The sequence below is a fragment of the Dermacentor andersoni genome, chromosome 8, assembly GCF_023375885.2.
Source record: "Dermacentor andersoni chromosome 8, qqDerAnde1_hic_scaffold, whole genome shotgun sequence".
Taxonomy (NCBI): Eukaryota; Metazoa; Arthropoda; class Arachnida; order Ixodida; family Ixodidae; genus Dermacentor; species Dermacentor andersoni.
In genome coordinates this window covers 155441278-155729635 of record NC_092821.1, presented here as the reverse complement: position 1 = coordinate 155729635, position 288358 = coordinate 155441278, and the positions used below count along the sequence as shown (strand labels likewise).

The following is a 288358-nucleotide window of genomic DNA, read 5'->3' as shown; positions in this document are numbered from 1 at the left end:
AACCGCAGTCACAACGCGAGCTGAGGAGTTTCTTGGGTCTTTGCTCGTACTTCCGACGTATTGTGCACAACTATGCCGATACTGCCTACCCTCTGACTTTATTGATGCGCAAGGGTAACCCTTTCACCTGGACAGCAGATTGCGATTCCTCATTTTGTCAAGTGAAGTTACTGCTCTCTTCCGGACCAATACTTCGTCATTTTGACTCCTATGCCACAACACAATTGCACACCGACGCGAGTGGAATCGCCCTCGGCGCCGTTCTCGTCCGGCGTTTTGGTGACGCCGAGCATGCCATTGCCTACGCCAGCCGTTCGTTGAGCAAGGCCGAACAGAATTACACCGTCACTGAGCAAGAGTGTCTCGCTGTCGTCTTTGCAGTGCAGAACTTCCGCCCATATGTCTAAGGGCGCCTCTTCACGATCGTTACTGATCACCATTCACTATGTTGGCCGGTTGGTCTCCGCGACCCGTCTGGCCGCCTCGCTCGATGGGCGCTACGTGTGCAGGAATTTGACTGCACAGTCCTATTCAAGAGTGGCCAACATCATGCGGACGCCGACACGTCTTTCGAGGCTTCCTCTACCAAGAAGTGCATGTGACGCCGACAATTTCGATGAGTTTCTGGCCGCCATCGACGACATTCTTTTTCCCCACCTGGCCACTTTCCGGGAAGAGCAGCGTGACGACCGCAGCCTGGATGCCCTCTTCGCCTCAGCTGCTCAACCAACAAGTAAAATCATCACAGCAGGTAAAAATGGCTTTTTCATCCAAGATGGCCTGCTCTACAAGAAGAATTATGCGGCTGATGGGGGGCCCGCCTCCTCTTAGTAGTCCCTAAGAATTTGAGAACCCACGTGCTGCGTGCTATGCGCGACGACACGACCGCTGGGCACCTAGGTTTCACCAGAACATATTACCGCATTTAGGGCCGATTCTGCTGGACTAGTATGCGACGGGATACAGAAAAGTATGTGGCCAGTTGTAACAAGTGCCAGCAATTCAAGCGCCCTAATACAGCTCCGGTTGGACTCCTTCACCCTGTGGCGCCACCATCATCTCCTTTCGAAATGGTTGGAGTGGACCTTTTCGGCCCATTCCCGCGCTCAACAAAAGACAACCGTTGGATTATAGCCTGCGTCGACCATCTGATGCGTTATGCTGAAACCGCAGCGATGCCAACGGCCACGTCTCTTGATGTTTCGCGCTTCCTCCTGTCCTCCGTTATACTGCGTCATGGACCCTCTCGGGTTATTGTGAGCGAGCGTGGTCGCCATATCGTGACCAACGTAGTCGAAGAGCTGTTGCGTCTCTGTGCTTGCCAGTTTCGCCACGTGACTCTGTATCAGTCGCAGACAAATGGTCTCGTCGAACGCACTAACAGAACTTTGACCAACATGCTTTCGATATACGTCGATCCAAGGCACAAAAAGTGGGATGATATATTGCCTTTTATCACATACGCCTACAACGCTGCAAATCATGAAACTACCGGCTGCACTCCTTCCTATATTCTTTAGGTCAGACCACCCCGCAGCTTCCTTGACACCATTCTACCTTTTACTCCTCAAGCGGCCTCTTCTATTGCCCAGACTCTCTGCCGCATAGCTCAGCTCCGTACGTTGGCATCCCAGGACCACTCCAAGAGCAGCTACGATTCACGTCATAAGAATGTGTCGTACGACAAAGGGGACATAGTATGGCTTTGGACACCACTTCGCAAGAGCAGCCTGTGCCAGAAGTTTCTGGCTCGTTACATTGGGCCTTTCGTCATCACCAGTCGCCTAAGTTATATGACCTATTCGACTGCTGCACGACGATTTGCACCACGACGGGAAGACACATTATGAACACGCTCGGCATAACGTACCACAACCAGCACGGCCAGAAAATGCAAATCCCCAACAAAATCAGAGAGACCATTACGGTGGCAACCATCCCAAAAAACGTGCACCCCGATTACAACCGAGATAGAAGAAAGGCAAGAGCCGAGGCTCTGCTCCGTTCATTCGGCAGGGAGAGAAACGCGCGCTTTGTCGACGCAGCCAAATATGCGAACGGCCAAACATACGCCGCCGTAGTCATAGACGCAGAGTCAAAAATCAGAACCACATGCAGTGTATACACCAAACACTCGGAAATAGCGGAGGAAGTAGCGATTGCGCTGGCCCTCACAGAACAGGAATGCGAAGTCGTACTAAGTGACTCGCAAACAGCAGTAAAGAATTATGCCAAAGGTCGAATTTCCAAGGAAGTCCATTCTGGCCAAAGCGGGCAGATCCAAAACCGCGAGCTCGAGGATCATATGATTCCCCGCGCACGTCACCACGGAAGGCGACGCGCTCCCGAACCTAAACGAGACGGCGCACCGGACGGCGCGAGACATGACCCGCCGCGCCGCACAGGGCAACGCCTCTCGCACGATAGCGAACGCTTCTCGAGCAGAACGGGACAGGCTCACCAGATACAACGACATCACCAGTGCATATTTGAACGCCAGAAGGATATACCCACCGCCGAGTCCCAAATTGTACAGGAGACAGGCCGTCGCCTGGCGACAACTCCAGACAAACACGTTCCCTAATCCATTCCGTCTCAAACGTATCTTCCCAGATAAGCATCAGGACGACACGTGCAAATTGTGCCTGGAAGGACCAGCAACACTCAAACACATGCTGTGGGAGTGCAATGTAGTTATAGGAGGGATGGCAGTTACTCCGGAGACCCTGTCGTCGAGGTGGGCCGCCGCTCTGCGCAGCTCAGACCTCGGAATCCAGATGTGGGCAGTCCAGCAAGCCCGTGAGGCGGCGTTGAGGCAGGGCCTTGACGTTCCTCCGTGGGAGACCTGAGCCCGGGTCGCGTTAAACCTTGCCGGACGTACAAGAAAGTTGTATCCATCCATCCATATTCGATTGCTAGTCTCATTTCTAATGGCTACCGGTCTAAGAAGACGCAGCTTGTTCACGCCGCCCGCCTGAAACACACACACATCCCCGTGACTCCGAGTGTACGTAACAGTTACTCGCCCAGCAGGATTTGTCTGTGAAGGGAGGAGTGTTACGCTAAAGCTACAGAAAGAACGGAGGAAGAGGAGAACGAAGTGCGCTTGTATTTGCAGTGGCTCGGTGTCGCCGCGGCCCCCTTTTCATCAATTCATCTTTAAATAAACGCACCCCATCGTAACAATATTTAAATATATACATAGGACAAGGTTTATTATATTTTAAAGAGAAGGAGGTAGCCAATTAACAATTATTTCTATAGTTATGTATAGTATATGCCTAGAGAAGGAATATGTTGCTCTATGTTCACCTCGCTTCAAAATACTTTGCGTGCTTTTTTGACACTGAAAGAAAGCCTTCAGGCTTTTGTGACCCCTTCGGCACAGTCTTTTCTCAAGGGCGTGTCAAATGCATGCGAATTATATGTCTCTTAGTATCGCTTCTCTTTCCAGTAAGCAAATCTAACAATTCATTAAAAAGACACTTCTAATAATTTACAACATTTATTAGGGATGGAAACATCGCCACTTGCATGCAGAGGCCGTAAATATATATGGGGTGTTCCAATTGACTATCATGCACCAAGATTTTTAAAAAGAGCAATGCGTTACTCGAAGAAAACCTAGTGCACATTGTTTCTAGTACAGTGGAGTAACTGCCAGTAACTTCTTCGTTACTGAGATTTAATGAGGTAATTGTAAATACATATCTAGCTCGAGACGTACTATCATAATTATCAAAATGTCATATAGAGGCATAGAGTAGGCACAGCCAAAAGACATCTACGTGCGGTATGTTCAGCGACGTACTAATTGAGTACTAGCTTTTTTTTCGACTGATATATACACCCTGGGAAATATGGTGAATACCACGTGACTGCGCTCCCACCCGCGTCATAAAGCAGCGCCGTCGAAAAGGCTCTTTCAGAGTTAGCCACAACGAAATGAAGGAACTAAAGAAAAAACTCACCGCCCACGCACTCCGTACAGACGGTTAACCAGTGAAGCTGAAACGTGCGGCCCCGGTGTTTGTCACTGGGTTAATCCCGACGGTTCATTAAACGACGGCTTGCAAGCCGTTGTTTAATGAACCGTCGGGCTACCATGGTAGGCTGCCGGATCCTCGGTACGCGCAGTTGCTGCTTGCACTCGGCTGCACCAGTTTGTTCTTGTGCCCGGGCTGCAGCACCGGGACGGCGTAGACGAGCTCTGTCCCGGTTGTGCTCGCTGCGTTGTTGATCGAAAGCTGCCTGCTCCTTAGGAGTAGGTATGTCACGTGGCCTACCCATTTGGGAGCCGGAGAGAAACTGCTGCGCGCCCGCTCGGCTGTGACGGGGAGCAACGACGTCACTACTGGCGCAGCTAACCGCGCACCTCTCTTTCGCTTTTTTTTCGTGCATTCACATGGGGTTGCGCCGGAGGAGTTTTCGGCGTACAGGTGACAGACGGACGGACGGATCGGCTAGCCATATACAGCTTCGCTGTAAAACATCGTGATCGGGCGAAGTAACACGTCACGTTTGGTGTTAGTTGGAAACAAGCTGTGATAGACGTTGTCTTAGCGGAGATAAAGTGCACGGATGGTTATTTTTCTTTTGCCACATAACCTATCACCACAAAAGCGAATTGAAAACGTCAGTGAAAATTTTTAAAGGTGCGTTTTGTTTCGTCCCAGTCGCCATGTCTTTCTCTAATGAGCAAAAGGTAAATATGATCCTTGCCTTGGGAGTTGCAAATGACAAGAGGAAGGCCGCAAATATATATCAGTCATGGAAGTGTGGCGGTAGACAAAACGCGTCGACTACCATCAGAAATGATGAAAACCTGAGACAAACCGGCAGCTTCAGGAAACAGCGGCGTATGACTCCATCTTGGAGTCCTGGCCTACGCACGGATGCTCTAGCATTTATGGCCTCAAACCCTCGTGCTAGCGTGCGGGACGTGGCAGCTCGGGTACCAATTTCCAAGTCATCAGTTTGGAGGATTCTAAACGACGGCCTTTCACCCGTACCACCTTAACCAGCACCAATCCTTGTAAGATAGGGACCTGTAGAATCGTCTAGATTTCTCGAATTGGGTCCTCACAAAAGCCGATGAGTCACCGGACTTTTTCAGCAACGTCATGTGCTCAGATGAATCAATTTTCACGAAAACATCCAGGTAAATTTACATAATGCCCACTATTGGAGTGATTACAATGCACACTGAGTAAAGCGCACTCGGCACCAGCACCAGTGGTCGTTCAATGTGGAGTTCGGAATTTACGCCTGTGCTATAATCAGTTCCATCTTCTTCGATCCCACACTGACTGGACAGAGCTACGTGGACGAAATCCTTGAAGGAGTAGTGAATTAGTTTCTCAGCGAAATCCCACCGCCACGTCTTCCACTCCTGTGGTATCAGCAAGATGGAGCCCCAGCACACAGAAGCAGCCGAGTACGAAACTGCCTGGATGCGACTTTTCAAGCGCAATAGACTGCATGGCACGGGCCTGTAAATTGGCCGGCTAGGTCACCTGACCTCTCTCCACTCGATTTCTTTCTTTGGGGTTATGTGAAAGATCGTGCTTACATGATCGAGACGGACGTCAGATTACCTCAAGACAACGATAACGGATGTCTGCCGTAGAATTCGGGCGGCAGTCATCAAGAAAGCCACTGAAGATGTGATAAAGCGGACTCAGTACTGCATGGCTGCAGAAGAAGACCTATTCGAACATGTCCTCTAGGCAGCAGCTGGTGTTCAACGGCGCTTACGAATTCATAGATAAAAAGGACACACTGAAATGTGATGCTTTTTTTTTTTTCTGCAAGCGACCCGATTGCCAAGTCGGCTGATTTAGAAGTGAGTTATTTACTTTCTTGAACGCATCGGTTTTGCCTTTTCTCAACACGTGAATCGCTTCCCGGGCTGTTCATTTGGCTTTTATTTTATGCGATGAACCTGTTTTTGCAGCAAATATACACACTCATGAAAACTAAAACCGTCGCTTTAATTTGGCTTTGGTCCGAAGCAAGTTTCTGGCACGAAATATAGCTGCACGCGCACTCTGTTGGTGCGGTGCGAGCAAAGCCGGGATTTTGAAGCATGCTATGCCTATTACATTGCATTTTGCGTTTTGTGCGTGGTCAGAGCGACGATTCGGCCACGCTATCAAGGAGCTTTTGTTATCAATGTGATCAGTCGGCCTTGAGAGACGGATAATAAGTGTGACGTAGAGAGGGAAAGAGAGACAGAAGAAAGGGGAAAGGTAGGGAGGTAAACCAGATTGGAAGATCCGATTTGCTACCCTACGCTGGGGAGAGAGGGGAAGTAAAGTGACAGCAAAGTAGACATAAGGAGAGAAAGGAGCATAGACATACAATCACGGTCGGTCACTGTCACCGCATACCGTCACCGCACAGCACAGTATCACTTGCAGCACTATAAACATTTGTTCAGGCTACATCCGCTTGTCGAATCCTGTTGCCCTTAAAAACTGCAACAGTGTCCTCGTCGCCCTAGAGAGGAAGGTATAGCTGCAAAGCCGCGAAACCTGCTGTTGGTGCTCCTTCCGTATCAAGGTGATGCGCTGTCTCTTCGGGTTTGCGACAGGCAATGCAGTTGCTTTCAATCAGCTTATTTGAGGGCGCTGCTTTAGGGATGCGGGTGGGAGCGCAGTCACATGTTATTTTTCATATTTCGTGAGGTTTGTTTGCCAGTTGGAAAAAATTGCATGCAATTAGTACGTCGCTGAATACACAGCAGTTAGATGTCATTTGGGGCGGCCTGGGAGTGCCTACAAATGCTTCACAGACACTTTGATAATTAGGACAGTGCTTCTCGAGTTTGATAATTATTTGCAATTACCGAATTAAATGTCAGTAACGAAAGAATTACTGGCGGCTACTGCACTGTACTGGAAACAATATGCACTCGGTTTCTTCGAGTAACACAACTGCTCTTCTAAGTTTCGGTGCGTTATAGTTGGGGCACCCTCTATAATTCACTCAGTAACCGAAATGAGGCCAAGCCGGATTCACTCGAAATCAGAATCAACAGCAGTCATGAGCATATACTCACAGAACAAGAAGAAAAAAAGACAGAGAGGCTGCATTTTCGCCCGAAAGGCGAAGCAATATTAGTGATAGCGAAGTATACGACAATTACATGAAGGAAGATTACGCCACCGAGAGACGCCAGATTCTTGGTGGTGGGAGAGGACTGGGGTTGTGAAACTGAACTGACTCCTACTATGCGGTCTTGTAAATTCTTAAAGCCCGTTTTTCAGTGAACAATCCTTCTAGGTCGCCCGAAGGTTCTTCAATTGCAAGGTGTATATATATATATATGGGGTTCTGAAAGCTGATCGGGTCCCAGTCCACCCTCCGCCTCCGGAATAATGAAAACGCTCCGCTTTATGGCCGCCGATGCGACAACGCCGACACCAACGATTGTCCGAGTTCTTTGGACGCACGACGCGCGCGACAATGTTCCTGAAAGACAGTGTTGTGATAGTAGGCCGACAGCGACCCGACCGACGACCGTGGGTTGTGGCAGTGCGACGTAGATCCGAACCGGCTTCGAACGACGCCGACAAATCCAACATGCCCACTAGGTTCCGCCGGTCTCAGTGTGATCGTCTGCTAAAACATCCAACAAAATCACGATTGCCGCAACGTCTGTGCTTGGTGTATGTGCATTTCCTTGTGCTCGAAACGAATGGAAGCATGCTTCCAAACTCCGCAGTCTGGATAATCAGCACTTACCTACCGCCGATGTTTACTTAGCCTCGAGCGTCTTGCAGCGTGTCCGAGCGTTGTGTAGCACATTCGATTGATTACTGTTCACCAATGCTAACAAACAGCGACACACACGCGCTGCTTGAGCGAATGTCACTGAACTAATAACGGTCACATGTTTGGTCGCAATGTTTGTTTCCTTAATGTCAGCACCAGTACCATCATCATCATCATCAACCTGGTTACGCCCACTGCAGGGTAAAGGCCTCTCCCATACTTCTCCAAATACTCCGGTCATGTACTAATTGTGGCCATGTTGTCCCTGCAAACTTCTTAATCTCATCCGCCCACCTAACTTTCTGCCGCCCCCTGCTACGCTTCCCTTCCTTTGGAATCCAGTCCGTAACCCTCAATGACCATCGGTTATCTTCCCTCCTCATTGCATGTCCTGCCCATGCCCATTTCTTTTTCTTGATTTCAACTAAGATGTCATTAACTCGCGTTTGTTCCCTCACCCAATCTGCTCTTTTCTTATCCCTTAACGTTACATCTATCATTCTTCTTTCCATAGCTCGTTGCGTCGTCCTAAATTTAAGTAGAACCCTTTTCGTAAGCCTCCAGGTTTCTGCCCCGTACGTGAGTACTGGTAACACACAGCTGTTATACATTTTTTTCTTCAGGGATAATGGCAACCTGCTGTTCATGATCTGCGAATCCCTGCCAAACGCACCCCAGCCCATTCTTATTCTTCTGATTATTTCAGTCTCATGATCCGGATCCGCGGTCATTACCTGCCCTAAGCAGATGTATTCCCTTACCACTTCCAGTGCCTCACTACCTATCGTAAACTGCTGTTCTCTTCCGAGAATGTGAAACATTACTTTAGTTTTCTGCAGATTAATTTTTAGACCCACCCTTCTGCTTTGCCTCTCCAGGTAAATGAGCATGCATTGCAGTTGGTCCCCTGAGTTACTAAGCAAGGCAATATCATCAGCGAATTGCAAGTTACTAAGGTATTCTCCATTAACTCTTATCCCCAATTCTTCCCACTCCAGGTCTCAGAATACCTCCTGTAAACACGCTCTGAATAGCATTGGAGAGATCGTATCTCCCTGCCTGACGCCTTTCTTTATTGGGATTTTGTTGCTTTCTTTATGGAGGACTACGGCCCCAGTACCAAGTCGCATAAAGTTATGATCGTTAAAATGATGGCTTTGCAATGGAGCTCAGCATAAATTCGCGTCGCTGTGTAGTTTAGTACTCTTTGCTCACTGCATGTGCCAGCTGTAGAATGTCTGCTGTGACACAATCACGTATAAGTTGTGCTTCCAGCGGTCAATATGCTTTCCCACAACACAGCTCTGCTCTGCTTTTCGATTCTCATGATATGTTGCTACTAAATATTTCTATGATAGTGTTAAGGCAACGGCGCAAAAAAAAAAAAATGCAGATCCCACGCATTGTGGGAATCGATGTAAGCGAATCTTTCTATGCTGTTTGATTTGATTGATGACAATTAGCGGTGATGTTGACGGCAAATGTTTACTATCTTCAACGTTTCGTCCAACGGCGGCGAAGCCCTTGGACGATGGACACCGAAGAAGCAGCTCCCGTGACAGCGAGCGTGCGCCAATCGAGCCCCGCTGTGCTCGTGGCTCTCGCGTCCGTAGTTTCCCGTTTCCTTGTGGACACCATAGAGGCGCTGCTGCAGCTTTCAAGGAGAAGAGTCAGGGACGAAGGGGTGCACTTGGTGCTACTTTAGTTTTTTTTGGGGGGGGGGGGGGGGCGAAATCAGAGCTGGCAGGGCGTTTGCTGCTCCACCAACCGCTCTCCCAATGGACCACTAGCTTGGCGCCTCTTGTCGTCACTCCTGCTGGTGCCACATGCACATCACCAGGTGCTGTCCGTGGCGGTCCACATCAGCGCAGGCCTCCTGGCCGAGCTCCTGGCAGACCAGTTCCCCACCCCCCTCGCCGTCTACGCCATCACTTCTCACACACATTCCTAAAGTGCCTCCAAATCAATGTTGAGACTTGACAGCTATTCGGCGGTCAAAATTTTGCTGCCTTTTTCACTCCTTTTGGATGGTGTAGTCATCGGCGGCTCCTGGGATGTGAAGGCCAGTTTCCTCATCAATTCAGTGCCCGCGTGATTAACTCGAGATGCTTTCAGTTGTCACCGTCTATTCAACGGTCACGCGCATCGTTGTTGCTTCGTCAGTTCAACCTTCTTAGGAGAAAGCCTTAGGAGAAAGCTTCCAGATGCGACTAAAGAAATTAAATTGGTCGCCTACAAAATGTTTATACGACCAGTTCTGGAATATGCGAATGCTGTGTGGAGCCCTCACCAAAAATGCTTAAAAAAGAAGGTGGAAAGGATTCAGCGGATTTCAGCACGCTTTATATGCTCCAAGTATCGCCGTACTGACTCGGTTACAGAGATGATACAGCAGTGTGAATGAGAAACGCTGGAAATGAGAAGAATAAAACATCGACTCAAACTTTTTTTCCAGATAATGCAAGGGGCATTAAACATAAAGAACATTATGTGAAAGCGCCTCTAAAACGTGGTTCACGAAAAAACCACAGCAGGGTACTACAACCTATTAACACACGTACGGATGTATATCGGTATTCCTTTTTTCCTGATGTAATTGAACTATGGAACAAACTGCCAAGTGATGTTGTGGAGAGTGTGAACGTGCAACAATTTGAGCTGGGTGTCGATATGCTTTTGAGAAATGGTGTACAGATTTTGAATTCTGATTCATGATTGCTCATTGAAGTGTTTATGAAATGTATATGTTCTTCTTCCCTCCCTGTAATGACCCTCACTGGAGGGTTAACAGTATGACCAAATAAATAAATAAATAAATAAATCTCGCTGCAGCCTTAGATGAGAAGCAACAGATCGACGTCATTTGTATAGATTTTGCAAAAGCCTTTGATAAAGTTCCGCATAATAAGCTGATGTTTAAACTGAGAGAAATAGGTATCGATGAAAGATTAGCGCTATGGATAAAAGAATATATAAGTGATCGTAAACAGACCGTAAGTTTAGATGGCAGCCTGTCGAGTCCACTCCAAGTGCTTTCAGGTGTTCCTCAGGGGTCAGTCTTGGGCCCACTGTTATTTCTTATATATATAAATGATACCTCCTCTGTTGTTGAAGAACCAGTAAAAATGAACCTTTTTGCAGATGATTGTCAAATTTATTCTACCGTAACCAATGTTCAGGATCAACTAAGAATTAGTCGTCATTTAGAAAATTTCAGCCGATGGTGTAAATTATGGGGTATGAATATAAAATACATTAAATCAACATACACACATATGACTAGGAAAGTAAACATTCTGCCTTTTAACTATTACATCGATGGTAATTTGTTAGTTCGTGCTAACCAGTTTAAATATTTAGGTGTTACAGTCACGCATAATCTGACATGGCATACGCACATAAAAAAATGTGTGCTCGAAGGCGAATCAGAGACTAGGTTTCTTAAGGCAAAAACTAAGTCAAGCTTTGCGAGATGTAAAGCTGATAGCTTATAAAACTTTTGTTAGACCTTCAATTGAATATGCCTCAGTCATCTGGAGCCCTTATCAGAAAGAAATGACAAGGTTAGAAAAAGTTCAACGTACTGCCGCGCGCTTCATATGCTCAAAGTACCGCCGTTCAGATTCCGTCACACTGATGTTGCAGTCTTGTGAACTGGAAACACTAGAAGTACAAAGGCAAAAAGATCGTCTGAAAGTGTTTTTTAGAATACTACATGGACATATAAAAATCAACAAAGATGAGTATGTGCAGGCTCCAGGAAAAGGAAGCAGTCGTGTTAATCATCAATATGTTTTACGCCCATACTTTGCTCACAGTGATGTGTTCCGCATTTCTTTTTTCCCTGCCGTGATTGAACTCTGGAACGCGATACCAAGCTTTGTGGCAAATGCCAGTGATGTTTGTGAATTTGAAAAATTGTTAAACTTGTATTTTTGTGATCCCGCTGCCGCTTGATGCACCTGTATATATGATTTGCCTGTATTTAAACCCTCCCTGTAAGAACCGTCAGCAGAGGGTTGACAGCATAAATAAATAAATAAATAAATAAATAAATAAATAAATAAATATGCTGTATTTACCCGAATGTAACGAGAGTTTTTTACCAAAAATAGAAGTGAAAAGTCACCCCCCGCATTACACTCGAATACTAGGTATAAAAATGCTAAGAAAGGCACCAAACGCTCATTATAAAGCTTGCTTAATGTGCCGCATATACATGCGTGTCGATTGACCTGCTCCTTCTAAGTCGCACGCTCCAATTTCAGTGGTCAACCAATACGTGAACTACGGCCAGGGCGAGTCGCGAATGCCTGCAAACGCGAAAAAGGCAGAGCAAACGACACCAATGAGGGCGCGCCAGCGACGAGTCACCTTGGAGGGACCAAACGCGTGTGTGAGTGTCGAACGATTGGCGCGCGAAATGGACGCACCTTTTTCTCATCACTAGGTGATTCTAGTGACATAGCGATCCGTTTGGGCCGCTGGCGGTGCGTTCTGGGCACTTGTTTCCACGATAGTACCACGTGACCTACACCACAGACTCCTCAGGCAGTGCATAGCCGCATTGTCTGTTCAGCGCTTCGACACGTTGGTCTGTTCCTGCCTGCATAATGTGCCTACGTACAAAATGGCGTGCTCTCGCACTCAATATACCGCTGGCTTCAAACGCAACGCTATTCTACTCACCGAAAAAGTCGGTAACTCAGCGGCAGCAAGAAGCCTGGACATCAACGAATCGACGATACGGGGGTGGAGGAAGCATTGCTAGGAGTTGTTCAATTACAACAGTCATAAAAAGGTTTCGGTGGGCCCAAGGAAGGCCGCTTCCCGGATTTGGAGCGTCGTCTTGCGGACTTCGTTGGTGAACAACGCTCCTGGCTTCTTGGTGTGAGCATTGAAATGCTTCAGTGCAAAGCACGTGAACTTGCACGAGACGCGGGTTAGGCGCCAAACCAATTCAAGGCATCGCGCAGCTGGATACAGAAGTTCATGCGAAGGGCCAGTTTTTCCCTTCGACGCACTACTTCGATTTGTCAGAAACTACTTGAGGACTTCGAGTCGAAACTTATCGCGTTTCATCGGTATGGTGAACACGAAGTTCGGATTAGAAGCACTGGAAACAAAAAGAATCGGATAACAGTTATGCTCGCATGTTTGGCTGATGGTCGCAAGCTCCCTCCCTTCATAATTTTTCGCCGGAAGACTATCCCGAAAGAAACATTTCTGAATAATGTTGTCGTACGCTGCCACAAAAAAGGCTGGATGGACTCGGAACTCGTCATAGATTGTATTTCCAGCGTTTGAGACCGAAGGCCAGGTGCATTGCTGCATTCATAATCAATATTGGTGCTGGATTCTTTTCGAGGTCACCTCACACCCGGCGTGAAAGAAAAGCTGGAGCGTGACGGAATGCATTTGGTTGTTATACCGGGTGGAATGACGTCCATTCTTCAGCCCTTGGATGTTTGCTTGAACAAGCTGTTCAAGTTCGCTTGCGGCAGCTGTATTGGGACTGAATTGAATGTGGATCTACCTCAACACCTGCAGGGAGACTGAAACGCCCAAGTGCATCTACTGTTGCCCAGTGGGTTTCAGCTGCTTGGTACGGGCTGTCTCATGAAACAGTCTACCGCGCATTTAAGAAATGTTCTGTTTCAAATGCCCTCGACGGTAGTGAGGACGATCTGCTGTGGGAAACTAGTGACAAAGAGGAGTCCAGATGTGATGGCGACATCAGTGGCGAGGATGAAGATTAGGCATAGTTTGCAGGTACTCCAATAAAGCTGCTCTCAACTTTTCCTATAGTTGCGGTTTCTCGCGTTAAACTCGCGTTTTTGCGTCTTTGATCTTGCGCGTTTGCAAAGTCGACTCTCGCATTACAATCATGTTCTTTTTCCTCGATTCCGCCCTCGCAAAGTCGACCCTCGCGTTAAAATTGTGGTCGCATTACATTATATCTTGTACACGTTCGAAAAGCTGACGTTCAATTTCGCCTCACGCGATTGGACTAGATTGGTCTAGGCCGCGATATCGGCGCAGCCTGGACAATCGCGCTAGGCTAAATCAAACGTCAGCTTTTCGAACGTGTCCAAGATAGCGGCCGTGCATACCTACATACATACACACACACACACACACACACCGTATTTACCCGTATATATATATATATATATATATATATATATATATATATATATATATATATATATATATTGTGAGACGAGGTTTAGGCAGCCAGTCTCTTCTTTATTCTCTTGAGAGAGAGCCTCACCACCAGGCCCCAAAACGGTGATGATGAGTATGTACAGGTGAGAATATGAAGCGTATGAATAATGCTCACACTAACTTCCCCGCACGCGCAAGCGGCCAGCCAGGCCGCGATTTAGCCAGGAGGGGAACGCCGAACGAATCGTTTTAGGCGCGAAACGTGAACGATCTCCGAACCACGACAACGATGGTCGGAAGAAACGACTACGGGAGTAACGCGATAGTTCACGGGGGATGTTTGTTCGTCAATAATATAGGGTCCAAGGAAGCGGGATTCAAACTTCTCGCACAAACCGGGTGTACGAATAGGCGTCCAAAGGAGCACTTCCTCTCCAGGACGAAAGGAGACGTCGCGACGAGAGATGTCGTAACGCTGCTTGCGATCTAGCTGACTGACTTCTGTGTTGAAGCGAGCACGTTGACGGCATTCCTCAAGTCTCGAGACGAACTGTTCGGGTATACTGGCCGAGGTGTTAGTTGGGGCATTGAAGAAAGCGGCGTCGATGGTGAATGTCGGTGAACGGCCGTAAACTAGGTAGAAAGGTGAGTATCCCGTAGTTCGTTGGATAGCGGTGTTGTGAGCAAAAGTCACGAAAGGTAAAAGTTTGTACCAATTGTCGTGGTTTGGCCCGATATACATTGATATCATTTCTATTAGTGTGCGATGAAATCGCTCGGTTAAGCCATTTGTTTGTGGGTGATATGCGGATGTCGTCTTATGAACTGTGCCACAAGCTCCGAGTACTTCTGTGAGCATTTTTGACATGAAAGTCTTGCCGCGGTCGATTAACAGTACACGAGGTGCACCATGGCGCAGCACAATGGCATCTAGAAAGAAGGTGGCAACGTCGGACGCCGAACTAGAGCGTAGAGGAGCGGTCTCTGCGTAACGTGTGAGCTGGTCAACAGCTGTCACGACCCATCGATGACCCGCTGGCGTAATGGGCAGAGGGCCGACTAGGTCTATCCCAACGATGGCAAACGGTGTCTCGGGACATGGGATGGGCTGTAAAAGCCCAGCAGGAGGCGAAGTCGGTCGTTTCCGCCGTTGACACTGAACGCAAGAAGCGACGTACTTGGCCACAAAGGTAGACATGCCTGGCCAAAAGAAACGGCTCCTAACGCGGTGGTATGTTTTGTGGAATCCCAAATGGCCAGCAGATGGGTCGTCGTGCAAGGCTTCAAGGACTTGTGTGCGCATCGAACGTGGAAGAATAGGTACCCAGCGGTGTCCGTCGGAGTTGTATATGTAGCGGTACAGCACATTGTTGTCAAGCTTAAATAGTCGCAATTGTCGACGTAATCTGGCATTTGGTGCAGATGTAGTTCCGCACAGGCGTTGGATAATGCTGTTGCAGTAGGGGTCCGAACGTTGACACGAGGCGAGGTGAGTGACGCGATTGGAAGATAACGTGTCAGTAACAGATAGAGGTAATAACGGTAATAACGGGAGTGACGACTTAGTCTCATCATCAAGTGGCGAGCAATGGATAGATGTACTCGAAGCTGATAGTGGCAGCGGGCAGCGTGAGAGAGCGTCGGCATCTTGATGCTTTTTCCCAGACTTGTAGACAACGTCAAAATCGTACTCTTGTAAGCGTACCACCCAGCGACCAAGTCGTCCGGACAAATTTTTGATTGACGACAACCAGCATAAGGCGTGGTGGTCGGTTATGACCGTGAAATGGCGTCCGTAAAGATATGGTCGAAATTTTTGGATCGCCCAAACTACTGCGAGACATTCCTGTTCTGTGATCGAGTAATTCGTTTCGGTAGCGGTTAGTGCGTGACTGGCATAGGCAACAACTCTCTCTCGTGAGGTGGTATCACGCTGTAATAGTACAGCGCCGATCCCGTGGCCACTAGCGTCGGTGTGCAAGCAAGTTGGTGCGTTCTCATCGAAGTGACAGAGGACAGGGTCGGTGGTTAATGCCTGCTTGAGGGCTTGAAAAGAAAGTTCGCAGTCATCTGTCCAAGGGAAAGCAGTGCCCGACGTGAGCAACTTGTGTAGCGGCGACGCCACGGCCGCAAAATGACTGATGAAGCGGCGGAAGTAGGATGCCAGGCCCAAGAAACTTCTTAATTGCTTTTGATTTTCAGGGCGAGGGAAGCGAAGCACGGCGGCAACCTTTTCGGGATCTGGTCGAACGCCATCTTTGCTGATAAGATGGCCCAACACTTTGATGTTCTTTCTGGCAAAATGGCATTTCTTTGTGTTGAGTTGGAGTCCAGCGTTGGAAATGCACGTGAAAACTTCGTCCAAGCGCTCAAGGTGCTGACGAAAAGTTGTAGAAAAAATAACGATGTCATCTAAATAGCACAGACAGGTCTTCCACTTAAGGCCACATAAAACTGTGTCAATCATGCGTTCAAATGTTGCAGGGGCATTACATAAACCGAATGGCATGACGTTGAACTCGTAAAGTCCATCTGGTGTTGCAAACACTGTCTTGTCCTTGTCCGCTTCGTGCATGGGGATTTGCCAGTATCCGGATCGAAGGTCTAGACTAGAGAAATATTCTGCACCCTGGAGGGAGTCAATGGCATCGTCAATTCTTGGCATCGGATATATGTCTTTGCGCGTGATCTTATTAAGGGCTCGATAATCGACGCAGAATCGTACAGAGCCGTCTTTCTTGCGAACCAGCACGACAGGAGACGACCAGGAACTAGAGGATGGCCGAATGATGTCTCTTTTGAGCATGTCATCAACGTTATCCGCAATGATTTTCCGTTCTGCGGAAGACACACGATACGGGCGGCGGCGTACAACCGAACTGCCTTCGGTTTCGATGCGATGTACTGCGACGGAAGTGCGCCCCAGAAGCTTGGAGTGGACGTCAAATAAGGCTCTGTGTTTGTGCAGGAGTGCCAGAAGGTCTTCTTTCTGCACAGTGGTCAAATCGGGATTTATCGCGGCCGTTAAAGCAGCGGCAGCAGTGTGATAATCAGTTGTGGTAGACAAAGGTGGTGATTCGGTGTGAAGCGGTACCAGCGAAAGAGGTTCGGTGTCAGTAAAGCATGTCACAGTAGAGCCCTGGGAGAGCACAACTGGCGAAGAAGTAGGGTTATGAACAGCGACTAACGCTCTACCGTCCTGAAACCGTACTAGGCTAGGAGTAAGGCTAAGCCCACCAGGAATGCAGTAACCGTTCGGTGCAAGGAGCACATCACCATTAATAATAGTGTCGGAAGTCAGAGTCAGAATATGCTCATTGCCCGCGGGAATGAAACAGTCGGTAGACGTGACAAAACGCAGGCTATGAGCATTGACAGCGGACGAAGATTCAGTGTCCGTCATATGAATAGTTCGCTGACGGCAAGAGATGAATGCTGAGGCGGAGGACAGGAAGTCCCATCCCAAAATCATCGCGTAAGTGCACGAAGACAGCACGACGAACTGAATGTGGTGGAGGATGCCATCAATGAAAACGCGCGCAGTGCAAACACCGGAGGGCTGAACAAGAACTGCATTAGCGCAATGAAGGGGAGGGCCATTGTACGGTGTCTTCACTTTTCGCAATCGAGAACACAAGTCAGCACTAATCACGGAAAGCGATGCACCTGTGTCAACCAAGGCTTCGATTCGGACACCTTCAACAGACACCAAAAGTACATTTGACGGGCGCTCCGGAGGAGTTTCACGTTGTCCAACAGATGCAGCTTTCCCTCCTGAAGCTGCACCATTTAGTTTTCCGGGCGGTGATCGGAAGACGAAGTAGCCGGTCGTAGAGGGGAAGAAGAGCGCCGCATCAGTGATGGAGAGCGACGACGCGGGAAACGCAATGAACCGGCAGTGTTGAAGTCCTGTGGAGATGGGGAACGTCGTGGATAATAATCGTAGTCAGAATGCCGACATCGTGGTACAGGGCCAGAAAACTGATCCCTTTCAAAGCCGTCATAGCCACGTCTTTCGTCTTGCTGACGGCGTCGGCAAAACCTGGAAATGTGGCCACGGATGCCGCAGTAGTAACAAACCGGTCGAGGTGGGCTCCATGCGTTATAAGACGGAACAGGCGATGGTCTTGCAGTGATAGGATTCAGGGACATGTGCGGTGCAGGTGCCTGTTGTGGTGGCTGCTGGGAGGGTGGCACTATAGAGGCAACCTGAGCGTACGTTGGCGTATGGATAGGGTGCGGGCTCGTGATTTGCGGGCAGGTCGCGGCAGCTAACTCTTCCCTCACGATATGGCGTAGGCCGCCACCAGGAGGCGTCAGATGGACCTCAGGAGGGTTTGACGAAGCTTGGGCGTGCAGTTCCTCACGGATGATGGAGCGAATCAAGGCACGTAGCTCGCTGTCGTTGGACGCCTTGAAATCAGAAGTGTCAGGACGTAAGCGGAGCATATGAAGCTCATCGAGACGCTGACACGTACTGATGATGTCGGCGACGGTAGTGGGATTCAGCACTACAAGAGCATTGAATGCCGCAGTCCCAATACCCTTGAGCAGGTGGCGTACACGGTCACTCTCTGCCATCGAGGTGTTCACGCGGCGGCAGAGGGCGAGGACGTCCTCTATGTACGAAGTGTAGGACTCACCGGAGTGCTGAACACGCTCTGCAAGCTTCTTCTTAGCGATATCGGAGCGGACAGAGGAGTTCGCGAAAATCTGGCGTAGATGGTGTTTAAAGATGCTCCAGTTGGCCAAATCGAGCTCATGATTGTAAAACCAAGTTTTCGCAACTCCGGTTAGGTAGAAGGCGACGTGAGCAAGTTTTGCTGATTCGTTCCAGTGGTTAAAGTCACTCACGCGCTCGTATAGCTCCAACCAGTCTTCAACGTCGTCACCTGGAAGCCCAGCAAATACCGGTGGATCCTTCTGAGGGGTGGTGACTGTCCAAGAAGGGGTTCCCGCAGGAGTAGGCAAGGTAGATGTCGTGGTACTGGTCTGCTGGTCTTGCGACATGGTTGAGTGCAGTTGGTAGAGGCGGCGACCCGAGCGGAGCTCCAGGGATGTAGCGTAGGTGAAGCTGGAGAGAGACCGGGAGCGAGAGGGCGAAGGAACCGGACAGCACACTCCACCACTTGTGAGACGAGGTTTAGGCAGCCAGTCTCTTCTTTATTCTCTTGAGAGAGAGCCCCACCACCAGGCCCCAAAACGGTGATGATGAGTATGTACAGGTGAGAATATGAAGCGTATGAATAATGCTCACAATATATATATATATATATATATATATATATATATATATATATATATATATATATATAGGGGTTTCTTTAAGTTCAGTATGCAGGACCCGACATAAAATGTGCAGGAAAGAGATGACAAGCTTTTCGGGAGTAAGACGTGTTCACTTAACGTTTTCGGCTGGTGGAGCAGTATTTGTCAGAGTAAAGATTTAGTACAGAGTACAGACGAACCAGCCGAAAACATTAAGTAAACATATCTTCCAAAAAGTTTGTAGTCTCTTTCCTGCACACACAGAGACACAGTAATCTCTCATTATAATGAAGTGGCTTTACTCAAATTACTGCTTTATTCAAAATTTTTTTCCAGTCCTGACCCAAACGTATGTATCTTAAGTCGGATCACTCTAAGAACAGCGTGAGCTGCTCCATTCAGAGTGAACTGTCAAGGGACACGTGTGCACTCGCGTGCTGCGCACCCATTAGTTCTCGACGTAAGCTGCTTCTGCAAGCATGGCCGCACCCAGCGCTGCGGCCTCCAAAGTTGATTTTCTTATACGCTGCTTAGCGTGCCCAAGGTCGCCCGAACCAAGATACATTTCGAAGAACTGCAATAGCCTCCTTTCTGCCGCAGCTTACGCAAAGGAGATAATCGCAACCAAAAAATTCAATCATGATCTGGTTAGATCGCGATTAAAAATGTGCCACATGACATGTGTATTAGACTTCCATGAAGTTGTGCTACTTCAGCTCTACTTTTTTGAGCTTTTATGACAAGGTCGCTTTTATCAAATTACCGCTTTACCAAATTTTTGGGCTGTCCCGTTCACTCTGTTATAATGAGGGTTTACTCTGTCTGTCTGTGTGCGAGTGTATGTGTGTGCGTGCGTGCCTACCATCATATATGGCATTATATTGCTATGGCTAGCATTTTGTGAAGTCCACTGCCTGTGCTGCAAAGTGCTTTTATGACCCTACACTTATGTGCCAGTGCACCAGCATAGCAAGCCTTGTTCAATAGAGGAATGCTTCCTGCAGTGTACATAGAATGTCAGTGCAGCCTTCTCTTTTGCCATGCAAAGTGGGCTACGCGTGGCCGAGAAGTGACACCGGCACTGCCATTGCAGCTGGAGAGTCCCCCGTAAAATTGAATAAAAAGTTCTTAACCCATTGTGATTGAACAAATTATTATGAGATGCCATTACCAGTGCTGCAGCCATCTGGCGCTCTGTAAAAGGAAGAATAGTGAACGTACAGGTAATGAAAATGAGCAACATTTAAAGAAAATAGCACATTTTAGGCAAGTGTGTCGAAATTACTTTAATTTCATGAAGAAAAGCAGACCCTCAGTCTCGCACAATAAAACATAACCCATTATATCGTCCTGCTACAGAACCCAATCTGCATGCGACACACTATGCTACAGTCTGCATGGTATGCAGCATTCAACCCACGATGCTTCCAACATGTGATCTCTCCAAAGTGACAAAAAAGTAGAAGAGGAAAAGAAAGACAAGAACACATTGCTACCGACCAGCGGCTTGTTCCCATTGTTCTTATTTTTGTTTGACCTAAAAAAAAGAACACATGCTTGAACCCAATGATAACAACACAATCTTCACAATGAGAAAGGAGATTGAACTTGGTCACTTTCCTCAATTTTTTTTATGTGTGAGAAATGCCTATCACAGAATGTTACCGAAGAAGAACAAACATGCACACAACAAGCGGGGGACGGGAAGTGTCACCAGGAACATTGCACAACCGTTAGTCAAAGATGGTTCATTCTGGTTTCTTGGTGCTGTCGGCTAGGGCTGCTGAGTTGCCGACTATCTTCAAGGTACGAAGTACATAGAAGATGGCGTAGAGGCAGCAGCCAAAGCTTGCCACAAAGGTGCCAATGAAGAACAGTATGCCAGCAGTGACAATCACACCGAATGTGATCAGGGTGCCTGAAATACATCATACAAAAACAATTCAACATCTAGAAGCAGCCAAATGACATCGCACTTCCAAACAGAAGTATTACTTATTGATAGGGGTGTCCAAATACTGAATTTTTCAAAATCAAGTTGATTACAAATACTTTTGAAAGAATGGGGCCTTCAAATATCAAACTGAATACTGAGCACCTTTACATGTCTAACAGTGCACAATATAAATGTATAAAGGAAAAGTGGAAAGGAAAACTTACTGCCATTAATGAGACATTAAACAAGAAACAATAAATCAGCTTGAACTGACGAAGTATCTATTCAGAAATATATTTTCATTAATTTCGCATGAAGAGGTCAATTAATAGAAAAAAAAAATGAAGGCCAAGCTTCCACATTTCATTGCTTTTGCCGTTGTTTTCATATCAGTATGAGTTATTGTGATTATTTCAAACTCCTGCTTAACCCAAATTCTTTTTATTCATTGAGCATTTGATTAACAGCATTTGAACAATCACTCATCAGGCATTTTGATCCTATCTTGAGTGCACACGGTAGTGGTGATTTTTGTCTATTTGTTAATCTTTGTTCTCGTTTTCCTCACCATGCAACAGTCGCAGCACATTTGCTTATCAATGTGCTTATTCAAAAGCACGTCTGAGCAATAAACCAAAGTTGCAGTTCGGCATGTCCATGTCCTCATGAGTTATGTTTGTGTGAACGTGTTCTTCTACCAAGTGCACTGCTTCACCAAACCATGGATCAAGAACTACCCCATCAGTACCTATTAAGTTCATTCCACTGTTTGCAAACTTGAAAAGTTATGGGGTTTTACGTGCCAAAACCACTTTCTGATTATGAGGCACGCCATAGTGGAGGGCTCCGGAAATTTTGACCCCCTGGGGTTCTTTAACGTGCACCTAAATTGTTTGCAAACTTGGCTGTTCCTTGTGGACACGTGGTGTACAGGCGGGCATCCAAGTATTTTTTTTTCAAGGGAGGGGGAAGGGGTGTGTGACCTTGAGATGATTGCACAGATACTTATGATCAATAATAATTATAATAAATTTATTCATGTCCCAGTCAGCATTCTAATGACACATTTCTTTTATAACCAAGAAGCATTGGCACTCAAGCATGCTGCTTTACTTCTGTGCTGGCCTTGGTGCAACTGATTCTCTGAGGCATACAGAGACTGCAAACTAATGCAGCTCTATATCAGTTGTGGCTGGATATAAAAGAAACAGAAATATTTTGAAGTTAAAGTATACAGGGCAGCTGTGTGCGCTCCGATTGTGAAGGTCCAGTATAGTCGACGTCCAACAGGATCTAAAACAAATACAGCTCATGAGGGCCAACTTGCGACACTAAGTGCATTTTCTTTTAACAGAAATACACCTTACTTGTGACATCAATATTAATAGAACCTTGCCTTTGGTCTACCAAGCGCATGCTCACATGCGTTCTACATGGACCCAATTGGTATGCCAGACGGGCGCATACCAGCGTTTCAGTGCTCATGCAGCGGGGGACACCCCGTATGAAGCAGCGAGGTGGACAGTGTCCCTCCAATATTATTATTATTAATATTTTTTTTTGTTGCCATATAGGTTGGCGGGTAGAGCAGAGTCCGATATCCATGCCAGCCTTTTTTCCGGCAAGTTTTTTTGCATGCTGGCAGGTAAACCTTGTCGCTACAGAGTAAAAGAACAGTAACAGCTGGGAAGGACATTGTGGTAAAAAATAACGTACAGCGCAAAGGACAAGGACTGCAAGAGACGACATACACAGTGCTGCGACATACACAGCGCTTTGTGCCTTTTGTCATGTGTTGTGCGCCGGCGCTGTGCGCACAAATATTAAAGTGGGAGTCGGAAAATCTGGGCATCCCCCTCGATTTGCACATGGGTGTATGCAGACTTCACATATCCAGTGGTCATAGCAGCCAAGAGCATTTTGTAGTAGATTTTGTAGCAGGAAAAATGATGATTTGAAGCAGATTTTGCCGCACTCAACAATGACTTTTCTGAATGGCTATCTACAGGACACTATCGCTATGCGTCAAAAGGTTCCAGAGTACCTGTGTACATCATTGCAAATATTTTCAACAAAGATAATCTGTGCATGCGACCCCTCATGAACGAATTACAACCATCACACGGCTAAAGCAAGTCAACCAGCATGCTTGAAGAAGAAAGTACTGTGCACACCCAACGGTAAAGCACGACACACTAAGGCGCACATAACTCATGGCAATACAGTCATGTGGTATACACAATGACCATTTGAGCAGTTTTGTTGTAGGCCTAAAGACATCTCGCTATGCAGAAGGGTTGAAATCCGGGCCAATTGGTACATAGTTGAAGGAAAAAACCAGTCACAAAACACAAAGAACAAGAGGAGAGGTTCACACCAGTCGTTGTGGTGTGAACCTCTCCTCTTGTCCTTTGTGTTTTGTGACTGGCTTTTTCCTTCAACATCTAGCTAGTAAAACAGGAGAGCTACAAATGCACTGCATTATGAGCACACACAGATAAATGCAACATAGCAAATCAGCTAATAACATCCCAGGGGGTAAAAGTTTCAGTTTGCTGAGTGCACCATGACACAGCCACCATGCCGAATGCGCGAAGTGCGCGTTGTCGGGTGAGGGACACCCATCTCGCCACGGACATGCCGCCGATACAAAGCAGGAATGTGGGCCTCTTCGTCTCTACAATCACTCTCTCTCATGCCAACAAGCATAATGTGCCAAGCAAACACTATGCCTGACCTCCTAAACTGCACACTACCTGCAAATATGGTGCATAGTTTCTAAATGGCTCACCATGAACATGGACAAGTGCACTGGATTGGATTAGCTGAGTGACCCTTTAGCTCATTTAGCTTTTATTAATGGAAGGAGATGCGACGGTGCTCTTAGCATAGGGTGGTGGTGACTGCCACCTGACCTTCCCCACAACTTCTCTTTGCAGCGGCCTCCGATATTGCACACCGCAGCTCATCCTGGAGAAGCTTTGGAGCAGTATGCAAAGGTTCCTTTGCGTGCCCAAACCCGTTTGCGCATGCAAAATATAAACACTCTAATGACCCCTTTAGTGGCAGCGTCTGTGCTCAGGGGCCACTGAATTCAGTGAACATGTGTAATCTTCCATAAAAACATCAATTTTCAAGCCACCCTAGGAACATCTTCAACCAATAACTGTAGCTCATAATGTCTGATTACGGTATTTACCCGGTTATAATACGCACCCTTTCTTTTTCTTTTTTCTTCCAGGAACATTGGGCCAGTGACTGCCTGCACTGTGCAATCTGCCTTTTTCATGTTCCTGTGCTGTCCTCTGCAGGACGCCACTGGAAACGTTGTGGGAGGGCGCTGGGGCTTTTACCGGTTGATTTGTGTACCTGTGCCCATGCCGAGTGCACGTCGGTTGTGCATTTCGCGGATCACAACTATTAATGGCTTATCCGGTGTAGCATGTTGTTCCTGGAAGTCATGGAGCGCTCACCAACTACTGGGTGAGCAGGCCTGAGTGCGCTGTGGTGTTAACAGTGCTGCCCATAAATGCACACCGAGTTCCATTGGCCAATGCGGTTGCCTTGGAATTTGTTATCACTGATGTCTGCTCTTACACATCGCTTTTGTATTCCTTTTACACATTCTTTACATATTTTGCATATTCAAGAAACCTTTGAGTGCAGCCTTTCACGTTGGATTTGCCGAAGTGGTGAATTTGTTTACATCGACGCCTACAGCTACAGAGCATTGCTAGCTGTGAATATTGCGAAAATGGCCCATCGATGATATGAAATAATGTCAAAATGTTGCAAAACATTCATATCTGCACATAAGAGCTGCGTTGTTCTACCCTGAGACGAGTCAATATGAGCGGCCGAGCAACTTAAACAACAGCCACTGCATTCCAGACACATATTACGTGGTGTAATTACTGATTCTTGTTTTTATGTAACGTCATGATACTTACAGTTTGCACATGCCATAAAGTATTATTAGAGAAAACTGTGCTCTGCATAACCCATGTAGCATTTATAGGCTATCTAGTTCTTTAGCGATAATGCGGATGCCATCATTGACACCGTTGGTAACTTTAGCGAGGCAACTGTTTATGCTGCTGTACCAAATGCACCGTCTCTTATTTCCCATTTGACGCAAAGGCAAACAGTGCATCTCTGGAATGAAGAAATGTGTCATCATAACAACACGTACAGACCCACCCACCTACGTAATGAATGCAACCGGCAGCCTTCAGGAATGATGACGGACAGATGTTGGCACAGCGCTGGGTCACTGCTTCCCGCTTATCGTGTACGCGCCGTGAGAAGTAAAGAGTAGTTATCAAATTGCTACAGGGCCATAACTGGACTATAAAAGCAGTTTCCTTCATCATAACTGCTTATGTTTAAGTTCAGGTCTACCGGTAGCGGGTGCACGAACTCGGCGGGGCCAGGCCCAACCCAACCTTCGTTAAACAGGATCAATACTGGTTCAAACTTCATGTGCACAGCTAGAGAGGACTGAAGCTCCTGCATTTTAACTTCGAAGCCACGTTTTGACCTTTTGAGTGCTAATAACTATATATACAAGGAAAGGGGCACTGGCTATCGCATTATCGGTTCGACGGCCAATCGCGTTAAGTTCGGTCGAGCAATCATGGTCGGCACGCTGATTTTGTCGGTGCTGTCGACAAGAAAGCCCGTCATGCTACAATAACTCGCGCCTGTCGGTTGCATCGTTGTCGGCCTGTTGCGATAAAACGGTCTCATCGAATCACTGTGCTGAACAGTTAGCCAATCATTGGTGTCAGCGTCTTTTCGGTCTCGTTTGTCTCGTATTGACCCAGTGTTACCATGCCTTAAACGAGTACGTGAACTCAGGCACGCACTGCCACCACCAGCAAGAGAGGGTCCACACTGCAAGAAGACTTCGTCAGCCACATAATGTTTCTGAACTGTCGCCCAAGTGTAACATAAGGGTTTTACGATAAATTTGCTAGGCATCAATGCAAAACAGCAACTACATGGTTCATGGTGCAGTCTGGACAAAGCCCTGGCCGCTTTCTGTTAAAAGTGGAGTTGCAGTTTTACATACGCATGTTTGCAGCACCGCACCAATGTAGAGGTACCAGTGGTATTCCAACACGGTACTCTGCGCGAGTGTTTGCTGCTGTGCACGTCGTTCGCTTATCTTTCTTTTCTTGGGGGGGGCTTTCCCCCGATTATAAGTGGCGTCCCTTCCAAAACGTTTCGCGACAAATCCGCTGGGGCAGGGCGCATGCGCCGTCGTGCCGTGAAGAAGGCGGATTGGATACGAAACCAAAACCACCTTTGCGGCATTCGTAATCTTTACCGCATAACACATAATACTGCGGCGAAGCTGAGTTTTTTAAAAAAACGTGTCGCGAAGATGAATTTAGGAAACTGACTGCTATTGTGGAATGCATATTAAAGCCCTGCCCATGTTTCCTGCTAAAAAATTGGGTGCATGTTAGGTTTCTAATTTGTTTAGGTGCTTTAATGTCATTTCTACATTAGTTTTCTACTTTGGACACAGAAAGTGGCTGTACCTTTCATGCAGAAGCATAGTAAAGTTTGTTCTTTGAAGCTGGCTAAGTCTCTTCAAGGTGTTAATCGGCAATGATGAATCAAGAGGCAGGCTGGAAATGAGGAACTTGGAAATGAGGAACTTGGAGATATGTTGAAGCAAAAATATTTGCTAAGTCAAATGCGGAGCTTGCAGAACAACACGAATGAATGAGAAACAAGTAGGCAGCACTGTACTCTTCCTCTTTTAATGAGTTGGAGCTTAGGACAACTACCACTACGCACAACAAACTGAGTCTCACAGTTCGACCACCAAGTGATTACAGCCCAGTCTAGCGATACTTCATACAGAGTCTAACTGATCTATCAGCCTAGTGGTTACAGCCTTGACTGAATGGAGTGAGTTCCATACAGCCTTTATAGGGGTAATGAACAACCCCTCAAGTTTGGTGAAAAAACGCCCTACACAAATAGCACATGCTGCTGTGAACATATCAGCCAAATTTTGCCATCATGCACGGCATGCAAAGCTCACAAGCAGAGTGTGAAATCACCTTTTTTTCTCTAACGTTCTCTTTTCAACAGAAGCTTGCTCCTCGCTCTTTCCTGGACACTTCATTTCATAATATAGCGGATTGCCATACTAGGCTGCTATTGGCCAATAGCTGATATAAATCAAGAAAAGTGTTTCATCAGTGTGCTTTTTCCTACTGACGTAATAGTTCTGTGGAAACCTGCAAGGTGGAGAGAAGCCGCTCTCTTACTGTGCATATTTATTGATGCAGTTTGATGAAAAGGCTGAAGTCGGCGAAAATCTGATTTCGAATTTTGATAAAAATGACATACTTCTGGAAGAGGCCGACCCATCTGCTCATGCTCAGCCGCGCCCACCTGCGTAGGAATTAAACTTTGGCGAGACTGCTTATTGGAGTTATAACTGTCTGGTCTCACTAATTTCGATTACTTTCGAACACTTTTAACTAGCCTCGAATCATGCAAAACTTGGGCCAGACCACACGCACGCTATCCAGCATGCGCTCACTCCCGGCTAGACGCCTTGGCAAATGCAAAAGGACCGAAAGGTGGGCGAGTTGGTACGGTAACACGATCTTGAATTGTAGCGCGAAGTAACACAGACAGAGACTAGAAGCAGACAGGACGAGCACTAACTCTCAACTAAATCTTTATTGAAACTATCAACATATATATATATATATAGGTGATTGCAAATACTGCAGCATATCAACATGACAAGGTCTATAGACATCAGTTAAACATATCAAGAGGTACAGAAGCCAAAAATCAAACAACAAAAAGACACTACTTGAGATTAACACACATGCTAAGAAGATATTGAAATTCGCATTCTAACAGAGACAATGATGTGTGGCTAGCACAAGTCTCTCCTAATCTTCTAATGTGAAATGCCTCGATTATTTCCCGTGTGGTTTGGCATTTGTGTCTTGAAACAAAGGTTTACAACCGCAATTGAAACAATGCGACGCTATATGTGAAGCATTAGGGTTGGTAAATGATTCTTTGTGTTTTTTTAGTCTGATATTAATACACCTGCCGCTCTGTCCAATGTAAGTTTTCCCACACTTAAGTGGAATCTGATAAACCATACCAGTGTTACAAGGCACTAAAGGGGACACCTGTTTAACGCCGCAATGATTTTTTCTTTTTTGCCACCCTGTTCAAGTTTCCTATTTATCATAGGGCACATGATAGACAATTTGCGGGGGGCCGTGAAAAGGAATGTGGTGGGGGTCTTGGTTTGACGCTTGAGCTTATCCAGAACAACCAATTACAGTTTTTAGATCTGTGCTTGACGATCCAGAAGGAGCACGTCTGTTGGCACTCTTCACCTAGGGCAAGGAAACCACTGCTTGAATTTTCTTCTTGTCATTCCAAACTTGTTAAATAGGGGATAGCATACTCGGCTCTTAGGTCTGCCATTGCTAAGTCATGTCCACACATTATCATCATCATCATCAGCAGCAGCCTGGTTACGCCCACTGCAGGGCAAAGGCCTCTCCCATACTTCTCCAACTACCCCGGTCATGTACTAATTGCGGCCATGTTGTCCCTGCAAACTTCGTAATCTCATCCGCCTACCTAACTTTCTGCCGCCCCCTGCTACGCTTCAATTCTCTTGGAATCCAGTCCGTAACCCTTAATGACCATCGGTTATCTTCCCTCCTCATTACATGTCCTGCCCATGCCCATTTCTTTTTCTTGATTTCAACTAAGATGTCATTAACTCGCGTTTGTTCCCTCACCCAATCTGCTCTTTTCTTATCCCTTAACTTTACACCCATCGTTTTTCTTTCCATAGCTCGTTGCATCGTCCTAAATTTAAGTAGAACCCTTTTCGTAAGCCTCCAGGTTTCTGCCCTGTACGAAAGTACTGTACTTACGTAAGTACTTACATGTCCACACAATATGCAGCAAAGTTGTTCACAACAGATAGATAGGCTCGAGAAGGCTGGTTATTCTGTACATTTGTTATCCCTAACCTGCAAAAAGCTTTCGAAATGGGTAAAAAAGCCCCGCTAAGAAACAAGAAAAACAGAAAAAGGAAAAAAGGTTTGCTGTGGTGCTCTAATTACATAGGTTGTCCCAGGGTTTACGGAACGTGGCCAATAGATATGACGTCAATACAGTTTTCTCGGCCCCCCCGCAAATTGTCTATCATGTGCCCTATAATATATATATGTATATATACAAATTGGTCTTGCCATCCGCGAATTGCTTATGTCGAGCCGCCGAGTGACAGTGGAGTTTCCCACGCTCTCGGCCATCAACATTGCTCGTCTTTTGAAGCTCTGGAAGCGGGCATCATGCCGAATGCGCTATGTTTCCATAACGTGACGAATAAACGGAGTCAAAGCGCGAAAGGCTACATGGTGCTACAGCACTGTAACCGTAACACCAGTCCCAAGCACAGCGAAATGGCATCGGTTAGCACAACAAAAAAACAAGTTCGGACTTCAATCGACTTGTTTACAAATCGTACCTAAACGTATGGGTTGCCAACATAACAATAAAAACTGTGAGATTTAGGATATTTCTTTTAAAATGGTCAATTTTGCTGTTATTTGAATTTAACGCGAGGGTCGACTTCAAGCAATGAAAATCATTAATAAAACTCGCATTACAATCAAGTAAATACGGTAACCAAGTATAATTACAGTCAACTTCCATTATTTGACTCCGACAGGATAGAGGAAATTGATTGAATTATCCGGTGGGTGGAATTAAACAAGAGGCAGAAAAAAGGCCAATACCTTGCTGGCTTATTTGGCAGTATTTGCCCGATTCTATCATGGCCCTAAATGATACGCACGCCCACTTTCTGGGTCCAAAGTAAGAAACTAACGTAGAAATGACATTAGAGCACCTAAAAAAATTATAAATGTAACGTGCACCCTATTTCTTAGCAGGAAAAATAGGCAAGGGTCTAATGTGTGTTGAGCATTAGCAGCAGGTTTCCTAAAGTCAGCTTCACCGCAATACGTCAGTGTTGTGCGACAAAGCATGCAAATGCTTCAAAGGCGGTTTTGGTTTCGTATTTGCATTTCACAGCGCAGACAATTTCCAACCCAATTTTCCTAGGGAAAAGAAAGTATGCAGATACCACGCACTATGGGAATCGATGTAAGTGAAGCATTCCGTGCAGGATGCTTTGACTATGATTAGCAGTGATGTTCACGGCTAAAGCTTAATTTCTTACACATTTAATCTAACACGAGAGTGGTGAGTTGATGTTAAACGTTACCTTGCGGGCACCACTGCTGTTTGTTTGCATAGTACACAGAACACACAGGGGGAGGTATTTGCTTGAGGCGTTGTTGTGTGCCATATTTCATAACCTTTGAGAGGGTTGAGCATAGTCATTGGCTCACATGGCACATCGCATTGTGGCAGAAGTATTAAACTTGAATTGGATTATGGGGCTATAAGTGCAAAAACCACAATCGGATTATGAGGCACGCCGTAGTGACAAACTCCAAATTAATTTTTACACTGTGATGTTCTTTAACGTGTCCCAAAATCGAAGCATACGTGTGTTTTCTATTTCGCCCCCGTCGAAATGCGGCTGCCGTGGTTGGGATCAAATCTATGGCCTCTAACAATACCATAGCCGCAAAGCTAATGCGGCAGGCACAAAAAGTGTTGGTTTGACGGTCGACCGCTTCCGTAGTGTCACCTGGACCCTGTGGTGCGCTTTAATTAATGCGGCTCTGCTTCTGCGCGCCCTGCATAGTTTGTCCACTTGACATATTTGCATGGTGTTTATTTTTCAGAAATAGCAGCAACGTGCTGTACTGTACCTTGAACCTAAGCTTATCCAGTTTCCACACAACCACCTTTGTATAGTAGTAGGGTTTGCTTGCCTTCTCACGTCACCTCCCCGTGCCCCTCCCTTGTATGGGGACTGCCTCTTTTCCTCTGTCCTCCCTACAGTTTTATCTACGTTCCCTCTGTACTCACACCTTAATAGAGAGGGAAGCACTGCAGTTTCTGCAATGCTTCTGAGGGGAGTCACAGATAATCACAGCTGTCGCGAGGCTGATGTGGCCTGGCCAGGGAGCTCTAGAGCGCATTGTGCACATTTGATGTGGTGGGGCGAAAATGAGTTTCCAGGGTGGCCTTTCCTCTGACTCGCTCCTGTCATGCATGCACACCGTGCGACCCCCGACGTCTGACAGCAGCAGCCACAGTGGGGAAGTTTAAGGAATAGGCAAAGAAAGGTTCACTTTAAAAAAAAAAGGAAGGTGCACACTAGAACCTGGTAAGTGCCATAATCAGTCATTGTTAACTACGGTTATTGCTTCAAAATCTTCCCAGGGCAAGCCGAAAATAGGCGGGAGATTTTCAGCGGGAGATGATGTATCTTCAATGCATTCACTGTCCCATAAGCTCCGCCAAGACAGATGCTGCCACTAGAGGGACGGAGGGACGCACGGAGAGACGGACAGACTCAATACGGCTGAAGTAGACAAAGAACGCTATTTGCATTAAAAGGTAATTGAATATCAGTGAGTATTACCAAGTAAAAGAATACAATTAATCAATTACAATACTACCAAAAGATGTAATTGATTACATGTAATCCGTTGCATTACAAGTAATTAAATGTAAGTAGTTGCACACAACGTCTGGGTCAGGATTAGTGGCAAAAGGCAAGCTGGTCCATTCAATGATGGTGAAATAAACGAGCATGTAGTGCTACACTGAGTAGCATGCAATCCACGCAACACAATAGTGCTACACAATAAATAGCACGAAGCATGTAGTGTTGCACTTGATTTAACGTCCACTAATGTGACACTGTTTCTTCTTGTGTTCTCCATGCATGTATTTTTGTGTTCACTATCATGACATCATCATAATTTATGTCCACTGCAGGACAAAGGCCACAGCCAGCTATCTCCAGTTACCCAAACATCATGCCAGCTGACTTATCCTTATGTGAACTTAAAATAGCTGCTAGTTTGTGTTCTGTGCATGTTGCTTCTTTGCCTCATTTTCAGAAATCTGAGCTATGCTACACTGACTAACCCACATTTGCACCTTATTGAAGCTATTTCAAGCAGTAAGATAAAACAGGAAATATACTGAATTCTCCATAAGCTTAAGTTTGTTGAGAGCCAAGAGCAGACAGTAAAGGGGCCACAACATCAAATTTCTTACCTTGAATTATGCATTGCATGTTAAACCGTATGTGTCATGCAGCAAAAACCGGTAAAATTCGAGCACCTCTGGTGCGGTAGAAAGCTTGCATCTGAATTTTTAACTTTGCAGTTGAACTTACAGCAGTGTGGCAACACTGGCGGGTGACGAAAAGAAGTACCTTCTATGCTGACAATGTGTACAGTATATGCACAGTTTCATTATCACATGTGCGTCTTGGCAATCAGGCCTAGATAGTTCCTGCAGGCATATTCTGGCTTCTGCTGGTTTTACCAAGCAAGTGATATATTATTGCAGGAATAATGCCATGACAAAGCCCTGGGGTGCCACAGGGTACAGAGAAAGGAGAGCGAGGCACAGCATGCATGGTTTCAGAATGCTGTGCAGCAGACAACACTACGGTAGCCCCGCACTTTCTGACGTCACGCAAGCCATCCCAAAATGGCAGTCACTGTTGATGACCAGTGGCTTAGAGGCAGCAATTTCAATTTCAAAGTATGGGGTACAATGTGCACTCAGAGCTCCAAGGCAGGTGTGACGGTTCGCTTTTATTTCAGGGCGTAGCTCGTAGGCACCCATTCCTGCGGCGAGCGTCGTCGTAACCGAGCGAACAAGCACAGCAAAGGATGAGAGCGAATGCGGAGTGCAGTGGGGATGAAAGACGTGAGGAACAAAGCGGAAGAGGAGGGTGCCGCAAAACCATGAGACAGAAAGCAGACAAGGAGGATATGGTAAAAACGTGAGAAGAAAAGCGTAGTGCAGCGACAATGGCTACGAGATGGCACCAGAGTAGCAAGCATCGTCTGGATGGATGGATGGATGGATGGATGGATAAAAATTTATTGGATCTATTTAAATGTGGTTGGGCCCCTAGACGTCCGGGAGCCCCCTGGCCGACATCTCTAGGCAAGCACGGCCCACCAGCCAGAGCTGGTCATCCGAGCAAGTGACCCGAAGAGCGGCCTTCCACGAGGAAAAGGAAGGGTTGGGAATAGGCTCTACCGCCATGGGCGTGGGGCAGCTCCACAAACAGTGGAAAAGATCTGCCCGGGGCACTCGGCAGGTGGTACATTGTGGATTATGGAGACCAGGGTAAAATAAATGTGCCAGATAGGGAGAAATAAATGTTTTGGTCTTGATCTGGCGCCAGATTGAACTCTGATGGGCGGTAAGGGAATGGTGAGGGGGAGGTAAATCTCGCCTACCATCCCTGTAATATGTGGTAATCTGGTGGTAGGTGCGGATCCCCCCTCCTAGTTCTTCCATGGGGTTGGGTGAGTGGTCGTCCAGGGTCCGGAGGGAAAGACCTCGGACATGCGCATTAACGTGCTCGTTCCCGAGGACACACTCATGCCCAAGTACCCACGTGATAGTCACCTGGTGGGGAAGCGAAGGAATGTTTTCTAAAATGTGTGTGACCGTCTTAGGTGCCACGCCTTGAAGGAAGTAACGGTACGCACTTTGGGAATCGGTGCAGATTTCTGTAATGGTAGAATCCGCGGCCGCATGCGCCACTGCTAGGGCTAATGCAACCCCCTCAGCCACATCGGTGCGCGCTGTTTTAATCGAGGCAGAGATGTTAATGCGTCCGTCCTCCGTGATAGCAGTGGCCGTGACTGTTCCTTTGAGCGGACCGACCGCGGCGTTGACATAAAAGACGTCTTCGCGATTTCGGTAACGTTGGGCGTAGTAATCAGCCCGCGCCTTACGTCGACCCTGATAGCGGTGCGATTTCATGTTTCGTGGCAAAGGTTTGAGTTGCATGTTAGCTGCGAGTCTTATAGGAATAGGGAACCACGGCTCTTCTATCGGGATCATGCTACTTGGCTCACACCCCAGAGTTCGGAGTAGGTTTCGCCCAGTGGGTGTTCGGGTGAGGCGCAGGAGCTGATTACTCCTCTGTGCCTCTACGATTTCCTGGACGGTATTATAGAGAACAGTCTGTAGGAGGCGGGTAGTGCTAGCACGCATCGGCAGCCTCAGTGCGGTCTTAACCGCCCGCCTGATTAGACGATTAGCCTGATCCATTTGTTTTTGAGTGAGGTGGTGATACGGGAGGTGGTAGGCAAGGCGACTGACAACTCGAGCTTCAATCATTTGAATGGTGTCCTTTTCAGACAGGCCATGATTGTGTGACGCAATCCGGTGAACCAGTCCCGAGATTTGTTTTATTTGCTTATCGAGGAGGTTCAGTGTAAAACTCGCACCTAGATTAGATTGGATGTGCAGACCCAGTATCCTGATTCTATGTACCTTAGGCACTTGTTGACCGTGTATGAACAGGTGTATGCCTGGGTCACCTTTGTGGTGTTTCATCATCATCATCATCATCAGCAGCAGCAGCAGCAGCAGCAGCAGCAGCAGCAGCCTAGTTACGCCCTGTGCAGGACAAAGGCCTCTCCCATACTTCTCCAACTGCCCCGGTCATGTACTAATTGTGGCCATGTTGACCCTCCAAACTTCCTCATCTCATCTACCCACCTAACTTTCTGTCGCCCCCTGCTACGCTTCCCTTCCCTCGGAATCCAGTCCGTAACCCTTAATGACCATCGGTTATCTTCCCTCCTCATTACATGTCCTGCCCATGCCCATTTCTTTTTCTTGATTTCAACTAAGATGTCATTAACGCGCGTTTGTTCCCTCACCCAATCTGCTCTTTTCTTATCCCTTAATGTTACACCTATCATTCTTCTTTCCATAGCTCGTTGCGTCGTCCTCAATTTAAGTAGAACCCTTTTCGTAAGCCTCCAGGTTTCTGCCCCGTACGTGAGTACTGGTAGTATTCGTGAGTACTCGCAGTATGAACGCCAGACCACCATGACTGCTGCATGCTCTCTCGTACCTGCAAATGATGACAGGGAGTCACTTACCGAGCTAATACGACAAATTGTTCGAGAAGAACTGCAGAAGTCCTATGCATCGGCTCCGACACCTCCCAGTGCCGCGGTTCTTACAAATGTCATTCGAGAAGAAATCGGCAAAGTGGTTCATCCCTCGCCACCAACAAGACCCGAACCTCCCACGTTCTCGTACGCGCATGCTCTTCCGGCTTGCGCGCCGTCGACGGGCCGTTTTTCGCAGCCGCCTGCTGGGATTTCTCGACGCTCCTCAAGTCCGATCCGCCGCACGAATCCGCAAGCACCCTTTCATCCTGGTCCGCGCAAATCTACAGTATGGCGCGCCCCCGACAACAGTCCGTTGTGCTATCACTGCGGGGAGGCTGGTCACATGTATCGCGATTGCCAGTACCGACGGATTGGTCTGCGGGGATACCATCCGGACGCCCGTTGCCCGCGCTATGGCGAACGCCCGCACGAAATCGAGAAATACTTAGAAAGTAACCGGCTTCCTCCTGCCCAACAGCGAAGACAGTCACGGTCGCCTTCACCTCGTCGGTACGCGTCACCGAACCGTGCTCGACCCGCCTTTGATTCCGCTGGAGTCAACGGTGGAAGCCCGCGCCGGGGAAACTGAAAACGGCGACCTCCGGGGGTGAGGCCGCTGTCATGCGAACCGTCAAATATCCTCCGCCGATGCCATCCCCTCGCGACGAACCACTGACGCCTTCATTCGCAACTGCAAAAAAAACTTCTGCTGCTATTACTGCTTCAATCGACGGTTATCCAGTAACTGCACTTGTAGATACGGGAGCTGACTACTCGGTTATGAGTGCCTCACTGGCGACTCGGCTACGCAAGGTGCTGACAGCGTGGGACGGCCCACATCTGATTACGGCCGGAGGACACCTCGTGTCACCCATTGGACGATGCACCGCCAGACTTGCAATTTCTACTTCGACTTTCGTAGCGTCTTTCCTTGTGCTGCCCAAGTGTTCTCGGCTAGTTATACTGGGCATGGATTTTCTCCAGGAATATGGGGCGATCATTAACCTTCGTGACTTGTTCGTGACTTTTTCTAACTATGTTTCTTCGGATTCGAATGTGGCGGATGAACATCACCGCGCGGCTTTACGCGTGGTCGATGACTGCGTGACGTTACCGCCTCGAAGTAGCATCTTCGTCCTCGTTGAATGCCCCCAAGAACAACTAGGAATAGGCATCGCCGAAGGTAACCTCACCATATTGCTTGATCGCGAAGTCGGCGTCGCACGAGGTCTCGTAGAGCTCCAACATAGGCAAACCACGATTCTAGTTACGAACTTCAGTGGCGAATACAAACACTTTGCGAGGCATACCACCATGGCCTACTTTGAAACGGTGGCCGAGTCCAACGCCTGTGCTTCGGTAACGACAATCTCGATTCCGGAACCCAGCGATGTGGACTTGACCAGTCACATCAACGTCAACCCACAGCTCGACCAAAACGAGAAGGAGAGGCTCCTTACTCTGCTCTCGTCATTTAGCGACTGTTTCGCCACCACGTCGAAGGTCAAACAGACTCCTTTAATCAAACACAGAATCATCACTGAACCGACCGTCCAACCTGTTCGCCAACACGCTTATCGCGTGTCGCAAAGAGAACAGGATGCTATTCGTCATCAAGTGAAACAAATGCTCGACGATGATGTCATTCAACCATCGACAAGTCCTTGGGCTTCACCTGTTGTATTAGTTAAAAAGAAAGATGGTTCACTAAGATTCTGTGTCGATTATCGCAAACTGAACAAGGTCATGAAAAAAGACGTTTACCCACTTCCTCGAATTGACGACTCCTTGGATCGCCTGCGACATGCCCGTTACTTTTCTTCAATGGATCTACGTAGTGGGTACTGGCAAATTGAAGTTGACGAACGGGACCAGGAAAAAACGGCGTTTATAACACCCGACGGTCTCTATCAATTTAAGGTCCTCCCTTTTGGATTGTGTTCCGCTCCGGCCACATTTCAACGCATGATGGACACAGTTTTATCTGACCTCAAGTGGAACTCGCGTTTCGTCTACTTAGACGATGTAGTTGTTTTTTCCACCACGTTTGAACAACACATCCAGCGGCTTGAGGCGGTTCTTCAAGCTATCCGCACCGTCGGCCTCTCCCTGAAGCCCGAAAAATGTCACTTTGGCTACGAGAAGCTCAAATTTCTAGGTCATATTGTCAGCAGCACCGGTGTGCGCCCTGACCCTGACAAAGCCCTGGCAGTTGCTCTGTTCCCGATACCGAAGACAAAACACGATGTCCGCCGATTTTTAGGGCTTTGCGCGTATTACCGCCGTTTTGTACCCAATTTTTGTGAAATTGCCGAACCTTTGCAACGACTCATCAAGAACGACGTCACATTTGTTTGGGGCCCAGCACAATCCGACGCCTTCCACGACCTTCAGCGACGTCTACAGACACCACCGATACTTGGTCACTTTGACACCGAGGCTGACACTGAAGTGCATACTGATGCTAGTAACGTTGGTATCGGAGCGACACTCGTACAGTTTCAAGCTGGTGTTGAGCGTGTTATTGCGTATGCCAGCCGAACCTTGTCCGCTGCTGAAAAAAACTACTCAGCAACTGAAAAAGAATGTCTGGCAGTCATATGGGCTATCCAGAAGTTCCGCCCATACCTGTACGGACGCCCCTTCCGTGTCGTCAGAGACCACCACTCTCTCTGCTGGCTGGCGAATCTCAAAGATCCTTCAGGCCGTCTCGCAAGATGGAGCCTTCGGTTGCAGGAATTTGATGTGACCATCGTCTATAAGTCTGGCCAGAAACACACTGACGCCAACTGTCTCTCCCGCGCCCCCGTCGAACCCGCACCACTAGATACTGACGACGATTCTGGTTTTCTTTGTACTCTCCCGTCTTTAAACCTTGCTCAACAGCAACGTCAAGATTCCGAGCTCCAGCCCTTGATTGAATACCTTGAAGGAAGCCGCCCACAACCCCCACGGCTGTTCGCGCGTCACTTGTCCTCTTTCTGCCTACGTGGCGACATCCTATACAAGCGGAACTTTCACCCTACGGCAGCCGTTTTCCTGCTCGTTGTTCCCGCTACTCTCCGCGACGACGTTCTACATGCATGCCATGACGAACCAACGTCCGGGCATCTTGGTTTCACGCGTACTCTCGCGAGGATCAAGCAGAAGTACTATTGGCGGAAACTCACAAAAACCGTGAAGCAGTACGTCAGAAGTTGTCGAGATTGCCAGCGCCGCAAAGTTCCACCACTAAAACCAGCCGGTCTGCTTCAGCCTGTCCGACCTCCTTGCTCACCTTTTGAACAAGTCGGGATGGATTTACTCGGCCCATTTCCCAAGTCTTCGTCTGATAACCGCTGGATCGTCGTCGCCACCGATTACCTCACTCGATACTGCGAAACACAAGCCGTTCAGCGAGCTACTGCTTCAGATGTTGCTAACTTCTTTATCAAAAATATCGTCCTTCGACATGGTGCTCCCGCTGTCGTCATCACAGACCGTGGTACGGCCTTCACTGCCCAGTTGGTCCGAGATATTCTGCAGCTGAGCGGAACAACGCACCGTACGGCAACTGCGTATCACCCGCAGACTAACGGCTTAACAGAGCGTCTCAACAAAACGATTGCGGATATGCTTTCCATGTATGTTGCCACGGATCATAAAAATTGGGACGAACTGCTCCCGTATGTGACGTTCGCGTACAACACTGCCCTATAAGAAACCACCGGGTTTCCTCCTTTTCGTCTGGTCTACGGACGCGACGTCACCACTATGCTCGACGTGATGCTCCTACCTACTTCGTCTCAACCTACCGCACCAGATACAGACGCCTTTGTTCAGCGTGCCGAAGCGGCGCGGCACCTAGCGCGGCAACGAATTCTATCCCGACAAAGTCAAGATGCTCGTCGATACAACATATGCCATCGAGACGTCACGTACAACCCGGGAGATCTTGTATGGGTTTGGACCCCTATACGTCAACGAGGCCGGTCAGAAAAATTATTGCGCCGATACTTTGGACCCTACATAGTTTTGCGTCGTCTAAGTCCTGTCAACTACGAAGTTATTCCAGCCGACACTTCGCACCACTCCCGTAGACCACGTTCCTCTGACATTGTTCATGTTACCAGGATGAAGCCTTACCATTCGCGCTGACTCTCATCCACAAACTTTGTGATGCGGCCCCTGTCGTCTCGTCCGTTGTCTTTCTGATTTCTTTTATTTTTTCCTTGTGGCATTTAACATCTCCCCAACTTTATTTATTTATTTCTTTTTTTTTTTGGAGGGAGGGGTAATGGCACGCACTAGTTACGCTAGAGGTCGAGGAAGAAGAAGTGTGCGTGGTAGCTGCTGCAAACACGAACTGTAAACGGCTGTTCGCTTAGAACTGACTGACTGGCTTTTTCTCTCGTGACAATATTCCTGTTATTGCTGCCATCCACAGCGATCGAAAATACTTGCTGTTTTATGGCATCCAGCAAAGGAGTCTCCGTGTTGGCGCATTTCCTGAACAATTAACAGTCTTTGTTCGTCCACAGGCGTAGCGTTTCGCTTCTTCGCCCTTGGGGAACATCTTCCGGAAAAGCAGTCCAGCATGATCGCTGACACTCAGTGGGATGTTGGGTTCAACTAAAGATGCCGTGAAGAGGCATTCTGCACGGATCACATCGAGGTCGTTGTCGCTGCGCACAAAACTTGCTAGGCTTGGCTGGCTGTCCGTGGCTCGCACGTATCCCTCATGCTTTTTCAAAGCAATGTGGACCTTGATGTCCGACTTGCCGCCATGTGAGATGTTCACATCACAGACACACGTGGTGCAGAATCCGAACTTCTCACCTTTCTTCGATGGCATGAAGCATGGAAATTCTTCCTGGTGTTAACAGCGCAAAACGTAGACAAGACACGAGACAAGAAGGCGACACCACAAGCGCTGCTTGTCTGCTTGTGGTGTCGCGATGCGGCAGCGCTTGTGGTGTCGCCCTCTCGTCTCGTGTCTCGTCTACGTTTTTCGCTGTTAACACCAGGATGGAAAACCAACAAGCCCAAGCTGCTATTCTATGGAAATACTGCCGGGCACAATTTCAAGAACACTTAGAAGTACTGTCGAGGCTTCAAGCTTGCTATTGCACTGCGAAGCCGCTACAGGCCGGAGTCGCACTGTGTCCGACGCGGCAGCTAGTCACACAAAAGGCGAGGCCAACACTGCAGTGACTGAAGCTGACTGAAGTCCAAACCCGTACGAACAAAGGCAACAGCATGACAACAGGTTTGTGGAGGCGCTAGAGGCACTATCAGCATTATCGAGCTTCGGATATGGATTCGTGACCCCCCCTAGTAGACAACAGAAGTCACTACTACAACACTGCAGCTGCTGACGATGATACCACGCATATGTATTGCCCTCTCGTGGTGGCACAAGGTACCAGGGTGTAGTCTTACAACATTTTCATGTTTGTTTGTTTTTTTCGAAAATAAAATGTTTTCCGTAAAATTTCAAGCAAGGTTCATAAGAGTGTAAGACTGCTCAAAATTCGTACATTTTACAAAAAATTCGGAAGAGTTGGCAGATATGCCATACCATCGGAGGGGGGGATGCTTCAGGGTGCTGCGGAATGTTGCGATAGAATGGGTGTGGCATCGCAATCGATTCGACAATTTTGATTGGCTACGATACAGTCATGAGGTTCCCTGGTTGAATCACCCAGGGAAGACAGCGGTATTAAAAGGAGACTTTTTGTGCAGTGGGGCCAACGTGTCCTCACGTGAACTCGGATATTTAACAAGCTCCTGCAAGGAATAGGCTTCCATAACTGGAGCCTTGTAACTAATGTCAAATAAACCCTTTTCCTTCATTCCTACTACTGAACATATTCGTTGATGGGCTTGGTGGATTCCTTGCCCTAACCCCACCAGAGCTGCTACAGTCCTCAAAAGGATTGTACGTGAACAATGTTTTGAGCAGGTAAGCCACATGCCAGAAAAGGTTTAAAGTGTGTGCTTTAAATACAGGCAACTGAAATTCTTGATACATCTGCTCGAAAAAAATTAGGCAATGACCCAGCCATTCCTTAAAATGAGGTTAGTAAGCAAATATCCCACTGACCTTCGATAAAGAGGAAGCCCATAAATGTGAGAAGGCAAAGTACAATGATGAAGCTGAGAAAGGTCAGTGCCGGCAGGCTGAGTATGCCCAGCACAACAGCTCCACACGCCGACAGCGTGGGGTTGTCTTTCAGGTACACCTGGTACACCTCGGACTTGCGAATGTGCTCGATCTGTGAGGTGGCACACTGTACGAGCATGTTGAAGCTCATCGACGCATTGCCCATCATGCTCTGTGGTCGGTCGGCCATGGCCAGATCCTCCCAGTCAGCGTCGGTGGCACGCGAAATACTGTGCACAAACAGAAGGAAGAGAAGTCATTTACAAGAGATGGGGCAATGCACAGGGCCACTTGAGGTTGTATTTGCAAACAAGGGCGACTTTCTCAGTTTGTTTATTTTGAGCTAAGCCAGACACATTAGTAATAACATTCATGAGGTAGCTTAAGGTTTAAAATTTCCGTACAAAAGAATTTAATTTTGTCGTTAACAGCACAATAAATACAGACATATACTGGGGTATCTAGTTTGATAGAAACAGACTTGTTAAAGATTTCCTGTAGTAGATAACACAGTTTTGTCCCATCAGGTAGGCACTACTTGCTAGACAACCTACAGTCAGTCTAGCTAATCAGCAAGGCATCACCAGTGAAGTTTGAAAATTATTGTAATTGCATAATTGAAGCCAAGCAGTAAGTTATATCCATTCAGCAGAAATTCTGATACATGGCACCAGCTTTGAGAAATAGGCCCTGAAATTCTGTAATGAATGCACTGATGTTTCAGTTATCACTTACCAGCAAATTGCAATATGAATATACCATACGAGATATTTAATGTTCATTAATATAAGTAACCCAGTATTTAGACACTTTCCTCTGAAATGTGGTACCAATGCTCCCCTTAGTACAGAAACAGTGCACCGTAACCTACTATGCAAGCCCGATTCATGCCTTTGTCGAAACTTCCTTGCACTAGTGCTGTGTTTACAGGAGAAAACTATTCTAGCCCATGTATCCAGCTAACAAAGGTATTATGCAATACATATACCAGGTGTTTTTCTGTACACGGAACACTTAAAGCAAATTGTCGTATCTAGGCCCCTGCCATTTCTGCAGATAGGCTATGTGGCAAGGCAGACATATGCAGCAAGACAATGTTCAACCATAATTTTGTTAAGTACCTAAATATGTGCTAATCAACTCCATCTGTCATTCTCTTCTCAGCTAAGTTAGACTTGTCAAAGGATAGGCATAAATCAGCAATACTTAACTTCCTCCATTCATTCTGCTTTGAAAAGCTAGATATAAGACTAGAAGAGTGTATAAAGAAAAATATGGCTTGAGCCTCTCGTCGTAAGCATAGCAAGAGTCTAAAACCCATTTCTACCCACACAAATTGTTATATGTTCTTTCTCTATAAGAACAACAGATGACAAATTCCCTGCCTCATAATTCAATGTTGCTTGGTTCAGCAGAGTAGTTCACTGGTTCATTTTTCTTATATTATTATTTTTGATGATCCTGATGCATGGTACTTCTTTAAAGGAAAGTGTGAAATGTTCTAGTGCTTACGAACTTCAGTGACATTTTGTAACAGCAGTTGTTCATATGTATATGTTTGTCCTCTCCAGATTGGACCCGGTGTGGTTTGCAGTATATAAAAAAAAAGAAGTCAAAGGGACTTAGCTGTCCCAACGTGGATGAATACGAGAGCATTGCGACCACCGCGTGATGCTTAAGACATTATGCCACGATGCAAAGTCTTAGGTTCAACTCCCACTAGACGTTGTGGGTTCGACTCCCACGAAATGTCAAGGGTTCGACTCCCAACAAAGGTGGTGGGTTTGAGTACCTTAATTAACTCTACCTTAATTCCCTGTGCCTTAATTAACACCAAAGCTTGAGGGTCCGACTCCCACCAAACGTTGTGGGTTCGAGTGCCTTCACTCTATCTTAATCAGCTGTGCATTAATTACTTTTGCTTTAATTAACACCAAAGGTTTTGGGCTTGACTCCTAGCAAAGGCTGAGGGTTTGTAGCCTTTTTGTACCATTGTGTGGTCACACTGCCAATGCCGGATTTTTCGCCTCATGAGCTATTTAATGCTTTTCCATTAATAAATGAATAAATAATTGCTCACTTTAAGGGTCATGTTGCCATTGCATGATTGAAGTTGAGGCGTAGATAAGTCATGTCAGCATAGCAGAAATCCTGACGCTAGCACCATAAGCATCCATTACAGTGAGACAGGAGTGCTCTTGCCCCTTGCCACCCCTCCCCCTCCCCCAAACATGCCTGGGGTTAGGGAAGACGCCCCCCTCCACGTCTCAAACCTCAGGCAGCTTAATAACCAGTATTCTTGTGGATGAAGTGCTTTTGCAAAGTAAGTAACAGGCTGCGGCACGTAATGAAGGGTGAAGCAAGGACTGAATGTATTTGTTAGCTCTGTGGTGGTTATGTGATGTTAGCAAATGTGGCACGATTATATTTGTACAAAGGAATGAACTATGTGTAAATGAACTTCCAAATTTGAACTTATTTTTTCTTGCCTCCCTCAATGCACAGTTATAGTAAGGCTTTCTCACTACCCACCCCCCCGTCTCGGGAAAATGTAAACACTACTCCTCTGACAAGCACCACTTTTGTGATACGCTCGGCATTCCAGTTAAGATCCTCCAAAACTGTTACAGGCACATTTTTGGGAAACTTAACTGAAATACCAATGTGTTTTATAGCCCATTTTAAGGATGCATATCTTGAAAGTGGTGCTAGTCTTAGAATTTCTTCTAAGCAGACTTGACTTCACTGCTGCTTTGCTTCAATCTTGTGAATTGAAACATGTAGCCTGAAGTTAATAATTAAACATTCATTAGCACATTTCAGGTAATTAGCTAAATTACCTATATGCAAAAAACAAAATGTGCCTAGATAAGGTGCTCCACATAAGAAAAACATGTGGCATATCACTACACATAAAAAGGAGGTAGCTGTTAGCGAGATCAAGCATGATTTAAAAGTAAGGGAATTTAACATCAAACTGATAAAACTGCAAACTGTAGCATTCAAGAACAAAGTGCCAACAAAGTGTCAACAAAGTGTCAACGAAGTTAAAGCAGGGTAAATCCCGTTTTTACTTTTAAAGGGTCAATATTGAAATTATTAGGCAATCATTGAAGGAGATGTAGCATGAACAACACTACTAGACAAATAATGTGCTTCATCTGAACACCCACCCCCTTAAAAAAAAAATAGCTTTCCTAACAACAGCAACAATAGCGGGCAGGTTAAAAGGACTATGAAATAACAGTGCAGCTTGAACCATAACCTCAGCAATAACTAAAAGGTACACTTACCGGTAAATAAACAACTAACGCCACTACCCCACCATGATGATGTACCGACAAGCATGAACCTCCAGCTTACAAAAAGCTTTTGGAAAAAACAGTTCTCTTATCATTGCAAATGCAGTATAGCTTGAATGAAGGTGTCATTGGCCTGATCGGGGGACTAAAGGACCTTACGTTCAGGGCCTGTAGCAGGCTTTGCAGTGTAAACTCAAGGACCTTTAAGCTCCTGACAAAGCACTTTTCAGCATTAACGCACCGTGATGCCCGACAGCTGGAAAACAAAACAGTTGTAAACAGCAAGCACATGGAACGAAAAAGTTTCCTAAGCCTTTCTCGAATAAACCATCCACAGCCAACACAAACCAGATGGCTGCCTTCCACAAGTATACTAATCGGCTCAGAATGGCTGGACATTTGGCTTGCATAAACCTCATGGTCAAATTCACAAATAAAATCCACTGACCTTAGCCAAAAGCAAAGTACAAGGATTTTTAAGCACTTAAGGACTTTTAAGGCATGGAAAGGCCAGTTGGAAATTTAAGGGTTTCAAGAACCGCTACAAAACCTGTAAATTATAACTTAATCTAAAGTTAAAAGCAAGCTTTATCGCGGGAAGTTCCTATCTATAGTAAATACATAATGAAGAAGAAATACTTTTGTTCAGCAACTGCACCAATTTTGATGCAGTTTATTGCATGTAAAAGTAAAAGCTGAAATATGCCAACCATCGGAAGTGAACTGTAATTTAGGCCTCCAAGCTTTTTTTTTTTTTTCACTTTATTATTTTTTTTTTCAGATATCCTTGAATATAGCCACATAAAAAAAAAGCTAAGGAATCAAGTTCTACTTCAATGACAAAAACAATATAACAATACTGTAAACCGCGCCTATGAAGACCTCTAAAGCAGACAAAATTTATGTATATATACACATCTCTAAAATATACCACTAACTCATGAGTAGGATTTTGAAGACTCGTATAAGCATTGTAACCATTTCATTTACGCCATAAATTTGCATATAATGTTTTTCTGCTTTAGATGCTAGAACAGATGCAGTGCACAGAACTACAATATCTGACTTTGTTGCAATGTTACGGATTTGTAAACTTGGCAATTTTGTAAAAAATTTGAGACATATAATTAAAATTCTGATTCTTCCAGTTGGTAGAATCCAGGGTAGAATCCAGGCGAAAGTTTCGCACTGGCCACGCCTCCGCCGTTGCGGTGCGCTCTGAATGGCTGCTTTGACAAAACCGGAAATTCAGGTGGCGCAAGTGAATTTCCGGTTTTGTCAAAGCAGCCATTCAGCGCGCGCCGCAAGGGCGGAGGCGTGGCCAGTGCGAAACTTTCGCCGCGGCGAACGTTTCAGAATACGTCCCCAGCTCTCTTTTAAATGCAACTAACTTCCTTCAAATTGGTTCAATTGTTGTCTAATGAGGGCATTTTTGCATTCCACATATATATGAATGCAAGAACGGGAGTTTGTCGTGAGCTAGAGCTTTCTCTTAAGAACAAGGAAACAACACTACCTGCAAAACAAGGAAATGCGAATATTAATGCCATACCTTGATGAATACAACTTCCCACAGACTCAAAATCTTTTGACTGCTTCCCCTTCCATTTGCATGTGAAACCTAAAGCTTGAATGGAGCTGTCACCTGCCCTGAAAGCCTTGCTCTCACTAAACTTCACTGAAGGTGGAGTGACAGAAAGCCTGTGCACTATCAGGGTCAAAAGAAGATAAGGCATTGCATGGCTACAGCTATCAGTCTGCGCACTTGTGTTCAGTTCAGGGTATTTGTTGTGGCACATGCAGGCGGAATTTGGCAGTCTTCACAATGAAAGACGAGAAGGTGACTAACCCCATATTTCCAGGTAATGAGAGATCCTAATCAGGCACAGCATGTTAGCATGCCAATTGTTTTATGGAACGTTCGTGGCCATTATGTTCCTTACTCTATAAAAAGATTGAAAAAGTTATGAACGCCAAGGTTTGAATGCGAACTGCGTGAAAAAAATAAATGGTGAGAAAAAGTTAAAATCTCTTCAGTCAAATTTATCCTTGCTTCAAGATATTCAAGGTTCTCTGGCATACCAAAAGGTTTACAACAGTTGTTTGTGTTGTAAGCCATTGTAAATGAAGTCACAAGTCGCCAGACATTTATTTATTCATGAAGTACTAAAGAAATTATTTATCACACTGAAAGGGCTTTCTACAATCTCCTTGCATGTAAAATATCAAAAGGAGTACATGATTTGGTGCTAGGTAAACCAGACTTAACCCAGGTACCCCTACCTGCAAATGGATATTGCCTATTGATGCAAACTACCACCAAAATAAATAGGCTCTATATTAGTTATCCAAGTAAAGAAAAATCTCTCTTTGCACATAAAACACTGCTCTGTCAGAGCTAATTTACAGCTCCACCCATCTACTGCCTTGATAAAAGGATGCAAGCTAGACTGAAACAATGGCTTATCTGGCACTAGCCCCTCAATGGGCGTTTTCTTTTTTTTTCCCAATCTGACAACCACTATCACTGGCACACAACTGCCACAGTTCAAGATTGCGCAGAGCTTTGCAAACTTTACCCGAGGCCACTTTGACAAATCTTTGGAGTAGAAGTGCCCAAAAATATTTAAGATTTGAAATATAAACTTCACTTTTTGCCATTCAATTCACTACAATCCGGTAACATGATGCAAGAAATGTTTCAATATTCGCCCATCACCAAGTGTACAGGGCATGCTACACAAGTTTGGGCATAACTACCTAGGATACATGAAGCAAAAAGTCGTGCTAAATTATCGCTGTTATTTGGCCACTCACTGCTAAACAAACGCAGCCAAAATTATGCTGGTATCTCTGCGGTTTCTACTTCAAGCAAACCTTTGCTGTGGGGCTAGCGGGAATGGGTGCAGGACAGGTTAGTTTCTTTCACGACTGCTTAGAGTGGACAAACTAGGGGCACCTCACTGTTTCTGAATTCAGAGCATACTGTTGAGTCCATTGGCAAAGCATCTGCACTGGCAGTCATCTTTAAGCATAGGGGAGTGCCTTATCCTCATCTCCACAAGTCATCCACCACAAGACAGTGAAAAAAGAAAAGGTCCCCATTCATTCAACTCTGTCTGGGAGGATAACTACTGTGCTTCATTTCCTGCAGTTTACAGGACATTTCATAAAAATAGGGAGCGTGAAATGAAGTGGTGGTGCAGCCCTGGTGGCATGCTGCGGAGGTGACTCATGCTAGCTGTAGCAGACGACAGCAAGCAAGAGCACTGCAGGTGCTGTAAGCAAAAATTTATTAAAAGCCTTTGCACCAAATATGCAGATAAGTACTGCAGCTGCACCCTAATAAGTACAATACCTTAATTTCGAATACTTCGGTGACTCTATAAGGACTTGGAGCAAGGCTGATGGCGCTGTGTTTTATTTTGGAACGAAAGACAACATAGCACTCGTGTTGTGTCCTCCTTTCTCGTCCCTGTCTTTCCACAAGTTTTCTTTTACTTCTACAGTGGCATACAAAGTCAACATTCCGAGGTTCATTTTGACATGTAGCTCAAATGCCTGAATGTAAACAAAAGCACTGTATTTTCCAGAATATAGTCCACAGACTTTACAAGTTTAAATATGTTTCAACAGAACTGTTTGTTGGCCTAGTTGATGTTAGCTCAATTTGAAGTATTTGAAGCTTAAAATTGAAATTTTTCATGGTGCAAACTACACATTATATTTTTTTTAAGGTCCAGTAGCACACTTGAAGAAAACACATTCACATTGTGCCTGCAAATCTTTCCCACAACAAAAAAGCGAAATCAAATGTGCAATGATCGTCACTGTGCACAAGCAATATTTCGGGCCCATAATGGCAGCTCCTGATATGCAAGTGAATGCTGCTCGCAATGCGTAAAGTGGCTATTTTTGAGTGCCTTGACTTGTGAGAACATACGCAACATCTTGTCACAGAATGTGCCATGCAATTATACACAACTTCACAGATGCACAAAACCAAAGGACAGTTGTGATGGCACCGAAAGGATGTAGAGCCTTGACGGCATTGCTCAAGCTCAGTGTCGTCAAACGTGTGCAAGAGGCTAAAGTTAAATCAAGCAGTGGCAAAAGTATTTGACGCCGAAGAAAAAAGTGGGCAGATCTCAGCGGAATTTGGAAGGCCATGAAGACATTGACGAGGCTTTCACTGAATCTGACACGGTTGACTTCTTTTCGTCTAACAGCCCCAATAAAATTGATTTTGATGGGTTTTAGGACTGACTACTATATGCAGTATAATAAAGGACCCAGGCTTTTACTGGCTGAAAATTAAATCTTTGCTTCTCTTTGCTTCCCTTGTACACAGGTTAGTCCCGACGGACTCTACAGCAGGTTACTGTAAAATTCCGAGGTGTCAATTTTACTGCTAGGAGATTTTAATTAGCGTAATATTTTGTGGTCACTACCATGTTCTTACATTGCACATGCATCTTCAAAATCTGACTTCTTTGTGAATTCTTGCGCCATTTCAGGCTTTCCCAGAACTCGAGTTACTACTACATCATCATCACTCCTTGATCGTGTTTTAACGTCATCACCTGAGCTTGTCCCACTGATAATGGCCATCCCAGGTTTAAGTGATCACGGCATTATTCAATTTTTATTGTTTTTCCAAATGCCACATTCATGCAATAACTGTAAATCTATTAGGGACTTCAACAAAGAAGACTTTCTATCTATAATAATGAGCTGTCCTCAATTTTAAAATAATTTCTTCCCATTTACCTCGCCCGTACCGTTCAGAGCAATTGTTTTTCATTTAAAAACAAGATTCACAAACTAACAGACAGGTTTATCCCTTTAAGAAAGGTTTTCTTGAACAGCACAACCCCCTGGTACAATAAGTACCTTAACAGACTGGCAAATCGCAAGAAAAGATTGTATCATGTTGCTGGGCACATCAGACAGCTTCACGTTGGATGGCTTATAAGACAGTGAATTCTAATTACCGGAGTAACTTGAAATCATGCAAATTCTACTTCTTCAACAAAACTCTTCCAGCAATGCTGAAAAGTAACCCTAAACGGTTTTGGAACATGGTTGGGTTAACCAGACTAGAAAAATATCATTAATGAACGCACACGGAGAAGTTTTTCAGGGAGAGCAGAGAGCATTAGTATTGAATGAATATGTTTCAGTAAAGCGTTTACAGCTACCACCAACAATACTAATTTATCGTTTTTTCCCCTACACAACTTTTCTCTTGATGGATCCAATCTGTACGAGTGCTAATGAAAGTCGGTTGATCATCAAAAAAGTAAAAAAATCATCTTCATGTGGCACTGATGGCATTAATGCTAAGTTTGTGAAAGACACAATAGAGTACTCTTTCATAATTTTGGAGTGCATTTTTTCGCAATCACTACAGGATGGCTCCCTTCCGGATGATTGGCCGATAGAAAAAGTTATTCCTGTTCCCAAATCCGCCTCAACATCTGATCCAAACAACTATCGCCCCATTTCACTCACGGCCATACCATGCAAAATTATGGAGCGTATTATTTATTCACACCTGGTAACTTTTCTGGAAAGCAACTATTTCTTCACACCTGCACAGCATGGATTCCTTATGTTTTTTTCACGTGAAACTCGGTTACTAGCATTCACTAATGATCTTAATGTGGCTCTCGATTCTGGCTCAATAACTCACTATATCCTTCTCAATCTTGATAAAGCCTTTGATAAAGCCACTCACTCTCTTCTACTTTACAAATTTAGCTTTCTAAACATTGGCCCGAATGTACTAAGTTGGCTTAACGCCTTCTTCGCTAACGGTACTCAATTTTTGCCTTCACTTCTTGGTCCCTAACTATTTATAATTTACATTAATGGTCTTCCTACTAATATTTCGTAGAAAATATGTCTTTTTGCCGATTATTGTGTCGCTTAGTGGAAAATAACGTCCCATAATGACAGTGCACCACTACAAACTGTATCTTGATAACATCTACAGATTGAACACATCAAAATAATGCGTGTATTATGCCTTTCACCACCTAATGCACACTCATTGGTAACACAGTTCTTGAAACTGTAATGTCATACAAATATTTAAGAGTACATATTGTTACGGGAAGGAAGAAGCGTTTGTCTATTTACAGGTGGCTTTTTAATAGCTGAGCCAACAAGCGTAGAGCATCGACACTGCTAAAAACACTTCCTCATCGTCTCCAAGACCAACATCAGCGTCGTCTTCTTTCCACATTACCGACTGTGACATCACCCCCGTCGGAAAAAGCACCCGATTGGTGCGGCTCATCGGTCTGAGAAAGGTACGGTTTGAGACGGCTGACGTGGATGATGTCAGAGAGAGGTGAAGGCACCGTGGCACTCAGTGGAGACACTTCATATGTGACAGGGGTCACCTGGCGAAGGATGCGGTAAGGGCCATAGTATCACGAGAGGAATTTCTCGGAAAGATCAACATGCCGAGTTGGATACCAAACTAGCACAAGAGCACCTGGTTCGTAGTTCACGTCGTGATGGCGCTGGTCGTAACGGCACTTCTGGTGTGCCTGTGAAGCAGAAAGATGAATGCGGGCAATCTGGCGTGCTTGGGTCGCTGTGGCTATTACATCCCGAGTGTACTCTGTCAGCGAGTCGAGTGTGGTCGAAAGGAGAGTCTCGAAAGGCAAAGTCGGCTCACAGCCGAAGAGGAGATTGAAAGGTGAATAGCCAGCTGTGTCGTGGCGCGAGGAATTGTAGGCGAACATGACAAATGGTAGAGCAATGTCCCAGTCGCGATGATCGGAGGAAACATACATTGCTAGCACGTCAGTTATTGTACGGTTCAGGCGTTCGGTAAGACCGTTAGCTTGAGGATGGTAAACGGTAGTAAGTTTGTGTTTAGTAGCACATGATCGAAGTAGGTCGTCTATGACTTTGGAAAGAAAGTATCTGCCGCGATCGGTGAGAAGTTGACGAGGTGCACCGTGGTGCAAGATAACGTCGTGAAGCAAGAAATCAGCGACATCTGTAGGGCTCTAGTAATGGCATAGCGAGTTGTATAGTCCGTAGCGACGGCAATCCACCTATTTCCGTCCTTGGATATAGGGAATGGTCCGAGGAGATCAAGGCCAACGCGAAAAAAAGGGTCGGCCGGTTATCCAAAGGCTGCAGCAGTCCGGCAGGAGGCACAGCTGGTCTTTTTCGGCGTTGACACGACTCACACGCGGCAACACAGCGCCGGACAGAGCGGTTTAGACGGGGCCAGAAAAACCGTCGCCGAATTCGGTCATAGGTCCACATGACGCCAAGGTGTCCAACGTTGGGAACGTCGTGCAGTTGCTGCAGTACAATCTGTTGCAGATGAGACGGAATGACGGTTAGGAGCTCGGGCCCATCAGGGTGCATGTTGCGGCGATACAGGATGCCATTTTGTAGTACGAACATGTGAAGGGATGGGTCAGACGGAGCAGAGAGCAGACGTTCGATAATGGGGCGTAACGACTCATCGCGTCGTTGTTCAGCGCCAATGTCTTGCAAGGCTGAGAGCGAAAGAACGCAGATTGGTGCGACATCCCCTAAACCGTCCGGTACATCGACGGGATGACGAGACAGGCAGTCGGCGTCCTGATGTAGACGACCCGACTTGTAGACCACAGTGTATGTGTATTCTTGCAGCCGTAGGGCACAGCGACTGAGGCGTCCGGTGGGATCCTTGAGGGAGGAAAGCCAACAAAGGGCGTGGTGGTCGGTTGTAACTGTAAATGGTCGACCATATATGTAGGGTCGGAACTTGCCCACCGCCCAAATGAGGGCGAGGCACTCGCGCTCAGTAATCGAGTAATTGCGCTCGGCGGGAGAGAGGAGGTGACTGACGTAGGCGATAACGCAGTCGTGCCCACATTGGCGTTGAGCTAAAACTGCACCGATGCCGTAGCCACTGGCATCAGTGCGGATTTCTGTCGCAGCGGAGGGGTCAAAATGGGTGAGAACAGGAGGTGTGGTAAGCAGCGTGATGAGCTGCGAGAAAGCAGACGCTTGTTCAGAGCGCCAACAGAAAGGAACGTCTTTCTTCAGGAGGTCTGTAAGGGGACGGGCAACATGGGCGAAATTTTCCACAAACCTGCGGAAGTGGAAAGCTGCGAACATCTTTGGCACAAGTTGGTATGGGGAAATTCTGCACAGCATGAACTTTAGCGGGGTCGAGGCGAATTCCTGACGAATCGACGAGGTGTCCGAGCATGGTTATTTGGCGGTGACCGAAGTGGCACTTGGATGAGTTGAGCTGCAGGCCAGCGGTGCGAAAAACAGAAAGAACAGATGAAAGCCTTTCAAGATGAGTCGCAAAAGTTGAAGAGAATACGATGACGTCATCCAAGTAGCACAGACAGATGGACCATTTCAAACCACGCAAGAGCATGTCCATCATCCGTTCAAAGGTCACCGGGGCATTGCACAAGCCAAATGGCATTACTCAGAACTGATATAGGCCGTCTGGTGTGACGAATGCGGTCTTTTCACGGTCCATTTCATCCACGGCAATTTGCCAATATCCAGAGCGAAGGTCTATAGATGAAAAATAAGTGGCACCGTGGAGACAATCCAGAGCATCGTCAATGCGGGAAAGTGGATATACATCTTTCTTAGTGATCGTGTTTAGATGATGATAGTCAACGCAGAATCGCCAGCTGTTATCCTTCTGTTTGACGAGAACAACAGGGGACGCCCACGGGCTGGAAGAGTGTTCAATAATCCCTTTGGCAAGAATCTTGTCAACCTCGCTCTGGATAACTTGTCGCTCAGAGGGCGACACCCGGTATGGGCGTCTGCGAACAGGTGCTGCATCGCCGGTATTTATCCGATGCATCACGACCGTAGTTTGACGGAAAGGGCGATCGTTCAGATCGAAAATGTCAGAGTAGGACTCGAGGAGGCCACGGAGCTGTGCGGCTTGTTGGGTTGAGAGGTCCGGTGCAATCATCTTTGTAAAGTCGTCAGTTGGGACTGATGCAGAAGGCGCAGAATGAGCAGTGGTCGAAGACGGCGCAACAGATAGAGCAGGAATGTGGCACTCGTGCGTTGGTGACAACGTGGCAAGAGACATGCCTCGAGGGACTACTTGTGGGCACTGTCCGAAATTTAGGATCGGAAGACATATCTGATTGTCCGCAACAGAAACGATGGTGTGTGGGAAGGAGACATTGTGAGAAAGCAGGACTGACGTCGCGGGAGTAAGGACATAGTCTCCGTCAGGTACAGGTGGGCTGGCTAAAACAGGGATGAAGGTTGCTGCAAGAGATGGCAGGCGTATAAAATCCGCGGAACAAAGCTGAGTTGGAGCTTGAGCAGGAAGGTCAATGGGAACAGGTAGGGGAAGGTCAAGTTGTACAACACCGGCGGAACAGTCAATCAGAGCAGAATCGGCGGACAAAAAGTCGAGTCCGAGGATCACATTGTGAGGGCAACGTTCAAGCACACTAAACAAAACGGACATGTGGCGACCGGCGACACTGACACGAGCAGTACACATTCCAAGCACAGCCGGAGTTCCACCATCAGCGACCTGGGGCAGTCGAGTCGGAGCAGGAGTAAGTACATTTTTCAAGCGCGTTCGAAGCTCCGCACTCATGATGGAAATTTGGGCTCCAGTGTCGATGAGTGCTGTAACGGGCAAACCATCCACGTCCATGTCCAGAAGGTTCCGATTAGTAGGCAGGGTCAGCAGAGGAATTTCAGGCCGGTGTTCTAGAGCAGCACCACCTCCAGGAGCTGCCCCAGTTAGTTTCCTGTCGGAGAGCGGCGACGGTAAGCTGGGGATGGAGAGCGACGCAGCTGGGTCGAACGGGAGCGGCGACTATGTGGTGATGGCGATCGGCTGGTCGCGGTGGCTCGAGCGTTGTCAGGTGCGTCATCAACCTCGGTGGAGAGTGATGGCGGGCGAGGATTCAGTGGGGAGCGGCGGTAGGCGCGGAAAGCTTGGTCGGGAGTGGGCTGGCCAGGAACTTCGACAGTGGCGAGAGATGTGGCCCACACGTCCACAGTAAAAGCAGATGGATCTATCGTCATGGGTGCGCCATTCGGCCGGGTTGCGATAGCTCGGATATGGACCGTATTGGCTCCGGTGAACAGGGGCAGAGGCAGCAGACGAAGCAAAGTCAGGACGGCTGGCGGAGCAGATGGATGGAAGACCTACATTGGCAAGTTCTTGGCGAATGACCGACTGAATGAGGGACACAAGTGGCCGGGAATCATCAAAGCACTGCGTGACTGGCGTGGAAGGAGACGCTGCTTCGATTTCTCACCGAACGATACGTACGACGTTCTCGCAGGAGGTGGACTCACGCGGTGGACAAATGTCTTCGCACGTCGACGAAGCTGCGGTATTAGGTAGACGAGTAAACTGTCGAACTATGCGGCGACTCTTCGCGTCTTCAAAGCGGCGACATTCGTTAATGATCTCATTGACCGTTGTGATGTTCTTATAAACAAGCAGGTTAAACGCGTCGTCCGCGATGCCCTTTAAGACGTGGCTGACCTTGTCTGCCTCTGCCACATTGTTATCTACTTTGCGGCAAAGAGCGAGGACGTCCTGGATATACACCACGTAAGATTCAGTGGACGTCTGTACACGGGTCTCAAGGTCCTTCTTCGCAGCACGTTGGCGGCCGACGGGTTTGCCGAACAAATCTCTCAGCTTCTGTTTACACTGGTCCCAACTCGTAATCTCTTCTTCGTGTGTTTCGAACCAGACCCGTGCTGTTTTCTTGACTGACTGACTGAATAAACTTTATTGAAACCAGCAAGTGATGGTGGCTGGGCCTAGGCCTCCCACGTGGGGACGTCGAGGTGTTGCCTCTTCGCCGCCTCGCAGGCCTGCTGGGTCGCCCAGAGTTGGTCGTCAAGGTTGGAGCTACGCAGGGCAGAGTGCCATCTCGACGAGAGGGTCGTGGGGTTAGTGTCGGGCTATTGGTGTGTACAGTCCCAAAGCATGTGTGGAAGTGTGGCTGGCTGTGCCTTGCAGATATGGCACGTGGGATTGGGGTAAATGTCTGGGTAGATCTTGTTGTAAAGTTATAACGAGGGGTAAGTATTGGTTTGTAGCAGGCGGAAAGTTGTAGCCTGCGCTCGGGATAGTTTGTTGTGTGGGCCGGGGAAGGTTCTACGCTCTAAGCAGAAGGACTTCACAAGATCATTGTAGCGTGTCAGGCGATCCCTACCGGTGGGGGCAGCCTCCTCTTCTCCTGCGCGGTTAACTAGGCCTCGCGCTAGGGAGTGGGTAACCTCGTTGAGGTTGGGGAGGTGCGGATGGACGGCGCCTGCATGAGCCGGGAACCAGACGAGTGTAACCTGATGGTCGGTTGAGCGGGGTGCTTGTTGCAAGATGCGCAAGGCTTGGTGTGAAATACGGCCGTTGATATAGTTGATAACGGCGGAGCGGGAATCAGAGACGATGGTATGGCATGTTAGGTCCAGTGTGGCTAGCGCGATGGCCACTTCTTCAGCTTCCTCAGCGTGTGGGGTTACTAGGCTGATAGCATGGTGGAGAGAGCCTCCACGCGTGGTGACGGCTGCAAAGCGGGTACCGTGGGGATATTCGGCAGCGTCGACGAAACTCACATCGTCGTGGCGAGTAAGGGATTTGGTGAGAACCGTGGCACGTGCTGTGCGACGTGCGTGGTTGTATTCGGGGTGCATGTTTCTGGGGATAGGGTCGGCGTGAATCCAAGCTCGTATGGTGGAGGGGATCTGGTGCTTATGGCCGTGTTGATGGTGGTAGGTGATGCCGTGCGAGGTGAGGATATGGCGACCCGTCGCTGTGAGAGTGAGTCTCTCCAGCTGAGAGCGACGTTGGGCCTCGATGAGCTCGTCCAGTGTGTTATGGACGCCTAGTTGAAGGAGGAGGTCAGTGCTGGTGCAACCGGGGAGGCCGAGGGCTTGTTTATAGACACCGCGTAGGAGGATGTTGAGCTTGGTTTGTTCAACCTTGTACCAGTTTAGATACGCAGCAACGTAGGTGATGTGGCAAATTACGAATGACTGGATTAATCGGAGCAGATTCTCCTCTTTCATACCACCACGGCGGTTGGAGACCCGCTTCAAAAGTCTCACGGTGTTGGCTGTATTCATCTTGATTTTGGCAAGGGCCATGCCATTCGCTCCGTTCGCCTCTATGAGCAAGCCGAGCACACGGATATTGGTGACGAGGGGTATGGGGCTGCCATCCGTGAGATGAAGCGCAATGTCTTCGTAATGGCGTTTAGCGGTGGAGTATTTTGGACGGCGGCCACGGAGAGTAGGCCTGTAGAGGAGGAGTTCGGACTTCACTGGGGAGCAGCGAAACCCCGTGCCTTGGATATAGGTCTCGACTGTTTCGATGGCGGATTGTAGTGCCGTCTCTATTTCGCCGTCACTGCCTTGGTGGGCCCAGATGGTTATATCGTCAGCGTATATGGTGTGGGTGACACCGTCCACTTGCTGCAACTCCTTGGCAAGACCGATCATGACAAGATTAAAAGGCATTGGGGAGATAACGGAGCCCTGGGGGGTTCCCGCGCTGCTCAAAGTCTGGGCGTCGGAGAGGAGATCCCCCACCGAAAGGAAGGCCGTGCGATTAGAGAGAAAGTTTCTGATGTAATTATAAGCGCGCGCACCGATATTAAGGCGTGAGATGCGGTCAAGAATGGTGGAATGGGCTATGCTGTCAAAGGCTTTTTCGAGGTCGAGGCCGAGTATAGCTTTAGTAGTACGTGTTCTACCTTCTAGTATATGGTGCTTAAATTGTAACATGACGTCTTGGGTCGACAGGTGGGCCCGGAAGCCAATGATAGAGTGAGGATACGCTGCAGTGTCTTCCAGATGGGTGTTAATTCGCGTTAGGAAGGCATGCTCCATAACCTTTCCCACACATGAGGTAAGTGAGATGGGGCGAAGATGATCGAGGCTAGAAGGTTTGCCAGGTTTGGGAATAAGGATGACCTTTGCTGTTTTCCAGGCCGGCGGAATGGCACCATTACGCCAGCAGTCATTGATATAATCTGTCAGGTGGGTGACGGAGGCATCATCCAGATTACGGAGGGCTTTGTTAGTGATCCCATCGGGGCCAGGGGCAGAGCGGCTGTTTAATTTATGCAGGGCGGCTTGGATCTCCGCGACACTAAAGTCTTCGTCCAGTGGGGGGTTGGAGGCCCCGGTGTAGGAGCCATGAGGTTGCCCTGGGCCCACGGGGAGATACTTGTTGGTGAGGTAGTCTAAGACTTGGGCGCGGCCCTGTTTCTTCGTTTCTGTATAGGGAAGTTTAGTGAGGCGTTCTTGTTGGGAAGAGCGGGTGGCTTGACTATCGAGGAGGTGTCTGAGAAGCTTCCAAGAAGAGGGACAGTGGATCTGTCCGTCAGCAGTATTGCACAGTTCAGTCCACTGCTGACGGCTCAGAGTGAGGCAATGGGCTTCGATTTCCTTATTGAGGAGAGCTATTTTAGCGCGGAGGCACCTGTTGAGACGTTGCCCCTTCCAGCGGGATAGGATGGATGTTTTAGCCGCGAGGAGATGGGCCAGTCTACTGTCCATGCGCTCGACGGGGGCATCGGTGGTAACGGTGTGCGTGGCTGCTTTGGTATCGGAGTGGAGATTTCGTGTCCATGCATCAATGTCCGCTATGCGTTCCGCGTGCTGGTCAGCGGATCGATGCTTGCGAAATGCATCCCAGTCAACCCAAGTGAACTCACGGGGTTTGGCGGTAACTGCAGCTATCCGAGGGATAAGTATGGCAATGATGGAATGGTCACTACCGAGATCATGTTGTGTGTTGCTCCATTGGGCGTTGGCGACGTTCTTGGTAAATGTCAGGTCGGGGGTCGTGTCGCGGGAAGTGGAACTACCGAGGCGTGTGGGGAAGGTGGGGTCTGTAATGAAAGTGAGGCCGAGGTCTTGGGAGTCTTTCCAGAGGTTTTGAGCCGCCTTCGTCGAGTAGCCATATCCCCATACCGTGTGGGGGAGATTGAAGTCTCCACCGATAACGAGGGGGTTGGTGCCAGCTACGTTAAGGGCCTTCTTGAAGAGGGTGAGAAAACGGCTTCGAACTTTGGTAGAGGGATGGCTGTACACGTTAAGGAGAAAAATACTTTCCTTACGTCTCCTGGTGGGGATAAGTTCAACAAGAAGGTGTTCGATGTTTCGGTCGTGGCGATTGTGTTCAATGGCGGTAATTCTCTTGTGGACGAAAGTGCAGAGGCGGCGAGAAGCACGTGGCGGGATGAAAGGTTGGTAACCTGGGAGGGTGACTGAATCAATATGGGTTTCCTGAATCATGATGACGTCCGGTTGCCGGGTGAGGGTACGAAGGTGTTGACGGATGACTGGCTGTTTGCGGAGATAGCCTCGGCAGTTCCACTGCCAGATAAGTGTATCTCTGTTAGTGTGGGCCATGATGAGGATTGAGGGATGCCGTCATGGGCAGTGCCGGGGTTTCGAGGGCAGGGGGAGCGGGCATGGGGAGAGTTTGTAAGTGGGCTTCAATGTTTGTGACGCGCTGTGCCAGGGCGAGAACGGCGTGTTGCATGGATTCGACTGCGTTCTGGAGTGTGTTCATCGTGCTTTGAAGTGAGACTAGCATGTCCTTAACCTCTGAGCGCACTTGGCCCGTGGCTCCCTCTTGGAGGGCCCGCTTTTTGGGGGCTGGTGTCAGTGGAGCGTCGTGGCTAGAGGAGTGGGACGCTTCGGCGGGTGGTGTAGGAGCGGGGGCCTTGGATTGTTTAAGATCGTGAACCTCTTGCGAGAGCTTGTGGATTAGGTCGCGCATAATGGCATTTTCTTTTTTGAGGTGGGCTATTTCTGCGTTATCATTGGTGTTCATGGACTGTGGAGAAGGTGTGGTGCGACCCTCTCGCGAGGCGCCCTTAAGGGCTTCTGCGAAGCTCACCTTGTTAGTAGGAGACTTGGCGGGTGGGGTAGAGGTAGATCTGGATCGGGAACGGCGCTGTCTCGAACGTGAAGGGGTCCGGGAACAATGTTGCCTCGAGCGTGATGAAGACCGGGATCTGGAGCGGGGCTTGGAGATCAAGGGCGGGAAGTCGCTTTCTTGAAGGGTGGCTTGCATTGCAGCTCGGCGTTCCGCAATGCGCTTGCGAATAACGTACGGTGTCTTGTAGCGAGCCGTACACGATTTGTCCGCTGTAAGATGAGCGCCGCCGCACAGTGAGCACTTGGGGTTACACGTGTGATCGGGAGGTGGGTTGCGGACTCCGCAACCTCGGCAGATCTTGTTATTGGGAAAAGGGCAGACATCCATGCGGTGTCCGAGGCGGCCGCATTGGTGGCAAATTTCTATTTGCTTGCGGAATAATGAGCATGGGATTAAGGTAGCTCCGTACCGGACCAGATATGGCACGTCGGGGCCACTGAAGGCGATAACAACGCTGGTTGTCGTTCCAATGCGTTTTGCGGCTAGTGCGAGGGGGTTGCGGGTATTGACGATATTGGCGTTGATTTGCTGTGGGGTATCAGAGAGGGGGATTCCGCGGATGACTCCCTTCGTGGTGTCTTCGGCGGCCGTCTCATACGCGTTAACATCGTGCGTGACCCCATTGACTTGAATGGATTTTATGCAGACATACCGGTCGGCGTTCTGCAGACTTGGCGTACTGACAACGACAATGTTTTGTTGAGTGTTGGGGCACACGGTGTCTTGTTGAATATCTGCTGGGCTGAGCTGTGCGGCTTGGAGAACGGCTGTAGTCACGGTAGGACCACCAATTTTGGCGATGTTGAGGGCACCCTTGGGGCGAATTATAATCTTGATTTGGTTGGAAGGTAGCGGAGGCATGCGTCCAGCCTTGAGAACTTGTGCTTTGACTGGTGGCCTGGTCTTGGAGCGAGAACAAGTGCTTGAGGTTTGGGTGGGGTCAGTTTGGGGTGAAGAGTCGTCCCTCAGCTTCGCCGGTTGGCGAAGGCGAGTTGTTCGCCAGCCCGTCTCGGCGGCCACTTCGAGCTCCATGCTCGTTGCTGGGGCAGAGAAACTTGATCGGCGTTACGGAGCTCGCTCGAGTGCGCGCCACGCATCCGGTGCGCCTGGCGTGCACGCGCGGCGGCGGCGTGGGCGATTCACAAAAATGTTCGCAGCACAGGAAAATGTCCGTAGCACAGTGAAATGGAGTGTCCCACCTGAAAATGAGGCGTCTACGGAGTCCTGGTATCTTCACGGATCGACTGGTGTAAAAATTAGGCCACAATTCGCAAGAAAATGCTGCAGAATCATTTCACGAACACGGAGCCGACGCGAGCACGTCTACACTCCTCGGCGATCGCAGCGCCTCTGTTTTCTTGAGGTAGAATATTATATTAGCCAGCATGAGCGTGTTATCCCACCTGTTGTGTGCGCTGACCCGTTCATAATTCTGTAACCAGTCATCGACGTCAACGTTGTCAATCCCGGAAAACATGCCGGGGTCGCGAGGCTGGGCCAGGATGACCGTCGGTGGCGACGACGGGGCCGCGGTTGAACTCTCTCCTTCGGATGACATGGAGGCCAGGTTATGTCCGCTGCGGAGCTCCGTCTTGCTCAAGTGATTACCCCGCACGTCCACCAATGATGTTACGGGAAGGAAGAAGCGTTCGTCTATTTACAGGTGGCTTTTAATAGCTGAGCCAACAATCGTAGAGCATCGACACTGCTAAAAACACTTCCTCGTCGTCTCCAAGACCAACATCAGCGTCGTCTTCTTTCCACATTACCGACTGTGACAATATCACCTCAGATTTAATGTGTAAATTACATGCATATTCAGCCATCTCAAAAGCTAACCGTAGTCTTGGTTACATCCAACGAAATTTCTACCTTGCTCTGACAGAACTAAAAAGAACTACTCTACACAACTAACATCCGGCCTCATTTAGAGTGTGCCTTGTCCGTATGGCTTGTGAAACAGAACTTGCCAACAAAATTGAAGCCATTCAATATCCCTCAGCTAGATTCATTCATCGCAACTATAGTTGTACAGTGAGTGTAATGCTCAAGAAATCTTCCCTTAATCTTCCATTGCTTATTAACCATTGCAAGATATCACGTCTCACTCTGTTTCATAAAATATACTACCACAATCAAACTCTTTGCTCTCTGCTTATCACTCCTCCTACATTCATATCACATCACGTCGGTCAAGCACATAAAGTTTTTGTTCCCACTGCTATACTGTATTACCTGTTCTAACTGATTTCATCCTAGAACTTGTAGTAGACAATGAAATCAGCTGCCTCATAAAATTGTTAGTATCATGGATCAGTGCCACTTTAAACATGCCATAACTAACATCTTTGCAACTGAATCAGCTATATAACTTACGCATGTATTACAGTTACTTATTCTGGCAAAAGACGGGGAATGCGGGAGATGGAAATTCAAGACGGTGAGCAAAACGTGAACAAGGTGAATGCAGGAGCCAACGTTTCGACAAATGGACTTGTCTTCTTCAAGGCGACGTTTGCTTTCCTCGCCACAGTATATATAGGTGGGGTTCTTCTAAAGGCGAGAGGGTGTGAGGCGGGAGGGTGCGGAAACGAGGGAAGGTGTGTTAGCGTGTCGAATTGAGAGTAGAAGAACACTGTGCACAAGGTCAAAGCCAAGCCCACCCCCCCACGCCCCACCCCGGTCTGTCAACGCATGCGTGTTAGCCAGCGTGTCAAGGGCGTCTGACAAGCGTACGTCGCCTTGAAGACAAGTCCACTTGTCGAAACGTTGGCTCCTGCATTCACCTTGTTGACGTTTTGCTCATAGTTATTTATTCTGTGTTATACTAGTGTTATAACTTCCTCCATTTACTGTCGTGTTATACATCATCTGTATTATTTTGCCACATTAAACATGCCATAACCAACCTCATTGTTCCTTAATTAGATAGCTAATGCTTGTGTTACAGTTAATTTTTAATTGTGTTAATAATATATCCATTACTGTTGGAGTATGATTTCTTTTTTCTTGTTTGGTTTCTTGTTTTCTCAGATTCTTCTTTGTTATAATAAATTGTACCCAAATATTGAATTTGTGATGAACTACTTAATTCTTTTGTTTAGCGAAGCCAAAACCTTTGCAATAACAGACTTATGATGATATAATGTATTTATATTCTCTGTTCGTAAATACTACCATAAGTACTTGCCCTTTGTGTTATAATCCCAAGAGGGATTGACAGTATGTAAAATAAATAAATAAATTTGTTTTACTACTGCCACTTTAGACATACCATAATTGACATCATTGCATGTGAATTAGATAGCTAACCTTACATTCATATTAGTATTTTCTTGTTTGTTTATTTGTGTCATGTTTGTATTATTACCATCTACATTACTGTCGTGTTACAATTTCTTTGTATTGTTACTGTGTTGATGTAATATGTATGCCTTTACACTGTCTGGATCGCGTTGTGTGGCTGACGTGCCTGCCCCCCTCTGTAATGCCAAAAGGCGCTGATGGTAAAAATACATCAAATAAATGAAATGAAAAGTGTGCATTATATAAAGAAAAATTTTATTTTAGATCCAAATTGGCCCCTGCGGATTACACACTGGGTGCAGACTATAGTCCAAATTTCAATATACATTTGTGTATCAATGTGCACAATATAGGGACCTCTAAAGCTGCAGCATTGAGACCTACACTTGTCTAATAACTATTGTGCTAATGTCAACGCACTCTACTGTGCAACCCACAAGCATTTCTATGCATACTTACTTTGCTACGAGGGTTGCAATGTGGGCTTGTTGGTAATGCATCTTCAAGGGGAGTATGGTAGCGCGATTCAAAGACGGGACAAGAGAAGACACAAAGGGACACACACAGCGCTGTGTGTGTGTCCCTTTGTGTCTTCTCTTGTCCCGTCTTTGAATCGCGCTACCATACTCCCCTTGAAGTTACTTTGCTAGTTGATTTCAACGCTGCGCTGATTTGCATCAACTATAGAATAGCTGCACTCCCTGTCACAATTTGGCATTCATGTTTCTAGTCTCCGTCACCACTGATGCATCAAAAATTGATATCTAGCGTGATCAAAGCATACACTGCCTCCTTTGAAAGCAGATTAGGTGATTACAAACCAACATGTACTACCTGTAGCCGCAAGCATTTCAGCAAGTAACACAGTATATTTTGCCCAAATTTTGTTCGCTATAATCATTTCCTGTTTTTAAAGGTCTGTGCCGTCTCAGCCCAGTGTATCTGTCGATTATGAATGCACGAGTGTGCATGGGAGAATGTATGGCATGGAATACCACCATGGAATACTGGAATGGAACCATGGAATACCAAATAGCCCATACCCAAACCTGGCTTCCAAAGGCAGCAAATGCATGACATCCGAGAGTGGGCAGCACGTGGTAGCATGCAACGTAACGTCAGACTGACTGTTGGTGGTGCTGACGTGCTGCGCTCTCTCTAGGTTCTGCACAGTCAATATAGGTGAAAGTATACAAATGTAATTTGTAGCACTTAAAACTGCTACATTGCCATTCACCACAAACTGAGTTGGCGAAAAAAATGTTGCAAAAAGCCACTGCCATACGATTTCCCCAGTATTCTCTAGCAAACATTGAACAATGTATCTGCACTTTTTTACAGCCTCCCAGATAACCGACGGTCACAAATCTCGACGTGCAACTTTGCACTACTGTTAAGGTACTGCATCTGGCATCAAGTTAGAATACTATGTGGCATCTGGACTGTGCGAGAAACTCAAGGCATGCATATAAAGAAGTGCAATTATTAAGTAACAATTGTTCATCAGCTACACAACAGAATAAGGAAGTTATGCCAGATGTGGTTATGCTAAATGACAAATTGTTGCAGGTGGCTCGAGGCTCATGCACTTACGTCACAGAATAAGGAATTAGTTCTTACTAAGCGCGATGTGCATGAATTGATGGTGTGCCTCATTGCAAAGGAGGCGTTGCTCATTGCCATTCACTGCATAGCGCCATCTATGCGTTTAACAGACACACACGGCGTCCCGTCCAGGTTTCCAGTATGGAAGCAGGACCTCTGCGATTTGAAATTTCTCGAAAACGATTTGTAGACAGACTCACAGTTTCCTTATGGCTTTCCAGAGTAGACCATGAAGTAGCGTCCGTTAGGGTAGGTCATCGTAAACATAACATTTATGCACTCGTGTATTATACATACGAAAACGGGGTTCCGAGTATGAACCGCCCTCCGGTCGCGGAGTCATTATTTTTCTATACCCACAAAAGCACTGGTTACCAAGGCCAGACATTCTAAAAAGCGCCTACAACTACGCATTAATTATTAATATTGCAACGCCGCACCGGAGGGGCGCGGAAGAGGTGTTGGTGATCGGCTGTTTCGGACCGTCTTATGGCATCTCTAGCCTTTTCACCATTCGCATTCTAAATAAGTCCATTCTACATCTGTAACAATACTATGGATTAGGGGGTTACTAATAGGCGCGGCGACTCATTCAAAGCTGAGAATTCAGCTAACAATTAAAACAGCGATAAAATTAAGTTTAATGAACATATAAGTAAAACTGCGTAAACCATAACTAATCAGCTGTTTATTGCGTTCTCTTGTAAACTTTTCGACCCAACGTAGGCAGTCAGCCACCACCACAAAAATTGCGTCAAGGAAACGAAAAACTAGGCTTGAAAACTGCCTTGCCTTGCGTGCACACACTCGCAGGGGCACAGCTGTCAAAGCGATTACGCAACGTTCACGAGCAGTCGTTCGGTGCTTCCACAACTATTGTGAGTAAATACAGTGCGGAATAGGAACTCGGAGATTTCGACGCTTTTATCGCAAATGCTCTAGACAGCAAAGAGCGCAAGCACGCGCTTTTAGTACGAGCGCGGCGCCGATGAAAACAGGCGAGGAGTATGGAGCCGGCGTACTTACGTCTGCTCTTTGTACCTTCCCGATTAAAAATTTTAAAGGGTGAACAGCAGCTAGTGAAATCTCACGATCGTGCAGCTTTACCAGCGCGGATAAGTGAAGCGCTAGTCTGCCGAAGACTGCGGAGAACAAGGAAAAATAAAGCGTGTACTACCTACTACAGTCGCTGACGCTGTCCGCCACCTCTTGCATTGGAGAAAATGTATTGGCAACAACGCGCGCTAAATTCCGGCGCAAGGCTTCTTCCCGGCAATTACAAGGACGACGACAACGGTCCGCAGCATTTGACGTGCTGCTAGCGCAGAGACGCGCAACGCTTGCTTGCTAGTTCCGGATTTGCTTTCTTGTTCTGGCGCTTACACCGCCTACGCTTGGTTGGTTCGTATAATAAAGAACCCTTACCCACTACGGGAGATTTTAAAGGCTAAAGGAAAGGGCCATGGAGGAACGAATAACTTTTCTACCTCCATGCATGGAAGGAGGAGAGACAAAATTACACCTATGCACTTCTCTTACATGGTGTACAGCAAAACATTGGGAGAACCGCGGACACTTCTGCAATGACGCCACCAGTAGGACGCTGCGATCGACCGGCGTGCCTAGCGCGCAAAATTCAAACATGTGCAAAACTTTCTGCATTTATGAACCAAAACGCTCTATTGAAATTATTATAATTCACAAAAAGTAAACACTACAAAATGTTAGGATACATCAATAACGGTATCTAAGCTTGCATGTTTCCAACCACAGGTCATGCAGTGTTCCTGATCGTCTGTTCAGCGTTTCGGTTGCAGATGACAGACACTCGTCTACTCGTTCCGTTCGGTAAGCACACATGTCTTTAGTATTTCGAAACACACGACGGTAAGAAGCCCGGAAGGAGCACCTGCACTGTGCATGGTGGGTTGCGTGGGATTCCTTTCACGTTGCATCAGCCAGAAAGGCGGTCGCCAGGTTTCACTGAAGAAAACAAACAAACGCACACACACACACACACACACATTTACAAATCCAGCGATTCCCGTGCACATAAAGAATGTGCGAACGCGGCAGGAAAAACCACAGCAAGCTATCAACGACATAGAGTTTCCAACAAAAATTATTGTAAGAAACTATGATCAGCGAGATCAGTACGTAGTCGGATACTTTAGAAAAAAGGGGGCGTTTACTCCTCCGAGGCGGATGCACACGAGCATCCACCAATGGGCGCGCACTCTGGACCGACGTCATGAGCCGGACGGCCGGTGAACACGCCGTCGGTTTACAGATCAATTTTTTTTAAAAGCGTCATGTGGGTTGCACAGTAACTTTGCCTCTTACCTCTGTTCATGTTTATGCATCAGTGCATGTGGCAGCTCGCCAGAAGTGCACATGAAAGGCTGCATATTGTGAAACACCTCACTATGCTGTTGCATTTTTCATGCATTCAGTCTTAGTACACAGACGGTTTCGCTGCCCATCACATACTGATGGTAAAAATGTTCAACAATAACAACATTGTGCAGTGGGCTGTCATTTCTTGTCGTCGTTACAAGGACGTTTTTCAGTGAATGGAGCCCAGAGAAGCAGTGCACTGAGATCTTTTGCAACTTTCACCATTTATTACTTCACCAATGTCATTGTCTGAACCTGGCCGTCGATTGTTATGCCGGTGGCTTGTGAGTTAAATAATTGCCTCAATAAAACACATTCAACTTTACTCAGCATTTTTTAGTACAAACAATGCTAGCAGAGCTATTCAGGGTGAAAAATTGTGCTCACATTGGTGTTACTTGCTCAGTCTGATAAACAAATACAACAATGGTGATTTGATGTGCAGACTGCAAACGGTGCCTTTCAAGTGTGCCCTTGACCACTGCTATTAACGGCTACCCAAATTAGTTTTCTGGGCCTCACTAAGCTAATGATGTTTGATAATTGTTCTCTTATTCACATTACTTGCCTGGGCCAGATAACCAAAATAAACAATGCCACCACATGAATGTGCTTTTGCATGCAAGCTGCCAACAGTGGCGATGGCTTGACTGTGATTTGATGTGCGGGCTGCATATGATGCGTTTCAAGCGTGCCCTTGACTACTGCTATCAATAGCTACCCAAATTAGTTTTCTGGGCCTCACTAAGCTAATGATGTTTGATAATTGTTCTCTTATTCGCATTACTTGCCTGGGCCAGATAACCAAAATAAACAATGCCACCACATGAATGTGCTTTTGCATGCAAGCTGCCAACAGTGGCTGTCATTCTTGCGTTGACTACTGCTGTTTCACCTACAATGGCTACGACATGGCTGTGCTTTGAAGTGCAGATGCTAAAGGTGCCTTTCAAGCGTGCCCCGACGACTGTTATTTCATCACAGGGCCCATCATGCTCGTAGGTGGCTGCCCAATACAGTATTTTGGGCCTTCTGACATTGGCATTATTCATCTCAACAGGCTGGAAAAAACAGTAGGGGCAGCACAACTACCTGGAAGCAGGCCGCCTAACAAGGGCATTTTGCTCTGCATTGCTCTTGTTTGTTCAGGTGGCTTGATGAAATTAAATGACGGTGCAGTGAAGTAAACCGAGCCGACGGTGTATTTTTGTTATTGCTTGGCTGCATGTATTGGCCTTTAGAGGCATGTAAACTTTACGACGGCTCCGACACTACTGCTATTATTTTCCTTTCGACACACAGGCTGCGACACACAGGCTGCCAAGATTGGCGATCAATTTCGCCTCGGCTGCTGCTATTTCACCATAGGGCCCGTCAACTCAAGAATGGCTGCCCTAGTGAGCACTTTGGGCCTCACTAAGCCAATGACGTTTTATAACTGTTCCCTTATTCACATTAATTGTGCGAGCCAGATAACCAAAATAAACAATGCAACCACATGAATGTGCTTTGGTGTGCAGGCTAACAGTGGCTGTCAATTTCACGTTGACTACTGCTTTTTCGTGTCAAGCTGGACAGTGGTTGCCCGAGTGAGAATTTTGGGCTCCACATAGTTATTCAGGGTTAATAATTGTATTTGCATTTGAACACGTTTCCATGCCAGTACTTATATTGAGCACGATCTGCGCAGGACGTTGCTTTTTCAGAATTGAGCTTCCATTAAAAGGAACATGTCACCAAATGCACTGCTTAGTTATATGAGAGGTCATGGGAGGATGGTTGGCTGCTGCGAACTCACGGGCAAAGTTTTGGTAGCCCTAATAAGAGCTGATATTTCGTTAATAAGAAGCTGTTATGCTTCGTCGAGTGGCTCAATGCCAGACAGCTCGCAGTTGGAGTCACTTTCCTCAGTGTCATCTTCACCCACTTGGATGACGATGGGTTGGATGTGGTCACTCCCAGACGCATCAAGCCTGAACTTTGCCTCCAGGTCCATCACGTGGTGAATGTTCTTCCTCCAGTCTTCCGCCGTTACGTGCTTGATTTTTTCCCTCAGGACGTCTTCGACCGTGGACAGCTTGACGTCTCTGTTGTCCGCAGCGATGCCATTTTTCACGTTTGCCCACACGAGCTTGATAGGATTAAATTCGCAGTGGTACAGTGGGAGCCCGAGTACAATGCAACCAGCCCTTTCAGCTGCATTGTCTACGATTTAGCTCAGAAAGCGTGGCTTTACAGATGCTACCAATTCAAGCAGCTACTTTTTAACCATCCTTTCGCTGTAGATGATGATTTTGCTTTTGAGCCACTCCTGTATTTTTTTCTTCTTCTAAGCTGTCGTCGGCAATTTCTCTTCTCGCCTGGAATGGTAAGGTGCATTGTCCAAAACAATGACGCTACCAGCAGGCAACTCCTGCAGAACGTCATTAAACCATCCCTCTAAGCGATTGCCGTCCATTTCTTCGTGGTAGTCGCCTGTTTTTTGGCCTCGGAATATATCTAGGCAGCCGTCGACGAGAAGCCATCCTTGCTGCCGATGTGCGTCACAATCAGGCGCTGGCCTTTTCCACAAGGTTGTTTCAGACCCGTCGACAGGCCATTTGCTCGAGCGTATAGGCGTCCACGCTTCTGCACTACGGTGTCAGTCCACACGATCGACCGAGTGTGTTCCGCCGTCACCCATGTCTCGACCAGGAAAAATATATTTCGGCCTTCCGCCCGGTAGCGCGCGCCCCACGTCACGAAGGTTGCGATTCCGCCATTCAGCGACCGGTCAATAAGCAGCGAATTGCGGCTCCTCTTCTCGTGCTTGAATCCGATCTCTACAAGCAGGCGACGTACAGTACACCGCTTCAGTGATGGGAGATCCATACGCTTCAAGAACTCGTTAGTTATCTTCTCGACCGTCGGTATCTCGTTGCGGCGAAAGAAATCGTGCACGCATGACCTCAGCGCGCACAACGTGAAGCTGTCATACTTCGTGCTGAGTCTTCTTTTCTCCGCATTTCGTGGGCGCTTACGCGAGGGCGTCGACAGTTTGCCACCCGAAATATGCGACGCTTTGACCTCTCTCCTCAACTTTAACACTGCTTTCGCTGACACCGAGCATCCCGGCGACAAGCTTGGTCGTGGCCTCCATATGCGGGCCTGTTACTCCAATACGTGAAGCAGTGGAGAATCATGTTGAGTGAATCGCTGTTCAGGATGTGGCCACTCATGTTCTTGTCGAGGTTCCTTGGTGGTGTGAACATCGAGGCGACACAAGGCTCGTTCGGCAACAAAGGATCGCATTCCGATGTCAGTTCGGTGGGCTCCATGTCGGAAAACTCGCACGGAATGCCATGCGCGAACTGGCGAGACTGCAGGCTTGCAAAAAAAAAAAAAAGAAAAAAAAAAGTGAGAAGGAAAAAATTTGTGAGAACACAAAACCAAAAAATATAATTTTTATGCTATTTAACACCAAGAGTATTCATTTAAAACGATGAAAGAAACATTTTGTACCTTTTCGGCCTCGAGTATTCACGCCCCAGGTTTGTAATGGTTGCGATAAATGCATTGTTTTATATAAGTACTTGTTCAATAGCAACTGATTCATTTAGCTCGGAAAAGGAGTAGTGAATGTGCCGCGTACATGTAAACAAGCGCAAAAGCCATGCAGAGCTGCTCTTTCTACTTTTGTCAGTTGCGCAATGAAGCTAAAGAGCAGACGACGGGCAGCGTTGTGGAAGGCACGGGGTTATATTTCTGTCGCGATCCGGCATGTGCTGTGGCACATGAGAGCTCTACTAAACCGGTCATTAAAATACAAAAGTCTTTATTTATACCGAGAATTGCGCCTTTCAGAAGCACGATTTTTGTAGTGACATTATTTTTGTCGCGGAGACAATCGGCTGTCGCGCTTCGGTCATCTGGGCGGGGCATAGAGTTTCTCACTACATTACGTTATAGTGAGAAATTCTATGGGGCGGGGCCTCCCCTTTTTTCTGAAGTACTAATTCTCATAGAGTCTCCTACAAATTTTTGTAGGAAACTCTATGCGAATTCTAGCACACTCTAGTACCTACATACATGACCTCCACGACCATGACCAATCCCGGAGGCCCTGTGTTGCACCATTATTTTTCCAATAGAGTTTCTCACTATGTATATTGAGAAACTCTATGATTTTTCCTCTTGCCATCAAGACTCCAAGCTGCAGCGAAAGGTGGCGCTGCAGTAGAGCGGCGTGCTCCAGCACCCCCGGCTGTCATCGCGTAAATAGGCACGTTTTCGCTACACTGCACACTACACCGTACACCGTACTGCATGTACCGCATAACTCTAGTACCGCAGTCTCCTGCTGTGACCATACATAGACTATGGTCCCTAGAATATATAGAATATAATATTCTAGGGACCACACATAGGCGGCTTTTCATCTTTGTCCAGTGTTTGAGCATAGAATAAAGAACAAACTGGTTATGAACCGGTATGTTGTTTGTAGCAACGTGGCAGTTTGTAGTTGTTTGCTTCTTCATTTAAACAAAGATGGCGACAGAAAGCACATCATATTGTTTCTCGGTCCTTTCTTTGTAAACTTTTCACTTCCTAAAAAAACTTCAGCTTTACAATATAATTAGATGCTAAACGAAAGTTCTATAGAAGCTCTATAGAGGTTCCTTCCTCCATGTCTAGAGGGAACTCTGGCGCTGCAGTCATTGTCCTACCATAGGAATGATACGAGAGATGGGAAGCCATGGAGGGAAGCACATGGATTTGTCTGATGTTCGTGCTTGTAGATTCAGACGTTCTTGAGGCTTTGTATATTACGCTATATAAATCTTATTGTAGTAAATTTCAGAGCAATCTGTACTCTTCGAAGTGCAGAAGACGCTGCGAACACACACAATCGCTGCTAATTGCAACGATTGAGCTTGTCGAGGTGGCCGCATCGAAACTCGCCAAGCGTCTCGAGGCACTGGCATGCCCGTGATAAATTGATAAAGACGTCAAACATATATCGCTCGACGAGGCGTGCGTCCGTGGCTTAATGATTTCAATATAAGACCAAAGTTGCTAATGTTTAGAAATGGAGCACTGTACTGGTCTAGCTAAAAAGCTGAAGCTTAATCCGAAACACACAAACAAAAATGATTTTTTTTTTTGGGGGGGGGGGGGGGGTGTCGTGCCCCCTTCGCCACTCTGCTTTATACATTTATGGTAGTGCGATATATTCAGAATTTACTTGTTTATTCTGCTGCGTGGTAATTAAAAGCACACACACGAAAAAGTTGTGCAGCCTCTTCGGATGTTGCGATATTTGGACGTATTAATCTGCTTATTTTGAGTGACAGCTCAATCACTAACTTTTTTTTTCATCATTTCAAATCACTCCTTTTTTCGTGTGACGGGACTAATCTTAAAAACCAGCTGAATGCTCCGCACGTATCGTGGTTCACTGAAGCAGCGTCAATAATATTCGCGATTATGGGCTTAGCATGCCAATTCGAGTCGATTCTCCTACTTCGTACACAGCAATACAAGAAGGAACAGAAAAATAAGCAGAATTCTTATAATTTCCTGAACTATCACTAGCAGTCTGCTAAAAACAAAATTTTATTCGGCTTTGAATGCACTGTCGTGGAGCGCTTTGCCTTGCGCATATTAAAAAATAAATTTATTTCATGATGATTCTCTTGTGCTTTTCAGGCATCAGTGGCGTATAGCCAGGGTGGGGGGAGTCAACTGGGCACGTCCCCCGCCACCCACCTTGAAATTTCTGCATAAATATTGGGACTTGCCTTGATATCCCTTCTCCCCTCCCCCTTCCCGTCTCCAGTCAACTGACCCCCCCTAAAAAAAATTCTTCCTCGGGCCTGCCAGACATCACCTCCATAGAGTTTCATGCAAGAAACTCTTTCGTTACCACCACCTGGCCATGCTATGCCACCATAGCCACGCCACTGCCAGGCATGCGTGCTGTATGAGCGGCTGCGGATGTTTTGCGTATTTACTATTTTCTTGTGATTATTTTTTGTTATACCGTTATTACTCTATTGCCTTTTGCGTGCGTGCTGCCAGAACTGCAGAGGCGCAGACGAGCATGGAGTGCCAGCAGCCTGTGTCTGCTGCCGCGCATGCGCGCTCTCGCTTGTAGGCGTCAGTCACGTGATTTAGTAGGAGGTGCAAGCGGTGCAAGCGACTCCGGCGACTCAAGCGCGGTCGGCGCGGTTGTGAAGGGGGCCGCGTCGACCGTGTGAATGTTTCCGCTCGCACGGTATATGTTTATCGATGCGTGCGAAAATAAAATCTATAGTTGAAAGTGAAGCGCTGTGTCTGTGTATCTGCTTCTACGTCCTCGTCCAGTCGCGCTTATACACTCTACCATGGGGCCACGCCGGTTGTTGGTGGTAGCAACAAAAGTTGGCTCTTTATGGTAGCAGGCAAATCTTGCTTAGGCGGAAACCGCGTATTGCGATTTTGGAAAACTTGAGGGCCTCGTAGTTCGAAAATGCGCTAGGAGTCAAGGGCACTATATGTTACTTCCTTAGCGTAAACGCTGTGCTATTGAATTAAAGCGAAGACTGTCGCTATAAGGCTAGGAACCGAATGTATTAAAAACTGTTGGGACAACGAAACCATTTGTGCGCTATCTTATCAGGTGAATCAAGCAGACGGGTCAGTTGATATGCATTCCTTATCAGGTTCAGGCCGGCGGCAGCGTTCGCGGGGTAAAGAGGGTGGTTAGGGAAGTCCGTCACAAAGTATGCTTTAAGTTAGTTTAGCAGAACATTTCAAGATCGTAAGTCTATGCTGACTGAACCGCACGCGCTCATCTTTTGTGGAGAAACGGCGCCGCGCAAAAGAAATAACACGTGTAACGGAACAAGGACACATTAACCGGAAATCCAGACCACATTGATATACGGGCCCTTGTTCGATGGTAGCGTCATTGGCTCTTGCTGATGACGCAGGCAAAATTCGATTGGTAGGCGCATTTTCTTGACTCCACGCGGATGGCACATCTGATTGGCCACGCTTCATCCGGGAGACCGTGGCGCGAGGAATTGTGGGATAGTCGTTGTCGCTTCGTCCTTTGTATCTAAGCCCTCTAAGCGCTTTAGGAGAGTTTCTTGAATGAAATATTTTAAGCCCTTATCCAGGTGTTACGTGATATGCGCTAATCGCGTGTTCAACGGACTGTCCGGTTCACTGTGCGGTCTGCGTGATGCCGAGGTACGTTTTTTTTTTCAATACGCGGCTTCACTAAGTACGGTGATTGAGGTGGACGTTTTGTTTTTGTTGAGCGTGCGCGTGGCGGTGGCGCCTTGCGCGGTCCTAAGTTTCCTGCTTGGCCGCTAGGTTGATGCGCTAAGCCTAGAAGTGGCGACTTGCTTCTCCTAGGCTTTCGGTCCTGGCGTTGCGGTCTGCGATCACGAAGTTGCTGGGGCACGTTGGCGTTTGTGTACGCGTTGTGCGATTTCTCCTGGTGTGGTCGCGAGTTTTGGATGTCGTTGCTCGTCTTCACGGCAGCCTAAACCTAGACGACGTTACCAGTGGTGAAACGCGTTCAGCGTCACCGCGCGAAATGGAAGCTCTCTATGAGGCCGCGCCGGTGACGTCTTCTGCTATTGGTGAAAGGCGCGCTTTAAGGGAAAGGCCGCGAGCCCCGGCACCTCTCGAGTGCATGTCGCTTGTTTCGCCTTCGCGCGCTTTCAAGCAGCTGCGTCGGCCGGCGTTCTGACTTGGTGTATCGTCGCACTCACCCCGACCCGAGGCGATGTGAGTTGATGCTTGGATCGCCGATTCGATATTTTGAAGCTGCCACTTTGAATTATCTCGTAATGTTTCAGTCGCTCAGTGGTGCGACCGACGGGCACGTGAACAACTCGCTGAAAGCCTTCTATGCAAACGGTGTCGTGTTGCACATGAGCTCGTGCGATTTTGAACGCGTTCATCTCCTCATGCGCATGCGAATTGACGCCTTCTTGTGACCACCTCTGTTGGCGTTGAGTTGCTGATTCCCTTCATTGAGGTCCACTTACTTTAGACCTTGGTGCAGACATTTTTCATCGCCGTTTCGAGCGGCAATGCCGCACCATTGGTTTACGGAATGTTCGTTTTTCTTTCCTTCTTTTTTTTAAAAAAAATAGGTTACCTAACGATACGTAAACTTTCAAAGCGGAGCGCAAATGCGTTGAGAGAAGTTTTTTCCCAGAAAGACGTGGATTAAAAACCATATACGGAAGGAAGATCAGCTGCACCGTTTGAAAACCGTGCATGCATTCTTCCGCGCAGGACACGGTAAGACAAAAATTGCAAAACTTCCGTGCGCCTCCGTCCCCTGCGTCGCACTGCCGCGACATCGCAGGCACCAAAATCTTATCACGAGACAGACAACTGGTTACTAAGAAAAAAAAAGAAACATGTTGCCACATTTGTGTCCAAATAAATTTTGCTGTATCGCATTGATGTTATGTTTGCTCGATTGCTCGGATTGGTTGTCAGTTTGCGCACTTCTGCATATTTCTGGTGTATATTATTGTCGTGAATGTTGTTGCTGTACCTTGATTGAGGGAACTGGAACGATGACAGTGTTTGCTTTCAGTTTCTTGTGCTTATTAAATATGTGCGAGTTTATGGAAAGCTTCTAGGACAGAAGGCACAGGAAACGCTCGACGTGTTGTGTTTTGATCTTACCATAAGTGTAACTGGTTCAATATGTGTCTAATGCCAGGGCATTAGTCCAATAAAACTGGTCTATTTGAAGTAAAGTGTAAATGGCAGCTATGGTACTGTGATGTAAGTGCTGAATAATTTTGTGTGAGTTTGCTAGCTGGGCTTATTAGCCATCACCGCAATTTTTGTGACACATGTTGGAAGGCCATGCAAATTCCACACAGTATGATTGCTTAGAATTTTGCATTTTCTTTTTCTAGATTGGAAATGTGTGACTGAAACTGCAACATACAGTAATGTTTGATAAGCTCATTTATTTTCACAAGTTGGATAGAGAACATGTGTGAAGACACAAATTTATAGATTTATAAATGAGTAAGCTGGTGTGGGACCTGTTCAAAAATTTTACAAACAACTCGTACTTAAAATAATACAATTTGTAACAAAAGCAGGGAATGCTAGCTAAGATGTGACAGGGAAGCATTGCAGTGCATTAAACTTTCAAGCTCTCTAACAGTTTGTTATTCCTTTAAATATTGCAGAGGTATAACTGAAATATTGTCATCCTTGTGGAGCATTTAATGGTGTTATCTGAAAAGGTTCCATTTATCATGGGAGCTGGGGACTAACCTTATGTTAACATAAAGACTGTCGCTACAACTGATGAAAGCCAGCCAGACATTTTATAGTGAACAGCCAATTATCTGATGTTACATTTCTTTGTAACATTGCTACTCATGTGATATCAGCTCCGCAAAGTATGCAGGTGCATGCTGCTACAGATAGTGCTGCATGGAGAATTACTCCTGTTGCTAAGTGGTGTATGTTTATGTATTGCTTATGCATCAAGCACAAACCCTTAGCGATTGCAACCTATGTGCAGATGTGTATTATGTGTCGTTTTAAGTCGACGCACATAATTTGCAGTGTGTGCATACAGTAAAAGCTAAGTGTTGATAATGACAGCTGTCTTTATCACTTCTGATAGTGCTATGCTGACTTGTAACTATTATCAGTGCTGCAATTGTACAATGAGCATTACTCTGTTGGACAGCTTCTATCGATGTCAGATTCTCAGATTAAACTTATGGGGCACCTTTCGCTGGCTGCTAGTAGAAGGACTGCCCTTGGTATGTGGCACGGTACAAGCTCTCATGCACATGTTCAGAATGCCCAGCAGTCAAGAGCTAGCCTGGTTTCGCGGGAAAAAATTAAACATTGAGTAGTGCGGTCTGTGTCTTTCTTGAGGGCCAAGGCCAAGTATGAAAACCCACGTTCCCACAAACTAAATATGCGCTTCTGCATGTTTCTAGTTTTCATCTTTATCGCGAATGTTGCTGCTGTACCTTGATTGAGGAAAGTGGAACAATGGCAGTGTTTGCTTTCGGTTGTGTTCAGTACGTTCCAGACCAAATAAACAAATTTAAATTTGCCATCCATTTTCTCCAGTAATGTACAGCCTTCTGCCAAATGAATGAAAACATTGCTGGAAAGAGTAAAAGGCCAGTCTTAATTGATAAGCTGCTTTTCAATTTTTTTTAATGCCTTAAGGGGGGACATGGGTTGTGGAGATTATTTCCCTGCATCTTATGGCCAAATCTGATGAAAACATACAAGCTTACTTAGTTTGTCGTGCTGATTTCAAATATGCAATAATCTTTCTTGTAGGTTCATTAGTTCAGGAGACTGACAGTGCTGCCACTCTATTGTTTCCGGAGACAATGGAAAAAAAACTGCTCAGCAGAAAGTGAATATTATTGCATAGCTAGATACTATAACGTGCAATAACTGCAATGCTGCAAAAAGTTTTCAAATGAAATGTTAATTAGCCATTCTGCAGGTGATCAAAATTCTTTCCTTGACCTAAGGCTACCACACCAAAAGAAAATTCATAAAATGGAAATATACATATGCACAAATTTGAAATTCTGCTCTCAGCACTTTGTAATATGTAGATTAGGCTTTCTGCTAAAGAAAGAATTAGTGCTCCAGCTGTTCTAGATCATGAGATATCACTTCGACAGTCTAGTGAAGTGACCCAAAAACATGTTTTGAGAAAAGTGAGAAAACGTGCAAAACCCTACTTTATTTACAAATTTACAGCTGTAACAGCTCAGTAGGCACCAGACATGTAGTCCTGCTGACTCCCAGCCCCGGTGCGCCGCTTTTTGAGGGACTGGCGCAAATTTTCTGATGCTTTGCACTTCTTGGCTGATGCTGTCATTCGACGCCTATCTTTCTCGGCCATGAGAGTGCGACTTTGCTCGCTCGGATTTAGACATAGTTCTTTCATTATGTCCTTTGAGGCCCTTGCCCTTGCACACAACGATGTTCCCAGTATGACCCACGTTCAGTTCGGCGTAAAGTTCGTGAACCGACCGCGCGCAGTCGCTCGTCAGATTACGCGCCGCGCGATCGGCCGCTGGCGTCAACTTCGTCTTCATGTAGCTCTGGCACGTTTTCGTGTGAAGAGCCCGACGGCTGATGCCCATCAACGAGACAAACGTCATTGAACGCGGTCTGTCGGTTCTCCGTTGCCTGCATGGCACGCGTAGCCAAAACGTTCACAGCGAAGGGTTTCATTCGTTCAGCACTGTGGATGCGCGGCGAGCTCTACACCGACGCAATCTCTCCACAGTTTGCCCACATAAAACGCAGCTTCACAGCGAGTCCGTATTCCCGCTTGTCTCGGACGATTTATAAGGCACCACTGCAGATGTTGCTGTTCGCAAATGTTAATAAAGTGTTCACGGCACTCAAATCCACAATCGTAAACGTAGTCCCATCAGGCGGGCGAAGTGCATCGTCGGTACTGTCACCCACACTCGCGTTTCCTCTCCGTCGCTGGAGCGGAAGACAACTCCGATAGCTTTGCTTTGGCTTTTGCTTCCTCCTCCTCCCGCTTGGAGGGTTGCCGGTAGATCGTATCTTGCCGTACGCGAGCGCTGGGTCGAAGGGTCAACGGCAGGCGGACTTGTCACAGTATCGGCAGCAGCCGATGCGGTCGTTAGGCCTGCCGTTGCTGCATCAACGATTTCGGCATCGGTCGCTGAGGTTGTGGCGTCCTGAGCGTTTTGCAGTGTTGAGCAGCGTTTTTTGAAGTTTCCGATGAGTGTCGGTCCCACTTTTTACGCACCAAACTTGTGCCGCGTTCGAAATTTGCGCTCCGTTTCAGATATCGCGTTGACACTGGGGCAAGATGGCGCACCTCAGTGCGCGGCTCTAAGCGCGGAGCAGACGATGGCCATGCAGTTCCGCCAATCGGGAGGCAAGCTCAAGTCACGTGCACCGAGTGACGAATAGGAGGGCGTTCTAGTACCTTTTTTGCCGCGCATTTTTTAAGTGGCCAATGGCTGAATGGGCCCCGTTCTGGCGGGAATTTGAAGGGAAAAGTCGCCTCTTTCAAATGAGACCAAGATGTCCGCACTAGCACACGTGGAAGAGCAGGCGCGCGTTTCGGAAAATATGCCGTTTCAGCGCAAGTTCCGCCTGAAATTCAGCTAGTACATGTCGTATAAGGCGTCACTGCGGCTAAAATACTGATGTTATCGGTATGAAATTAACAATATATATGCAATAATAGCTGTACATTCCAAAAATGCAATAAGAAAAATCGAGTTTTTTTCGCGATTTTTGGTCGCCACAACCCCTGTCCCTCCTTAACTCCAGTGCCAGTACATAGGTGTGATTCACTAGAATAGCAGCTTGGGCTTGTTGGTTTTCCATCCTGGTGTTAACAGCGCAAAACGTAGGCAGGACACGAGACCAGAAGACGACACCACAAGCGCTGACTTTCAACAACGTTTATTTTAAAAGAAACACGTCTTCTTATACCATTGCCCACACGTGTCGCAGTCACGGGATTGCACATCATGTGAAACGCGCACTTTTTCTTTGCACCGCAGAATTCAGATGTTGTGAAGTGCTGAAAAAACACAATGACCAGCTGGTTCGGGAGATAATTGAGGCAGCCGAGATTTCCAGACTTCGGGATCAATGCATTAGCACGCTGTCCTTGTTACTAACAAAAAAAGAACTTTAGCTTTTGCACATACAACCACTATCTTGAGTGCAAAAAAAAAAAAAGTGCATGTTTCACATGATGTGCAATCACGTGACTGCAACACGTGTGGGAAATGGTACAATAAGCCGTGTTTCTTTTCAAATAAACATTGTTGAAAGTCAGCGCTTTTGATGTCGGCTTCTCATCTCGTGTCCCGTCTGTTTTGCGCTGTTAACACTAAGGATAGGTGTGATGTCACATTAACTTTTTTTTCTCGTATTCAGCTGTTTTGGTTGAGGAAACATACTTGAACTTGCAAAATTGGATAATTAGTTCAGAATGCAATACAATCATTTGTTTTCAATAAACAATGAACTTTATAAATGGTGTCAAAATCCTTGACATCACAACAAGCTGGTGTGAGCAATTGAGGATGGCATTGCCAACACTTCTTATTTTTTAGCCTTTTTTGGCTTATAAAGCTTCCTCGCTTGGTGAGAGTTGCTGTTTTGCTATTGCAGGTGTTCAACTTACCAAACCTAGTCACATGCACACTTTCAAGGACCATTGAAACAAAATGCTGTTGAGTCCCACTGGCTTCCTCCTGTGAGCTTGCACAGGAGTACAAATTAGGCAAGCAGATTTCAATGACCTTTGGCTTCAAGGTAATTGTGAACGAACTTGGTAACTGTGGTACATAGCTCAACTTGATTTTCCTCTTCAAGGCTTCTAGTGGTCCTCGAAATGCTTTAATTTAAAATGGTCATATTCAAGGCTTTGCAAGCCCTCAAGTTTCACGGAACACTTTTAAGATCTTTCAAGTTTGCTTTCAGCTAAGCTTAGTAGGTTTTACTCGTGCATTCTACCATGTGGTTTTTGGAAGCCAAGAGTCAATCCAATCCAGTTAATGTGCTTGTGGTCGCAATCTCGTTGTGGTGGCAGGTAATGGCTTGGGAAAAGGCTTAGTGAGCATCCATCTGCAATAAAAGAGGTTTCTCGTTTAAGGCAGTGTTTTGTTTTGAAGCTGTCAAGCATTATAGTTCTTAACAATTGACAATGCTTTGTCGGGTCCTATAAGTCCTTGAATATCTTTGGAATTTTTTCTGCAGAAGCTGCTATGAACCTTGCGTTCCTCTAAGGGTTATGCGCCACACAGTATAGTTTTTGCGAGCCTTCTGTTCCAGATGCTATTAGAGTGCGAGATGAGTGGAAGAAAGAAATATTCATAGTTGCAGGATTCCTACAGCTGTGACTGTCAACCGGCTGCGATAGAACAGTGTTGCGCTGCTGAGCTCGAGGGTTCAATCCTAGCTGTGGTGGCAGCTGCACTGGGGTTGGGAGCTCTCAGTGTGGCATGCCTCATAACTAACCAGATGGTGGTTTTGGCATGTAGAACCCCACAATTTCTTTTTTGCGTTTGAATGTCGTGCATCATTAGTAAGGGTTCTGCAACTTGATATTATCTAGCGTGTCTGCTACTAGTTTCCGTGAATATTGAGATGCCTTGTATCTTGTATCCATACTTTGGATCTGTCAGCTCAACAAAACTGACATACACAGGAAGAGAGTGACTTCAAAGTTATCGACATTGTCCAAACGAGAGATGTCGCTGCGTTTTGATGGGGGTCTTGGTGAAGACATGCGTTCAAGTGTTGGCTCCAGACATTCCCTGTTTGACCACTATTGATCAGCTCGAGCTTGTTTAGGCCACAGAAAATTTCCTATATAAAAGTGAACTGCAACAAAATTTCAAGCCGTGCAATAAAAAGCCCAGTTTAAGATATTGTAGGTAAAGCTGAGCCTTCGTGCAAAATTCTACATCTGAAATACAAGGGAAATTGTCCTGAAACGCTAAAAAAAATGCCCCTATTTTAATGCTAAAACTGGGGAAAAAGAACAAAGATGCGTTGCCATAACTGTTTGCCTAAAATGATGCGTGACCTAGAACGCGCAGCTCCTCGGCATGACCTTCGAGATTAGGTGGCACATGCTGCGGGGTGAGAAATCTTGCGTCCTAGTTGCTGAACACCAGGCGCACACATTGCCTGCTTAGTTGCTTATTAAAGGCTGGTAATAAGAAAATTATACAATTACCAGCCCTGCTGCTTTGCCAAGATTGTTTCATTTGTATGTACTAATTTATAACCAATTTAGCCAAAGGGAAATATTGTCGCATTTAGTCTTTATTAACCGATTTAAAAATGCTGCCTTTGGAGTTGGCTCATACCAACTTGCAGAGATTACAATTTTGCTGACGTTCTTTGAGAGGCTGCTTCACAAAAGCGAATAAGACTGACTTTTAGGTCACTGATTTCATCTCAGATGGGTGCATGTTTTTAATATAAACTTGGAGGCATGACATGTAATAGGTCAAATTTGTGTGATGCAGACTGTGTTGAATTATTGTTTTTTGCCATTATAGGGGCAGAAGATAGCCTGATTATTTAAGATAGTAAATTTAAGGAGGTTACTCTGTAGGCTGTGTGTGAATTATTGGTTTCTACTGTTGCAGTCCTGTTTGATGTCTTCTAAATTCAGTGTGTAGCAATGCATATCTTAATTTGTTTGAGATGAAAATTTCGAGCTTCTGCATGACAGTTTTTTAACTCGTACATTTTATTACGAGTTCATGCATTTTCTCTGTGCATGAAGTAGCAGTCCACATTAATTCATTTTGAGCACTGGAGCCTTGAAGTATGCTCTGGTAAAATTTCTGTTTATATTTGCTTGCTGTGGAAACAGGTGTACTTTGCACATGTGATCTGATCCTCATTTGCAATAGAATTATTACTTTTGATAACTTTCCTTACACTACTTTGCTCTGTCTTTCACCAGTTTTAAAGCATTGCTGACTTTGAGATCGTCCTTGCCATTCAGAGAGACCTTTCCTGGGCCAGCCTCGTTTTTTGTTATCTTTTGAGATTTAAGAATTATTTTAATTACTTCAGTAAGAAAGGAAACATACAGGATGTAGCTGTTACGTTTTCTTATTATTTGGCCAAACTGTTTCTTGAGCCATGGTTTCTTAATCTGTGACATTGACTGTCCGCTGGATGTATTTATTCACAACTTCCACGTTTGTTTGCCACTGCATGCATTTCGTGAAGTTGGGAAGTTGCGGATTTTGGTGGCACTGTAGCAAGCATGTGGCGCCCCCTGTGTCCAGCTCCATGGAAATCCATGCAGATTTCGACGGTCACCATGTACGGCGGCACAGACGTACGCTTCTAAGGCTAGGTCCTGGGTTAATTGTATATTACTAGAAATTAATCACATTGCCTTCTAAAGGAGCCAAAGGTTGAAATAGCAAGTGTCGGGAACTTTTACTGCATGGGCGAAGTACAAAAAATAATTTGAAATCCGTGATGTCACACTGACGTACTGGGGTAGTGGCATAAAATTAAAGAATTTAAAACATTGACCTTCATTTTCTCCTTACTAATCAGCATATTATTGCAGAATTAACGAAGTTGAAGTTTTCGAAGAATACTTTGTCAGTGTGAACTGATTGTGTTTCTTTTTAGTGTCTCTTTAACGGGGCCCTGAACTGCCCCTCGGGCTTTGTGAAAAAACAGATCTCGCAGATAGCATACGCTGCTGTGAACATCTCAGCCAAATTTGTTCAGTTGTGCATTGCACATGGGGTTCACAAGTGGAGCGAGAAGTAACTTTTTCTTCAGAAACCCTCTTTTTTAAACGGAGGCCTTCTCCTTGCCCATTTCGAAGCTGCCATATATGTTGTCATTTGCAAGATTCCCATAGATAGCTGCAGTTGGCTGATAGCAGACATCAATAAAGGGGGTGTTTGGATCACTGTGCTTTTTTACATAGTTATTTTGTATGATGGTTGGTGTTGTGAACTAAACAGGCTGAAGTGAAAACTTGTTTCGAGTTCCGCTCAAGAATTACATACTTCAGGAAGAAACCGGCTATCATCTGCTCACACATGGCCATGCCCACTCACGTAGGAATAAAGCTTTGGCCATGCTGCTTTTTGCTGTAGTAGCCATGGGGTCTCGCTTATTTCTGGTTAGTTTTGAACACTTGCCTCTGACCGCATGAAACTTAAGCCCAGACCACACGTAATGCTTAGTAGTGTGCACTTACTCCTGGCCGCTTTTGCCTCAATGTCTTGACATAAATTGCTTTGTATAATTAGCGCTTCAAAATGTGCCATTTGGATGTGGTTGCTATCTATCGATCAAGCTGGCACAGGAGAAATCCGGCCCGCACCACGTAGCACGGCCAGACTAGCACGTCAGCATGCGCTCTAGCCCTGTTGTGCACGTAGCAAACATTGTGTTATACTGCATGTATGCAGTACAGTTAGCCACTATAGTTGCATGTACATGCGTCTGCTGTGGGTGCCGCGGCGAGCCCCCTCGCCATTGAGACGCTCGGGACAACTGCGTGCTCAGATTGGTCTGTGTAGATAACATGGCTGCAAGCCCATGGCGATGCGCACGAGCCTGAGCAGTCGCATCTGACTGGTAGAGGTCGCTTGCTTCCAGTGTTTTCCCACCTTCAATGTGTGTTGCCATCATGGTCAAAGATCGTTACATTAGCAGCAGTGTTGTCAATTGAACGGTCTTCCCACTAAATTTAGCGGTTTATTGACATGCCTAGCAGGAAAATTTGTTCTCTTCTGCGGGTGGCAGGCTTTTGTCAGTTTCGTTGTAATGGTGGCTTCAATTTAACGTTACAAAAACTTCATTTTCTTTACAAGAATTTGTGCTTCATGTGTCCCAAACATGCAGCTTATTCATGCCCCTTCGGGGAAGTAAGAAGGAATTATCATCACTCACAAACAGTGTGCTTCGCATTTCTACTTTGCCTTTCCCCCAACCTTACTGTGCGGGGTGGTCTTCGAAGCAGTGATAAATGCTGCTTCAGTTACACGCTGCCCAAACATTTTTTCAAGATTGGCATGATGGAGATGTACTGGGTCAGCGATAGCATCGACCCTAGACCCAGCCACGCCAGAGAGCAAATAAACACGGAGGACATGTGGTCATACCAAGATGAAACGGAGAACATCTTTCTGTAATATTAATCACTGCTTGGTAATTTAACTTGTTTTCTTGCCAGTGATTGTAACTCATGGAAATGTCTTCCTTTTTTCCTTTTTCAATATGCTTGCACACTTCACAGTCGCACAAAACAGCACCTATTAATATTGCTTTTATATAGTTTATTCCATTATGGACAAAAAGAAGCAGACTTTTCTGTCTAGTATAACTTTCTTTCAACGGTTTACATTGATGCAATAAAACATATTTTGAATGTGATTCTGATATTTGTCTGCATTTAGTGGGTTTTTAGCAGATTTGGGTGCTCATATTTTGGGTTTTAGAATTCATTCAGGTCTTGACTAGCAAGCTCTTAATTTCCAATTGGCAACACTGGTTAGGAATTCTTACAACGTGAATCCGGACTGCGGAATATATCTCTGAGCTGTTGTGCATGCTGTTGATGTACTTGCACGAGTGAACATACAGGCGACGCTTTGTTCAAGCCACGCAAATTGTGTGATTGCCATAGAGATTAGTGCGAAAGGAAATGTGCTGCTCATGCCACTCAGTATGAGAAACACAGTCGGGTGCAACTATCCAGTACACTGTAGCACAGCAAAAAGATGAGGCCAACATTATCATAGTAACAGTGACAAGCAGTTTGGGTTGCCAAAAGTTCCTGCGAATTTCTGCTGAAAGGAGATACAACATTGAAGTCAGGCGACGTAATGCCATAGGCGAAACGGTATGACTGGTGCCACCCCATTTCTTCAGAACAGAGGATGTTGAAGGGGAATGAGAAAGGTAAATATTGCACTTGTAGTATCTACGCTTGTACTAGGTCTTTTAAAAAAATTATTTCGATTATATATTCCTGGTAGGCACCGTACTTGTACCAAGGCGTTATATAGGCTTTAAAAAAAAGTGCTTCGGGGCCCCTTCCAATTGGCGCCCATAGCACCAGTTTACCTAGCAGAGTGAGCAGTACACTGAAGTTATATTAACTGTTGTTCTAATTCAAATCTAAAAATGATAGTGGAAAAGGGAAATGAAAGGAAGAAAAAAAAAACTTGTTGCAGGGTGGGGTCAAACCCGCATTCTGCCTTATGCATGCAATGCTTTCTCAATTGAGTTACAGAGACAGGTGTACCATTATTCACACCCTTGAGTATTTGTGTATGTCTGCTAGATCTAGCTTTTGGGGTGTGAACTTTGGGAGCCAGAATCACTTCATGGCAGTGGTGGCAAATGAGGGACATAACCTTAGCAGCCGGTGTCTCATAGTTTACTTGTGAGCATGCAACTGGCCAATTAGTGCTTGTATGCTACCTCATGGCAAGGAAATGACAGGATGACACGCGTCTTGTTCTAATTCAGCACTGTTTTTATTTTCTGTGCACCAACTCTGTTGAGAATGCAACACTCCATTTTGGAGCAATGGTGTTCTGTGGCCACGTGCAAGGTTTGTTTCCTGTCTGCAGTGACCACATTATGATGTGTGCAGAATGCAAGAACAGTTTAATACTGCAACCTAGTTGCATGTCAACAGACAGGCAAAAGACAAATTTAAGCTAGAGCTTTCTGCTACCCCTTGCATGGTACAGCTTTGGGGCCTCAAATCCCGTCGGCGGTTATGTATATTCTGATGCTGGATTTTGTAGTGCAGCAAATTATGTGTCGCAAATTCTTAAAATATGGCATTATCGAGCAGGCTTGATGTGTTAAGGAATTATTCTAAACACGACTGAAATTCCGGGAATGGCTTCCACTGTTGGGCATACCTTCTCTACAGATGAAAAGGGCCTTTCAATCAACAAATTTTTTTGCAGTGCACTTCTGTCTCTTATAGGAATTGGTGTTGCAATGATCTAGTTCTATCTGAAATGCTCTGATGCGAGGATCAGGTCTTTGCAATTTTTGTAAATGCACATACTAGGTGGTGTCCAAATTGTACCTCCCAACGATGGCTCCTTTGGCATAACAGAAGACAATGTCGAAGCCCATGCTTTTGTTTACTGAAGTCCCCAGAAGTTATGGCTGGAGCCATAACCACGTCATGTGTGCCATCCTTTGAATACATTACCTATTTGTGAGAAAGGGCTGCTGCAAATATTCTCTGTACCCGTTTCTTCATTAGCAGACACTCTGGCAGCATCACCTCTTCATGACGAAATTTTGTATGCATAAATTTAGTTTCAGCGTGGAATAAACGTAAGAGCAAAACTCCAGAAAAAAAAAAGCAAAACTTGCAGGGTTGGAACTGCTGCACTGCTTCAGCCTTTTGTCTTTATTTTCTCAAACAGATGACAATGGTTCCTGGCTTTCTTCTGTGGCCTGGCTGTGTGAAGCACTGTCTAAGCATGGGCGCGACAACGCCCTAGCCACCCAGCATGGACAGTGCTAAAAGTGGCGGAGAAGTTGAGTTGGCTGTGCCTGGAGTTGACCGAGCACCGTTGTCATCGCCAGCAGGTTCTGTTGACCGACTGCTGCACCAGACTGCGGAAGAGGAAGAGATGGAGGCGAAGGGCCTCAACACATCTGGCGAAATGGACTTCCTCATTCTGGATGAGGTGAAGGTTGACGAGGAGCAAGAAGGCAGGAGCGAGTGAGTGATTAGCGGTCTCTGAATGTGAAGGCATTGGGGGACTCTTTCTGCAGTGGTTACAGCCACATGAAGCCAGTAGACAGTGGAGCCAAGGAAAGCATAGGGGACGTTAACTGTCAATTGAAATGTAGGATTAAAATTCAATGTTGATTTCGCGGTAAATGCGAGAGAAATGCGGGAGCATTACGTCGCACCTCTTTGAGGTCCCAAATCCATGGTTTATGCCCGTGTCACACGGGCTCCCACGAGCTGCTTTAGGATAGGGGAGCGCGAGACTTCCTGAGGGAGTTCGACCTCAAGGAAGTTGTGGTCATGTCGCATGGCCAATAAAGAGTTCTTAAAGGTAGCCGCCAGAGGCTCGTACAGTGGTGTTTGTTTTTTACACAAGTACAAGAATGTAACTTCTAATTACACTCATAGCTATTATAATTAATGTGAAAGACATACACCTCATTAAGAATCGAAGTGAGCTTGCTAAACATAGCATTGCTGAGAACGGCGCTAGCCACCCCGTGCTTATGTGTCGTTTTCATGGAGAAAGGGAAAAAAACTCCATAGGGGTTTCCTTTGCGGCGTGGCTAGCCACCATAGCGTGGCGAGTGGGTTCTGCATTCTGCTACCCAAACTGCTGCAAACTATACTAAAACGCAACATTTCGTGCACGATGACCTTGTGGGCTTTCCTGTTGTCTACTGTGCCGGTGTCATTCAGGAGTGACCACACCAACCACAGCATGACTTGCACGACAAAGGCTACGTTTGCATGAACCCGACGCGAGCAGGTCGAGTCAAGGGTCAAACTGACAGAGCCCGACGTGACCGTGTTCATATGAACTCGCTTCTTACGAGTCTGGACAATGATGGCACACATTGTCAAATCGAGACATCAACGCATTCGAACTGGCCTTGTGATTACCGCTGCCATCGGTAACAGCTCTATTTCACGAGTCTTATCACTACGATGAGGCTGTGCTGCACAGTGCTTTGTCTTGGTCTTGTCCTGATGCTATTCCCATTGCCGGCGCATAAATTGCGACATCGCACCGTTCCCACGCAAGTCTTGGGGCTGGCGGGCCAGACCCATCCTTGTTTATGCGCACATTGCAAACGGGTTGGGCTAGCTCAACCTACCCCACGAAGGCTGGCTGACTCAGCCGGTCTGGACACTTGTTCTTTGACTGGCTAGCAGTAACGTGAACTCAACAGGCATATTCCAGCTCGACAAGCCGACCCGACCCGATTCTGTAGGGTTCGTGTCAACACCGTGAAAGATGAGAAACACATGCCGCTAAGCGGCCTTGGTCAAGAGTATTGTGCAGTGGCAAGCATAACTGTTGCTGGATTGTGCTTTAATTTTTATTCAAGACAAATGTTCGAAACACACAAAGCATTACTTATAATGCAAACAACAATTAAATTATCAGCTTTACAACAAGTACAGACACGAGAGTGCCCCCTTAAGCTGCCGAGGGAGACCGCCGATCTCCTTTGACCAAAAGCTCCATTAAACTCCCTTAGTGGAAGGGCGACCGTGTGATGGCGAGTGCATCTCTTGAGATGCAGACGACGGAGTTGGAAGGAGTTTACAAGTGCCTGCGTGACAGGGGTACAGTCGAAAACGGCGTTAACGAAATTCCGCGACGACGAAATATTTTTGTATCGCCGGCGAATGCCCATAAGATTCACTGCATTTCATACCCTTCGACAACAAAATGTTGCTGTAGTATAATCCCACATCAGCGACATTTGCCGGAACGTAACGCCGCACATTACTTTCTCACGCAAGGCTAGCAGGCTCCAAAATGTGCTCAAATGCAATTGCATTGCACTAAAAGTGCATAAAATACAATCGAACCCGGCTATATCCAACTTGCAAAAAAATGCCTATCAGTTCAATATAGGGCATAATTTGATATAAGCCTGCTAAAGAATTGGACGTCATAAAAACACATACCATTTATAAAATCACTTTATTAATGAAACTAGCTTAGTTTTAAAACTTTTTGTGCGCAAAACAGGGACGAAGAATAGGGGCAACACAAGGACGAGCGCTCGTCCTTGTGTTGCCCCTATTCTTCGTCCCTGTTTGTTTGCGCACAAAAAGTTTTAAGATGAATCTGTTCCAACTAGGCTGACTCGCAGTTAGCTTAGTTTTGCATGAAATAGTCCTGTATTTTCTTCCGCTTGGGTAATTTTGCTACCTGTGACGCACGCATTTCTCCACATTGTCTAAAGAGTTTGAGCAGCTGAGGCCGCAACCTTTCATATTCGCACAGAAACACCAGACTAGTGCGAGTGCACCAATCACCTCGGCGGATGTGGGCAAAGGACCATCGTTGCTTTCCTCTTTGTGGCCACTTTCACTTGTGCTCAATACCATGTCGGCAATGTAATCTTCCTTGTCGGGCTCTCCCGTGGTCGCAACGCCATCATCTGCACTCGACTGTTGACTCGTCAACAGCTTCCGGAAATTTTGACAGCTCGCTCCAAACTTCGGCAACACCGGCAACGGCTTCATCGCGCTCATCAGAATTTACAGTCATCACCGGGTATGCAGTAGCCAGCACGTCTGAAGCACTTTCAGATGAACCACTTGTACACGGCCGTGCTTACACGTCGGCCGCCACGGGCACAGGGTTGCAAGTTTGTCCGCTTTAGCCCTAATCTCCGCCTTCAAGATCGTGCCGAGAGTGCTCCTCGGAATCTTGCATGCTGTGGGCTCATCCGACTTCTCATCGCATTCAATCCGATTTATGATTTCAAGCTTCACGGCGAAAAGCTAATTCTGCCGCTTCACCACGGCAACACTGCAGGAGAAGGCCCACAAGATAAAAATGGCCAGGCTTAGCTTGGTTAAGCCAAGAATGCGTTGCATATTGCGCGGTCTTTTTTTTTTGAGGGCGAGGTATTGCTTGGGCGGCACTCGATTTTCTCGGCAATACTTGGTTATACGTGGATTTACTCGGTAATACTTGGTTTAGCTATTTTAATTCTTGGTCATTCTGTGTGCAAGTACCAGTAGTGAGGCGAGAAGTGCTGTAGCGGCTATATACGTGGTTGCCGGTGAAGCTAATGCAGAATGTACAAATGCAGCTCCAGCACCGGCGTCAATCATAGCGCAGCGCCCCTAGCGGGAGGAGCGGGAGTCAGGTGGTGGCTGCGGCCGCGCGCGACTGCGCCAATTGGGGCCCAGCTTTTCCTCCCTGACGTCACGCACCGGCGCAGCGCCCCTAACGGGAGTCAGGTGGTGGCTGCGGCCGCGCGCGACTGCGCGAGTTGGGGCCCAGCTTTTCCTCCGGCTGTCGTGACGTCACGTCACGTGGTTGCGCTAAAGGTCAATGGTGGCTGCCTGGTCGCGCCCAAGGGCTGAACTGAGTGATTGCAATATGCAACGCATAAAAACACTATGAACCAGAAAAGAAAAGCAGTGAGCCAATTCACACTTGCGCCATCTTGCACGCCAAGTGCACAAGAGCCTCTGATTGGTTGTCTGAGCAAGTGCTGCGAATGGGCCAGGATAATTTTTTGCAGGAGGGTGTCGACAGCTCGCCTGATGCAGCACAGTCACAGTAGGGAGAGCGGTTGGTTGGAGCTGCGCCGCCGCGAGGGAAAGCCATCTTCTGGGGGCACTTTTGCGCCACTTGGCGTTCAATATATCGGGAGTCGCTGCTATTTTTGTTTGATGTAAACGAGTTCGATATAGTCGGGGTCAACTGTACCACCATATTACACTTGCGTGGGCACTGCCATTTTTGTTTACAAAAACAACCAAGCGCCAGGAGCGATCGCGTGTGCCGGAAACATGTCATAGCCGCCATCTTGTTTGATGGTCGCCTGTTTCAAGTGGCATGCATGTTGCTACCGGCATGTGACGGCAGTTTTTGCACAGCACCTAGTGCTGTGCATAATGTGGGCTTTGGTGAGAAAAATAAAACCAACTAAATCCACGTCCCGCTGACCTGGAATTGTCTGTTGCACTTGATATGGTGGTTGCAGCTTGGAGTGCCACACGTTGGACTGTAATTGAGCGATTGTCCGGGAATACGCATCCCTTGCTTCAAGAACGCTGGTTTTGGTGCCACTCAATAGGCACCACATGTGAATTCCGCGCCGGACGTAGATTGGCGCGAAGGGGCCATAATCTCGACCGATTGCCTTCAGGTAGACAAGATATAATAACTTTCACGTTTGGCACTGGACGCGAAACCACTTGATTGCACTCGTGTGCTATTGTATTGCAGCGCTCTCAACCGTGCATCTAGCCTATCACTAACCAGGGACGATGGCATTTTCTTTCCCTGTGTCACCGCCAAAGATGCTGATGCACTGTGAAGCCGATGCCTAGAGCCATGGCCGCTCGCTTCGCTACGATCCGCGTGCATGGTTTTTTCGCACGCAGTGCAGTTGAGGGCGCAGCAATACAATAGTGCGTGAGTGCAGTCACATGGTTTTATTTCATATTTCGCGGACTTACTCGAAACGGCAATAAAAATCGCCATGCAGCATGTATGTTGCCGAAAAAAATTGGATCTATCATTTCTCAATCCCCTCTACAACGCAACGAAACGCACTTGGCCCTAAAGTGAATACTAAAAATTTTGCATAATTCATCGCAGTTGGTTACCTAATTAAGCGGAGTATAAAAAATACTCTAAGAAGCGCCACATGATGGCAAATCATGTGCCGTTGGTTTCAGTCAGCTGCGGTTAACCACTTCTTTAAATCCTTGGTTCAAGTTACGTGAAACACCCTTTATATATGATGTGTGGTATAAAAAATTCAGATAAGATGTGAACCATGTACCATAGGTGATTTTGCTGATTTACGGCGTAGGCTGTTGTGGGCTCATTCCAACAGCAGTTTCGGGTAGCGATAGTGTCTGCGGCTGCCTGGTGTCTGTAGCGGCTATCACCACGAATGAGAAGAAAAAAAAGACGAAAAAGAAACCGACCCAGTTCCCACCGGGATCGAACTTGGTGAGCTCGCTGCATGGGCGTCAGCTACTCCTCCACTGAGCCACGCCACCGCTTGCTAGCATGCAGCGGAGAAATGCCCTATAAAGGTGGGCTAGCCTGCGAGGAGACTTGCGATGTGACATGTGAGCTGCGTAGTGTCGATATGGACACATTTTGCATTGCACTTGCATATTATACACCAGGTAGAACGCCATGTAGTAGGTGCACATGTAGCGGTACAAGGCAGTTAAAGAAGGTTTGAGGAAGAAAACAAAGTTTAAGGAGATCTATACAAGAATTCTAGAAAAAATATACATTGTGTACCTATTTGAATCAAGCTGGCTAGGTGACTGTCACCGCTGCTTTTCAAAGGGGATGCCAGTAAATCATCGTCATCATTAGCATCATATCGTGCCACTTGCTTTGCAGTGTGAGATCCACACTGTGCAGCTTCTATATGTGTGCACTTTGCATTGCAGTTGCATATTATTACACCTGGTAGCATGCCATGTAGCAACTGCATAGGTAGAAATGCAAAGTAGGTAGAGAAGTCTTGAGGAAGGAAAAGATTATAGATATGTACGAACATTGATGTAATGAAAAGCATGTATAGCATACCTGATTAATTCAAGAGGCTAGGTGACTGTTTTTCGCCGTCCCGTTTCAAAGGGAATGCCTATAACATCATCATCATTGCCATACTGCTTTGAAAATCATGAGGCCATGCTGATGTATTGGCGCTGGGGTTTTCACGTGAAATTTTGAAAATTGGACTTTCACCTTCCTATTCTTTTTGATAATGAACCCGTTAGTGCGAATTTAACAAAAATTATAGTTATGAAAGGCTACTTCATCGGTATGAATTGATTTAGTGTTTCTCTTTGATGCCTCTAGAGTAACAGGCAAGTTCCACGAGTTGTTCACCGGAAGTCCGTTTGGATTGTGCCTAATTGCTGTGTGGCCTTTAAATGTGCAGGTTGCAAGAAACAGCGGCAAGAAGTGCAGAAATCGGAGAACCTGTTCGAAGTTCAACGCCTAAACTTGATGCTGAGGACTCATCTAAAGGGGACGGGGAGCACCAGAAAGGCCTGAAACTTAGTGCAGAAGGGGGCGATGACGACGACACTGCTTCCGCATCCTCTTGTGGTGAAGATGGAGGAAAGAAAGCAGACGATGGAAAGGCATGTGGTGTAAAGCAGAAAGGTGACGGCATTGCGTCAATGATTCAGGATGAAGATGAGCCTGAAAAATGCAAAGAGGAACCAGATCCCAAGAAGGATGTCGAAGAACTGCTGGAAGGTGCTGTAATAGAGTCTCCGGCACCAGTTGCGGAAGAATCTGCAGAGGCGGAGAAATCGCTTGATAGCAGTGATGACGTTCAAGTTGTTGCCGTTGAACAGCCAGTTGACACGGGTTAGTTTTTCATCAGCCTATTTTGTTTTTTGAATGTGTGTACTTGCAATATCTGGCATCTGGTAGATGGTGCATTCCGAATGTTTTCTGCCTGTTGATGACAAAAATGAAGTTGAATCGAAATTCATATCAGCACCTGAGCTATGTCATGGGTGCAGACAAGAATGTAAGAGGATTAAGCAGGGGTTGTCGCCGCCTATATTGACTTGGCATTTGTTACATGCTTAAGAAACGGTAATGAAAACATTGTGTAGTGTGCGCTTTAGGTGCATTGGCTGCAGCGATGAAAATTGAAGTCACAGTGGGTGAGCTCGGTGGGTCCAGTTTGTCTGACCACTATATTTTGCTATGATGTTTGACAATATATGAGTGGCGACGGACTTGAATTTTCTGTCATTTCAATAGATGTTCTGCATATATTTTTTATACTTATGGTGACTGATTACATCGCTTCATTCCATACAATGTTAAAGGGCCGCTGCATGAAAAACTTCAGTTTGGCTAGATTGGTTTTATATTGGTATGTACACCTAAGTAATCTAGGCGAAGCTGCAGGCCTGGTAATTGTTTAATCTTCTTGTTAGCAGCCTTGAAATATTGCCTAAACAAAGCATGCATGCACCTGAAGGTTAGGGGATGGAATGTCAACCCTGGCATGTTGCCCTCACTAGAAACCCATGGACAGCCACTGGCAGTGCTTCATCTCTGAGCTCCTGCTGAGGAGCTGCACATGGCGCTGCCCTTGACGAGTGGTAGTGGCTCTCTTTCAGCTTCAGTATCCAAGAGCATGTACTTTTGAAAGCTATTTGTGATGCGTTCACTCGTAAAATTCTGCACGAAGGCTGCTCTGTATGCAGCACCATCTGAAGCTAGGCTTTTCACGTGGTCTGGAATTTGGTTGCAGTTGGTCTTGAATGAGGAAGCCTTACCTCGGCAGTTCCTGTTTAAATACATAGGAGTGAGGAAATTAATTTGCTTTACATCTACTGAACCACTTTTGATGAGATTCATTGCATTTAAAAGAAAAAGTGACATTCCTACCGACTTTTGTAAGAGGCTCTTTTAGTTATGCTACTTTTTTTTTCTTCGAAAGTAATATTAAATTTTAGAGGGTGAAGCATCAAGTCTATAACTGTAATTTTGCAATAAATAAATGGTACTCTTGTTTTTTTAACTACACCTGTTCAGATATCTAAAGCCAACAAAATTGATGTGTTGTACACTGCTCTTAAACATAGCAAGGATTTGTGGGTTAGACTTTTGTGGAACTTGTATAAACAGTGTAATGATTTCACGTAAGTTATGAACAAATATGTTATAAATTTGACTGCTTCAGGCAATCTAAGAGATGGCTTACAGAAATGCGATGTGTAATTGGTGCAAAGTAATAGATTTGCAAATTTTGTACTTCAGTTATTCTTTTATTGATATATTTTCAGAGATTAAAAGAAAATATGTACTCCTAAATTGAAATTAGGTTTCAAGAGTTCATAGAATTTAGCTTTCTCTCTTCAAAGCAACAAATATGATTCAAATCAATTCATTGACTGCCCATTGAGGCAATTTGTCACATGTAATATTAGGATAGAGAAAGGGTTGGCGCTTACTTGAACCTTCCTCTTATTGATGTCATCACGATAATCTCGCAGAACCAATATGAAAGACAGATAGCAAAAGTTAAAGAACTTCCATGAATGGTCTAACATAGCTAGTTGTCTCAAAGCATGCTATTGTCCAGTCTTAATTATTTAGGCAGAGCTCGCTAGAAATGACTCGTAATGTCCCCGATAGATAAAGTAGGTACCGGCAACAAATAAAAGTGGATTGTGGTATGCTGAATTGAATTTCATTCTGTGATCTGATAGAGCTTGCGGAACTGTCAAAACTGTTTAACAAGGAGAAAGTAAGGGATACTTGAAATTATAACATGTGAAAGACTGAGGAAGCAGTAAAAAATGTACACAGCATGATATCAGTGAGAAGAAAACTTGGCATAAGACAAGCCAAGATGTATGCACTGAAAGATAAGCAGGGTAATATCATCGGCAATTGAGAAGATATAGTAAACGCAGTGGAAGGACTCTATATTGACCGCTACAGTACCCAGAGCAGCCACGCTACCTTCATTCGAAGCAGTGATGAACAGGATACAGAGGCTCCTCCTATAACTAACAATAAAGTTAGAAGTGCCTTGCAAGACATGACCCATGGAAAAGCGGCAGGAGAACATGGAATAACAGTATATTTAATCAAAGATGAAGTAGATATCATGCTTGAAAAGCTTTGCGGCCCTATATACGCAATGCCTCACAACTTAAGTGTTCCAGAGAACTGGAAGAATGCCAACATTATACCAATCCACAAGAAGGGTGATGTTAAAGAATTGACTGACAAAGAAGGTTGAGAACAAGTTATGGACCGTGCAAAGAGCGATTAAACGAAGAATGCTAGGCATAACATTAAAAGACGGGAAGAGAGTAGTGTGCAAACAGGTAGCCATTATTCTAATTGACATTAAGAGAAAAAGATGGAGCTGGGCAGGCCATGTAATATGTAGGATGGATAACCGGTCCGCCATAATGTTACAGAATGCGTGCCAAGAGAAGGGAAGCGGAGTCGAGGATGGCAGAAAACTAGGTGGGGTGATGAAATTAGGAAATTCGCAGGTGCAAATTGGAATCGGTTGGCGCAGGGCAGGAGTAATTAGAGATCACAGGTAGAGGCTTTCGTCCTGCAGTGGACATAAAAATAGGCTGCTGTTGCGGCTGATGATGATGATGATGATGAATTGAGTTTCACAACTGATTTATCATTTCTTTGCCTCCTTGCTGAATCTCGCACACAGCGTCGATGGAAAAAGACGCCGAGGATGAAGAGCTTGATTCTGCTAAGGAAAACAAGGTGCCAGTCCTCAATGGCGCAGGTGAGTAGGAAACACTTGGAACAATTCTTAGCCACATTGGAGCAGAAATGTGTCTCAATTTGGGCGTGCATTCCAGTTTGTTCCAGTAAACATAGCAGTACACTTGAATCTCGTTTCAACAAAGCTGAAGGGGGAGCTGAAATTACTTTGTTCTATTATCCGTTGCTTCATTATATCTTATTGCCACTTACTGCAATATATGCCCAGTTGGTTGCACAATTGCAAACATGGCTAAGAAGACGGCTTTGTGGCCTGTGGAACTGCTACACGGCCATGCATGTGATGAAATTTGGATAAAAGAACAAAAGAATCTTCGGCACGTGCAACTTCTTAGGACTTCTTGGCGCCTGACATGACAGCCTTTACGTAGCTGCCATCTGTTCCATTGTGATGGTCGTTCACGTCAGCTTTCCACTTGGCTCATCGCGGTCAAGCAGTATGTGGCACACAACACAGCGCTCCGCTGTGTGATCAAGGAGGCAAGCGAACTTCGGCTTGTGGCCTCCGAGATTGCACCAGTGCCACTGTGATCTTGGAGGCCATGCCCAGCTGTGAAGATGTATTCCTAGTGAAGTGAAGGCATCGTGACAGAGAATGGCGAAAGAACAATTCACACCAGAAGTGCTCGTGGTATCAGTTGACTTGTGGTATTTTTTCCTTTGTGGTACTTGTCTCTCCCATCTGTGATGAAAATGGCCTGCAAAAATGGCTCAATAGTCCATTCTATTTCACGCTCCTCTCTGTCGTACAGCAAGCCAATTTAGAAACTCCTTGACATGTGTGGGAGATATGGGTTTCTCCTCCGTACTCTTGGGACAAAGGAACGACAACACAGTAGTGCAAACAGTCACAAGGGCATTTATTGCACCTTTCATAGATCAATGCCTGCTAGCCGAGTTGCTATCCCCAAAACATGCCGATGGGCGCGCGACAAATATAGAAGTCCGACTTACCGCGACCGCATTGCGAGCGAATATGTTCGCCCCATGCTGGATCCCAACGCCTGGCCGTTCGCGTGTACAGTCACGCGAATGGTGGCACGTTCGAAGGCGGCCACGCGAGACGGTCTCGCAGAAGCATGGTCGGCGCACGCGCGGGGGGGGGGCACGTCCGCTCCCGCTCGCTTCCCGAACCCAAAGAGACCAAGCGCCTTCCCTTTCGGCGCCCAAGTAACCCCGCAGCAGCGCGACAGTCGCGCCATCTCTCGCACCGCGCTTGTACCACTCCGACCGCCAGGCCATGCGAGCCGTGCGGGAAAACAGCATATCAGGGGATGCGCTATGCGGGAAAAACATCAGGGGACGCGTGAGAGTCGCGCATCCCCACATCCCCCCAACCTTAAATCGCTACATATTCCGGCGAAACATTTCACACAGTCTAACATCAACACGTGCTTCGCGAACAAGGTGGTACATGCAACAGTGGCCGCGCCGGGGAAATGTCCACACGCTGTCCATAACATGCGAGCCGACTGTCCTTGGGGTACACCGCTGGCGTCCGCCCGTCACAGCAGCAGCTTTGCAGACTCGACGGCACGATTCCAGGCCAGGACTCCGGAAACGACGACGCAGTAGTCGGTACGAGCAAGTGTCGCTCGCGCCGACGCGCCCTGCTGGCAAGAGCCGCCGTAGCTGTCGGTGACCGCTGGCTCCTTTGTCCGCCGCCGAGGGTTGTGAGCTGGATGCAGGAGGCCGCCGAAGTCGCCGCGCCGAACTGGTTACAGCATCACCATCGCCCGGGGTGGCTCGATCGTAGTCCGGGGCAGCAGCGCAGACGATGTGCAGGTGACAGCAAGCCAGGGGTGACTCCAATCACGCTGCGTAAACTCAACACACTCGGCAAACACTACAGTAGTGCAAGGGAGAGGAATTCTGCATGCGCATCGCCCACGTGGTACGATGTTCAACTCGGCTAGCAAAAGATCGGGCAGCTACTCAGATGCTAAGTTCACGTGAACGAAGCTCGCTTTCTTGAGTCGAGCGAGTAATTTCAGTTCGTGCGAGGCTAACTAGAATGAGGGAAGCAAATTGCAACGCCTTAACGCCGCGGTCCACCAGGTTGTGTCCCTCCACGTGCGGCAGGCAGCTTCGTAAAGCCTTAGGCCTAAATCGTCGCTACCCTGACAACAACCGGCATCCAAAAACAACACCCAAAATGGGCGCAAAACAGGCAGCCGCGAGGAGACGTTAGCTCTGTGAGGTGGTCCTACTCCGCTCGGTGCACACAGCATCCGAGTTGACTTTGCCCACCGTCCCAGACGGTGTCGGAGCGCCCGGTGCCAGGCCGCAATACCAGTCAGCCCGTCGTGGCACCCGTGGCCCGCGGCCACCCGGCTCCCAGAGCCGCGACTTCATCCGAGTCAAAGAGATAGAAGAAGCTATTTACATAAGAAATTCGGACCACCCACGAGGCTTCCGTACTCACTCGCTTCAGGCTTGCCACTGCTCCGCGGGCGCTCAGCCTCGCTCTCCCAGGATGCTGACCACGTGGCTCTCGTACTGACGAATGTCATTAAAAAAAAACACTTGCGAAAAGGCTTAGCATGTTGACATGTTCAAACACACTACGGCCACCGCCGCCTCGCTCAAGAAAGCACGCCGCCGACGCTAGCGATCAAAATCCACGCTAGGCCTACGCTTCGGTTCAAACAAAGGTCTCGAACGAAGCAAAACTGTTAACTCTATCGTCCGATGCCCCAAGAGCCCCACGTTGGGCGCCAGATGTGGGGGATACGCGGGTTCTCCTCCGTACTCTTGGGACAAAGGAACGACAACACAGTAGTGCAAACAATCAGAAGGGCATTTATTGCACCTTTCATAGATCAATGCCTGCTAGCCGAGTTGATATCCCCAAAACATGCCGATGGGCGCGCGACAAATCTAGAAGTCCGACTTACCGCGACCGCATTGCGAGCGAATATGTTCGCCCCATGCTGGATCCCAACGCCTGGTCGTTCGCGTGTACAGTCACGTCAACGGTGTCCAAGGCGGCCACGCGAGATGGTCTCGCAGAAGCATGGGTCGGAGCGGCGCAGCACGTCCGTCCCGCTTGCTTCCCGAACCCAAAGAGACCAAGCGCCTTCCCTTTCGGCGCCCAAGTAACCCCGGAGCAGCGCGACAGTCGCGCCATCTCTCGCACCGCGCTTGTACCACTCCGACCGCCAGGCCACGCGAGCCGTGTGGGAAAACAGCATATCAGGGGATGCGCTATGCGGGAAAAACATCAGGGGACGCGCGAGAGTCGCGCATCCCCACAGAAGATGCCTTATTATTATTTTTTTTTTGCATATTAGAAAACAAATGCCTCTTAGCATTATTCAGCCCCTGGTTAAAGAAGAGGAATTGTTGTATTTAATGGCCATGTCTTGCACAGTCCCACCTATATAGAAGCAATGCGATGCATCTTTCTCTTTTCTGTGACTTCAGATGACTAGTATCAGAAGTACAAAACATTGCAGTCATCATTCCCGCATCATTTATTCCTAGCAGGTGCAAAAATGAATTAAGCAAAATATTTCGGTACGGATATTTGATTCTGATGGATTTAATGAGCAATATTAGGAATCAAAAGATGAAGCACCAACAGAGACAGCGCACCAATGAAGAAACAACAATGACAGCAAAGCTATGGATCAACTAGCCCCTCAACGTGTTTTTTCTACTGCAATATTAGGAACATAGGATTTCTTACGTGCTGGTTACCTCTAGGGGGAACAAAACATATGAATTGGTTAGCAAGTGTCTCATTTGTGCTTTGTGGTGCTCCGTTTTAATTCAAAAGCATTATATGCACCATGAAGTGGCAATTCCAGCGTCCGTTATCATCCGATGGTACCAAAGCCCACGTGACCAAGTAATGTTATGTTCCCGGTGCTCGACCTGCTGCAGCTCGCATTGCAAAATCCCACAGTTGACAGCCAGAGTGTCGGACGGATGCCGTGGTCCACTCCCAAAATAGGATTAAAGCAGATTAAGGTTGGTCCAAATTAGAGCAAGCTAGATTAAATAAGATTAAGGTGGATTAAGGTTGGTACAAATTAGAGCAAGGTGGATTAAGGTGGAGCTTTCATTTAAGGTGATGACTTAAACAAGTTCTAATGCCTTCGCATTCAAACAATGTAAGGTTACTAAGTGACTGTCAGTTTTTCTGGCTTGTCTCCAGTGTCCAGTAGTAAGCCAAACGTGATTGTAATGCACTTCATTTGCAGATTTTATTTTCTTCATCATCTTTTCTTTTTTTGCATGCAAGCATGACAAACTTCTTGGTCTACTTAAGTGCATCAAAAGAGCCAGGATGTCTGAACACATTCACGTGCACTTTGACTTGCCGCTTTATTTGGTTGCAGAGGGTGGCAAGGGCAACCTTGCAGTGCCTTCTCACAAATGCCTGCGCAAGGGCAGTGTAGAAACAAGTCTGTTGTACTCACAGCGCCTGCTCAGGCTGAAATGAAAGCAGGCTCACACATACGCCAGTCCACCTGTGGTCTGGCCTAACAGCACCCACTTGACTGCATCCACTCTTTCCCATAGCTTCACATTGTACTATCACTTGTCTGCTTGGAAGACCGCAAAGTTGCCTTCCTTGCTATCTACATCAGGGTTAAGATGAAAGCTGTCTGGCGAAGATGGCGAAGTAGCTGTCTGTGTCGAGGTTTGGAGCAGCATACCTCTAAAGGGACAAAAAAAAAAAAAGAAAAACTGGGTGGCATCTCTATCATGAAGTTTCAGTGCCAGCTCGCCTTGACGTCACAGATTTTGAGAGTGCCTGCTTAAGGTCTGGCTTATTGTATTTAGTATTAGTAAAAAAGACAAACATGGCACTCTGAAAGAGCCATACTCAACACAGTAAGTTTTGACAAGTGTTCCTGCCTCAAAGCATAGAAAATACAGTGCAGTCCACTTATAACGATACCACATAAAGGATTTACCGGTTATAATGATGAGTTGACTTAAGATTATCAAGACAGATAGATTTTATTGATAGTAAAGACAGAGGTCGACCTGCAGGGGTATTAGTGGACTGTCCATATCGGCCGCTGCTGATTGACTAGGGCCACTCGTCTCATCCTCGCTCGTACAGCTGCATACGGCAGCGGCCGAAATGGACAGTCCACTAGGTGGACCCTAACACAGCTAAGATATTCGTCCACCCTTAGTGGAAACATGCCGTATTATTATAGTAGTGAAGACAAATGCCGCAGTTTTCGCAGCATGCCCGCCATGTGTTCCTATGTCACTGGCAGCTAAGCACGCCCATCTGTTTCTGTCCCCTCAAAGTGGACATGGCTGCGTTATTACTGCAAACTTGCTGATATTAACGATATTGTTACGCCCACAAAAGGCGTTACTTTGAAGCCGGGTAGAGTTAGAAGCGATGGCCTTGGTCAACTGAGCGCCTGTCGAGACTCAGCCAGCCAGCCACACGTCGTCGTCCTCGTTCACTACCCTTCGGTGCCCCCACATACTGTTTGTTGAGGCGTGAACCCACTATGCACCTAAGCGCGTCACATTCGTGAACCCACTATGCACCTAAGAGCGTCACATTTCCCTCCGCGCAGACGAAGCCCGCCGGGCAAGTCAAACAGGCTGTCGAGAAATAAAGGGCTTTAAACGGGCGACATGCGAAAGTTCAGTCTTTGCTGACCGTCGGCCATTTGATGTGAGACGTGCTATGCGGTAGGTTAATTCGCTGATGCGCTCCGTAATAACATAGGGTCCAACATAGTGGGCCAGCAGTTTTTCACATAGTCCACGTTTCCTGGTTGGTTTCCAGAGCAACACTAAATCACCAGGGTCATATATCACGTGTCGGCGTCGGCGGTCGCAGCGTGCCTTCGAGCGGTCTTGTGAAACAAGAGTGCGTAACGAAGCAAGTCGTCGGGCTTCTTCAGCAAGACAGACTGCCTCTGATATACAAAGATTATCGTGGCTGGAAAACGGGAAGATAGTGTCTAGTGTATAACGAGGCGGACGAGCGTAGAGAAGAAAGAAGGGACTGTAGCCCGTAACTTCATGCTTTCAGGTGTTAAATGCGTACGTAATGAAAGGTAGCACGCTGTCCCAGTTCTTATGATCTGACTCGACATACATGGACAGCATGTTAGTAAGAGTTCTGTTCGTGCGTTCCGTAAGGCCATTTGTTTGGGGATGATACGGGGTGGAATGTCGAAACCTTGAAGCACATAGACGAAGCATCTCTTCGACCACGTCTGCAGTGAACTGCCGCCCACGATCGCTGATGATGACTCTGGGAGGTCCATGTCGGAGAATGACAAAACGCAGCAGAAAAATACACACTTCGGTTGCAGTAGCCGATGGTATTGCAGCTGTCTCACAGTAGCGTGTCAAGTGATCGGCACACACGATAATCCAGCGATTCCCATCGGATGAACGCGGGAAAGGACCGAGGAGGTCGATGCCAACTTGCTCAAAGGGAGAGCTGGGGGGTGGCACTGGATGGAGTTGACCAGGAGGAGCACTCGTCGGACGCTTATGACGTTGACACTCACTGCAGCTGGACACATACTGGGCGGTCATCTGGCGCATTTTAGGCCAGTAGAACCTTTCTTGGAGGCGGTAGAGAGTTCGCGCAGAACCCAAATGTCCAGATGTAGGATTGTCATGCATAGCGCGCAAGACGGAGACACGGAGACTCTCCGGGACCACCAGAAGATATCGTGGGCCTGTAGTAGAATAGTTCTTTTTGTAAAGAACCCCATCACGAACACAGAAACGAGTGGATGGTGCTGATTGCCTTGCAGTAATGAGCAGTGGTTCTAAAGTTCTGTCTTTTTGTTGCTCGACCTTGAAGGTATTTATATCAGGAAATCCCGGCTCCAGTGATGCGATATAGCAGTCGAAGTTGTCCGCGTCGCAGTCCGTCGTTGGAAGCGGCATGCGCGAGAGGCAGTCAGCGTCGGCGTGTTTCGGCGGCCGCTTTTATAAGAAACGGTAAAGTTATATTCCTGTAAACGGAGTGTCCAACGCGCAAGCCGGCCCGACGGATCACGGAGATTAACCAGCCAGCAGAGAGAATGATGGTCTGTCACCACAGTGAAGGGGCGCCCGTACAGGTACGACCGGAAGCGCTGTACTGCGAAAATAACTGCAAGACATTCTTGCTCTGTAACGGTGTAGTTACGCTCGGACTTACTTAAAGAACGACTCGCATAGGCGACGACGTGTTCTTTGGTGTCGACGCGTTGAATAAGGACGGCGCCGATGCCAATACCGCTAGCGTCCGTATGAACTTCTGTGGGAGCCGCATGGTCGAAGTGTCGGAGAATGGGATGAGACGTCAGACGAGACTTTAGCTCACGAAAACTAGCTTCACATTCAGGAGTCCATTCAAAGGGAACGCCCTTCTGGAGGAGGCATGTCAGCGGATACGCGATGTTGGCAAATCCACGAATAAACCGGCGGAAGTACGAGCAAAGCCCTAGGAAACTGCGTAGCTCTTTTACATGGCGAGGTTGCTTGAAGGCTTCCACCGTAGCAGTCTTCGCTGGATCAGGTCGTATACCGTCCTTATCCACTAGGTGTCCCAGAACGAGTGTTTGGCGCTCTCCAAAATGACACTTCTTCGAGTTGAGCACCAAACCCGCTTTGTCCAAGCAGTCTAGCACAAGATCGAGACGTGCGTTGTGCTCACTGAACGTGCGCCCGAAAATCACTACATCATCTAGATAGCACATGCATACTTCCCACTTCAAACCACGCAGGATGTTGTCCATGAAGCGCTCGAAAGTTGCAGGCGCATTACAGAGCCCGAACGGCATCACATTAAATTCAAAAAGTCCATCTGGTGTTACAAATGCCGTTTTCTCCCTGTCTGCCTCGTGCATAGGAATCTGCCAGTACCCCGACCTCAAGTCAACAGACGAAAAGTAAGACGCTGATGAGAGGCAGTCGATAGCATCATCAATACGCGGAAGAGGATATACGTCCTTTTTAGTGATGGTGTTGAGGCGGCGGTAGTCAACACAAAATCGCCATGTACCATCTTTCTTTCTAACCAGGATCACTGGCGCTGCCCACGGACTACAGGATTCTTGGATTACATTCTTATTTAGCATTTCGTGGACTTGGTCATTGATCACCTTGCGTTCCGATGGTGAGACTCTGTATGGTTTCTGCCGCAGTGGTTGGGCAGATCCCGTATCGATGCGATGGTGTATACGAGAAGGAGGAAACAATGGTGGTCCCTCTTGCTGGGAGAAGTCAAACAGTCGGGCATGTTTTAGCAGAATATTCGCCACTTCGTGACGCTGCTTAGTGCTGAGCGACTTGTTTACCATAGTCAGAAATGAGGAGTGCGCCGCAGGGCAGACATTAGCGAAATGGCGCTCATCCGCAGAATCAAGGGCCTCTGTAAGGATGGCGAGCGATAGCACGTGATCTTCATGGTAGGCGGCAAGTTTCAGACCCTGTGGTAGTATTGCAGGTTCACTCGAACAGTTTACGGCCCATAAGTTGGTGCATCCCTGAACAACTGACAGCGTGCAATACGGTATCAGTACATTCCTCTTGATGCAACTCAGGTGAACGGGCTCCACGGTAGCGTCAAACGTTCCGTCGGTGGTGGGGAAACAGGCGACTGAAACACACGTTGCGGATAACGGAGGCACAACTGTATCACGGGATACACAAAGCACACTTTCACGATACGGTGGGGCTTCCATAAACGCCGCAGCAAAGCTCGTACCTACACTGATTTCACCCGTTTTGCAGTCGACGGTGGCACCACACAGTTTCAAAAAATCAAGACCCAGGATTACGTCATGCGTAGAATGAGGTAGAACAGCGAACTCCGCGTTAAATATTTGACCACCCAAGGTAACGTCTACATTACACACGCCCACAGGATACAACAACTCCCCACTCACTCCGCGAAACGTATCGGCACGGTCCCAGCGAAACATCACCTTTCGTCCTAGGAGGCTTTTAAACGCAAGACTCATCACTGAAACGGTTGCTCCCGTGTCCACTAAGGCCATGGATGAAACCCCGTCAATTAATACAAACACCTTATTCTTAAACATACAAATGGTTGGAGGTATCTCTGTCGATATCGAAGATTGTCCAGCGACCTCACCTCCAACGGCCGCGCTGGCTAGTTTTCCGGGGGTGGCGACGGGTATCGACGCTGCGGAGAGGGCGACCGGCTTACACGAGGAGCGGGTGGTGGTGTCAAGCTGCGATCGGATGCTGGAGAACGGTTCCGTAGCGGCTCCGGGTGCTGGTGAGGCAAGCTTCCTAAATATGTGTGCGAGGGCGAATATGTTTTGCCCAGAGGAGCGCGGTACCGCCTAGACATCGTCGATCGGTCGAACCTCGGTGGTTGGCGGCGATTGCAGTACCTGGCAATGTGACCCAAGTCGCCATAGCTATAGCACACAGGTAAACGACGATCGATGAACTGCCCTTCGAAGCGCTCAGCCGTGGGGGGTCGTGTAGCAGAGCGGAGCGGCTGAGCCTGCTGCACAGGAGGAACGGTCGGTCTGCGTGCAAACCTGCTGGGGCGAGGGTGTTCTGCTGGTCGGTGTTCGGGCGTAAATGTGTCCTCACGTGGCCATGGAGCACCTCTGTGGTTGACGTCTGTGACACATACTGCCGGTTGCCAGGAAGCGCAGGGTGCGGCAGGCGCCATGTGTTGCGGGTAATAAGCGTCAGGTTGTCGTATGACGCCGCGCGCAAGTTCCTGGTGCCGCAGCAGTTCTTGACGCACGATCTGCCGTATAGTAGACGAAAGATCGGCAGACGGGCTCTCATCGACGCTGGCAATGGTTGTCGTATGACGCCGCGCGCAAGTTCCTGGTGCCGCAGCAGTTCTTGACGCACGATCTGCCGTATAGTAGACGAAAGATCGGCAGACGGGCTCTCATCGACGCTGGCAATGGTTGTCACATTCGCCAGGCGTCCAAACTTTGGCACAATGCGACGTGTTTTCAACGTCTCAAACGTACGGCAATGACGCACGACATCTGAGACGGAATCAACGTGTTCCCGACTTATGAGGAAATTGTACACATCTTCTGCAATTCCTTTGAGGAGATGTCCGACTCGGTCTTCCTCGGACATCTGCGGATTTACGATTTTGCACAGCTTGAGGATTTCCTCTATGTATATAGTGCATGTTTCTCCAGGAGCTTGAGCTCTTTGAGCAAGTGTTCTCTCGGCGCGTTTCTGTTTGGCGTGGGTGTCGCCAAAACACTTCTTAATTTCCTCAACAAAGTGCTCCCACGTTGTTAGGGAGTCTTCGTGGTTTTCATACCACATCAACGCTGTCTCACTCAGAAAGAGTGCAACATATTCAAGCTGAGTGACAGAATCCCAACGGTTGTAGCGGCTCACCCTTGTGTAGTGCGTCAGCCACTCGTCGACGTCTTCGCCCACTTTTTCCGCGAACGAACGTGGTTCCATGTAGTGCCGCAAAGGTCCAACTGGCGCTGACCTTTGAGAAGGTGAAACTATAGCTGGCATTTGTCCACCTCCGTCCTGAGCCATAGGGAAGGTCGTTGGCAAGAGACCGGCAAGACGACGGCTCCGGCGAAGTTCTAGATGTTGCGACTCCGTGGTACGTTCTGTCGTACCCCGCACCTCCACCACTCTGTTACGCCCACAAAAGGCGTTACTTTGAAGCCGGGTAGAGTTAGAAGCGATGGCCTTGGTCAACTGAGCGCCTGTCGAGACTCGGCCAGCCAGCCACACGTCGTCGTCCTCGTTCACTACCCTTCGGTGCCCCCACATACTGTTTGTTGAGGCGTGAACCCACTATGCACCTAAGCGCGTCACATTCGTGAACCCACTATGCACCTAAGAGCGTCACAGTATTATTCATTACTGATATGGAAGAAACTGTTTCAATGCACGTAATGTACTCCGCCGGCCCCCATTTTTGTTTTGGTGTCCTGCACTACATACAGCGGCAGCCGCCTATCTGTAGACCTGTTGTCATCCCGCAGCAAATGCGGAATGAAAAAAATATTTTGTTTTCTTTTTCATCCCGCAGCAAATGCGGGATGCATTCACATTTGCATTACTCGCGTAATGATCGCACCCCTGAATTTGTGTCAATTTTTTTGGACAAAAAAGTGCTATCATTATGCAAGTAAATACAGTATAACAATGTGTTATGACTGCATGCCAAATACAACTGATGTGTCACGTGGTATGAGGATGCATTGAGTACCATGCAGTTAGTCAGAACACAATAAAAGCTGCAACCCATGGGTTGCAGTTGACTTTTATTCTTTTCTGCTGTTGTAAGGGAACAGTAGCTTCGCTGTGTTGCCAGCATCATTGTTGCCAGCATCATTGTTACCAGCATCGTTGTTGCTTCCGCGGGATGCATATGTGGCTGGAGCATGCGAACATGACACAAGAATCAAAATTTTGCCTTCTGGACGGTGTTTACCATATGGGCTGAGCTGCTTCACATTTGCTTTGCTAAGTTGCTAAGGGAGCTTTAGCTCGGGTGCTCCGATTTAAATACATGTAAAAGGAGAATTCATTTTTCTCTGCAACCACAGCACCAAATTTGGCGAGGTTTGTTGCATTTAAAAGAAAAACCTAAAGTCTAGTGACTGTTGGTTTCGAATTTTCAATTTAGGTTATCAATATTTTATAAAAATTGGCAAAAATTGAACATTTTCAGAAAATGAAACTACCCTGCTCACAACTGTGTAACTCAGCAATGAAAAATGATATCACAATTCTGTGAATTGCATCTAGTAGTACATCTCAAGCGGCAAAATTAGTATGTTACACATGAATCTCAAAAAAATTTAGTAATATGAAAATATAGCTTTTGCAGAACCCTTGTACACAACGTAACAAATTCACGTAAGATATAAAATGACGTATTGAATGTCGACTTTGAATGATCTAATGGATGCCGTTCACAGCCGCGATACCTGTTTTTGATGCAGAGCTATTAATTTATAAACTTCGTGTGTCTATTTTTTTCGAATTTTTGGAAATTATTTTCACAAAATTCAGGCTATATATTGAAATTCCACTTCCAGCAGTCACTAGGATTTAACTTTCTCTCTCAAGTGCAACAAATTTCATCAAGATGGGTCCAGGGGTTATCTCAGAAAAGTGTTTTTGCGTTTTACATGTATTTGAATACGCCACATCGGAGTTGGGCCCGAGCTAAAGCTTCCTCTTAAACGAACGATGTCGAGACGAGCTAAAAGTTTCCCTCTGCGAGCCCGTATCTGCTTCCATTACCGCGCAGCACGTCCTGCCCATGCACCAATTGTGAAAGCCATGAAGAGCGTCGCAAGTTTGTGCAGCGCACCTCAAGATGTTGCCAGCTACTTCACACCCACGTTGCCCACGAGCATGCTCCATACGCATTCAGTGAAAGAGAGAAAAAAAAAGAAGGTCTGAAAGTGAAAAGCGGGGTGTTGGAGCCTGTCCTTCCTACAATCTCTCAGCGACTACGGAAATGCGCCGCGGAAGCAGCCCCATAGCAGTGGACCATCAGCGGACAGCCCAGTTTTAGAAGATGGTGTCGGCAAAGCGTAAATTTTGCAATACTCGAAGTATGAGCTCATACAGTCGGCGATATTGACAATTTTGAAAACTGGGAGTGCTGCGATCATGACAGCTGGAACCACTGGGCATTGCGATCAACGGAAAAGGCAGCCTTTGTGCGCCAGGGCAAAACCCGCACTGATAGTGAAGCCAACACGGTGGAAGCCGCTGACATTACTGAGCTCTGGGAGCATGTCACTACTGGGTGATTTCATGAGAGATCAACATGGGTCAAAAAATTCATATTTTAGATTCAATTGAATATTTTATGCACATAAACCACTCGGTAGCACGAAAGTGAATGTGGCTTCTTTTGCCAAATGAATATTTTAGGAGGAAAAAAGTAGTGAAGTTCTCCAGTGTGGAGGCGCCTATTTCATGCACAAGGCATTTTCGCAAATTCAGAACAATGTGAAATACAATATATTACAGCTACAAAGAATATATTTGTCTGTAAAATGTAGACGTAAAGAAGGGTCAGCTAACGCTGTTTGAGGCTTCCGTGCAAAACAAGTGTTTTAGAATAACTGCTTAATTTGCTACAAATTTCAAAAGTTGCTATATTTACGATTTTTTATCAACTAAACCAATCTATATAGCCTTCTGAAATTTGGTGGACTGTGCGATCTCAACCTATTCAACAATTGTGCTGAATATTGTTGCTGATCACAAATGACCGTTTTTAGAATTAGCCTCAAATGTGAAGTTTTAACGAAAACGAACGCTATTTAAGAATAATAATAAAAAAACGACGTAAATTTTTCTCAAAATCTCGTAAGCAGCTGTTCACAGGCACTCAAAAAATGATATTGAAGAACATGTTGCATTATTTTGCTTGTAATGACAATATAGGTGATAGAAATGAGAGCTTCACCAGAATGTAGCAAGGTGCTAAGAAAAAGGGACATCAGGGTAAAAAGAATGTGCATAAGGCTCTGACTTGCCTAAACTTGACCATGATTGCGACGGAAAGGCAGTGATGGCCTTATGGTTTATTCTTATGCATAAAAGTGTTTATTACAATACTCATTCACTTTAATGGGAATAAAGATGCGTCAACATAACCTTTACATGGCTCATTTTATATTTTATTTAATAGCATGTGTGCACAGCTTCCAACGTAAGTAATTTATTCCTTGTGTTAATGAAGGTTTGCATTTCTTTGTGTGCTACATAATTAATGGTTCACTTTCTGTGAATGTACACAGGTAATACAGTCGTACCTCGATATATCGAACAGCGCGGTGATCGCAAAATAGTTCGATATAGCCAGAATTCGATATATAAAATCACGCAGAAAACGCGTCAGAAACTAGCGCAAATCAATCAATGAACCAATCGTGGCGCAATAGATACTCACATGAAGCTTCAAACAAAGTATTTATTTAGTTCGCTGAAAGTACTGACGCAGCGTAGCCTGCTTCATATTGGCAACCGCGTGCTTGACCACGGCGCCCTCAACATAGTCCAAACGGTCCACAAGAGACAGTCCAGTGCCTTCTATTGCGCCGCAGTAGCGGCGTACAACAGCCAAAGCAGCTACAGCCTCAGTTGCAGTCGGGAGCGGGGCAACATCAGCGCTTGCTGGATCAGCCTCGGCAGCGTCTTCGTTTGGCCGCTCAGCAGTCACTTCTGCCGCGATCTCCACGTCTGTTAACTCCGCCACTGTTTCGGTGCTGTCGTCACCGCCAACGAAGTCCGCAATGCACATGACGTGTGGCTCAGCACGGACAAAGCGCTCCAACTGGCTCCACGGCCGCCTCCATCACGCGTGCACGGCGGGGGCAAGCCTCGGCGTGCGCGCATAGGTGCGCGCGTGATCGAGGCGGCCGTGCTGGCTCCAAGCCGCCGCGTGTGTACGCCGCTACGTTCAAATGGCACCCTCGGCGCAACCGATGTGGGCAGCTGTTGTACGCAGCAGTCTGGAACGCCGATCGCGCCGCCGCTATCTTCGAGAGTGTTGCGGGAAAGCTCGCCTCCTGTCAACAGAGCGCACTTGGTCTGGGGCGGCGGAGTTCGATATATCCATTTTACATCCGGCCCCGTTCGAAATAAAGAATTAGAAATGCATGCGATTTTCCATGTGATATAAAAATTGTTCGATATACGCAATAATTCGATATATCCGTGTTCGATATATCGAGGTTTGACTGTAGTATGTACGGCAGGCAAATGCCTCTAAACATGTTGTACTGGTCATTATATAAATGTCATTATATAACGTAAGATGCGGTAGTGGGAGTGGCGATGGTGTTGGTTAGGGCAGGGTTAGCTGGCAGATAGTTCCAGCTGCCAGCTGCCTAAAACTACCATAACTGCCTTTCTGTTGCAATCATGGTCAAGTAAACTTCGCCTTCACTGGTTCTGCGTCATGATGCGACGTCACACCGTCCACTTCCGGTTGTTTTAGAGCCCGCACGAAACCTCACTGCTAGCTGCTTGGCCGTCGACCCCAAGCGAGAGCTGTCGAAGCAGCGTGCGTTGCGAGCATTCTGTCGTAGCGCCGAACGTGTCTGGTATTCTGGTAATCGCACACTAGCTGAACGTTTCGCCGGAACGGTGGAGGCATAAACTCAAGCTGATGAAGGAACTTTAGCGTAGACATACGTGAGCTGCCTGATTGGCCCCCACGGTCCAGCCACCTGTTGGCGCAGAGCTTAACCAGCCAAAGACAGAGCTAATATTGCTGTAACCAAGCGTAAAACATTTTAAACATTTACAAAAACGTGTTAACGATTATACTCCTGCGAAAAATTTACACCAGGATCAAAGAATACATTTTGTTACTGCTACTGTGTGTGTACTACGACACACAAGGGTACACGACCACGCCCTATTCCCTTGCGCTTGCATTTACCCTAATACCGGACTCGCGAAACGCTATTGCGTTAGTAATCTTCCGATGTAGAGTGACGGCCGCAATCGTGCAAATTCTGGCGCCGATCAGATAGCAGCAGTCCGATGCGCTGCAGCCAGTTCGCTCGTCTACTGGCTTGCAGAGGGACACGATGTCGAAGCTTGACATATTGCCAGTCGCTACGTTTGCAGTCCACAATGCAACAAAGTCGAATCATAGCGCTCGCGAAAAGACAGACTGACACTGACGGCGGAGCTCTCGTCAAAGATGGAGCACGTTGTAACACAAGCAGACGATTACTTGTTGTGTGCCGGAAGTGCTTAATTGTATTGAAAAATTGTTCTTGTGCATTCTCTTTATGTTACTTTCTGTTTATAAAAACAAATGAACTAACATTCCAACTATTACGAAGATCATTTGTTTACCATAAAGTTGGAAAAATTATTGATCACGCGCCCTGGTCAGCCAATCGGATAGCTCTCCCCACTGACGTCATATGGGTGATTTTCGTCATATGGGTAGAGGCAGCTTAAAATTCCGCCGAGCAGTGTGCTGTGATTGGCAGCGATGTGCATTTTTAAAACCTTATAATAAATTGCACGCTTTACGCAAGCACTTAGATGTGTCAATGAATGATCAGAAGGTAGTGACTTGGTTTCGAATTCTTTATTTAGGTTGTCAATTTTTTATAAAAAATTGGCAAAGATAGAAAATTTTCAGAAAACGAAGCTATCAAGTTTACAAATCTGTAACTCAGCAAGGAAGAATGATACCACAATTCTGTTAATTGCATCTCATAATACATCTAAAGCGGGCAAAATTGATATGTCCCACATGATTCTAAAAAAATTTAGTAATGTGTAAATTCAGCTTTTGCAAAACACTTGTATGCAACTTAACAAATTCACATAATATATAAATTGAAATATCGAATTTGTCCGCTTTGAATGATCTAATGGATGCCATTGAGAGAACCGCGATATCTGTTTTTGATGGAGAGCTATTCATTTGTAAACTTCGTGCTTCTATTTTTTTTTGAATTTTTGAAGATTCTTTCAATAAAATTCAGGTCCTAAATAAAAAATTCTGCTTGCAACAGTAACTAGAATTTAACCTTTTCTCTCAAGTGGAGCAAATGTCATGAATATTAGTCCAGCGGTCATCTCAGAAAAGCATTTCTGCATTTTACATGTATTTGAATAGGCCGCGTCTGAGTTGGGCCAGAGCTAAAGCTTCCTCTTATGTCGCTCCTTGATTTCGTGCGTGCTCAAGGATTGCTGCCAGTGCTTGCGCAGCGGCTGGAGGCAATGCACACTGCATTTGTAAACCTGAAACTGCCACGAAAGCAAGTGCAGATTCTGACTACTTCTGCATGCCTAATGCTCAACACACATTTCGGTGTGCCTAACGCTTGACACACTATTTAGAGGTCTGAATAAACATATTCTCTTTAACAGCCTACTTTCTACAATGTCTATTCTTTAGCCCAAGTGGAAAATTTGGGTTCGGAGCTACAAAGGTATGTTCGGAAACTTTTTTTTTTTAGCGGCAGTCCAGATATAGTGATAGTTTTTCCTGCATTACCCAGCTAACAGAACTAACACATGATATAGCAAGTGCATTAGATAACGGCTGCTCTATTGATTCGGTTTTTCTCGATTTTGAGAAAGCTTTTGATGTTGTTCCCCACAATTTATTGGTAGAGAAGTTATCATGGTATCATTTAAATACATCAGTTATTGCTTGGATTAAGGAATATTTAAGCTCAAGGCACCAGAAAGTAGTTTTAAACAGCCAACACTCGGATGACATTGAGGTAACATCAGGAGTACCACAGGGATTCGTCCTGGGCCCTCTCCTATTTTTAATCTACATGAATGACGTGTCGATATTTCATCTCCTGTACGTTTATTCGCAGTTGATTGTGTGTTATATAGAGTTATTCATAATGAAAATGATTGTCTTGCCTTGCAAGAGGATCTGAACAAGGTTACGGATTGGTGCAAAAGCTGGGGCATGCGTATAAATTTGCAGAAAACTGTTCACCTGTCTTTTACAAGAAAACATACTCCTCATCAATTTCAATACAAAATAAGTACTCAACAGCTGTCATCTGTATCCGAGTTCAAATATCTTAGTGTTTTTTTTTTACCTCCAATCTGTCATGGCACTGTCATATTGAATACGTTTCAGCCAAGGCGTGTAGGGAACTAGGTTTCTTGTGAGGAAATGCAAAACATTTCCCTTCGGAAACTAAGCAACTCCTGTATATTACGAATGTTAGATCTGTCCTCGATTATGCTTGCACTGTATGGGACCCTTGGGTAAAGGTTAATATACAAAAGTTAGAAAGGGTGCAAAATTTAGCGGCTTGTTTCGTGTTCCGTAATTACTCTAGGCATTTCAGCGTATCACGTGCGAAAGAGAATCTTGGCTGGTAACTATTGAAGGAACGAAGAAAATCACTCAGGTTAAAGTTCTTTCATAACATATTTCATTCTAGAACTGGTATTGAACGCGATAAGTACATATTTAAGCCCGATTATGTATCTTTACGTCTAGATCATGTGAATAAGGTAAGAGAAATAAAATGCAAAACAGAAATGCTAAGAATGTCTTTTTTCCCCAGGACGATTTCGAACTGGAACAGGTTACCGCAGGACTCTGTAACAATTCTGTCTAATGATGCATTTTTTTCTTTCTTGTTATAACATGTTCTTTTGATGAATGAAGTTGTGCTCTCAGGATCAATGCTGTCTAATGATGTATCTTTCTTTTTCTTCATTAATATAACATATTCTGCTAATGACTGAAGTTCTGTTTCTCAGTATGTATATGTTGTTGTGCCGTAAATTATTTTGCATTTATTATGAAATGACTTGTACTGTTTGTTGTATATACTATTTGAACCCCCCCCCCCCTCCCCACTGTAATGCCACACTGGCGCTGTGGGTTCTGTAATAAATAAAATAAAAGTTGGCTATAATGATTGGATATTTTGTATTTTTTGATGTTGTTACAAGTGGACTCCACTATATTAATATGAGAAGATACGTTGAAATCAGTGGTGGCACACCTAAGTTGGTCCCTTACTTCTTTCAGCTATGATCAGCCTTTTCCCCTCAAGTAAATGAAGATAGAGTTTTGAAAGAATACAACTATAAACAGATTGTAGATTATTCTGTACCGTGCTCTTAAACTTCTCCAGTACTGCTAGGACAGTTGTGCTTCGAGCCATTTTCATTTGTTTGTGTTTTCATTTGTGATGGAGGAATTGACTCATTGCCTGTAGTGTGAGTTGAAGCATGTAGCTTGGGACTTTGACCTTTCTGCAGCCAATATTGGCATTGCTGTGCAAGTCTCTGGCCTAAAGGATGAAGATCCGGATGACCCTGATCCTGTAGACTGCAATGCTGATGACGTGGATTCGAAGCCACCAAAGCGATCAGCATCCAACCATGGCATTTTGGCTGATCTCAAGCGGGCCTTGAGCATGATCGACGCGGAGTCTGGGAAGCCAAAGCGTTTCAAGCTCGACATGGATGATGGTAGGTGCCGTGGCAGCACACACTTTTCACTTTTTTTGCCTACTTCCCCCTGGGTTTCATGCCGAGTTTTCTAGGCCGGTATTGGCTTGAGAGAAATGCTGCACAGGACATAGTATTGGAAAATCTAAAGAAAACATAACTCTTTCAGAGTGCATACATGTCGGGTATAATAGGCAAACTTAGTAAGGGCCATACAGAATTCATCGGTACTATAAACGCACGCAAGTAGATATGACAGGCGATTCCTGTCCTGGCACGTTTTTCGAAGAATAGCCATATGTAGCCGTTTTATGGAGTGGAATGTTTGCCTCATGATGGTGGCCCAAGCATGGAGATGTAAAAGAGGCAGGTTTGATACAATGCGACTTGTTTTAATGTGAAGCTTTCCTTGCCTGCTACTGATTGAACTGGGCAGATCCCGGAGACAGTGAAATGCAAGATGTTATACCCCATCGCCATTTCCCTGCTGCGCTACTGCTATCAGGATCGGCCCAGCAGATCACAACCTTTGATTACACACCCTCCAGGATCGGCCCAGTTTTGATTACTGGGATTGCTTGTCTATTGCGTAGAATTAAACCTTTCAAGAAATCTTAAAAGTTATTTCAACGTGTTGGTTGTGTATCTACGTATTTCTTTATTCTTGTAACAAGTTAAATCTGCCCCCATATCAAGGTTTATACTAGTATTGAAATATTCTACTGCTGATTGGAAGTCGCCACGCCAAAGATCTGAAAAGCAGGGCAGCATTGTTTCTTTTCTAGCTTTTTCTATTGAAGGGCTTTTCATTTTCTAGAATCTGGATACTTCATGGTACTGTAATAAAAAAAAAAAATAACTAGCAGGCCAGAAGGGTGGCAGTTGCCTAGCGTTTGTAGTACAACAAAAGCTTGTTAATTCACTACTCGTTAATTCGAAATTTCGGATAATTCGAAGTAGTCGCCGCGGTCCGTCCAACAATGTATTGAAAGCAATCTGTAACACATCCCGCTTATTCACACTGAAATCCGCACCGCCATCGATAATTCGAACTCCGCATCATCGTGGATGGGGAGAGTGCTAGTGCGTGGGAGCACGCTGGCGTCGCCGCACGGGTCGCGCAGCTTTGCTTTTTCGATCAGCGGCAAGGACGATAACACTGTCGCCGCGCGCCGTGTTCTTTGTGTACGAGCATGCGAGGGTGAGCCGACGAACACGGCTCAATCTCGCGTGAGCGAGAGGGGAAGGTGGGGCGGAGCGCGCCCTATCTTGTCGCGCGCGAGGCAGGGGGTTGAGGGGAGGGAGGGACGGGAGGATGATCTTCGGCGGCTGCTGCTTACGGCGCAGCCATGCGGGCGCCGCATCTTGAAAGCGATCTGCAACATGGCCATAGTGCGCGCCCGCGTGGGCCTCATCTTCAAAGTGATCTGCGATGTTTGCAGAGTGCGCGTAGTGCTGGTAGCTTCATATGCAATGTGCTTTCTACGTTTCGTTCGCGTTGAAGCGAGAGCTGTACGAAGGTCAGTTCGCTCGCTGCTACTGCTGCGTGTACTCACTCCAGCATTCTTCAGCGAGTTTCCGCGGTCATCGAGCGAGATGCGTTCATGCTTACCTGTGCGCGCGTGACACAGTGCTTGTTAATTTATTTAGTAAGCGAATGCTTACAAGTTTATACGGCCAATAAAACTATTATCCTTACTTCGTATAGCTATCTACTAATTTTCTATCGCAATCGATGCTTCGTGTTTCGCGCGAGTCTGCAACATTCTTTTTTTTCTCCGCCCCATTCAGCGCGACGAACGCGTGGATGGAGCAAGAGCCATCTCGACGTCGGGCGCATCGAACCGCGCTGGCCACGTCTGGTTACGTTGGCTGCGCCAGTGCTTCGAAGTATAGACGCTGTTCACGCCAACGTGACGTAGCATGTGCGCACGTGCTCACGCCACGTCAGACTATATACGCGCCTTAACCGAGCGATTTTTTTCTGACTTTCGTTATTTCGAATTTTGTATAATTCGAATGTTCATAGCATTTCAGCGGAATTCGAATTAATGAGCTTTTACTGTATATTACAATGGCAATTTGGTATGTTTCCTACTGCTCAATAAGTGAGCTGCATCATTTTTGCATGTTCTGCGCATTGCAGCTTCTAGTTTTCCAGTCTTCATTGTGTTGTTGCGTTTGCCTCAAAAATTTATTCTATGGATAACACTAGGTTGAACTCCTTAAGGGGCCCCTCACCAGGTCTGGCCATTTTGAACTGACAATAGCAGAGCATACAATGCGCGCTGCAGAAAGGTCTGAAATTTCAATCCGAACACCGTTTTCCCTTTCCCTCATGGCGACCGCGCTCCAAGCCGGATGGTGACATACTCGTGTCCCTGCGTCTATGTACTCGTGTCCGCACTGATGTCGCTCGTGGTGACACGTGACTTCGAGAATTATTCAAGGCAACATCTGTTGTTTGTGTGATCTGTTGCTTGAATTGACGAATTGAAGTTTAGAGAAATAATAAAACACACAAACAGAATGTCTGCATGATTTTTGTTTTACTTCGCACCGAAGCCAGAGAGATGTAGGTACTTCCGTTTCGTCTGCTTGTTCCCACGGTCGTGCAGTCGTGCTTGGGTACCGAAACTATGCCATTTTCTACCGTGTTCCAGCGCGTGATCATGCTCTGTGATTCGCTTGTTCTGCTTCAGTATTTGTGTAGCAATGAATTATACCGCTAGCATGTTTCCTTGTGCACAGCGCGCAACATCGTGTGCTGCGCGAAACAAGACGATCGCAACAGCTCGCGCACAATGCTGTCAGCGGAAGTGCGCAGCACAAAAAGAAAAATAAAAGAGAGAAAAAGTGGAGGCGGGGCACGTGATGTAGCGTCACGTGATCCTTGAGGTCCAGTATGGGCATGAGTATGGGAGAACGCAGGGAAGGAATTTCGCTTGCAGAGGCTAGACGGGGCAAGTGGAGAGAGCGTTGTATGTTTGCAGTGAAGCTTGCCTGCTGAAATCATGGGCTCGCCACACTGAAATATTTCTATCTCTGCTATTAATGCGCCGATTTGAAAAATTTGTGTGGCAGAGGACAGGTAACAACTTTCACCGTATAACCAAAATTTGCTTTGGGGTCTGGTGAGGGGCCCTTTAAGAAACCAATATTGTGTTGTAAAGTAATCCTCTTACATATTTGGTTATTGTGCATACAGTGAAATCTCGTTAAACCGTAGTTGGCTGGAGCTCAGAAAAAGTATGTATTAAACCGTAGTACTTCTTAAACGAAATAGCATGAAATCGCCCACTTACCTGACAAAAACTGAACTTAGAGAGAGTGCGATGAAAGGGAAAGAAGACATGCAGTATTTATTCACTTTGCGCGACAAAAGTGTTATTTTTGTTTGATGCCGCGGCTCCCTAGTAGCGACGACAGCGGCCTCAAACTTACTGAAGCTGCGAGCCAGCTTTTTGGCCAGCCCCCTCTTCTCAGCAAACACTCGCATGGCAGATTCCTCGTTGGCGTTGCATATTCTCCATGCACGAGCGCGGTAGCGCTGCAGAAGTTGCGGGGCGCCTTTTTCATTGCTGCGTGCTGTTCTCGTCACAATGATCGCATTCATGAGGCTGACGTAACGCGCAGCTTCTGCCACTGTAGGGCCTGAATCGCCCGTGCTGTTGCTTCCCGTGTCGCCCTCATCACTGTCGCTAGGTGACACTTCGGCAACAACAGAGGCAACAATGGCGAAAAGCCGAACCTCGTAGCCGACATCTCTTTGCGGTCGCAGCAGCGCTGCCGAGCAACTTCTTCGCATTCCAAATGCCACACACCGTAGTCAACAGTAGACTTCTTCGTGTCACGTTGATAGCACAAACAGTGTCTAATTTTTCTTCTATGCTGAGCACCCGGCGTTTTTTTTTTATCCGAGCTTTGGCAATAATGCAAGTCCTTGCTTGCACGACGCCACAATGCTCTCTGGCACGGTGCTGAAATGATGTTGATGTTGATGTGGATTCACACACAAATGCACAGGGCGCTTTGAGGTCGGTCTGATCTCTGAGGCTTGTTTTTCTGCCGGGCCGCCCGATGGAGACGACGTACCACCGTGTTTGTGTGATGAAAAGTGGAAACACTACATGTTAACCAATACGTACGCAATAAGCTGGCACGGTTTATGCGGATACAAAACACGTTATGCTCAATGGCCGCTCAGTTGGGGATTTGACTTTACTACTTTTAAAACAATACTACTGTTTAAGCGGGTACGGTTTAACGAGGTTTTACTGTAGAAATATCTGTAATAAACCATACTTCTAAGTGCTGTTTCTTGAATAAAAGTGGCAGTGAGAGCTTAATCCAGTACACATAGGGATGCGGTTTCACATGTGTGTCTTAGCGATAAACCTGGGATAGATTGTGCTGTTTTTATTGTGGGAGTGAGCAAATTGCAGTTGCAATGCAAAGACGATGTGCTTGCTGCCTTGTCGGGTGCCAGAACACGCCAAGCAAGGAAAGTCTAATGACGTCTTTGAACTATCCGAAGAGGCCGGGAAATGCAAAGCTTGGGAGCTGAATGTAGGATGAAAAGTGGGGGCTGGCAGGCCTTAGACTCCTTATTGTTATGCTCTGAACACTTAAACCCATACAGTTACTTGGCCAGCCCATGCCTTCTCTCCAAGGTTGTTTTTTGCTCAAGCACTCGCACAGCGGATGGCATGGACCGTACTGTGTGCAAGTGGTTTCGGAATGTTTCAAAGCAGACGACAAAATGGAAGCCCCGCACACAAGCCATGCCTCTAGCTAGCTAGCTACACATAAGACAGCAAATAGCTAGCCAGCCTCATTTTTCCGCTCTTCATTGAAAAAAAGAAAAAGTAAAAAAGATTTGAAATCTATTTAGTGCTGGGCAGCATAAAACCCATGTCACACAGTTTCCTCAAGCACAGCAGCCTGACACTTCAGTGCTGTGCCATGATTGCCCGTTGAGAGTGAGGGATTAATTCTCAGCAAAATGCATGCTAATGCAAGCATTGTTTCATTTCAATGTTTTGAATGCCTGTTATCCCATAAAAAGATATATGGAATTTTGCTGTGATCTCGCGTATCTACAGTCTTGACACTGAATGCCCATGTGGCTGTAAACGACCTCGGTGACAGCACAACAGTGCTCCCTTTGTTTATGCTGTCACCAGTTGGCCTGACATACGCTTGTCTTAAAAAGATTTGAAATAGGGTTAGTTGGTCACAGTCTTAAACAGAGATCACGTTGAGTACAAATATAAACTTGTCAACGCGGTGGCATTTTTATAAAATTAAGAAATTTGGCTTTGTTTCAATATTTTATGAATGCTGCGTCAAACTTTACAAAAGATGAGGCATTGAAAGGTGACGTAGTGCAATACTGAAAGAAAAGCATAAAAAAAGAGAAGGGTAGTAGTTTTATCGGCTGTATAAACTCGTAAACATTCGCTTGTTAACTAACTTTACAAGCATTCTGTCACGCATGCACAGGCAAATATAAATGCATCATACTCGATGACCGCAGACACCATCTATCAAAATGCTGGCGTGAGGAAGAGTGGCAGCAGCAGAAAGCGAATTGACTTTTTTACTGCCTCTCGTTTCAATGCGAACTAAGCGGCGAAAACAGAGTGCACATGAAGCCATCATCCCTCGGCAAACCTACACTCTGTACTCATCGCAGATCGCTTTCAAAATAGGAGTCGTGCCGTATGCCACCGCCGCCGAAGTATAACCTTAATACCTGACCATGCCATCTCATTTATGACAAGCCCCGGATAAAAAGTAAATTAATTGCGACGTACGGCTGCTTCAAGCAGGAGACACATGTGAATGTGCAACTGACGTGTACTACACACATCTGTTTGCATCAAGCTTTTCACAACTGAATCCGATCTGTGGATCGTGTCGCTGCTAAAAAAACACAATTGCTTTCTCTTGATGCTACAGTAGTCGACCGATTTTCCGGACCTGGAGGGGACCGAAAAATAGTCCGAATAAAAGAACAGTCCGAAAAATTCGTGAGCCGTAAAACCGAACTTTATGACAGCTAAACTGGACTGAAAAAGTCACGGATGTACCCTTGTTTTAAATTCCTGCTTTTTGTAACGTCTGCTTGCATCTGTGCAAGCGTCATGTTCTCATCATACACACCAGACAACAATATTAGAGGTTTGACAACGCCTTGCGTTGATGGTTGCGGGCAGCCAGAGGTGTCGTCATCGGAGTCCGAGTCGCTTTGCGGCGGTGCGGTCACCTGGTGCACAATCTCGTCCGTAATCTCCATGCACAACTCTATGTTGTTGTCGATCACGGCAAGCTCATGACAAGTAACAGCAGAGGGAAGGTCCATCCCACTGCTGCGCATGTCGGCAATCAGCTGCTCGCCGGTGCCGATGTCTTCAGCGGTGCCATTTGCCTCTACGGTCACGGGTTCTTCAGAGTTGCAAAATCCAGCGTGCGTAAAGCAATTCGCAAACGTCAAAGGCTGAACAGCCTTCCAGGCATCTGCTAGCATGCCGAGTGCCGAGAACAGGTAGTTGCCCCACAGTTGTCTACAACTATTACCAGTTGCCTCTTCTGGTGCTCGAACATCTGGTCCGGACGGTGCACGTAATCTTCGAACAAGCTTTGTGTAATCCAGGCCTTTGTATTGCTGCTGTACCACACAGGCAGGTTCTTCGCACCCTTAAAGTAACGCAGGTTTTTCACCTTCCCTACCACTAGAAGGGGCAGCTTCTCGGTGCCAACTGTGTTCGCCCCGACCATGGCAGTTATCGTATTTACTCGCATAATAGGCGCACTTTTTTTTTTCAGAAAATCCGACTCAGTGTTCGGGGTGCGCCTATCACGCGGGGTAAAATTTACGAAATTTTTTCAACTCACATTCTCGTGCCTTAAATTTAAACATATGTCAGGAATATGGCTATTGTCACATAATTTACCAATAAATGCAGTATAAAAGGATAACTAAAAGCTACCTACTTACCTTTTAATGAACAGGCGAGAGATGTCGACTGCACACACACGTAAAATTTATTAAGACATGTCATGCTCCTCTCCTTCCCCTGTTCAGAGTCCGAGTTGGAGAGAATATACTCATCACCGCTGGGTGGAGACTCGTCCTCTTTGTCCGAGCTCCACAACATGTCTTCGCTCGCATCCAGTGCGTTGGAGATCCCAGTCTTCTTGAAACTTTTCCTGACGTCATCGGAGATCTCACGCCAAGCTTCCACGATCCATCCGCACAACATTTCCGTAGACGGCCTCTTAATTTTGCCACCTGGAGTTAGTTGACGCTGTCCTCCAGCCATCCAGTTAGTGTACAGCCTTCGAACGTTGTCCTTAAAAGGCTTATTTAAGGACACGTCCAAAGGTTGCCGTACTGAAGTGAGGCCTCCCGGAATCACGGCAATATCTGTGCGCAGCTCTAACAACTTCTCTCGTACATGTTCTACAAGATGCCTGCGAAAACTGTCCAAAACGAGCATGGCCGGATACAACAGGCTGCCCAGTCGCTGGCCCCAGACGGTCTTCGCCCAGTTCACCATCAACTCCGCGGACACCCAACCTTTCTCCTGGACGCTGACGTAGATGCTTCGAGGGAAATTTCCTTTTGGGAGCGTCTTCCTCTTAAAAATAACATAAGGCAGTAGTTTGCGCCCATCCGCAGTCACTGCCAACATCACAGTACATCTTTCTTTTTCTGCGCCAGATGTTCTAATAAGCGCACTTCGTGCACTCTTCTCCTCTACACATGTATTTCTTGGCATGTTGAAACGGAGCGGGGTCTGATCTGCATTCCCAATCTGGGACAAATGAAGTTCTTTTGCTGCTAGAGCTGTATAACAAAACGGTGAAACTCCTGTACCTTGTCCTTGTATGCTGAGGGCAAGCGCTGGCACGTTATGCGCCTTCTCAGGGTAAGTCCATGGCGTCGCGTGAAGCGCGTTGTCCATCCGGAGCTTGCTTTGAAATCTTTCGCTTCGATGCCCTGTGCTCGGGCAATTCTGCGCACCTCAGTCTGCACTATGTCGAGAGACACTGCGCAACCGTCCTGTCGAAGGCCCCGTAAGTGTTGAACGAGTTGCTCTTCCACTTGCGGATACTTTCCGGACTTTGCACCGCGGAAGGCCCGTCGCAACTTCTTGGTGGCCTGAAATTTTTCCTGCTGACCTCGCCAGTAGTGAATGCTTGCTTCTCCGACACTGAAATGTCTGCTTGCAGCACGGTTACCCTGCTCGAGTGCATAATGCACAGCTTTCAGTTTGAATGCAGCCGTGTAGCTCCCGTACTTCCCCATTGCGAAACATGCGACCACACGAACTGCACACCGCTTGCAAAATGGCAAGATGTGGCGTTTTTTCTTTTCTTTGCCTGTGTGGAGCATTGACGCCGATGGCACTGTCACTGGCAGTGTCGAGTCGCCCGGCCTCCGAGAGTCGCCCAGCTTTCCGAGCTGCCTCAGCGAAGGTAGTGAAATGCTTACATCCATGTGGCGGTTTGGAGTGGGGGGGGGTGCTATCGATAGTTGATGCAAGAACTATTTTTCGCTCCTGGATGTATTATTCTTTCTCTCTTTTTTGGTTTCTACGGCCGCGTTAGGTCGTCTTGCTTGCTGGCTTCATGGCAGTTCGGGGAGGGGGGTATTGGTAGTTAACGATGGTTAACGGAAGAACTGGTTTTCTGAATGTTGTATGTGCTGTGGGTCCTCAGCAGCTGCGACGGCAGCAACACTAATGAGGACTAGTAGTCCAGCAAATATGTCAATAAGCTTGGGTTGTGGAATGTGCGTGCGTGTTTTTTTCACCCGAGCTGGAGGGGGAGGAGGGCATCGGCTTGCAATCGTGTAAATGCAGAACTGATCACAGTTCCAAGTTCGGGGTGTGCCTATTATGCGCGGAAATAAAAAATCTGATTTTCTGCGACCAAACTGGGGGTGCGCCTATTATGCGAGTAAATACGGTACCTTCTCCTTACTATGCTTCCCAACAGCGCAGTGATTTAGCACTGGTGCTGTATTTCATAACAGGCACACTTTTGACGTTACTTAATTAGTTATTTCATGTCAGAAACAAATTGAAGGCGGTTTTTATGCCATAGTCAACGGCGATAGAGGCAAGCACCTTGGCTGGGATGTCAGCGGCTTCTCTTTGCAGCGATGCAACGTCGCCATTTGTCTAAAAATTATCTGCACCAATGATGTCTCTTGCATCAAAATACTTTGCACACACACACAATTCGTACTGAATTTGAAGCAGTCGTTAGACATTAGACATTACTTATTTCATCATAAAATTGTACATGAACTTAAGCAAACAACTGTTGGGCCCATAGCAGAGACTAGTGTAAGCCCATATGGTATATCTTAGAAACCCACGTATAATACGAGGTTTTTTTACTATTATTATTGTTCCAAATTTTCGCTTCGTACTATATGAGGATCCTAACAAAAATTTGTCAGAAATTTGGGCTAGAAGTTTTGGTTTCGTTATTGCTGCGGGGCTATGGCTTGACTTCGTTATTGCTGCATGGCTATGGCTTGGCTTCCTTTTCGCTGCGTGGCTACGGCTTGGTTTTGTTATTGCTGTGTGACTACAGCATCGTTTCTTTATTGTTGAATGCGCACCTTGGCAGCACACGTGCAAATCACGCTTCGCGAAGTGCATCTTTTTTGTTCCGCATTGAAGGAACAACATGTCCGGACCACGAAAACAGTACTCGACTGCTAAAGGTTATTTTAGCCGCACAGGACTTCGGCAACGGTGCGGCTGGGAGGCAGTTTGGCTTCAACGAGGCAAGCATTCGTGGCTGGCGTCGACAGTAGGAAGCCCTTTTCGCGTGTAGCGGAACGCAAAGAAGCTTTCGCGGCCTGAGGAGTGGGACATTCCCGGAAATCGAACTCGCCCTGACGGAGTTGGTACGCCAACAGCGAGCCGTGCATCTAGCTGTGAGCATGTAGCTTATGCAAGCAAAAGGTAAGGAGCTTGCAAAAGAAAAAGGGCTACCGAGCTCCGCCTTCAAAGCGAGCAAGCACTGGATTTATCGCTACATGTGCCATGCTGGATTTTCCTTACGCTGCCAAACTTCGATTTCGCAAAAGCTGCCTGAATTGTTCGAAGAGCTGCTTGTGGCTTTGCAACACCACATTACTTTGCTGTGCAAGTCCAAGAACTTCCAGCTAGGGCAAATCGGCAATGCTGACCAAACGCCGGTTTATCTGGACATGCCTTCGCCCCTCACCGTGCACGAAAAGGGCTCTAAACAAGTTTATGTCTGGTCCACCGGCAACGAGAAAATGCGAGTTACAGTCATGTTGTCGTGCACGGCAGACGGACATAAGCTCCCGCCCTATGTCGTCCTCAAGCGCAAGACGTGGAGGTGCTAAAAAATGTCGCGAGATGCCATGAGAAAGGCTGGATGAATGAGAATGTTGTGCTCGACTGGATAAAGTCCATCTGGTGTAGGTGGCCTGGCGCACTGTTGTCGTTCCCGTCAATCCTCATGCTGGACGCATGTAGTTGCCATTTGGCCAACTCAGTGAAGAGGCTGTTGCACGAATCCGGCACTGAACTCGGTGTTATCGGGGGTAGGATGACATCTCAGCTGCAGCCTTTAGATGTTTGCGTGAGCAAGCCATTCAAGGACACGGTCAAGTGGTGTTACGTAGATTGGATGGACTCAGTGATGCCGACCGTGTGGCTGAAGCGGGCTTCGCCATCCACGCTATGCAAGTGGATTGTGGATGCATGGGCCAGCATACCAGAGGACCTTGTGCGTCGCGCATTCAAGAAGTGCGGCATCTCGAACCTGCTCGATGGCACAGTGGATGAGTACCTCTGAGAAGATATGTCCGACAAGGAACTATCCGAAGAGAGCGCAGCTGAGGAAGACAGCGATTGAAGTGCGGAGCGCAATTTAAATAAATGTTTTCCTAACTTGTATTATACATGGATAAAACATTTGTTTTTTTTAATTTCGCGTCCCAGAAATTTCACCTCGTACTATATGTGGGTTCGTATTATACGCGGGTTTTTACGGTACATGCGTGTGTGCAACAATGGTCAAGATAGAGTTGAACAATTGCGTATTGGTTGTACATAATTAACCAGGATGACAAACAAGAGGAAAAAACATATGTCAGTGCAGCAATAAGATACATAGTATGATTGCAGAAACAATATCACCATAAAGACAGTGCAACATTCCTAGCTGATATTTGAAAGATATAATCTTTTTATCGAGAACACAAAGTTACTGGCACTCTTCATTTCTATTGGTAAGACATTCCATATTTTTGTTCTGTGATACTGAATTAGTCTTTGACCGTATGTGTTTCGGGTAACTAGTAAATTGAAATTTGTTAGTGGCATATCTAGTATTTCGTGTAGGAATCACAAACATACTAAACAACAATGAGTGATTGTGGCATATTATGTTATTCACTAAAATAGCGACTTTCATTTCGAAGGATAAGGTAAAAGGAAGTATTTTCAACCTGCAAAATAAAGGACTGCTGGATTCGAATGGATCGGAAAACGTCATTATCCGCACCGCTCTCTTTTGTAAGCGTACAATTCAATCCAAGTATGTTTTAAATGTGCCAGACCATGATTCGCAACAGTATGTGATATGGCCATGAAAGATGGAAAAGTAAATTATTTTCAGTGTCGGAATGTCGAAACATGCCCTTGCCTTTAAGAGCCCGTAGCATGCTGATGCTAGTTTTGAACATACGTTATCAATGTGTGGCTTCCAGTTCAAACTACTGTCTAGTGTAACGCCTGAATATTTGATTGTGTTCACCTGCTCCAGACCGCTATTACCAGCAGAGATGCACTGTTAACATGACTATGCCTTGAATGAAAAATCATGTAGTGAGTTTTTGCTTTGTTTTGTGTTAGTTTACTTTTTCCAAACTGTGATGAAACCCAGATTAGTTCTGTATTAGCAATGTACATTACTTCGTGAAGTGATTGGCCTGTAAACACTAGTGCGGTATAATCCACGTACATGACAGCTTTGGCAGATGTGAGAACTGAAGGAAAGTCGTTAACATACTATAAAGAAAACAAAATGGGTCCTAGGGCAGGTCCCCGAGGCACATCAGTTTTAACAGAAGATTACAAAGACAAAGTTATTAATTTTAACATACTGCTGTCAGTTGGTTAAGTAACTAGAAAATAAGTTGTAAGTACTGGCACTGAAAGCATAGTATTCAAGTTTCTGTAGTAGTATGGAATGAGTAACTGTGTCGAAAGCCTTCTTGAGGTCTAGAAATATTACTAAGACTAATGAATTATTATGGAGTGATTCGTTTATATGTTGCTATAACTCTAGTACTGCTGATGACGTAGAGCGACCAGTTCTGAAGCCATGCTGAGATTCATTTAAAATATTGTTGGTGCTCAGGTACTCTTTTAATTGAATAGAAATGACCTTCTCAAACACGGTATTAATAACACTCAGTACCAAAATTGGTCGATAGCTTACAGGGTCATTATTATCGCTGCATTTATGTATAGGAGATACTTTAGCAATCTTTAGAGTTTCAGGGTTTGTACCACATTCTATGTTAAGATTGAATATGGTTGTAAGAACAGGACAGAGAAGGTCAACATCTTATAAAGCTTTAATAATAATGCCATCGTGACCACCTGCCTTGTTAGCATTCATATCGGTTAATACATCTTGTACTGTAGTATCTTCTATCGGTTTAGTATGTGTTGCATACTAATGGGTAGATTGTATCACATGACTGATGAGGTATACAATCAGCTAGAACTGGCCCAACGTTAGTAAAGTATTTATTAAACTCATCCACTTTTTCGGTGTGAATACGGCTAGGAGCAATGTGTCTTTTCACAGGTGCACTAATGACATTGTTAATAATACAGTCGCCGACCGTTTATTCGGACCTCACGGGGACTGCGGAAATATCCGAATAAACAGGTGTCCGAAAAAGTAGATTAAAGCAAACTAAGTTTTAAGGCTTTAGCATTTTTAGGGTACTTGACATACTTTCCGAAGGCAATCTATTCTATCTACCTATGTATGTTTGTATGCATGTACAGTCGCCGACCGTTTATTCGGACCTCACGGGGACTGCGGAAATGTCCGAATAAACAGGTGTCCGAAAAAGCTGATTAAGAAAAAAAAAAGTGAAATCCTTTATTTCCACGCACTTATTTGGGCTCGGCAGTAGGCTTGACGAAATCGTGAGTGCGCCGTTGCACGCTGTTCCGTTTACGCGCAATCAGATAAGCCTGAATCTCGGAGAGGGTCGTACGGTCACTATAGGCGGCTGAAAGCACAGTCACTACTTGTGCACGCTCCGCATGCGACGGCAGCGTCAGCACCTGTGAAACTGTCAAATGAGACGGTGTCCGGAATCGCAATGCAACCACTGCGCAGGTTTCGGCAGAACATTTTCCGCGTCAGTAGGGAGCACATCGGAAGGCGACAAATCTTAGGCCTCCCGGCATCCGCTTGTCGGCATTCCCCAGCGCAGTCTGCGCGGGCACTGTCGGCGCCATGAGACACTTGACGCGATGTTTCCGTACACTGTGTTGGATCACCGAAACCTCGACACAGCACACGACGGACCACCGTGCCGACACCAGTCGCACAAACGAAAAACGTGGCCGGCTCGCAGCGTCGCGCGCGAAAGAAACAAATCAGCTGCTGGATTGTCTTGACATGGCTTACTAAGCTGAAACCGGAACTGCTGTACGGCCACTCTATCGAACCAGGCAGAAACGATGATGATGAGCGGGGATTTCCAGTAGCGCCACTTCGTGGGACAGCAAGGAGGCTCCGTTCAAAACAAAAATGGCGTTCAGCAAGTCGAACTATGCGCCGGTCAGAGTCGGTGCATGATGCCCTCGATCGAGTTGGCTCAAGGAGTGTCCGAAGAATCAGACAAGAGGTTGCAAGGTGTCCGAAATTTCGGCAGTTGTTATACATTATGGTCTATGGGGAGAATGGCGGTGCCGCGAAGCTGACCGAATAATCGGGCATGTCCGAATTTTTGGAGTCCGGACAATCGGTCGGCGACTGTACTGTATTTACTTGAATCTAGGCTGGCACCGATTCTAAGTTGACCCCCAAAATTCCAATGCCAGGGGATGGGATAGGATAGGAATAAACAACGGTTATTGCTGTTGGTTCCCGGGGCTAGGCTGCCAGGGGTCTATTGCCAGAGGAAAATCTTCCCAAAGCCAGGGGGAAAAACCTTACCTTGGATGAGACCCAACAAGAAAGCAAGGACAGCATTCACAAAACGAAAACAAATTTATTGAATATGAACATGCCAAGTTCTTTCTACATCGTCATTGCTGCTAGCCATCAAATGCCATCCTTGCTGCAGCGTGCGCACAAAGCATCTCCCGTTGCCCCCTCCAACGATGGACGTTTTTCTCATCGATGCCAAAGTCTTACCCGGCTTGAACGTTTGACGATGCCTTCGCAGCTAGAACTTTTCATTTGAAAGTGGCACTATAGTGACATCGCCTGTTTGGTTCCATTAAAACAATGCCACGCCACACCATCTAGCCCCTGTAGCCACGCCACACGCCGACTTGACACAGGTCAAGATGGAAACGTCGCCTGCGTACTTCAGTTGGCTACTGGCGCAGCTAGTAGCGGCTGCGATACTGACTTTTCTAGATGGTGGTAGCTATGCACCATATCAAGTTCAATTAAAAACTGGCACATTTTTTAAATACCCAAATCTAAGCCAACACTAGAGTTTGGCATATGATTATTTGAAAAACACTTTCCGCCTAAACTCTAATAGATATGGTATGTATGTTTGTATCTAACCAACTTCCCGACTACCTCGGTCACTGGTTATTAATAATTAGCACATCCGGCTGCTGTGCTGTTGTTGCAGGGCTTGAAACCAACAATTGGATCTACTTGGTTCACTGAGTATATAGCAATGCGTATGTATGTGCCAGTCTTCAATGAATCTCTTTCATGCCAACATGGGTCACAGTAGATGCAGGACTGGGTAGGTATCACTGTTCGAAGAAAATCTTTGATGCAGACTTGGAGCACTGGGCATGCGCCGCTCAGTCTGTGCTGGTCTACAGTGAACCCCTTTGATGCCAACTCGGGTTGCTGAGCATGTGCCAGCAAGTGTGTGCTGCTCTTTGATGAATGTCTTTGGTGCCAATTTGTGTAGCTGGGTGGGTGCCGCTGAGAGTGCGCCGCAATGCGACAACGATAAATGTCCCTTGAGTTTCTTCCATGCTTAGCGGCATTGTATGCTAGTCACTAGGTTACAGCAATCCGACACATTAGCAGGCTGCGCCACTAACGCACTGGATATGTGCCGCTTTTCAATGGGTCAATGCTTGAGTGAGCTGCGCCACGAATTCACTGGGTGTGTGGCACTCTTCAGTGAGCCACTTGCCAACTTGGATCACCAAGTTTGTGCCACTGAGTGTGCGGCAAGCAAGGGGACAATTCTCGGCATTCGCAGGCACCTGCGTGCCACAGTCTCGGAGGCCACGCACAGACTTCTCGGCAGTGCCACTAGATGGCACAGTGCGCCCAGAAAGAAGTGTAAGAGAGGAGTCCGGTTGCCACATGAGCCATTTGTTAGCGTTTGCACGCACCGGCGTGCCATGCATTTCTGAGGCCATGGGCAGGCTTCGTGGTGGCGGTGCTAGATGGCATTGAGTGCTGTTAGGGGAGCGCGAAAGTGGAGTCCCACTGCAGAACACGCCTCCTACATAACTCACTTATATGGTGGCAATACATTGCTTTGCTATATTGATTCAATGCTAATGCATTACCGTCTTACAGTCATCGCGAGCTGCTTTCTGCTGCAATATTTACACAAAGGTTCTGCTTGCTGACATTATATCAAAGCACGCAATGACTGTCACCCTCTCAACACAACTACCACACACTGAAGCATCACCACCAGTAACTAAAAAATTGTGTGTCACATGTATTTCCTATTCTAAGTTTACAGAATAGAACTTCAATTTGTCGTGTTTTGTTATGGACAATGGAAGTTTATTAGAAGTTTCGTTTTCCCACATAGGTTGCCAATAAATAAAACTTTGTTAATTCAACCCCCTTTAATTCAGAAAATTGGATAATTAAGACGAGTCTTCTGGTCCCAGCAAGCATATGCATTACTTAATAGAATCAAACTCTCATTAATTTGGATGTATTTGGCTGCACATCGGTAACTTCGGTCAACACTCGAAGCTCAGTAAGCACAGAGCACCGCAGGTGTGCGATGCAAAAGAACAAACACAGTGCTAGCATTCAACCAAACGAAGTGGTGAAATCCCCATTGCCATAGTCATCAGCAGAAACCATATGTGAACAGAAATGCCGGAACGCTTCATGCCTATTTGCGACTTTATAGCCTTTATTCTTGCATTTACCATTGCGCATAACACCATGCTTGCCGTGTGTCTTCATAACTGTGTAGTTGCCATCCATGAATTGTGTTCTGTGGTTTTACGTGCTAAAACCACGATTTGATTATGAGGCACGCCGTAGTGGAGGACTCCGAATTTTGACCACCAGGGGATCTTCAATGTGCCCCCAATGCACAGTACATGAGCAATTTTGCATGTCACCCCCGTCTAAGTGCAGCTGCTACGGCCGGGATCTGATCTCCAGACCTCATGCTTTGCAGCGTAACACCATAGCCACTGAGCTACCGCAGCAGGTTCACCATCCTTGATCGCGTCAGTAGCAACCACGGTTTTGTCCGCAGCAGTTGCAGCAAACAGCAGTTTAGTTCTGACAAGGTGCATGGCTGTGCATGCAATGTCACAAACATGGCAGAAGCTTTCGAGGATGAAAAGCTCCAGCTACATCGCAACAGACAACGATCTGTTGGTGACCAGCTCACAGGCGAAGAAATAATCGGAAAGTGCATGCCTTAGTGTCCCAGATGAAGCCGTGGCCGCATTATGAAGACAGTTGCAAGGCCTTCACCGCTGCGAGTGCTAATCAGTCACAAGATGACAAGAATTGAAGTTTCCACACTGCTGTTGTGCAAAATAAGATCACGATTTGCCGATTCAAACAGTAAATAAAAGCAAGTTGGCGTTGTAAACATTTGTTTGCTGTGTTCTTAATACCCTTGATAATTCAACACGTGGTTAATTCTGACATTTTTTTTCGGTACCGTGGAATCTGATTTAACGAAATTTTACTGTAGCCTCTCGGTTCCCTGCATATGAAAGGCTTCAAATGTATAAGGGGGAGGGGGGGCAGCTACAGAAGAATAACTAGGTTTTGTTGGTATAGATGTGGTGATGTGGTCAGCAAACATATTACCCTCGCTGCCTCTATGGCCAGGTACCCATATTATGATGTATTGACGAGATGAATACATAATACACAAAATTTCATAGACATCAGTAAATACAGGATTTTTGTTATTCTGTAGAGAAGTTAAAGCTTTAGCGACACTTAATTAATCCATGAATATCACTTTTTAAATTACTTGATGTGTTTTGCAGCCATCAATAGAGCATAGGCCTCAGTCATGAATATGTTTCCGGGTGCAGAACATCAGGTTCCGAGAAGGGTGGACTGATGCATTGGTATGAAATTCAAGACAGCAGTACTTTACCTGGAGTTCCCGAAAGTGCATGCTAATGTGTAACTCGGAAGTATGCCCCGTGGCTTATACAAAGGATGTGTCACATTCTACACATTGCCACTGTCATGGTGGTAACAGCTTTGCTGGAGCCATGAGGCAATGTTTGAGGATTTGGACATCGATTTCTTCACTAAGTTTTCTGACCCACATTGAAAAAGGTTCCCTCACTGAGGGTCGATTATGGAATAGTGCAGCACATGCCATGTCGTTGACGGATGTGTAACAAGGATGTTGAGGATTAGACTGTACCTGAAGAAATACCGTATTTACTTGAATCTAGGCCAGCCCCAATTCTAAGTCTGCCCCCAAATGTCGGAAGCCACAAAAAATAAAACAAGCTCGCCTCGAATGTAGGCCGAACAAAAAAGTGAGAAAAAGACAATGTTCACAAAATGAAAACAGCATTTATTAAATATAAAAATGCCAAATTCACTCTAAATCATCCTTGCTGCTAGCCTCGTACACTTGCAGACGCTTGCAAGCTCGCGTCCGCATGCCCACGCATGTGCAGACAGTGCAGCAAGGGTCGTACATGTCGATAGGCGGCGCAACCTTGGTGAACAGCTCCTCTTTGCTATCACCCACTTACCTTCCTTATCGCTGTCATTTCCTTGTTGCGGCACACGCAAAAAGCATCTCCCGTTGCCCCCTCCAACGACGGATATTTTTCTCATCCATGCTGAAGACCCGCCCAGCTTAAACGTTTGACAATGCCTCTGCGGCGGGCACAACTTTTCTATTGAAAGCGCCACTGCAGTGGCATCGCCTGCTTGGTGCCATTACGATAACACTGCGCGACATGCCGATACGACACAAGTCAAAATGCCGACGACACCCGTACACACTTCAGTTGGCTACTAGCACGGCTAGTAGCAGCTGCGATACTGACTTTTCTAGATGGAACTAGCTATGCACCATATTTGTCATTTTCAATTACAAATTGGCACGTTTTTCTAACGTCCTCAAATCTAAGCCTACCCTTGAGTTTGGTATATGATAATTTGAAAAAAAAAAAAAGAACTATCGGCCTAGATTCGAATAAATATGCTATGTGAAACTGGTGTATGTTCTTTGCAGGTTAAGGGACTACTCTTCAATTCCATGTATGGACTTTGAATAGAATTGTTCTGAAGGCACTTGTGGCCAGACGGATGCCTAGACAGTGAACGGGATCTAGCATCTTTAATGCGCAGCAGAGTGATAGACCACAGCTTCATAATCCAAACATGTTTGGACAAGGCTCTCGTACAAGTTCCATATTGTCACGTGGCAGTGACGGTGAAGAAAGCAGCAAAACTGTGAATGGCGAAATGAGCGTGTTATTGGGCGAACCTGTGCCCTCAAAAACGGGCTACACTTAAAGGACAACGATAGCAGCGAACACAGTCAGCGATCATTGGAAATCTGATCAGCGGGTCAAGCACATCGGCTTTTATACATCAGTCGTCGAATGTTCCAGAGCAGTCGCTGGGACCCGCGTGCCTTCCACAAAGTTCTACACCATTCGTGTCGCGCATATATGCAATCAGATTACACAAGCTTCGGTGACAGACAGCGGATGGAACCATCGATAACATTCCAGAAACTTTCGATACTTGCAGGCGCATCCTGCGCTGTGCAATAACATCTGTTAGGCAGTGAAACGTGGTCGCCCAATAAAGATAAACAAGCGCACGTGTCAATATGCAATTCCTGTTACTGCCCTACGTTTTATCAAGCCAGATCTTGACCCAGGCCCGCAGCTTCAAGCCCTAGCCCAGCCCAGGCCCAAAGGCATATGACCCGAGCCCACTAAAGTCGCTTTTCCCAGTCCAGGCTGGCCCGGCCGAGGTAATGCTCTAGTATGTTGCCTCCACTGAGGGGCCATTAAGGTCCAATCACCCAGCATTGGCTCAACCTTCAGGATCTCCTTTTACCTGGACACGGCTAAGCCATACATGGTTACACATTGGAGGGTCCAACCCACGGGACCCGAGCAACATAGCAGTGGCGAATTGTGTGTCATATTTGCTGCTTTGTTATCGACCTCATTTGCATTGCTTTTCTCCCCTTCTTCTGAGTTTTTGTAATCTAGGCACCTGCATATCCTTTTAACACCAGCCCCATATAAGAACAACTTTTCACTGACAATAAAAAGTTGTCACTTTGCTCTTCATCGTTCTTGTCTGGTACGTTTCTGCGGCTGTCAGTAGTATGCAGTGTACTCTGTGCATTACAAGATGACATATTGGCAAGAACACAAAATGACTGGACGAAGTGTATTGTTGACCACAGATATAAATCAGATGAGCTCATGCCTACTCTCCCTGTTGTCCATATCTGCATGCTTGCCAACCCATGAACTTCAACATTGTAAAAATCCTGCAGACACAACAAAGTGAGGTGGGGAAGGACCAGGGTCCTTCAATAGCTTTTCTGGTCATGAAACTCCACCATAATGCTATGGGAGGGCTTCATGTGCTGCACAAGGCTGAGGCACCATGGTGCCACCATTCACAAGAGGTCATTCTTTAACGAGGAAAGAGCAGTGGCAGCTGGCGCACCTGGAGCTTTTGAAGCCCACTTTGGTGCCGCGATAACATCCCAGCTGTAGTGCCGTACAACTGAAGAGGCATGTTCGCACGACAATGCAATACAGGCACTATGTGCTGGGGTGCCGTTCCGGCTGTATAAGCACAACGGAAAGGGTGTTTTGCTCGCCAAGTGATGGAAGCTGATCATACCACGACAAAAAATTGTTACCGTAGTTGTTACCAGCAACTTCAAAATAAGACACTTATGGAGACCTAAATGCCAATTACTCTTACTCATCACAATTGTACAATTACAAGAACACAATATCTGAACACACGAAAATTACAGAAACCTCAGCCACCGTCATCGACCATATCCTATTCAATCATAATGATATCCTCGCAGGTGCATACAATACAAGTATAACAGATTACTTTCCTGTCTTTGCACTTATACCTAAAGATGGAAACGTAGCCAGGAATGAATTACATCCATGCAAAGGTAGAATAAACTACTCGCTGCTTCGCAATGAAATTAAGAAAATGAATTTCTCTGATATACTCAGTGCAGACAACAATACCATATGTGACAAACTTGTCAAAACCCTCACCAGTGTCATTTCTGAATGCACTACAGCCAACCATCGAAGGTACGAGTAGCCGTCATGTCCATGGATGACAAAGGCTATATTAGTACCATTAAGGAAAAAGACACTTCGTATCAGAAAAGGAAAATGCGAAGACAAAATATGTATTATTACAGCAGTTTCATAGCTCCTGCAAGTCTGTTGTTGCGATCATTCGTAACAGGAAAAAAAAATTCAACGCGCAACTGATCCCTAAGGCTCAGGGTAATTCTAAGAAGATGTGGGATACAGTTGCCAACTGATTTTTCGGACATGCTCGATTATTCGGTCTGCTTCGTGGCACCGCCATTCTCCCCATAGACTATAATGTGTAACAACTGCCGAAAGTTCGGACACCTTGCAACCTCTCGTCTGATTCTTCGGACGCTCCTTGAGCCAACTCGATCGAGAGCACCATGCACCGACTCTGACCAGTGCATGGTTCGACTTGCTGAACCCCATTTTTGTTTGAACGGAGCCTCCTTGCTGCCCCACGAAGTGGTGCGACTGCAAATCCCCGCTCATCATCGTTTCTGCCTGGTTCGTGGCTACAGCAGTTCTGGTCTCGGCTTAGTAAGCCATGTCAACACAATCCAGCAGCTAATTTGTTTCTTTCTTCATGCACGACACTGCGAGTAGGCCACGTTTTTCGTTTGTGCGACTGGTGTCGGCGTGACGGCATGGCGATGTTTGCTTTGTGTGCTGTGTCAAGGCTGCGGTGATCCAACGTGGCATACGGAAACATCGCATCAAGTGTCTAATGGTGCTGACAGTGCCTGCACAGACTGCGCTGGGGAATGCTGGCAAGCAGGTGCCGGGAGGCCTAGGATTTGCCGCCTTCCGATGTGCTCCCTACTGACGCCGAAAATGTTTTGCCGAGACCTGCGCAGTAATTGCATTGCGATTCCGGACACCGTCTCATTTGACAGTTTCCCAACTGCTGTATTGACATGCGCAGTACTCGACGATGGTGAGCTCATTCGTCGGGTTTCTGTTGCACCGCCGGACGATGACTCTGAGTCGGAAGATGATACACCATGTGCTACGCTGCCATCGCAGGTGGAGCGTGTAGAAGCAGTGACTGTGTTTTCAGCCGCCTATAGTGACCGTACAACCCTCTCCGAGATTCAGGCTTATCTGATTGCGCGTAAATGGAACAGCGTGCAACGGCGCGTTCACGATTTCTTCAAGCCTACTGCCAAGCCCGAATAAGTGCACGGAAATAAAGGATTTCTTTTTTTTTTCTTAACCTACATGCATTGCATTTCTCTTCATCCAGAAATGTTCCTTAGTAGAGTACCGTCTTTTGACACGAAATCAGTATTAAGTTGGTTACATGATCATAGTACAGGTCGTAAGCCCAGGAGACCTTAGCTCATCTTGTCACTAGAGGCTGCTGCTGCAAGAATACCGCTTGGTATAGCATGTGCCACCAGGCCCTGACGTTTAAAGGGACTTTGGACCACTTTTTTTTATTGACGGGGAGAAAGGCATTTGAAGTGAAAATGGGATATTTCAGAAATACTTTGCCACAAAAAGTACTTTGGTGCGTTCAGCAGAAGCGGAGTTATTGGCAGTCAAACACGGCCTCCGCTGTGCTCCCGTTTCTTCTTCAATGCCTTGCACTGCGAAGGCTACAGCCCAGTGGGGCATGCCCACAAGTCTCCGCCTTCTAAGCATCACCGTGGTGCGTAGTTCAAATTTCATTTTGGATGTTAACGTAGCTGCTACGGCTTTCGCTTTTGGTGTCTAGGATGCGCTGAACATAAGATAAATGTGGTTGTCCTTGGTGAACCTCAGTGCACTTAGCCAGTCCACTAAGCGGCAGTCGTGGTATTTATGTTATGTAGCCGACTGCAGCTAGCAATAGCATTCATGTATGGGAATCTGCTTTATTACGATATAAAGCATAAGCCTGCCTTCTTAAGAGAGGAGGGAGGCAGGCTTCTGTTGAAAAGAGAGGGCTCGAGAGACGGTGACTTCGTGATCCGTTTTCGAGCTCCATTCACCGCGCATGACAGCAAAACTTGGCTGAGATAATCACAGCACCGTGTGCTACCTGTGGCCTATGTTATTTCGCCAAGCCCGAGAGGTGGCTCAGAGCCCCTTTAAGGGTTGTGGTTGGGCAATACCACTAGTATGGACTTCTTTTAGTGTATTACTCTTCGTAGTTTACTTTTTATGTTAGCAGCGTACCTCATGTACCATTGTCATAGGTTTAACACATATACAGTATATTTTATGCAATCTACAGCAAGTGCTTTAAGGCCACTATACAGCCATGTCACAAATACCTCTTGTAATTGACTGCACCATTCACTAAATCATACCATTCCTTGATGCTCTTTGGCCATCATTGGTCCTTGTGCCACATAACCACATACGTCACCATAATCGAGTCCCGTAGGCAAGATAAAAGGTGCTCTCGCACATTTGTTTCTTTTCTGCCTCGGAGCTTGGAGCCTAAAAGATTTTGTCTAAAATCTGACCTGGTGTGCCCTTCTGTGGTTCGCCTGTACTACTCTGCATATTGCCTGATAAACGAACACTGTCTAGCTCAATTCCTTGCCACACTGTTGTGCCCTGTCAATTACATGCACTTCAATGGTTTGTCGGTCTCTTTATTTTTAGGGAGGGACTTGGAGCAGGCGACGGATCCCCCTGCAGCTTCTGCAGCAGTGGCAGCAGCGTCCGGGGGGTCCATGGGTGTGCCTGTGGGTCCGAATCTGGTGGTGCTGAGCCGCGAGCAGCTGGAACAGTACGTGTCACGGCGGGTGCGCGAGTGTTTGGTGGCGCAGGCCACTGCCCTGCTGCAGCCGATGGAGAAGAAGTGCGATACGTTGCACCGAGCACTGGAGCGGTGGCGGCGAAGGTCGTTCCAGTTGCAGAAGCAGCTTAACGAGTTCGTGTGCGAGCAAGAGAAGTGTGCCAATGCCCGCCGGAGCCGAGTGAGTCCTGACTAGAGTGTACTAAAAATATTTTAACTGGTGTGACTGCACCTCTCTGCCTGACATGTTCTGTGTTGCCAGTAGCTGAATGCAGTTGCAGTTGCTGAATATTGAAGGTGTATCACGGTAAAGTGTGCCACCTGCTGGAGAACAGCTGGTCTGGATCGTGCACCTAGTGTGTGACCAGACACGTACGCTAGATTGGCTGCACACGGCATAAAGTTTCATACAATAATTACTAGAGGGAACTCTGGTGCTGCAGTCGTTGTACCACCATGGGAATGATAGGAAGTACATGGATTTGTCTGATCTTCGTGCTTGTGGATTCAGACAGAGGTTCTTGTGGTTTTGTATATTATGCTGTGTAAATATTATTGTCAAAAATTTCAGTGCAATCTATACTCTTTGAAGTACAGAAGATGCCGTGAACATGCACAATTGCTATTAATTACAACGATTGAGCTTGTCCAGATGCCCAAATCGAAACGCGCCAAGCGTCTCAAGGCACTGGCATGCCCGTGATAAATTCATAAGGGCATTTCATTCGCTTGTCGATACATGCTGCGTCCGTGGCTTAATGGTTTCAGTACCGGGCTTCTGTGCTAGAGTTTCTGTGTTCAAATCTTGCTTGGATAATTTTAATTTTGCTTATTTAATTATTTATTATGCAGTACGTTGTTGAAAATGACGAGTTTACAAAGTCACAAAGCCGTTTGAAGCCAAAAGGACAAAGTTTAGGCAAATCCATGTACTTCCCATAATTCCCATGCTGGTACAACCGCTCTAATTGCAGCTCCCGTAAACACTAGCGCCAGAGTTCCCTCTAGAAATTATTGTATGAAACTCTATGGTACACAGGACACACTTCACCACGATGACCAATGCGCTCTCCAGAGCGGCTGTGACTGGAGCTACGGTTTGCTAGCTGTGTTCAGCTACGCGCGATGACAATGCCGTTGCTACAAGCACTACTACACGCAACATGCACTATAAGATGCGGCGCATGTCGGTTGACGCACTGCCCATATATTCTACTGTATAAGCCTGAATATAGGTGGAGTTTTTTTTTTTTTTCTGATAAAGAACAGCTTAAGTCACCCCTCGTCCTGTACACTCGAAAACCGCGATAATCATATCCCGAGGCAACGAAATATTTTCGAATACCCGGTGAATGCCCATAGGAATCAATGCATTTCATATCTCGCAACAACGAAACTTTTTTTGGACAGCAATCCTGCATTAGCAAAATTTTCTAAAATGGCAGTCTGCATAACTCGTGTAATGCTAACAGTGTCCAAAGACTGCACAAGTGCATTGGTTGTACCCTTAAATTGCATAAACTACCGCCACAGCCATAAAGGAAGGAACCTTGTTCACAGTGTTCTTGCGTGGCCGCCGCCATTTTTGTTTACAATGAAACAGCAGTGAAGCAGTTGCATCTGGCAACAGGAGAGAGCGATGATGATGATGCTGATGATGATTTATCCTTTGCAACAGGTGTGTACAGCGCAGTGTCCTGGCCGGAAATGAAATATAAATTAAAAAGAAAAAAAAAATAGAGTGGAGGCAACCTCGCAGCTGGCACATTTATATCCTGTGTGCCACCACAGCATGGGTTAATGCGGAGCGGAACTGCCTGCATGGCATGCTCATCCATAATCGCTGATGAGCCAAATCCACATCCACATAAGAAGATGCCGATGACGCTTTGTCAGGCTTTGTGCTTTGTGTTCCGCACGCATGATCATGTACGTGCATTGTGGTCAGTGTGTGCAGCTGGTGCTAGGGTGCCTCAGCTGTGTGTGTATCGATCAGACATTCTGCTTGCCAGCCTGCCAAGATGCCGCCTCCAACTAAAGAGCAGAAATATTTTTATTCTGAAAGATAAGGCTACAATTATTGCCCTAGTTCAAAAGGACAGGAAGAAGATGTAGATCGGCAAAGAATTTGGAATTGCTTGCAGCTCGCTGTCTACAATATTGAAAAAGAAAGGCTTCCATTCTCGGCGCTCTCGGAAATAGTTGATGAAATGGAGCTTGGAAAAATGGGCTTGGTGTTTCTTTCTACAAAACTGCACTTTCGCACTGCAGCCGCGTGACCAAGGCATCATTCAAAGCGTCAAGTGTGGCTACAAAGAGAGGCCGATTCAACATCCGCTGCTGAAATGACAGGACCTTAACAGAGAGAGTGTAAGAGTGGGGTTGAAGATTAATATGCAGAAGACAAAAATAATGATGAATAGCCGGGCAAAAGAACAAGAGTTCATGATCGCCAGTCAGCCTCTAGAGTCTGTGAATGAGTATGTTTACCTATGTCATTTAATCACAGGGAACCCTGATCATGAGAAGGAAATTCACAGAAGAATAAAAATGGGTTTGATCGCATATGGCAGACATTGTCAGCTCCTGACTGGAAGTTTACGATTATCATTGAAAAGGAAGGTGTACAATCAGTGCATTTTACCAGTGCTGACATATGGGGCAGAGACTTGTAGACTGACAAAGAAGCTTGAGAACAAGTTAAGGACTGCGCAAAGAGCGATGGATTGAAGATTGCTAGGCATAACGTTAAGAGACAGAAAGAGAGCGGTTTGGATTGGAGAGCAAATGGGTATAGACAATATTCTAATTGACATCAAGAGAAAAAAATGGAGCTGGGCAGGTCATGTAATGCGCCGGTTAGGTAACCATTGGACCATTAGGGCTACAGAATGGGTACCAAGAGAAGGGAAACGTAGTCGAGGACGGCAGAAGACTAGGTGGAGCAATGAAATTAGGAAATTTGTGGGCGCTAGTTGGAATTGGTTGGCGCAGGACAGGGGTAATTGGAGATGGCAGGGAGAGGCCTTCGTCCTGCAGTGTACAGTGCTCACGGAATTAAACGCGTCAATTTAGGGCTAAGTAATGCGCATACTTTCGTTTCTACCGGCTGCAGTTCGTGTCACATCGACGCAATTTTGGTGCGTACACCTACACCGGAGCCCTCGTTACCCTTGGCGACCAAATTCCTTGCGACATGGCATGGTGCTCTCGCGTACTTTGCACATATGCAGGGTTCTACTAAATGCTCCGTGTCGCGTTTCATTCCGTGAGCACTGTACATAAAATAGGGGGATGATGACGACGATGACGACAAAGCTCACACTGAGGTCAATATTGACAATTAACCCCAGTGTGAGTTTTGATAGGCTGTGAATTTTGATCTTGATAAGCTGGCCATTGATGTATACTGGATAACCAGTCATCGCTTTTCACGTAGAAGCGACTAACACATTTTCTGTCAAGAGGGTTAGGCCTTGTGTGCAAAGAGACAGATGCCTGTGTTGATGCTTTCTGTAGCCTTGCGTGAACCTGCGGGCGAGTCACTGCCGGTCCCCAGATGCAGATGTCGTCGGCTAGATTGAAACACTCACTGTTTCCAGTAGGGATCCGGCCTGCCCAAGAAGCGCGAGATTGAAAAGAATAGTGCTTAGAACACCGCCTGGGGGACGCCACGGCATGTGTACTGGTCGGTAGTCTGACCATCTTCCGCACGTACAAACCAAAGACATTCGTGTCAAGTAGCTTCAGGTCCATCGAAATACTCGCCCTCCTAGTTCACTTGTCAAAAGTGCGTCTAGGATGGCTTGATGGGAAACGTCGTCAGTGCCTTTCGCGTCGAGAATAAGTGCTACTGATAATCGCTTCCCAGATTTTTGCTGCGCTGCAGATGACACAAGATCGATGACATTTATCAGTCGATGGAATGGCTTCATTGAAATCCTACCATTGAGCCGAGGAATATTTTTTACTGTTCAAGGTACCATTTGAGGTGCATGAGTGTCATACATTCCATGAGCTTTCCAACGCAGCTGGCAAGTGCTATAGGCCAGTATGATGCCAGTTCCGGCTGTGACTTTCCTGCTTTTAGCAGCAGTACCATGCGGCTGTGTTTCCATTCCTGTTCAGTGACACCATCTTGCCATGACTTTTTAAAAAGGTTGAGCAGTTGTTGTTCTTGACCTAGGTGGCACAAAGCAGGGTGTTATTTTATCGGCCCCTGGTGAAGACGAATGCCTACAGAGCGCCATAGCAGCTTGCAGCTCTTGCATAAAAAATTGAACATCCATACTTGTTTCTCTTGGACCACAAATGTCACATTAAACAATGTCAGGGAGTACAATTGTCCTGCTGGCAATTTTCACACAAAATTCCTCTGCAGCGTATATCTCACGGTGGTTTTGATGGAGAGTAAGGGCGTTAAAAAGGTGTCACTGCTGGGAACATGAGCGAAAGGTACACCACACACAGGACAGTGGCTCGCTGGGTCCAGTGACTCACAAAAGCATTTCCATTTTTGATTCTCTAGCTTATCCGTTCGGTGCTGTATCTTCTTTTGCATGCGCCGAGCTACTCTGAGGTCGAGAATTGACTACGTGCACCTGTACCTCCTTTCAGCTCAGTGACATAGTGCATGAAGCTTTTCCAATTCAATGTCATAATCTGTACACTTCAATCAATGTGTGAAGCAACGCATACTATTTTGCGTTGCGTCTGCAAATCTGTCTTCTAACCTGCGTGCAATATATTTCTTGCATGTGTCTTCTATCAGATCTTCAAAGACTGACCAGTCATTTTGGCAAGAAGCAACCGGTCTGAATATAGGTCTGAATATGATCACTTTCATGCGTTTCAATATTGGTGAACCACTGCACGCTTGAAGTCAAACAATGTGACACCAGTGGGAAGTCTAGACAGCTGCTGTGCATTGTTCCTCACAGAAATGTCGAGCTTCTATCGTTTAGAAGGCAGGTTGTGGCCTGATGCAAAAGATATGAGTGACCTGCCCCTCGAATTTATCCTGGAGCTTCCCCATATCTGGTGGTGAGCGTTAAAGTCCCCTGTTATTATCCAAAGACCTGGAGTCACAGCCATAATATCTTTAAGTCTTTTGCAATCAAATTGACTTGTTGGGGAAAGGCAGACGCCAATAAGTATAAAACACAGCCTCTTTTCCTTTCACAGTAACACGCACATGTTGGTTACCGTCGTGTGGCGTTACAGGCTGGGTGAAATACGTAAGGTCCTTGCGAATGTATACCAGAACCTTACTATTTCAGGCACACGTGCTTGAAACGAAAGGTTGATATCCTGATATTCTTATGGTGGCCGATCAGTTTGGTTCATGGTGGCTGATAAGTTCGGTTCACAGGTAACCACTATAGGAAAGTGGTTTTCAAACATGAACTGCCAGAAATCCAAAATACATGACTCCAGGCCTCTCGCATTCTATTGGGACTATGGAGGTGCTTTTTACATCATCCTGTATGATCACTATTCTTGTTGACAAGCCATGGTTCTGCTGAATAGGTTCTCAAGCACTGGACTTTTGAAGGCTTGCGAAAACTGGATTGATGGCATCCAGCACTTGCAATGCACTTCGATCTGTTGATGTCAGTAGCTTGTCCAGAAGAACACTAATAGTACTCACCACCAGAGAGCGCAGCATGACAACAAGTTGTTGATCTCGGTCCATCAGTTTATCAGGAACAGACAAAGTATCCATAGCCGTAGAAGTCTGATCTTGCTCAGTAGGTATGTGTAGCCTCGGGAGTTCAGGCCATGCTTCAGCTGCCTTGCTGTTCGAAGCTCCTTTGTCCTTAGAGCCGACTTTGTATGGCCTGGGCGACTGAGGAGGTGGTGATGTTGGTCGTGGCTCGCGTGGTACAGAGGCTTTGGAGATTCTTGAACAACGTTCGCGACGTGATCATTGTCGCTTATTAGGTTTGGCCGCTTCTTGGTGGTGTATTTACAATTGCTAGTAGGTGCAGCTGGGCGTGGCACTTGCGGAGACACTGGTAGTGTGCGCGGATGCGCGAGTAAGAGCGGGTGCGAAAGAGGAAATGTGCAAACTTTTGCTCCTTGAATATATGACTCTGCCTAGGCACTACGGAGGAGTTTCTTAGCGCGTGTTGTATGTGTTTGTCCCTAGGCGTGCTGGCAGAAGTCGTGGGGCATGGTAGTGCTGAACTTAGTGTTGCAAGTTGGCGGCTGGACGTAACTGTATTTGTTGAATCGTGTTTTTTACTAATTGAAACAATGTGCCATTATTTCGCATTATTGGCGGCGCCTCCAGGACACCAAAGCGGCAGCGGGGACACCAAAGCTAGAACCCAGACTGGTCCGCGGGTTGGGAGTCGCCGCAGCCCCAACCCACAGGCCGCCCTGCTTCCAGCTTTGATCCCCTCCCACTACCTCTTGGGTGCCCTGGAGATCCTGCGCCGCCTGCTTTATTATAACCTCAGGTGCTCTCCTGAGGCCTCCGTTTGCTGGCTACATCTGCCCTCCTGGAGCAGTGCTTGTAAAAAATGCAATCTATCATTGGCTGAAACCTAGGCGGGGTCCAGGCCCACCCCACCAAATCGCAGGGCACTGAATAAAGTTATTTGAATATCATTATGACAAAAAAAGTGACCCGCGACTTATACAACACCAGTCAGAACTTTGCCCCTTCAGACACAGCAATCACCAAATGGGGAGTCCGTGCCAACTGCCTTACCATGTGGGCAGCCAGCGGCGGAGCATAAACAAACTCGACCGCACTCCGCTATGCCGGTATGTGTAAGGACAAACTCATACAAACACGCTCTAAGAGACCTCCTCCGTAGTGCCTAGGCAGAGTCACATATTCAAGGAACAAAGGGCCCCAGATTTTCTCTCTCGCACCCGCTCTTACTCGCGCCTGCGCAGAAGTCGAGTGCTACGAGAAAGGCCCGGCCTGCTGTGCCTACTAGCAATTGTAAAAATGTTTCTTGGTGAGACGAATGATCTGTAACCATTTTCTACGACATTGTGATTTCCTCTCGAAGAAAGGCTAGTCCTTTGAGGATGCATCGTGAGGGCCGCTGCAATTTGTGTGCTTCAGCACACTGGCCTCGCATGTGTCAGTGGTGTTGGACCCAGTGCATCGAGAACATGGGGTAGTGTTTTTGCATGAACTACTCATATGGCCTAACTTCATGCACTTCCAGCACTGCAGCAGTTTTGGTATAAAGGGGCGAACTGCGTGTCGGAAGTGGCTACGGACTGGATTCCAAGGGAAGGGAAGCGTAGCAGGGGGCGGCAGAAAGTTAGGTGAACGGATGAGATTAAGAAGTTTGCAGGGACGACATGGCCACAATTAGTACATGACCGGGGTTGTTGGAGAAGTATGGGAGAGGCCTTTGCCCTGCAGTGGGCGTAACCAGGCTGATGATGATGATGATGATGATGATGATGATAATCTTTACACACTGTGACGCGCCGAAATGAAACGCGCTTGCAATGACGGTGTTTTCTGTAGCTGGCTTGATTAAGATTGACGGATTAGTGTTGGAAATAGCCTCATCAACATCGTAAATTACGCCAGTGCTGACTTACTTGCGCTGCAGAATATGACGGTGGACTTCCATCCCGTCAAGTTCTGTGACTTTGCGCAAAGAATACAATGCATCCGGATGTTCTACGTCAATTGCTAGGACGTTCTTGTGGGTGTTTGCTCTGTTGCTCTGAAATGATGATATGCTTGATTTCATTTGAAGCCAGCGCCTCTAGATGTACAGACACGACTTGCCTGTTGAAGCATCTCATGTTGTCGGTGGTGAGAACTGGTTTGAAAGGGATGGCGAGTACCTCGGTATTCTGTGAAGACCTCATGCTGGATGCACTCGAATTTAATGATGTGCTGAAAAACCTTCTCTTTGCTTTACGGCTCCACACTTTACGGCTCGACTTGTGCACCAGCACAAGATTCTTCACTGTTGACGTAGTAGTGCATGGTGTCGTTGCTGTCAGTGTGGCCCTTGGTGCTGTTGCACTTCGTGGAGGCAGCCCCTGCGGCACTGCCGAGTACAGCGGACGCGTGTGAGACTTCACTTCCATTGCAACTAAGCCGGAAACAGCAACTCCCTGGTAAAGTCCAAGAAATTCACAAAAAGAGTAGTGGTGGAAGACTCGGCATTCTGCCTGAAAGGCGCTTTGTGTTCTTTTTTGGGCTTGCATGGTTGGCCATTGAAGCATACCATATAAAAAGGAATGCCGACACTCGAGGGGACGTGTGATAGTCCTTTGCAACAATACTTTTATTTTTCTAAATTTTTTAATGTCTCATTATTTGTCATACATTAGCTTCAAACCACAGCATGTCTAACGATTTTCTCGTGATACTGAAACTTTCATTCTCAGCCTGCTCTTCTACTCGTGATGCAGCCGATGCGGCAGCAATTCCCAGCTCATTCCTCCTACATCCTGCTCACTGCAGCCCCAGTCTTCCCAGGGGTGGCACTTGCCCCCAGTATCTGCACAAAGAAGTGTTTTTATTAATTTATTAGTTTTATGTTTGTCTTTGACAATTGCTGCTTTTTGTTCACGTCATTGCATACATGGATGAGGGCTCATTCCAATCTTTTTGTGTTTTCTTCCATGCATGCATGCTTATGAAAAACAAACTGTCATGACATGCAGAGGTCTGTTGGCGTGTGCGTACGGATGCCACCCTTGAAGCCACAGACGCCGGCAGCTGCATCCCCTGCTGTCAAGACGGTGCCTACCACCGTGATGGCACCGACTTCTGTTGCGTCCCGTGCTCCCAATGTGACTACCACACGTGCCCCGAATGTGATCGTCTCAACTGTGGCTTCGGGCAGCACGTCGCCCGCACGTCCGCCGACTCCTGCACAACAGATCAGAGTGACTGGTACCAATGCCTCAATGCTGGCAGCGGTAAGTTTTAATTTCTCTTATTCTTCTAATCTCAATAAACAGTGCAAAGTGTTTGTTCAATTAAGAAGTCTTCTGCGCAAGCATTAAGCTATCGCATGTTTCTTTCAGATGCTGTGTGCATGGTGTATGCTAGAAAAATTTCTAGAGGGAACTCTGGTGCTTCGATCGTTCAGCTATCATGGGGAGGATGACAGTACTGTTGAACCCCGCAATAACGAAAAAAGACAGGGAATGCACTGAAAATTTCAAACTTAAGGGCCCTGATGTGCTTTTCTGACTAAATCATAGAATGGCCCAACTATTAAAGGAAACCTTGCAAATCTCATTTAACAAAAGCTTCTTGAATCCTTCAAGTATAAGGGGAGTTATTGCACCGATGCACGGCTTTCTCTCTCTTTTCCTCTCCACTAGCACGCTCAAAGCTACACAGGGGAGAAGCCAAGGGGGTAAAGCCCAGCCCAAAAGTTGATTGCCTTGTCGGTGAAAGTGCTTGTCGCGGCACCCCGTGGTGGCGGTGGTAGACTATGCTTCACAGCACGCCGCTGCTATCACGTATGGCACATGCAGCTATGTGTAACAGTTGAATTGGTAGACCAGCAGTGTAAAGATGACATGCTTTTTCTGTCTTCTTGAGGTCACAGATATACACAGTATAACTTTGTTCACACGTTTTAAGAAAGCACTATTGGGTCACTCAAGCAATCCTTATGATGTGTAACTGCGAGAGCATTGTTGCTGAGTGTGTCGCTGTCGGGGACTTGAGGGGTGCACGTTGCCTTGCTGCAGTCGCTGTAGCTCACCGTGCTTGCTCCACAGCTGCTCGCTTTGCCCTTCACATTGTTGGGGGCTTGGGTGGCGAGCATTGTTTTGCTGTTGCAGTCGATTTTGCAGATTTTGCTGTGTTGCGGTGGTCTCATACTTCATCAGCAGTGAACTGGTGTCTGTGGCCATGCTTTGCTGTCTCGACTGATGGTGTACATGCAAGCCATTCAACTTCGCACGATGAAGACTCCACAGCACCGACAGTGGCACCACTCCTATCACACGCCATTTAGTGAATCGCCCGCCAGCCCAACCACAAGCACAGCCTCGATGATATTCATTACTGTCGCCTGTCGCAACAGTGGTGCAGTGGTTAGCGCACTCCGCTACAGAGCAGTGGCAGTGGGGCAGATGATTGAATCCTCACAGTGGCCACTTCCTTAGTCAGATAAAGCTCACAGAATCTGTGTGCAGTTTTTCTAAAAATTAAATTAAAAGATGGGGTTTTACGTGCCAAAACCACGATCTGATTATAAGACACGTCGTAGTGGGGCTCTCGAATAATTTGGACTACCTTGGGTTCTTGAATGGGCACCTAAATCTAAGTATATGGGTGTTTTTGCATTTCGCCCCCGCCGAAATGCGGCCGCCATGGTTGGGATTCGATCCTGCGACCTTGTGCTTAACAGCCCAACACCAGTGCCATTTTTCTGCCATGGCTTTCTGATCACTGTGCGGTCGCACAACGAGCCAAGTAATTCCCTCGCATAAAAAAAAAAAAAAAAAAAAATACGTGCTAATCGGGAAAACATGGAATTCGAAGTCACTAAAGAATTTGACAGATTCATCTGTAGTTGACATCTAAGTGAAGCGAAGTGTTGCGGGAATTGTTGCAGCATGACACGCCGATGCACGCTGAGCAGGTGTGGGTCGAGCAATTCGAGGCGCACATTGTAGTGTCCTTATTGTGAGGTGTTTTAAGACGATGACAGGAAACCAAAACGAAATCGAGCTGGCGGGCGACACCAGAATGTGACGCCTACAGTGCTGCCAGAACGAAACATGACGCTCATTTCGAGCCGCCTGCAGCGGGGAACAGTGGTGCGTTTGGTTTACCGCCTATTAGAAGCATGCAGTGGGAGTAGCTGTGAAGGTGGCGTGCGAGGGAGATTTGCTGACATCGGAGTCGGAAACCAAGTGCGTGCCAGCATTTGCACATGAGGCGGGTAGACGACCATTGCGGGGAAGCTGCTGCAGTGGGTGGTTATTGTTCTTGATCGTGCGAACCTCGCAACTTTTCCTCTTTACATGGAATCTAGCGGTTGAAAATCTTGGTGTGATTGCCGATCGGTGATACTGAATGTTGATGCCGAAAGATTGTGCTTTCCAAAAATATACGAACCGGTAAAGAAGTGTAACAGGATTGGGTCATTTATTGTGTTCTCGATCGAGAACGTTGGTGGTGGGAAATTGTATGCAGTGGGCTGTAATCAATAATGTTCTACTGTATGTGTTTCATTTATTTAAAGGGAGACGCTCCTCGAGACACCTTTTTTTTTTATTACTTGTACTGGAGGCTTCAAAATTCAGCCAATTATAGAGTTTTCTATGCAGATTTCAAATATGTAACTAGTGTTTGTGTAGGCGTTATAGTTTTTGAGTTGTGACGCACAAGGGCAAAATATGGTAGTCTTTCTTTCTGGGAACTTTTTTTCTGTGCTAAATCTTCAGAAAAAGCATTGTGCGGTAGCTTGTTTAGCTCTTTGTAGATCGCAAAGTGCCAATATCTAGCCAAACAAGTATGTACAATTACTGGAACTAGGGGAAAAAAACTAACTTTTCAACAAATTTTTTTTTTCTCAATTTCCTGAAATATCAAATATCAAATCCTGGCCACGGCGGCCGCATTTCGATGGGGGCGAAATGCGAAAACACTCGTGGTACTTAGTTAGGTGCACGTTAAAGAACCCCAGGTGGTCAAAATTTCCGGCGTCCCCCACTACGGCGTGCCTCATAATCAGAAAGTGGTTTTGGCACGTAAAACCCCATAATTAAATAATTAAATGTTGTGTACAAGGGTTTTGCAAAAGCTGCATTTTCATTACACTATTTTTTGAGAGTCATGTGTAGCACATCAATTTTGTCCCCTTTAGACGTACTATTAGATGCAATTCACAGAATTGTCATATCATTTTTCATTGCGGAGTTACGGAGATGTAAACTAGATAGTTTTGTTTTCTGAAAATTTGCGATTTTTGCCAATTTCTTATGAAAAATTGACGACCTAAAACAGAAATTCCAAAATGAACAGTCACTAGATTTTAAGTTTTCCTTTTAAATGCAAGAAACCTCATCAAATTTGGTGCAATGGTTGTCGAGAAAAACAAGTTCTCTTTTTATAAGTGTTTGGTTAGGAGCACCCGAGCTAACGCTTCTTAACTAAAAATTAGCAATTATGTGTTACTGAGAATTAGGGGTGTGCGAATACTGGAATATTACGTATAGAATAGTGAACGTTTGAATGATTTTATTTGTGAATCAAATATTTACTATTCGATTTTTCGAATATTTGTTATATTCGACATAGAAACGTGCGCAGTGCCCCATCTCACATGCGCCTCATAGCCCCTCTTGCTCGATCCTGTGCAAATGAGCACCTCACTTCGTTGTTCTCGGCACAAAAAGGAGTGCCGAGCAAGCCGCAATCTGTCTGCCGTTGCTCGCGTTTTCGTGGACTCTGTCTCTGCGAGTGCTTCTGCCCTGCTGCACGGGCTTCCCGACGTCAGTCCAATGCGGGGATTGCGCACAGTGCCTAAACGCTGCAATTCGCCAAGTGGAGCTGCGTCGCCCCGGGCTGCTTTTGTTCAGGTTGGACCAATCTAAACGATACCGTAACGTGGACACTGGGAACGACAACAAAATCTGCATGTATTTCGAGAAGTGTGAAGGCATGTGCGAAGATTCGGCCGATTAGCTGCTAGGAGGCATGCAGATCATGAAGTTAACACTTCATGAACATAACACTTGAAGTTAACTTCAATAGCCATCAATCTAACCTGTACGCGTGATTTTGGGTATTTGCAGCAAGCATTCTGCAAAGGCTTGTGGCCTGTTACCACATTGGCCTGGGGTGAATTTCCATCACAGCCACACAGCGCTGCATACAGAGCGCTGCTTCTGTGTATCCCATCTATGCCTTCGTCCTTTGCTGCAATAGAATTATGCGTGTGTGTGTTGCGTAGGTGGGGGGGTTCATCGCACGAGCCTGCCGTGACCCTCCCGATTTCAGAATGTTTGACAGGTGGCTAATCACGTTGAACCCGACTATAAATGGCACCTGCTCTTTGATAAAGTGGAAGCTTGGGCAAGTTCGTGATTCAGTATTGACATGTCTGCACAGCGCTAAAGACGAGGACAGAAGAAAGGACACAACACAGTCGCTGTTGTTTAATGTCGCAGCGCTAACAAGTCGCAGCGCTTTAATGGCGCAGTGCTAACAATAGCTACACAAGGAGCGGTGGTCGAGTGACATGATGCGCCGTCCGCGCTTTCATCTGTCGCATAGATTGGCTTCCCAATAACCCACCTGCTGTAAAGTTCGGAAAGGCCTTCTTTATTTTAGAGGAAAAGTGGAAAGGAATACTTTAATGCAATAGAAGACTGCTGTAAAACACAGGTCCAGCAAGCTGAGAACCGCATTGGTACTTGGTACAACATAATGCCATTAGTTAGCTTCAGAGGGAAAGAAAAGCTCCAATTCTATTCAGCAGATGTTCTATTGCTAAAAAAAAAAAAATATATTCGAGACCATCATATACTAGAACTGAGCTCTAATCAGTGCTGGCATACTAATTTGAAGTACGCATTAATAAGAGCTGACTGTACTGTATCTTTTGATTTCTATGTACGTAAGTTACTGACAGCTTGCTAGATTCTTGTTATGCAATGCTAGGAGACTCCTGAGCATGTGCAGCACCATGCTTTCTCGCCCAAAATTTGTAAGCATGAATTTTTGGAAAGTATTCTGATATACAGTATTCGATTCGAATTGATTTGATATTAGATTCAACATGAACCATTTGGTATTTGCACATCCCTACTAAGAATGATCTTGCAATCGCAAAATCGGCCAGTAGTTGTTGCCGGGTCCAGCTGCTTTCAATGCTGGTGCGCGGAAGCAAGAGCAAGTGATTTGTCCGTGATGTGGACAAGTGCATCTGTAAATGGAGGCTGTTTTTGCAACGATTTGAGCTGTATGCGGTGATTTCCGCTGATTATATGCGCAGGTATCCCCCCCCCCCCCCCCCAGCTGTTTTAATTAGGGGCGCTGATTATATGTGGTGGTGGGTTATACGTGCGAAAATACGATATCCAAGAATGTTGTTCTGCGTGTGCGTGGCACACTTGTCTCCCATAGATGCCTACATGCCCAGTGCCGAATCATGTAAAATTGTGCAAAAGTGATTGACTTGGAACACAAGCATCCTCTGGGAGATCTTTGTCCAATGATGCCAAATCTGCATGTGCTGCCTGCTAGGCTAGCCAGGTTCTGTATTTCGGGCGATCACTTTCAGTTGCACAATTATGGCCTCATTTTCTATTATGGCCTGTGCAGCGGCCACCATCTCAATCAAGTGCCATAAACAAGTCCACAATGATGGGATGCAGTTTTTTGTGTTTGCTGCACCTTGTTTTGTCTGTGCACCACTGGTCAACTTTAACTGAGCCACAGAGTATGCATGTACTAGGCATGGTGTGCAAATTGTCGTCATGTGACGAGAGGTTGATGGCAATGCAGCCGTGCCATTCAAAACAGGCAATTGACAAACAAGGTAGCAGCTACGACGTGTTTCCAGTGCCTGCAATCATTTCCAGTGCTTTACTGCTTTTGTAAACAAAAATGACAGTTGTCACGTGTGTGTGCTGTGGCAATATTCTGTGTTAAATGGGTAAAAAATTCATTTCAGCACTTTTTGGATTTGGTTAGCATTACATAAGTAAATATGGGGACGAATGTTCTGGCAAAGTTTGATGTAGTTAAGGGGCATTTCATTGTTAAAACATACAGAATGTCACTAAACTGATACATGAACACCCATGCCATCAAATAAGCAAACTATAGCCACACATGCAGAAATGTCTGTGCAGCCAGTGAAAAGATAGGAGTTGTCTTCCAGAATGTCACCAGGCAACTGCTGTCTCTCCTCCTCATTCTATTTCCACCCTATCTTGTGCAGCAGCTGGGCTTGAAACCAAACCAGCACATGAAGTTGGTGAGCGTTTCGACACCGAGTGGTGGCAGCACAGCTGTGGTCACTCGTATGCCCCCTCAGGTAAAACTAGCGCACGCTTGTGCAGTCTCCTGAGGGCCGCCTGCCATTGTTGTCTGCTGCTGGCTCGTAGTTTTGTTTGGGGCAGGGCTTGTGCTTTGTGATCCTCTTGTTCAGAGGTCTCGTAACCAACTCGTTGAGTTGCCTGGCTAGCTTGTTGCTGATTGTCTCTAATTTAATCAGCAGTGGTGAAGGTTCTGGTCTGCTTGGCCTTCTGTAATGACTCGTGCCTGACCTGCCTTGTCTTTTAGCCTGCATGTAGTCTTTCTTGCTTGACATTCTTTGGCTTTGCTCATCTGGGATGCTGAGTCCTACTTCTGGTGGCATCAGAAATAAGCGGAATTGGTGGTCACACACTGGTGGGATTAGAAATAAATGGAACACAGCCTTGTAGTGTGACCTTGTACTGCCATGCTTCTTGGGTTCTTTGGCGGAATTTGGTTGGGGCACTACTTGGTTGTCACAAAAGTGTGAAGGGCACTGCCCCGTTCTCTGCAGCATACTGCAGTGGAAACCACTTATAAAACAATATATTTGACATAAGTAGCCGATGTACCGTCAACTTTTGTATGTATAGAATGTTAAATATACTGCTTACTACAATGCTCTCATGCCACATTATCGGTGATAACAGTTGTCGTATTTACTTGTGTAAGGGCCACATTTTTTTAAATGGAATCTTGGCTGGGTGTGGCCCTTGCACGAATCAGGCCTATGATGGCCTGCCTAAGGTTCGTGCTGCTTCGGCAGCTGTAGCAGAGTGTAAGGGAGGTGCAAATGGCATAACGCTGGAGTACACAACCTCAGATGCTGGCCCATTGTCCCTGACCAGCACTGACTGAAACAGGACTCCCTTCTCTAGAGGGGAAATGCCATCGATCCGACTGCAAACACTGCCAACAAGCCAAGATGATGCATCACACAAAGAAATAATGGTGTGGTGGCCTGAGTGGCGTCAACGGAAAAGCAGCTATCATCATGTAGCGGCAACGTAACTTCGCTTTCTGACAGGACGCTTTTAATTTTTTTCCAAAATTTTGCCTTCCAAAGTGGGGGTGCGGCCCTTAGAAGAGGGCGGCCCTTAGCCAAGTATGAACCGTAAATGTTGCCTACTCGTAGTTATGCCATCGCAGTTGTTCCATCGTTCTTATTCTAACTCTGTCATCCTACTCTTGTCATGTCACTGTCGTCACACAGTCGTTGTCATACCATTGTTGTCGTGCCATTGTCACCATAGCATATTATCGTATCATATTATCATAATAATGCTTCCTTGATTCTGTTGTGGTTATGCCACTGTAGTCACACTCTAAGAAAAGTTTACACCCTTTGCGTCGTATCTTGCCACACAACAATAACCGTCATCTGTCTTGTCCACATTTCCTTTCTTTAACGCTGTAAACCCGGTACTTCCCAGTAACAAACAGCATGCGCATTATCAGCATGACATAGCATTGCCGACAGGAAAGTAGTGAGCGCGACGTTTTCAAGAAAGGAAACTCAAGCAAGGCAGATGACGATTATTGTTGTGTGGCAGATATACAAACCGAAGGGTGCAAACCTTTTTTTAGAGTGCATGTTATTGTCGTCACGGCATCGTCAGGCAGTGGCTATGATGCATCCATTGTCATACCATCATGGACATGCTATTGTGGTCGTGCTGTCACTGTTGTCATTCTTGTCACTCCACCCTTGTCATCCTACTCTCGTCATGCCATCGTTGTCATACAGGCCTCATGATGCAGTCGTTGTTGTGCTATTGTCGTCATACGCTTGTCGTCATCTGATTGTCTTCATACTGCTGTCATGCCATAGTCATGATTGCGTCGTCCTAACTTCGACATCCGACTCTCGTCGTGCTGTCATTGTCACGCTATCGTCGTCACACAGTCATCATCATACATACCATTGTCTTGCCTTCATCATGCTGTCATCGTGCTGCCCTTGTTATACCATCATCATCATTTAAGAATTGTATTGTCATGCCATCATTGTCGTACTGCCTTTTTGTTCCATCGACGTCGCTTCTTGTTTGTCATTCCATCTTTGTCACTATGTTGGTCTCATACAGTCGTTGGCATGCTGCCATGCTTGTGGGTGTCCTTGGCAAGCAAATTCCATAGAAATGCGGGACGATACCGCTGTATGTGGCATATAGCTGAAGCAACAAAAGTCTCAGAATGACCACTACCGATGTTTATTTAAATAAACGTGACTTCAGCAATATGGTTAGGTTAGTAATATTAATAGTTAGGTTAGTAATGCTAACTGCCTTACCATCAACAATCACCGCGAGATGAGTACTGACATAATTTTTTTTTGTTTATGTGAATTTCACATTCTTTTTATATTAGGTGCAGACACCCAGTAGCCAGATTTAATTGTTATAGCCCATAATGCGGCAGGGTGGGGCATCTGCTCATTGTTACATTTGAGCATTGCTACAATTGGTAATGGTGAGTTCAACTGTACTTCTCTCTGTCTAAATAGTTTGAATGTTTGTTCCCTCAGCTTTTTTCATGCAGCCCAGTTATAACAATTATAGATTGAAACAATAAGGTTTTCTTAGCACTTTAATATTGTTATAAGTGGGTTTTACTGTACTAGTTACTGTGCATTGGTGCAACATTTGCTAGTGCACGGCTCTAGCAGTACTCCACTTAAATATTACCATCAAACTGCATAGACTTCCCTGATTGAAATAAAGATTTTATTCTCGGAATGGGAAAGCAAGCCTGCAGTTGGCTTGAGGAATGTGAAAATAGGTGAGGGTCCTGGCACAAATAAAAAAAATGTTTGACTTTAAGAATGAATGTTGCTAATAATTGCGCCCAAGAAAGCTCTTGTGCCCTGCTAGTTCTCAAAGTGGAATAGAACGTGGTTGACCGTCAACTTGGATATTGCATGTGTTCCATTTACTTCAGATTCGGGCAGTACGTGTGACTGGGGTGGAAAACAGTTCTCTTGGGCAGTCATGCCCTGTTTGCACGTTTTGATTAAAATTTTATGAACTGTCATGGCACAAATATCTTCAGCTGGACTTTAGTAGTGTAATGTTATGCCACCTCTGCACATGCCGTTGCATCGTCCGTAGTTGTGTTTGCTGATTTTCTAAGTTTGTGTATGTGTGTGTAAGAGTTAAGTTTTCTAGATTGATGCATTGTTTGCGTGCTCTTTTTGTCACTTTCTCTCGTTTAGTTTCTTTTCAATTTCTGAAGGGGGTGGAATTATCAATATATTGGGTGCTGTAGGCTATTTTTGGTATATGTTGATGCAACCGCCGTATGGAATTTAATGCCAGTTATTGCAGTCCTGATAGTGGCCTCTTCATTAATGAATTGTTGCCTGCGGGTGCAAAACTTTTGTGGTAACATTTTTATGCAGTGAGTGTGCAGTCAGTACTCTCAAAGGGATGTCTGTTCCTGCTGCCAGTCCGCAATTTAACGACCAGAATCGCTAGCCAAATGATGCCAAACAACGTAGATTGAAAAGGAAAAATGCAGTGTTGAAAATTATTTAACCCTGTGTGCATTTGTCATGGAGAATCACAAACTGCAACACATGTATAGTAAAGGGCGGCCAGTGCTTTTCTTTCTGATGACGTAGCCTCGGCGACACTCATGAAAATCTTGAAGACTAGCCGTGTCAGAGTGATGAGTGGCGTGTGTCTCTCTGATGGTGATCCTTGCAGTTGCAGAGTGCCCCATCCTCGTCTACTTCGGTGTCATCCTCGATGCCAGTGCCAATGCAGCTAATTGCCAACACGGCCAGCATGACTGGTTCTCCATCACCTGCAGTGCGTTAAGTTTTCTTTTTCATTTAATTCTTTTCCTTTCATTTATTGATACTGTCAGTCCCAAAGGGACCATAAAAGGAGTGGTAGAGGAGAAATTTGAACATAATACAAAGTGCAAAAATGGACAGATATTCAACTGAAAATAAATGTACGTACGGACGTTGGAAAGCACAATTTCTTGGCACAAAACAAAACAACAGGACATCATAAAGGCTAAAAAATGTCAGTCCACACAGGCAATACAGTCCTACTGCTCGATCTCAGTAGCAAACACAATATTCTCAATGCTATGAAAGTATTCGGTCAATGTAGAAGCTGAAACAGCAGAGTCTGCGAGAGTGTTCCAATCTTCGCAACTGTGGAGAAAATAACTGAACTTAGAGCAGTCGTTTCTTAAAACCGGTAATGGAATAAATTTACTGTAGCGATGTCTGGATGTTTTGTTAGTGTTGATTTCGAAATACGCTGATGTGTTTATACTAATGTAGTTATGGATAATAAGGTAAAGGAATTTCAATCTTTCATACCTGGTTCTTGTTTCAAGAACTGGTAGTTGTGCTTGTTCGCACAGCTGGGTTGGGGAATAGATGTGGCGGTATTTATTAAATATAAATCTTGAGGAAAGCAGTTGAATCTTTACAAGCTTGAGGCAGTTGATTACTGTGTAAGGGGCCCATACTATTTTTGCATACTGCATTACTGGCCTTACGAGAGATTTGTATGTGAGAATCGTGAGTAGCACTGTACACGGTGCGTCTCGGGCACCAAAGTGATCTGGAAGCTTTGGAGACTACCGTATCTATCGTAGGTCTGATGTAAATGTTACTCCTAGATATTTATATTGATTCACTCGTTCATGTGTATGCCCATTAATTTGATAATTGTAATTAAGAATATTTGTCTACCTAGTTATGGTCATGAACACCGACTTTTTGAAGTTTAACTCTGTTTGTCATTCCTGACATCATTTAATTATTTTTTTAAGGTTTGAATTTATTTCACTCTGACCTTGGATTGAATTTATTTTACTGTAGATCATGCAATCATCAGTGAAGAGTCTTAATGGCACATAAATGGTTTTTTGTATATCATCAACAAAGATAAAAAATAAAGGCGGACCTGGAACGCTACCTTGTGGTACCCCAGAGGCGACGGGTATAGTGCTAGACTGGTAACCCCCAAAATCTACATGTTGTTCACGAAAAGAAATGTACGAAGAGAACCATTTTGTTAGATCTTGATTTTTGAAGACAGTATTAAACTTTTTCGGGTGCGACACCTTATCAAACGCTTTTGCGAAATCCAGGTATATAATGTCTGTTTGACCATATGTACCTATTGTTTCAGCAAGATCGTGAATTATTTCTATAGATTGGGTAACTGTAGAGAGACCCTTTCGAAATCCGTGTTGATGACTGTAAAGAAGGTTATGCCGATCCAGGTAGTGCAGGAGATGTTTTGAAATGATGTGTTCAAGTAACTTGGAAGTTGTACTGGTGAGGGAAATTGGTCTGTAATAGTTAACAGAAGATTTTTTCTTGCTTTTGTGAACAGGTATGACTTTTGCTCGCTTCCAAGCACCAGGAAAACATCCGTTACTAATAGATGACTCAAATATTTTTTTTCAGATATTTAGAAACTCATTCAGCGTACCTGTACAAAAACTCGTTTAGAATGCCGTCTGGGCCAGGGCTCTTTTGGTCAACATGGAGTAAGAGGTTCAGAACACCTTGTTCATCAATTTGTAAATTGGGGATAGGCGGTCCTAGATTTTCATCAACAAAAGGCGGTAATACATACACCATTGTCATGTGTGAACACAGATGCAGAATAATATTTTCCGCGTGTTCTTGGCCATTCTCTTCTTCTCCAGCAAGGTGCATAACAGATGATGGATTAATGTAACGCCAAAATTTACCAGGGGACTTGTGAAGAAACTTAGTTTGTGTTATGTTATCAGACCTTTCTTTGGATTCCTTTAGCAGGAGCTTCAATCTTATGCTGATACGGGCAACGTAAAGTTTCTTTTCTGGGTCAGGGTTTTGTGAAGCTACCTTCCTCTTACATTGTAGTCTCCGTTTAACATGAAGTATATCTCTAGTGATCCAAGGACTTCTTTTATTAGTATGTTTAGTTTTTTTCTGAATAAACTTGTTAATGCGCCGTGCTGTCAGTTCTGAAAAGAAGTTCCATAATCAGTTTGTGCTGGCACCAGAGTTATAAAGCTGCATAAAGTCAGAGAGCGAATACTCAAGGCAGTCTATTACTGCATCTATTGTCATCGGCGGCTCTAAAATTAGGGAAAGTTGTGAGGGAATGAGTATTTGTTATCTCTGGGGATGCGTCTAACGATAACAGAACCATCATGTGATTCGATAATCCATCGAGTATTTTGCAGTCGCAGATGGATGACTTTAGGTACTCGGATACAAAGATCAAATCGAGAATGGATGATGTCGTAGGACATCTCCTTGTGTAGTCGGTTGCAACCTTGAAATAAGTTATTACAGCGGGCAAGATCTAGCAACTGTTTGCAACTAGGCGCCTCTCGTGTACCAGGCAGTTTTGAAGGCCAGCCAATCCTAGGTAGATTGCAGATTAAAATCCCCAGGCAAGAGAATCTTAATGTCATGAGGTAGATGTACATCTATAAAATATCTCAACTTTGCCAGTACAGCCACTGGCGATCTTAGGGATCTTTAGGCGGCCCTAATGAAAACTGTGTGGTTATCTAACTTTGTCTTAATCCACAGTGCTTCGATGCCATTTACGTCTGGCAAAGCAGAGAATGATGGGTTATTTTTTATTATGATCGCAATGCCCCCACCTTTATCTTCTCAATCTTTTCTGGCTTTCTTATAGTTGGGAGGAGTAATTGGGCATCTAAAATATCCTTATGAAGCCATGTTTCAGCGACTACCAATATGTCAGGTTCGTGTTCTAAGACTATGCTTTCTAACTCAACCAATTTATTTAATATACTTCTGGCGTTCAGGTTTATAATCTTAAATTGTCGAGACTGGGGCTTTTGAAGTCATTTGTTTCTCTTGAAATAGGCGTGGCACCTGTACCTTTCGTTATAGTTTCATTCCAGGCATACATGACATTATTCATCTTCAGCTTATCAAACACAAGCTTCACCTTCACTCCCCTTTGTCTTTCATCTGCTGTTGAATTCCAGAGGTTTTTCGTATTTGAAGCACTCTTTTAGAATAATCCTTTGAAATACTGATTTCCTGTCCTTTCAATTTGAAGCAATTTTTCAAGATACTCATTTCCTCCCTGAAGTCTCCAATCTTAATGATAACTGGGCAATCTTTATCGAGAGTCTTCTTACCTGGGCTCTGTGTTCTTTCAATCGTGGTCATTTTCTGTCCCAGCACTGCCCCAAAAATATCATTGTTTACTTTTCTTCATTTTCACTTCTTCTTCTGTACCTCGTACGATCAGATTGTTGCGGCGGGACCGATTTTCCAAATTATCAAGTTGTTTCGACAGAGTAACAATTTAGGTCTCGTAGTCACTCACAGAAGTTTCAATCTTTGAAAGCCTTATTTGAGTTTCATCTAAGACCTCGAGCTTCTTTTCAATGGCTGCCAACCTGGTCTGCATTTGCAACATACCCAACTCAGACGATGTCTGTTTTTCGTGCATTAGAGTAATTTTTTCCAAGATATCTTTCTGGGTTTGAAGAATCTCGTTTAGCACTTTTTCCATAAGGAGTCCTGGATTTTTCTCAACATCTCCCGAAAGCTTAAGCAACAGGCATGCCATTGAAAAGCAGCTGCTAATGCACTTCGGCAGTATGTGTGGACACGGCAACAATACATTGGTAGTCACTATAAAATCCGTGTCTTTTATCACTAACCTGCATGTACAAAGGTATATCAGGCATTGTCATCACGGTGGGGTTGCCATGTCCACTGAAGCTCAACTATGTTGGCTGCAGATTTATACCCAGCAGGCTTGGTGTCACAAGGTGTCAGCGTGACGTCATCGTGCCCAATGATGGAGTATAGAAGATGTTGTGCACGAGGTGCTGATATGTCATGCAAGGGGCATATTGGGTGGCATTGATAGTTAATCTAGGATACTGCCACTTCAGTGCGCCGATTTTCAGTAGCAGTGGTAGGTTGAGGGTTTAAGAAACATGACAATAGGTGCCTAAATTTATCTGGATCACTTTCATTTACCATACTGTTGGGTAGCGTGCTACACAATTCAATAGCAGTAGGTAAGAAAGAGTTGTTGAAGGCATTAGAGGAACCATGAAGACGTTGTAGACTCAGGTTGTTAAAGAGACGCTTGGTGCTGCTTTACAATACAAAGGTGTCATCGTCACGGCTGGGTTGCCGTGTCCAAACTGCACAGTTTGTACCGTAATAATACAAAATTTGTTTTATGACTCTATTTTATTTATCACCAGTTAAATTGGGTGTTAATTTGAGCTTAAATTGATGTAACTCAAATATATTTACATGCTGTGCAGCTGAAACATGTGGCAGCTGATGCTTACGCTGTGTTACAGATGAAAGTCGGTGTCCCAACGAGCTCCGCTGCATCTCCTGCTGGCACATCTGTGCGAACAGTGGCTGTGGTGTCGTCTGCTGCCAGCGGCACATCACCTGCATCTGGGGTGAAAATCATTGACCTCACTCAGGAAGAAGAGGCAGCAAATGCTCATGCTAAGGCCCTCTCAGGTGGGTCCCATCCTCTCGGCAACGAAGCAGTGGTGTGACCGTAGAGTAAACCTTCATTAATACTGATGTCTCGAGAAATCAGTCAGGTTGCTACTAGTACGATGTCAACACGTATTTTTAGCCCTTTATCCAGAAGAGCTTTACTGCCGGACTCCAGATATCTCGAAATTATGACTTAAAATACCGTAGAAAAGTCACTACCTAAGAGACGGTGCTAATTTCTGCAGTGTAAGGAATTCCAGACAAGTTTACTTATAATGGCGAAGCCTTTAGCACAATTAAATAAGACAGGGACATGACAGAGACACAGGACAGCGCTTTCTAAGTTTACTTAGAAAACCGAAACTGAACTGTGAAAAAGTGCAACTGTCATGTCTTTAGCATACAGCCACCTATGAGAGTCTGTTTACGCCTCGCTATTGCAAACATGAAGCGAGCGACTCCATCAAGCCATAGTCCTGCTGAAACTACATTGCAAGCCTGCATGCTCACCTGGTTTCAACGCAGCTAATGGGCCGATTGCATAGGCTCAAAGGAAAACCGGTGGTATTTGTCAGTGCCCAGTGAAAGTATTGGATAGCTTTAGAAAGGTATTAAATAGGGGTGTGCAACTGTCGAATATCACCACATCGAATTGAATAGTGAACGTTGGAATAATACGATTCACGAATCGGCTATCTACTACGCATTTGATTTTTGCAATCTTCAATATATTCAAGGTAATGGTTTCTAAGGCGATGCAGGTACTCAGTAAATAAAAAATAAAATAAAATAAAAGCCCCGCGCAGTGCCCCGTGTCGCGTGCACCACGGAGCCCCTCGTGCTCGATGCCCCCCCATACCACCGTTTCACTTCGTTTTCGGCGCAAAAGAAGCCCTGTCCCGCCTGACGCAGTGGCGGATTGCAAGCGCTCCCTGGCAGTGGCCCGAGGTGGGGAGCGCACACGGCGGCCGAACGCCGCAATGCACAGAACGGCACCGCGCTGGCCGGGGCCGCCTTTGTTGGTACAAAGTTTGTCCAGGTCAACAGGTTCGATAGGAATGCTAGTGCGATACGGACAGATGGAACGGCAACATAAGCAGCACGTATTTCGTGAAGTGCGAAAGCATGTGCGAAGCTCGGGCCGATTAGCCACCGACAGTTGCGCAGACCGTGTTGGATACTTGGCGGCGATCTTCACGCCACTTTAACAGCCATCAATTTAATTCGCACGCGTGACCTTGGGATCGATCACGTGATGAGCCACCCGTGTAAACATACAAGTGGCCTATGCTAGCAGCAAGCATTCCACAGTGCCTTGGGGTGAATTTTTGTCACGGCCAGGCTGCCTAAGGTTTACCTAAGTGCCTCATGAACTTACTGTGATGCTGCATATTTCTGAATCTTCGACAGGTGGCAACTCACTCTGCACCTAACAATAAAATGGCGGATGGTGCATACTATTTACTGTCGGTAAAGGTTACGCACCGAGCAGTGGTTGAGTTGGGTGATGCGTGGTCCTTTTGTATCGCACAGATTGCCCTTAAGATAACCCACCTGCCATAAAGTTGGGATAATTCTTCTGTATTTTAGAGAAAAACTGAAAAGCAAAACTTTCTACGCAATAAATAAAAAATTGCTGCACAACACAGGTCCACCATTAAACTGATAACCTCACTGGGATTCAATGCAACAGGACGTCACTAATTCATTAGATTCAGAGGAAGGAAGCACTTGATTCTATTCATCAGAAATTTTATTGATAAAAAAAATATTTTCCAGACTTTCATATACAGTAATCCCTCGTTATAACGAAGTCAGTGGGATGGCGGAAAAATGCGTCATAAGCGGTAATTAGATATAAGCGACCCGTCAAGAGAAGCTAAAGCAGTTGAGCTTTAATTGCGCCACAACTGCGAGGAGGTCAAAATACAATGTATTCAGTGAAGCAAAACTTTATTTAGATGCAAAAGAGGCAGTGAGCATTGGCTGGTCCAAGTTCTTACCGGGTGCGAGGAACCCCTGCTTTAATTTGACCAAGCATTGCATGAGGTCGTGGTCGCCGCCGCATTCAACCTCATTTCGAAGCAGACGTAGGTACTCCCACGTCTGCACCATGGTTGGCACTTCACATGGCTCTTCGTCTGCCGTCTCATCATCCTCGTCGGGGCCACCAGCAGTGTCAATTGGTACTTCCGCATCTGTCGCTGGGGCGACCATGTGAGCAGCAGTGTCGGCCAACGCTAGTGTCTCGAAGTCCCCTTCTACCTTGGCCAGCCTTGTACAGATCGCTGCAAGTCCGGTCATTGTCAGGGTCGCTGATTGCATGGGAAAAGCCGGCGTGCGCAAAGCACATGGCGACCTTCGAAGGTACGAGTTCCATGACAAGTTCAGCAAGTGGACCGCACCAAGCAAATCAATGTTGTGCCTCTTGCTGGCGTCATACGCTGTGAGCACGCGCTGCAAAAGAGCCTTGCGGTACAGCTTCCGGGCGGTCTCAATGATTCTCTGATCCGTCGATTGCAGTACTGCGGTTGTGTTTGCAGGCTTCCACAGCGATCGCCTTAAGGTTGTCGATCTTCCCGTGGCTTAGAGAATTGTCATTTGTGAAAAGCACTTGCTAATTGTTTGCGTCGAACCATCTATCCAGAAGGCACACATAGTATTCAAAAATAGCCGCAGTCATCCATGCTCGTTTGTTACTTTTGTAGATGCATTCCTTGGGAATAGCTGCATTTCGGAAGCACCGCGGCTTCTCCGTTTTCTCCAGTCAACAAGGGAAGCTTGACCCCGCCTGTTGCATTGGCACCAAACAGCACTGTGGCACGCTCCTTGCTCGGTTTTCCTCTTTATGAGGTTCCACCAGTGGTAGTATATGTGTGATTCGTTAGCATGTTGTGAAAAAATACAGCCTCATCTAGGTTGTAGATGTCTTTGTCTTCATATTGTTCAAGTAGAGCTTGAAGCCGATGTTGGTGCCGTACATCTACAGTGTCACGGTTCACGGCTGTGCTTTCGCCGACAATTGACTTCGAGGTCACGCCGTGTCATTTCTTGAACCGTTCTAGCCAGCCATTGCTGAAATTGTAATCTTTATGGCCCATTTTGGGGGTGAGCGCTTCGGCTTTTGCAGTAAGTGCAAGTCCATGTACAGGGAGATTCGCACTCCCAGCGTTCTTCAGCCACTGTAGAAGTGGACCTTCCACTTTAGGGTATTTAGAATCATGATTCCTCTTTCTCTTCGCTGAGAAGCTCTTTTCAAAGCCTTCCAGCACAGCTTCTTTGCTTTTCAATACAGTTGATAAAGTAGACGGCTGTATTCCGAATTCCATCGCGATGTCAGTTTTCTGCCAGCCACCTTTTTCCACTTCTTTTATCAGCATAACTTTCTGCTCCAAAGTCAGACACTTTCGCCTGGAGTCTGACGGAGCCATTTATCACTGTAGACCACAAAAGCACAGGTGAGGCACACCTAACGAAGCACTCCGAATAACACACAATCTTGTGGCCTGCAGCACGGATCCAAACGCATGTGCCGTCAGCGCCAAAGTGACTGAATGTGGCAGGCGGTGCGGAAGGCAGAAGCTTCAAAATGTCGTCGGGGAACCTCGCTTCAGTGCGTGCTGGTGATGGCGACGGTTGCAATGGTGGGCTTGGTATCGGCTTCACGTGTAGCAGAAGAAAGGCGATCGGAGTTGTTGAGACCAAGAAGTAGGAAAGGGCAGGCTGGAAGAGGGCAACGTTGGAGGAGCAGCGACGTCGAAACTGGCAACGAGGAGGTGAGGAGTTGACAGGAAGGCGAGTGAGAGGAGTGACTGACGTCCAAATGGCTTGCAGACTGGATAGCGAATGAGGACGTGAAGGCAGTGGCCGCTTCTGTGTGTGTGGGGGGGAGGGGGGGAGGGGGGGGGAGGGGGGGAGGAGGTCACGGAAGATTGCGAGAGTATTGCACTGGAAAGCACCACAAATGCCATGGTTCGAGCCTGAGATTGTGTTTGTGGGGCTCAAAAAAACGATTAGCCGATCGTTGTGGGTACGCAGTGTGATCATGAAAACTGAATGCAGAGGGCACTTGGAAGGGTGAAGCAACATCAACATTCACATCAACATTGACATCAACATAATTTTGGCGCCGTGCCGGAGTCGGAGAGCGTTGTGGCCTGTGTTGTGGCGTCGTGCAAGCTTGGACAAAAACCGGGTGCTCAGCATAGAAGAAAAATTGGTCATCGTTCGCACTGTCGAACGTGGCGTGAAAAAGTTGGTGCTGGCACGCGAGAAGGATCTGCCGTTGACTATGGTGTGTGGCATTTAGAATGCGAAGGAGAAGTTGCTCGGTAATTCTGCTGCGACTTAAAATACGTTGGCTACGAGGGTCGACCTTTCGAGGTTCGACTTTTCGAGGTTTGACTTTTCGCCATCGTTGCCTGTGTTATTGCCGAAGTGTCACCTAATGATATTGATGAGGACGACATGGAGAGCGAAAGTGCGGGCGATTCAGGCCCTACAGTGGCAGGTGCTGTGCGTCATGTCAGCCTCATGTGGGTGCTTTTGCTGAGGAAAGGGGGCTGGCGGAAAAGCTGGCTCGTACCTTATGCGAGTTGGAGGCCGCCGTCATCGCTGCTAGCCCGCCGCAGCATCAAACGAAAGTAATAGACTTTTGTGGCGCGAAGTGAATAAATACTGCATGTTTTCTGCCCTTTTATCACACTCTCTCGTTATGTTTTTGACTGCTAAGTGGGCAATCTCATGCTATTTCGGTTAAACAGTACAGTGCAGTCCACTTATAACGATATATTGGTTATAACGATGAGTCGACTTCAGAATATGCATTTACGCATTAGGGCTATGAGAAAAAAACCCAGATACAGTCAAACCTACTTATAACAATGTTCAAGTGCCACGAAAATTTCATCGTTATAACCAATAATTGTTATAACCAGGTTGCATGAAAAAATCAAACTAGGGGGATGGTATAGCTGATGTGAGAAAACTATAATAGCAGGGAGGCCAGTTCCCCTCCCCACCACCTTTCTGCACCGGCGTGCTGATAGCGTTCACTTGTCTAACTGCTTCCTGGGCGCTCCGAACGCGTGTAACAAGCCGCAGCTGTCAGCATTAAAGAATAGCACTGCTATAACTGCATATAGGGGTCACGGGTGGCAAGCGATATGCGAGCTCCACCGAGGCGTCACTTTAGTGGCCCCAAAAGGGGCCTTCTAAATATTGTGAGAAGGCTGCCATGGTAGCCTGTCAAGCTTGAAAAATCCAGAAGAAACACTGAGGCGAGATCGCCACAAGCATCTCGCCATGTACTTCTCACTGGCTTGCACGAGAAAAGCCTATGTCTGTCAGCCTTGCATGCTTTACACAAAGCTTGCTGACATCTTTCTCCAAGGCATCCAGATGCTCCACGTAATGCAGCAAAAGGTTCCTCGCGAAAACTAGGCCCCTGAGGGACTGAATCATCTGCCAGGCTTCCTGTGATGGCAGCGTTGAGGCAGCCTGCCCTACCGTGTCATCGCTGCCGTCACCGACGTTTCTATCTGATGCAAGCACGTTTGCAGTGATTGTCTCGTCGGTTAGAAACACTTCGTTTCCAAATCTATAACCGTGTGCTTTCTTTTCACCGGCAATGTCGTGCATTGCCGATGATCAGCGGGCGGATCAGCCACTTTCCTTTTCGGTGGCGAGTCAAACCAACCGTTAGTGAAACAAGGCTGAGAAATCGCGTGGCCAGGAATGATTTCGACGCAACGAACAAAGACGAACGCGAGGGATTAAGCTGTTCGCAGAACTGCACTGAATGCTTCGCTGTGCGCCAGTGACATTTTCTTGCGCGAGCGTGCATGTGAGGCTGCCACGACAGGCTGCCCATAAAAAAAAACTCGAAAGGAAATGCAACAAAAACAAATTGATCTAAAACAACACATTATAGCCGTATACTGTACAGTAGTCGACCGATTTTTTGGACTATAAAAATTCGGACTTGATAGATACTCCGGACTTTATTCTCATAGAGCTAATGCATTTTTGTGACCGATTTTTCGGACAACATAAAGCCAGAAGTTCTATGTTCCAGGCAAAATTTGCCACGACGGACCAGCGCTATGAGTCGGGGAGGACGCCATTTTGAATCTTGAGCCGCCTGACTAGCTTCGGATCGGACGTGAAGTGGCTTGGATCAGTATAGTAATTTGATTAGCAAGTATAGGAGGTGTCCAAATCCACACGGCAAAGGTGGCGCCTGTTGTAAGAAATGCCGATCTTAAAGGCCATGCTTTTGCCTGTAGCCTGCGGCAGAAGCGGTCTTGAGAGCCAGAAACCGGTCATGCACGGCCAGTTTCGGACAGCACCTATGAATGCCAGGTGATGCTCACGATAGCCACCACCATCATCAGTTTTGCCTCGGTGTCATAGGTGCTGTCATGCACGTTTTTGTCCAGCAGTTATCTGCCGGCTTTTATCCAGTACAATGCAATTGAAATCGTCTGCCATCACTAGCTGCCGTACAACATATCATCGCTATTTCGGTGTGTTGCGGCTGTTCATTCAGCGCAATGCCGACTTGTTTTCGATGCCATGGCCCCTGCTCTTCACCCGCCTCCACCGAATGTGTCGAAGCATGGAAAATATTCGACCATGATGCTGGACAAGAAGGCAGCCATCATCAGGCTTATCGAGCAAGGACGGACCCAGGTTGACGTCGTGACGTAGTTTAATATCTCCAAACAGCTCTTGTCTGATTACGTGAACAACAAAGAAAAAATCTTGTCTGCAGTCAACCAGTTGCACGGCAAAACTAAAAAAAAATGACCGAAAAGGACAACATCCAAAGCTTAAAGAGGCCCTGCAGCTGTGGTTGAAAGGAATCCCAGCAAAGAACCTCCCCATTTCGGGCAACATGCTCAAGCAGAAAGCCGAAATGCTTGCTTTAAAAATGGGCATTCAGGACTTCAAGTTCACCGATGAGTGTATCCGTGGGTTTAAGAAAAACCACGGCGTCTCTTTCAAGAAAGTTTGCGGCGAGAGCGGTGTCGTGGATCAATCTACTGTCACGGATTACCGGATGAGTAAGTTGAAGGCTCTGCTACAACAGTATGCTCCTGCAGACATCTTTAATTGTGACGAGACAGGCCTATTCTTCAGTATGCTGCTGGACCGTTCGCTTTCCTTTACTAATGAGGCCTGCGCTGGTGGGAAGCATAGTAAGAAGGTAACTGTCACGGTCAGGGCAAACGCAGCTGGCACCGAGAAGCTGCCCCTTCTAGTGATAGGGAAGGCGAAAAACCTGCGTTGCTTTAAGGGTGCGAAGAACCTGCCTGTGTGGTACAGCAGCAATACAAAGGCCTGTATTACACAAAGCTTGTTTGAAGATTACGTCCGCCGTCTGGACCGGATGTTTGTGCGCTAGAAGAGGCAAGTGGTAATAGTCGTAGACAATTGCAAGGTGCATGGTGCCGTAAACAGCCTGCAAGCTATTCGTCTGGAATTCTTGCCGCCAAATACAAGGAGTGTGCTGCAGTCGATGGACCATGGGGTCATTAAAAACTCAAGGTGCACTACCGGGCCCGTTTACTTGGCCGCACACTAATGTGCTTTGACAATGGGAAGACATACTCCGTTAACCTGTTCTCGGCACTTGGCATGCTAGCGGATGCCTGGAAGGCTGTTCAGCCTTCGACGATTGCAAATTGCTTTAGGCATGCTGGATTTTGCAACTCTGAAGAGCCCATGACCGTAGAGGGAAATGGCACTGCTGAAGACATCGACACCGGCGAGCGGCTTATTGCAGACTTGCGCCTTTCCGCTGCTGTTCCTTTTCACGAGTTTGCCGCAGTCGACAACAACATAGACGTGTGCTTGGAGTTTACGGACAACGAGATCGTGGGCAGGTGACCGCACCGCCCCAAAGCGGCTCGGAATCCGAGGACGACACCTCTGGCCGCCCGCAGCCATCAATGCAAGACATCAGCGCTCTAATATTATTGTCTAGTTTGTATGACGAGAACATGACACTTGCACAGATGCAAGCAGATGTCGTTACAGAAAACAGGAATTCAAAACAAAGGACCATCTGCGACTTTTTCAGTCCAGTTTAGCTGGAATAAAGTTTGGTTTTGCGGCTCACAAATTTTTCGGACTGTTCTTTATTCGGACTATTTTTCTGTTCCCTCCAGGTCCAGAAGATCGGTCGGCTACTGTACCACAGGTTGTTGGTTTAAAGGATTAAAGCTTCTTTTTTTTTTTTTTTCATTTGATACTGTACCTAAATAAAGAACGGTTTCCATACCTGCCAGGTCTCCCGAATTGTCCGGGAGACTCCCAAATTTTGATGGTTTTGTACGATTGTACGACCGAAACAGAAATCTCCTGAACATGGGCCCGTGTTCAGCCGAATCCTTCTAGTCTGGCCACGTAGCACCGGAGCTACGTGACACCAATTGACATAGTGATCAGTGAAGAGTCTACAAAGCGTAGCCGGTCAAGCGCAGAATTGAAGCTCCTAGTATCACTTCTGCTTTGCTATCTCTGCGAACGCAGCGCCGCAGTCATTTTCATCTACGCATAAGGAAATTGTCTACGCAGCTGCCCAGGGTATCACAAGCGTGGCACTAGGGTCCGATTTTCCCTGTAGTTCCTCTCCACTTTCTTGTGCTGGTTTTTCCTGTAAGTAGCACTAGGCCACCTCCACACGCTCATCAGAAGTTTTCTTACATTCTTTGTTGGCTTCGGCACTCCAGTGCATGGTGTAGTGCATCCTTTACATAGTTGTCAGCAATGGCGTTGAGTAAAGAGCGCAAGAAATACCTTCGAGTCTTTTTAAGGCCGTATACCGCAGAGTTTGGCTGTATTATGGAGTCGCGGAAAAGCGAGCATCATGCATTTTTCACTGTTTGCAATTACGACATCAGCATCTCGCACGGCGGTAGAACCAACTTGGCTACGCACATTTCGTGGAAGAAGCACGCCAGCGCCCTTCAGTGCCAAGAGAACGAGCAACGTCTCCAGCAATTTTTCGGGAGACAAGACGACACTGACGTCATCTGTGCAGAATGCCTGTTCACGGATTTCTTGCTGGAGCACAATATCCCGCTGAGTGCCTCTGAACACGTGGGACCTATGCTGCGGAAAATGTTCCCGAAGTCAGATGTTGCGAAGCGCTATGCATGTTCTAGGACTAAGACTACAGCAATTGTCGGTGAGATGGCTCACCACACACAGGAAAGCACGGTGAGCGCCCTGAAAAAAAAAAGAGTGTTTGCGGTTGCCATAAATGGCAGTAACGATAGCCAAGCACAGCTGTACCCGATTGTGGTCACCTATTTCGTAAAAGAATCGGGCTTAATCGAGAGCAAACTGCTTGCGCTGAGCACCCTGGAGGGCCATTCAACTAGGCGCAACATTGCCAGATTGATTATAGGTACCCTCATTTCGTTGAACATACCGTCATCCAGTTGCATAGCTTTTGGTTCCGACAGCACCAACGTGATGTTGGGGGGGGGGGGGAATGGCGTAGCGGCAGTGCTGACGGAGGCCTATGAAAATGTTATAAAAATTGGTTGTCCATGCCATTTGATCATCATTGCGGCTGAGAAAGCGGTGTCCTGTCACCCGTCGAAGATGGCCGAAGACCTCATGGATATTTGTTTTTATTTGGGAAAGAGCGCTAAAAGAAAATTTACCCGTAGACAGTTTCACGAAATGCACGATATTGAGTTCCGAAAAATTCTGAAGCATGCGCCAACTCAATGGCTGTCGCTTGGGAAATGCCTGCAAAGGCTACTGGACCAGTGGGCACCTCTGTTGAGCTTTTTCCTTCATGAGGTGAAGAAAGAAGCCATAAGCCCGCAGTTTCAGTCTTACTATCAAATTCCGAAGACACCAGTGGTGTCAGCGGTAACTGCACAACCGTAGCCCATCCTGTTCAAACAGAAGAGAAAAACCTCAGCTGAGAGTACACCAGTAACAGTGAAAAAGGCTAAGGGCGCTTATGTGGAAGGCAAGACTTGGGGGGCACCATGAATAACACGTGAGGAACGGCTGTTTGTGCTCCTGAGCTCTGATCTCAACAAAACCTGCTGTCTTCTTTTAAAGACCATTATCCTTGCCTTTGAGACATTGAACTGCCGCCTGCAAGCACAAGCTCCTCAAATACACTTGCTGCAATCGCTGCTCTTTGGGCTTCTCAAGGACCTCCTTTCAAGGTTCGTGAGGCCAGGCCTGCTAAAGGAGCACAAGGACCTGCTTACAACTGACTACAAGAGCCGAGATGCGCAGAAGGATGATCGAGACATTGTGGTCGGACAAGAAGCTAAACACATTGTTGAAAAACTCGAGCCAAGTGAACAAGAACAATTTTTTGAGGCTGTTCGGAAATACATGGTCACTGCCTGTGATTACATTCGGCTCAAATTTCCTTTGGCTCACAGTGCACTGACTAATGCACGAGTTGCAAATGTCAACTCTATTGACACCATGTCATTTCGTAACGTCCTCTTCTTTGTGGAGAGGTATCCAGCCTTGTTACCACTGGAGCTGCAAGAGTTTATCTAAAGATGAAGCTTCAACTTTTTTGGAAATGGAATTTGTGAAGTTGCAGGCTTCTGTCATTCCTCCAGATGTGCTGCAAGAGGAACGGGCTGACGTCCAGTGGAACTCCAGCTCTGAGGTGCAGGAAATTTAGGCGTATCTCAGCAGTGATGCTTGGAATCCTCTCTATACAACACAGCAACGCTTAATGCGAGAGGCAGTTCAGCGCTGTAAAAAAAAAATCGTACCCAGTTCCGAGCATCTAATACTGACACAACCCTCGGACACATTCTTTTGGCGAAGTGTCGCAGCGGCGAACATTGTTACGCACAACAGTACTCCAAGGACTTCTTGAATAGGGCGGCGTCAGCCACGTTGAAGATTTAGTGATAGTGACCAGTTGTGCATGTTGTTGGTGGTTTCGAAACAACAACTACACAATTACTGCTCAGTTACAACTAAAGAAAAAATTCAGTCATGGAAAATGTGTGTGAACTATTGCGACTCCGAGACCCCCTCCCCCCTTCCTCCGTCAGATCTCCCTAATGTCGTTGAACCTGGCGGGTATGAGTTTCGCACAATTGCGATCAAGAATGTCGCACTGTTTCTAAGTGCAGACGCAGCCAGTGCAAAAATATCTCTAGCCTTCGCAGCGTTGTGCCTGATGTCTGAAATGGAGTACAGCACCGCAATGCCATAATCGCTCAGTCACCATGTTGCGGGCAGTAGTGGGACTAAAATTTCGGCAGTTTAGTGACTCTTTGTTGTCAAGAGATGTGAATTGACTCCTATGGCTGTTTGGAGGGGGTACGAAGATATTTTGTTGTATTGGGCTTCCATTTTACAAGGTTCAGTAGTTGCTGTTGCATTAAGAAACACAGGTCAGTTTGCTAGTGTACAGGTCTTAGTTAAATGGCATTAAATTGGTTTTCTCATAAACAAAATAAGCCGTCATTCTTGTTTCCGAGTAAAACTAAGTATTAGCGCCCATCCTGTTTACTTGCCTGTCCTCCTCTTCTTTTTTTTTTTTTTTTTTTCGCTATTGTTTCAGAATAAAAATGTGTGCCATCTTTCTGTGCATTTGCAGCTGGTGGCGTCTCACTGGGCAGTGCACTGCACAAGATCGTTTCGTCATCATCCATTCCTGTACTGAGCGCGGCACCAACTTCTCTTGTTCAGGTAAACGTCAAAAACTATTTATTAACCCACAATTACTTTTTCTGTTGTAATACTGGTTTTGTCTGCTGTATTCATCTGAAGTGTGTAGACAATGGCTTGGTGGTGGATAGTGGCAAGTAGAGAGGTGTCCACTCTGCGGTGGGTGATGGAAGGCACTGTCCCATTCGCAACACCTTCTCCTCATTTGCACAGTCTCTCCATCCACTCCTCGCTTGGCAGTGTTGCCATTTTAAGAGTGATTTTGTCGTTACACTGTCCACTCTTTGTTGGTGCACGAAGTAGTGGTGCAAGCCAAGTCGCAGGCTGTTGAAACGTCTTAGGCTAATAATTTGGTAAAGTGCCTGTAAATGTCACCACGTGAGTGGTTTCAACCTATGTTGCAATGGGCAATCATTCTAATTGTCCTTTAGAGCTTAGCTGTCCAACAATAATCACAGCATGGATTGAAGACCATTTTTTAAATTCTTTACATAACCCTGTCGAACCGAACTTAACGCTGCAGTTGCAATGTTTTGATTAATATGTTCAATACATATGTTTAAAGGTTTCAGTAAATATTTTAGATTGGTGCACGTTGGGAGCATAGCCTAAATAAATTGATCATTTGTAAAAACTTTTGTGGTTAGATATACAGTCGAATGATACCGGTTTTAACAATATATCGGTTATAACAATGAGAAGCTGCTGCACTGTAAACTTTTGTATGTTTTCCATGGTAAAATAACCTGCTTACTACAATGCCCCGATGCCGCATTATCGGTTATAATGAGAAGTTTGGCTGCTGGGTGTCCGAGCCGAAAGGTAGTGAAATGTGAAACCCTTGAAAAGAAGAAAAGAAAACGAGAAATTCGAGCCGCTGCATGATGGGTCGCTACTCCAACACCCGCCGTGTGCTTATTTTCTAGCCATCTCCACGTGCCTCTCTCCCATCGCCCTTCCACCCCTCTGAACACGAATGGGCTGCTCGAAGAGCTCAGCTGCGCCCACAGCTCTACACCGCCCCACACTCCGAAACATGAATGGACCGTGCCAACTGCACTGTTGGCAGGTTGCTCGCTGGCTTCTCATTCAGTGCAGTTCTGCAAACAGCTTAAGGGGGGAGGAGGGGATCAGAATTAACTTTTTTGTTTCTTGACAGAAAGGGCTGAAATTTGGCACATACACTGCACATTGCAATAAAGAGACAATTCTAAAATTTCATTAGCATATCTTAATTAGTTTTTGTTTTATAAGAATTTATAAGTTCCTTGCTTGTGGAAAGCCTGGCACAGTAACGAAACATGATAGGGAGCTGGAAATACTTTGCATGTTTGCCCAGATGTCTAATCTACATCAAGACAGTGTTCGATTTTTTTTTTTAGTGCGCTAATAATTTTTTGCTCAACATAACATGCAGATGACTGTGCTTCACGGCATGGAGCCATGTAGTAATTGTGAAATAATTAAATAATGGAAAAATAAAGAAACATTTTAAGACTGTCTTTAAGTACAGCACAGCTTGTAGATCACAGCAAAACAAACTGGACCAAAATCGGTCCAGCCATTGTTGTGCTACGCTTTCCACGAGCGAGGTGATTGACAAAAAAAATGCAATTGAGAAAACTGGCTGCAAAGTTTTAAAAGCACTGCAAATTTATTAAAAAGCACCAGGGCTGTAATATTTTGAATCATTGCTGTCAGGCATCTTCTTACACCTTTGCCTCTTTATTTGGTGGGCTTTGGATGCCTTCTTCAGGCGTTCTTTATTCTTTTCTTGCGCCGTTTGGAGTAGTGAATGACCACCATTTTCACTGCCAGGCCGAGCCTGATATCGCAGTGTACACCCACGGAACGCTGTTGGCATCTTGGGCACAGAGCTTTAGCGATCAAAGAGTTCATCGCGGAAACAGGCATAATAATGAACTCGCAGTCACAAGGGGCCTAAATTTGTTCTTGGCATTGCTGCTTCCGCTCAGTCGCGAACGCTGCATGCCTGCGCTTCTGCAGTCACCGCTGACACCAAACGCGGCTCGAGGTGCGTCAGAATCGTGCGACGATTCGTCTGGTGAGCCTTGAGTCGCCATACAGTATGTAGCTCGTCGACGGTTGGGGCTCACTCGCAGGCTGCGTGTCCATGTCGCACGATGCATCGGAAACGCACACCGTCTGTGCCGGCGATGGAGACCGACCCGCGTCGCCTCCAACAACGCGATCTCGGTTGCCGACTCGCGCGGCCGTACGCGCAGGTGCGAGAGCCTCCGTTGGCACGTCTTCCGGTGGCTTAGTTATCAGTATCGATGTCACAGGGCGATTGTCGGCTTCGCTGCTGGAATAGCACGGTGCAAGATAATGCAAGCTGCAGGAATAGCACGGTGCAAGATAACGCGGCACATTATCCGCGTGTTCACTCGGGTTCTCCGCTTCTCCCGCTGGCCGCCGTCTTTTTCTCGTCGTAGGAGGCTTGCGCTTCTGTTTTCCGAAGGCATGCTTCATTTGAAAGTTATTTTCGAACGAGCGCCGATCCATCACTGACCTGGGAGTTTTCGTAATTCCGAATTCTGTGAGTATCATGCGAAGAAAGACGCCGGCGTGGTTTTCCAAGCAGACAGCTACCGTCCGCTGTGGTTGCCAGCTTGGCCGCTGCCGCAGCAGCAACCAATGGCGAGACGCCTTTCAGTACGGCAACCAATCGGAGGCCCGCTTTCATCGCAGGGCCCGTGTGACCGCCTCTAGCAGACCTGCGCTTCTTTTGTGTTTGTGCGTTTGTTACAAGATGGCGACGACCGAAGAATTCAGAAACGGAATGGCGAAACTTCGAGCGTTTGAACGATACCAAGATGGCGGCGTTCGGTGGCGGGAAAGACGAGTTAGGGCTCCGCGAACTGCGGTGATTTTACTCGATTTAAAGCTGTTTTCTCGCCCTACGCACTGATAAATTAATTTTTTTCGGGCACTTTTAGTGCGTTTTCAGTCAAACCATTTTGATACAATGTAGATTAGGCATTGCAGATACCGAAACGCGTCGTTGCCAAAAATAGATATTTTTTGCGATTTTCGCGATCTGATCCCCGCGTTTCCCCTTAATTGCTTGTGTTCGTCTTTGTTGTTTGCATTGAAATCGTTCCTTGCCACGCGGTTTCTTGCCACTGAAACAGGCGATGGCTGATCTATGAGCTGATCATCAGCAATGCACGATGTTGCCGGTGAAAAGAAAGTGCACGGCTATAGATTTGTAAACTGAGTGCTTCTAACCAATGAGGCGATCATCGCGAACGTGCTTGCATCAGACAGCGACGACAGCGATGACGCGGTAGGGCAGACTGCCTCAACGTTGTCCTCACAGGAGGCCTGGCAGATGATTCTGTCCCTCCGGGGCTTCGTTTTTGCGAGGTACCTTCCGCTGCACTACGTGGAGTACCTGGATGCCTTGGAGAAGGATGTCGGCAAGCTTCGCGTAAAGCGTGCAAGGCTGACGGACATATGTTTTCTCGTGCAAGCCAGTGAGAAGTACGTGGCGAGATGCTTGTGGCGATCTCACCTTAGCATTTCTTCTAGATTTCTCAAGCCGACAGGCTGTCGCAGTAGCCTTCTCACAATTTTTAAGACTCTTTTTGTGATCACGGTGCTTGCGTATCACTTCCCACCCGTGACAACTCTTTGCAGTTTTAATAGCAATGCCATTCTTTAAAACGCTGCAGCCCTGGCTTGTTACATGTGATCGGAGCGCCCAGAAAGCAGTTAACAAATAAAATAAAGAAAGAATAAATTAATGGAAATGAAAGCGGATGAAAAAAAAAATGGCCAGGCTTAGCTTGGTTAAGCCAAGAATGCGTTGCATATTGCGCGGTCCGTGACGTCACGTGCCGGCGCAGCGCCCCTAGTGGGAGGAGCGGGGGTCAGGTGGTGGCTGCGGCCGCGCGCGACCGCACGAGTTGGGGCCCAGCTTTTCCTTCGTGACGTCATGCGCCGGCGCAGCGCCCCTAGAGGGAGGAGCGGGAGTCGGGTGGTGGCTGCGGCCGCGCGCGACCGCGCGAGTTGGGGCCCAGCTTTTCCTCCGTGACGTCACGCGCCGGCGCAGCGCCCCTAGCGGGAGGAGCAGGAGTCAGGTGGTGGCTGCGGCCGCGCGCGACCGCGCTAGTTGGGGCCCAGCTTTTCCTCCGTGACGTCATGCGCCGGCGCAGCGCCCCTAGCGGGAGGAGCAGGAGTCAGGTGGTGGTTGCGGCCGCGCGCGACCGCACGAGTTGGGGCCCAGCTTTTCCTCCGTGACGTCACGCGCCGGCGCAGCGCCCCTAGCGGGAGGAGCGGGAGTCAGGTGGTGGCTGCGGCCGCGCGCGACCGCGCGAGTTGGGGCCCAGCTTTTCCTCCGGCTGTCGTGACGTCACGTCACGTGGTTGCGCTAAAGGTCAGTGGTGGCTGCCCGGCCGCGCCCAAGGGCTGAACTGAGTGATTGCAATATGCAACGCATAAAACTCTAGTGTAGGGGTATGAGCCACTATGATGGCTCATACCCCCAATGGTGGCTGCCCGGCCGCGCCCAGGGGCTAAACTGAGTGATTGCAATATGCAACGCATAAAAACCACTTGCCGCAGGTAGGGAACGATCGCACAACCTTCGCATTATGCATGTGATGTTCTACCAATTGAGCTACTGTGGCGCCATTTCCGCATCCACTTTCTTGGGAAAGTTATGTTTCCTACTAGAACCTGTAGTATAGTGTCGCCCCCTGTCAGATCTCTGTGTCATCGCACATGTATGTTTTGTAATTGCTTAGCTAGATGGCGCACCCCCCTTCTGTCATGTGACGAGCTTGTACCAATCGGGAGGTGTCATCTAGCGTGTGAAGCCTTTATAAGTAATAAACAGCCGCGGGTCGGCGGAGTCTTCGTTCCGGTTTTCAGCGGGAGCAGTTAGCTCCGTGTCTCCTTCACTGCGCCGGCGCTAGCCGCGCGTTCGCCCGTCGGGGCCCCCCGCTTGCCTGCCGCTGCCGACACAACATCTTTTGGCGACGAGGATGGGATTCCCGCAGCGGTTCCGACCGAAGCCCCGGGACACCAACGAGCTTCGTAAGTGAAGCGACCCTTCCCGTGTCCGCACGGCAGGCAAACGCCGCCGACGCACTTGGCGTCGCGAGGCTTCCGAGCCTAGGCCTTCTCGCCCCCTTTGTTCTTCCTTGCCCCATTCCTGCTGCGAGCTCCGGCTTGTTTTCTGCACTGTCTCCTGCACGCTACCGGGCATGGCGTCTTTCACGGCGAACCTTCCCGTTTTTCTGGAATTGCCCGGGCCACCGTTAATCCCTTGGTATCGCTGGAAAAAAATTTTTCAGGCCCACCTCGAAGCGGCCGGCGGTGGCGACTGGACGGACGCGCGACGAGCGTCCGCGCTCGTCAGCGCTCTCGGGCGTGAGGGACAACGAAAGTACTTTGCAGACGAGGAGCAGGAAGCAGCAAGGCAGTTAACCAGCGCAGCGTCAGCTTCAAGCGAAGCAGCAAGGCAGTCGACCGGCGCAGCGTCAACGTCAAGTGATGCGGTCCCGCCAGCGTCAGAGTTCCAGAAACTCTTGCAGCGGCTTGACCGGCTGTTCGCCGCGTCAACAAATGTTCTGGCGGAGAGGCACGAATTCACCAGTCGAAGGCAGTTCGAGGGAGAAGGATTCCTGGAATTCGTGACCGCATTGAAGGAGAAGGCGGTACAGTGCAACTTCGGCACAGCCTACAACGAGCGCGTCCGAGACCAGATAATACATGGCGTAGCGAACGTCAGCGTTCGCGAAAAGTTGCTGGCTCATGGCGAAACCCTGTCCCTGGACAAGGCAGAAGAAATTGGACGCTCGTTAGAAGCCTTGCATCGAGCGAACCGCGCGTTCGGCTCCGAAAATGTACGAAGAATCGAGGCATCTCAACTTGGCGTTCCGTCGACGGGCCAAGATGGCAGACTTCTTCCAGGGAGCCGCCAAGATGGTCGACGTAGTCCGGGAGGCCATGAAGATGGCCGACTTCTTCCGAGAAGCCGCCGAGACCGCGGCCTTCTTCCGAGAGGCCGCCGAGACGACGGACATTTCGCACATGGCTTCTCCGGGAACCGTGGTGCATGCGACCGGTGTGGCAGCACGAAGCATATTGCAACGTACAGGAATTGTCCAGCAAGAAACCGGCGGTGCAACGCCTGCCACACGTTGGGCCATTTTGCATCAGTATGCCGAAAAACCCGTACTGTTCAACACGTCTCCTCCGCAGAGACGCTGTCTTCAACTTCCGCAGGGCAGCCGTCCGCGTCTGTCTTGACGGTAAGCGCTTTTGAAACTAAAAAAGATTTGGAAGTTCCAGTCGTAGTGAACGGCGTCTCCATGCGACTGCCGGTGGATACGGGAGCGTCTGTCTCAATGATGACGGTCGAAGATTTTGGAAAGCACTTTGGTCGACAGCACAGACTGTCACAAACAGAGGACTTGAAAAATTTCTACAAGCAACGCATCGACATTCAAGGCCTGTTTCAAGCCACTGTCCAGTTTTTCCAAAGATCATGCTCCGTCACGTTCCACGTAACGACTACAGGAACATCACTGCTGGGTTTAGACGCCATCCAACGCTTGGGCATACAGATCGACGGTACGTCGCTGACATGTCGTCTACCATCGCTTCCTTCAGTACAGAGCCCCACAAGTGTGCCTCCGGGTTTTGATCACCTTTCTAGTGACGAGTTGGGTCTCGTCAACAACTTTGTGCACCGAATTCATCGGCAGCAAGATGCGAAACCAGTATCTTCAAAGTTGCGCCGACTACCCCTGGCCCTCCGTGACCAGGTGACACATGAATTGCGACGTCTCGAGGACTGCGACGTCATCGAGCGCGTCGCGGCTACTGAGTGGGTGTCTCCACTCGTGGTGGTGCGCAAGAAGGATGGAACCATGCGGCTCTGTGTAGATCTACGAGAACAGGACAGTCTTGTGCCTCAAGTTCAAGAAAGGGTCTTGCAGAAACAGTGGCAGACTAAACAGTACGTAGACAAACGTAGAGGTGCTCAGGCAACTCATATCAAGGTGGGAGACACCGTCAGAATAAGATTTAACAGGAAAGGATTCTTTAAGTACAGTAAACCTCGTAAAGTCAAGGCCCAGATAGGACCATCTATTTTTGTACTTAGTGATGGGCAAACGTGGAATGCGTCTAAGTTAACCGTAGTAGTGAAGGATCCAGCAGGTAGTACGTTGTGTACAAGTAATAGGGACTTTTTGTACTCGTATTCAAACTTGGATAGTCATTCCGATGACTTGTCTGTAGTGACATCGTCCTTTCATGGGCATCAGTTAAGCAGTTCGACTGACTGTATCACTTCCGAGTCTGCACAGTCAGCAGTCGTCTCTGATTCCGTGGGGGAATCGGTAGCTTCCCAGGACTTGTTGGGACTTCGAGAGGAGCTTCCTGGGCAACCCTCTCCAGCTTTGAGCGACAACCACATTCAGTTTTCCAACCAGGGGGAGGTAAATAATAGTGGGACGACTGGGTCTTTAAAGTCGACTGATACGGGTCGCAACCCCCAAAGTTCTTCTGAGGTACGCACGCGTCCTCATCGTGACAGAAAACGGCCTCCGTGGCTCGATGATTTTGTTTATGTAGTGTAGAGCGTATTTCAGTCTTCGAAATGCCACGGCTAGGGGCCTTGTTCTGACATTTAGGAGACAGTCCACATGTTTCGTTAACACAGGTATAAAATGTGCTCCTTGTTGCGGTGCAGTGAGTGTTGTGCCGTGTTCCTTGTCAGACTGAGTGACTGCCTGTGTTTTGGTGCCCAAGACTGGTGCACGTGTATGTGAACTTGGGCAGGGACGGACTGAAATTGTTGTGGACTTAAGTGCGTGCTTTGTGTGCGACTGGTGCGCGTGTGTGAACGTGGGGGGGAACGAACTGAATTTGTCCTTGGACTTAAGTGCGCGTCATGTGTGCGCGTTTCACTGTATGCTTACTTTGTTTCCAGGGGGGGATGATGTAGTATAGTGTCGCCCCCTGTCAGATCTCTGTGTCATCGCACATGTATGTTTTGTAATTGCTTAGCTAGATGGCGCACCCCCCTTCTGTCATGTGACGAGCTTGTACCAATCGGGAGGTGTCATCTAGCGTGTGAAGCCTTTATAAGTAATAAACAGCCGCGGGTCGGCGGAGTCTTCGTTCCGGTTTTCAGCGGGAGCAGTTAGCTCCGTGTCTCCTTCACTGCGCCGGCGCTAGCCGCGCGTTCGCCCGTCGGGGCCCCCCGCTTGCCTGCCGCTGCCGACACAACAGAACCCTGGGAGTGTTAGCCAGCGCCATTACTCACAAATCATGGCGGCGGATGTGGAACATCCTTTCTGCAGCAGGTGTCACGAGATTGTGATCTTTTTGGGTGAAGGCAACCAGTCAATAAAACCACACATGCTACCTGAAAGGCATCAATGTTACCGGATTCGAGACCCTCGTTATGTAATGAACAATATGAAGGGAGGTTAACCGAGGGGCCCAATTTTTATTAGTCATATCATAAGAAGCCAACAAACACTGACACCAAGGAAAACATAGGGGAAGTCACTTGTGCTAAATAAATGAAATAAAAAAACGATAAGTTAATGGAAATGAAAATGGATGAAAAAACTTGCCGCAGGTGAGGAATACATCCCGCAACTAATTATGTTGAAGACGCCTTCAACACAATTCGTTTTCGGCGAGCACAATGACAATGAACATGGCAATGGACCCCTTTTTGTAGTGTGAAATCGGAGCTTTCAAGTTGCTGCAAGGCAAGGCTTGGCAAAGTACTTATGGTAAGTAAGCTTATGGTATGAAGTAAGCTTATGCAGTAAGCTGGTATGAAGTAAGCTTCATAGACTTATGGCAATAAATTTTCGTTTTGCAAACGATTTTACTGTCTTTTCTGCCTCATTCTCGTGCAGTCAAAGTTCCTGCAAAAGTGAAATTTTTGTGTTCTCTCACGATTTCGTTATTGCGGGTTTCAACTGTACAGTCGAATCCACGATCCCAGATATAACAATCTATTGGTTGTAGCGACCATATTTCACAGCATTTATGATTTTCCTACCCCGCCTATTGAAACTGCATCTATATATAAAGAACATTTTCAGAAGCACCGTACTGTTACAATGAACACTTTAAGGGGGGAGGCTACCCTGGAGACCGAACTTTTTTATTTTTTGAGGTATCCGGATGAAACTTTCAGGGTACGTTCGCACCACCGAACTATGAAGAACTGTAAAGTTTCATGAAGATGTGTTTATTAGTTCCAGAGTTATTGAGGCCTAACTAGGTGGTTCATGTACAGTCAACGACCGATTTTTCAGACCCTCTAGGGAACGTAAAAACGTCCGAAAATTCAGGCAGGCCCGAAAAAATGAATGCATGCAAAAAAACGCACCTCATTTCTTTTTTTCTCGGATCTAGAGGTAAAGGGCAAAGTACCAGGCTTCCGAAACCCTGCCAAAGCATCAATGAACGTGCTATAAAAAGAGGCGTTCAAAAACTCTGTATGCAGCCGACTGCCGGTTTATTATGTACATGTCCATCGTCGGGCAGCCAGTGTTATTGCTGCAGTGGCTTGAAGAACTTGTTGATTGTTTGGACAGCGTTCCGGTTGCATGCGATCATATTCACCTCGATCTGAGCAAGGGTCATGTCAGCACTGTACACCGATGAAAGAGTCAACAGTGCTCGCGTCAACTCGGCGCTTGTAGGCGGCACAGGCATTGGCTCCTCATTTTCAACATCGGAGTCTACTGAATCCCCCACATCCTGACGGACTCTTCCCTCGTCAGTCAGTTCTGTGCAGAAGTTGAGCTCGTTGTCAGCGTCAACAAACTGTTCAAAAGTTATTTCCGTGGGTACGGTACTGCTTTCCGCGCTTCGATGCCATAGGCGAGGACGACGAAGACGAAGTGGGGGCCATCGAAGGCAAGCGAAATCCTCAAGTTGCGAACAGTGGAGTTCGCTGACGAGCGTCGAAGCACCTAGGCCTAGCGTCGCAGAGCACACTTGACACAACAGCACAACCACACACCACGCTAGCCAAAACGTGGCCTGCGCAAACAAACGAAATAGCACCACAGAACACCTATATAGCGCCGCTCCGGAAACTCCGCCGGAGGCGGAAGTGCGGCCATTTGCGGCGATGAACATAGCCAGCGTGGCCAGACGAAATAGGTGTGTGACGGCTAGATTCGGCTAGTTGTGGTTCAAAGCGGTGATATGCTTGGGCTGCAAGTCTATTTCCTTCGCAAGGGCGCTGTGCGAGGAGCCAAAAAGTCCGGAAAATTGGACGGCGGGGGGTTCGAGCGTCCGAAACTTCAGATGTCCTTATGCATTGATTCTATGGGGCTCGTGGCCGTGCCGCGAAGACGTCCGAAATATCAGGCATGTCCGAAAATTTGGGCGTCCGAAAATTCAGTCGTTGACTGTATATGCCTGAGGAAGAGCCTGGAGAAATGCCAGGACATTGCAGGAAGCTGAAATTCACTGTGATGATCCCTTGATAGATATCCCAGGGGACTACAAAGCCCTTGTCTTTAATTTCCCCTCTAAAAAAATTTTAACAAAGCTTTGAATTTGATGCAGCCAGTAATGACCACATTCATAAAAAATTGCTTATTATAATTTAACTGCACCAGCTTTCAAAAAAAGAAGCTTGTTACCCCCTGGCAAAGTCATTCAGGAACAGAAAAAAAAAAAAAAAACGGCACACAAATCTGAAGAGCAGTTCTTGAAATATCGCCTTCCCCAGCACCACTAGTAGTGAAAACATCCATTCTGAGAATACAGGCCTTAGAGTTGAAAACCTGTGTTTTTATTAGAAAGCGCCTGCGGAGCTTCTAATTACTCTTGTGGCTCCAGGCGCACTCAATGTGTCGGATTCTCGACTGTCGACAGCAGACAGCCTAGTTCCGCCGCTGCAGGCGTCTACGCAGTCGGCACTTGCTGCAGAAGATTGGAAGTTGGATGCTCGTACAAGTCGCATATTGCACTTCTGCGCATCGAACATCTGCACTCTCTTGGGCTTCGTTGTCGGCATCACGTGCAACAAAAACCTAGCGGAAAAAAAAGAAAAGCTGAGAAAATACCAAATTTGCTCGCATAATGATCGCACCTGTCTTGTAAAAAAAAGATTGGCGCAAATTCAGGAGTGTGATCATTATGCGAGTTAAATTTCCCACGAAAAGAAACATTTTCTTTTTTCATCCCGCATTTGCTGCGGGATTACAACGGGTCAACAAGCAGGCAGCTGCGGCTGTCAGTGCGGGACACCAAAACAAAAATGGCGGCCGGCAGAGCAAGCCAAGCACGCCGAACACGATTATTTTTCTTCTCGTGAGTACATTACATGCATTGAAACAGTTTCTTCCATATCAGTAATTAATATCATCATTAATATCGGCAAGTTTGCAGCAATAACGTAGCCATGTCCACTGTGAGGAGACAGAAACAGAGATGGGTGCGCTTAGCTGCCAGTGACATAGAAACGTATGGCGGGCATGCTGTGGAAACTGGCATTTGTCTTCACTGCTATTCTAATACTGCACGTTTCCACTAAGGGTGGGCGAATATCTTAGCTGCGTTACCAGCGTCGGCGTAAGAATAGGGTACACTTCTAACGTGTCAGTGTAAACGTGGCCACTATCGTTGCCGCTCGTGATTTGTTGCGTGCCCACGAGTGCAGACGAGAAGAACCGAAAGGCGCCCTTTTTGTTGTTGTTGTTGACCAACCCATTATGAAGCCTACAAATACCGTATTTACACGATTGTAAGTCGACTCAAATGTAAGTTGATCCCCCCATATCGCGTGACAGGAAAAAAAAAAGAGCATACCCGAGGGTGCATTCAATAAGGAAAATTTATTGGTAGCTGACATGGTCACTGGACTACTCATATTCACTAGCGCTGCCATCGTCATCGTTGCTACGGTCCCACAGCGTGTCGTCGTCCCACGAAATTTCACATTTGGTAAACGACCGCACCACGACATATTGTGGAACAGCAGCCCACGCCGAATACACCCAACCACACGCAGCCATCAGGGAGGCTCTTTTGACAGGTCCGGTTGGTGTAATTTCGCAGTCTTCTGCCGCCAGCCACTCATACTCACGGCGGAGCAGGTCCTTAAAGGCGAAAATCCGGGCTTGTTTCATGACGATGTCGCACTTCATTGGCAGGGACCGATCACACATTTCAGCGATGTACGCCGCAAGCTTAGCCTACAGCTCCGGAAGGTGTCCAGACTTCGGCACATGGGAAATTCCTCACTTGTCGTCACAGGTGAAAATTTCGCTTCGCTGCAGTCGCCAGAAACCCGTGAGCGGTGTCTGCTCTTCCATGAACTACCGATGCTCCCCGCAAGCGCCGCCATTCTGAGGGTGCCGCCGCGAATGGAACTGCGGCGCTTCCATCAACTATCGACACCCCCTCATGAGTGTTGTGTGCACTGTAAAACTCTCAAAAATGTTGAAAAACCCTTCCAAAAAGCGAACAAACACGTGGGATAGCGAAAAGCTACGGGCAGGGCCATAGAGCAAACATAAATTGTAACTACGTTGTAGCTCCCGTTGGTCTTGCTTTTTTGGTGGTGTCATGTTTTGGTTTCAATCGTAAGTCGACCCCCCACTTCAGATTTTCAAATTAAAAGAAAGGGGTCGACTTACAATTGTGTAAATACGGTAATAAAGCTGAGGCAAGTTTGGTTGTAGCTTTTCTTTTTCATGGAAGTGCGGAAAGTGATAAAAGGAATGAAATGGGGCATCTGCTTAAGAATGTAGGGTGCGTGCAGACCGCTTGGTATGTCTTCAAGAGTCGTCCGCGTAGCATTCGACAGATGGTAAGTGCGATCATCATTAGCTAGACTTGGCACACAACATATCGCTGCGACAAGTTCTGGGTGCGATCATTACACGGGAAAGAAAAAAAATCAAATTTTGACGACAGAATTTAGGGGTGCAATCATTACGCGAGTGCGATCATTATGCAGGTAAATACACTAATCTATAGAATAGCGCAGCTCACAAGCAAACGTCTGTTGAGGCGGACGGAGCAAGGGGGCAACGATGCCAGCGCGGTGGGCGTGGCATAGAAGGGAGCTGCCGCCGTCACCGCCGCCCGCACAGCAGTCAATGCAGGCGCGCTTTAGCCCACGGTATTTGAACGCTTTGCTCCGGCCAATCAGCACTCTGCATTGCATCGCGGGAAAATGCCAATAGTGCCTCAACCGCGCCGGCGGTGTCATTTTGCAAAGCGGCAAAACAGAGACAAAGAATTCACGCTCAAAACGCCACCAAGATGGCGCAGGCAGGCTGCGTGGGTGGGGAATGGTGCATGCGCGATCTTTGACTTCATTGCAGCATTTGCGCGTGTTTTGTGGGCCGCTGTGGCCTCAAAAGTAGTGTTTTTTTTTTTTTGTGCTTTGCAGTTGAATTAGGTGCTGATAATTACAGAACAGGCAATTTATGAGACATACAAACCAAAAATATTGTTTTTCAAAAACAGACTTTTTCGCGATTTTTCAGTTTTCGAGGGCCACATACCCCCTTACATTTTTTCACATATTGAAGGGCAAGTTCACATATAATGGACTACTGATACGGCCACTTTGTCGCGGAACTACAGTCGAACCCGACTATATCGAACCCGTTTACATCGAATTATTCTATATATCGAACAATTTCTGGTCACGGTATAGTTACAATGAGTATATATAGCAAAAATTATGCTTACATCAAACAAATATTGCAGTGACTCCCGATATATCGAACGTCAAGCGACGGAAAAGTGCCCCCAGAAGTTCGCTTTTCCTCGCGGTAGCGGGGAAACCCGGCGGCGTAGCTCCATCCAACCGCTCTCCCTACCGTGACCGCGCTGCAAGGGCTGTTTGGGCGAGCCGTCGCCACTCCCCCTGTCGCGCATAGTGAAGTCTATTATCTTCCCTCTTTCTCTATCATCTTTCACTTCCCACTCCCTCTCCCCTGACGACGCTTCGCCGTGCTCCCTCACGGGTTGCAGAATCAAGCGTCCTTCCTTTCTTTATGCCCTTCACGACACAGGACACTACTACGTGCGCTCCTGACATTCGCCGAGGCTGTCGGCCTCGCCGACCGCCTTTAGCTCCATCGCATTTCCGCGGCTCATTTCGTACACCGATTTTTATCGGAGTGTGTGTCTCGGGCGTCGCTTCAGTGGCCAATGGTGTTAAGTCAGCTGTTTACCTATGGAATGTTTTCTGATGCATGCACTGTGGATATGAATGGTGAATGCTTATATACGGGCTTTCTTGCGCAATAAATTCAGTTGGAAGTGGTGCTCTGTATGTCCTCATTCTTTTCACTGCGCGTGTTTTGTGTGTTTTACCTGCCAATGTCACCATACCGAATAGCCCAGATACAGACCCTAGGTCATCTGGTAGTATTTGCCCTATTCTAACTCCCCCATATTAAACGTGCACCCTATTTCTGCATGTCAAAAGTAGAAATCTAGCATGCAGCTGATTTTTTAGCAAGAAAAAGGGGCTAGGGTCTAATAGGGTCGGCTTTGCCACAAAAATTTTTATAACTCAGCTTCATCACGATACAGCTTTGTTATGCAGTAAAGCATATGAACACTGCAAACACGGTTTTGGTTTCATATCCTGTTGCACCACGCAGGCAGTTTTCGGCCCAGTTTTCATGGAAAAGAAAGACACCCGTTAAAATCGGATAAATAAAATACTGTTGTTGGACAGTGTCAGCTATTTTGGGAAGGGGGCTTGTTGGGCTAGTTGGTAACCCATACTAAATGTGAACAGCACTTGTGTCATCTTGTTTTCGTCCCCATGTTGCTTTTGCGCTCTTCACGTTTAGTGTGAACTACTGTTGTTGCTTAAAAATCATCTTCTAAAGGCAGGCCATAAGTAGGTGTTTTCGAGAGATTACAACCTGTGTTCATTGACCTCTCAGCTCCGCTGAGACATAGTGTCACTAAAGGGTCGCCATTGGGGGTTACCATAGGAGTCGGGCATGCGCATGCCGACTGGCCAAGTTCGAATTATCTGGCAAACACCAATTTTAGGATCGAAATGAAAGCTTGAGCCCGTAGAAATGCATGGGCACCGGCTGGGGCTTGTGGTCAGCCTCAAATAAATTGGAAAATTGAATTAACAGAAGTCTACTGTAATTTGCGCATAGCTGTTCATTGGTAACACTGGTGTGGATGCGAACAATGCTCGTGCCGTCAGCGGAACGTGGAACATGGCCCTCACTCCACTGCAGAGCCGATTGAGCGAAGTATTGGGATGTGTCCACATGGCTTGTTTGTTGTCTTACAGTTAAGCTGATGGCGTGTTCCTCGCATGCATGAAATCTGAGTGGAGTGTATGGGACACTTGACTAAAGCAGTTTAATAGGCCGAAGGAGTTGTCATTGATAAAGGTGGTGACTTTAAGGAAAAGGCCTCTGAGCTCTTCTTGTACCTTCCCCGTTGTACAGGTGTCTTCCACGTCGAGCCCTTCGACCACGCGCGTAAGCATCGCAGGCACCTCGGTGGTGCTGAGCCACATGACGGGAGGCACAGTGACCCAGGCCGGTGGCAACACATTGCGGCTCAATTCGTCGCCACTTGTTGGGCCCCCGGCGCGAGTGACGTACTTGGTGCCAAGCTTGCCACCTGGCATGGTGGTGACCCCACGCGAGGCTGGACCACGGCTGGCCGCCGGCAGTGGTGCACAGCCCATGCAGACCATCCTGCTGCGCATGGCATCACCGCAGGGTGGTTTCACCAGTGAGTGCCACCCTCAATGGCATCTCTCCCAGATGAGGAGTGCGAGAGCTAACAACTTTTTATAGGGATAGCAATGCTATTGTTATGTGAGAGGCGGCTCTACCTGGGCACTTCTGGTTTTTCAATGCAACTACATGTGAAACACAGAAATGTTCTCATTAGATGGCTGCTGAACTGATATGAATAAAATTTGTTGCATTTGAAACAGAATGCTGAATTCTGCCACCTGTTGGAAGCGATATATGGCTTAAGGGCAGACGCGGGTTGAAAAACAGCGATTTTCATTAAAAAAAGTCAGTTTTATGTTTTCGACTGTTTCAGCAAGATTGATCCCTACTCTTTCACATATGAAGAAATCAGAGCCGTAAATGATCGGGAAATCATAAATAAATTCGGTGAAAGCACTCGAGGTGGCATGAAAAGATGTAAATCTGGCCCATTTTCCAGCACTTGATGTGTCAAATCGGGGCGTTGCAAGCCATTGGGCTTGTGCAAGGCAGTAGGTCTACGCTTTTTCTCTCCGAGGCCAACTTTCCCGCATCATAATCTCCCTGGGAAGTAATAATAAAAACAACATTTCTCCGCCAAAACCAAGTGCTTTCGCTGGATTTCTAACTCTTGTGGTGCGATTCCGGCCACACCATTGGCTGCTGGCAGGCGACGCGGCCACAGCTTGTCTGCTCTTCCTGCGACACCTGCGGCATAAATGATGTTCCACATCCGCCGCCAATGTATGTGAGTGGTGGCGCTGGCTAACACTCCCAGTGTTCTACTAGGACATAAATACCCAAGAAAGTGGATGGGGAAACGGCGCCGCGGCAGCTCAATTGGTAGAGCATCACACGCGAAATGCAAAGGTTGTGGGATCGTTCCCCACCTGCGGCAAGTTGTCTTTTCGTCCACTTTCATTTCCATTAATTTATTGTTTATTTCATTTATTAAGCACAGGTAATTTCCCCTATGTTGTCCTTGGCGTCAGTGTATTTGCTGGCTTCCTATAAAATTTCACTCGGTAAAATAAATTAAACATTTATGAAGTTAATTAGCTACCTGGACATTGACATTTATCATTAAAGTAGTGTCCATATGTTCAGATAATGGACCTGAAGAGGCTGAATTGTGCTTTCACAAACGATTAAAAGAAATGAATGCGTTATTTCTGAAAAAGATACCTAAAACATCGCATGTTTCAAAAGCATTTGAATTTGATATTGCTGGCACAACTTCATGCTGGAAAATTAGCCACAAAAGCAGCAAAAGAAAGTGCCACGCTGGCACAGTTCTGTCCACTATGGCACCGTATTTGCTGCAGTTTATATTTAATGTGAAACATTCTTTACCTCATTCTTGGCACTTTGCAGTAGGTAGGCTGCTGTCTCATGTCTCTTTAAGAAAAATAATTTGGGGTGTGCGCATATTCGAAAAGTTCGAATATTATCAAATATTATATTTTTATTCTTGTTTGATCCGAAAAATAGATATTTGAAAATATTCGAATACTCAGTCGGATGCGAATATTCGAATCAAATCGAATATTTTGCTGGCCGTGCAGGAGCAAACACGGTCCTTAGCATTTCTTTTTATATAATCTAACAATATTGGCCAATTTCGTGCTGAATATTGCCATGATTTTGTGCTGCTAGTGAAACTTTGCCTGTAAAGCACACTTAGCCACTAAACGGCTAAACTTTGTGGGAAAGCCAGCGTCTCAGTCGCAAGGGGCGCGGGTTTGCGGACAGTGAGGGTGCACTTTTATAGTGCAGCTCTTAGGCGCCCGTTCTTGTGGTGAACGTCGGCTTAACCGAGCGAAGAAGCTCAGTGAAGGATGAAAGACTGTGTAAGGCTGGTGTCCTTCGCAGTAGCACTTGGACCTAGAAGGCTTCCTTGAGCTGCTTCACACATCGCATGAGCCGATCGTTCCCGCCACTGCACTCAACTTTATTTCTCAGCAAGCAAAGCATGTTTCTTGTTTTGGGTGATGTCGGCACCTTTTGAGGTTTTTCGCCATCGAATGTCCCCGTCGGATGTGCAAGATTCTGGAGCGTGCAATATTCCGAGGAGCACTCTCGGCACGATTAGGGCTAAAGCGGCCAAACTCGCGACCCGGTGCCCGTGGCACCCAACGCTTACGCATGGCCATGTACAAGTGGTTCTTCATACGTGCCGGTTTGTGCGTGCTCAGTGATGACTAAATTCTGATGAATGATGATGATGAAGCTGTCAGAATTTCAGGAAGCTGTTGACGAATAAACGGTGGAAGAGTTAGTGAGTGCAGATGATGGTGTTGCGACCACGGGAGAGCCCGAAAACGAAGACTACATTGCCGACATCGTACCGAGCACAAACGAAAGTGGGCACAATGAGGAAAGCAATGACGGTCCTTTGCCCACATCCTCCAAAGTGATTGGTGCACTCGCACTAGTCCGGTTCTTCTGCATGAGTGCGGAAGGTTGCGGCCTCAGCTGCTCAGACTCCTTTTGACAATGTGGGGAAGTGCGTGCGTCGCAAGCAGTGAAATTTCCCAAACAGAAAAAAATACAGGACTAACTTATGGGAAACTAAGCTAGTTTCATTAATAAAGTGATTTTATAAATGGTATGTGCTTTTATGACATCCAATTATTTAGCAAGCTTATATCAAATTATGCTCTATATCGAGCTGCTAGGCGTCTTTTTGCAAGTTCGATATAACCAGGTTTGACTGTAGAAGACAGCTATATGAAAAGTAAGGATGGTAGTTTTATCGGCCGTATAAACTTTTAAGGGGGGAGGCTACCTTGGAGACCGAACTTTTTTATTTTTTAGGATATCTGGATGAAACTTTCAGGGTATGTTCGCACCACCGAACTATGAGGAACTGTAAAGTTTCATGAAGATGTGTTTATTAGTTCCAGAGTTATTGATGCCTAACTAGGTGGTTCATGTATATGCCTGAGGAAGAGCCTGGAGAAATGCCAGGACATTGTAGGAAGCTGAAATTCACTGTGATGATCCCTTGATAAATATCCGAGGGGGCTACAAAGCCCTTTTCTTTAATTTCCCCTCCAAAAAATTTAAACACTACTTTGAACTTGATGTAGCCAGTAATGACCACATTTGTCAAAAATTAATTGCTTATTATAAGTTAACTGCGCCAGCTTTCAAAAAAAGAAGCTTGTTACACCCTGGCAAAGTCATTCAGGAACAGAATGAAAAAAGAAAACTGCACACAAATCTGAAGAGCGGTTCTTGAGATATCGCCTTCCCCAGCACCACTACTAGCGAAAATATCCATTCCGATAACACGGGCCTTAAAGTTGAAAACCTGTGTTTTTTATTAGAAAGCTCCTGCGGAGCTTCTAATTAGCTCTTGCGGCTCCAGGCGCACTCAGTGTGTTGGATTTTCGACTGGCGACAACCGACAGCACAGTTCTGCCGCTGAAAGCATATACGCAGTTGGCACCTTGCTGCGGAAGATTGGAAGTTCGATGCTCGCACAAGTCTCATATCGCGCTTCCGCGCATCGAACATCTGCACTGTCTTGGGCTTCGTTGCCGGCATCGCATGCAGCATAGGACATGACAAAAAAAAAAAAAGAAGAAAAAACTGAAAAAATAATCTAAAAGATAGTGCAAGGCAATGAGCAGATCGCAAGCAGGCGTTTGTTGAGGCAGACGGAGGAGGGGCAACAACGACGCGAGCGTGGCGGGTGCGGCATCAAAGGGAGCAGATGCTGCACGCAGCGTAGGAGCCAATGGGAGGCGCACTTTAGCCTGCGGAATTTGAATGCACTGCTCCTGCCAATCAGCGCTCCGCACCGCATCTCGGGAAAACGGCAATGGTGCCTCAACCACACCGACGATGCCATCTTGCAAGGCAGCAAAACAGAGAGAAAGTATTCACAGTCAAAATGACACCAAGATGGCGCGGGCAGGCCGCATGGGCCGGGAATGACACGCGCATGCTAAGTTTGACTTCATTTCGGCATTTGCACATGTTTTGTGGGCCGCAGTGGCCTTAAAGTAGCGTTTCTTTTACTTTGTGGTTGAATTAGGTGCTGGTAATTACAGAACAGGTAGCTTGAGACATACAACCCAAAAATATTGTTTTTAAAAAAACAGACCTTTTCGCGATTTTTCGGTTTTCGATGACGGCGTCCTCTCTTAAGCATTCGCTTACTAACTAAATTAACAAGCATGGTGTCACACGTGCACAAACAAACATAAACACTTCTCTCTCATTGACCGCAGAAACTCTTATCAAAATGCTGGAGTGAGGAAGTACTGTAGCAGGAGCGAGTGAACTGACCTTTGTGCACCCTCTCGCTTCAATGTGAACTAAACGACGAGAACGCAGCTCGGTGCACCTAGATGGGTAGACTCTGTCTCCATCGCAGATAGATTTCAGGATAGGGGCTGCGTGGCCGCGCCATACGCAGCAGCTTCCAGAGTAGAATGCGTCTTCTTTTTGCGCCAGTCCTCCACGTAAGTTTCGGGAACTCTGAACTTCCGTGATGCGGCCTGATTTCCGTCCATCTCTGCACACATGATCACTTTTCTTTTAATTGCGGCATCGCTTGTCTTTGCAGTTGGCACTTCCATGCTGACACAGCAAATGCAGAAAACGGGAAGACGGACAGTGTACTAGCCTAAGCACACATACTGCAGCACATGGAGGAACCTACGGCAGCTAGGCTCAAAGCGTGTACAAAGCAGCCATAATTAAATGCCACTGGCGATATGGTAATGCAGATTCAGGGTTGTACTCGATTCTAACACGCACACAATTTTTGGACCCATTTTATCTGAAAAAAGTGTGCGTTATATTTGAGTAAATTCGGTACATGCATACTGCTCGCATAGCGTGTACTCGTGAATGCTCGCGTCACTTTCTGTGGCACTCTTCTCGGCATGTCAGTGCAGTGAGCATTGCATAGACCACTGCCAGCATGTGACGTTTCAATAGCAAATCTTTCGAGGAACCCGTATGGGTTTCCTTTGTAGCATTTTCTACGAACAAGTGGATGTCTGAGTTTCCCTATATTACTTACTTCTCTCCACCCTGCGGGTTTCCACAGAACTATTACGTCAGTAGGAAAGCTGTTTGAACAAAATTGTGAAGGTTCGAATGCTATGCAATGCATGCGGCATGGACTTACCGGGAATGGTGCCACAGAAAGCGATGCGAGCATTCATGAGTACATACTATGTGTGTAGGATGTAGTACCAAAAGGCACGCGGCACATGCATTGTTATTTTACATTGCGTAAAATAAAAAATCCATGCAGCATGCATTGCGTATAATAAAATTAAAACAGAAATCACACCTCCGATGGTAAATTGTGCGCAGTGCGTAAAGCGAACAAAACGAACTGCATCGAGCATGGTATTTTGCAGGGCCTGCTTCTGTGCACGTCTCCCATCACATGACGTGCCACATGGTTGCTTGACACAGCTGTTACGCCGCCAGGTTTCGACTTCACATTCGAGGAAAGGGCCCACTTTGGGGTAGGCATGGCCAAGGCGCAGCCAAGGTGCGGTAGCTTTGCGCGAAGCTTGTTAAATGGTTCGGCGGCGGAGACATTGTTCCCTTCTCGGAGAAGATTTTGAGATATCCGCAATTTGGCCCAAAATTGCTTCGAGATAGAGGGCAATAAATACTTGGCACATATAGGAATTGGTTTGGTACCGCAGGAAATTTTTCGAGATATGAGAGTTCGAGTTAATGAGGTATTATTGTACATGGTAACAGTAGGAAGAAGCACACTGATCCAAGTGCCCTTCTTGATTGACGGCAGCCATTGGCCAATAGCAGCCTTGGATTGGAATCTGCTTTATTACAAAATAAAGCTTGCAGAAGAGAAAGAGGAGCAGGCTTTTTGAGAGAAAGGTGACTTTGGGCTGTGCTTGCGAGCTCTACACGCCCTGTATAATAGTGGAACTTGGCTGAGATATTCACTGCAGTGTGTCCTACCTGCAGGCGAAGTTTTTTTTTTCACCAAGCCTGATTGGGGATAGCATACGCTGCTGTGAACATCTCAGGTTCGAAGGTTCCACACATGCAAAACATGTAGACCAAGCACCCGCACATATCTGAGAAAGCATGCGACCAGGATGTTTGCATCCACCTAAATTTATGAATGTTGAAAGGTTAATGTCCGAGGACCCTCAGTCGTTGCATGGGGCAGAGTAAAACACAAAAATGTGCTACGTCGAGGAAAGTCAGCCGCTGACTTAATTTTCAGAACTGCTCGATTATATGAAATTTCTCCGGCGCTGCCATCAACTCCATAGAACTAATGTAGAACGATGATAGAAATTTTGGACACAATATAGTGTCTCGTTCCATTTCCTGGACTGATTCGTGTGTGCCTGATGTTGACTGTGAACCAAGTTGCCTCCATTCAAGTGTTGCCCATGCCACCCGTGCCCTCCCTTTCGTTATGGTGGTGGTTTCTCCGCTTTACAAATGCTGTACAGCCATCGCGACAGGTTTGTTGGTTCGGCACAAAGCTTTGACCACCGACTCCCGACGAGGCGTGCTGGTTAAGCCTAGCTGGCAGAAGTGTCGGGCGGCGTGCCATCGTGAGGAGCTTTCCTTTGATATATTCTTACCCGTAGACGACGACATAGAGATTGAGCGTGCAATCGCGCACACAGGCCAAACTGACAGCATTTGTGAAGCAGAGTTTGGTTTCTCAGGTGATCAGCCGGGAAAATTACTGCGAACGCCTACCAAGGTCCTGTATGCGTGTACTCGTATAAATGCTGGAAGTTCACATGTTGACATGAAGCTTAAAAGCCCCAACCTAAATTTTTGGGACACCGCTTAGACTGACAGCAATCAAGGTTGCAAGTGCGATATCTGCGTTCAGCGCGGTTGAGCGAAGCAGTGGTCGAGCAAAGGTTCCTCCATCATCTAGGCAACCCCCATGCTGCTGCCGCCGTCTTCCCCACCCCCCTTCTTTTTCTTTTTTCATTTGTTCACTCTGCATCGCCCTCGTCGCTTTTCCCTCCCCTCGGTAGCGCACCTCGTTGAGGAGTAGGTTCGCAACCATGCTTGTCTGCGGGTCTTCCGTTTAAGTTGTATTTCACCGCGAGCTGCTGCACTATGAATGGTGTCCTATACGTAGAGTTCTATGGGAAGGGTAAACAGGAGTCTGGAAAGACTTCGTTATAGCCATTTCTGCACTATAATGAGTTTTGGACATAAAATGCAGCAGATGTAGGCTTGGCTTCCAGCTGCAGCAAGTGTCTTTCTGTCCATTTTGACCTCTCTTTCCCCTTGAACTCTTATGCTCATTTTCGGTGCTTTTAATTTTGGAACATTTTATTTCAAGACATAGTACAGTCAAATCTCGTTACTACGAACCCCACATTAACGAATTTCTCAAGTTTACGAATATTTTAAAATATCCCCGCCAGATTGCCTATATATTCAATGTAAAAATATTTCAGAACTACTAATTCTAATACAGCGCATATTTCAGAATAACGCACATAGTTTATTTTCCCCTTTATAACCAAGGAACATAAGTATTACGAATTCGGCTAAAAGTCACAGCACCGCAACTCTTGCGTGCAACAAACCGCGAGTGCAGTAGCTATCATCATCACCATGTCAAGTGCCAGCTGCTTCCGACAAACTTCACCGAGAACTTCATGACAAAGGTTTGGCGATGTTCGCGCGAAATCCAACGATGTATGCAGCTGTCGATGGCGCCAAGAAGAAGCGAAAGCAGTTTTTGCTGCAGGACAAATGGGACGTATTGCAGGAAATCGATGCTGGGAAAAAGCAAATTGACTTGTGCAGACAGCATGGCATTGCCCCATTGACCATGGCACCAATTTTGATAGACCGAGACAAGATTGTCAAGCTTCACCAGGAACTGCAACTCGCTCCGACGAGGAAATGGCTGCAACTGGGAAACCTTCAAAATGTGGACCAAGCTGTTCTCACGTGGTTCAAAGATGCCAGACTGCAAAACGTTCGTGTTTGGCCCAATGCTCCAAGAAAGAGCCTGCGAATTTCCCGATGCACTTGAAATAACTGGGTTCGACGCCAGTACAGGTTGGCTTTTTTGTTTCCGCCAAAGGAGCGGAATAACTTGGCAGGTAGTCTCGGGCGAGGAAAACGCTGCTGACAGAGAGAAGGCACGGATTCCTGGCACAGTCAGCGTTTTCTAGAGGTGGCTGAATTGTACTCTGAAAACAATATTTTCAACGTGGATGAGACTGCATGTTTTTATCAGCTCCTGCAGACCGGACAATGCACTTCAAAGGGCAGCAGTGCAAAGGAGGGAAGAAGTCGTATTTTCGTGGGACAGTCCTGCGCTGCTGCAATACAACAGGCACGAAGAAATTTAAACTGCTTGTCATCAACAAGTACGTGAAGCCTCGCTGCATGAAAAACGTCATGTCGTTACTGTACGACTACCACGCCAACAAAAAAGCCTGGATGACCAGAGAACTCTTTTCCGAGTGGCTCATCAAACTCGACGACCAAATGAGGGATGACTGAAGAATTCTACTGGTTGTCGACAACTGCTCTGCTCATATAGTGAATGTTTGCTTGACGCATGTTTGCTTGGAGTTTCTGCTGCCAAGCAGCACGTCCTTGCTGCATTGCCTAGACCAGGGCATTATACAGAGTGTGAAAGCAGAATTTCGTAAGCGCCTTGTGCAGTGGTTGATTATCAACCTTCACCTAAAGCAGTTGACTGCAATCGATATTCGTCAGGCAGCGGAAACGCTGACAGGAGCTTGGTGGAACTTAAAGGTATCCACCATTAACAACTGCTGGGGACAAGCAGGGCTTGTCAAAGCAACTGTGCTGCTTGAAGATGACTTGGAGGCAACCGACAACAACCCAGGAGACTGAGGACTGAGGCTGCGGGACTGCTGCCCGCCGTCTCTTCCTTCGATGACTATGTGGAGCGTGACAGCGCATTACTAACGGCGGTGGACCTGACAACCGAAGAGATGTTAACTTCGTTCGCGACGTCTCCAGTGACAATGACGGCCCGAAGGAAGACGACTGTGGGTCACCGAACACAGATGAGACTGTGTCGAACATTGATGTATTAGTGCATCTTGAAGGGGCAGCGCAAAAAAACGACGACAGAAGGCAGGAACACACAGGACAGCGCTGTGTTCCTGCCTTCTGTCGTCGTTTTTTTGCGCTGCCCCTTCAAGATGTTCAACCAGTACCAACTCGCCCAAATGTCTATCCTTCTATGTATTAGTGCACATGAACAAAGTCTGCACTTTCATCGCTTGGTGCAATGACGTACCCAATGAGGTATTGCGCAAAGTGGAAGATGTAGATGCATTCCTAATTGGTCGTGCGTGCTGCACACGCCAGCAGAAAATAACTGATTTCTTATAAAGCAGCTTTGAAGTGAGTGAAACATTTTGAGAGTATGCTTGTCTGCACATGCGTCTACTGCCAGGGTGCGTCATTTTCATTCCTAGGTTTGTCCATTGGCTTATAACCGCAAGTTTTTCATGACGATACTTCAAAATAACGAACAATTTTTGGCAGTCCTGCGTGATTCGTTTATCGAGATTTGACTGTAGTCGCAACGTATACTGCTGTACATAAAATTATAGCCTGATCACTAGTGTTTTAAATGTATGTATAGCAGTAATAATTCCTCAGGCAATTTTTGCAAGTTATTTAGGGGTGTGCAAATATCAAAATTTTTGAATACCAATCGAATATGAATACTTAGCATAGAATGTTGAATCAAATATCAAATAATGATATGCCTATGCATTTATTAGCAAGTTGGTTTATTTTAACATGTTGGAACATTGCAGTTACATTGTCAATGGTAAAACAGTTAAACTAGTAAGCTGTTATACTAAAAGATTGTGTATTTGGCTCATGTTAGATTTGGAAAATTTAATAATTTCTGCCAGTTGTCTGTTTTCACCAATCTGTGCCTTATTATACCGAATCACTTTTCCTCACACTCAGAGGCATTTGACCCTGTACCAGTCGTCACTCATCACATTTGCTTTCAAGGAATAAGCTCAGGATCGGGGGTGGTACCTGCAAGAGAGTGCACCCTTGCTGTTCGCAAACCCGTGCTCCTTGCTGCTGAGAGGCTGGCTTTTCTGCACAACTTAGACATCCACTGGCTAAGCATGTTTTACAGGTGAAATTTTGCCAGCAACATGAAATTATCGCGAAATTCAGCCCGAAATCGGGCACACTTTCTTAGATATAAATAACCACTAAAAACCATGTTCGCTCATGCACAGCCAGCAATATATTTGATTGGTTTTGAATATTCATACCCAATCGAATATTTGAAAGTTTTTGAATACCTAATTTTCTAATTGAATATGAATATTAAAAATACAATTCAAATATTCGCACACCCCTAATTATAAGTGGCCTAAGCTGTACCTGCAAACTTTTTTGCATGAAGTAGATTTCCACAGTGCGTGAGGTCTGCACAATATTTTTATCGTGACTGCATGGTTATATATGTATTCACACCATGCCGCCTGCTATAGGGGACAGCCAATGAGCACTTGACAGGACATAAGCAATCATTATTTAGCAAAAGCTTGTGGCACCTGCTTGAAAATACTTACATTATGCCGCTATAGCAATTTTGTCATGCATGGGGACATGTGATAGGCCTCTCAACGACACAGTATTTCTGGGAATCCTTCAATGTATTATTATTTATAATAGCTGTGCTGGAAACACAAGCACGTCTAAGGCTCACATGCTGTAGTTAAAAGCATTAATTCTCAGTTCTGCTCCTCGGCTTACGATGTTGCCAATGCAGCCAGTGCGGCAGCTGTATGTAAATGATCTCTCACACAGCATGTCACCGATGGCATTGCCAGCTGTTCCAGTGCTGGTGGAGCTTGCCCCCAATACTGTGTCTTCTTTAGTCAGATTGCATGTGCAACATTTGCCATGAGTGTAACTTACTGTGAGGCTGGCATAGAGATAAACAGCAGGGTCACATAAGAAAGCTGTCATCTAGGTTACAATAGGAACGAAAGTTGGGCAAGTTGATATGGCAACATAATTTTGTAGCAGCACGAAAGGATGAAGGCATAGACTAGATACACAGGACGAGCACTGTCTCTCACCTGAAGATTTAATTGGAAAAGATTGTATATAAGCAATTGCAGCACACATAGAAACCAAGGAACATGGGGTCAGACACAAATACGAAGGTTAAAAAGAAAGCATAAAATTTCAAAGAAATCAAAACTAAAAAGAAAAATATTGCCAGAATGAACTAACAATGAATTAACAGATTATGTAAGGTGAGCGCACATGCTTAGCAGATATGCAGATTCCTTGTCCGACAACGAGACTGATGTCTGGCTTACGCATGCAAATGAAGTATGAAAAATATGAAAATCTTCTATTATTTCGTAAGTTGTTTGGCATCTTTGTCTATAAAGGGCTTCAGTATCTGAATTGCCTGACCTGTGTATGTTGTCTATTTCCTGCGTATCTTGTCTATGTCTTTGTCCTTTCGAGCTGGAACAAAATTATCTACAATACTTTCCGACACAATATTTTTACACACCTGATAACAAGGTTTTAGCCTCCAGATGTGTTCTAGGAGTTCATGGAGTGCTTTTGGCTCCTAAAATATAGAAACCTTCATTTTAATGAAATTCCTGTTCTCATATTGTTTTCTTATGGAAAGTACACTTTTGTTAAAGTATCAAGGTTCAGCTGTACATACTTCTCATTGACGTGCGTGACTCTGCCATGCAGCCGTGCCTGGAGGTACCATTGCCGTGCCAGCAAACTTAATGCCGGCAAATGCATCTGGCAGCCCAACTGGAACGCCAGCTGGAGCTACCACCATGATGGTTGCGACGGCAACAGGATCTCAGGTACCATGTTGTTGGAGCCAATATTTGTCTGTGATCAATTAAATGAACTTGCCATAGAAACAGGTATATTGGGTGCTTTTATTTTATTTAGTAGATGTTCAAAGTGTACGAACCAGGAGAACTGGGACAATGGGGAATTCTCAGGATATTGAATAGTCTGGAAATACTCTGGAAAAAACTGAGGGCATTTGCGCTTCTGTCAGGGAAAATTAGCTCTAATTTTATTGAAAGGGAATGAAAGTCACGGTAATGCAGGCTCAAGTAACGGTCCCACAAAGTTGGCAGTGTACAGTCAACGAACAACTTTCCGGATGCCCGATAATTCGGATGGCTTCACGACACCATCACGTACCCCATAGAGTCGATGTATAGGAACGTCTGGAATTTGGGATGCAAGAACCCTTCGCCGTCTGAGTTTCCGATCGTTTTGGCGTGACTGCAAATCGAAACAGCATTAACCAAAGCCACCATCGCTGCCAATTTGATTACCTCGCCACCTCGAACTGGCGCTCGCATGCAGATCCGCTGGCAGCCGTAGCCAACACTGCGGAGCTCACAGCAACTGCAGCAACACTAGGCCTAGCTACTTCGATGTTCGCCATAAAGCTTCTTGCCGTTCTGTGCCGTGTTTTTTATTGAAAGAATTTGCTGTTGTCAGCAATGGCACTGACTGTGCCTTTGTGTCCTCGCGATCGGCTTCACAACTTGCAAAGCACAGCGCGATGCATAATGCTGGTTCCCGAAAGTCAACTTCGCCTCTATGCAGCAGTTACGTGGTGAAGCATATGCAAAAGTATTGCAGTGAAGCATAAGCATGGGAAGGGGCAATTGCCACGGGATGCAGTGTGTATTTCTTAATTATACACGCGTGCACCCGCCATCTCATGTCACAGTACGAGCACCAATATGTCTAATAAGTGCTCTGGCAGGCCTTCAGAGCTTTTTTGGGCATGCCTGTGGCGATTTGAGCCCTTAACACTTTCCGTACCACACCCATTGGGCATCGTTAGCAAGCTAACGATGGTTTGAAACGCAGCTTTCGACACCTTCCACATTGTCACGAACATTCTGCGCCATAGCCTGTGAAGGAGAGCTATATTTTTATTTTCTACGTAGTTCGCCTTTTTTCCACCAGATGTCAATTTTTGAACGCACACCAAAGTTTCGCGATTGTCAAAGTAGAAAGCAAAAATGGCTGCCTCCGGGAGTGGCGTGTGCGAATCCAAAGATCGCATATCTTGCTATTCCGCTGAGTTTGTGACTGGTATCGATGGATTGGGTAGCAGTGAGCCTGAGGATGCTGCCGTTTCAGTGGACTTTGAATTTGAGAGCGACGTTGACGCAAGCCAGCCCGGAACATTGACTGCTGCACGCCACACTGTAGTATTTGCACTTAAATTTTTGTAGTGGAATACCTATTCATTGAAAAATTTTGACTTTTTCGGAGACAGTGTTTATTACACAGCAATGCATTTTGTATAGCTCATAATTTTTGTTACATTTCTTTTTAGTAGGTGCGAGCGTGTCTACGAATTTTGTTCTATTTTATCCCACAATCTTGGTTCTGGCAATTTATCCTTTTTATGACATACATCTTGTTATTAAAGCTGTTATACGTGAAAAGGGCATTCATTCTTCTTTTTCTTCGTGTATTGCATAAAACATTGACTACAGGAGTTCCTCCACAATATAATCTGGTGTAACCTACGAAAGTATGCCTATTTTTCCCATTGTAGGTAAAGAGCTAAGGGCAGTAAAAGACATGTATATATTTTTTTCCAACTTGCCGATTTTTTGGACGTCTTTGCGGCCCCTAGGAAGTCTGAAAAATCGGACGTTGACTGTACAACTGACCAAGAGGACGCTTCAAATGGTTCGTGGGGCGAATGCACGGCTGAAGGAACACAAGAAGAAAAAGTAGCTACGCATTGAGGAATGAATGGGAAAGGAAGTGTGCCGCCGCCACTTTGAAGGAGCTTGAGCTCAAAAAGCAAAGCGTTAGCTGACGCTGAGATGCAGGTGTCCCTCTTCCAAACCAAAATAAAGTCTTTAAAGCAGTGAAACGCAACACTGAGGTGTTGTGCTCAGGCTGGGAGTATGTCAGGACAGTTGAAGTTGACTTAGCAGCCGTTGAGAGAGAATCTCACTTGTGACAGAGTTCGGGCCTCATACCAGTGAGCTTGCTATCAGTTGATAGAAATAGCTCATATTTGAAAATGTTTACTTTTATATCGATCTCCTTTTTATTTGTATTTGAGAATGTTCGACTCAATTTGCAATGTTTTTTACCATTCTTTTTTTCAAAGACATTTTATTCGCTATGTATTTTACTTACCCCTCCCTACTGTTCTTTTTTTTAATATATTAGACACTACCCCTTACTATCCAAACTGGATTAAGTTTTTTTTTAATTTTATTTTTTCACATGCTTATTATAGAGTGGCAGCATCGGGCGACATGGTGTCAGCCCATCTTGGCATAAAACACATTTCTTGGTAACTTAGGGAATTTTGCAAAGGCACTCAGGGAAAACGTGGAGAACTCGGGGAATTTGGAAATGTCAACTTGGTAGACACCCTGAGAAGAGTGTCCCCTCGCATGCACGGTCATATTACTGTGCGTTCACTGCCTCCCCAGCTCTTTGCGTAGGAAGAATCGTCAGCTCTTGTGTTCATCTGAGTGCTGCAAGCTGCTGCGCATCCCGCAGTTTACGCAAGTTGTTAACCTATGCAATAAATAGCACAGCGATGCTTCCTTCACACCGTGTCCCGGCATGCACGCGCTGATGTTTTTGGCGCTCAAACTTCTCATGGAATAGGACGCTTGAAATAACTTCTGCCTCGGCCGACGTATGTATAGCTTTTTGCTAGATTTACTAGCCACACAGGCTCGAAATAGTTAAATTGCAAAAATATATACATGGGTTTCCATGGAACTAAGATGGGAAAATGAAAATAATATGTTACATAACAAATTTCGTTAAATCAAGGTTTGTTATATCGAAGTTTGATTGTACTTATGCAACGCAAACAGTGGAATGCTTAGTGGGTATGATGTGTTGGGCAAGCCGAAGGATCTCTTAATAAGGTTGTGTCTGTTTGAGTATGGATGGACAATCTTGCTCAGCATGAGAAGGCATTAAGATGAGTGCCAAAAAGCCAGAGATTGCAGGGAGAGATCGAGCATGTGAAGCAGTCCCTCCTCCTCTTGTGTACCTCTCAGGTACCATTACAGTAGCTGTCTGGTAATCATGGGACTGAAAAGAAATAAAGAAAAAGAAATTAAAGAATACTGAGGGTGTGTTTCTTGTTTTTGTCAACTTCGTTGACAAACAAGAAAGCACCACCGGCTTTTCACCCTTTTTCTTACTGTACGGTCGGCACCTGTCGCACACCATCGACACAATTTTACCATACCGGCCGGAAACACCTGAATGTGCGCCCATTTCTGCCATGGCAAGAATGCTGAAGGGTGCCGCGATCTCACTCGAGCCTTTACCTCCAATGCCCAAGAGCACCAGAAGGGCACTCGCGGTGACACCACTTTTGTGGTCACCTTCCTTCCTGGGGCACTTGTGTGGCTCTTGTTTCCTTTCGCTGCACCTAGTCTCTCTTCAAAACTACTACCCTAGTATGAAGGGCCCTACCGTGTCGTCGAATGCGTATCCCCCGTCAACTACGTTATTGAACCTGTTGAACCATCTACAAACATGCGTCGCCGTGGTCAATCTCTTCAGCGCTTTTGCTCGGGGAATGCCGCTTGTACTGGGAGTCCGTGCCCTGCTCTAATGGTCGGTCCCGAACGCCGGTGACTAATAAACGCCTTTACACTCTTTACATATTTCACTATTGTCAGACTTTTTTTCTTCTCACTATTTCTGCTATCTTCTGTTCACACATTTGTGTAGACTTGTCTTTATCCTGTAATTCTTTAAATTCTGGTGCTATAATAATTAATCCAATAATGGCTGTAACCTACAGTGCCGTCACAGGTTTGGTGTTCTTAGCTCCTGCTCATCTTTGTACCACAGCTGCTACGTCTGCCTCAGGCTCCCCTTCTTTCTCTGCTTCTGTGTGTTCCTGCTTTTCTGGATCCTTCCCTTTCCAACTTGGGCCTGGGTCGTCTGCCTTCCTTGCCCTCAGTACATTTCTTATCACCAAATCGTAAAGAGGGTCCTCCACACATCTTGCTTTAACCAATCCCGTGTAAAATGTAGTTGATACCTGTACTCGGGCCTCTGGCAGGTATTTAATGGACTTATCTACAAAGGTGACGGGTTTAACGTGTCCGGTCGTACTTTCTGGGGACACTAAACTCCTCCTTACTTGGACAGTATTGGCTCCCGTGTCTGTCAATACTGTAGCTTTGTGCCCTTGTACAGTCAACAGCAAAAATTTTCGGGATGCGTTTTCCCCTTTAAATGTGAAATCCTGCACTGTTAAGGCATGACACTTCGTAGTTAATGAATCACTGTGTAGGTGGCAAAGGCTACTACATGCTGGAACATTTAATTCGAGGCTGTGTGACCACGCTTCGCAAGAATTTAACTTCTTGGCAGATCCTGCGTCGTGTAAACTTTTGCAGTTGACTGTACCTCACCTTCCTCCACGGGCACGTTCTGTCCTCTCTGTCCATCTTCTTGTGACCTCATTGCACATGCATTCTTTTTCAGGGGTCTAGTCCTGCACTCGTCTGCCTTGTGATCCTTCTTATGGCACAACTGGCAAATCACCTGTCGTTCTTGTCGACTATTTCTCACTTGGCAGTTCACCGCTAAATGACCCAACCGGTTGCATAGGAAACATCTTTGCACTACTCTTTGACAGTTAATTTGAACCTGGCTCCTCACCCCTCCTACTGCTGCTGTGGGTGCATCTCCATCACCTTTTCCCAAATTTCTCAATCCCTGCGCCTCTGCAAACTGGTGGTCCGCACGTTCGGTCATTTGTTCCGTGTGTAGCTTTCTCTCTTTAATAAATATTGCCAATCTATGGCTGCATCTGGCAAGGAATTACTTACCCACAATTCTGTTTCGAACCCCTCCATATGTTTTCTGTTTCTGACAGGTCTGTTCACCTGTAGAAATAATTAGCAAGGCGGCACACAAAGTGTTTTCTGATTTTGGTATTCCCAGACTTGCACAATCTAAACTTCTCACGAAACCCTTCAGTGGTCAGCCTGAACCTCTGTAATAAAGTTTCCTTGACCATTTCATATTTTATCGTTTCCTCCACTGGCATTCAACGAAACATGCTCAATGCCTCGCTCACTAAATACAGGCTCAGGGTGCTGGCCCGCTCGTTCTTCTCCCAACCTTGCCCATGGGCAATTCTCTCAAATACGCCTCCAGGTTGTCTCTTTGTTGGTCAAAGGGTGCCATTATATTCCTGGGACAAATCTGCTTCGGTCTAGGAGAGGGTGTGTCGGATGACGCCAACCTTGGTGTACTAATGTCATTGCGGCAACACGCATTAATCCTAGCTGGCCTCAACTTCTGTTCAAGGTTTTCCTTTTCCCGTTTGTGCTGCTCACATACACGCTTGTGTTCTTCGCGCGCTCGTTCGGGCTGTTTATCCTGCTCCTGTTCAGCCCTCTCGAGAAACGCCATCATCTCCTTCTTTGATAGGCTTAGGTCCTTAGCTACTGCCGCCTAACATTCCCACTCCATCTCTGCAACTCCCGAGTGTCTGTGGCTGGGCTGGAATGGAATCCTGGCAAGCTATCCAATGTTGTCACCAATCTCGGGGGCATGCATTCCGGAGATGGAAATGAGGGACGCCGAGTGGCACGGCACACAGGCGTTGATCACACATAAAAAATATGCAACACACCCTGAATACAAATAAACTCTAGGAATGCAATCCAATGCAAACCAACAAATACAACCCCAAGAATCCTAATCTGGCCACGGTCTGGCAACATCTGTTATCGCCTCACAGTTGCTGATAGGCTCGAACACGCTTACTTTCTGTCACCGGCTTGTGTTGCCTTAAAGTCTGAGCTTCGTGGCAACTTGTCCGTGGTCTGTACTCCCGGAGATCTTGTAGATGTCGTTGCCTGAGTATCAGCCGGACAGTCTGTCTGCCTCTGATGCCTGTTTCCCAGTCATTGATGACGTGGCAACGAGTCCTAGCCAATTAAGCCTTTGAACACCGCTTCCATCCAGTGCCTTGCTCAAGTGACGATGAGGTGTGCTGGGGATTGCATTATGTGACGTTGCTGGTCTGCCTTCGAAGGGGGATTGCTGCTGGAGTGCCGGGAACTACCGTGGGAGACTGCAGTAAGTCCTAGGAGCCTCACTCAAACCTTGTCGAGGTCGACGGCCATGCCTCGGAAGGCCAGCATCACGGCCTATGGAACCAGACACCCGCAGCTCCCGTTGCCAGTACGGTGCTGGCGAGACGACCTTCTTCAGCCAAAGCCATGCAGACAATGCCAGCGTATTGCTGCTTTTCTCCCAATCATGGCTCGGGTAACACGCCTCGTGCCTCCGAAACTTTCTCCTTGTGCGCTCATGCCGCTTTGAACGCTTTCTTCTCGTCATCGTCGTCATCGTCATTTCGTGCCGCGTGTTTACACATAACACACTGTCAGATTCAAAAGTAGCTTTCAGCTTGCAGAATGTACGAGTCTATTCTCAGTCGTGTAACACTGCAAACATGAATTAAATGTGTTGTGCATGGACGTGCGAAATCACACGGTGATGCATCTTGAACGCTGCTTCTGTGATGGTATTCTGTGAAAACTGCCGAAGTGTGAATCTGGCATGTGGTGGTTTTGTTAAATCCAAGCTGTAGTGTAAAAGTGCGTCCAAGTGAAGGTTGGGGTCGAATTCGTTTTGGCTGCTCACAGAACCTTAAAATGCTTCATGCGGGGAATCTATTGTTTTCAAGAAGGCAAAGCTCGTGGCACAGACACCTTCACTTCAACATCTTGTGCTCAGAGCTACTAAGTGAAAAGATTTTCATCTACTCTTCTGGAATCTTATCAGACTGACAAGTCTTTCGGTTATTGAAGCAGTGTGGTGATCGGCTCTTGCTGATAACGAACGCCTGCTTTCAGCAATGCACACCTTGCTCGTTTTTTCTCCGTGACATGTACTTCAATGTACTGTTTGAGAGCATCTGCTGGAACAGCGCCATTGCTTCGGCACAGTTATGTTCAGTGGAGCGGGAAGTGGTCGTGTCCGCGTTGGGAGCAGCACACTTGCAGGGTTGAGGCCAGGCACCCTCTATATGTCAAATGTGACGAGGAAGAGGAGGTGAATACATGCATAGTACAGTGGTATTCTTTTGCATGGAATTTTCAAGGGGGTTTTTAGACTGTTTGATATAGATAATTTTATATATCCGGATTTGATAAATCCAGCATTTGCTGTATTTGCTTGCTCCTAACGAAAAACTATCCTCTTATGTGAAATTGCTGAAGAAGTGATATCAGAAGGAAGTAATAAAGAGTGACAATGTTTAACCTTTCAGATTCTAGTGTTTTTGAACGAATTTCAGGCAACTGCGCATAAACTGATGGTATTCATTTTACCAGTGGCGGGAGGTCGTCGTAACCATGCCTCCTTACAATGAGGTAAAGTATAAACTTAGACGCATTGTTGACTGAGCCATACTTGCTTTTCAGCACAAGTATTTGTTACTGTAGCCAAAAATTGCTTGAAGCAGTCATACTTTAAACAGAGCAGCAACAAGAAAGATTTCCCCATCTTACCACCACAAGTCTATAACTGGGTCATGCACACATGGCTTCTCCTCAGCTTCACAGGAGGGATGTGTACATTGTGTTCATTGTTGGCTGGTTACCTCTTGCGTAAGAAGAAAGACACATGCGATCAGACTTGTGCAATCTCAAACAGGTCACAAGAGATTATGGGCTGTGTGGAGGAAGCTTGTGCGTGACGCTGCTGCTTGCCTTGTTATCCTGAGAGGCAGGTGCATGAGTGAATGGTAATGAGGTGCAGATAAACACCCAGATTGCAGTCTGGCTTGTTATAGTAAATGTGTGCCTGTGGGCCACGAATGAGTGCACAATGTTGACAGATAAAACACCGGAAAATGTCAAGAAAGACATTGCAGAAGCTCTATAGGTGTTGTTGTTCGTTAGGCGTGTAGAGCATACACACAGCCAGTGTTGCCAACAGGAAAGGATGTCTTGGTTTCTGAGAAGGAGGGTGTACTAAGAGACTGAACATGTTGAGGCCAGGAATCATAGGTAACTAAGCATAGGGAGGAGGTTGTTTTAACAAAAGGAGCAAAGAAGGTATTTTACAAAATATTGGAGCGGCTAGCAGCAGACTCGGCAGTAGACTTGTGAGAGAGGTCGAAAGATGAGACCACCACTTCTTGGTCATGTAGCGAGACTTCAGTTCGCCTTGATTTACACTTAATGATGATTTGAATTTGAACGCTTGGCATCAGATGTGTATACTTAATTTCACACCTAGGAGGCAAATCTGTGGAAGACTATACAAGTAGTGCGGTCGTACAAGTCTCACTCCACACATATTGCACTAGAGCTTTTTCTGACGTGTGACCCTCTCTATATAGAAAAGTTGACAGTCACTTTAACATATGCTAAAGAGGATGAAGGTGACAGCCTGCCTGCTTACGAGACATTCATTACATTGTCACATTTCCATGCTAATGTGTTCATATTTCTTGTTTTCTCCCATCAAAGGTTGTGGGTTCAAGTGTCTTAATTAACTATACTTTAATTATGTGTGCCTTAATTACCTTTGTCCTAATTAACACCAAAGGTTGCCAATTTGAGTGTCTTAACCAACTATATCTTAATGAACTGTGCCTTAATTAACGATAAAGAAAATGGGTTCAGCTCTCATCTTTGAGATGCTAATTAGAATCCAAATTGGAGATATGGCTGGTTCACCCATATCTCCATTTGGGTCGTGAGTTTGAGTGCCTTAATCAACTTCTCCCTAAAGCACCAAAGGTCTTGGGTTCGATTCTTGACCTTCACGACGTCCATTGGAATCCAACTTGGAGATATCGCCAGTTCGTCCATATCTTCAAGTGGGTTTGAAACTCGCCAAAGGTCATGGGTTCAAGTGGCTTAATTAACTGTGCTTTAATTCACTTTGCCTTAATTAACCCCACAGGTGGTGGATATGACTCCAACCAAAGATTGAGGGTTTGACTCCCACCAGAGGTTGTGGGTTTGACTCTCGACCTTCATAATGTCAATTGGAAACGAACTTGGAGATATGGCCTGTTCGTCCATATCTCCAAGTGGGATCGATTCCCACCAAAGGTTGTGGGTTCGAGTGCCTTAATTAACTTTATCTGAATTAACTGTACCTTACTTAACACCACAGGTCGTGCTGACTCTTCTTCTTCGCCTCGGCTTCACGCTTTCTTATAAAGAAATTGATGAGCTAATTTTGCCTTAACTATAGTCAAATCTCGATATAATGAGAATCACGTAGGACCGCTGAAGATCGTTCGTTATTCTGTAAGGTCGTTGTAGTGAAAACCCCAAAATTAACTATTCCACCCATCACTTCATAAGTTGTCACTGTTTCAACTATCCACGAAAACGTCGCTGTTTACTCTTAGCTTGCGCTGTTGCTATTTTCTATAGATTCTGCTGCCATGCACCATCGAAGCACTGTATAATAAGAATGAAGAAAATGCCAAGAAAACTACTGGCAAAAAGGAAGCTCCATGTCACCTCCAAAGCGCACTGTTTCTCACTTTGTTTTTCACATTCCTTGCCATAGACACAACTGTCTCACTCTGGGCAGACACAAGATCTATGCCAAAGCCCAAGTGCACGTAAATGACACCCACCATTTGGAAAGTACAAAGTTCGACTGTGTGGCATTGCCGCGAATACTGAGGTTACATTTCTCTGTGCGCATAGCTAGTACGGTGGCAGAAAGAGGCACGAAAGAAAGAGCTGTGCCCAGAAAGAAAGGTGAAACAAGGAAGAGGTGTGCCTCTGTTGCTAAGCGACACTTGCCTGGGTGGAGCATGCGCTCGCAAAACCCGATGCATCGTCGCCTCCGCAAAACAAAACAAAAATTCTCTCCCACATTTTTTATTGAGCGCTGTTTGAGGTTTTCTGAACCGGTGCACCGCAGCGTCCGCTTTCTGCACCTTGTCATCGGCTAGCCCACTGTTTCGGCTGTCGTAAAGGGTTCACGGAAATCTAAGAATCCCCAGATTTCGGAATATTAGTTCGTAGTACTTAGGCGTTAACATGACACGCAAACTGAATAATAAACGTTATTCTGAAAAGTTCGGTATTCTGAAGTTCGTAGTACTGAAATATTTTTACATTGAAACTGTAAGAAGTCAGCAGGGGATTTCTGAAAAATTTGTTAATGTGGTGTTTGCAGTAATGTGGTTTCACTGTAACACTAAAAGTCGTGGGTTCTCCAAAGGTTGAGGGTCTTAATTAGATTTGCCTTAATTAACAGCACAGGTAGTGGGTTTGACTCCCAACAAAAGTCGAGGGTTCGACTCCCTATGAATTTTGGTACCATAAACTTTGGTGCCATAACGCCGGACATTGAATTTTTCGTCCCGCGAGCCATCTAAGGCTCTCGCCTTGATAGCTACTTTACATATTAGCTTATGTGAAATTACGCATTATTCATGCACACCTGCGCTTCCAGCGTGCAGTGTACTATGTTCTGGTTGTGAGTGCAAGCGGTGTGCTGTCGCTGCAGGTTTCAGATCCCTGTCGCTCTGCTCATTTCAGCGGTAAATAGGTTTGCTTCGAGTAATAATGTGGCGCTTTCGAGGAATAATTACAGTCAACTTTTGTTAATTTTAACCTGACAGGACCAACGAAATTGGTTTAGTTATTCAGCAGGTCAGATTAAACAAGAGGCAGAAAAATGTTGTAACACAACTAAGATTCGTTTGACGGTACTTGTCTGATTCTTACACGTCCCCCAATCCAACGTGTACCCGCATTAGGGATGGTCAATTAACTTTTTTATTCAGTTGATGATTCATCATTGATAATTTTAGCTTTGAATCGAATAATAACTTTGTGATGCAATGTTTTTCATTGATTATTTGATTATACGAAATTTTTGTCAGAAACTTCAATAAAGGTTGAAACACAGTTATCTACTTTTCTAGGACCCTATTTTAATGGTCGCGAGGTGGAAACAAGTTTAAAACACAAGTGCATAAACGTTTGATAAGGTATAATCTTGAACTTGTTAAAGACTAAATATAGTTGGCACTGGTGGCGTTTGAAAAGATTAACAATATGTTATAAAATGGCACTTCGTGCAGAATTAAATGATATAGACCGTTTTTCCGTAAGCGCCGCCACATTGTGAACGCAGTGGCGCCGCCTATGAGCAGCGCCATACTGGCTTGGGTGAAAGCGGTCTTTTGCATGGCAGGTATACACTCGGTGGTAGGTTCTGGCGTTTGTTTTCGCGGTCGTGCGGTCTGTTTAGTATGACGTGCGTCTTCTATGTGGTAAACGGTTCTGTGAGACGTGCTGAATGAAGTGGTTTAAGGCGTCATGGCCGGAATTTCTGCTGGCGTTGAGGTGGACGAAACACGCAGCGCGATGTGCGTGCGCATATTTGAGCCTACGATCAGCCTCGGAGATCAATTGTGTATTTCTGAATGTTCCAATCACTAATGTCACCTTATTGCAGTATTACCCTCTATTTCTAACCTGCGGTTTAGGAGCCATGAAACATACTCGACGATCGTAACAGCGTGGGTACCATTCTGCTACGATAGGAGCTGTGATGTTATACTTTGACAAGCGTTCAAACTGTTCGCTGCAGGTTACATTGCGTGACTACTTGGTTCGATCAATGAGGTTTCCACCCCTGAATAACATAGTTTTGGCAAGTAATAGCAGCATACCTTACAGTCTGAATTAAGCTTGTCCAGCAAAGGTACTGTTTACGAACTGCATGAGCCTCCTAAGCAGTGGTAGGTGCTGGATTGCAGATATCTTCGTTCTATATATCGCATGGTCCAAGCATACTGCATGAGCGGTTATATATTCATAAACGTTGTGCGGCGTGGCTATGCGAGGTCATATTGCGGCGTTAGCCCGTTTTCTCTTGCTTTTTCGAGAAAGATGATGATAACCGAATTTTTTTTTTCGGTTGTGTTCGTTCCGTTCTCTACGACGCACTCACACATATTACGGAAATTTTGTCCTCAAAAATAGGCATCGCATTCTTTTTATGCGATCCCTCTCATATATTATGGCTGTGTGCAGGCCAAAAAGGCAATGCCGAAGCGCACAACTTACATATGCATCATGCTGGTTCACCAACTGCAGTGATCGCTGGTTTGAGCAGCGCCATCGGCCTCATGCAGGGAGGCTAGTGTAGGCATATGGTAATCTGAAGCCTACTAGACTTGAAATGCGCGAGAACGATGCCGTCGCATCACAAATAATTGATAGAGCCTGCCGCTTAGATGTTTCATGGTTGCCTTAGGTTGGCTGTGCACGAGCATGCGCTCTTATGCTTTATGCTTTACTCCCTACGTCGAAACGATCAGATAGTGAGCAGATTTACCATTTCATGCTGCTAATACAGAGACACCGGTTTCCTTTGTTGAATTAATACCGATATAAGCAAACCAGTTCACAACACATACACACACCACGACTGATAATGTGCCTACACCGCGGCTGATAAAGCCCGTCACATTTTTGCGCCCCCAAGAGATATTTCTGCCTACTGTAGTTACCGATGCAACGAAAGGCTGCCCTGACGACCTTATATGAACGGACATGGCGTAAATTTCACAAAGTACGATATAAAACATCTCGAAATCGTTCCACAGCATGCGACAGCAATACTTTCAAGCAGCGCCGCGCTGGATTGCCCAAGCCAGAGAGGAGGAAAGGCTCTCCGCGCGCCCTATCCTTCTCGCCTGATGAAAAGGTCTATGCATGGCACTAGTGAATCCCTGTACAGTACAGTTAAACTAGAAAACTAGAAATGAGAAAAATGGCAAAAGTGAAAGGTGAAGTCGAACTAAAATATGCAAGAAATTGCAATATGAACAGGGGGAAAGAAAATTACTTGTTTTGTATTTGTGAGAGATATGGGGTTCTCCTCCGTACTCTTGGGACAAAGGAACGACAACACAGTAGTGCAAACAGTCACAAGGGCATTTATTGCACCTTTCATAGATAAATGCCAGCTAGCCGAGTTGCTGTCCACAAAACATGCCGATGGGCGCGCGACAAATCTAGAAGTCTGACTCACCGAGCGACCGGATAGCGAGCGAATATGTTCGCCCCATGCTGGATCCTAACGCCTGGTCGTTCGCGTGTGCAGTCACGCGAATGGTGGCACGTTCGAAGGCGGCCACGCGAAACAGTCTCGCAGAACCATCGGACGGCGCCCGCGCGGACGTCCGCGCCCGCCGACGCTCTCGAACCAAAGAGGACGTGCCTTGTCTCTCGGCGCCCGAGTAACCCCGCCGCGGCACCACAGTTGCGCCATCTCTCGCACCGCGCTTGTACCACTCCGACCGCCGCGGGCACCAGGCCACGCGAGCCGTGCGGGAAAACAGCATATCAGGGGATGCGGGAGAGTCGCGCATCCCCACATCCCCCCAACCTTAAATCACTTCTTATTCCGGCGAAACATGTGACACGGTCTAACATTAACCCATGCTTCGCGAACAAGATAGTACATGCAACAGTGGCCGCGCTGAGGAAATGTCCACACGCTGTCCATAACATGCGAGCCGACTGTCCTTGGGGTACACCGCTGGCGTCCGCCGGTCACAGCAGCAGCTTTGCGACTCGACGGCACGATCCCAGGCCAGGACTCCGGAGACGACGACGCAGTAGTCGGTACGAGCAAGCGTCGCACGCGCCGACGCGCCCTGCCGGCAAGAGCTGTCGTAGCTGTCGGTGACTGCCGGCTCTTTTGTCCGCCGCCGAGGGTTGTGAGCTGGATGCAGGAGGCCGCCGAAGTTGCTGCGCCGAACTGGCCACAGCATCACCATCGCCCGGGGTGACTCCAATGACGCTGCGTAGACTCAACACACTCGGCAAACACTACAGTAGTGCAAGGGAGAGGAATTCTGCATGCGCATCGCCCACGGGGTACGATGTTCAACTCGGCTAGCAAAAGATCGGGCAGCTACTCAGATGATCAGTTCACGTGAACGAAGCTCGCTTCCTTGAGCCGAACGAGTAATTTCAATTCGTGCGAGGCTAAATAGAATGAGGGAAGCAAATTGCAACACCTCAACGCCACGGTCCACCAGGTTGTGTCCCTCCACGTGCGACAGGCAGCTTCGTAAAGCCTTAGGCCTAAAGCGTCGCTACTCTGACAAGAACCGGCATCCAAAAACAACACCCAAAATGGGCGCAAAACAGGCAGCCGCGAGGAGACGTTAGCTCTGTGAGGTGGTCCTACTCCGCTCGGTGCACACAGCATCCGAGTTGATGGCGCCCACCGTCCCAGACGGTGTCGGAGCGCCCGGTGCCAGGCCGCAGTACCAGTCATCCCGTCGTGGCACCCGTGGCCCGCGGCCACCCGGCTCCGAGAGCCGCGACTTCATCCGAGTCAAAGAGATAGAAGAAGCTATTTACATAAGAAATTCGGACCACCCACGAGGCTTCCGTACTCACTCGCTTCAGGCTTGCCACTGCGCCGCGGGCGCTCAGCCTCGCTCTCCCAGGATGCAGACCACGTGGCTCTCGTACTGACGAATGTCATTAAATAAAAAAAAAAAACACTTGCAAAAAGGCTTAGCATGTTGACATATTCAAACACACTACAGCCTCCGTCGCCTTGCTCAAGAAAGCATGCCACCGATGCTAGCGATCAAAATTCACGCTAGGCCTACGCTTCGGTTCAAACAAAGGTCTCGAACGAAGCAAAACTGTTAAATCTATCGTCCGATGCCCCAAGAGCCCCACGTTGGGCGCCAGATGTGGGAGATATGGGGTTCTCCTCCGTACTCTTGGGACAAAGGAACGACAACACAGTAGTGCAAACAGTCACAAGGGCATTTATTGCACCTTTCATAGATCAATGCCAGCTAGCCGAGTTGCTATCCAGAAAACATGCCGATGGGCGCGCGACAAATCTAGAAGTCTGACTCACCGAGCGACGGGATAGCGAGCGAATATGTTCGCCCCATGCTGGATCCCAACGCCTGGTCGTTCGCGTGTACAGTCGCGAATGGTGGCACGTTCGAAGGCGGCCACGCGAGACAGTCTCGCAGAACCATCGGACGGCGCCCGCGTGGACGTCCGCGCCCGCCGACGCTCTCGAACCAAAGAGGACGCGCCTTGTCTCTCGGCGCCTGAGTAACCCCGCCGCGGCACGCCAGTCGCGCCATCTCTCGCACCGCGCTTGTACCACTCCGACCGCCGCGGGCGCCAGGCCACGCGAGCCGTGCGGGAAAACAGCATATCAGGGGATGCGGGAGAGTCGCGCATCCCCACATATTATAAATCACATTCTCTTTTCTGCAAAGTGAAGAAATGTCAATTGATTGAGATGTTTGGGTGAAACCGACACCTTTTTTAAATGGCCACACAACCAGCATGCGAGAGTAGATGCTCGGAGGCTATAGTTTGCAGGTTAAATCGGATGATTAGCTAGTACGGCCGCTGAAAGAAGGGTGAAATAAGGAAGAGACGCTCCTATGCGACACTTGTCTGGGCAGAGCATGTGCTTGCAAAACCGGATGCTTCGTTGCCTCAACAATAGAAAAAAAGGTCCCCTCTCACGTTTTCCCCCTCCTGTACCGTCTGAGGTTTTTGGAAGCCATGTGCTGCAGTGTCCACTTTATGTGCATTGTTGTACGCTAGCCTACTACTTTTATTTATTTTTATTTATTTTTATTTGCAGGATACTGCCGGCCTTAGTCTTAGGCCAGCAAAACAAAAATTAACGGCAAAAATCATTACAAGAATTCAATACATTGCAATAGACACATTCCCTGATCCGCACAAGCCGTACAGAACATTCCAACGAAAAATGCATCACAAGATTGCCATATATTTTAAAATACAGATATTCGCTGAACCGCAAAAGCTGTACAGAGCATATTGATAACAACGCGATGTTGATAACAAGGAGTCGCATTCATACTGGTATGCTGAAAGACATTGCGCATGCTCGGTAGGTTGAGCAGCAAGAAATCTACAAATAGTAATGACAAGCAAGCGAAAATAGCACTTCCGTATATTGTAAATCAAAAGGAAAAAGAAAAATTACATTCATGCATGCATATACATATAACATCAAGTTTAAATGCTATTCAGCTGGTTGCAGAATGACTGGACGGTCGGGCATTCCACTGTACTCGCAGAGAGCGCGTTCCACTCACCTATCGTCTGAGGAAAAAATGTGTTTTTAAATACGTTTGTTCTGCAAGAAAATTCCTTTATTTTCTTCTGATGATTAGATCGTGTTGCACGCCTAGTGACTAAAGTAATATACATATCCTTATCTATCCCCAGCATATCATGGTAAAGTAAATACATGTATTTCAGACGGTCCCTATATTGCCTTAATTTTAATGTTTCCAGGTTAATTTCGTTAATAAGAACTGTCGGAGATACCTGCCAGCTATAACAGTTAAACACGAATCTAACAGACTTTCTTTGAATATTTTCCAATTGAGTAATGTTCTTCAGGGTGTACGGGTCCCACACTACCGAGGCGTACTCAAGAATTGGCCTAATATACGTTTTGTACGCTAAAAGACAGATTTCTTGTGTGGACTGTCGAAGCGACCTTCTCAAGTAACCAAGCTGGCGCATTGCCTTTTTTGAAATATGAGATATGTGATCGTTCCATCTAAGGTCGGATGAAATTACGAGGCCTAAGTATTTGTAGCTACTAACTGTAGATATATTATTACCACTGAAACTGTAAGAAAATTTTAAGGGGTGGCGTTTTCGTGTTACTGACATAGCAACCCTTTTCTTTGCATTAATATTCATTTGCCATGTGGCACACCACGCTTCTACCTTAGCTAGTACAGAATTCAAGCGGACCTGATCATTTACGCTAATAACTTCTTGATATAGTATACAGTCGTCTGCAAATAAACGTATTTTCACGTTTACTTCTTTTATTAAGTCATTGACAAAGATTAGAAAGAAAAGAGGCCCAAGGACGGACCCCTGTGGAATGCCCGATCGAACCGGTGCTGATCCAGAACGCGCGCCGTCAATAAACACACTTTGCCGCCTTAACGACAGATACGCTGAAATCCATGAAATCAAAGAATCATTTTTAAGTATTGTTTGTAGCTTTAACAGCAGTTTAGTGTGAGACACACGGTCGAATGCTTTTTCGAAATCTATGAATATTAAATCAGTTTGGCCCTGTTTGTCTAGAACTGCTGCGAGTTCGTGGACAGTTTCCAGTAGCTGTGTTGTTGTAGACAGTCCCTTCCGAAACCCATGCTGCCTGGGATCAATGATATTGTTGTCATTAAGAAAGACTGAAATATGTTTAAATATAATATGCTCAAGGGTTTTTGCACATGTGGGTAACAATGAAATTGGTCTGTACGAAGTGATAAGCGACCTGTTTTCTGATTTGGGTATCGGGGTAACTTTTGCGTACTTCCAGTCATCCGGAACTTCCGCACGCGATAAAGACATGCTAAATATGATGCACAGATATTTTGAGCACCACTCGGCATATCTCACGAGAAAGGCAGTAGGTATGCCGTCCATTCCAGGCGATTTCTTTGTATTCAAATTTAACAAGAGAGACAAAAAACCTTCTTCGGTCACTGAGATATCTGCAATTGGTGGGCAATCAACTGGTAGGTAGCTTGGTTTATGACCGTCGTCATCCGTAAATACGGAACAGAAAAATTGATTGAAAGACTTTGCTATCAAACTTTTATCAGTTACGGTATCCCCGTCGATGCAGAAACTAGACAAGGGTTGCTTTTTCGAAGAAAAATGACGCCAGAACTTTGCCGGGGAAGACAGCAGAAAATTCTTCAGAGATACACTTTGATAGTATTACTTTGCTTTTTTAATGCTTGCCTTTAGTTGCAGACGTATGTTGCAAAGTTTACTGGCATTGTCCTCTGTGGTACACTGACGGTGCTGTTTTCTTATTCGTTTAGCCTTCCGTTCCAGCCGCACTATCTCCTTTGTAATCCATTGGCGTGTGCGCTGTTGAATGCTTAGTCTCATTGGAACAAAGTCCCTGACGCATTTTAAGACTAGGTTCCTAAAGAAGCACCACAGCTCGTTCACACAGCACGTGCCCGATTCAGAAAGAAGTATGAAATCATCCAGCGACCTATCCATGGCGTCCAATATGTCAACGTCCTTAGCGCGGCAAAAGTTTGGAACGAGGTACCTTTTTTTCTTGGTTTCAGGCGGACGGCCAAGTTCAACTGTTAAAGATACCAGTTTGTGATCAGATATTCCGTCAAAAATATGTACTTCGGGATCACGACTGAGCACTGCATTGCTTACAAGAAATAGATCTAAAATTGAAGCTGTATCATTCTGAATACGCGTGGGTTCTTTTACTAACTGAGCTAAATCATGGAACACTACGAGGTCGACAAAAGGTTCAGCAGCACTAGAAAGGGGCTCAGGAAAATCAGTACTCCAGTCGATTGAAGGCATATTGAAATCACCACCCAAGAGGACATTACAAGAATAGCTTTTGCTAGAACGAAGGAATTCGTTAAGCTCGAGAAAGAAGTTATCTTGAGTAGGGGGACGGTAGAAGCCTCCTACAATTACAGTGTGCCCATCGAAATATACTTTAATGAGCACGCACTCAATTGCAGGTATATCAGGTAACCTAGACACGAGTAATGACTGTTGATAAATAATTGCAACACCACTGCCGCGCGAACTTATATCTTTACGATGAATTCCGTAACCTGGTGGTGTTACTTCCTCGTCGGAGATATCGGGGTGAAGCCAAGTTTCCGTGATTATAAGAATATGTGGCTTGTGTGTTAAAATAATACTTTCAATATCATCAGCTTTATTAACGATGCTACGTGCATTAAGGTTGATGAAACGGAGCGGCTTTCGGGCATCTGTTTGGGTTCATTGTGACTGGTTTCTTTCTTCAGTTTGTCTGCCTGTGGGAATCGTTTTGTCACTTGTGCCATCCCATCGGAATAGCTCGCCATTAATCCTAATTTTGTCGTACACTAGTTGGACTTTCCCCCCAGCAGCTCTAATTTCGGAGGCGCTATCCCAGAGTTTCTTTCTTTTAAGTCTTGTGGGCGCTGAGAAGTCTTCCGAGACCGAAATATCTTTGTTTTTTAGTTTTAAACAATTCTGTAGTACGGCCATTTTTTCGCGGTGGTCGAAAAGCTTGATTATGACTGGGCGTGGTCTAGTCCCGTGTCTGCGCCCGATCCTATGAAGTCGTTCAGCCGAGGAAACTTGCACACCGAGAACGCTCTTAAACACGCCCTCTAACACAGCTTGCTTCAGATCATCATGAGTTTCGGCAGCTGTTTCTTTGACCCCAAAAACCAGAAGGTTGTTCCTCCTGGAACGATCTTCTAGATCGACAAATTTCTCCTGCAACCTCTGCACACTTTTCTCGAGGCCAGAGACTTTTTTGCCGACTTCTTTAATAGCCAATGCCGACTCCTCAACCACCTTTAGTTTCATTTCAATTTCATCTAACCGTTTTTCAATTTTTTTCTGACCATTAAGTAGTTCGACTAACAGTTCATCAGTCATACCCCCAGGTCCAGGATTGGGCTCTACGTCCCCAGAAAGCATTAGAAGAGAGAAGACAAAATCATGAACAACCAAACAGAGCGTACAAAGGCTGCGTGGGCACGTCAGCTGGATGAAACATCTATCGCTGGATTTAACAGTAGAAGCTTTGTTACTGACCTGCATGTAAAAAAGCAACGGGTTGGTCATGTTGACTGGCGGCCAGCCGACGAGCGCACTGGAAGGTTCTGGTGGCGGCTGGCTTCTTATATGCGCTCTTGATGATGTCGATAGGTCTGGTCGCATTGACGCCCAGGGATCTTCATGGTGTGGCGGTGCGTATGCGCAGTCTCCGTAGAAACCTGCCGTGGTGATGAGCAAGGGCGTTGAATCTTGCAATGCGCTGACCGCTGTCGTGCCGAACAGGAAAAACTGCATGTAAAAAAGCAACGGGTTGGTAATGTTGACTGGCGGCCAGCCGACGAGCCCACTGGAAGGTTCTGGTGGCGGCTGGCTTCTTATATGCGCTCTTGATGATGTCGATAGGTCTGGACGCATTGACGCCCAGGGATCTTCATGGTGTGGCGGTGCGTATGCGCAGTCTCCGTAGAAACCTGCCGTGGTGATGAGCAAGGGCGTTGAATCTTGCAATGCGCTGACCGCTGTCGTGCCGAACAGGAAAAACTGCATGTAAAAAAGCAACAGGTTGGTCATGTTGACTGGCGGCCAGACGACGAGCCCACTCTGCCATAGCTGCCATGAAGAATACATGGAAATGTAACAGTCTACAGATTTCGGAATATTAATTTTGAGTACTGAGGCGTTGTTAACATGACACGGAAACTGAATAACAAACATTATTCTGAAAAATTCGGCATTCAGAAGTTTTTAGTACTGAAAATTTTTACATTGACACTATAAGCAGTTGGCAGGAGATTTCTGAAAAGTTTGTTACATTGGCATTCGTACAATGAGCTTCCACTGCGTACAATATATGTGCCTAACTCCTAGTTCCTGGCTTTTGTAAGTCGGACCACGTAAAAAAATTTATTATGCAGATTTGTTTGCTTTAATACTAGCCATGATGATTCCCGTGTTATGTGGGAATGCGGTAGCTTCGCAGATGTGAAACAGATAAGTTCCTGTTGTGGTGGGAGCACTTGTTTTCACTAATTGCAGCAAGCACTTTGTTCGTTCTTTACTGCATTCTTTAGGCTCACAAAGCAATGGTTGTCTTGCCAGGGAGCATGCAGAAGCCTCCTCATGCTTGATTATTACGTTCGGTCATCTATTCTATGCAAGCAAGCTTGTTTAGTGTGCATTCAGCTGGTGCCTCCACGTGATTTGTTCAATTTGTGTGCAGTGGTGTACAGTAATGTGGAGTGTTGCACAATATTGTACAGTAACGAATAAGGGTGCTTGCACAAGCGGCGTTCAAAATGTAAGAGATAACGCTCCTAGTGAAGCTTTGGTTGGAGGTTGCTCTGTAATCAGCAGCGTGCTCTTGTGGGAGTGAAAACCCCACACGGCAGGAAGGATTGCCCGCAATAATTTGCCCATACGCTGTGAAAATTCTGACAGATAAAAGCAACCCACGGTGGGAAAATTTAAGTTGCACTTCACATTAGTCAAGCACAATTATCAAAATAACAGGCACTCGTGAGCATCTACTGTTGAGACCTTGTCTTCACCACTGCTGTCATTCAAAAATTAAGTTGCCAAGTTGACCAAAGCTCATAAAGCTCACTTTTTGCTTCGTATCATTGAGGAAGCACAAGGATCACTGGAGGATAGTTTTGACAATACCTCCAGTTGCAGTTTTATTTTTCCAGACTGTCATCTTCCAAAAGTTGTCAGATCTTACCAATAGTTAAAGTTCAGTCGTCATTTCAGAGGTACATACCTGCCAACCCTCCCGATTCGCCCGGGCGACTCCCCATTTTTTTACTTAACTTTCCAATTGTACGATCACTGTCTTATATCTCCCGAAAAGTGGTCTCTGTTTGCGCAATAATGGTTTTTGCGAAACCGGCACTGCGAAATCTACAGCCACATCGTAATCATCAGCATCACCAACAACGGCCGCACTAGCACCGTCGGTATCATCGACTAAGCAGCCGACTACGGTGCCTAGTAAGCAGACCAAAGCCAGAGCCAATGTAGCTCTTGCATTTCATGCAGGCCCTCTTGCACGGTGCATCTTGTTGCTGCTGCTTGCAAGGCGTTGCTGCTTGTGTGTATGTGTCACACTGATCTCGGGGCCGTGCAGATGTTGGGAGAGATGGAGTCGGGAGGCGCAGGCGAGCACGGCAAACAGATTTTAGTAATAACAAACCCCAAAACGAAACACACTCAAAACTCAACTGACAAAGATAAACTCCACACTTGAGTAGCCTAAATATGTCCTTATTCTCCCCTACGTTCGTCCTTAGAGCGTTCCGCGCGAGTCCGGCAACCCTGGCCTATGGCCGCATGCTTACAAAAGGAACACGCTTACACGGTTTCGTTGGCCCACGTCACTCCAAGTCCGATGTGCGTCGCCTCTTGGTCGACATCAGTGCTCCCTCTGACTTCGCAAGTTTTGCTTCGCCGGCGTCTTGAACTATGTTGGTGACGTGGCACTCAGGCCTGCCTGGCTAGGCCTAACACCGGGCTCTGCTGCTACCTCTCGGAGTGCCGGCGGGACGCCCCGGGGACTATCGTCCGTGCTGGTCTGCCGAAGAAGGGGGATCCAATTCCTAGAGTGCCCGGCAGCGCCGTGGGAGGCCGCAGCAGGTCCAGGGAGCCTCGCTCGAACGTCGCCGAGGTCGACGGCCACACCCCGGGTCGCCAGCGTCACGGGCCTGTCCGAAACTCCATGGGTCCCGTCGCCAGTACGAAGCTGGCGCTCCAATCTTCTTGGCCCAGAGCCACGTCGATAATGCCACCTTGGCGCCACTTCTCCTCCGATCGCACCTCAGGTCACGCGCCTCGAGGGCTCGTGCCGTACGGACCGGTCGGCGCACATCGTCCTCTTCTTTTCTTTTTTCTGCCCCATGCCTCTTACATATGACAGTATGATTAGTGTCGGCTAGGCCGTGTGTATGCAGTGCACCATGTAAAGTTACAATCCTCGTGTGCTTGATGCCATGGCGCTATCAAAGTCCAAGAAAAGGTATTTGCAGAAGTTATTGTGATCTTATACTTCTGAATTTCCGGGCTTTTTGACATAAAGAAAAGGAGAACCTTATGCATTTTGTACAACGTGTGGATGCGACGTCAGCACACGGTGGCAAAGGCGACTTAAAACTGCACTTTACCACGGCACACCGCTGAGCAGCAAGACAACATAGTGAACTTTCTCCGTAACAACTGCGACGATAGTGTCATACGTGTGGAGTGCCTATTTACGAGATTCCTCATCGAACACAACCTACCCCTTAGTGTCAGCGACCACGTTGGGCCTCTTCTACGGAAAATGTTTTCGAAATGCGACAAGGCGAAGCGTTATGGATGCCGACGCATGAAACGCAACTCGGAAGAATGCGGAGGTGGAAAACCTGAAATTTATTTCACAGGCATCGCTCTCGAGTCTTCATTCTTTTATTCAGAGTTTCCCTCAGCTGCTGCCCCGAGATTCCAATGAATCTGCTGAAGACGCTTTAGATGCCCTCGAAGCTGAGTTTGCCACACTACAGGCGTACAGTCTTCAAGAGCACATTCTGAATGAAGAAAGGTGGGACGCGCAGTGGTCTATGGTTGGAAAAATGAAAAACACTGATGAAAAACATGTTTCACCGAGTTGCTAAGGTGATGCTCGATTTACTCGTGATACCGCATAGCAAGGCAGAGTGTGAAAGAATTCTAGCATGGCATGAAAAACTAGGTCTGAATTCCGCTCATCAATGTGCAACGCAACCCTCCAAAACTTGCTGCTAGTGAAGGGCCGTCAGTCTGGACCATGTCTTGAGCCAAGCTACTCGGACAAATTTTTGAAGTGAGCAAAGTCTGCTACTGCAAGGTCCCTGCAAAAGCACTCATCAAACGCTGCCTGAAAGTTTGAAGCCCCCTCCCGTTCCTACCGGAAGTTAAAACAGTGAATGCACCCCCCCCCCCCCCCACCCACCCCTCGTTCGCGCGAACAAAGTCTCCAGATTTTTCATCTCGCCAGGTTGGCAGGTATAGAGGAGCATGGTGTTGCTAGTAGAAGAATTCCAGTGGGAATGTTTAAAAGGTCGAAAAAATGTAGATCAAATTGATAGATATCTATAAGCCCGGTAAGGAATAAGTTAATGTCCATCATCATCACTCTCAGACAGTACTTTATTACTGTCTATGAAAGACCACAACATGTCGAGTTTCGTACAGGCTTTAGCGCATTTGATATTCTACATTTATCAAATGACTCCGCAATAATCACAAATGAAATGGTGGCCCATGCCTAGACTAACCACTTTGCTAGTTCGTCCTGCAACGTATGCAATTCGCCAGAGTGCCAAAAACACGTGATGCGATTTATTGCTGCTGTTAGCTTAACATGTAAGATAACTTATTGTTTGAATGTGCTTTCCTAATCAGCCTGAAAGTGGTGCATTGTCATCATTCTGTATGAGAAGTTGTTCTGTCACCATGTATGGTCACCATCTTTTCGACCATGGATGATGCGGACTAGGCTGGCTCTGACGGTAGCCTGTTGTGTACACTAGTTTTAGTTTTGTATTGGATTGCACCGCGCAGACAAATTTTTGGAAAATTTTCCAGGAAGAAAATGTGCATGTTAGGGTCAGGTAAATGGCTGTAGTTATTCATCCCGAGTTACCATTTTTGCTTTAAGATCTTCCTGGGGCTGGCTTAAAATAGGTGTTTTACAACAGGAAATGACGTGTGTTTGATGCATTCACTGCACCCTAAGCGCTGCCAATACAGACGCAGCTGCTATTGAAGTTGCCATCCTGACCATTGAGGTCAGGTACGTGCATTCTGAGCAGTCGAGTTCGAGTTATTTAGCAAAGGACAATTTGATGATCAGAATAATGAAAGTTTGGGCCCCTACAAATGTATGGGCACTGGAAAGGACCTTCAGTCAGCATTAAATTAAATTGCAGATTGAATTAACCAGAGTCAGATTAACGAAAGTCTACAGTGCTTCATATTTTGCTACATAAAAGTGTGAGAGCTAATCTTGCATCAAATTATCGCATGCATAATGCGAAGACGTGGGATCATTCCCCACCTGCGGCAAGTTGTTTTTTCATCCACTTTCATTGCCATTAATTTATCATTTAATTGAATTGGCAAGTACAAGTAATTTCCCTTGTGTTGTCCTTGGTGTCTTTGTTTGTTGGCTTCTCGTGCTACGATACCTACACCTCTCTTTCATACATGACGCACTATTCTTCGAACGAGACAGAGGTTCACAGGAAGAAGGAGGCTCGAAGTGATGAGCAGTAAAAGAAGGAATGTTGCTGAAGTGAATGCTTCGGCAAGCATGAGTGTAGTCTCTGTACCCTGTTGCATCTTGAGATGCAACAACATTTTCAGATGTGTGCTTTCTCCCCTCACCCTCCTACTGTTCTTCTCTTCTCCCAGTATTGTAGTTTTTTGTGTGCACCACCTGTTTTTGCTTTTCTGTGCTTCCTTTTGAAATTGCTTGATGCATATTTTTCTGTTATTGTGATCTCTGTGTAGAGCTGTGCGAGTGCTGTGGTTGTGCTCCAGTGTTTAAAGAGATGGCAGCCCTCACATTATTACCATGTGCTGGTGAAGGAATTGTACAAGAAACACATAAGGCACAAAGAAAGCTCTTTGCAGAGCCGACCTCGGGACCTCTCCACCTCGAGGAAGAAGAGAGCACCGGTCCCCCTCCCCCTCCCCCATAGAGCACCCCTTTTGTGCCACAACGCTTCGCTTATTAAATGCAGAAATAAATACATATAAAAAAGGAAAGAAAGCCTCCCGCATTCTTTTGTCACCATCACACGGCAGCTGCAATCTTAAAGGGAAAAAATGCTTGTTTACTTGCATGCTTGTGTACTTGCATGTTAAAGAACCTCAAGTGGTCAAAATTAATTTGTGTTGTGTTAGGACGTTAAATCCAATGAATGCCTGAATCAATCGATTGGTGAAGCACCACCATTCTCTGCAGAGTGTAACAAGCGTGTTGTGGGGTGTTCCTAAACAACCAGCCTGATGTCGAGCCCTTCTTTCCCCCAAGGTCCGCATGGTTCGTGCCCCACCACCGATGACGCTCCCGAGAGGCGGTGCCACCCTGACCTTGCCTCCGGGAACGACGCTGGTGCGTGCCCCGATGGCATCGAACATGCGGCCAGGGGCCCCCCAACAGATGTCCGTGGTGCGACCCCCGGTGCCGGCAGCCTCTGCACCAGCCACACCCACAACCCTGTCTCTTCCTCCGAAGCCAACTCTGCAGGTGCAGGTGCCTGGCGCAGGAGCGAGCACACCTGTCAGGCTGCCACAACCGCCGCTGCAGGTCCAGGTGCCCGCCAGTGGGGGCAGTGCACCTGGCGCTGTGCGGCCAGCCAAGCCGGAGGGCAACGTTTCCCTCATAAAAGTGAGTGCCCTCAATTTCAATGAGAACGGCAGGTAAGGAGGGAAGTGGCAATGGAGGCCATTTTTGTTGTTTATGGAACTAATTCGATGAAATTCGGTGTGTGAATGTATGTACTTAGGTCAATACGTGGCAGCGATGAAATGGTCCGATAAGAAAGCGAAAATCACCGGCAGTTTCCTGTTGACCTTCCGGGGCAGTTTGACGCAATTCGTCATCCGTACTAAAGTCTGACGAATCGAAGTCGTCTTCCGAGCCTGTGCTGCTACCATTATCCAGAAATTCGAACCCAGATGCAACGTGATCTGTCAAAATTCAACGTTTTCGTGGAGCAGTGGCATGTGATGTCGACACCATCTTCGAAATTACGAGCACTCGTCACCCCGACTACGATGGCGCTTTAAAAAATCCCCGCATGGTAGAAAAGAGAAACATAAAAATTAAAACGATAAAATAGTTCCTCTTTAACCCTTTCGCTGTCGGACCTTTCTGGCCGTGACGCCCCCCCAGTGTCGGCTTGGTTTCAGGGAACGAGCATAACAGGGAATGAACATAGCAATTTATTTTTGATTGTGATTGGTATACAAACAACATAGTCACTGCAATATGCACATTTCAGTGTTCTGCAGCTGTTGTTAGTAAACATCATCATCATCATCAGCCTGACTATAACATCCATTCAACATCCGAATCTGACGATGCGGAACTCCCCTCTTCCTCGCATGAGACTGTCCGAGTCTGAATCCGAGCTCGGCTCGTACTCTGAATCGGAATTGAGCCACCGCTCCAATGAGCAGACGAAGGTCCGCGCGCTCAGCCATCCGAAAGTAACCGCGCGCAGGGAGGATGCGCTTTCAGTCGCCCGCACAACGGAGAGAAATGGGACGTTGCGTGATCAAAAAGACAGAGGGAGATGGAAAAAGGCTAAAACAAAGTTTGAAGGGCTTTACGTTTACTGCTGCAAGTCGGAAGCGAGGGTGCGGCGAGAGAGCGAAAGCAGCAATCGAGTCACTCTTTTCGGAGAGGCAACGGCGCGGCGCGTGCCGCTGAACTTGACGCGCCGTAGCAGACACACCAACAGAATAAAAATAAAAACCTTCAAACCCGCGGAGATGCCAGAACAACCCTTGAACCCATAACCACACGCGCGCGACGCATGATACAGCGAACGCGGAGCCACCGCGCCACTCAGCAAAGAGAGAGGGGCAAGTGGCAGTCGCACCGTACTCTTCAATACGTGGCTAACATAGGTCGAGGCGAAAATACGAACTTGTAGAAAGAGTCAACAGATGGAGGGGCCAGTTCAGGAGCGCCAGCTTTGCGCTCAGGCGCGAAATTTTGAACGCACGATAGAGAACGTACCGGTACGTCGGTGACACTGTGGGGGGGAAGCGCGAAAACGTACCGGTACGTCGGTGACAGCGAAAGGGTTAAGCAATTGGTGTTGGGCTGCTAAGCACGAGGCTGCGCGATCGAATCCCGGCCACGGCGGCCACATTTTGATGGGGGCGAAATGCAAAAACACCCATGGTACTTAGATTTAGGTGCATGTTAAAGAACCCCAGAAGGTCGAAATTTCCGGAGTCCCCCATTACGGCGTGCCTCATAATCAGAAAGTGGTTTTGGCGTGTAAAACCTCATAATTTAATTTTTCTTTAAGCAATTAGATGGCTCTAGTTGTCCAGAAGCGCTTGGAGAGCATCAAAGTTTGAATTTGTAATCATCGATAACGTGCTTTCGATGGGAATAGGCGCGGTCACAAAAGTGTTTTCTTTCGTCTTGTAAGGCAATACAATTATCTTTTTATTATGAGTGGCTGAGTACTAGTCACAGAATTATAATGAGGAGTGCCTTCGTCGTTGGGCTAGTACTTGAATGTCCCAGGTGAGTCTCTAATCCTGTCCTGCATTTACCTCAATTTCTCGTTTACTAAAGCACTGTTCATGGTAATATTGGTGGCCTAGACATTCTAGAGCACTAAACTATCACTTCAGCTTGACAATGTTTGCCTTTAGTGTCTCTAAGTTTCGCATGGTTTGAGGCTAGTTCAGTGTTCAAAACCAGTTGAAATTAGCGGGACTTGACATCCACGACACTGATAAGCAGGGTGGCCAAAAACTTAATTACTACGCAGCCGGTCGCAGCCGAGCATGGGCAGATGATAGGTGGCTTCTTCCGAAAGTATGTCATTATTATTGAAATTCGGAAGCAGATTTTCACATACTTCAGTCTGTTTATTAAATTGCGTAAATAAATATACACAGTAACAGTAGCAAGAAGCGTACTGATCCAAACGCCGTCCTTAATTGATGTTAGCTATTGGGCAGTAGCAACCGCGTATGGTAATCTGCTATATTATGAAGTAAGGTGTCCAGAAAAGAGTTGGGAGCAGGCTTCTGTTGGAAAGAGAGCATTTGAGAGAAAGGTGACTTTGCGGTCTGCTTGCAAGATCCAAGTGCCGTGCATTACTGCAACATTTGGCTGAGATGTTTACAGCAGCATACGCTATCTACGGACTGTGTTTATTTCACCAAGCCCGAGGGGTGGTTCAGGGCCCCTTTAAGTTCTGTTACAGAGAGCCAGTTGCTGTTTTACAGCGTAAGCTGTTGTGGGCTCATTCCAATAGCCGTTTCAGTTGGCGCTGGTGGCCATAGCAGCTATCGCCGAGAATAAGAGAGAGAGAGAGAAAAAAGTTCCCGCAGGGATTGAACCCAAGCATGGGAGTCAGCTACTCTGCCACTGAGCCACACCAGCGCTTTCTAGCATTCCGCAGAGACATGCCCTATAAATGCGTCCCAGCATGCGAGGAGACACGCAATGTCACATGTGTGGCACATTGCGTTGATGTGTCCACATTTTGCATTGCAATTGCGTATTATTACACCAGGTAGAATGCCATGTAGCACATGCTCAGGTTTAGGGAAGAAAAAGAAGTTTAATGACATGTATACAAGATTGCTATCATCCCTCAAGATAAATGTGTATAACAGCTGTGTCTTACCAGTACTCACGTATGGGGCAGAAACCTGGAGGCTTACGAAAAGAGTTCTACTTAAATTGAGGACATCACAATGAGCTATGGAAAGAAGAGTGATAGGTGTAACGTTAAGGGATAAGAAAAGAGCAGATTGGGTGAGGGAACAAAGGCGAGTTAGTGACATCTTAGTTGAAATCAAGAAAAAGAAATGGGCATGGGCAGGACATGTAATGAGGAGGGAAGATAACCGATGGTCATTAAGGGTTACGGACTGGATACCAAGGGAAGGGAAGCGTAGCAGGGGACGGCAGAAAGTTAGGTGGGCAGATGAGATAAAGAAGTTTGCATGGACGACATGGCCACAATTAGTACATGACCGGGGTTGTTGAAGAAGTATGGGAGAGGCCTTTGCCCTGCAGTGGGTGTAACCAAGCTGGTGATGATACAAGATTTCTAGAAAATATGTACCTGATTAAATTAAGCTGGCAAGGTGACTATGCCACTACTGTGTTTCAAAGGGATGCCAATAAATCATCATCATCATCATATCGTGCTACTTGCCTTGCAATGCAAGATGCGGGCCGTGTAGCGTCTGTACATGTGCCTTGGCATTGCAGTTGCATGTTATTATACCAGGAGGCACCTCATGTAGCAGTTGCATATGTAGCGGTACAAGGTAGATAGGGAAGTCTTGAGAAAGAAAAAGAAGATTATGGAGATCTATAAATATTGATGTTATGAAAAACATGTATGGCATACCTGATTAATTCAAGCAGGCTCATCAACATCATCATGAGCCTGTTTTATGTCCACTGCTGGACAAAGGTCTCTCCCTGTGATCTCCAATTACCCTGTCCTGCGCCAACCGATTCCAATGAGCGCCTGCGAATTTCCTAATTTCATTGCTCCACCTAGTCTTCTGCTGTCCTCGACTGCGTTTCCCTTCTCTTGGTACCCATTCTGTAACCCTAATGGCCCGACGGTCATCTAACCAGCACATTACATCACCTGCCAAGCTCCATTTTTTTCTCTCTATGTCAATTAGAATATCGACTATGCCCGTTTGCTCTCTCATCCAAACCGCTCTCTTTCTGTCTCTTAACGTTATGCCTCGCAATCTTCGTTCCATCACTGCTTGCGCGGTCCTTAACTTGTTCTCAAGCTTCGTTGTCAGTCTCCAAGTCTCTGCCCCATATGTCAGCATTGGTAAAATGCACTGATTGTACACCTTCCTTTTCAATGATAATGGTAAGCTTCCAATCAGGAGCTGATAATGTCTGCCGTATGCGATCTAACCCACTTTTTTTCTTCTATGAATTTCCTTCTCATGATCAGGGTTCCCTGTGATTAATTGACCTAGGTAAACGTACTCCTTCACAGACTCTAGCCTGTCAAGCGGGCTAGGTGACTGTTTTTCACCATCCCATTTCAAAGGGAATGCCATTTTATCATCGTCATCATCATCATCTTTAGCATCGTACCATGCCATTTGACATGCGATGTGACATGCACATAGGCCGTGGATATATGGGATGACAGCAACGCTCCTCTTATCTACACAAGGCAGGCTGGCGGAATTTTTTTATAGCTTTGACTTCAAATTCCGCCAGCCTGCCATATGTAAATAAGAGGAGCGTTGCTGTCATCCCATATATCCACGGCTTTATTGCACCGTTTAAAGAAATTGGGTCAGCGTGTGAAAGTAAGGGTTGCGTTTTCAGCTACTACAAAATTGCAACGTCTGTGCAGACTAACCAGATCAGGCCTGTCTGACAAGCGTACATGCAAAAAGAAACACCAGGAACCGTTTGTTGAATGTGCAGGAGCAATTGTTTACAACCTTCCTTTAAAGTGTGGGAAAAATTATGTAGGGCAAAGCGTAAGGTGGCCCCAACGAGCGTTTAAAGGAACACCGGTATAACGCAGCAGAAAAGCGGGGTGGGTTCCTTGATGCTCACTGCTGGCACTGCAAGTGCGCTGTTGCCGGGGAGGATGATGGTGACCACTCAACGTGTGCTTCAGCATACAGAGTCTGCTCCGCTGCGGGAAGAGCCCGAGGAAGATTAACTCGCGATATTATCGAAGCGGGAATGATTGATAGGCTCGGGGATAACTGTGTGTCAAAACCATCAATTGCCCTTTCCCGTAAAGAGTTAGCTTACCTGCGCAATAGTGTGTAAGGAATTTTCGCAAACAGCGCATGTATGATGTACGCGGAAAAGTTGTATATATGTATGGGTCCCTTGCTCGAAATAAAGATAGTTGCAAGTTAGCACCTGTGTGTGTCATGTCTTCTTTTCGTCCCTGTCTTTTCACGTGTTATAAGCCTCATGTTGTGTGTAAAGTCATACTTTATTAATTTTCTGATGCATTTTACTTTGAAAAATTAATTTAATCAAATAATGCACTTGCGCCAGGTGGAGGGCCTTCAAGAATGAGGATGATCTTGCATTTCCGCACACATGTGTGCGTGGGGGACATACGTTGCTTGTCGTGTAGGTGCTTGTGGAACGTCGTCTAACGTCAGTTGGGGCAGTAGTACTTGCCTAACGTCGGCAAAGGCTTCACTGTAAATCCACTTCATAGGATGGAATGTTTTCAACTGTTTTCTCTTTCCTTGCCACATGTGAAGGGAACCAGCTACCACTACTCTCCGCCCCCCCTGCATTTCTCCGACTTATGTCTCCCTCCTCCTCTTTCTCCTTCTTTCTTTTCGTTTCCTTTTTTCTTTTTCCACTGGCCTCCACCTTTCTTTTGCCCTGCATCATTGCCAATAAGGCATCTGTAAATCTACCAAAGCGGGGAGAAAGAATCGATCACTGTCACAACTGTCCGTTTGGTTTGATGTATCTGAGAACGACTGGGCACCCGATCTGCTGTCTTCACTATTAGTGCCAAACTGCCATTTTCTAGCAAACCCTGAAGATCGGTCCACCGGCCAAAGCTATCGAAATTAAACACTTGATCTGTTTACCTTGTAGCATTGCTCAAGTTCTTTATGACAAACGGTCATTCCTCTCACCCATGCCCTTTTTTTACTGGCTGACTGCGACAAAAATTCTTCACAGCCCAAGGTTCCTTGCAGACTTCACTGGCCTAGCATTGAAGCTGCCCTTGACTAAGAGCATGAATAAAACATTTATTTATTGTTTAATTTTTTACAAGTGTTCCCTCTTTCTCTTTCTAGACTCAGCATCCAGCTTCTTTACCGCCAACGCCGCGGTACATTGATGATCCCAAAAAGAAACGACTACCACCCAAGCCTGCGCTGAAGATCACGAAGGCTGCCAGTGGTGAGAAAGGCACGGTTAAGTTTTTGCTTTTCTCTGGGAGGGGTGAGGGGCATTTACCGACCTATGTTCTGGTATGTTCTCTCCGATTTGTTCCTTTTTGTAATTAAGCTGTGACGCTTGGCCACTATTTTGTTGCCTAAAAGGAGGCTGGACATTGTTGAAAACATTGTTGTATGTTGGTATTAGAATTTTCAAAACAAGAAACAATTTTTGCCTTTGTTGCCCAGTGCCAAAGATTCTTTTTCTGATTGCACAATTGCCATTTGTTTAGTTGAAAGACTGAAGGAGCCAGACTGTGAAATTGTGAAGTAACGAGTATCATTCTTTTCTCACATTCTGTCTGCTTGTGTTGTATTTTTTTCCCTTTTTGGCTTCATTGCTGCCTTCTCTTGACTTTGTCATGGCCCCGATCAAAGCGCCAGGAATTCGCATTGAGTTCAAAGCATCAACACATTACATTCAGTTGCATCTGTGGGGTGTGCAGACTGGCACTCTGGCAATTGCCACCCACTGTGGTGGCGCTTACAATAGGGCACTGCTGATGCCTGCCATGCGTTGAGGATGGACAGACAAGCTTACCTTGTGTGCTGTTAACACTAGGTTAAGTGCTTGCATACCTGCTGTCTGGCAGGCTTGAGAGAGTGGTTGCACCATCCTTATGCTCGTTAAGACGTCAAAGACGGCACCAATAAGCTTAGAACACTGCAGAAAGGAGAGGCAACAGGTGCACTGTTTTCTTGTTGCCCTTCTCTTTTATATTTTTGTTTGCATTGCCTTTAGTGTAATGCTTCACCAGCTTTTCCAAAACTGATTGCCTCAACCAGCTGCTTGGAATCTCGTCTGTGAACATTGGGTTCAGGCACTTTCTCGCCAGGATGCTGCATTGGCTGTCTTGACCAGACCAGCAATGCTATACTCTTAAGTCGTTGCAGCTCCACGCTTAGCATAGTAGCTGTTACGTTGGGTATGGCCAGCCAAGCTCTTCACAATTGTGGCTCGACGCGGGGAAGTACCTGGACTGCTCATAAAGAACAGCCTGTCACAAATGTGCCCACAGCAGACGCCGCCGCAACTATTCGCAAAGTGCCACCGGCCAAGAAAGCTGTGGTGGTCAAGAAGGAAGTAGCCGAGCCGAAGCCACCAACAGCGGAGGACATGGAAAAGGTTCTGGAGCAGTGGCAGATGTTCCTAGACAATCAGGGCGGGAATGGTGGCGACAAGGAGGACGGCAAGGAGCAGGTTCGGCGACGGCTGCCCTATCACGCGCAGCGGCCCCTACGCCACGCCTGTCTCTGCCGACTGGGCACCTGCCGTTACGACAAGCTCGCGGCGACCTACAAGGAGCGACTGCACGCGGACTTTGGTCGCCTCGAGTCGACTCAGCAGCTGCGTGAGCTGCTGGGGCGCATGTACACGAAAGGCAAGGCCAAGCGGGAGCGGAACAAGAGGGCCAGCAAGGAGGACTCTTCCGCTGCCACTGCCCGGAAAGGCAGATGCAAGTGGGTGTACTGGCTGCCTGCGTCGGGCACAGCACAGCTACGGCGCAAGGTCTGCAAGGCGGCCTTCATGGCCGTGCACGGTATCACCGAGAAGAGGACCCGCGACGTTCAGTGTGAGTGGCTTTCTCCTCCCTCTCTTGACCCCTCCGGGCAGTGTTTCGAAAACCTTGGGTGTGCGCAGTGCAGTCCACTTTAGAGGAAGCACAGAATGGCGCTTCTTTTTGTTAGGTGCGTTAAAATTTGCATGCGTGTTACAATCATGACTAATTCTACTCGAGGTCAAAAATAAAGGAAAAGATAAAGTTCAATGCAAGGTAGCTAGCCGCACTGCCATCAATCTGAAGAGAGCAATGCTCTGAGACATCGCAAGGTGGGTCCATGGTGCATGGAATTCCCTCCCGCAGACGATGGTTGCACAAGCCTCCAGAAGTGGGGCATTTGTAATTCTCTAACTGGAACTGCAGACTTTCTGTGGTCAGCAGACAGCAAAAAGGAGGTGTCGTCGGACTCTGATAGCCACTAGCCGCTAAGATTCAGCTGTGTGCATGCCTGTGTGCCTTTTGTGTTCCATAATATTGTTTCAACATGGTACGTGTCGACACAGGTTTTGGTAGTTGAGGTGCGAGGTACTATTGGCATCGAGTTATTTATTATTATTATTATTTTTTAATATTTGGACAATAATATAACTGTGTTATAATTTGTGGCGCGGTAGAATCATGCAAATACGGTAGTTTTCGAACATATCATTGACTGCATAGAAAAAACAACTGCTTGATGCGAGATTTGTTATGTAGACCTATGCTTGATGTCAAAAAAATTATTTCTCGTGCCTTCTTGTCAAAAGAGGGCTGTAATCAGTTTTGAAATACCTTATTTACTTGCATAATGATCGCACTCGCGTAATGATTGCACCCCTGAATTTTGTCGTCAAAATCCTATATATTTTTCCTTTCTGGTGTAATAATCGCACCCCGAACTTGCTACAGCGATATGTTGTGTGCCAAGTCTAGCTAATGATGATTACGCTTACCGTCTGTCGAATGCTATGCGAACGACTCTTCAAGACATACCAAGCAGTCTGCATGCACCGAACATTCTTAAGCAGATACCCCATTTCATTCCTTTCATCACTTTCATCACTTTCCGCACTTTCATGAAAAGACAGCAACAACCGAACTTGCCTTGGCTTTATTATTTATAGGCTTCATAATGGTTGTGGTCAACAACAACAAAAAGGCGATTTTTGATTTTCCTCGGCTGCACTTGTGGGCACACAGCAAATCGCGAGCGGCAACGATGGTAGCCACGTTTGCACTGATACATTAGAAGTGTACCCTATTCATACGCCAACGCTTGTAACACAGCTAGGATATTCGCCCACGTGTAGCGGAAGCGTGCCATATTAGGATAGTAGTGAAGACAAATGCCGCAGTTTCCGCAGCCTGCCCACCATGGGTTTCTATGTCCCAGGCAGCCAAGCGCGCCCATCTCTGTTTCTGCCCCCTCAAAGTGGTCATGGCTACATTATTGCCGCAAACTTGCCGATAGTTATGATATTATTCGTTACTGATATGGAAGAAACTGTTTCAATGCGCATAATGTACTCACGAGAAGAAAAAGAAATTTTGTCTGTCACCTGTCGCCATTCTTGTTTTGGTGTCCCGCACTGTTACAGTGACAGCCGCCTATTTGTTGACCTGTTGTCATCCTGCAGCAAATGCGGGATGAAAAAAAAATGTTTTCTTTTCGCGGGAAATTTAATCCGCATGATGGTCGCATCCCTGAATTTGCGTCAATTTTTTTGACAAGAAAGTTTGATCATTATGCAAGTAAATACGGTACCAGTTGATGTTTCCAAATCTGCCTGTGCATTTATGTTGCCCTGTGGCAGATCTTCCTTGTGCAAGTAGGCCTCGGGACTCATCAACAACCTAGGGGTGTTTAATTAAAGGGCCCCTGAAACGGTTCGGACAAATTTTGTAGGCGCGTAGGGTACAGCTTAAGTAGAACATTCGCAACACAATTTAAGTGAAGCGTTACGTATTAACGGAGCTACAAGCGATTACAAGTTACCCTCCTCCCTAGCCATGCTTTTCCTCCTCGACTCGTTCGCCGAGCGATTGGGGCTAAGCTCCGCCTTCGCTGGTTCTGCGTCACGATGCGACGTCACATCGTCCACTTCCGGTTGTTTTGGAGCCCGCCCCCGCCCGCGAGAAACCTCTCCGCTAGCCGCTTGGCCGTCGATTCCAAGCGAGAGCTATCGAAGCAGCGTGCGTTGCGAGCATTCTGTCGTAGCGCCGAACGTGTCTGGTATACCGGTAATCACACACTACCTGAATATTTCGACGGAACGGTGGAGACATAAACTCAAGCTGATGAAGGATTAGCGTAGGCGTACGTGAGCTGCCTGATCGGTCTCCACGGTCCAGCCACCCGTTGGCGCGGAGCTTAACCAGCCAAAGAAAGAGCTAATATTGCTCTAACCAAGTGTAAAACATTTTAAACATTTACAAAAGCAACATGTTAACGATTACACTCCCGCGAAAAATTTACGCCAGCAGCAAAGAAGAATACATTTTGTTACTGCTACTGTGTGTGGTTGAGCTGTATGCCACCAGGTGGCTGCACTGTGCAGACCACATTTGCACTTCTGTTCATCTCCTGAAACGACACGCAAGGGGACACGGCCAGGCCCTGTCCCCTTGCGCTTGCGTTTACCCTAATGTCGGACTCGAGAAACGCTCTTGCGTTAGTAATCTTCCGGTGTAAAGTGACGGCCGCAATCGCACAAATCCTGGCGCCGATCGGATAGCAGCAGTCCGATGCGCTGCAGCCAGTCCGCTCGTCTACTGGCTTGCAGAGGGACACGATGTCGCAGCTTGACATATTGCCAGTCGCTACGTTTGCAGTCCACAACGCAACAAAGTCAAATCATAGCGCTCGCGAAAAGACAAAGCAACACTGACGGCGGAGCTCTCGTCAAAGACAGAGCACGTTGTAACACAAGCAGACGACACTTGCTGTGTGCCGGAAGTGCTCAAGTGTACTGAAAAATTGTTTTTGTGCATTCTCTTTATGTTACTTTCTTTTTATAAAAACAAATTAACTAACATTCCAACTATTACGAACATCATTTGTTTACCATAAAGTTGGAAAAATTATCGATCACGCGCCCTGGTCAGCCAATCGGATAGCTCGCCCCTCTGACGTCACATGGGTGATTTCGGTCATATGGGTAGGGGCGGCTTAAAATTACGCCGAGCAGTGTGCTGCGATCGGCAGCGATGTGCATTTTTAAAACCTCATAATAAATTACACGCTTTACGCGGAACACTTAGATGTGTCAATTAATGATCAGAAGGACCTACTCTAACGACTCAGTACATTTGTAGAAAATTGTCAAATCATTTAAGGGTCCCTTTAAGGCGCGGCCGCGTGGGCACCATATATTGAAAGCGATCTGCGTTGTGGACAAAGTGCGCCCAGTGCCGGTAGCTTTGTATGGGCTGTGCTTTTGACGTTTAGTTCGCGTTGAAGCGAGGGACGGCACGGAGGTCAATTCGCTCACTGCTGCTACCGCGCTTCCCCACTCCGTTTTGACAGCAACTTTCCGCAGTCATCGAGCAACATGTGTTCATGTTTACCTGTGCGTGTGTGACACAGTGCTTGTTTATTTAGTTAGTAAGTGAATGTTTACAACGTTATACGGCCGATAAAACTACTATCCTTACTTTGCATGGCTGTCTGCTAATTTGCTATCGCAATCAATGCTTCGCCTCTTGGGTGAAACTGTTACTTTCTTTTTATTTGGACATTCGTCACTCCCTCTTTGCAATAACGCTGTTACACATCGCAACCAATGTTTCAGAAGCGAGGTGTTTCGAATTCTATGGACTTCAGATGAAACGGACATTTTTGTTGGATTATCTGGGTCCGTTGTAATGGGAGTTGACTGTACTGTGCAATACTCACTCTCAGAAGATGAGTCGAGTGTCTTGAGAATCTCGGTGTCTTCGTCACTCAAAGAACACTAGTCTTCATCTTTGGAAGCACTCAATTCATCGCTGAAGTCAGCTCTTCTTTTGCGCAAAGAAGCTAACAGAGCTCGAGCTGCCGGCAATGCCATGTTTAGAGACCCTATTTGCCAACGTGCTTTACTTCCTTTGCCAGAGTAAACTCGCTGCTGCTTGCACTGCCCCATGGATTGTATGCTGCCGTCTACCGGTAGCATAACAGAGCATTCAGACTAAACGAGCTCGTCCATGGCATCGCTAAAAAATAACAAGTACCGTCGATGAGCATAGCTTATTCATAGCCATTTTTACCAAAAACACACGGTCTAACCCAGCTCATCCAAAGCACTGAAGTGGTTAAAACTCTGAGACAGCCTTTCTTAAGCAACATGCTAGAACGAGCACAGTGCTTTTCAAAAAATATATTTCTGAAGAAATTTTCGAATAGGAGCTGAGGTATACCAAGTGCAAGGTTTACTTTCCCTGTTTCCTCTTCGGCAGGAGCAGCGCCAACACCTTGCCTATCACTGATTCTTTTTTCTTCTGTACAGCACTGTACTTATAACCTTTCAAGGCTGGCATCTGACAAAGCTGCCCAAGGGCGACAAAGTGTTGATAGGACGGGTGACAGCATGTTAACAACTGTCACTTCCCCATCTTCTAGAAAAGTCTGGAAGTCTGTGCATGTGCGGGCCTAATGGCTGGTGTCGGTTGGAAATTGTGTTTCTTTCAATGTCATTGCTGACGTTGCCTAAGGTAGAAAAAGAGTAAGGGTTTTGAGAACTGCAGTGTTATTTATTACACGATATTGTAGGCTTCCTCTTGTGCAAACGTCACAATAACATCGGAACAATATTTTGATCAAATGTTTGGGGTAGCCTTTTCTGCAGATTAGGAGCATTTTCTTATCACAGTCAAAAAAGGTTTCATTGGCTTTTTTAAAATATAATAAACTTAGGTGGTCAAAATTCAGGCATTTGTAGCACTGTAACAATATGGAAGGCTGGTGTGAAGAAATTTGGAGGTTGAATAGCTGGTGTGGGGTGGGACTGAAGGTGGCACAGGCTCTTTGCTTTTGCCAGCAGGCTGCCAGTTGCTCGGTTGCCGCTGATGATAATACTTGCTTTCCTATGTACTGTTTCTTCACGCAAGTGCTGTGGATGAGACTGAGGGCCAAGCGTGGACACACCCCCACTGGCGATGAATCTGACATCGAGCGAGAGGAGTTGATGCCAGGCACTTACACGGACGTCGACGATGAGGACGAGGTCGACGAATCTGTCGAGAAGCCCGTTCTGAAGCAAGCTTGCAAACCTCGCAGAGGGCGCAAAATACTCAGAGTATCCGAGAGCGAGGATAGTGAGGCTGCAGACGATGTTGCCGGTGTCAAGCGCAAAAGTGACGTCACATTGATGGCAGAAAACGGCCCAAAGAAAGCAGGAAGTAAAGTGGTAGTCGTGAAGCCACCTTTGTTGGATTCAAACATCAAAACCAATAAACAGAGCACCAAAGCTAGTCAAGATGATGATGAAACAGAAGTGGAGGGAGATGATGAAGCAGAGGATGAAGACGTGCCTTACCTTGACATTAGCGGGTTTGAGCCCATATGTACATTGGAAGAGGACAGCGAAAACCTGGTCCTCTCTCTACCACGAGGTGAGTGCCGAGCATTGTCTCCTCTTATTCATGCGAAAGTATTATATGTCTCATTAGGCAGAAAAGGCCGCAACGAGGGCTACCAAAAAGTCAGTGTGATGTCATATATGACATCTATAGTAAACAGAAGACAGTAAATGGTACAACAATGTTAATTAGGGCTAATCATATGTAATAAATGTGAATTAATGTAAATTAGAGTGAAGTAATGTGAACTAAGGTTGGAACAAGTTAGAGTAAGGTGACTTAAGCTGGAAAAGTGATTTAACGTTAAGTAAAGTGAATGAAGGTGAGCTAAAGTGGATTAAGGTTGGTACATATTAGAGCGAAGTGCATTAAGCTCGGTTAATGTTGGTACAAATTGGAGCAAGGTGGATTAAGGTAGAGTTGTGAAGGACGTGAAAATGTATGACATCACATATCACGGACGTAATCAATTATTTAGAGAAGTCATAATGCTTTCACATTCAAAACACGTAGAGATACTTAAGTAACTGTCAATTTTTGTGACCACTGGTGTGGAAAGTGGGGCTGTGCCCTCTCGATTGTCAGCTGTGTACAGTACACTTCCATTAATTTGACTCCAATCAGTTGAGATTTTTTTTGTTAATTTAGTCCCAAGCAAAGGTGTACATATGATGTAGTAGTTCTGCGGAAACCCACAAGGTGGAGGGAAATAACTAATAAAGGGAAAATCGGACATCCACCTGTTCGTAGCAATCGCTACAAAGGAAACCAATACGGTTTCCTCGAAAGAAAAGCCTCACAGTTGAAGAAAAATTCGTCCTGGTCCGGGACTCAAACCCGGGACCACCGCCGTTCCGGGGCAGCCGCTCTACCATCTGAGCTAACCAGGCGGCTAGCAGATGCCAGAGCGAAGTCGAATTTGTCAACAACTCGAAGCAAAGGCAAGAGATTGACGTAGTAGTTCTCTAGAACTACTACTAGACTACTCCACCTTGCGGGTTTCCACAGAACTACTATGTCAATCTCTTGCCTTTGCTTCGAGTTGTCGACAAATTCGACTTCGCTCTGCCATCTGCTAACCGCCGAGTTAGCTCAGATGGTAGAGCGGCTGCCCCTGAAAAGTGGTGGTCCCGGGTTCGAGTCCCAGACCAGGACGAATTTTTCTTCAACTGTGAGGCTTTTCTTTCGAGGCACCTGTATGGGTTTCCTTTGTAGCGATTGCTACGAACGGGTGGATGTCTGATTTTCCCTTTATTAACTTGTACATATGCATGAGTCAAAACGTTTGTTATTTCAATTATAAAAGTGGCCTTCGCCAGGTAATTCAAACTTGATTGGTCAGCACACATGCGCCTGTCCCCCAAAAACAACCCCAATAGTGGGAGCATCTCTCGGCGGTGCTTAGGGGGCAGTGAATGCTTCGAACACACGCTGTCTCCCGCCAAAAACGTCTGTTTTGGGCCTGCACCAGGAAGATTTTCAAACAAAAACGGTAGCGAACAATGACTTATTATTGCATTTACACAATTCTAATACATGCCTGTTTTTCTTTATAATAAAATTGGTATAAAGTGCACCTGCACAATGCAACCAAATATGAAATCAAAACAACGTTCACAACAGTCTACTGCCAGAGCGAGCCTAGCCTTTGCCATCACACGATGGCAACAGATGAAGTTCTCACCTATCATGACAGGGATGACGTGCTGCTGTCAGTCTTCGGTTACGAAAGCCTATTAAAAAGATAAGTTTATTTTACATGCTAAGCTAGTGGCAACTGGTCAAGTCGCATGCTTTTTGGCATAGCGGAAAATTGCATGCACTGCAGGATGAACTAGTGAAGTTGTCGGACTACATAGGTGCGGGCCACCAATCTGTTTAGTACGATTCTTGTGGAGTCATTTGATAAATGCAGAACATTGAATGTGCAAAAGACTGTATGGAGCGAATGTTGTGGTTCATATAGACAGCACTAAAGTGCTGTCAGGAAGGAGTAACGACGGACATTAAGTGTAAATCAATTTCCATTCCACAAAACTAAATTTTGTTGGTTTCAAATTTTCCCTAATATTGTTTTTCACTAAAAAATCAGGTGCATTTTAGTTTTCTACTTTGAATTCATAAAAGAGTTAGTGTGTTTTATTCAGGGGCGTGTTAGAATTGGGCAAATACTGCTGAATGAATCCGTAGTGCATTTCAGCGTTTATTCTGCCTATTGTTTAATTCGACCTGATGGATAATTAGATCAGTTTTGTTAGTCCTGCCAGGGTTGAATTAACAGAAGTTGACTGTACTGTAGTATCGCTTGCAGATTAGGCATGCAGTTGGCCACAAATGCTCACTGTACATGGGGCCTGTAAAAATGCTGAGTTGATGCAAAGCCTAGGCACATGACCTTCAATTTAAAGATTTAATCTGTAATAGCTTTTGCAACCTACACAGTGATGCATTAAATTCGAAGTGCCATGCCTTAACAGAGCAGAAATTTTAATTTGTCATGGAACTTCTATTGTGAGGTTTTGTGACCGGCTGCATTGGGTGCTAAACAAGCAAAAACTGCTGGTAGGCACACTTTTACATTGTGTAGTCGTTTGCATTACCAAGCTGGGAAAGCAGAAGCTTTGTGTTGTCAGTGTAAGCCTGTCTCTACAGGAGGGCAGTGTGCCATTTTTTATTTCCCATGAAAGGGAAACCATCCCAAAAGTGGTGATAATTAAGAGTTGGGTGAGGACCCTACTGCGGTGAGTTAAGGTAATGTGAGTTGTATCGAGATGTGGTGATTCACCTTCTGCCTTACTTGCTGACCAGTAGTGAACAAAGAGGCAGTTTTTCATATTGTTTGCATTCATGGGTTGAAAATTTGAGACTACAGTAGCCGACCGATAGTTTGGACATGCTCAATAATTGGGCAGCTCTATGGCGCCACCATTAGCCCCATAAACCTAACGAATATGGAAGACTAAAATCTTACACCGCACTATTCCATAATTTGAGCTCTGCCTGTGTGTTAATTTGGCCATCAAGCAGAGCAGATGTAGCAATATTTTGGCTTTGATGTGTTGCTGGCATGGTCATCTGCAATGTCGCTGATGTCTTCTTGAAACTAGCTAAGCCTAGTCGACCCAGCTGTCGCCAACTACCGCTGCATGTTTCAGCAGATGTACTTAAGGAATCCAAAAGCAAGAACTTTAATGGAAGTACTAGTATCATACCTGTTAATTCACTGCTGTCAGTTGTGCTGATGAAAATACTACTTTTTGTCCACAAGGCTAGGACAAATGATGTGATAGAACTATCAACACAAGTTGCCAGTTTATTGCGTGACATCTTGCTTATTTACAAATGCCGAATGCAATTTAAGCTGTTCGAGCAGAAAACTACACAAAAGCCAATAAGTGAATTCAATCATGTCAGATACAGTTCATAGTTTGTCTTTCTTCTTTCAGTGGTTTTTACTCAAGTCGTCACAGTATCAGTAAATTTCACCTGGTGCTGTTAGCTTCATGATTTTTAATCCTTAAACAAGCCACACTGTTCAACAAGTGATTCTAGCTTTATTAAGCGTTTTGGTTAAACAGCACAACAGACAGACCACAATGATCTACCATGAACTGAATCCAACCTGCAGAAACGTCGGTTCTGCTGGATTTAAGTGTTGCTTTCAGTTTGGCCTCTGTGTGCGCATTTTTCCCCCTCTTAGGTCAAAATCTGAGGGAGTTTGTAATGTGTTTAGGCTTAGCAGTGTGTGAAAATTCACTTTCTCGGTTTTCTACAATGGCTGCCTTTATAAGCCTTAAAGAAAATCTTGCTTCAGCATGGATGGGAAGAGAAAAAATAAATGCACAGATGCTGTTGTGTTGTTGACACTGGCTATTGTTGCAACTAGCTCCTACAGCGATGGCAGTCCCTTGTCAACAGTTTCTAGCCGTAAAAATAATGTCACTTTGGTTAATCTAATGCGACTCAGCCATGTAAGCCAAAGCCGCTGCTTGATGTAAAGATACAACTTCAAAGCATGTAGACTTCAGTGTTTCAGGTTGATTATACAACTGCATGTGCACATTTTAACCAACATCGTTGAGTGACTGCAGATTGGCATAAACAGAATGGCTGGTGTCTGGATTCTGTTTCCTTTTCTCTTTGTGTTTTGTGAATTCTGTGGAGAAAGGAGGAAGTGACGAAAGCTGCCAGAGTGCTTTGTAACTTGGGATTAACCGGAAACTGCTAGGCCAGGCATTTCGCAGGCCAGGTATATTGAAAATGTTATTTGATCTGTTCGAAAGCGCACAGCCATACTTCCTTAATATAGTATTGTTTTATCAGTCCAGCCAATCAAACTGCCTATGTCTGTCAGTTCATCTAGGTGTGGCTGTTAGTTGCTCTAAGCATTTTCCAGCTGCTCTGCTAAATGTCTTATGCCACATCTGAGTGTATCTTGCCAAGTTTGTCTCCTTTTTCTCTTTGATGCTTACCTTAGATAACATTTCATTTTATTACATCTCACTAGCATTTGCTCATTACTGTGCAGAAACTTTAGGTATTGTCCATGAGGAAAAGGGTAAAATTGACTTGGTAGTTTTAAATTTGTGTTGAAAACCCCTTAGTTCCTTGTAGTGTTGCCTTCAGTGCCTGGTTTTCATTCCCACAATTTTTTTCTTGCAGTATGTGAGTATTTATGTTTGGCAACTTAACAGCTGGGTGTTATTCTCTTCACCATTTTTCTTTCCCTCTACCATAAGGTGTCTTCGGGGATGATGAAGAGGATGCAGGAGCAACTTGAAAGGTTTTTTTTTTTTTTTTTTGCTCATGGACTTTGACTCGTCGGCTCTCTCTGAAAGGTACTGTTTCCTCTCGCGGAACACTGTGTTGCGAAAGGTCGCACCCATGGCGAGAACTTGGGCGCACCCCCTCTGTCTCCTACAAGCCGGTTGTGCCACGATACCTCAGAGCACTGAGTTTGCGACGTCACTGCTTGCCGTCGCGAGGCCGACCGTCGTAGTGCTTTGTTTTAATATTTTATATTTTCCCTCATGTTGAACCTCTCTTGTACGGTACCAGATGCGACCACTCCATTCAGGAATAAATAGAGTGCTGCCTGAAAGAAGTGTTGTGGCCAGTTTTATTTTGCCCCGCCCCCTACTGTCCCTCAGCTGCCAAGTGCAGACACTCTGGGAGTTCTCCCCATGAAACTGCCACAGTCAGCTTTGAAAACATTTTGTGATGCATAGAGGTTTGCTGACGGGAAGCCAGAGTTGAATTGAAATGTTTCATTTTGTGGTTCCGAACCCCACCCACACAGCTTTGATTTCAATGTTTGGTTAGCTTTAAACATTTGGATGACTCAGCAAAATGCTAGCAGAGCCTTGACTGCCATGATGTTGAGTTACTTGTAGCTCTTTAGTAAAAAGCAAGGTTGTTGGTCATCGTGGGGATGCAGATATCGGACTGCTCATCTGCAGTTGAAAAAATGTTGCATGCCCTTTTGTCTGGCATGGAATTCATAATGGCAAAATGGCTCCTGAAATTAGTGAGCCAGGTATAGTTTTCAGCATCACAAAAGTGATTCTTGAAGCTCACTGCCCCACGTACACATACACATGCAACTGACGTGAACATCTCTTCATGTGAAATTGACAGCTGTGGTAGAGGCATTTTCCTGGCGCTTTGTTTCACTGAGCAACTGTTTTGCTTTTGAAGTCGAGGCCATTCTTTTTTCTTCTCTCTCTATCTCTCCACCCGAACAAACAAAGCACTTGTTGAGAATGCAGGCAACGTGTCGTGGCGACATGCTGCAGTGATCGGCCGTTGACTCAGTGGCCTGAGGCATCGGCACAGAATGCAATTCTTGTTCTGTTCTCGCTCTCCCCTCCTTCCCCGTTCACCTTGTCATCCCGGATTTGCTGAACAGCCAGACATGGTACTTTGTTGGTTGCATTTCGCACCACTCCCAGACTGGAGTCCCATGAGCACGGTTTTTCTGCTGCTTTCATGTGCCCTTTCCGGATTGGTGAGGTGTCAGAACGGGAGAGCCAGCGATCACTGTAGCATCTTGCTGCGACTTCGTTGCTTGTGCTTTTTGTGCTGTCATGCATGGGGTGCTTTTACTTAAAAAATACTTTTTTTTAAGAGTGTCTCGTCTGCCTGCTGCCTCACTCTACTTGCCTTCTTGCTCTTTTGTTGCACCTTATCCGTGGGATCCTCGCAGTGTTGAAACATGCAGAAGGATTACATAGCAGTGAGTTTTTGTGGTAGTGATCACGTAAATGAAGATTTGCTCGTGGCCATCGTGTCAATTGTAAGATGGACCCACCACTGATAGCTTTCTCAGTGGCTATGGTGTTCTGCTGCTGTAAGTATGGTTGCAGGTTTGACTCCCTGCCATGGCAGCTGCATTGTAAAGGGAGCCGAATGCCAAAATGCTTGTGTACCATGTTCTGGTTGCATATTGAACTGCCCGCTCAAAATTCATAGCCCCTCCACTGTGGTGTCTAGTGTGATCCTTCTGTTGCTTTGTGATGTCAAACACGACCAATCAATCTGCCCACTCAATCACAAAAGAGCAAGGTTAGCTTATTTAAAGTTCTTCATAAATAAACTAAATTGGATAAATAATCACACTTCAAAAATACAGTCTAGCTTGAAGACAACTGTGAATATGATGTTTGTCTCTTTGAGCCAAGATGTGTCATTCTTATTTTCAAATTTTGGTTCTAGTTACGTGAAACACCTAGTATATGAATACATTCAATGCTCCATACTGCTTGTCACAGTGGCACATTCATTCTAGAAGGAGTGGCTGAATGGGTTCATACACTGCTGAAATTGTCTGTGCGGGCATCTACTTGGTGACCTGAGTTGTCTATAGACCAGAATTTTCAGTGCTTGTAGGCGGTCACCATGTTTTTGTTATGATGATGGTGATGGTGAAGGGACTACGAGAACAGCGTGGGCAGCAATGGGCCACACCGCATTTGCGGTTGTCGGTTGTCTGCGATGGCTGGTTCCGAAAGCGCTACAGCTGTCTTGCCATCCCTCAGTGCCGGTAATTGTGTCCTACTCAGTGCAATCACATTTCAGATCACAGAAATATACCGTGCAGATAATTTAGCTAACGCACACTGCCTCACTGTATGTGCACCGGAACGCTTTCTGCTTGACCTTGCTTTCATATCCAAAATGTAGTTTTGGGTACGGGCTGACCTTCGTGGGCTTTCTGCCCAGAAAGTGGACCAAGCAGACCCAAAATAAAGACGCCGAAAGTTCGTGAACAGCACCATTATGCTGCTATTGCAGGCCTGCAGCGCGGGAAGGCAAAATGCACGCTATTGCATAGTTTACAACAACAAAACGAATATACACTCAAGCAAGCTTGCTGGGCACAAAATCATTTCTATTTAAAACCACAATCCTATAGCGTTGTTTGTTGGGCACCACACGAAACTTGTGAAATGAACACACTCCGCACATACACAAGCTTGTTGTGTCTCCGCAAACATTGCAGGTCTCTCGCATGAGCAGCTTCCTCTTTAGCTGGTTTTGTTGCAGCCAACGATGGCACAGTGCCGCCATGTACAAACAAATAATCTTTGTACATCCGCTCGGAAGATGCGCCAAGAACATGTCTAAGCAAACAGCTCGGTAGATGCGGCAAGACCACATCTACAAACACAACATGCACCACAAGTGCAGCCATTTTCTCCCATCTCCTGCAGTTCTTGCGGCCCTCACCAGAAGGCAGATGCTGGCATTGAGGGTAGTGATGCAGCTGACACTCGTGCTAATGGGCTATAAAAAGTCTGGTCTATATATATCCACAAATATATCTGGCAGGAAAACTAGAGATGCGTAACCCCAAGGAAGGGGCGAAGAAAAATTCGGTTTATGAACCTAACATTGAAACATGCCTATGTAATAAATTATACAAATCTCGGAGGCAATGTGCTGGGACTTGTGTCGTAGCCACTAACCACCAGATACATCTGTCATTTGCTTAGTTGCTATTCATGGGCTGCTAATAAGAAAGGTAGGCAGTCATCAGCCTTGCAGCTTTGTCAAAATTGCTGCAGTAATTTATATACACTACTCTTTTATTACCGATTTAGCCACTGTGAAATTTCATTACTTAAATTTCGTTACTTGGCCTTTCCAGTTTTCAACTGTGGTTGTGTACACAAATACACACATTCGTAACACCTTCATATAACAAGGACAGATATAACAAATTATCAGATCTGCACATAGCTACAATATCAGCCACATAAAAACAAATTCGTTTTTCTCACATCTCCGAATTTCTGTCATGATAGCAGAAATGTTAGATCTTCAGCAAGAGCCACATTCAGTGACAGTGTTCAGCATGTTTGAATGAGCTGACGTGCACAAGAGTGCATTGTGGCGTGGCAGGCAGACGGGAGGCGCTTGTGGTTCAAATCTGTGGCACCACATGATTTGTTCACATGGGCCAGATCATTACTTTCTCTTTGGCAATATTAGGGTTTAGTGTGCATATTCAGTGAAGCGAAGGCATTTTAGTGTCGATTGCAACTTCTGCGTAATGTAGCTCTACTTTTAATGTTTGTACAAAGTTGGAAGCGCATATGCTCTTTGCAACTGATGGTTCTAGTGAAGAAAACCCACATTTGTGCGTGCCATTGTTTTTATGCACTGCCATATATATCTGCCTGCTTTCAGTGAGCCATGCTGGATGTTGCTTAGTCTGCTGTCAACTTAGCCATATCTTTCTTTCTCCCCTCTGTCGCCTTGTCTTTACTAACAGGTCTGGTGCTGTCGTGGAACATGACTTTCAACACGCTCTATGCGGACATCCAGACGTACCAACTGTATGCTTACCAAGAAACTAACAGCCCCCCTGCCACGTCCCACTGGAAGAAAGTCGGCGATGTGCGAGCATTGCCACTGCCAATGGCTTGCACACTGACTCAGTTCATCGAAGGACACAAGTACCACTTCGCGGTGCGTGCTGTTGATGTTCACAACAGGCTGGGCCCATTCAGTGATCCATCCAGCATCCTACTCTAGTGAAGAAATGTCATGTTCATTTGAACTGTGACAGCCTGAGCGTGGTGGCTTTGCCGCTGGACCTAGTGTGGAAACCAGCGATTCATCTTAATTCATGGGAGCGTGGAGTGAATGTTGTAGTGTGTTATGTATGTGTGTTGATTCTTGAAGCAAGTGTTGACCGTTTTTCGGACTGTAGACACGACCATTATCTTGTTCATCTCATCTGCGACCTCCTGGACAACAAAGCTTGGCCATTAACGTGCGAATGGCTACTGTGTTTGTCTGGAAGTAGGGTGAATGACACTTCGAATGTGTGCATGCATACTGTTTTCCTCAGCACCTGTAGATCACTTCTATTGCTGTGTTGCCCTTGTGGCTTCATTTGATGTGAAAAACTGCCCCATTGCACACATTGTGTTGGCATGTCTGGACGTGTGGACTGCACAGCTGAGCATGTTTTTATGAAAGATTGACTCAGTACTGCTCATGATTGATTGCAAGTACAAGGCATTGCACAAGATGCGTCTCTTCTTCATTGCAGATCCATCCACCCACATCAATTTCTTTTGGTAATACTTGCACTAATGCTTCTGGTGCAGCCACCCAGTCAAGTGCATCTCTCTGTGGTCTGATGAAAAGTGCCATTATGCTCGAGGAGAGGTCTGTCGCTTGCATATTGCAGACCTCGCTAGAGTTTCAAGCTCTCTTAGTTAGTGGCACTAGTTTTGTTCATATACACTCATTCTTTAGGCTTGAGTTCCTTCAACCTCTAGTTTGACTGAAGTTAGGAGTTTGGAGTCGAGACACCTTGGTGTCAGTCGTGGTGATGGTGAAACATTTGAAGATTCACATTTGTGGCTGATTGCCAATCTCTTGAGGCTTCACTTGGTGCTTCGCAATGTTGGAACCTTTGTATGTCCCATTAAATCTGCAGGAACAGGAAAGTTGTATAAAATGCCGTGCGTTCGTATGTTGGGAGCTGTGTTTGCCTTTTAAGAACACAGCATTGTCCCAATGTGAGCACGGAAAAACTTAGTCGAGCGAGGCTTTTGACCATGGTTGCAGGGGTGCTACTCTACGCGCATTTGGTGCACTGTGGTTTTACATAGCACCTGACGTGTATTGGGTGTCCTATGTGTGGATTTCACATAAATAAGCAGCTTGTTGATTGCATAGGGCACACTTGGCAATTCATTTGCATTTCTTTAATTTTTGGCCAATGATTGGCCCCAGGGAGAGCTTTTGGCCAGTGCTTTCTTTAGAGAAGGAAAAGATGGGGAAGGTGTTCTGACTTCTGTTGTGAAAGATGTAGAGATTGTACATTGTCATAAAGGATTAACCCTGTTTTATACATACAATGCAGCAAGTGATTTACAGTTCCCAGAAGTTTCGAAATGATTTTTTTTTTGTTGATGTATTTCGTTTGTTTGCATAATAGCTTATATGTTGTACCCTAGTGATGCAGAGTATTATGCTGCAGAGGCTGTTACAGTTCTTGTACTGCCCCTTGTTGGATGAAAAATAAAATGTTCTCAGCATTGTAGATGGGAAAACATGTTCCAATAAATTAAACCCAACTCCACAAGATTGGCTCAGGACCTTTTGAAGACTGTATGCTGTAGCACATTATTATCGCACCCCTGAGCATGCAAGTGACAAATGGCTGCAGTAGCAGCATGGTCTCCTAGATTGGGTGGCATGTGCCGTAATTCCCAGGTCGTCCCACTCGGTCCCCCCCCCCCCCCCCCCCCCCAAGCAGCTCAAGTGCGAGCCGCTAAGGGCTCTGTCCACCGAAGCACCAAAGCTGCATTTGAAATTGGACCTCTTGTCGGGTTTGGAAGTCGGCCAAAGATCAATAGAGTGGTTGGCTTTGGGAACCCAGGGTAAAACCATTACTGAGGCAGAACAGGGTGACATGGATTGGGCCTCATTCAAAGAGCAGAGCTAAATTGGTTTTGAAGGACGGGAACATGGATGAAAATATGTGCGTGGCTGAAGTGCACAAATATCTGTGCCTCAAAGGTGTGGATGTGAAAAGGAGAAAGAGATTAAGAAAGTTTGCAGCATAGGTACAAGGGAATTGAAGGCGTCATAAAATTCTGCCATGTTGTCGAATTCTGTAATAGCAGTATTTGAGCCAATCAGGCCCCCAGAGTGCTGCTACGGCCACTTTGATTGGCTCATATTTAAATATAATTGCTAAATTTCACAATAAGATAGAATTTGACAATGTTAAAAATAGTACCCGGTGAGTTGTCAAAAAGAAGAAAAGACGGTAAATTGGATACAATATTTGCATACAAAAAAAGACCATTGAGATTTACTAAGTATGGCAAGAAGAATGCTAGAGAGGAAATTCTGTACAATGACACAGAGGGCAGTGCCTTGCTATTTGACGACAAGCTGGTTGCCCAAGGGTGAACATACCAGAGCAAATATTCGCAATGGAATGAGGCATGTGTCTGATATGGGAAAAAACCTGGGGACAACTCTGCACATCCTAATGGAATGTGAACATATTCACTCAGCGAGACCTGCAAGGAACGTGCACCTCTCAGAAGCGCAGGGTTTTAAAGCAGATGGAAAAAGTAGCCGGTTGGCAGTCAAGATGAACAGGAGACGTTTAGAGTATTGGTGGAAAAAAAAAAGAGATTTTGATCGGACCAGATTTGTTACAGGAATAGGTAACAGTACAAAGGTAGATATAGAGGTATTTGAAGGGGTCCTGAACCACCCCTCGGGGTTGCTAAAAAAACTGTGCCCTTCCACTCTTTGAAGAAAGATGACCATCGAAACTGTGTATGTGGGCCCCTTGAAAGGACACAGAAGGAAATACTGTTTAAATACCATTCCAGAAACCTCGTAACGCTTGTTTCATGCCAAGAAACGACTTAGTTTACGAGAAAATTGCATCAAAGGGTCCAAATACCTTTTTCGAAATTCAAATCTCCCGTCACCCAACTGGCGGATTGGCTGGATGATGGGAAACTTTAAAGTAGAGTGTTCCGAGGTTACTGTTATGGATGGAATCTCTGATCATAAACTTGTGTTTGCGACCATTAAATTAAAAAAAAGTAGCGAAAGCAAAGAAGGACCCCCTATTCTTGTGAAAGACTTCAGCCGAGCAGATGATACAAGTATCTTGGACTATTTAAAAGTTAATTTCAACAGTTTCAGTGCTGATGACAATGTAAATTTATTGTGGTCCAGGTTCAAGTCTATATGTTTGCACTATTTAGATCGTTTTGTGCCGCACAAGGTTAAGAGAAAAAAGAATAACTTGGATCACTCGAGATATCATTCATGTTAAAAGAAAACTACAGCGATCAAAGCGAATGCCCCAGCACCTGGTTTCGGGCATGTCTGTCCTACTTGCCGAATTGAAAAACAAAATGAAGCAAGCAAAGGATTCTTTGTCACAATAACGAATTATTTAAAGGAAGCGCCTAGTAAATTCTGGAGATTTCTAAGTGGTGGCCAGTCTAATTGCATATCACCGGTTGTTAACGGCTCATTGGTTACGGGTGCAAAAAAAGTGGCCGATCAATTTGATACGTATTTTCAACCTATTTTTGCACAGAATGGTTACGATTTGGCCCCTGAACCAGAGAGGGTCGACATCGGCATGAATAATCTTCCATGTCTCTCAGGAAGGAGTATTAAACTAATTACTGGACCTTGATCCCAAAAAAGCAAGCGGCCCTCATAACATACCCACAGCGCTTCTTTTCCGTTATGCGAAATGGGTATCCCAGTACTTGTGTGTGATTTTTAAAGCCTCACTGTCCCAGTGTGTACTTCCTTCTGACTGGAAAATCGCTCGTGTTAAACCTGTTTTTAAGTCAAATGATCGTTCAAATCCGCCAAACTACCGTCCAATATCCCTCATTTCAACATGTCGTAAACTTTTAGAGCATCTGATCTGCAAATACATCAGCCAGTTCTTAAAAGATGACAAGCTGTTAGCAGATGCACAGCATGGATTTCGGCGCAGACTATCTACAGTCGCACAGCTAATAACGACTTGCCACAATTTTTTTCTTGCAATCAACAATAGGGACCAGGTTGACTCAATCTTCCTGGATTTAACCAAGGATAAAGTACACCACAGTAAACTTCTTCAAAAACTTAATAACATTGGAATCAATAGCAAACTTGCTCATTTTATTAAGGCTTATCTTGACAACCGTTTTCATTATGTCCAAGTTGATAACGGCATTTCAGAACTTCTCCCAGTCGCCTCAGGTGTGCCCCTGGGCTCCGTTCTGGGACCTATCCTATTTCTTGTTTATGTTAATGATATTGCAAACGTTGTCGACCAGCATACAAAAATCAAGCTCTTCGCAGATGACTGCGTCTTGTACACATTGGTTCGATCACCTGCCGACCAAACTCGCCTTAATGACAATCTAACTAGTGTTGCTGAGTAGACCATAAATATGATCGCTTTGGCGCAAACAAGGACGAACGGAAGGGAACAAGGGAAGTCTAGTGTTGTTAATTGGTGTAAGGACTGGGGGATGGTTCTAAGTATTAATGAATGTGGTGTACTGTGTATTTGTAACAAGACTACTTCTATGACACACCCTTATATAAAGAACACACCAACGAGAGAAGTACCGGGGATTAAGTACTTGGGAGTAACAATCACGCGAACGCCAAGTTGGAACGACCACATAGATAACATATATAGTACCGCACTTCGAGCCCTACGAGCCATCCGACGCAAGCTTTGCAACGCGCCGCTCCAAGTTAAGCTGACGGCTTAGAAAATTCTTGTTAGGCCCAGTTTAGTGTACGCATGAACCTTGTGGGACCCGCATACAAAACCGAAAATTACCAAGCTAGAGAAAATACAGAGGATGGCTGCAAGATTTATTTGTAGTAGGTACAGGAGAACTGACAGTGTTGCAGAAATGATTAGTTTTCTTGGCATCAAGTCACTGCAGTCTAGGTGGGCCGAATCAAAGTTGAAGCTCTTGTATCTCATGTACCACGATTTTTTACCAATTGATTTGCCTCCCTACATAACCCATGTGTCTCGCCCCAACACTCGTTGCAATAATGGCAAGCAGCTCTAAGAGTATCGTACGACTATTGGTACATTCAAGTCTTCATTTTTTCCAAGCACCATAGCAGCCTGGGATCTGTTACGGAGGGACGTTGTTGACAGCCCCAATGTTGTGTTCCTCTCAAAATTTAGAGCTATCTCTGAATGAATAATCTTTCTTTTGTTGTTTTGCTCTTTCCATCTTTGTAGTGAATGTCTGTGTATGTGCTCACTCCTGCCTGGACTCAAGGGAGTCTGCAGTATTGTAAAATAAATAAAGTGCTGGGACAAATGCACGTGGCAAGAAACATGTAGGAGTGGAAACTCCACTGTTTGCGGCGACCAGAAAAGGTCAAAAGGCTGTGGAGCAACTATCATGCTGGCGGCTGAGAAAGAAATTACCGCCATTTTGGTTGCCAAGCCAACCGGTCGCGTGTGTTGCTTGCGTCCGGCCACACGCCTGGCACAAGTTCTCCTGAGGGCACTCAAGCGTGCTTCTTTAGCACTGGTTAACTGGACAACGATTGGTGCTACGCTTCAACCATTTGAACACAGTAAAAAGTAAAATGCATTCCTTTAGATGATTGCTATAGTAAGATATGTAGCGTCCAGTTGTACACGGCGCACTTGTTTGACACCCACGCGATGACTTCGTTGGAAGGGTCTAAGTGCTGCTGGCATTATCGAAGGCAAACATGCCTTCAATTTCTTCGAGTATATGACCAAGCTGATTGGCCTCAAGCTCAAGGGCCTCGCACGCTGTATGAACATTGCTGATGTTCACCGCCGTTGACGTCCCTGGCTTGTATAACACTCATTGACCTTTCAACGGTAGCAGGACTGATATCTGATGACGCTTCCCAGGGAGTCCGCTTGTTTTTCGGGGATGTCAGAGAATCTGGAGACGGAAGAATGATGCAAGGAACAGCCTCCAGACGCAGTCCAGGATTTTTTCAGGTACTCCAGGATTACCTCGCCTCTAAGCTTGCCATAGTATCTATCACGTTTCATCATATTGCTCGTGAAATGCTTCTCGCAGATGTTATCTCTCTATGTGAGCTGACGACCGTCCCCAGGGATCGCCGCAGCCTATGCTTGCAGTTGTTCAGGATCATTCGGAGCCTTGAAGATGCTCACCTATTCCCTCCAAGACTTGTGCCCGCTTTTGCAGTTTTCAGCGAAGCACCTGCGTCCCATCTTAGGCTAGCAAATTCTGAAAAAGGACATTAGCGTGTAGCTGTTAGTATTACGGCCCTCAAACAGACACCGACAAGAACTGTTGCTGTTTGACTTAAGGGCGCACAAATACAAAGTTACGATGTGCCTGCTGGTGCGAACGTCCGTGTCGTCTGCTTTGAGCAGAAGACACGGGTGCAGCCAAAGAGAGTGTGCACAAGCTGCCCCCCAGGTGTCTGCCTCTTTTTTTTCACTGCGGCTTCCATGCGCCCCCGTCAGCGCATGCTATTTTTGTGACTATCTGGTCGCACGCACGCACCCGCACTGACAGGAGTTTCAGCTCCTAAATATTCTTCCTCTATGGACAAGGGCGAGCTCCCAAGCTTGCGGAAGCATGCAAAGGTAGTTTTCATATGCAAACCCGGGAAGACCTTAATTATCATTAGACAACCTCTGCCCAATATCCCTTGCATCCTGTTTCAGGAAACTTGCAGTGTAACTTACAGTGAACAGGCTTCGTAACTTTGCTGGGGACAACAGTTTACTACCCCCGCTATTATAGGCTTCCGGCCCAAGCGTCCACTCGGGACACGATGCTCAGAATAAAGCACGACATACTGGAGAGATATCCCCGGCAGGCACTAAACCCATACTGGGTTTAGAACTAACTAAAATATTCGACGAAATATCGCACGTCGCATTACTCGAGGCTCTGCAACAACTCGGGGTGTAGGCGAAAACATCTACGTAAAAGACTTCCTCAGCAACAGAACGGCTAACCTACACCTGGTGGGGGTCTAAAGTCGGACGCAATACGGCTTGGAAGCTGAGGTACACCCCAAGGATCGGTACTCTCACCATTTCTCTTTAACCTAGTTGTGGCAAGCTTGCCATCAAAGCTAAATCAAATACGCGATCTCAAACACAGTATTTACCCGGACGACATTAGTCTCTGGGTTAACAAGGGCAATGACGCGTACATAGAGGAAATCTTACAAACAGCAGTAACGGCAGTTTATGACTATGTCTGCACAAGACGGCTAGCATGCTCTTTACCAAATTCGGAGCTGCTCGTCCTATGCGGTCTGCGAGGTAAGAACAACGCACAGAGTCAACAAAGCAATATTCTTGTGAGGGCAACTGGCCACCCCATCCCAGAAGTTTCTTAGCTTAGGATACTGGGCCTACTTATCCAAAACACAGGCAGAAACTTGGAAACACTAAGCAAACTGGGGAGTGCTGTGCTACAAAGATTGCGACTGATTATGAGAACCAGCAGCAAACATGCGGGCATGAAGGAAGTGGACCTACACCGATTCGTTAAGGCATTCGCGCTCAGCAGGGTTACCTACACCCGACCATACCTTCGTAACATCTGCAGAGAAGGTTAGAGTTGAAACTTTACTGCAAAAAATGTACAAAGTGGTCACAGGGCTCCCGACGCTTACATCAAGGGCCAAACTAGACGACCTAGGTGTATACAACACCCTAGACAAGATGACAGAGGTGCACCTTACGGCTTAATACGAAAGGCTCTCACAGACTAGAGCAGGTCGTTTCGCGCTAACAGAAATGAGGATCAGAGGGTTGCAATGTGGGCTTGTTGGTAATGCATCTTCAAGGGGGCATTTTTTGCTAGCGCTGTGTGTGTCCATGTGTGTCTTCTTTTGTCCAGTCTTTTAATCGCGCTACCGTACAGCCCTTGAGGATGAGGATCGGATACACACCAACAATTACCCCCAAAGTAGAAATTCCTTTAGAATAGCGACATCTTCAGATGATGCCCATACTTCGCAACATGCGCCCCATCCATTGCACAGACAAGAGCAGATGGGGCCAAAACCCTCCACACAAGGTTTCAAGCAAATAAGGCCGTAATGTACGTGGAAGCGGCAGAAATACCAAACCTACCGGTCTTCTTACTCGCAGTATAGTGACTCACGAAAGACGACTCATATTGGGAGGATCGATAAAAACGGCAAATTCAGAGGCAAATTCAAACCATCACTATTGCCATAATAACAAGCGACTCCAAATCTGCAATCTGAAATTTCGCACTGGGTCGCATATCCTCTACCGCCGAATCTACACTCGATCAAAATCGTAAGCACCGTACCATCCATATCATCTGGCCCGCGAGTCGCTTCACGGTAACGAGGCCGCCCACTACCAGGCTCAAGCATTCATCCTCCGACTGAAGACGAGGGTACCGGAGCCGAGAGCCTGGGGCTGTCGGCGCGCGGCTGCATGGTAACATGTCAGGAGATAACACAACGTTACCATCTAGCCAGATTAGTCTATCCCCCAGTGCACAAAACGCTTACGAAGCGGCAGGAAATAGTTTGGAGACAACTCGAAACGAATACCTTCCCAACGCCGTTCATAATATCGCACTTAATCCCTCAGTATACTCCAGCTGTTGTAAACTCTGCCAAAGAGAGAACGCAGATGTCTACCACATACTCTGGGGCTGCCCTCAAACACAGCAACTTAATAGAGAGTTTTAGATTAGGGGACGCAAGCTGCTTGCATACACGCAAGAACTAGAGGCCACGGTACTGCGCTTGCGCAGACCCCTACGTCTGGGTACGTCTGTGTTCTTGCGTACGCAAGCCGCTTGCGTCCCCTAACCTAAAGCTCTGCAATAATCTCCAGGGTTCGCATATCACTACCCCTCTCTATTGGGATGCCACGCTGCTCAGCTCCGAACAGGAAACGCAAGTCTGGGTTACGGAGTGGGCAGAGGCAGCCGCCAGGGCACAAGATCTCCTGACCAACAGTGTAGTATCGCACACTGAACTTAAGCTCCACATAGAAATGTTTTTTAACAGCGAAGCTGTTTGAGCTTTTAGTTCCGCCGTGGAGCGTTACCAGAAAACTTATCCCAGCTATGCGCCGCCTCGCGTTGCTTAGCAACCACCTGCGAGAGCATGGAGCCACGTAACCTTCTCGCACTCGACGCGCGTAGGGCGGAGTCGGGACGTCACAGGCGAGCTCGGAACAGCCGGCGCGGTGGCGTGTTTCTATTTACGTCCAAGCCCAGCGCTCGACCGCTGCGCCACCATGCGCCGCTCGCGTGTACCACGTTTCTAGGTACTTTTCCCCCAAAGCTCCACGGCGAGCGCCCTAGATCCTTGTAGGTACTTGGTGACTAGAGAGATGTTATGCCTGGGCGCACAACCTGCTCATCCAGCTGTCGCTAAGAGAAAATAGGTTTTTCAATACAAGCCGCCTAGGCTGCTTCGAAATAAGAGTTGCGTGCGGAAGCTGACGTAACACTGGACGAAATTTTTCAATTTGGTTAAGGGGATAAAGGGATGTGATAAGAAGTTGGTCGTGGTGTGCGAGGCGCTTCGATCTACAAAAGCTGGGATGCTCGTGGGGCATGGTGCGTTTCTCGCACCACCAGCCACATCATCGCTGCGCTCAAGCTTCCTTTCCTTATTGACATCACTATCCCTCTTCCAGCAGAAACAATAGCAATGCGCTGGCGCCATACACGACGCATATTAAACGTCCAGGTACAAAAAAAAAAAAAAAATCTCGCAGAAACTCCTCTGGGAGTTAGGCTATGCGTAAGCATTGTGCCACTAACTCATCTCCGCGCAGCCCGGTGTCATCACCAATGTTATGTAACTTGATTAGGCCATACTAACGACAGCGCAGTGGAGACACGAACTGGTGCCGACAGCGGCGCAAGGAGCGTTGATGACGCAAGCAAAGTACTGCAGGTGGAGGCCCGAGGTGCGCTGATGACCGTTTTTATAAGCCTTTATCGCTCTTCAGAGCCTTATTCATCCGCGTGAAACCATTGGAGACATTTAGTGTGTCCGGTATTCCGCTAAACGGGGGTGGTTTGGGCGGATTGCCGGATGGGCGGGAGCAACGTGAGCGGCCGGAGCGGTGCAGCCGCCTTGGTGGCGTAGAGCTCAACCAGTCAAACACAGAGCTAAAATTGCAGTAAGCTACTATATTCTGCTTCGCTGCAGTGCTGGTGCAAATTTTTGGCAGTGGCATAATTGTCCACACGATTACGCCGCTGTGCAAAGTTTACACCCGCAGCTAAAGAATATAGCAATTGGCTCCGTGTTTGTGTGGCTGAGCTTTGCGCCAACAGCTGGCGCCACCAATGTGGCCACTCACGTTTACGCCCCCGTTCACCCGGCAAACCGCCCGCTCTTGCCAGAATACTGGACGCCCTAAAGTTCTCTATTATTGAGCCATGAACGTACTCAGGCGGCGGCTTCTTATGGCAATGCCGCGTGGGACGCAGCTTGAAAACGATATCTGCGATGCCCACAAAACAGTGCCAACAGCTCATAGCTTCGCGCGTTGTGTTCTTGCCACTTACATAGTCTTGAAGAGACGCAGGCCCGCTTAACTTCAAAGCGATCTGCGAAAGTTTCAGAATGAGGCGTTAACTGAGAGCAACGCCAGCCCTGTGTTTTCGCCGCTTCGTTGCCGTTGAAGCGGAAGGCAGCGCAAAGGCAAATTCGTTCGCTACTGCGGGCGCTATCTCGAAAGCGGTCGTCATTATTATGGGACGGACAAAGGGACGGTTTTCTCTTTTGGTAAGCATACAACGCTTTAAGCATTCAGAATTAAAATTTACCTACACCGCCTAAACTCTGCGATTGCGGGCTGGCCCGAACACACCGCGCGCCCTGGCACAGCCCGGGACGCAAAACCAAATATATCTAGGGCGCGTGCCATGGCGCTTCGGCGAAAAAGTACCTAGAAATGTAGTACGTGCGGGCGGCGCATGGCGGTGCAGCGATCGAGCGCTGGGCTTGGGATCAAATAGAAACACGCGGCGCGGTGACGCACCTCTCGCCTCCTCTACTCCGTTACGTGCTGCTGCCATGGGAAGACCGAAGAAAGTCCGGACGTCCGAAGAAGAAGCGGCTTACCAGGAAGAGCTCCGTACTGCCAAGCGAGAAGCGATGCGTCGCCGCCGAGCTGATCCGGAACACCGTACCGAAGCTGAAGAGGCGACGCCGAGTCGAGGATACCGAGTTTAGTCTAGGGAACGCGAGAGTCGGCGCCTGAACGCTCGACGTCGCCGAGGAAGCGATACCGGCCTGAGTCTGCTCGAAAACTTCCAGCGTCAAGCCCGCCGAGATGACTTAGCAAAACCTGGCATAACCCCGAAAAACCTAGAAACAACTCAGGGAAGCCACGTAAAAGTTAGGTGATCACAAGCTTCGCTGTTGACTGGAACCTTGCACCACTATACTCCGTTTCATACATTAGGTGCAACACTGTGGAGGCTAGATATACTTTTATTGCGATAGCAATTACATGGACACTCCAGCCGCATTTCTGCCGTCGACGTCGCCATGAGGTTTCGTATGAGTGAAAGCGTGTGAGGGTGAGCCGGCAAACGCGGTTCAATCGCGCGTTCACGAGCGAGGAACGCGGCCCGGATGCGTGCCTTCTCCTGTGGCGCGGGAGGCAGGGGGCTGAGGCGAGGGACGAGGGGGGTTGTTCTCTGTCGGCTGCTACGGTTAAAGCCCCTGAAACTTCGTAAAGTAGTGCCACTCTCCTCCTCCGCCTTCACTCCTCCTCGTTTCTCCTCTCTTTCGCGCTCCCTCCTCAACCGTGGCGCCACCTACATTGCTCGAGCGCAGCAGACGACCTTTCGCAGAGTGAATGCACGCATAGCAAGGCAGTGCTCTTTTGGCGTTCACGTTGGCTTTCCAGTTCCGCGTAACTTCGTGTACAGCATAGAATTTCTAGTCGGATGTTTATACAAATTCGGTAACGACAGCTTTTGTTTCATTTTTTGATAACTATTTCTTAAAAAAGTATCTGAAGGAGTGTTAACGCTGTGCGCTGACGACTGCGAATGTATCGCGTGCCCTACAATTAGGTACGCAACATTTGTCAAGGGCGTGTCGCAAGATCTTGTTGCGAATGGTTGTAAATAACACGTTTACCATCGAATGACAACCTCTTGGCTTCCAGCAAGCCCTCAGCCTAAAGAATCCGCGCCGCCCTTACCATGTGAATTCGCGGCGCGTATCAGCTATGACGTACAAAGGCTGACGGAGATCACTGCTCTGGAGGTTCGAAAGTGTATTACAAGCTGCAGTGCCTCCAACGTGCGTGCTTGCCAATCTAAGAGCGCGCAAAGCCCCAGAGGTGGGCGCTGGTGCTATTATGCTTCTCGTGTAGCAACGCCGACAGAAATACCGCGGCCGATCATCGAGTCGGGACTGTGCGTACACAAGAAAATAAAACGAGTTTTTAGCATTCGTGCGCGAAGCAGGAGCGCGATAACAATGCTTGTCTCAATCTCAAACAAGACCACTGTGGCCTTCAGTAATTTTTTCAGGTTAATGACTTATCACGAATAACAGTTCATCGTGCGTTGGTTCGTCCGTTTACTAAGTGACGTACTTGTCGCGAACCGAGTTGCACTGAGGTGCATGCATTGAGGACGTTTGCACTCCCTTCGAAGTAACATTTGCGAGACATGAATTTATTAGTGAAGTCATGATCGCGCAAAGAATCCCCCCGCCATGACGCGGCCGAAATTGCGGCAAGTGAAATGTTTTATCCATAGGTTAAAATGATATGAAACGGCATTCTAGTTGCAAGTTAACAGTTTATTTTCACATAGATGCATGACAGATTTGCCTTTGCAGTCACAAGTGCGTGTGCACCATTTATTGTCTCATAGCGTAAATAAACGCACCAGCAAGAGTCCTACAGCAAGCGCGTCTCAATTAGGCATAGTGACTGTAGAAACTATAATAGTGGCATAGACGAGCAAGCGAACGACTATATGAGCGCGCGAACTAAACGAGCGAGCAAACGACTAAACGAGCGTGCGAACGAACGAGCAAACGACTAAGCACGAACGACGACTAAACCAGCCAGGGAACAGGCGGGCGACCGCACGTTTTCTTTGCGAGTGCTCCACCGCCGCATCTTAAGCTTCGCACACTTTAAAGCTCACGCGAATTAGCACATCCGTCTCAATTACCGATGATGCGGTCGCTCGAGGACGATCGCACCGCGTAACACGGTTTCAGGAGAGCACGCACGCTTTTCATCGGTGCCTCTGTATCGCAAATCCACCGGGCGACCGCCAACGAGGAACACGAACAAATGTGGCAAACAAAGCTAGCCTGTCTAAAGAAGGCTAGTAATTAAGTAACCACAAAAGGCAGAGAGTTGCTCTCCTGAGGCGCTTTCATGATCGAGACTGAAATTTTATCAAAAGGACTGCGCTGAATCTTAAAAATTTCGTAATCACGTTATCGCACGCAACCTCGCGTGCCCGCGAACTCCAGCCGGTTGGCGTTCAAAACGATTAAGCGCACCAAATATGACCAACACGACCCCGTAGTGCACATATAAGCAAAGCAGACGTTGCGTAAAAATCACGTTAAAGCGTGCGTACAAATGACAACATGCACAGTGAACTGTGCAATATCTACTACGTTATTGCCCGCAGCACAATACGCAAGCCTGGCACATACAATACTCTGAGAGAGCCACAACTTACATCACATAGTCGCGCGGAGGAAGTTGGTCGGAAGTTCTCCCTGCCGATTCGGTGAAGCCATGTCTTTCTTCTTAACCCGTTGCGCTTACCGGACGGTATCGCGAACATATTCTTGCCTTTGCTAAAACTACATTGGCATCCAAACGCGCAGCAGGTCATGGTAACAGAAAATGACGTGAAGCGACGTCGCACTTGCCACAAAACATCCATCAAGGTGTTCACAAGATCAAAACAACACAGAATAGGAACGGAAGGAATGCCGCCAACAAGCGCCGCTTCTCGAGCAAAGATGGCACTGAAGCGCGACTGTAAACAAACGAAGCCGGCGCAAGGGGCCACGTGATGCCATTAGGCCAATAGCGACGCGGCGTCGGCTTCGGCCAGAGCGCTGGAGGAGGAAGCGGCATTCTTCAAAGCGTGGCACTACTTTACGAAGTTTAAGGGGCTTTAGCTACGGTTCCTCATGTCCTCCTCGCCCGCCGCTCTATTGGCGGCGAGCTCGACCACTGGAAAAGCTAGCGCCACCGTCGGCGTGACGTGGCATGAGGGATCACGTGGACACAGCGGCCGCGTCGGCTGCTTCGGAAGCGCCGAAGTGAGCTGAAAACAAAAGTTTTAAGTCCCACCTGCGCCGCGGTTCTGGTTAAGTGGTGAGGCTTTACCGCCTTGGGTGTCTGCTTGACAACATTTGAAAGTACTTCTGGGCACTTTTCAAAACAGAAATCCTGCGTTTAATAGTTCTTTACATTCCAACTATACCGATAAATGAAAGAGCGCGTTCCCCCTGGTTCAACACTACCTTAAAGCGCTTAAACAATAAGAAAAAAAAAACGATTATTTCTTGTAGCCAAATGCTCAGGTTCTTCTTCCGCCTGGGAAAAATATAACGAAGCTACTAAAGAATATATCTCATTAAAAGCACACACAAAACGTAATTTATTTTCTACTACCGTCCCAAACATGTTGCACTCTAACCCGCGGCGTTTTTGGAAAACGATAAAACCCGAAACTAATAGCTCTATTTATCTATGGGATAATTCTGGCTCACCCATTTCTGACTCAAATGTTCCTGATGCCTTGAACCTTGCATTTTGTTCAATGTTTACAAAAGAACCCGCTGTGATAGGAGTTTGGACTATTTGAATGGCGCGGCCGAATGCGCGTGACTGCTGTGCGGCGGCGACGGACGAAGAGGAAGAGAAGGGCCGGTGCTGCTCGAGGAAGAAGTTTCAAAGCAGCGAACGAAGTCCCTGGTCCCCGTTCCACCCGGGAGCCCTGGTCCTGGTCCAAGGCCTGTTCTTGCCTGACTGTTCTTGCCTCGCAGGGTTTTGGCCAAGAATTGAGTAGCTGTTATTTTTTTTTATTATTTTTTTTTCTTCTATCGCTTGTCAACAGTTCAGCTAGTCTCATTATTATTTAGCTAATCAGACCACGCAGATGTCCTTTTCTTCGCCAGGGCCAGGGGCATTCCCCTGGTCCGCTTCTCTTCCTCCGCAGGAGTTACCTGTGGATCTGTTTCTACGAAACGGCATCACATCAGTTCCTGTGGCTCTCGTTCCAACCAATAACGGAGTCATACGGATGAAGAATCCGAAAGCGATTCAGGCGGAATTGCGATCGGTGACGGCCCATTTCCAGAACATCACTGAGGTCCGCCAGTTTGGAAGAGGTGGAGTCCTCTGCTTTTCGGCAGACCAGTCCTGTGTACAAGACCTGTTAAACTGTTCGCTGTTTGCCGCCAATCCGGTGAGCGCATTTATTCCTCCCCACTTGGCATGTGTGAAAGGGCTTGTCCGCGGCGTCGACGTGAACATGACACCGACAGAGGTATTAGAGATGCTTTCACCCGCGGGTGTAATTTCAGTTTATCGGTGTGGACGTGTGGTCGAGAAAAACAGGATCCCTACGGAGTCGATCATAGCCACATTTGCAGGGACAAATCGACCCTCAGAGATAAAGGCATGGCCTCTAATCTACAGAGTGGAACCTCTGTCCCCTCGTCCCCTCCAATGTGTGAAATGCTGGCGCTACGGACACACGGTAAAAGGATGTAGATCTGCTTCCAGGTGCCGAATTTGTGGACAAGAGCACAATGCTAGCGAGTGTAAGAGCAAGGTAGAAAGGTGCTGCCTCTGCAATGACGCGCACTCTGCTGATTATTCTAATTGCTCAGCCAAGGCACGGGAAATTGAAATTCTGGAAATCGTTGAACGAAGACGTTGCTCACGTAGAGAAGCCGTAGCGGAAATTCATTCTAGGACACAGGGTTACGCCGGCGTCACAGCCCGCCAGGTGACAGCAACGGATACGTCTCTTTCACATTCTATTGCTAATGCCATTGAAAGGGCAATGGAAAAATCTATGGAACGCCTAGCTGGAAACCTTTGTGAGTCCCTGACACAAATTCTAACTAGCCAGATGGCGCACATATTTGGAACAACAACAGCAGTTGGTATAACTTCTCGAACTACTGAGTGTCAACGTACTTCAAACGAGGAAGTAACCGCCAATTTCACGTCGCAAGATGCCCAAAGTGTAATGCCACCTGTCGCTGTTAACGAGACCCAATGCACAGGCTCCAACGATAACACAGAGGGCGCAGAGGAAATGGACATGGATCCTCGATCTTTAAAACGATGTAGGTCCCCTTTGTCTAAAAAAGCTACGACTCTAACTCAGGCAAAGACAAAAAAGTATCAGAAAGACAGCCTTACAAAGGAAGATTTATTAAAGGAAAACATTTTAGGTAAGGCAGTTACTGAGTCCATACTTACGCAACCATAGGTCTCCTCAAAATTCTTCATTGGAATTGCCGATCAATTTACTCCGCAGCAACAGATTTATTGTATCTATCATCGAAATTTTCCCCGGATATTATTGCTTTGCAAGAAACATGGCTTTCAGCTCATCAAAGTTTTCAATTGGCTAACTATCGCTCTTTCCGACTGGACCGTCCATCGAAGGGCGGAGGTTTAGCTTTCTTCATCAATAACAGAATTAGCCTTAAAGCAAAGATTTCATATAAACATATGTCCCCCGAAAGCGAAATTTTCGCATTAGATATAACTATACCAGGGTGCCTACCTTTCTCTTTAGTAAACGTATACTTTCCGGCGGGTGTACAGAACACTCGATGTTTGAATTCAGCAGTGACTTCATGGTGTAAGGACAAAATTCTGGTTGGAGATTTCAACTCCCATCACACGTGCTGGGGTTTTCGAACTGACCAATGTGGCAAACGCTTGTGGGATTGGATAATAGATAATAATCTGACTTGCCTGAACTCTAGAATTCCTACATATATTTGTAAACAGTCCCGCTCCGCATTGGATTTAAGTTTTGTAAGTTCGTCCTTCACTAACTTATCCTGGACAGCCTTGGACTGTGCAACCAACAGTGACCACTTTCCAATAATGGTTGAAATTGCTTGCCCGATTATGCCATCGTGCTCCCAGGTACGCGTATTTGTAGATTATAATAAATTTAAATCAGATCTTAAGGTACATTTGGCTTCTCATTCCGAAGAGCAGGAAGACACCAAGGCTATGAAACTTTGTGCGGTAATTAAAAGAACATACAAAAAGGCTGAATTCAGTGTTACATCTGCAAAGCAAACATCTTATAACCCTTGGTGGAATGCAGACTGCACGCGAGACCACCGACGCCGACAGGCAGCTTGGAAGCAGCTCCTCTACAACCAGTGCCCCAAAAATTGGTCTGATTATAAGTTTTATGCTGCTGTCTTTAAACGTACAGTTGCTAAAGCTAAAGAGGATTATGATAGGAAACACTATGATTTCCTTTCTAAATCTAAAAACAAAAAACCGCTGTTTAGGTATATGAGATCTCGGAAAATTCTGCCATCGCCAGCTAATATTGATTGTGTCAATCTGTCTCCCGATGAAATGAGAAAATCTCTCGAACTCCTTGCTAAAGGCTTGGAGAGTAGATTCACGTCATCGATGTCGTTTAATTTGCAAAAATTAGCCCCATCCTTAGTGTATACTGAAGTTTCATTGCCAGAATTATCTCAAGTGATTCGAACCTTACCATTGTCAGCCCCTGGTCCTGATGGAATTACCGTTCACATGATAAAAATTTTATTTGATCTATCTCCTGGAGACCTTCTAAACGTTATAAACTATTCCTTACAGAAAGCCTGGATACCTTACGATTGGAAAGTAGCTAAAGTAATCCCGATACCTAAAAAACAAGGACAAGGTTATAACATAGAAAACATCAGACCTATTTCTCTTACTTCTAATATGGTCAAACTCATAGAGAGGGTATTACACTGCCGCATTACTATCTGGATGACGGATAATTTAATATTAAGTCCAAATCAAATAGGCTTTAGAGCTAATTGCTCAATATGGTGTGCCCATGCTGATTTAGAGAGCCGCATCCAACTTGCCCGGAAAAGGAGAGAATATTCTGCTTTGATGAAATTAGATATAGCTAAAGCTTATGACAGCGTCGAACATTCAATTCTGCTAGATATTCTGCAGCGTCGTAATTTTCCCTATTATATAACCGCATGGGTGGCAGAATTTTTGCGATCAAGAGAATTTTATTGCTTTAAGGACGGATGTTCTTCGTCTAAATTCAGACAAACTCGCGGAGTTCCCCAAGGATCTGTCCTATCCCCAATATTGTTTAATATATTAATGAGCTCTATCCCCACTTGTCAGGACGTGCACGTTTACGTGTATGCAGATGACATTGCATTCTTTGCTGCCGACACTGACATTAACACATTATACCAAAAATTACAAAGCTACATGAACATGCTAGAAGTATGGCTTCAGACAATTTGTATGTCATTAAATGTAAGCAAAAGTGCCATTTTAGTGTTCTCGGTCATGGATCCGGTTTCAATTTCTATTACTTATAAACACGAACCCATTCCACAGGTTGAGTCTCTAAAATATTTGGGAATCACATATAATGGAAAACTCAACTGGAGTCCCCACATAGAGAGTGTAGCGGGCAAGGCACAACGTGCTTTAGGTATTCTGCGCAGAATGAGCAACCGAAAATATGGACTGCGTAGGGATTCACTGTTGATGATTTATAAAATGTATATGCGTCCCATATTGGAATTTGGGTGTGTCTTGTTCTCAGGCGGCCCTGCTTATAAAATAAAGCCTCTGGTTCTTTTGGAGCGTGAGGCTCTACGCCTATGTCTGGGACTCCCCAGGTTTGTGGCTATTAATGTTATCTACCAAGAAGCGCGCCTTCCAACATTGCCCTGCAGATTTCGCATCTTAACAGTTCAAGCATTTCTGAAATTTTACAGCTTGCAGCTTAGACGATCTGAATACGCATTCATTGATGATCCAAATTCCTTCTTCCTTGCTCATTGGCCTCGATTTCACACTCCACAGATCATATTTGTTCAAAAAGAATTAGATAGCCTGAATGTGAACATTCGAGAGGTAATTCCGTCAACCGAATCACATCAGAATATTAAGATAGATTTTGATGACATATTCCCCCCCAACTCTAAATATCAATCTGCCACTTTTTTAAATAACCTGTTGCAAGATTACATAGCGCACGTGCAAACAAATAACATAATAGCTACAGACGCTTCAGTGAGCAACGAAAAGGCGGGCGTAGGCATCTTCTCGCTTCCGCTTGGCTGGTCATTCTCCTTGAGACTGCCAGATTTCACACCTGTTTTTGAAGCCGAGCTTTTAGCAATTCTTTTAGCGCTTCGGAAACTCCCGTCGAACTCAATAAGTGCAGTTATTATAACAGATTCCCTTTCGGTCTGTACTTCGCTTACGGCTTCACCCAATTCGCCACCAATAAAGACGTTTCTAACATTAGTTCCTCCACAGTTGACTTCTCTAAAACTATTATGGGTACCTGGACATTGTGGCTTACATTCAAATGAAATGGCAGACGCATTAGCGCGAGCATCCCTGAGTGGACCTATAATGCCTGTTCTTCCTTTGGTGGCTCACATAACAGCAATCAGATATAGAAAATATTCTATTCATAGAGATGTCAGTGAATCAATAACGACATGGACAGAATATCAGCACCTCAGATTTCCGTGGAAGATCCAGTGGTGTCCATCAAGACAATCAGAAGTAGCGATCACGAGATTACGCTGCCGTGTCCCTCCATTAAACCTATATTTACACAGGACTGGTCTGACGCTATCGCCTCTGTGCCCATACTGCCAAGAAACAGAATCACTAGATCATTATTTTTTGGTATGTCGACGATACAAATTGTTAAGAAAAAGACACCTAGAACTTCCGTTCGCAAAATTAGGGTTAATATTATCACCAGAAATCATACTATCTTTCGGTGCGTCAGTTATAGGGGTCAGCCACAGGGACGTATTTGATGCCGTTTGCAGTTACATTCAGTCAACAAAACGAATAACTTTTTAACTTTTGTCTTGTATTTTGGTTGTTCTTGTAGGTTTTTTTTTTTTTTTTTTTTTTTATCTCTCTTTCGTTATATTTTTTCTCATCGAATAAGTAGCACTTCAAAAGATTAGGTGAACGTTTCAGCACGCAATTCTTGGCCAATCCCCCAGCGTGGGTATGAGCCATATCATGAGGCCATCATCATCATCATCATCTGGGCGGAGGCGGCAGCCATGCGAACTGCCTGAGCTGCCTGGGCTGGCCTTCCGAACGAGCCGAGCAGTTCGTCTACCCAAGGCCGGTGTTCCTGGGTGTGCTGGCAGTACAGGCTGGGCTGTCCTTGGGCTTCAACCGGCCTTCTCCACTGCGGGCGAGCATCCGACGCCGGCATGTTCCGGTGCAGCTAAGCCTTCCGAACGATCTACCCTGTGGCGGGCAGACGTCCCGACTCAGCTGTCGCGCGAGTGGCTCGTCGTGTGCAGGGCATCCGCCCCGGCCTCCAGCCCCTGCGCCACTCACTGCTCCAGATTCATCTTTGCGCCTCTTCGTGCCGTGAGTGTGTGATACCGACGCGCTATCGGACGCCTTCCTACATTGACGCTGAGCGTGACTATACCTAAGCAACAGACACTCATGAAGGGAACTGTGTGTGTGTTATCGTCTACGTTATCCTAGTCCCGTCCCCGTGTCATTAAAGCCTCTCTGTGTTCATTGTGCCATCCCTGTGTGTTTGAGGCCTGGGCCCACATCTTCCTATCACACCCGCCAATGAACTACCAGATTTACCATTTTTCGATTTTACACCAATGGAAGGTGTTAATTTTAGGCCGGAAGGCATCGTTAAGGTAATAGATGGCCTGAAGTGCTCATCATCCTGTGGGACCGACGGTATTAATGCCAAAGTGTTAAAAAATACGAAGTATGTCTGTAGTTCGATCCTCTGTATCATCTTTCAGCAATCACTTGACACAGGCACTGTTCCAAGAGACTGGAAAACAGGGAAAATCATTCCAGTTTTCAAGAAAGGTGATCGGTCTTCCCCAGGTAACTACCGCCCCATTTCACTCACCAGCCTATGCTCCAAAATCACGGAACATGTCGTTTACTCTCATGTTGCTAACTTTCTAACTTCAGTGAAGTTCTTTCACCCTAATCAACATGGCTTTAGGAAAGATCACTCATGCGAAACGCAGTTAGCTTTATTTATTCATGATATTCATTTAAACCTCGACTCTAACATTTCAACGGACGCCCTGTTTTTAGATTTCGAAAAGGCTTTCGATAAGGTTCCGCATTCTCGCCTTTTACTAAAATTATCACGCCTAAACATCCACCCACTTGTTCTTAACTGGATCCAGTGTTTTTTAACTAACCGAAAACAGTTTGTATATGCTAATAACCTTACATCTTCCGCTTCCTCCGTTCTATCTGGTGTACCTCAGGGCACTGTTCTTGGGTCACTCCTATTTTTAATGTACATTAATGATCTGCCATTCACTGTAACCTCTGCAATGCGTCTTTTTGCTGATGATTGTGTCCTATACCGCCCTACCAATACCGTCGCAGATGTCTCTACTCTTCAGGAGGACCTCTTTCGTATTCAAGACTGGTGTGCTAGATGGCTCATGTCCCTAAACGTTAGTAAGACTGCATATTTCATTCCATCGTCGACCTAACTACATCCCTCCTGCCTACAAGATTAACAACTGCACTATATCTACTACCGACTCCTTCAAGTACTTAGGACTTCACCTATCCAAAGATTTGTCTTGGACAAATCATGTAAGCCACGTAATTAATTCAGCTAACAAAATTCTTGGTTATTTTCGTCGTAATCTCTTCATGGCACAACCACCTGTGAAATCAGTTGCCTATAAAACGCTTGTGCGACCAAAACTTGAATATGCATGTGCTATCTTTGACCCTTACCAAACTAATCTCACTAAAGCCCTTGAAAGCATTCAAAACCGTGCTGCTAGATTTATTCTTTCAGATTACTCATATCATACTAGCGTTTCATCCCTAAAATCTAAACTATACCTATCGCCTCTTGCCTCTCGTCGTCGCATCTTTCGCCTATGCCTCTATCACAGGTTTTTTATTCCATACCTCGTGACAGCCAGCTGGTCCAGCTGGCTCATCATGTTTGTCGAACAGGCCATCCGAACTCGGTAATCCCACCACAAGCCCGCACCACTACGTTCCTGCAGTCATTCTTCGTCCGAACTGCCCGAGACTGGAATGGCCCTCCCAGACAAACGGCACTCATCCGCGATACAGCGCGCTTTAGATCTGCCATTGAGTGTTCCGACTCATCTAATTTCAACATCATCAATCCCGCCTTTTACGTGTCCACCCCTCATGTAATGTCCTATTTTTGGACCCTTGAGGTATTAATAAATAAATAAATACTATGATAGGTAGTGGTTGCCTTTGGAGACGTTCAGCATGGTAGGCTACTGCTCGGTGCCGCAGTGCCGGACGCACGTAATGGAGCCCGGTGTCAGCCTTATTCACACGTAGCCACACGGCAAGGAGCTGCGTGAAGCTTGGCTGGCGAAACTTAGAACCGGCAGACAGCCATCGGCTACAACTCGGGTATGCAGCAAGCACAGACGCGAGGAACATTTCTGCTACGGCGCCGGGACTGCGCGATGTTCGGTGAGTAGCAGAAAACGCGTACTGAGACGCTCGCCCGCTGCCCGGCTAATGTCATGACGGTTTGGTTTACGAACTTGTTGATGCTAGATAGTGGCAAGTTCACTGGAACGGAAAGGGAGCGGTAAGACGCACATTAAAGAAAGGCACGGCATATGGTCATGGTTGTGTTATGAATTAATGCACTGGATTACAAAAATCAAGCAGAGGGAAATCGCACGCTGAGAAGACCGATAAACATACAGTGCGATGCAACTTGAGAAATAATATTGAAATGTCCAAGAATTTAGAAGAGAAAAAAGATTGAATCGTCGCGACGGCACATCACAGTCGCCGTAGCTAGGCATCGAAATCTCTATAACGGAATTATTTTTGAACAGTTCTGATAGCGTCCACGCAACAATGGTTGCTAGTGTACTGTCAAATGCTCATATGCTGCGGCCTAAAGTTCACGGCATAGTGCGAAAACGCGCTCACAGCGAAAGCAAAACATTGTGCGCGGACATGCATGCAGACGCGCAGTCGGTCGCTGCGAACCCGTGCTATCGCTGGATTGAGGCTCCACTCTGTTATGCCCCATTTGGTTATACAGACAGCCCACTATATGAACATATTTCACATAGTTTACTCTCAGCGTTTGCCTACCTTTCACGCAAGAAGCCGGTTCGGGAGACTCCATCGCGGCGACCGCGCACAGTGGCGTTTACGTACTGTACGTATTCGGTAAAGAGATAGCGTCTGTAAACGATTCTGTGCTTTCAGTTTGCCCAATATTATTATGTCGACAGTCAAAAACTTCCCTCGTTTTGAGAGTACCTGCATAAATGCCCAGGAGGGCTGCCGTGTGGTGTTTTTATAATGCCCCGTAAGCGAAACCTATGAGGAGCGTGCCGCGTGCTCCCTCATACTACGCAAGTGAGGCGCTTCCGACAGATGGCGACTCCGTAACTTGTCGCCGCCAATCGAGTGCAGGCTGGTGGAGGCAACCGCGGCGTCTATAACGGCGTTGGCCAGGCGAATCGCGGACGCCGTTGTTGACGCCTTGGGCGGACGCCGTAGGGAGGCGTTGCCGGCGCTCGTGTGTTTTTAAAGCGGGCTGCGACTGGCCTAAAGTGCGCGCCCGTTTACGTTTCGTACGCGTTGAAGCGATAGATGCCCGGAGGCCAATTGGCTCGCGGTTGTTCCTAACTCCGGCGTCTTCACAGACAGTTTCCGCTGTCATCGAGCGATGTGTGCTCATGCTTACCTGTGCGCGCGTGGCACCACGTTGGACGGGCTAGTTGGTTTGAATGCGAACAAGGACGTTGACAGAAGCAGACACACAAAGACAGCTCTGTCTCCCTATGTCTGTTTATTTCTACGTCCTCGTTGAGTCACGCTTACATATTCTATCATTGTTAATTTATTTAGTAAGCGAACGTTTACAAATTTATACAGCCGATAAAGCTACTATACTTCGTACAGCTAATTACCAATTCGCTATCGCAATCGGTGCTTCGCGTTTCAAGCGGAAATGCGAATTTTTTGTAGTGGATGCGTTCGCGCTTAGAAATAGTTCGGTGTTTCTTGACCCGATTTTCGTGAAAATATTCTTTATATAAGCTCAGTTCCCAATGAAGAAAAGAATTTACTCTTAAAACAAACAAACCGTGCACTCATGGGGCTGCTAACAAGTTATTTTAAATCAAGTTGATTTTCGTTGTTTTTTAATTGAAGCCTCTCGCGGCATCCTCATGTGCATGCTCGCCCGAGCAATCGTCACTGGCGCGCAGCGAAGCGTAGACGATAACGCGCGGAGGGATAAATTTCGGTGACCGAACTTCTTGCGTAGCTTCCACAGCGTTGCACCTGATGTGTGCAACGGAGTACAGTGCAAGCAGCGCACTTCCTTTTCGCCTCCTCCTATCATTTTGCACATGCTTATATCGTATATGCAAAGCAGATGCTGTACTATTCAACCGCCAAAGTTGCTCAAACTAGGTGTTACTTTCTTGACTTAATTATTCCTCAGAATTTATTAGAATGGCAACCCGCAAACAAATGTTAATAAACATAACATTCGCACTGCATGACTCTTATCTTAAGTATTCCCAGAGTAATAAATAATAAATGTACAAAAGAATATTAATGCCCAAACCTGAAAGTGATGTAATTTTACTGGCGTGGCATTCTACGGTCAGCTTTGTGGTGCTTCTGCAATGACATTACAGACCTTTCAAGGGTGCCAGAAATTTTGGCGCGCCCGCACATTTCGTGTCCGCGTTAGTCGGAACAGTTGGAACACCGTCCATCGAGCACAACGCCAGACCTTGCTGTCGCTGCCAGTGTTCCGGGCGAAACTGCCAAATTCTTATAGGCGTAGGCTTATTATAGACAAGTTTGCCTACTACAGTTTCTACATGAGGAGGCCCTCGCAACGTTGTTATATTTAATATGCACACATTCCGCGGGGCACACTGCTCGAAAAGCCAATGTTCATAAAAGTGGTAATGCCTGTCTCAATGGTGTGCAATTTCACGCGCGGCAGCACTGCGCCGAAGTCGTCCTTTACACGTGGTTCAAGCTGCGTCACAGAGTAAGCAAAGAGCCTGTTTACCATTATTGAAACAGCTTTCTGAGCTTGTTACGCACGTGGGCAAAGTCCAAGGACCTTTGGTCATCGAGAATGATCTCGAGTTCAGGCGATCTTTATTAACGTGCTTCCCCTGTGTAGAGTAGCGAACCGAAATGTGCGATCTTACGGCCTTTATTTCCTATTTCTCTAGGAAAATGTTACTGAGCTTTTTCAGTCTTGCTTAAGCACTTAGGCGTCTTTTATGAGTTAGAACAATATCGTACATTATCGCAATATCATAAATAATGCTTCAAATTTCTACCTACATCTATTATGACTGGTGAATTAAGTACTGTATACGATGCGGCGAAGAACTGCCTTGATCTCGAATATATGTTCGGCGGTTAGTTCAATAAAAGGAAATTAAACGTCAAGCTGGTGCGCCCGGTTCGAAGACGGCACAGAAGCAGACGTCAGAGAAAGAAAATTGCGTTCGTTCTCGGCCGCATGTGGCTGCGATCAAGGCGGACAGTATCGCTGGTGCAGCGTCTTGGCTCGTCTCGCCCAGGCATTCTTCATTTGCGCTCCGCTTCTTGACGCAACAAGACAAGTGAAAACACTCCGTCCGCCCTTTCGGAGCCCGATTCAAAGCAGTCATCGATTTGTGCGACGCGGCCTTGGTGTATCACTGCGCCGTTCATAGCGTCATTTTCACGCTAACAAAAAAAAAATTGTGAACAAGAACTTGAAAAGCACGCAACTGAACTAACGCAAGATGAAAGATAACGGGAAACTAAGCATCTGAGATTTTGCGACGTTCTTAGCTAAGAACTACTTGCTGTCGTGCAAGCTAGCCGTGCAGCGACCACTGGTGCGCGCTCCGCAGGTTCTGTCGCCTCTGCAAGATGGCCGCTCCCACGGCTCGACTCGATTTGCAGACGACTAGGTTCGCTTGAAGCAGGTGTGTGCTCTCTTCAAATTGTCCGAAGCTCTTGCGCGCCTACGTTCGCCGACGCGAACGCTATTTTCCGTGCGCGTAAACTATCGTGCGCAAGAAATGGAAGTGTGCCGAGTCTGGTTGTTCTTTGACATTTAGATTTCTTCACACGGCGTCGCGTAGAAATGAATGGGGCGACGCAGATGGCTTGCATGTGACAGTCGTTAAGACGACGCCCCGCGAACTTGAATGCGTGATGGTAGCGAAGCTTTGTCGTGCACGACTATTCGCGAAACTCAGTTGGCTTGCCTATTTCACAAATTGCAATAACTGATTATAGGTCACTAGCAAGGGCGGACCATGGGCGATATAGCGAGAACTGTTGCTGTTCCTCTCAGTTTCTCACAAATGGGTCTAGAATTGTTTTACTTATTAAAACTGTGGAGATATTGTTACTTCTAGGCTAGGAAGTTGCTCTGAATACGTGGTTCGTGGTTTACAGTGGCTGGTGCGCACTGTCATGTGAAATAATACAATATGAACTTTTAATTTGTTTATTTGCGGAATACTGTTATTTCTTTCTTTTCTTGCATTTTCGCTAATTTGATTTCAAATTCGCTTTGAAGTGTGTCGTTTTAGTTTGTTCCTCGAGAGTCTGTCTTCCCCCTAAGAAAACTCTCCTTTAAGACGGGCTTTTTTACACATATTAGAAGCTGACGGAGATGCACGCTTTACAGGAGCAAAAAATAAAGTCCGGGAGAAACGGGGGGATCACAGTCGGCGGTTCGCAAAGCATGACTTGTATGCGCAAAGTTGTTCAAATCAAATAAATAAATATCAACTGTAAGCCGGCGTATAACAGTAGCGCCGCTTGGTTTGAAGGTGTCGTGGACAGCAAGCAAGTGGATCAGACATGTGACATTTTCATAGCCAAATGATATTACAGGGAAGCTGTTAGTCTCTCGGTAGTCGGCATTTTAACGCGGCAGTGTTAAGGGCCCCGTGTCGCAGCAAAATGGCGTCGGCGTAGGTCGAGTTGTGTGTGAGCGAAAAATGCCGTATATATTTAGGTATATGTATATGCCACGCCTTGCTATATGACATGCGGTATATGCGGGTTATATTGCCACATCATTCTATCACTGAAGTTGCTCATACCTTGTGTTACATCTTGACAGAGTTATGCCTCGAAATTTTGAGAATGACAGCCCACAAACAGCTGTCATGAAACAAAACAATGACAGCGCATACCTTTAATGTTAAATCTTCTCAGCCTGAAATGCTAAAACTACGAAACAATACCAGAAACCCGAAAACGATGTAATTGTTTTGGCCCGGCTGTGCACTAACTACATCCGGAATCGGCCCACGCCGCTTTTCTACCAGAATGCTCGCTTTCGTGCACAGCGTTTGCGGCCAGCGTTTCCCGGTAAACATTACGGTTACATAAGCTGCAGTTACCCGGGAAGCGTAGAAGCAGTCGGGGATTTTTCAATGCTATCGCGTTCCACTCTTAAAGGTGAAGCTTAAGCGACCTCCAAGTTTTTGCATCCGCGTCCGTTAGCAAAAATGTGGGCCGATCCCGGCGGTAGTGCAGGCCAGGAGTAGTGGCTCGTACCCTCGTAAGGCACAGGCTTCAAGCACTCGGCAAAGTCAAGCGAACAATGCATACATTGTTTGGAACCACGCATATAACATAAAGAACAGCGTACGTTTCAATAAAGAACAAGCATCCGAACCACATAATTGATGATAAGACGCTCCTGATAACAAATCGAAGCATGTAGCTCTCCCAGCATACGTTTCCCGGTAAAGTTTACTGTTGCGCAAGCTTCTGTGGCACGTGAGGAGAGGCGTCACTAGCCTTTCGTGTATAGAAGAACCGGCCTAGCAACTGATTTCAATGTTGCTGCAGCATCACTACGGGCGGCGGCGCTTCGCCAAAATTACCGTTACTCTCACTGCTACCATTATTCTAAATTACCATTACTACGATTACTCTAAAGCAATAAAGCATTGCATACCCTCCCTCAGCAGTTGTCACGGTTGTTTTCAACATATGGATGGCGAGTCAATTTTTTTACACTCCGAAAGCCACGATACAAACGACATCACTTCATAATTTTGCACGAAGTGCGTAATCATTAAAAATAGCTCTAACTATGCTGATTCCCCAACAAGCTCAATATTTTGCAAATATCATTGTGAGTTTATCACCTAAATGTCACGTACTATCGCAGTATTCTGGCTTGCCAATGACAACGATATAGAGCGTTTAGTTTATGCGTTACACTAGAGCGTCATGCCTAAACTTGATTCTCCAGGACATTACTGCATTACACACTAAAAGAAACGAAACCATCCTGTGTTGGTTAGCATGACCTCGAGCCCGCGTGGCTTTGAGCCTCAACCACGATGGTGAATAAATAGCTGGCCCGTGCCTGTATGGGCTGCACGGTTGAAGGGAATTTCTCATCTTGGCGAAATTCTCCGAGTTCTGTTGTAAAAGGCAAAGAAACACTTCTCGTTCATAATAAAATATTTGTTCTTGTTTTCTGGCTTAAAGAACTCAGCAAAGGCAAGCGAACATTGTTTGGAATCATGCATACAACGTACAGAACAGCATATGTTTCAATAAAGAACAAGCACAAAACAAAGCTTTTGTCCAAAGAAAGCGAAGAATTTGACCATTCAGAAGTATGGCAGTTAAATTAGACGTAGTAAGTATTTTTGCCAGTGTCCGAATGTATATCGCGGTACGTTTGTTCAACGCTCCACGCGTTATCGCAGTGCCTTGCCCCATGTGGGGGAAAAAAAAAAAGAACAGAATGCAGAAAAGCGGCACACGTAAGTGTATAACATTGAACGACAGACACCTTCTATAGCAAGTGCGAGAGTTAAAGGAGAACTGGTGATACATAATTTTGAGGTTTTAAAAACTTAACAACACGCTCCTCCCATCTTTCACATTCAGCAAGTACGAAAATTTGGAATCACTTTTTTTAATTTGACTCCAATGTCGTCTTGAAATGCCGGACCTGGCGTCATTGATACTAATGTGACGTCACGGCGCAGAGTGAAATTCGCTGCCGTCCTGGAGTGAAAAGCCCGTGTAGGACGGTGTCGCCCTTAAAAAAAAGTTAATCGGAGTGGTGCCCGCGCGTCTGGCGGAGCTCGCGTGAAGCAGTAGCAGCTATCGCAGTAACGCCATTATGAGCAGCGCCATGATGCATTTGCATTCTGAATACCGAAATCGGAGCTGGTTCGTGGAAACAAGTTATATGGTAAATTACATTGTTTAGTATGGTGCTTGCAAGTATATTTTCTAAGCTTTACAGAGCTTGAACGTTTCTTTAATGCAGAAAAAAAGAGACGCACAGGGAACTAATGTGTCGGCTCTCTTTTAAGTGTGAAGAATAATTTCGCGAACAACAAGAGACCTAGCTGACAACAGATGTGCCTATTGCTTTCTGATTTAATTGTGGAACAAAGAGTTTGCAAATGTTCTGCGCTCAGAAAGAGAACGTTTACTTTGCTGTCTCGATAGCTGTGGTGTGTGATGGAGCGGCACTGGGTGAAATATATATGTTTAGGCAGCGCGAATTTCTTAGCTTAAGGGCAGATAAGGCTACCTTGCACGAAGACAGAGCCCTACGAATTTAAGAATACGTTTAAGAGATGTTTGTTGTCTACAAATCTTCGGCTGATTTAAGATCTGTGTTGACACTGTTGAAGCTTGAGGAAGTTGGTGTGACATTCTTTTTCAACAGCGCAAAGGACGGGACGAGTGCACATACACAGCGCCGATTATTTTTTAGTGGCAACTGGCAACTAAACTGGCAACTGGCAGGTTCACACTTTTGCAAAATTTCCACGCCGTCTGAAACACATCGGTCCACTTCAGGGGCCGCTGCCAGGTGCGTGCGTGCGTGCGTGCGTGCGTGTGTGTGTGTGTGTGTGTGTGTGTGTGTGTGTGTGTGTGTGTGTGTGTGTGTGTGTGTGTTTGTGTGCGCGCGTGCGTGCGTGTGCGCGCACGCGCGCGCGGGCGGGCGGGCGGGCGGGCGGGCGGGCGGGCGGGCGTGCATGCGCGCCGTTTTGCACTTTATCTTTAACAATTGCAGCAGAACCGATCTCAAGATTGCTGTCGAAGGTAATGCGGTTAGCATTGAATCAATGTAGGGACACAACGTATTGCCACCGTCGAAACATGTTATGTATGAGGGGTGTACTGCAGCGGGAAGTCCTCTTTCGTTCTTCCCTAAGGACACTCGGCGCCATCTAGTGCCGCCGCCGCAAAGCCTACGCGTGGCCACTGAAGTGCATGGCGTCGAGGGCTAAAAAACGTGCCATGCGGCAACCGGGCTCCTCTCTCGCGCTTCTTTCTGGACACGCTGCGCCATCTAGTGACATTGCCGAGAAGTCCGCGCTTGTCCTCCAAGACTAGAAGTGCGGTGCCTGCGAACGCTGAGAATTGTTCTCTCGCTTGCCGCACACCCGGCGGCGTATACTCAGTGACCCAAATTTGAGCAAGGTTCGTTTAAGAACGGCACATACCCAGTGCATTCATGGCGTAGCTCGCTAAAGCGTTGGTGGGAAAGGCATTGATTGAGACGCGTCACACACCCAGTTCATTTGTAGCGCGGCCTGCTAAAGTATCCGGTTGCTGTCATTGACCAAGCTTGTGGCGTGGGTTGAATTTCGCTGAGCATCGGAGAAATTTAAGGGAATGTTTTCTTCATTGCCCAAGTTACACAAAGTTGGCGACATTATTTGAAGAGCGGCACACACCTACTGGCACATACCCGCTGACCCAAGTTGGCATGAAAGCTAGGTTAATCGGAGAGCAGCACAGACCCATACAGTGACACACACCTGGTGCTCCAAGTCGGCGTCAGAGAGTTTCTACGAACAGCGGTACTTGCCCGGTCCCGCCTCTACAATAGCCCGGCGTGAAAGAGGTTCCTTGAAGAGCGGCACGTATTGTTACATACTCAGTGACCCAAGTTGGGACCCTAGGTAGGAGGTAAAACAGTTGGATACAAACACGTAGATACAAACGTAGATAGAAACATAGAAACTCAGATGAGTATTTGGCCCCCGTGAAGTGTGTCAAGTACCCCAAGAATTCTAACACATTAAAACATAGATCCAATGCGATGTTGGCATATAAATGACGCGAAGCTAGCTTCAGTCTGTGAAGCAGCAGCAGGGACGAGTGACACGAGCACAACTTCGTCATCTGTAACTGTAAACTCTGTCACGAGAGCGAAGGCGATGTATGCGATGCTTGTCGACGGACGACTGTTGAAGAGGGCTGCACGAACAGGGAAGTACGATACGTATCTAATTACACTCAAGGGTCACATAACCATTTTGGGGGACTAGCCAAGAATGAACGCGCACCCAGTAGTCTAAGTTGTCTACTCTGCCCAGAGGCCCATGTTGCTGTCGATTCGGTCATATATCCAGTTTTGTCTGCTTGGTACAAAAGCATGCCAGCACCCTCAAAGTGGGGGCAAGAGATACAGCTTTGAAACTGCCTTCTGCTTTCCTGCGCCGACAGGGGCTGTCCACTGGACAAAGCGTAGAGGCGGCCATGGACGAGAACCTGAGCCGCGGCTACGTCCAGCTGGGCCGCCAGCAGCAGGGCCTGCGTGTCCAACCGGGGCCCGCGGCGCACGAGCGGGCTCCGGAGGACCGCTGCAGCTGCGTCTACCTGGCCCTGGTGCTGGCCGGCGTCGGGTTCCTGCTGCCGTACAACAGCTTCATCACGGCCGTCGACTACTTCCAGGACAAGTACCCGCGCACAACCATCGTGTTCGACATGAACCTCGTGAGCGCCTTCGCTCTACATATATATAGTGTCCGCTTCGGGAAGTTTGTCAACGACGTGCGCTTGAAGCAGCGACAATCGAGAGTAGTTACGTCAGCGGCACCTTGCGCAAACTAAAGGTCCGCAAGTCGAACCTTTACTTCCTTGCTCTAAAATGTGGAGCCGATGACGTCAGTCGTATGTATAACGCTATTGCCGCGTATATGTATGAGACTCCTATTGCCTAAAAAATATCAGCAAAAATTGACAGTAGCAGTACCCTTTTACTCAGACTGCTATTTAATCATATATTCAATAAATAAACAATCAACTAGCGCTGAACAGACGTTGTCAAACTCGCGAAGAAATTTAATGCGAAATGTGAAAGCTGGTTTCATCATCCGTGCTTTGCTTTTACGTTCTTCTTGTCTCAAGCATGTGAGCAGCGCAATGCTAAACTATGAGAAATTCTATAAGTCTCATCTACGAGTCCAGCTTAAATTAGTATATTTCTGCATTGTTTCCTTCCCAATATGTTGACTGAGAAAGAGCGTCTTACTTTCAAAAGACAGAAAGAAATATTCCATTTCAATGCTATGGCTTTGTAATAAAGAACTAAGCTCTGCGTCTCAGACTGTCCTGCATTTAGATGGAAACCCGCGAGTTAAAGCTTCCTATCAGTATTGCGTCGCATCTTGTCGTCTGCTTACTTTTTGCGAGAGTATAGACGAAGCTGATGTGTGGGATGCGTTTGCTGTCTCGGCTGGCTTAGCATATCTTTTACAACACTTTGCAGATAAATGTAGATGCAAAATTCTGGAGCATTTTCATGTATTCAGTATCGTATAGAAAACATTTGTCAACTTAAATTCGTATGTACTTCACCGTCATGATTTGTGCGCATCAGCCGCATAAGGATTTGCCGCCTGCGTATTGATTCGGCCGCGAATTAATGGAGTGCGCGGGAATGCGCTCATCCTCCTCATCGCCTCACAGCTTCTTGCGCTTTCGAAGCGCAGAACAATTTTTTGCAACAGAGACGCAGAGGGACCACAGTCAGGAGGCAAGGAAAAAGTCGATATGCGATTTAGTTTGAAAGCTTACTTGTGTTGTACTTGTGTTGTTGCTGGCACCAGTAATCGTCGGCTTAACAGTGTTGCCGCGACACCTACTTAGATGTGTCGATGCTTCACAAGGCCTCTCTGCTCAGCGTGAGCTTAACTGGCGTAAATTGTTTCTTTCGGGTCAACGAAAAAAGAGAGAAGAAGAGAGCGAGAGAGAAGAAGAAGAGCCGAAAAGGCATTATGAACATACAGCTTTTTCGTAAACGGCTGCTTGGAAGAAAGTTCGTCGTCACGCTAAGTTTGAGATAGCAAGCGTTTTCGTTTTCACAAGTGCGTTCGTGACGGCATCGAAATCGTGCCGGCTTTGAGCACGCATGATGGCTCGCAGAAATGAGCAGGGACGTTTCTTCGTCGGTAACAGTTTGCGCACTGCGTCAGGAATTGTATGAAAAACGAAAAAAGAAAATTAGTGACGATTTAGCGGCAAATGCGATAGAAATGCGTTAGCCTGACGTCGCACCTCATTGAGGTCCCGAATCCATGATTGCGAAGTGTTGATCAGGCGCTCATTCGACACACGTCGCGTCTATTCGGGCAGCGAAGTGCAACTGACGGTGATGCGCAGCATACTCCCGTAAGTTTCACTACACACACACACATAAACCACGCACACACAAAACACACACGCGCTCTTCTGAGGTCTCACATCCCTTCTTTAGCTCTACCAGGTGACCAGCTTATCGGGCTTCACACACATACACTTTTTCCCACTATGACACTCTTAATGCTAACACATAAAAAAAGAAGCGCATTGCACCGATGCTTGGCTTTCTTTTTTGAGACTGTTGTTCTGGTCTGGCAGGCGACTTATAGTCAGGACAAGGGTGTTTTTATACTATCGTGAAGTCGTTCATTTCTAGTGAATGCTTCTTTTTTAAAATTCCACTGCTATGTTACCCCGAATCGTATAATGGCCGTAAACATGACAGTGCCTTGCCTTTAAAGCTTAAAAGAGTGATTGTAGTGTAATTACTTTGCGTTGCGATATCTCTCGTAGCTTTATAAATACTTAAATGACGCTAAATGTTGTACTCAATTTAACCATTGAATTGTACGGATGCGCTGTGATAATTGTAACGATAGGAAAACGAAATTTCCCTTCTCATATGGCATTCCGGCAAAAATTTGGTGGCGAAGTTCTTGCCCTGGTAAGGTGACTCAAATTACGGCATTGCGCTATAAGAAGAAAGGTCCCGCAGAAATCTGATTAAAAAAGAAAATTTGCGTATTGTATAGGTCACACTATTCAGTGTCACGCAAGACTTTCCCGTTGTAGACATTCGCATCCACACTCCCTCGAGCTTGCTCGAGCTTTAACAAAAGGCTTTAAGAATAAACTTAAGAGGCTAAAAAAAGAAGCCGTATCGACTGTGGCACCACTAGGCCGTATCGTGTATTGCTTGCAACCCGTTTGAAAGCGCGCGTAAAGAAGGAGAAATGCTGAGAGCGAAAGCAAAGTATAGCGTTGCGCTTGAACTACTGGGACGGTGTTCTAAGGGCACGTGGGTTCGACTATAGCGGACGCGACATACATGGTTGCGCCGAAATTTCTGGCCGAGTAGGGCGTGTGTTGACGTCGAACCGGCGCCGCTACGCTGCCCGTAAGGAGCCGGGTCAGTAAAATTACGTCACTCTTTGGCTTGAGCACTGATATTGTTTTGCACTTTTGATATTTATCAGTCTGAGAAGCTTAAAGATAAAAGCCATGCGCTGTGAATGCTCTGTCTTATGACATTTGTTTACGGGCTGCCAGTCTCAAACATTCTGAGGAGTAATTTAATCAAGAATGTAAGACTTGTTCCGAGCGATTATGACGGTTGTATAGCGTAGCCTCTACCCTGCATACACGGCATGTATAAAAGTATAGCATACATGTACCTATACTCTTTTTCGGACATAAAGTGCAACGCTGTGAAGGCTAGTGAGACTTCTTGCAGTGGCTGCGTTCGAACTCAGAGATAGCGTAGATAATGGAAATAGTGCGATGTTTCTTAGCGTCAACTGTGCGAAACTATTCTTTATACAGGGTGTCCCACGTCACTCGAGCCAAACATTAAGAATATGCGAGTGCCACGTAGCTGGACACAACCAAGGTAATGTTGATTGTCGTCGCTTGCTTGGAGATGCTCGGATTATATTTTTTCATTCCGCCTAATGAGACAATTAGTCTTAATTAATTAATCCACTTCTCAAGTATTACGATTAGACGAATAGTGTCATGGAGACAATTGTAGAGCAACAGGAGAAACTCCCGATGCTGCTTTCTGTTGCTCAATACGTGCTACATAAAAATGTTTTTGCGAGCGTGAAAGAAACCCGCAAATACACGCAAAATTGCCACGTGACTGGCCACTCGACGCACTTCGCGTGTATTCGTGGGCTTCTTTAACTTTCGGGAAAACACTTTTATGTAGCACGTATTGAGCACCAGAAAGCTGTATCGGGAGCTTTTCCTGTTGATCTACGATTGTCTCATTGGCATTATTAATCTAATCATAATATTTGAGAAGTTGATTAACTAAGTGTGGTTAATTACGTAATTATGGTAAATGAAAAAAAATTATTCTGAGCATCTCCAAGCAACGGCAAACAACATTACCTTGGTTATGTCCAGCTACGTGACACTTGTATATTCTTAATGTTTGGCTCAAGTTACGTGGGGCACCCTGTAAGTAATTAAATATTACTTCTAAAGGTATCGATAGCCTAGAACGACAGAAAGCTGACCTAGTTCGTAAGGATGCATTATGCAAAAAATGTGAGGCGTGCAGACTGCACGCCTCACCTAACTGCATGTCAGAGTTAGATGAATGCGCGATATTGTACAGGCACAAGAATGAAGATACGCGTCTTATGGTAGAGGCATGGCATATCTATAATGGTGGAAGTGTGTGCGTGAGTCAACCTTCGATTACTTTACATAAGGGAGAGATTAGGTGCCTTAACAGCTATCTCTCACGTAGACCGGCACATGTGCCCGACTGACACGTGGTGATGCCATTCCGGAGCTTGCGCAGATTAGTTTTGTGTCTTCTTTCTTTTTTCGCATCAGTGCTCCCTTCAGTTGATAGTCGGCGTTCGTGTGGCCCACTTCTCTTATCTAGTGTCCTGTCTGCACGCCTCACCTTTTTTGCATAATGTATGGATAGCCTATGCCTAGAGAATGAATATATTGCGGTATGTTCATCACGCTGCAAATTGCTTTGCGTGCTTTTTTGACCATGAAAAAGAAACCTATAGACTTCATTGACCCCTTCGGCAGAGACTTTTATCAATGGCGTGTGGAATGCACGTGAATTTTGTGCGTCTCAGTATTACTTCTCTTTCCCGTAAGCAGTGCTAACGACTCAGTAAAAAACATTTCTAATAATTTACAAAATTTTGTGAGGATTGGAACATCGTCAGTTGCATGCAAAGGTCATAAATATACGCAGGGTGTCCCAATTAATTAACATGCACCAAGATTTAAAAAAAGAACGATGCGTTACTCTAAGAAAACCTAGAGCATATTGTTTACAGTACAGTGGAGTAGCTGCGAACAATTTTTTGTTACTGAGATTTAATTAGGCAATTGTATTTAACTATCTAACTCGAGACGTACTATCCTAATTATCAAAGCGTCAATGAGGCATTTGAAGGCACAGCCAAGGGACATCTAACTGCGGTATTTTCAGCGACGTACTAATTGCGTACAAATTTTTTTTCCGACTGATAAATAAACTCCGCGAAATATGTAGAATGCCACGTGTTCACCCACCCGCGGTCCCACCCGGATCATAAACCAGCGCCCTCGAACAGGCTCCATCTCAGTTATCCAGAACGAAATAAAGGAAGTAAAGAAAAACATCGTGATCGAGCTAGTGCGTTATCTGCCGCACCCCGGCCGAAGTAACATGTCGCGTTTTGTGTTAGTTGGAAACAAGCTGCGATAGCTGTTGTCTTAGAGTAGATAAAGTGCATGGATTTTTTTTTTTGCCGCATAACCTATCCCAACAAAAGCGAATTGACAACGTCAGTGCAAAGGTTTAAATGTGCGTTTTGTTTCATCCTAGTCGCCATGTCTTTCTCTAAAGAGCAGAAGGTAAACATGATCCTTGCCTTGGAATCTGCAAATGGCACCAAGAAGAAGGCCGCAAATGTACATGTCACTCATGGAAGTTTGGTGGTAGACCAAACGCATCGATTATCATCAGAAATTACGAAAACCTGAGACCGTAAAGTTTCTAATTAAATACCCTAGAGGGAAATGTGGCGCTAGTGTCTACGGGGTTCTCCTGAGCGTTGCTTCAACCTACATGGGAATGATGGGAAGTACAGGCTTCGGATTGACTTCAATCTTTAAATAAGCTGTGTTTCCTTGCGGTGCATTAAATGAAGCTATACTCAAACATTATCGCGTAAAATCTAATTTTATTTTTGCATTGTCTTATATAATGCACAACACGTTACATAAACTTTGTATGATTTTGAGGTTGAAGCATGGTTTGCTATGGTTTACACCAGGACACATCAGGGCATGCATTATTGTGCAATTTTGTTCCCGATTCAACGCCAGAGAATAATTATTTATTTATTTTTACAACAGCAATAACAACCGTGCATGTACTTATATAAAAATACTCATCAAGTATTTCTGGAAATAAAAAAATTTGTATTGT

General features: G+C 46.4%; 4 protein-coding genes and 2 pseudogenes across 21 annotated transcripts in view; 4 read left to right on the top strand and 2 right to left on the bottom strand.

The window, feature by feature from the left end:
* Window positions 1-20483: 20483 nt before the first annotated feature.
* On the bottom strand, window positions 20484-66104 carry LOC140219914 (uncharacterized). 5 transcript variants are annotated; one of them, XM_072290090.1, is made up of 3 exons: window positions 65993-66104; window positions 41348-41637; window positions 20484-21133 (listed from the first exon to the last, which is right to left on the bottom strand). In XM_072290090.1, exons 1-3 carry the CDS (start codon window positions 66058-66060, stop codon window positions 20964-20966), a joined length of 528 nt encoding a protein of 175 aa, XP_072146191.1. In that variant the 5' UTR covers window positions 66061-66104; the 3' UTR covers window positions 20484-20963. The 5 variants fall into 5 exon arrangements, with proteins under 5 accessions (XP_072146191.1, XP_072146192.1, XP_072146194.1 ...); XM_072290091.1 differs by lacking the exon at window positions 65993-66104 and adding an exon at window positions 65745-65986; XM_072290093.1 differs by lacking the exon at window positions 65993-66104 and adding an exon at window positions 65749-65986.
* A 7905-nt stretch (window positions 66105-74009) lies between these two features.
* LOC140219912 (uncharacterized) lies at window positions 74010-252027 on the top strand. 14 transcript variants are annotated; one of them, XM_072290078.1, is made up of 20 exons: window positions 74010-74179; window positions 80147-80290; window positions 86941-87242; window positions 93173-93609; window positions 96455-96532; window positions 115267-115479; window positions 138888-139204; window positions 147685-147942; window positions 153942-154037; window positions 157726-157830; window positions 162359-162530; window positions 174127-174218; window positions 189674-189965; window positions 201707-201828; window positions 227702-228058; window positions 234220-234334; window positions 235383-235937; window positions 240993-241496; window positions 246203-246301; window positions 250240-250329. In XM_072290078.1, the coding sequence occupies exons 3-19, from the start codon at window positions 87028-87030 to the stop codon at window positions 246241-246243; spliced, it is 3969 nt and encodes a 1322-aa protein (XP_072146179.1). In that variant the 5' UTR covers window positions 74010-74179; window positions 80147-80290; window positions 86941-87027; the 3' UTR covers window positions 246244-246301; window positions 250240-250329. The 14 variants fall into 14 exon arrangements, with proteins under 14 accessions (XP_072146179.1, XP_072146187.1, XP_072146184.1 ...); XM_072290079.1 differs by lacking the exon at window positions 74010-74179 and adding an exon at window positions 74303-74725; XM_072290086.1 differs by lacking the exon at window positions 80147-80290 and having other exon boundaries at window positions 115291-115479.
* On the bottom strand, window positions 160828-162328 carry LOC140219962 (uncharacterized; annotated as a pseudogene).
* On the top strand, window positions 169447-171293 carry LOC140219913 (tigger transposable element-derived protein 4-like; annotated as a pseudogene).
* On the top strand, window positions 174566-189517 carry LOC140219961 (uncharacterized). The gene is made up of 4 exons (XM_072290134.1): window positions 174566-174575; window positions 179062-179261; window positions 179522-181620; window positions 189514-189517. Exons 1-4 carry the CDS (start codon window positions 174566-174568, stop codon window positions 189515-189517), a joined length of 2313 nt encoding a protein of 770 aa, XP_072146235.1.
* Window positions 252028-276135: 24108 nt separating the features above from the next.
* Window positions 276136-288358, top strand: part of Ent3 (equilibrative nucleoside transporter 3) — a 355337-nt gene continuing 343114 nt past the window's right edge. Inside the window, exons 1-2 of the mRNA XM_072290073.1 lie at window positions 276136-276788; window positions 282328-282597. Coding sequence (XP_072146174.1) covers window positions 282361-282597 — 237 coding nt within the window. The 5' untranslated portion in view covers window positions 276136-276788; window positions 282328-282360. The remainder of the gene's footprint in view (window positions 276789-282327; window positions 282598-288358) is intronic.

Coding starts and splice junctions, on each gene's coding strand:
- LOC140219914 (XM_072290090.1), bottom strand. CDS start 66,060: ATGGAGGTAGAAAAGTTATTCGTTCCTCCATGGCCCTTTCCTTTAGCC. Junction 41,638..65,992: donor TTTAAAATCTCCCGTAGTGG/GTAAGGGTTCTT, acceptor GTTTGTGCACAG/TATTTCGCGTGCCACCGACG. Junction 21,134..41,347: donor GGGCTTCCTCTTTATCGAAG/GTCAGTGGGATA, acceptor GATGTATTTCAG/GCACCCTGATCACATTCGGT.
- LOC140219912 (XM_072290076.1), top strand. CDS start 87,028: ATGGACAGTGCTAAAAGTGGCGGAGAAGTTGAGTTGGCTGTGCCTGGA. Junction 139,205..147,684: donor CCAATGCCCGCCGGAGCCGA/GTGAGTCCTGAC, acceptor CATGACATGCAG/AGGTCTGTTGGCGTGTGCGT. Junction 189,966..201,706: donor ACCGCAGGGTGGTTTCACCA/GTGAGTGCCACC, acceptor TCTGCCATGCAG/CCGTGCCTGGAGGTACCATT.
- LOC140219961 (XM_072290134.1), top strand. Junction 179,262..179,521: donor CCGGGACACCAACGAGCTTC/GTAAGTGAAGCG, acceptor AAAATTTTTCAG/GCCCACCTCGAAGCGGCCGG.